The sequence below is a fragment of the Barbus barbus genome (assembly GCF_936440315.1).
Source record: "Barbus barbus genome assembly, chromosome: 42".
Classification (NCBI taxonomy): domain Eukaryota; kingdom Metazoa; phylum Chordata; class Actinopteri; order Cypriniformes; family Cyprinidae; genus Barbus; species Barbus barbus.
Genome location: NC_136720.1, coordinates 18,493,362 through 18,781,719, shown reverse-complemented (window position 1 = coordinate 18,781,719; position 288,358 = coordinate 18,493,362). Strand labels below are relative to the sequence as shown.

Sequence of the window (288,358 nt, the reverse complement as noted above, 5' to 3'; positions counted from 1 at the left end):
AAAACAAAAGATAAGATTCTCGAAACAATTATACTTCTTTAGTCATTTGAAATAAAACATTTAATTCCCTCTTCACACAGAAAACCAGACAAATACAAAGCATCCAACCAGACAAACACCTCTGGTTGTTCAGTAATGATGAAGACCGTGCAGCCAAACCTTGTAGATACATTAGTTTGTCCAATTACCCAACAATTTCAGTGTGCCCACAAAAAAGCCCATAAATGTAAAGACACATCCTGTACGTACCACACACCAAGCCTGGTGTAGCTCTGTCTCCCGTGACACTGCATCATGGTCTGCAGAACCGATACAGAGAAAGCGTCACTTAGCCCCGATCTCTCTAACTCACACCAAGACACTCAGTTTCTGCCGTCTTTCAGCCACGTGCCCTTTCCTTCAGTCTCGATCCATCATGTCCTCTTTTACTCACAAATGCGTTGCCCCTCATTGTTGGCTAGGCCCTTATTTGGGGACTGGTGACAACTGTCTCAACGAGGTCATGTTTGCAAAGATACCCAGGGTTCCTTTTTAAGAAGAGCCGCTTCTTTTTTCAGCCACGGTTATGGGACGGCCTGCCAAAACTTTTATACAAAGCCTTCAAAAACATTCTCACATTTATTATCAGCTAATCTACAGAACTATGATTGAATCATCATTAATTGAGTTATGTGGTATTGCCAAAAGGGTGGTGAAAAATATTTTCAACAATATATTGCATTACCATATGGCTACTTGCTAATTAATTATACACTACAGATCAAAAGATTTTGTTTTTAATAAGTAACGTAAGCTCACCAAGTCTTCATTGACTTGATAAGAAACACAGTAAAAACTGTTTTAATATTTCAATGTTATTTTTTTTCTGTGATGTAAAGCTGAATTTTCAACATCATTATTCCAGTCTTCAGCGTCACACGAAGCTTCAGAAATCATTCTAATATGATAATTTGAACATTTCTTATTATTATCAATGAGAAAATTTGTGCTGCCTAATATAATATAATAAGTATTTACTGTCACTACTGATCAATTTAAAATAAAGTGTGATCAAAAAAAATATATACATTTATAACAAAAATAGCAAATTGATCAAATGGAGTTATAACGCGACACCATAATTTCCATGTTTTCGTAATCATTAGATGCCAAATTCGCAATTGCAAATGCATTTAATAATAAACTTTGTAAACTATCTTGCACTTTTTATTCTATGGATAAAAGGGGAAAAAAACTAATCACAAAGCTTCTTGTAAAGAGGTGTTATTACATTTAAGTGATGACTTTTGACTTTTCAGACAATAAAGAAGGTGAAACAAATTCCATAAACTTACATTAGAGTAACTGCATTACATCACTAACCACTATTTTCTCAACTCTCTATAAACCGTTCCATTGAGATATCCAATTCAATGTAACTCTTTGTTTTTGAACGCTTCCTTGTGAACATTCCATAAGATTCTACTTTTTCTATTTACAGGGTGACATTATTATCACGCTGGTATAATATCTAGGAAAGGGCTCTTTTGACATCGGCCACCAAACACATGCCTCGTGACACCCAAATAACCACCTGGCAACTGCATACCAACACACTAAAAACATTTAGAATATCATAGTGTCCACATAGCAATGACTTCGCATCATAGTGGCATGTAGCTCTCAAATTTTCCAAAAAATGTAAAAATAGTTTTCATGCCATTTTTGATTGTATAAGAGGCAAATGGGGTCACATTTCCTGGTGTTCCAATCAGGCAGAAGGCTTGGCATGAGAGAAAGAAAACCAGACCCTCTGCCAAAATAAACTGTTGTTATTTCAGCCTGTGATAAAAGCATATTTGATGCTCTCTGGCTTCTTTCTCAGGGTTTATGTGAGAGATCTTGTGTATATTTGGCACGGCCTATTTATATGTGGTACCTTGGACACATTATCAGATGTTGTCTTTGTTTAATATTGGTAACATGGCTATACGCCAAGATCTGACAGATGTCTTTTAATCAAAAATATGAAACGATTTGAAGATCAAAATCAATGCTTTTGCATACAAATAAAGATGCTTGCAGTATGTTTTTGTTATATTGTCAAATTATTATAACTCAGTTTAGTTTGGTTTTTATTAAAACTACTTTGATGTATATACATAGTAAACATCTTTAGCTCTAAAATGTGAATGTTGTTATTGTTAGTAAGTCAGTCAATTGCATTACACAGCTGATTAAGTGATAATGCCATGTTTTTGTGTAAAACAGGTGTTTTTTAATGTTGTGGCTTGACCGCTGCTGTTATTTTTATGAGGCATTAGCGCCATCGTGTGGTTGGATTAAACATTACAGTAATACAAAAGCGCTCGTGCTGTCATGCTTGGTTTTCATAAATCGTCATTTGAAAACACATAACCTATACTCACCCATTTAGTGACATGCTAGAGAATAACTCATTAGATATGGTTTATAATATATAGATAAAACAGTTTAAACGCAATCAACTAATACTTTTTATTAACGTTACCAGATCAAAATGCAGTTCGCACAACTGCAAAGAATGGCATATTTGGCAAAGGGGTACGCAGACTACAATAGTGCGAGCATTGAATTAATAATGAAGAAGAATAACAACAACAAAGTGTGAGATATGATCTTCCTGACCGTTTGAAACTGCGCTCCGGGGACTCGTCCATATCCACCGACGACTTTCTCTTGTTCCTCCGCGGCCTTTCGTTCATCGGCGCTGGAGATCCGTCAGTTTCCTCCATTTGAAAATGTGGACCTGTAACGCGCTACTGTAAACTGTATATCCTAAACGTAGTACAATTTAAATGAGTTATTTTGGGGGGTGAATTGAAAGAGGTAAATTCGCGATATTCAACGGATGGGACGGGTTTTGAATATGGCGGAAATCTAAAATCGTAGCCAATCAGAAGCGAGCACGGTCATGGCGACTAATGACGTACAACTTCCGCGCCTGCGCTGTCTCGTACGGTGTAGTGTTTAGATGTAAAATAACAGAAAAGCATTGTTATTTTATTCTTTTATTTCTATAGTTCCATACACAAATGTATTTACCAGTAAGAAACCTTACGTTCTGGCATTTTATGAAACTAAGCAGTAAGTTAGGTCAGACGATCTCTACCTGCAGAAGAAAAAAAAAACTAATGTAAAAAGCTAAAAACTAATTCTAAGTATATTTTAAATGTATATATTTTTTCAACGCTTTGTTAAGCCCATTGGCTGTACTTTTAGATATTATCGGCTGTTACTGCAGCCTAATATCTGCTCTATATTTCTAATGTTTTTTTTTTCATTTATATGTTTACTATTGAAATGTTGTTGTATGCATTTGTCAATTTTATTTAATTTCTGTATTTTCTTAAATGTGTGTGTATAGAGTATTTACAGAGCGTTGAATTTTAGTTTTTCTTATTTGTAAGTCGCTTTGGATAAAAGCGTCTGCTAAATGACTAAAAGTAAAAGTAATAAAGATTTAAAAATATGGTAAACACTGCTGCTCATACTTAAGTCTCAACACAGCTGATTTTTAGGGGCTTTCATTTCTAAAATATTTTAATAACACTAAATATAGTAGTAAGGTTGATGTGTAGACTTTTGTAGTGCCATTTATACAAAACTGATGAAATAAGCTGGCCTAATTGAGTTTGTGGAGATAGGACAAGTAAAGGATGATTTGCTGTAGTTTGTGTAAGGTCAGATAAAATGAGCAGTTGGTTTTGAACTTTGAGTTTGAAGGCAAATTTGTCTCGCACAATAGTACACCTCATTAGAGCTGGAATCGTTTAGCTTGTTTACTGCAAATGATGCCAATTCTGTATGGTTACTCATTAGAAAGGCAGTTCAAGCATTGTAAATACACAAAGAAAAGCTTTGGGACAGTTCCCAAAGAATACACGTTTAAAGTCAGTAACCCCCCTGTTGTAGTTACATTTTTATTATTAATTATACACCACATGACAATGATAATAATAATATATAATTCAAAATATACAACACCAACACATTACATAACCACAATGTCCATTAATAAATATAAACTGAACAAAATACTATGCACATATCCACAAGATATCAGGAAGGATACTTCATATTGTGGTTAATAATTCCCACACTTTTGAACTATTAACTATAATTATCACTGATAAATGTGACTAAAGGCATGAAGAAATTATAAACATTTAACAAAATGATTTTCTGTAAAACAATGCATATTGTGAAAACTGCTGCAACCTAAAATGACGAGAACTATTTATATCACCATTTTTTCTGCATGCATTCCGAATTTTTAGCTTGTGTCTCCTTCCAACCAACAGAGGGCAGAATTGATCTGCAGATGAAGTCAGTTTGGGAGCAGGTTTCTCTGAGGAGTGTTAATTACAGCATTTTCATTTATTTGGTTGTGAATACATAGTTAGGGTGACTCAAAATAGCAACCAAGCTTATTAAAATTTCACTCATATTCAGCAGAAAAGAAAACATTTCTATTTTTCCAGTGTATTTTTGCAATAACCTCTTCAAAGGACATGAAGTACGCAGGAAAAGGGCACTGATGGCTTTTTGAGCGCAATGGGAAGCCGAAGAATTGATCCCCAATCATTATAACCGATTTCAAATGGTGCTAGATGACAGAAGGGACTCTAAGCACCAGAGGAAATCAGTCATCCTTTGGTGGGGAGAGATGGGGGCAGGAACAGCCAGAGAGGGAGAAAGAGCTTCAGAGAACACAGTCTTTCTTTACCAGCCCTCTCAGGCATAGTTAACCGCTCAAATGAGGGAACGAGAAAAACAAATGCACACCACAGTTCCTATAGAGAAAGAGAAGTAGGTAAATTCAAACACAAACTCTTTCGCGATGGATTCATACAATAAATAACCTATGATCTCTGTAAGCAATGTAGTTATTAAATCAGTCCTATATAAACCTGTTTAATGCTAAATGATTCCTGCTTGTTTCTCCCACAAGGAAACACTGAGCTATCTACATTTATCCATGCACAATAAAAGCCCTGGTTATCCTTGAACCTCATTTTGAAGAATTCGATTAACATCGCATTTTTTCTAAAGTTTGTCGAGATATTTGGTTGTATTTTAAATTAGAAATTACAACTGAATTAAAGTTAGTTTAAGGTTCTGTGGCATTTCATCAAGCCAGTGTTATTGTGAACTAAAACGAAAGCTTATAAAATAAAATATAAATATTAAATGAAACTTTAATTAGAACAAATGTAAATAAATAAATTCAGGCGAATTACTAAAACTGAAAAAAGGTAAACAGAAATATGAAAAAACTAATAAAACAAACTAAAAGAACTAGAAAATCTCATTCAAAATATTAATAAATACTACAATTGTACATAATTACTAAAATTGTTCATTGCTGTCACACATTTATAAATTCATACACTTTTGTAATGCAAGATATTGCATTGTGTTCCTTTTGTTCCCACTTCTTGTTCTGCATCATTCACAGACATTACATCATGTAAACGTATGAGATCATCTGAAGCTAATCAAACCTTACAGAAACATCCAAAACAACATTTAACACTGTTTTAGTGGATAAATACAACATGTGCATAAAATGTTCACCTACTTCAACTTAGGCTCAGTTTAAGTATGACGCATTACAACTCATTTTTGTTTTATTAAATGAACTTGAAGTTAAGTTAGCTTGAGGTTATATAAAAATAACGAAGTTACATGAAGTTAAAAAATTGGTTAAATTATTTACATCAATCAAAGTAGTAGAAAAACATATGTTGCCATCACTTAATTTAACCAATTTTAACTTCATTTAAAAGTTGAAATAACTTGTACGGCCAATTTAAATATACATAAAAATTGAAGGCAACTGAACGGAAGTTTTTAAGTTTTAGTTTTTTACAGTAAACAGCAGTATTTTCCTTGTGGGACTGGGCTGGCGTGTTCACACCGCATTCATTTGACTTCCAGTACATCTGAGTGAGTTCATCAAGCGCTTGAGGCAAACCATGAGCGCTGCCAGGTTCTCCTGTGATGCACTTCCCTCACTTCTCTTGAAAACCCACTAAAGATTCCTTGTCCTTTCTTTTGGGATCATCCATGGCTGCGAAACGTGATCCAGTGGTAATTCCCTCCCCAAGAACACTGATTTCAAATGGTGCTAGACACTGGTAGAACACATCTAAACCACCATGTGAAACCAGCATCCGGAAGAAGTGTCAAGGATTGCAAACGATCCCATCAGAAGTCCATGGGTCACTGGCTGAGCTGATGATTAACATTAACAGAAAAGGCAAAAGGTTGAAACAGCAGTGGGCATGCTTTAACAGGAAGTGACTGTCAAAACAAATGTCACAGTCATGGTCACCATGGCGTTGAGGTTTTGAATAGTGACGTCCACTTTTCCCTATCGATAACAAGCTCTAGTTGTTGATCAGTTGGACAAGATTGTGACCGCATCTTATTGCATAACACACAATTCGGTTTGATGTATGGTGTGTTTGTGTATAAATAGACCCTTGATTGCCCAGACAGAATCCATGCATCAGTTTTGTCCGTGGGAGGATGACGTCAACCCTTTTTCAAAGGAGAACTGCTGGGAGATGGAAATTATGAGTCACTGGTAGATCTCTAAACAATGTCATCATTCAAAGTAGCCATCAAACACGAACAGGATTGGTCACTCACCTGCGGCCAGGCCAATGAAGGTCCTTGAAGTTAACTCGCGCACTTACCACCAACACAGCACTCGCTGCTCCTCTTTATATACCTCTCAGCCTATGGCGGATTGCGGTGATGTCATTGCTAGTCACCCTACCATTAAATCATTGTCTCCATCTGTATGAGGAAGTGTTATTATTTATATAATATGATAGTATTACAATTTTGAAGTAGTTTTTTTTTTAAGTTTAAAATAGTCAGTAATTTTATGTGCTTTTGTCATTTATTGTGTGTTTTATATTTCTATACAGCTTTCTTTTTGCAGTTTTAGTGATTTTTATTATTTCAGCTTAAACATTTTACAGTTGGTTTTTAAGATATTTATATTATTATTTCAGATTCATTTCAATTACCAAAAATTGAATTAAATTTGGAATAGTTTTAGTTAGTTTAGTAAAGTTTAGTATATATTATAGTTATTTATTAATATCTTGAGTATTTAGCTTTTATTTTTATATTTTCAGTTTTTACTTTATTTTTTCATTTTGGTAAGTTTATGTTGTTTTTGTCATTTTGTTTATAAGCTATCTGCTTTATTTAACTTAATTTATTACAGTTTTAGTAAATTTAGTACTTCAAGGCCTGGTTTCACAGACAGGGCTTAGACTAAATCAGGATTAGGCCATAGTTCAATTAGGACATTTAAGTCATTTTTATATATGTGCCTTAGAAAAAAACATTACTGGTGTGCATCTTGAGACAAAACAAATGCACTGATATATTTTAAGATCAGTCAGTGGAAGTTTCTTTCAGTTGAAACAGCTTAGATTTACATTTTAGTCTGGGACTAGACTTAAACCTAGTTTATTCCAGTTCTTTATTCTAATTTGTTTTACGTTCATGTTTTTCATGAAATATTATATATGTATATAAATCTATTTTAATTCAGCTTTTTTTGAAGTAACAAAAGTAGTTTAACTAAAACCATAGATGCAGTGCTGATAAATGTTAAAGGTGACGTATGTAGCTGTGTCAACACTAGCTGACATTATTACATACTGCACCTTTAAAACTGATCAGTCATACTAACACTGTAACTGGCAGCATATTTGAGTCAATCAAGAGGAACCTGATGAGATACTTGGAGACAGTTAACCTAAAATTGAAATGACTCACAATTATGTCGCTCCAAACCTGCATGCCTTCTGGAACACAAAATACATTTCTGTGTTTTTCTTTTCAAAATATCATCTTTCTGTTCCACAGAAGAAAGAAAATTATAAGTTTGGAGAACATGAGGATGAGAAAATTATGACAGATTATTCATTCTAGGTGTCATTTTAAAACCTTAGGGTTAACAGCTATATTTAGGCTAAGAAATATGTTGACTGTTTGTGCTGGAGGCATGTCTGTTATTTCCTTCTATTTCTCACCAGAAATAATCAAGATGGCCTGTACCATGCTGTACACTACTGTCATTCTTACTTTCTTTTTCCAGCCTGCATAAGGTCTCCTCTGAATGCTAAGAAGCCCACACATATTTGGCTTACCATGTATTATTACACACCTTATTATCGGTTTCTCGCACCCTGGAAACCACAGGAGGTGCCTGATTTAATGGCCTAAGTCACCCACAGATTTTTTTTTCTACAGCTAGATATTACTGAAATGGCTGTCCTGAGAAGATCATAACTTATAGGCTTAGCCAATAACTCATCATATATATATGAATTATATATATATATATATATATATATATATATATATATATATATATATATATATATATATATATATATATATATATATATATATATATATATATATATATATATATATATATATATATATAAAAAATTGTTATAATATACAGCGCTTTTCACTCTATTTCTTGGTCAAATATTTTATTAAAATAAAATTTATACTATTACTGTTTTAGTACATTTTTGTAATTTATTATATAAAACATTAATATGAAGGTATTTTGATGACTTCAAACTTCAAAATATAGCATCACTTTTTCTATCACATAGTACAAAATAGTCTTTGTATAAACCTTTCAAAAAATATATGCATCATATTTGGGGGTTAAAATGTTTGAATACTTCTGGTCTAAATAACAGACGTCACAATTCTATGGAAATGACATTCTGTGGGCAGAGACTTCATGTGAACCTGGTCATAAACCCATCCCTAAAACACTGGTCTTATCAGTTATGTCGATTTGTAATCACTGGAGGGCAACTTACCAGATCCAATTAGAAACCCAGGTGTTGGATATTTCTCTGCAGTTCTGAAAGCAAACAGAAGAGTGTTTCAGTACATCTCATCTAGACACAAACACCCAGCAAAAACAGGGCAGAGCTGAAGGGACTCCTGACAATTTAGTGAATACACAAACACACATGTGAGTCCTGCTCTCTGGTGTGTGTGTGTGAAAAGCCCACCATGGAGGCGTTGTTCTTTGCACCCTGTCATGCCACTTCCTTCTCTATTCAATCCCAGGAAGTGGCACGCAGAAGACAGAAACTCACTCTAGCGCACACACATACACAGAAACCCACAAAAATGAATGGACTGCATGATTGCCCATCGCTACCAGTGATGACATCACCCCCTCCCGTCCTGTTGCCTCCTCGGCCTGATTTTAAAAAGAGAATGACAATGGCTCCTATTTATGTAACAACCTGCTTTGAGCACGCGCTCAGTTCTCGGTTACTTGCTCAACATGTTTCTCTGTTATTGATTTATTTTTTACTAGCCGAGCACTGCCGCCAAAAAGGACAGCTAAATGTTTTCGTCTCTGAATGTGGGTGGGCGAACAGAAACACCTATCCTCTTTGGTGTCTTGGCTGGAGTGAGCTCTGTAATGACGTGGCCCAGAAGCGATTAGTCTGTACAGCCACGTGAGTGTTTCTCACTGCTGGATCTGTTAGAGAGGCAGTGTGATGCTTCTTTATAGTGATTAGTCTGCGAGAAGTGAAAATGACAGTTTAAGGAGATATTTTAACCTGATATGACCTTTAAACACAGATGAACGTCTTCTCATTTTTTTTTTTAAATGGAACAGTTTTCTAATCTTTACCTTGACAAAAAAGAAAAATACATACATATACACACATACACATAATGGTTAAAACAAACATTATTAATACACATTCCTTATCTTATTCTTCCTGGTCTTAATCAAGTTTATCACTGCATATTATTTTAAATAATCTTTTTAAGATCTTTAATCAAAATAACTTTCAGAGCACGTCACCAATCTCTCTTATTTTTTAACCACAAGCTCCATTCTTATATCTAACATCCTCTTTTCCCAGTCTAATCAATTACTGATGGATAAAATCAAGTGCAGCCCAATATTTTTTCCTCATTTCACTGACAGATAATGAGTTGTTTGTTTTAAAAATTAATTTTGTTGCTTTAAATTATTACATGATGACATTAATAAAACTAGTTGATGAACATTTTTTAGGTCATCTGACATATCTAACCGTATATTATCCATAAAACAGACTGCGGTTTGAGAACTACAGGCTAATGTGGAAAAAAAACATTCAGAAACAGCAAGCACTACAGAATGTGCGTCAAAGCAGGTCGTAGAGCATCATGAGAATCTGCCCACTGCTGTAGAAAGCCCATTTCTCATTTATAAATGTATACTGCATACGCACACACATACTTGGGCGGTTTAGTTATTTCTCCATCAAATGTTTTAAACCCAACAGTGCGCTCTGCCCTACGGGATAGTGACTCATCACATTTACACCTCGATTAGTCCCACACACACTCTTTCCCAGCATAAATAAGTGCTTCAGCAAACACTCTGCGGCTGCGACACCATTCAATACTCATATAATCCGTCCTCATTATCACAAACTCTTCCCAGTCCACTCTTTCACGGGGCAAGTAATTTGGCCTGTTTAAAATGAGTCTGTGCTGGTCATGATGTGGGGTTATGAGAGACAGAGTGGGAAAGATGATGGAGGGATGTATGGATGTTTTACCTGATGAGTCAGAAGTGAATCATAGGAGGCAGGTGTGTTTTATTTTAATCCTGTCAACTATGACACATGTAAAAGAACGGCATGAGACGGTGCTGTGAGGATAGATGATTTTAACACTGCTGTGTGTTTAAGTGCGAGAAGTTAATGCAGATCAGTCACTAGAGTTCAGCGTGATGTTAATATGGCTTAGCATGCTCTCCTGAGTTCATGCATGGGGCACGGAGAGTGATGGCTATAATGGCAGCAGGTCACACACTCATTCTCTCTCTCTCTTCCTTTCTTTAATGAGAAGGTGTTCTGAAGGAGACTGCTACCTATTAATAAATCAAGGCTGAAAAGTGGTGCTACCATGTGAGTTTTATTAAAACCACACGATGCAACAATGCTGCACCACACAGCAAATAAGAAAAATAATTTAAAAATATATACAATTGGGTCATACTGTCTAGGGAAAATTTCTATTTTGCATTTTTATGCAATAGATTTATTTCGAAATATATTAGTCACTAAACAAAAATATAAGTGACAGTTTATAATTACTATTTCTTATTAATTTTTACACCATTTTTTAATATAAAAATATTTCAAAGTCATAAAACTATTTTTTTCCTGTTTAAATTTGGCTTTAAATCACAGATGCTCTCAGAGTTTTGGACTCACCATATACATATTTTGTAGAAGCAGCATTTGTGCGTAAACACATAAGCAAGTACGCGCCAACACACAGCTATACATAACGCAACATCTTGCTTTCATAATAACCAAAATATGCTTTTCCCTCTTAGTCTCCTGGCATTATCATCAGCCGTTTTGGCAGTGCATCAGCCCAAAGCACGCTCTTGGTACGCGAGTTCTCCGGAATTCTTGGACATTTCGCTGGGAATTTCAGACATCTGGCTGTTCCTTTTGATCTATTTACAGGAAGAGGCTGAACTTTGTAGCTTTCCTGTAGCTTTCCTGTAGCTCAAATAGTAGAGCATGGCGCTAGCAACGCTAAGGTCATGGGTTCGATTCCCAGGGAAAGCAAGAGCTGATAAAAAAAAAAGTAAAAACTGTAACTTGAATGCAATGTAAAGTCGCTTAAAGCGTCTGCTAAATGCATAAATGTAAATGTAAACTTTGGCCCACTTGTACACGCGCAGTGTGACATAGCCACAGGAGAATGTTCCTTTCTGGGCAAAACCAGATAAACAACCTTATCAGAAGAGTGGGCCAAATTTAGAGCCTGAGTAAATAGCCTAGGAAAACAGAGCGGAAAGACAGAAAAATAAGACAGGGAGAATGAGGATAAGCGAGAGTTTCCAGGAACCATATTTGAAAGGACAAGTAGGTATATCCGCTCATACCGTCTCTGTTCCTTTTTGGCATTAACAAACAAACACGTAGTCGGGATCTGAAGGCTTTAGCAATTTGTGGTATGATGTGAGAGGAAGTGACGTTAAACTGAGTCACACTAAACACAAGGAGCTTTTTATTATAGTTCGCAATACTGTGCTTGTTTATTTTTGGTATACCACTTCAGTTGAACCTATGTATAGCAACACCTGACAAATAAGTGATTCTAGCAAGTGGATTTTGACGAAGGAGGAAGAAAATTAAAGTGACCTGCGAATACAAATTCCCAGGACTTCCTGAACTAAATGAGCTGTTCTGAGAAGCGCTCCTGGGAAACTCGGCCTGCGCTCATCTGGAATGGCCTTGCCAACAGAAACACCACTGCGCAAATCAGTAATTTTACATTTCCTCACCGCAGTGTGTGGCTTATTACGCATGTCCGCTCTCTGATAACCTCTAAACCAGCATTGCGTGCTCTCGCACACAGCACACTCACTCTGATGCAGCGCTTACCGGACAGTTTTATTCGCAATGATTTCTCTGTGAAGAAACCTGGGATTAAAAGACTAGTTAACCCAAAAATGAAAACCTGTCATTTACTCACCTCATGTTGTTTCAAACCTGTATGGCTTGCTTACTTCAACACAAAAGGAGATGCTAAGAACAATGTTCACACTGCTTCCTTTTGTACTGTGAAAACAAGTGGGTATATTTGTATTTGTGTATATTTTAGAGCTGTGAATCATGATTATTTTGGTGATTAATCAGAACTAATAATTTTACATGCGATGAATCATGATTAATCTCATAATACTTGTTCTGCACATCAGTGTGCGAATAGAACCCTACTCACAAAAAATGGGAAGAAACGTTAGCATAGCCTAAGGGGGTGGTGATGGCGCAGTGGATAAGACATGCCTTTGGTGTGAGAGACCCGGGTTCGAATCCACTGTGAGACACCAATGTGTCCCTGAGCAAGACACTTAACCCCCTAGTTGCTCCAGAGGCGTGCGACCTCTGACATATATAGCAATTGTAAGTCGCTTTGGATAAAAGCGTCAGCTAAATGAATAAAAATAGCCTCTGGAAGAGAAAAGGGTGCTGTATTAGGGCTTTAAACAGTTCACATTAATCACAGAAATTCCGAAGTCCTTTTAAATATGACGTTTATAATCAATGGCATGCTGTACTGGCGGTTTTTAAAAGTATGAATCGGGGACGTATCCTCCGAGGAGGCAAGGGAGGCAGTGCCTCCTCAAAAAAATTGGATGAGAAAAAAAAATTAATGATACAAAAATAAAACAATGCAAATATGACAAAATATTACCTAAAGCATATAAATCACTAATTTTTCTAAAGTAAAACTGTCCAACAGCGACACTAGCAGGAGTCCAAGTCTCTCTTACCACCCCTGAGCCCATTGAGTTTTAACAGACCCCCTAAAGCTTGCGATGACTTTAGGGGGGGGCCATGCATATATCTCTGTCTATCCATTTAGCTACAGTATCTATCTATCTATCTATCTATCTATCTATCTATCTATCTATCTATCTATCTATCTATCTATCTATCTATCTATCTATCTATCCATCCGTCTATCATCCATCTATCTATCATCCATTCATTCATTCACCTGTCTATCCATCATCTATATATCCATCTAACTATATCCATCCATCCATATATAAATCTATCCAGCCATAAATCCATCCATATATCTACATATTCATCCATTCAACCATTCACCTGTCTATCCCTCCTCTATGTATCATCCAACCAACCATATATTTGTCCATCCATATATCAATCCATCACTTGCATATCCATCAATCATCCCATCCATCCTCCAACTTAAAGTTTTTTTTTTAAATGTATTAAAAAACTATCAAACAAGGCTTCCTCAAGCCATCGTAAGTTTGTCTTGTAAACTATATCTTTGTAGTTAAAATTAGCTAAAATTTTCAATTGCATTTAAATTGCAATTCTGCATCCTATTTGTTTCCTCCATCCATCTACAGTATCCATGTATCCACCTTTCCATCCATATCTGCCATATATTTGTTTCCTTAATTGAAATCAGAAATAAAATTGACTATAATAAGATCTGACCCCGCTTTAAATGCCAAGGAAATTTTGAATGCAAAGAAAACTTGATTCTTCACTCAGTTCACTTTTGGTCCACTGGGGTTCAGAGTTTTTCATTTAAAGTGGACTCAAGTGTGAAAACTTGTATTATTAGCTGTTACATATATAAGCAGACATTGATTTGTTTGGGTTTTTTACCCACACACAATGCAACTCCCAGTAGAGCGTTTCTGTTGTGTGCGCTGAACTGTAACCTCACCGGGGCCCCACACTAGGTTTCTGGGAACAAGAGTCACGTTTACTGTAATATGTTTTTTTTTTTTCTCCAGCACTTCAGTTTTGGGAAGCAGCCTTGGCCCTGAGCCCTCTGTTAAGAGATCTCTACTTTATGACTCACCCCTGTGGTTTGCTGGAAGGCTGACAAGCCATCAAAGCAAAGAATGTGTGAACAACATGCAGGCAACTGCGGCAGAGTTATTTTTTTCCTTTGCTGTTAATTGCCGCTGAGATGGACCCTCTGACAGATGATCTGATTTAAGGCTTGTTTGCGGCGTGAGTCAGAGGAAGTACGCTTCAGCGCAAGTGCAGTGAAATGAAGAACAAATGTCCACTGTAAAATCCGAGGGAGGGGGGTAATAGAGATCCCTAAGGATTGCGGGGGGAGCGCTGAGTTACGTGAGCCGTAGCCGACGACTAGACGTGAGTCAGTTAAGACTCATGGTACTTATTCAATTATGTATGCAGTACAGTAATATAAAGGCCTATGAGACTTCCAAGAAGCTATTCCCTCACAGACAGGAATGTGTCATTTCTCGGAAAACTGTGTTGGTTTAAATATAAACGTGATGATCTTTATACACTGTGTTGAGTTTGTGGTTATTCGCAGCCCCTCAACCTCAACCCTCTTCCTAGGGTTAAAACTTAGGACTGGTAATCGGAAGGTTGCTGTTTCAATCCCACAAAGTGTCAGACATCACCGCTATGCCCCTTAGCAAGGTATGTAGAGTGTTAATTTACCTGATCTGAAAAATGATCCGATCCGTGACTCAAAATCCGTATATGATCCGAACCATGAGGTTTGTGATCCGTTGCACCACTATGCATGAAATATAGATACTACAGAGAGATGGATGGATGGATAGATACATAGATGTAGACGGATGGATGGATAGATACATAGATGTAGACGGATGTATAGATAGATGGACAAACAGATTGATTACATTCCAACTATAGAAACTTGTATTTAATTTGATATTTTCCTTCATATTTAAAAAATTAACTTAACCAAAGTAGAGAGACATGTAATTCTGCTGAATGTATTACTTTTTAAAATTGCAATTCAGTAAATTCAAGCTCCAAATGAACTTCCTCTGGGGTGTGTCTAATTAATACTGAAAACTGAATCCCCATAATGCACCTCATTAGTTGTAAACTCTCATTGCTGAGTGCTTGAAACCTTAAAATGGCTCTGACATGATTATGGTATTTTTGTGAATTAGGTTACCACCTACCCTCATGTTTCATTACGGCCGCCTGATAACATCCCATGCAAGGATGAAACTAAATCTGCCAATGATACACACTATCAGAGACATGCAATATAAAACAGAATGACTGCCTACACTGTTATTTCTTTCTGAATAATTGTAACCTGTATTTTAACCATTAGACTGATGACTCCTCTGTGTTTTCAAATGGTCCTCAACCTCATTCTCCTCTCTCTGAGTGATTTCTTTCAGCGCCAATCCCACAATGACGTCTTGCTTCACTGACTTCACAGACCTGGCATCAATCAATAACACCACAAAACAGTTTTTCAATCTCTCCAAGCGATAAATGAATAATAACAGGTTGTTTAATGATTGTGAATGGTGTGTGTTTGAATGCAGGATATTGATGGGTTGTGCTCTAGATAAAAGAGGAAAAAACATTTAATTCATTCAATACAATCCTGACAGTCTGAGGCTAGAGAGAGAGTATGTGTATGTCAAGGCGGAAACATTAATCTAGCTTTCAAGAGAAAGCCCGGGCATCACGCCAGCCACGGACTGCAGTTTACTTCATTGTCCGCTGGCACGTAATGCGCATGCTAAATTAACGCTTCCTTAATGTTATGTTTTGAGAGGGCAAAGCCCTTTATTGTGGACCTTATCCAATGAGACATAAAATATGAGTAAGCTCATAAGAAACACTGGCAAAATTTGGTATTATTTTTTAAAAAGATTGAATTGTGATTGTAGTTCTTGCTCTGAAAGAGCCTAAGATGATGTCATGGTTTTATAGGGCCATTACAAACCCAGCCCATTTTTGACCCAGCTACCTACTGACCTCCACAGAACAATGTACGTAACCCTTGTGCTGATAATCCTTTACCTAATTTGGTGTTCCCAGTCTAAAATGAGCAGCATTTTTTTTTTTTTTTTTTTAAAAGCTTGCAAGTCTCTCATTTTGTGACATTTTCAACAAACTTGTTTTTTTTCAATTAGCACAGGTTTTGTATTTCTTTTTGGAGCTGCACCTCAGTTTTTGAGTGAAAAAAGCATTATTTGTAGATAATCTTGACAATGTTCATTATAAAACAGAAGTAGCATAAACTCAGATCAATCAATTAATTCCAAATCAATTGATCAATCGGTTCCAAAAAGAAATACAAACCCGGAAATTTTATAAGCAATTTTATGTATTTTTGTTTTTTTTGACCCGAGAACACCACAAGTATAACAAGGTGGAATATGGATAAAAAATACATACATACATAGATACATACATACATACATGCATACATACAAAAAGCTTTTTTTGAAATTCTCTCCAGGTCAAAATTTTGTTTCGTGGTTTTGTGCTGAATAGCCCCGCCCACACTAAAATCCAAAATCTTTCTCCATACAACAGTGTGTTATATATTTTCTCATTGTTTTATATAAATATTTTCATTGGCTATAAAAGTGTCACATTGCAAAATATTTTCACTTCAGTTGTGGACAAATTACTGGTGTGCCTTGTCTAAACAAAACACAAAATGCATAAAACAAAAAAAATACAACCTATAAAAATTAATAATAGAAACAAAACATACAAATAAAACAAACCAAATGTAAATTAAAACAAACATAAATATTTAGAACAATTAAAATAAAAAACAAATAAATAAAACAAAACATAAAAATATAGAACAATTCAAATAAACAAACAAAAAACATAAGATAAAAATAAATAAAATGCAACAAGAAAAAAATTAATTGTTCCACAAAAATCATGCACATTTTCTCATACATACATACATACAAACAATAGGAAAGTTCAGATGTATCATTCCTTTATATGCACTGTAATCCAGCTTTTTCAGGAGGATTACCTGACATACAAAGCCAAAGCCCGGAGGCATACCATACCAGAAATGCATAAAAACCACATGCACACTCTCATGTGTTTGCTCTGCCTCACCATTGGCCACTAAAGCAGTGATGTAATCATATCTTGTATTTTCTCACAGCTCAAATAGGAAAAGCCAATTACTGCAAGTTCCTCCAAAGTTACTCAACTCCACATCGCAAAACATGTTTTCTCCAATCTTCCCAGGGGCATGATTTGTCTGCATAGCGAAGCGCACACACATTCACCGTTGTTTGCCCAGGAGCACATGGGAGAGGAGGCGTGACACATTGGCACGTATGTCAGATTTACAGTTTGATCTTGCATTGACATTTTATTTTCTCTCTCTATTTTACAGCTTTATTCACCTTCATGTTAGGCCTGGCTCGCTGTTAAACTTCCACTGTTTCCGCCGTCACACACAAAAGCATACAGCCGGAGCAGGTATTCTCTCTACGTCAATGCACTGAGACGTGGCACTGCAGCGGAATGGCTAACAGCTGCCCAGATTAAGTTACCTTCCTTTTGACGTACTTTCAGTTCTCAGTTTCTGTCTGTCTCTCTCGCTTTCTTACCCACACATGTCCATACACACAATTTGTGCCTTATCTGTCCAACACACAATATTTCCAGAACCTACTGAGCAGCCTAGCAAAACAGGGCAAATCATAGTCATGGTCACAACTTGAGAGATTTTGCCAAAAATCGAAGACAGCGTCGCAAGAAGAATAACACAATCCCAGTTTTGACAAGCTCATTCCAACCAAAACAAAAATCCAAGATGGTGGGATGAGTAAAACACACTACATTCAATACTGAAAAGAATCAAAATCGAAGTTAAAATTGATTGTTTGCCTGTATTTTTATATACCGTTGGCTTAGCAACATGCTAACATCAAACTCTTGGAATTTCACCTTTCATGCTTCGCATTTAGTGCTATTTTGAGTAGCAAGTTGAGTTGATGCTCATGTAAATCATTCAAATGATTTCAATTAGGGTGCTACCTTTTGAAAATCGTTTGCGTATGTAGCTCACCAGGTTTTGGGACAGAGCTAATCTCTGACATATTTCTCCCACACTCGCACAATCATTGGTACATCCATAAACACACGTCGCAGTTTCCAACAGCAATACCTGTCATTTTAGGATTACATCTTACCTTAACTTGGATAACGCACCCTAGGCAGCGCTCATTCTCCCCGACAGCCTCTTTGGTCTTACTGCATTTAAAGACATACTGGCATCCCTCAAAAGCTCCAACTGCCCCGTGACCCAGTAAGCACCTGCCCCGGGACCACCAATACAGTCGCACTGAAAAAGAGGGAAAGACAAATCACATAAAGATTATGTATAACAGAGGGTGTGTCCCTCTAAGCCCTCCCAATCAAACACAGACGCACACACAAATCCATTAAAAAAATTAAAAAGGAAGCACACACCCTTGAGAAAGAAAATCAGAAACCTGGCACTCCTATAAAGGGAGAGAAACTCTAGCTCTCGTCCTCTCGCTGGCACTGGTGCCGGTTTCTTCAAAACACAAGCCCCCGTAAGTGCACACAACTGTGTAAAATCCAAGAGTTCACAGTGTCAAAATTACTATGAGACTTGTAGCCAAGATTCAGGCTGGCGTTTGGGTGGTGATGGTGAGATTTGGGCTCTACGGGTGGGCAAGTGCAGCTCACACTTCTCACAATGGTCCCATTAGCTATGACAAGACCTATATTTTAGGTCAGAGGCCAATACAAAGATAAAGCTTGTAACTCAATTGTGTCTCATAGATGGCACTGAGATTGTAAATGGAGACTTACTGGCTAAAAATGAAAATAGTCATTTACCTCACATTGTTACAAACATATAGGACTGTCTGTCTGTCTTCTGTGAAACACAAAAATATTCTGAAAGTTAAAAGGGTCTAAAACGGCACTGGACCTTACTGACTTTCACTGACAAAAAGCCCTAAAACATTTATCTTATTTTTGAGTGAACTATCTCTTGAAATCAGATTTGTCACCTGTTAACCTCATATTTTTCTTGCTATCTCTCACTAATGTCTCAAATGATAATATCTCTGCACTCAAGTCTGTAATCATGTTTTTCATCAAATGCATTTTTTTAAGTCTAAATTATCATTATCATATACTTGTTCAAAAGTTTGGGATCAGTAAGAGTTTTAATGTTTTTTTTAGTGGAGTCTCTTATGCTCATCAGTCCTGTATTTATTTGATCAAAAATAAAGAAAAAATTTAATATTGTGAAATATTATTGCAATTTCTAATATTGGGTTCCTATTTTAAAACACTTGAAAATATAATTTATTTCTGTGACGCAGCGCTGAATTTTCATCAGCCATTACTCCAGTCTTCAGTGCCACATGATCCTTCAGATTTATTATCAGTGTTGAAACTGTTGTGCTGCTTAATGCTTTTTGGAACCTGTGATACTTTTTTTTTCTTTGATTCTTTGATAAATAAAAAGATAAAAATAACAGCAAAACTTTTGTATAGTAGTGTATATTGTAACAACATTTTTTTTTTTAATAAACACTGTTATTTTTAACTTTTTATTTATCAAATAATCCTGAAAAACCACAGGTCCCAAAAATATTAAGCAGCACAACTGTTTCCAACATTGATTACAAATCAGCATATTAGAATGATTTCTGAAAGATCATGTGACACTGAGTAATGATGCTGAAAATTCAGCTTTGCTTCACAGGAATAAATTATATTTTAAAGTATATTAAAATAGAAAACTGTCATTTTAAATTGCAATAATATTTCACAAAATTATTATTTTTTTCTGTATTTTTGATCAAATAAATGCAGCCTTGATGATCAAAAGAAACTTCTTTAAAAAAAACATTAAAAATGTTACTGATCCCAAACATTTGAACGGCACTATGCATTCATTTTTTAGCATTTTAATCATAACATATCACAACAATTTATTAATTTGAGTCTTTTTATGTCTCCTAAGTCATTTAAAAGTAGGAAACTGACTTAACAAAACAGACTTGAAGTCTTCAGCTATAAAAGAGCAATAACATCCCTCAGTCTCCTGGATTCCCCTAATACACACACACACACACACACACATTCACAGATATTCCTCACCCGCCTCTTTACTCATTCTCATTCAGCTTTGAATGCTAAGAAACATGGCAGCGTTTAAATGTCGGCCCGGTCACACACTCCACTCACACTCAAGCACTGAGTAACTGTAATAGTGGCACCCAAGCCTGTTACCGTGGAGACCGGGGAGGAGAGGGAGTCTGCTTCACTCCTGAATCCTTTGCAGCCCTCTTTTTTCCAACTGTGCATGACACATTCGTCTCCTTCAAACTCATTTTAAACACTCGTACATATCGTAGAATGGAAAAACCACTGACCCGCAGCCTTTTTCGCCCTGATCTTACAACATTAAAACTATCATTGATTAAACTCGGGCCTGACCTAGAATATTTCAGCGGCAGTGACATCGCCTGTCGACGTCAGCACGAGTCTCATTAGAGCCTGTGGTGATTAAGGCGCCTTGTAGTACTGAAATATGAGTTAACGTAGCGCTAATGAGCGTGAACTTTTCAAACACTCCTATCATGAATCAGCACAGCAGACAGAATAAGGCCTTCAAGAATGCAAACACACACAAAGTTGCTGTATGCAAATATGCGCTCTTTCAACAGTACACTGTCATATGTACACAGCACTGTACTTCTGGTGACGCATTATGGAGTAACCATAAAATATGGTACCAGTCAAAACTTTGAACACACCTGACTGAATTTGCTTCTCTCCTTCTTAAAGGGACAGTTCATCCAAAAAATGAAAATTGTGTCCTTATGTTCATACAAAGTCAACGAGGTCCAAACCTACATTGTTTTGGAACCCATAGAGTTCTACTTTATTTCAAAATATCATCTTTTGTGTCTCACAGAAAAACGGACATCATACAGGTTTGGAAATTACAGAATGCTTCATAGTTTTGATGACTTCAATTTTAAATGGTAGAAATCTGTAATACATAAGAATAAGCAGGTGTGTCAAACTATTGACTGGTAGTTTGTACGTGGGTGGTGATGGTAATAAAGCTGATAAAGGTTTACAGGTGGGCAGTAATGGGTCAAGGTGCGTGCAGGCCACACCTACAGCTGTATTCAGCAACAGTTGTTCTATGAGCCAAAGCGTGGGCAGATGCCACAAGACAAACCAACACAATGATTAAAATGCAACTTATGTGCAACAAAACAAAAACAACAAAAACCTGATAGTCATCATCTCAAGCAGGAAACTGTATTTAAATACTTTACATTGTTGTACAGTAGGAATGTTAAAATTAGAAAAATGCTGAAGAACATCATCGTAACATTCTTGTTTCAGTTTCTATTCCTGCAGCTTGACTGATGCAAACAACGTTTAGATCATAAATTGGATTCTCTGGGAAGACTCGTACTGAAAAGATAAACCTGTGAGTCACTTTGTATATTAGTATCTGCTAAAAGAATCTGGTTAGAAATGTGCTGTTTATCTAGTTAAACACCAACAAGCTACTTACCCGGATGCCAGTACACCTGTACGCTGAAGCCCAAGAAACACACTGCGCTGACACCAGACACAAGCACACTCACCGTATCTCAGTAAAAGCTTCAAAATCACGATTAATGATTTACAGATTTTAAAAGTAGCACTCACTGTCACGCAGACATCTCCTGACTTCGTTCAGCATCCAACAGCAACTGAGAGAATCCAATAAGTTCCTGCGAAGGAACCTTGCTGCTCTACTTTCCACAACAGAGTGATCCCAAGCAGCCTCTCCTGTTACTTTTACTCACTGCATCTGTGTGTGTGCCTGCGTGTTTTGCACAGTCATATACGACACATCCAGTCAAGCGATTCCTGCCAAGTGAGTCCGCAGGCAATCCAATCTCACTTTCTCTCTCTTCCTCCTCCCTCGCCTCTTCTCTCTCAGCCTCTCTTTCAGTAAATGCTTCATGTGTCATCCATCAGGCACTAATTCATTTGTAGCCACAGTACTAATGCGGCCACTGGGGTGTGCTGTTTCGCAAGGTTCCTTCGAAAACAAGCAGTTGGTTACGCAGGAACGTTGTTTTGAGGTTGAGGACATGTCGCTGTGAGGTTTCTAAGAGGAAAAGGGAGGGCCAATGGAAATGGATGAGCTCAATCAAAAACAACTTGTCACCGCAACAGATGTTTTGAAGAAAAATGTGTTTTTTTCACCACACTCGCAGCTTGTAATCATCAGGAAAGCTTGAGGGAATTTTTTGCCCAAACTAGTTGTAGAATAAACACCGCTGCTTCAGTAAAAACTAATGAGCTGTAGTTCAGAATCAGATCTGGTGCCTTTGCGAAATGTAGTTTGCGGAGAATTCATTATGGTAGTACAGGAAAGCTCATAACCTGAACTACACGTCAAGCGCAATGCTCATTAACACGCAACCTAACCTAGATAAGTAATTTATCCACACTGAAACTTATGATCGCAGCCAATCAGAACTATTTCAGATACACTTATGTGGAGCAGAATTTTTAACCAATGACGTTTATAGTGGGCGGGGCTACATAACTAGAACCCAATTGATCGACAGAACATCCTGTTGCTCAGGACTACTTGCGCTTGCGGCTAGCTTTATGTAACGCTTGACTTGGAAACAGCATAACATTTATTCAGACCACAAGTATGCAGCGAAACTGCAAATGCTAAATAAAACATGCTTAAGTTAACTAAAAATTAAAGGCACATGATTGAGCGCAAATGTCCCAGCAGAGCTAATTCTGAGACTGAAAATGAAAGTTTAATAACTGTAAAGGACAGACAGTCCATCTCTCTCGGTTTCTTTCTGACTCTTTTGTTACTCAAGGGGAATTCCACAAGTGCACATGCTCATCGCCGCCACAGAATGGATCCAGTAACAGGAAAGTGGTCACTGTTGCAGGTGCCGCTTCCACTCACAGCATAGGAATCCGGTGGCAGACCTTACACAAGGGCAGACGGAGTCAACAGTGGTGCCGCACTGCGACGAGATCACAGACTTGGAGGCTCGGCTCATACTACGGTCATTTCCCTCAACTCTCAGGAATGTGAGGGTAAGAGTGTGTGCGTGAGTGATGTACACTCCTCTACTCTTGCTCCGCTGACCCTTCACCCAGTCCTGCATCCCATCCTCCGTCACGAGTGACTGAGTCACTTGATCCTTCACTTTCACTCACCCTAATTTGTCAATCACTACCCACAACCCTCTAGCAACTCTCTTTGTAGGAATCTGCCAAAATGGGCTACTTCCTCCTTGTCCTCCTGCTGCTTAACCAACCTTCATCCTTTGACAAGCTCCAACAACACAAGAAGACCTCCCACAGGAATCCACCATCAGTTTTACTGTAATTATCACTCCTCCCTGGACATAAAAGGACATTTCCTCCTTATGCCCCATGTAGAGTGAAAATAGCTATTGAAGATATGATTACAATGTTTTTGGTTATTCTATGTCTATATCTATATATCCTTTACAGATATATGCTGCTGTGTTTTAGGTTAAAAACGCATAAATAGTACGTATCAAACGATCTGTAATAACAGAAAGCAATAGTGATCAAGTAATGAAAGCAGTTACTCACGCTTTTGTATGGTGAGACATCAGATCCAATATAGTCGGCACAGCATTGTCTTTTAGTATGAAAACTTTCTGCAAATCCTGCATCGAATTGTGCCTTGTTTGTAAACGAATCGGTGGAAAACTTAAGTGAACAAAGGACAAAGTTCTTACTGATGTGGTCTGGCACTTCATTAAAAATAATTTATCAAATAAAGTTTGGTTTCTGCATAGACCTGCGTTTGCCGCTCTTGTCATTTACCTAATAAGTGCATGAATTGTTGGGCAGGGCTAAACAGGCAGCGATGTAGAATTGGTGGGTGGGGCTAAACATAACATTTCTATATATTTATACATTTTTGCTTAATGTACTGCTACTCACAAAGTTTGAAATCAGCAGATCTTGTTGAAAATAAATAATTTTGGGCGTCTTTGCTGTGGCAGAGAGTTATCAGTGTGAACGCCCCATCAGCGTGCCGTTCCCCTGTAATCAATTCTGATTGGTTGAGAGGGTAACATGTTATAGTTTGTGAAGGGCTTATCTTGGCATCAGCAACCACAAACACATCAGAAGTCTGTTTTGAGATCCGTCCGGCTCTCTTTTTTCCACACTTTGCTCTTCTCACCAAAAACTATCAACGGTGAAACTTTTCTATCACCACTCAGCCATCAACTGCTGCTCATCAGAAGTAAAGGTGTGGTAAGGGACAATGCCAGAATGCCATTATGACCAGATTTCACAACGTGTACCATCATGCAAATGCTTGCCCACACATCCGCAAACACACACAAACACACACACATTCCTGACGTTCCCCACACCAGGTAAACAATCGAGCCATTGCACACACGGGGCATTTATCATTCCTGTTGACAGAGGAACTTTTTGGATCACCTGTGCAGACTACATAGTGACCCCTGAAAACATAGCAATGACACATCGTTCACATAAGTGCGTTTGCCAAGACTAGTATCAGTACACTGCATAATAGTGTCCTGGTAACTGCCCAAACACGCTCTTCTTATCCAACTAACCTTGATTAGACACAGCATAACTTTGATACACACATGCGAATCTCAACAACCTTCTTCACAGCGCAAAAACTCTCATCTGAAAGTCAATATTTATATATTTTACAAACACCTATTTCAGGGTTACAAGAAAGACAAGACAGTCACACCTTTGTCCAAGGTGTGTAATTTTAACAGTCCACTGACGTTTATAAGCATCCATGCTGTATAATCAGAGAACATTAGAATGTCAGTCATACTTTAACATGCAACAGCACACCTTACAGGTCCTCTAGCATTAACGTGTGAAATTAAAAATAACACACACACACACACACATACCTTGCAGAGACATATTCATGCACTTGACATAATCTGAAGTGCTCTCCTCCTATGAGGTCAAGTCTTTCCATATAGCGCTCTGACTCCCATAAAACTGATGAGTCAGGCTCTCATCACCACAGTGATCTGTCACCATTTAGGGGCGTTAACATAATGGTCATCCCACCGCGCATTGTCATCTTTCAGTATGGCTTGCTCGGAAGTCAAGACATTACTTTCTGAGGACGCCAAGTCAATACTAGACTGGAGGATATGACTAAATATGGATTGAATGAATAGAACAGAATTCATCACTGTAAATGTGATACTCCATGAGACTCATAATAATGTCACAATACTAATGAGTTAAATCCATTAGGTGAGATTTATAAAGAGGAATGTAGATTTATTATAAATGAGCAGACTTGCATGTCCACAGAAACCTTTTTCCATCTTGCCTATTTGGAGGAAATGGGAAACGATCCAAGTCGGATTTGATATTTAATATTAGGTGAAAAGGTGCAATGAGTCTATGTGGGCTTATGTTATTTTTAATATACTTTAATACTTTTATATCCCTATTTTAATACTTAAAGGGATAGTTCACCCAAAAATAACAATTCTGTCATTAATTACTCACCTTCATGTTGTTCCAAACCTGTAAGACCTTCGTTCATCTTCGGAACACAAATTAAGATATTTTTGATGAATTCCAAGAGCTCTCTGACCTTCCCATAGACAGCAAGGATCCTAATACAATCAAAGCTCAGAAACATAGTAAGGACATCGTAACAATAATCCATGTGACATCAGTGGTTCAATCATAATTTTATGAAGCTATGAAAATACTTCTTGTGTGCAAAGAAAACAAAAATAACTTTATTCAACAATTCAACTCCTCCATGTCACCCTGTATTGCCATTTTGGAGAGTATCACATATGTAAACAACATATGCACGCGGATACATTGTTTACGTTCAGATCAAAGCGTAAACAGCGTATCTGCGTATGGTGCTGCTGACACAGAACGGCATACATTGTTTACGTATGTGATACTCGCGCAGGAGACAAATTGTTGAATAAAGTCATTATTTTTGTTTTCTTTGCACACAAAGTTTTGTAAAGCTTCGTAAAATTACGGTTGAAGCACTGATGACACATGGATTATTTTAACGATCTCCTTGCTATGTTTCTGGGCTTTGATCATATAAGGATCCTTGCTGTCTATGGGAGGGTCAGAGAGCTCTCGGAATTAATCAAAAATATCTTAATTTGTGTTCTGAAGATGAATGAAGGTCTTACAGGTTTGGAACAACATGAGGGTGAGTAATTAATGACAGAATTTTCATTTTTGGGTGAACTATCCCTTTAAGCATACTTTCATATGCTGATTTGGTGCTTAATCATTTCTCATCAATGTTGTAAACAGTTGTGCTCCTTAATATTTTTACAAAAACAGTGATACATTTTTCAGGATTCTTTGATGAATAGACAGTAGAAAGTTCAAACTAAAAGCCTTCATTTGAATTAGAATCTTTTCAGGATTGAAGCTTAGCATAGATCCAACACTTTACATGAATTCGCACTGGTTTGAAAGCTGTATTAACACAGTTGAAGCCTGTGTCCCTACATGCCACTGTAGGCGGTAGATGACGTTCACGGAATGATTGGTTTCTTGAAAGGAACGGTACAGTACAAACCTCTATTCAGTAAGCTGAACACAGGACTTTCGCTTGATGTGTGGTAGCTCTGAAAGCTCAGAGAAATTAAAGAGAAAAACCATGCAACATCAATGGTGCAGAACTTATATTCCTGACAAGCCAATAAAACCCAGCAAGGCCAAACTCACATTAAGCGAATACAGATATGCACCGTGACGGCCAACCCACACGAGTGGTTAAAGGGATAGTTCACCCAAAAATGAAAATTCTGTCATTAATTACTCACCCTCATGTTGTTCCAAATCCGTAAGGCCTTCGTTCATCTTCGGAACACAAATTAAAATATTTTTGATTAATTCTGAGTGCTCTCTGACTCTCCCATAGACAGCAAGGATCCTAACACGATCAAAGCTCAGAAACATAGCAAGGAGATCGTTAAAATAATCCATGTGACATCAGTGTTTCAACCGTAAGTTCAGGAACCTACAGTTTTGTTACAGTTTTGCACTGATGTTACATGGATTATTTTAACAATCTCCTTGCTACGTTTCTGAGCCTTGATCATATAAGGATCCTTGCTGTCTATGGGAGAGTCAGAGAGCACTCGGAATGCATCAAAAATATCTTAATTTGTGTTCCAAAGATGAACGAACGTCTTACAGGTTTGGAACGACATGAGGGTGAGTAATTAATGACAGATTTGAATTTTTGGGAGAACTATCCCTTTAACTGAATAGTCCATCCTGAGCCTGATGGTTATAAAAAAAATTTGGCGTACCGAGTAATTACCACACCAGCCACTGGAGAACGCCCATCCTGTGTGTGTACATATGCCGACGAGATGCCAGTTAGCACCAAACCAACCCATCCTTGCCATCCCAGCGTGTCTGTCAAAAGTAGCCTCTCCCCAGGGTGTGCTACGTCCACTGTGCCACTAATGACGCCTGGTATTAGCCTGGTCTTTGCCGTACTCTTAATAGGCTCATTAAAAGGCCTGTCACTGCTGAGTGGTCCCCAAGCTCTGGGTAATGACACTGCGGCAGTGGATCACACATACACACCGCCATGTTTTCATCATAACAGAGTGCTTTCTCATTCTCACTGGCATTTAAGCTCAGAAAGTGTCTGAAGTTGGAGTCTGGAGATCGCAAACAGTAACAGGATTAAATCAGTGATTGTGGATCGGGACTCGTCAGAATTTGTTCAGAGAGCATATCTGCAGAGCATTAAAGGGATAGTTCATCTAAAAATGAAAAGATGATTCCATACCTTACTTTCTTCTGTGGAACATAATATTTTGAGAAGATACTTTGGACACCAAAAGTCAATGGTCACAAACATTCATGAGAATAACTTCCTTTTTGTAGAGTAAATGATGACAGGATTGGGTGAGCTATCTCTTTAAGTGACATTTTTTGGAAATAAGGTTGACTGAGTGTTGACACCACCATCTTGTGGTCAGTAAAAAAACTACATGACAGACCAAGACACATCAAAACTAGGTGTTTAAAGGGATAGTCCACCCAAAAATGACAATTCTGTCATTAATTACTCACCCTTGTGTCGTTCCAAACACGTAAGACCTTTGTTCATCTTCGGAACACAAATTAAGATATTTTTTATGAAATTTGAGAGCTCTCTGACCCTCCATAGACCACAAGGATATTACCACGATCAAGGCACAGAAACGTAGCAAGGACATCGGTAAAGTAGTCCATGTGGCATTTTAGTAATTTTACAAAGCAGCAATAATACTTTGTGCCCAAAGAAAACAATAATAACATAATTTATTCAACAATTCTTCTCCCCGAGTTACCGTCTTCCACCATTTTGGAGAGTACCCCAGAACGTAATCAATGTATTCAGCGTTGTTTCCGTTCAGCATGCACACGCTTTCTACTGAACGTAAACAATGCTGATTACATTCTGGGATACTCTCTAAAATGGCGGAAGACGTTACCTCGGGGAGAAGAATTGATGAATAAATTATTATTTTCTTTGTGCACAAAAAGTATTCTTGCTGCTTTGTAAACTATTTTACTGATGTCCTTGCTATGTTTCTGTGCCTTGATCGAGGTAGTGCTGTCCATGGAGGGTCAGAGAGCTCTCAGATTTCATCAAAAATATCTTAATTTGTGTTCCGATGATGAACGAAGGTCTTACAGGTTTGGAACGATATGAGGATGAGTAATTAATGACAGAATTTTTGGGTGAACTAACACTTTAAAGAAAATATGACAGGTGCTTCGCTGTGAAAACTCGCCAATCAACGATACTCTAGTTCCTAAAGCTGGTATTCCCCAGGTTCTTATGGGAATTTTCTGAATTTTTTCTCATTCGAAAGACCAAAAAAAAAAAAAAAACCTCACATAATCAATTATAAATGTAATAGCACAACTCTCATATGACTTGCTTTGAATTACTATTCAACCGGTAAAAAAAAAAAAAAAAAAAAATTTGCATGAGTCACGCACTCATAATGCTCCGGATTAGGTGTTTTTGTTGAAATCACTAACCCTGAGTAATAATACTATTATGTCTGACTACACTAGGTTCAAACTGTCTGTTTGCATCTGCCAATGATGATTGATTTGACGCTCTAGCTCAGGGAAAATCATGCTGGTCAGCCTATACAACAGGAAGGGCTTATCTTGCATGTCAGTCCACGGCCTGGTAATTGCTGTCATAAAGTGAAAACAGAATGAATAAGTCACAGAATAATAGAGTGAAACAGCAAACTGATTTAGGTTTTGTATAAACGGAGAAATAGTTTTGTTAACTTTTTTCGGGGGATCTTTGTGACATTTTCTGGACACATATGATTCTTGTTTATCATTGCAGTGCCTCTTGGCAAACACAAAGCTGAACATTGTGTTCTTGAGTGTCCTTTTACAACAACCATCGGCCGGCCAAAGAATGTTCTTTTTTGGCGTCACCTTTGCCCCTGCCTCAAAAGGACTCCAGGTTTCTCTGCTTCTCTTAACTTTATTGTCTCTTCTCTCTTATTCTCAATTTCTTTCCCATATATACATGTTCTTAAAGTGACAGTTCACCCAAAAATGAAGCTTCTGTGGCCATCTCATTTGAAAAGTAACAGCACTTTACTGTATGATTTATGATATCACTTTTGTCTGTAGCACAACTTATGTGTCATCTCAATCTTTGTATCTATATTCAAAATCCATATTCCCTCTCCACAATTTGTCTTAACTTTTCATCTACATATTTCTGAATCATCTCCCCACGTATCTTCTTTGTTACTGCTTTGGTGTTTCCATTTAGCTTTGAAAACCTCCCGTCAAGTGATAAAAACAACACTCTCAGACTTCACATGTTGATCTGGCTTTGAATACGGGACTCTTTCATACGTGTCGTAAGCGCAGCGAGCTAGAGATTCAAAGTGTTTCATTTCGCACAACTACAGCGAGGCCTCAGTCCCCCGGAAACCCCAGAGAGCACATTACTTTCCTAAGAAAGCGGTAAAATCCCCGCAGGAGGTTTGGCATTCGGCCAGGGACGTGCCATCCAACCACAATCAAAATATGTTTGAGGGACCTATCATTCAGCCAATCACAGCGCTCGGTCATCCTGGAGCCGACCTATTGTGACAGATTAATTTCAGTAGTACTTGTCACAGCCCTTCCTCTGCCTTTCTGACTGTGTGTGATATCCTAACCACACGCAAACAGAGAGTGGTGAACTTATTGACTCCACTACAATATTTTGTAGTGCTCTTTCATAGTTTGGGAGACTTTGAATATCAACTTAGATGTTTCTTCTAATACAAAAATAGAGTTAAAAACAAATGAGGCATTCGTTGACATATTGCAAGAGCATTGTGGCATAAAATGAAAGGGAAAAGCAGCTTAAATAAGGAAGAAATGTTTAAGTTCATATTGAATTTTCTGACTTTGAAGACTTACAAATCCTATCAGTTTGAGACTGTTTAGATCTTTGAAAAGGGTGTGAGATTTCTCTTAAAAAAATAAATGTCAATTTAATTGCTGTGTAGGAGAAACAACTGAGATAAAGACATAAAATATTTATATTACATCCAAGTTGTAGGAATCATGTTGTACAGTTGTTTTCAGCTGCTGGTTAATGTGTGAACATGACATAACTTGACAAATGACATAACTGAGAATACAATGAGCATGCTGTCTTTCCCGAACTGAGTAATTTTGTCCGCGTTTTAATCCCATTTTACGTAATTTGAAAATATTACCAAAGCTAAACATCTGTCATATGCCTCAAAGAGGGTTTTCGCCAAAATCACTTCAGCAGTTTGCATATGGAAATGTGTTTAAGTTCAACACCGGAACTTAAGGTTCCCTTAAGTGAAGGAAGTCAGGAGCGTCAGCCCATGTGAGTGTGAATGTCCCAGACATATAAACACTCCAGCGCAGGCCAATAGTGGGGATAAAAACACACAGGACAGATCAAAACAATGTGTGCGGACGATGTGTACTCACCTCCGGCTCTCTCTCCCCTCTCTTTCTCTCTCTCTCTCTCTCTCGCTCAATCCATTCAGCCACGTTGACAATCAGGTGCTAGAAAGAGAGAAAAGAGAGCAGACAAGTGTTCATTGCTGTTTCCCCCCTTCAAATGAGCGATCACATCACTCTCTCACTCTCTTGTCTTCTCATCTCGGTTTCAATGCACTGCATCTATTTCTCCCAGTAATGAAACTGTTGACACACACACGAACATTTCCGCAGGTACAGCTGTACAAAGTTTCCTGCAAAGTTCTCTCAAGTCCAGTGTCTTGTGTGGTACTCCTTTTGAATAACTATTCTTATGGCCTGTTGCCCAATGATTCATGCTGGTTGCACAACCAGGCAAAGTGCACAGCAGCACACATCTGGATATATACACACATTCACACAAACACACACAACGGTGAGTGTGACAATGGGTCAGCAAACTCCCACACAGAGATGGAGCAGGTAGAACCCAGCTCAGGCTGAAGTTTATCTGGCCGATTTAGGGCAGGAGCGATCTACTCTATCTAGTCTGTATGTTGAGACTTGTACGTGTGCATGCCGTGAAAGAATCAGGTGTGATGGCATGAGAGTTTAGGGAGTAATTTGATTCTCATTCATATTGGCCAATTTGAGTTTGGCTGATGCAATTCAGTGTTATGTTTAAACACAACAACAACAAGAGCCACAATAGAGAAAACAAGTTTCTAGAAGGGGAAGACGTTGAATTGTGTTCCAAGAAAAGTTCTAGGATGTTTTGATGTCCAGATTCTGCTGTAGCCAATTATCTTGAGAATGGAAGTAACTGCTTCACGGTTAAAATAGCAATTGGCTTTGCTCCAAAGTGTTAAGGGAATGAACTGGGTTCAATACATGTTAAACTCTATTGATAGCATCAAACAAAAAATTGACAACTGCATCATTTCTCAATTTGTAAAACGAGCAAAAAACGTGTTTACTGTAATGCCCTTACAGTGGAAGTCAATAGTGCAAGGCATTGCTAAGGGTAAATGTTAGTGTTTTGAAAATTTAGCCATTGACTTCAACTGTATACATGTTAACATGAGACTAGGGTGACAAAATAGTTTACTAACCAATTTTCTTGTCACAACCAGTGTTGGGCAGCAACTAGTTAGTTACTAGAAACTAGTTACAGTAATATTACTTTTTGCAGTAACTAGTAGTGTAACTAATTACTTCTAAAATATCAGTAATAATAATACAGTCACCATCCATTAAACAGCTTGTTACTTAGTTACATGAGACTAGGTTAACAAAATCGTTTTTTTTGTGACACAACCATTGTTGGGCAGTAACTAATTAGTTACTAGTAACTAGTTACAGTAATATTAATTTTTGTAGTAACTAGTAGTGTAACTAATTACTTCTAAAATATCAGTAATAATAATACAGTCACCATCCATTAAACAGCTTGTTACTTAGTTACATGAGACTAGGTTAACAAAATCGTTTTTTTTGTGACACAACCATTGTTGGGCAGTAACTAATTAGTTACTAGTAACTAGTTACAGTAATATTAATTTTTGCAGTAACTAGTAGTGTAACTAATTACTTCTAAAATATCAGTAATAATAATACAGTCACCATCCATTAAACAGCTTGTTACTTAGTTACATGAGACTAGGTTAACAAAATCGTTTTTTTTGTGACACAACCATTGTTGGGCAGTAACTAATTAGTTACTAGTAACTAGTTACAGTAATATTAATTTTTGTAGTAACTAGTAGTGTAACTAATTACTAATAACATTGCAGTAATATTACAATTACCACCCATAAAACAGCTTGTTACTTAGTTACAGTACATGGTGACAAATTTTTTACTAACCAATTTTCTTGTCACAGCCTCTGTTGGGCAGTAACTAGTTACAGTATTTACTAGAAACTAGCTATAGTAATAATATTACTTTTTGCAGTAACTAGTAGTGTAACTAATTACTAATAAGATTTCAGTAATAATATTACAGGCGCCATCCAAAAAACAGCTTGTTACTTAGTTACATGAGACTAGGGTGAGAGAACTTTTTACTAACCAATTTTCTTGTCACAACCAGTGTTGGGCAGTAACTAGTTAGTTACTAGTAACCGGTGTTAGGGAGTAACTAGTTACATGTAATGAAATTACGTAATTTAATTACAAAATAAATGCAATTGTAATTAGTTGCAGTTACTGAGATGTGTAATTAAATTAATCACTTTTGAAAATGTTAATGATTACAAAGGGGGTTACATCTGAATTTTTTCACACACATACACCTACATAATGATTTAATTGACTTCTTTCATAAAGTGCATTGACTGCTCTAAAATGAGACACCAGTGTTTCAGGATTTTAGGACACAGAATAGGACACATGCTTATTCGATAACTGTTTTATTTCTTATTTGGGTTTATGCATATGCTTTATTTTTTAAGATTAATTGTTTTGTTTTTTTCAAGGCATTGTTAGATGCCAGTGTTTACTGTCATAACTATGCAAACATTTGATTTCAAAAGCAGCATTATAGCTTTTAAATGATTTCTTATTATGATTTTAAATCAGTATTTAACCACAGCATGATCTCAAAGTAAATAAGAGGTGTTAAGTCTGATTTTGTGGTGGCTGTGCTTTAAATTAAATTATTACATGGCTCTGTGGAATGCTTGATTCTGATTGGTCAGGCGTGACATTCCAAGGTATGTTATTCTTCGATAACAGCTGGTAAAACCTAATAACACAGACTCATCCAGGTCGGTGCTATACGCTTGCTAGGAACAGTTCTTCTTGGTGGAAGCTAATGGAAGCTTGGTTAGCTAATTAAATATTAAAACTCAATTCAATACTGTGTATACAATTTCTTAATTCTGTCAACCTGGTATCGTGAACTCGCTCTCTCATTTCATACAAACGCAGCTGCTGCCATTTTTTGTACACAGTAATGAATTATTAGATAACTAACAAACTAGTACTGTAAGTACTAGTCCTTGATTTATTTGTGGTGAAATGTTGTATAATAAAATGGTATGACTGCACCATATCCTTAAATGTCCGTCTAGTTTGAACTTGCAGCTTACTAGCAACTGCTTTCTTCATGGAAGCATTGTATTTAAATATTTCAACTCAGATCAGTGTTTCATGTCTAATTATTTACTTTTGTGGCAAGCAGCAGTGTAATAAGCAGGATAATGTACATTCAGCCAGTTGTTATCGCAATAAAGATGTACATTATCCCTTACTTATTATAATTTGAATTCAAGTGATGAAGGATTTTTGAAAGTCTGATACATTAATCAGTTTTGAGTTCTACTGTAAGGTTAACCCTGCCTGGTTTAAATGTTTCAAAATGATTAACAGATGAAAATATTAGAAATTTAGAAAAGTAATCAAAAAGCAATCAAATGTAATCAGTTACATTATTTTAATAAAGTAATTGAAAAGTTACACTACTTATTACATTTTAAATAGGGTAACTTGTAATCTGTAACCTATTACATTTCCAAAGTAACCTTCCCAACACTGAGCACCACTGACAAGCATCTGATCTTGTAAAATGTGTGGTAAGTACTGCCGCTCCATTGTATAAACAGAGTAGCGGCTCCCTGATACCCGCATTTTATTTACAGTATAATTATCCAAACGATATAATTGCGCAAGAAAGTATTGAAATATATATTTTCCCTGTATATATTACAATAGAAATAGAATAGTTTCTATTGTAATATATTTTAAAATGTAATTTATTCTTGTCAAAGCTGAATTTTCAACAGCATTACTCCAGTCTTCAGTGTCACATGATCCTTCAGAAATCATTCTAATATGTTGATTTACTGCTCAAGAAACATGATTATTATCAATGTTGATTATTAACAATTTTGCTGCTTCATATTTTTGTGAAAAATAGTGTGGGATATTTTTTTTCAAGATTCTTTGATATATGAAATATAATTTCTTTACATTTTATCACCTGTGTTTCCTTCCTGTGAGCTACTGAAATGAGCCGTACTGTGAAACAGCCAATCAGAGCAGAGCTCAACATTATTATTCATGACCCTTCCAAATAAGGTAATAACAGACCATTTCATTCTAGGGAGAAATCCTAGGCTTGTAAATGGACATGTAAAACCGTTTCTTGAGAATTTTTACCCTTGCCTAAGCCACATACCTTCTATGTAGATATCAGAGAACAATTTAAAATATTGTATCAATGCATTCTATGGCACCTTTAAAACTACAAAAGCAGTTCAAGCAAGAGCAGCGAGTGATTTATTGTTTGATTAACATTGAGACAGGCAGTTTATATATTACGACCTAATGCTAATTTAATGTTACACATTAGATGTTTTTCCCCAACAGTTACACAAATGTTAATTTAAGACATAACAGATTATGTTTAGGTGAATACTCACCACGACAGATATTTTGAAATACATACTGTAATCTAGTATAGTATCTAATATCGGGATCACACGCTGTCTGAGAGATGCGCCTTTATGCGTATGCTTCAGATGGGTCAGTCAAGACAAAAAAAAAGTAGACCTCTCAGAAAACATACAAATAAAGATCATTTTAGATGTTTAATTACTATTTGGAGCATTGGGATTGCTAGACGAGAACTTAATGAACTAATTTTTGTGAAAACCTCGAATTCAGCCTAAATTTACATTTTTTTGCCTGTACCCTGTGTGCATTCGGACTCATTTAGCCAGCACCGGTCACAAATAGTCTTTACATTTAGAATTTTTTACTCAAGTTGTCAGTGGATTACTTTAAACCCATTTTTGTCTCTACTAACTGAGCAATGAGTGAAAATTATTTTATGTAGCAATTGACAGCATGACACAAATACTGCTGACAGAGAGATGAATTTATACTGAAACTGTAAGATTCCTTTAAGAAATAGGATGATTCAGATTTGCTTTTGGGTAGCAGGGTACTTTCAAATGTGGAAAAAAACAAAACAAATCCTAATACTTGTATAATGTATAAATCAATAATACAAAATATTGTTCAAAAGTTTGGGGTCAGTCTGATTTTTTTTTCTTATGCTCACCATGGCTGCCAATGTTGGATTAAACATACATCAAAAACAGTAATATCGAGGAAAAAATATTACAATTTAAATAGGTTTTCAATTTGAATATGTTTCTAAATGTAATTTATTAGTGTGATGGCGAAACTTAATTTTCAGCATCATTACTCCAATCTTCAGATTGATCCTTCAGAAATCATGCTGATTTGCTGCTCAAGAAAGATTTCTTATTATCAGTTTTGAAAGCAGTTGTGCTGCTCAACATTTTTGTGGAAGCCGTGACACTTTTTTTTCAGGATTCTTTGACAAACAAAGAACAAAACGAAAAACATGTTTGTTTGTTTTTTCAAATAGAAATCTTTTGTACCATAAAAGTTGTTCTAATGTCACTTTTGAACATTTTAGTGCATCCTTGCTGAATCAAAAAACTTTTTTTAAACTTATTGACTCCAAAATCTATTACCTTTACTCATCTTCATCTCTAGTTATCTCTCTCCCACTGTCTCTCTCTCTCTTCATACTACTCTGAGCCAGGTCTAATGTTCAAATAAATGCAGATTTTGTACATCCCCTGAGCATAACTTTATCAGCTACACACTTCTTAACATGAGCGACCACTTTTCACATTTACACTTAAGATATGACTGACTTTGTAGAAACCCTAAACATTTCATTCTCACAGCCCACAAACTTCACACACATTAATCAACACTAAACCGGCTAAACTGGGTTCTAGATATGAATGGGTGACATTTCTATTCACAGGCACACTCTGCTAGGTCAATCAAGATATGATTGTGTCTATGTGCATATATATTCCTTTGTACATGAACTTTCCCTTCTTTCACAATCAAAACTACATTTTCTGCCGAATATGTGAACTACTACAATGGGTGGTTGGTTACCAGAGTGTTGCTATGTGGTTCCTAAAGTTTTTGAGGCAGTTTTTGTGGTGTTGCTTTTCGGTTCCTGAGTTGCTAGGACATTGCAAGGTGGTTTCTGTAGGGTGGTTTCTTGTGGTTCAAAGATTATATGATATATCATGATTTCTAGTCATTACTTGTCTCCTTTAAAGGAAATCTGAGGGAGTTTTTCATTAGTTTCTTTCTTTCGCCAGGAAATATAAATACATTTATTCACATAGAAATTGCTAAAACACGTTTCCTCAACAAACCACATGGTTTCAGGTTTGTACCATAAGGTTTTGTCTAAATCCAGAAAAATAAAATTGATGTAGAAGCAATTTATTCACAAATAATTACAAATAATGGCGAGTAACATTGAATTAATTGTGAAAATTAAATACTACTTTCTTGTAGATTTACTCCAATAATCTTATTTACAAAAAATTTGGTCCCACTTTATATTAAGTGGCCTTAGCTATGTATTTACATCATAAAATAAGTACAATGTACTTATTGTGGTCATATTGTATTGCAAAACACTTTTGCTGCTATTGATGTGGGATACGGGTAAGGTTAGAGACAGGTTTGGTGGTATGGGTAGGTTTAAGGGTGGGTTAAGGTGTAAGGGATGGGTCAACAGTACCAAATGATTAATTTAAATATAAGTACATAGTAGTTAAGGCCACTTAATATAAAGTGGGACCAAATTATTTTACAGTGTAGTAATCAGTCTTAGTTAACTCTTTCAGTTGAACTCTTTCAGCAGTTTGCCGATAGAATTTTTTTTTTTTTATGTAACCATAAAATTGGCACAAAGCCACACTGATGTGACAGTTGATGTCGTGGTTTAAATCTGACGACTGGACTAGTTTCTGATTGAGTTAAACTATCTAAAACGTTTGGCAGTTAACGGCAGGTTGTTTATTTGATACTGTCAGCTTGCTTGAAATGAGAGGAGTGTTTGTCTCTAAAATTACCTTTTATGGTGCATTATATCTGACACACACATATACACACACACCAATCCCGATCAATGGCCCCTGATTAATGAATTATACAGACAAATCTTTACTCATTCACTTCATCTCTATGACTATCCAGTCATTTATCAGAGACATCTGATGGAGGAAAAACAGTAAAACAGAGGAAGAACCTATTTAGATCATGCAAACAAGAGCACAGACCTCCTCTATCAAACACCGGAAACAAGTACGACTTTTAAAATAGAAATGGCCACCAAACAGCAGCGCGCTCCATAAGTGTGTACTTTCTGACATATTATCTATGACACATAATTAATGAGCTCTGCTGTACAGTGTTTAGAGGCCAAGTTAATCATTTGTAATCAAATCTAGCTGTAGGAAATCCCCCAGTCAGTTAATTAAACCATCTAGCCATTTGTATTCCAGCAAAGACTGTGACTCATTGTTCAACGGAATAATGTAAAGAGATGGAGAGAATGAAAAAAGTAGCAGATGGATAACTGCCAAAAGGGTGTTTGCCACTGGAAAAAGGGTGTTGACCGGCTGTGAGTCACATGACACGGTCACTTCCCTCCACTGTCACGACTCATAGTCATACGCAGCTAATGTACAGAATCCTCTGGAGGTTTCTAGAGAATGAGAGACTCATCGCTGCATTTTCAGAGGCTGGAGGGCATTGTGATGGAAAAACAGCTGAGCAAATTATGTATCCATTGCGAAACCAGCTAACAGATGTGTCATTGCTAATATTTGCGAATTGTACACGAAACGAGACGCATTCAGATCTCTGTGGGAAAGTCAAACATGCTCATCTGTGGTCTAGCGTAGCATTACTAAAAGCAGGCATGAACGTTTTTCAGTAACATGAAGCTCAGCTGTTTTCAATATTGTGCAGCTTTTCCAGAAACAAGCTAACAAGTTTGTATATCACAATGTATTCTACACTTTCAGTCTTGTTCATTTATGTTTTCTCTGGATTTGCTTTCCTGCCAAAGCTCAAGAATTTAAAATGACTTCTAAATGTACACGAGCTAAATGCATGGTCATGCATACAGTTTTTACTTTTCGAGCAGTTCTTGTCCTCCTCTTTCTTCCACGTTCTTTCTTTCATTCCCCTCATTACTAACCATATTTGCAAAGATTTTATAGAAATGTTCATAAAAAAACATTTTGTTTTTAAATGACTCATGCATGCCTTCGCAGACACTGACCTCCATGGGGTTGCTATGGAGATGCTACACTATGGAGATGGCCTCGTTCACACAAACTCAAATGACCCCCAGCGCTCCCAATCAGCCAATCAGAGGTGACTTGCTACATCACTCAGTTTCAGCCAATCACATAGAACTCCGGTTCTTGAGGAAAAGCCAGCATCCACTGATTCAACTGATTGCAGCCACACAAATACTATCCTTTAAGCAAATCAAGTCAAAGTGACATCAATTTTGGCAAATCACACAACGGCATTCAAATTCTAGTTAAAGCTTGCCTGAGGATATGCTCTGTCAGTCTGATGAAATATAGAACAGGGCCGAGTAACTTGTAATAGTCTCTTTTTTTTTTTTTTTTTTGAGGAAGTAGGAAATGTAAGCATTTCTGACAGGAACGGTATCGGAATGATAATCAGAACTGTGTATGTGGGTAAGCATTTTATTGGCAGAGAATCCAAGTGAGTCATTGTGATAAGGAAAGAAGTGTATAAACCAGAATGGTGCCAGGGCAGAGAGGTTCAGAATGAATATTGCAAACACATGAAACGATATTTAGTTTCCTACGCACCCACATATTTGTCTATTGATAATGAAGATAATCAAATATTCTTTCTTGGATGAAAATCTTTCGGATAAAAACAAAATGGGAGAAAACTTATGCTTGTTGATTGCTGATGACTAACAAACTTCACCAGTTTGATTTCCAGAGAAAATACATGGCAATATAATATTGCTGAAACTCTTTCAAGTAAAATCAGTTTGAGCAAAGGTCATCCATTTAATCCATTAATTTAACATTAATTATTAATTATTCAAATAAGTTTATGAAATGCTCATGTCAAATTAAATGCACATTATTTCATATAATTTATTTACAACATATATAATAGGGCTGTCAATCGATTTTTTTTTTTTTTTTTCGATTAATCACATGATTTCATGAGTTAACTCGTGATTAATCGCCACTTATTTGCACATTTTTATTTGTTCTAAATGTACCTTAAATTAAGACTTTTCAAGTTTTTAATACTCTAATCAACATGGGAATGGACAAATATGGATACTTTATGCAAATGTATGTTTATTATTATTGAAACCATTGTCAACATAGAGCATGAAGAGTAGACATGTTTCATAGGTCATAGATGTTTTTCAAAGAACATGTTCATGTCTATTAGACACATGAAAAAAGAAATACCGGGTTCCCATTACTTCTCTTTCTTTGAACTGAGCAATTTACTTACACAAACCTGTCTACATTTTTGCTTCTTCTGAACATGCAAAATGTACATTTATTATTTATTATTAGATTTGTTTTCATTGATATATTTTACTGTTTCTGTTGTCAGACAACGGAATGAATATGAAATAGTGACTGAAACGTGACGCATTAAGACTAGGCTACATAATCAGCTCTCCTTTCCAAGATGTTAATCTGCACAAAAATCCTGATAATCGAGCCGTCGTCTGATAAAATCAAATACACATAAGATAATGACAATAGCTGTGCTGTGATTTCGGCTATACTTGCATGGAAAATTAGAGAAGCAACATAATATCAGTGTTTAACTGAAAGCGCTGCACCTATCTGCCGCTCATTGAACATAGCAGACGCACAGAGAGAGAGAGAAAGAGGTATGTGCGCACACTGGGACAGCAAGACCTCACGCTCGCGTGGCAGTACCAGCGAGTCTCGGAAACTAAGTTTAAATAAGGTTTGGGCAAAGTAAAGATTTGTCGCTAGGCCCTTTTTTGTGGGAGTACACTGTACATCTCCATTTCTCCAACTACGGGCTAGGCCACAGGTCAAACAGAAAATGCACGCTATGTTAGTCACGCGTTAATAAAATTAGTGTCGTTAAAATCAATTTGTGTTAACGCGTTATTAACCCATTAACGCATTATTAACATGTTAACTTTGACAGCACTAATATATATATATATATATATATATATATATATATATATATATATATATATATATATATATATATATAAATAACCCTTCACCAGTGTTGGGTGTAACACGTTACTAAGTAACTGTACTGTAATTAAATTACTTATTCAATGAAAAAGTAAGGGATTACTGTTCATTTTTAGGTAATTTAATTACAGTTACTTATAAAGTACTTGCGTTACATACAGTAAATAATTTCAAAAGTTGTAAAATCAATATTGAATTTGAAATCTAAATTTACCGTCTAAATATAAAATTGAATGCAGCGGCTTTAACCCTCCGCGCGCCGGCGCACTCACTTTCAGATTTTCCTGATTCACAGAGAAACCTTAAATACTCAGATACATATAAGACTAAAATCAATAGAATCTAAACAGCTTGAAGTGTCTACTTTTAAATGAACGAATTCAAATCGAAAACGAATATTCCTGATTATGTAATCTGTATGAAAGTGAGGTACAGTCTTTCCCGTATCTGAAAGCTTGAAGTGTCTACTTTTAAATGAACGAATTCAAATCGAAAACGAATATTATCTGATTATGTAATCTGTATGAAAGAGAGGTACAGTCTTTCCCGTATCTGAAAGCTTGAAGTTCTACTTTTAAATGAACGAATTCAAATCGAAAAATGAATATTCCTGATTATGTAATCCGTATGAAACTAAAGTGACAGTCTTGTATCTGAAAGCCTGAAGTGTCTACTTACTTACAGGCTGGGTCTACTTACACACCCACTCCCGCCCACTCCAGCTGACATTTTTTCCTATCCCGTCCCAATCACGTGATTCGTAGCGGGACCCGCAGGATTCCTAAAAAAATGTCAGCCTCTAATATGTGTGTGTGTGTGTATGTATGTGTGTGTGTGTATATATATATATATATATATATATATATATATATATATATATATATATATATATATATATATATATATATATATATATATATATATATATATATATATAATATAATTAATAGGGCAAATTGCACATTAATTTAAATGGTTTTATTTTCATTATCTTTTAAGAAAGTGTAAATATAATTAAAATGTTATTAATAAGCAATTTTCACATTCTCTTTATTTTAAGGGTCAATTAATAAACCATTAACTACTACTTTTGCCTCAAACTACTAATTTGCTGCTTATTAGTGGTTAGTTGTTAAGTTTGGGTATTGGCTAATAAGCAACTAGTTAATAGTGAGAATTGGTACACACACACACACACACACACACACACTTATCTGTAATTATGTGTGTAAGTGCAAGTGGGCTTCCCTTACTGCAATATTCACAATGCAGATGGAAGCTAGACGTCCTTTCTGAAAGACCCTGACCCGTTTGAGACATTGATAGAGCACACTTACTCTCGATCGAAGAGAGCATATACGGTCTTCCACGCGTTTGGGAGGGTGTGAGGTGGGACTACATGCGATGAAAATGACTAATAGGCCATTCAGTGTGAGGTTGTCAACGGTCATTGGAGCGGGGGCCTGGGAAAGCAGAGCATGAATTCATGTGTTGTGTTGTATACCGTGTGCCAGATTAATGTGCTGTGTGTCCGTGTACTTGCGAGCGTGACAGCTTTGTATATTACAGTGTCTGGACACATTGTCATCTTTTCAGCGGGCGAGCGAATGATTGTGAGCGTTTATCACGAGTGTTGTGTTGGTGCGTGTAAATCTATGAATATACCCATAACACCACAATAAAGGCTGAGGGTTTGGCTAAAATGTTTCTCAAAACAGTGATCGTATCTTAAAGATGGCTTGTTTGTGTTCGTGTTAGTAAGTACATGCGGTTTGTAAGTGTTTGTGCTAATTTTAGTAAATTATATAATGAATGGATATAATGGAAACGCTTGTTTTGTTTACTGTGTGGAGAAATGCTGATATTGCGTTTGGTCTCGTTCTGTATCGTGTATCTTGTCAGTGTCTGCGCTTGCTTGGCCATTTGTTGTGGAAAAATAAGGAAAGTGTGTCCAGCTAAATTCAATTAGTATTTTGTTAGATGGGTATAAAAAAAGCTTAGTTTACCGCAGCAGCTGTCGTGTGAAGACCGAAGAGTGTAAACACCATCGACTCTACCGTGCGACTCCACCGGGCTGGGACACCGGCAAATGATATAAATATCACTTTTTATTTCTCCTCTTTTCTACAACTTGTTTCACTTCTGTTTCAGTTTTTATAACCATTTCTTACTATGTGTAAGTTGTTGTTATTATATCTGCATAGGTCTTTTATTAAGTTTTATTTTTATTGAATTTTAGTTATTTTAATACTTCAACAAACTAAATGGAAATTATATATATATATATATATATATATATATATATATATATATATATATATATATATATATATATATATATATATATATATATATATATAATTTATAAATGTGTATGTATGTATATTTATGTATGCATGCATGTGTGTGTGGTTGTACATATACATACATATATATATATATATATATATATATATATATATATATATATATATATATATATATATATATATATATATATATATATATATATATATATATATATAGTGTTGTTTTTTTGGTGTTTGGCTTAGTGTTATGTTAGAATCATTATACTCTTATACCTTTTGTTCTTTAAAGGGGTACTATTATGCTCTTTTACAAAGTCTTGATATTGTTTTAGGGGTGTACTAGAGCATGCTCTCATGCTTGGTGGTTCGAAAATCGCATTATTTTTCACATAATTTACATTATTACAATACCTTTTTCCCCAGCCTGGCCCAAACAACTCGATTAGTTCCGGGTTTGATGAAGGCCCGCCTTCCGATTAACGAAATGTGTTGTGATTGGTTAGCTGTCCCAGTGCTTTGTGATTGGCAAACAGCTTAGACGGTGTTTCAGTATTGCCCCGCCCCTTCCAGGACAGCATGTTTGTCAATATTGCCATATTAGTTCAGACCCCGAGAATATTGAACAAGAGGATTGCGCAGAACCTTTGCATGCACGGATATTGCAAGACATATTAAAATGGTAATGTTATTGTTGTTGGGGTTTTTTTTTGTTTGGCTAAATCACGTTTTAGATGGGATGTCAACAACATCTTAAAATAACTGCATTGACTGTACAGGTAAGTGCAACGGTAATATGTATTATGTTTATTGTTCTTTAATTCTAACATTATAACATGAATTGCACTGAAACTGTTATACAGTCCCACAGACTAACACGCATATAGATGCAAATGAATTCTCTGCCAGCGGGAGGCGCTGTTGGAGAGAGCGAGGTTTCTCCGTAACGCTGTACACAAAACAGAGCTCTGCAATATCTCCCCTTGGAGTGGACTTTGAGATTTGTAAGTTTGTAGATCGTTTTATGCCCAAACATACACACTACACACTGACTAAAATTCAAAAGTGAAAAAGCATAATAGGAACCCTTTGATATTTTGAATTGTTTTTAGCTTTATTTTATTTATTTTGTTCATTTAAATGTTAAGTTTTGAAATTTTATTGTATTAATTTGTCATTTTTATTTAATTTCTTTATTTTTATAATGTGTATAGGTAGCATTTATAAAGTTTTAGCTTTTAGTTTTGGATCTGTTTTTAGTTGTTTTAATACTACAATTGATTGCTTCTGTTGTCTTTGGACTTTGGATAAAAGCGTCTGCTAAATGACTGAATAATAATAATAAATAATATAACAATTTCAGGTCACATGGTCAGACCACAATCCCAGCAGCCAATAAACAGCTGACACAGATAAACAACATTCTACACATTTTCTAGCGACTGTGACTCTCACACACACACACACCTACCTCCCCTCTGACAGCCATTGCTGTATCAAGCATCAATGCACTACGGCCCTCTAGTGGAAGCAAAGTACACTACATAGTAAAAACCATATGCTGAGGCATCATTATGTACATATTTCAGGATCTGATTTACATTTTAGCTTTGAATAAACTAAAACTAAACTGAACTTTAACTGGAGAGATCTGAGTCTCTGAACAGCACTGCCTTCGGAAAAACAACCTCCATAGTGTGTGATGCTAAAGCTATGAGACAGATGGTTACGTAACGCACATGTACACCCATATGTCCAGCCGAACAGAGAGAGAGAGAAGCCTATAGGCTGAGACGTTTGCTCATCACTGACATTTCATCAGCTGGAGACTGTCACATGCCCTCTCTACTAATTAATCTGTCATTATTGTCAGACCTTAAAGGGTTAGTTCACCCAAAAAATCTCATCCTAATATTGTTCCAAACCTGCAAGACCTCTGTTTATCTACACAAATTAAGATATTTTTGATGAAATCTGAGAGCTTTCTGACCCTGCAAAGACAGCAACGCAACTACCACGTTCAAGGCCCAGAAAGTTAGTAAGGACATTGTTAAAATAGTCCATGTGGTATCAGTGGTTAAACTGTAATGTTATGAAGCTGAACCATGCATCGTGGGACTCATGAATGGTGGCAGAGACTGAACTGGAAGAGAAGAAATGGTAGTAAGAAAGGTAATAAGGACATCATTAAAATAGTCCATGTGACATCAGTGGTTCAACCCTAATTTTATGAAGCTACATTACAGTTGAACCACTGATGTCACATGGACTATTTTAATGATGTCCTTACTAACTTTCTGGGCCTTGAATGTAGTAGTTTCGTTGCTGTTTATGAAGCTCTTGGATTTCATCAAAAATATCTTAATTTGTGTTCCAAAGATGAACAAAAGTCTTAGGTGGATCTTCCGCTACACAAATATCTAGTCAAACATGTTCTGATTGGTTGTTAGCTATGTTGTTGCTAACGTATTGTAGGCTGTGTTTCCCAAAAGCATAGTTATCGTAGTAGATCGTAACGACAAGTGATGCCAGTGGTTTCTACGATCTAGACTTATGATGATTTTCGGAAATACACCACTGACCGGTTGTTAACAAGTAGCTATGTCGTTGGTAGGGACCTTATGGCTCGTTTCCACTAAGCGGTACGGTTCGGTACAGTACGGTATGGTACGCAATTTAGGGATGGATCGATCCGATACTCCGTATCGGTATCGGCTCCGATACGGTCATTTTCTGCCGGATCGGGTATCGGGTATTCTGTGTTATTGTTGAGCCTATATTTCAAGTGTTCTGAAGCTGTTCCATAGTTCAATGTGAGGTACAGATGAATATTTAAGTCGTTAAACTCAAGTTCACATAAACTCTTCTTTCCGCTGCGGCTGTCTGTCATGCTCCATTCAGCATTCAAACTGCGTGTTGCGTTCGGTTACTACAGTCAAAACGATGAAACTCTCTTCAAGAGCGCACAGTAACTAAGGTTTAAAACGGTTAAAAGAAAAGGCTCAATAAACTAATGCACAGATATAATACACTTCGCATCAATATCTCTTCCCTTTGTACTTTGAACTTTTCTGTGCGGACTCAGAGGGCTGCACAGCCTGCGCGCTGTGACTCCATGTTGTTTACTTTTCTGCACAATGAAAGATTATTTATTGTCTTTCTTGTTCTGTCCTATCTGTCATATGTTGCTGTCTTCATTACTGTGCTATACATTTAAAAGAAATGTCATTTAATTTTATAGTATATATTTATATATAAATGTATTTGCTTGGTTTTTTTCATGAATGTATTTTACAAAAATACAAAGAGCAATGTGTAACATTTTACCAGATTTAGTCCTACGCTTATTCACTTTTATTTGTAAATAAAAATGTTTCACTAGATTGTATAAAATTGTGCACCCATGATTTTTCTAGAGTATCTTTTGCTGTTGAATTATCCACTAAGCTAGTTTATAATAGTATTTTTTGTCATAGATTATGATTATATATTTTTTCATTTGTTATTTTTCAGTAAAATGAAGTTGTCTATATGTAGTAGATTGTGTTTAACACACAAAAGAGTGACGATAAGGCCAACACAGAGAAGTAAAGAAATTCTACATAGATTGTTTTTTTAAAAACTGCGCTGGTAACGAATTGGATCGGTATCGGCAGATACTCAGAATGTTTGGTATCAGATCGGCTCTGAAAAAATGGTATCGTTGCATCCCTAATGCAATTATGTCTGTTTCTATTGTCAGAAGTTGTGAATGGTAAAATAGTGAACCGTACCGTACCACTTTTTTGGTACCCTTCCGTTGGGGTACCTAGCACAGTAAAGGGTACCAAAAGGGTGAAGCTAAACTCACTGCAGAATGTTGATTGGTTGACTAGAATCATCACTTTTGCGTGATACAAGGGTAAAGCTTTTCCTTCACTCGTTCCGCTCTGCTGTGTTCGGCTTATATCAGAGTGCACAAACACAAAAAAATATAACAGTGTATTTTATAATTTTATATTTTCACACAGAAAGTAGCCGTTTCTCAATATGCGTTCTTGTGGACTTGTGAAACGTCATTGCCCAAAAACTTGCATAATTTTCAAAATATTACATTATGTTATTGTGTCATGGAATGTAGTTTTAAGAGTTTTTCAGGCGAGAATGTAGTTGTTTAAAACTCAAATCTGCGGTTTATTTATAAAGATATATATATATATATATATATATATATATATATATATATATATATATATATATATATATATATATATATATATATATATATATATATATATATATATATATAAAGCCTATTTGAAAATTTGCTATGCCGATTTCAGAGCTCCATGCGATCACCAGCCGCTCAGTGCTCATGTATCCGCCAAGAGCAGCCTTACGCTCGGCTAGTCCTTCCGACATTTGCCACTGGCTCTGATGTCTCTGAAGTGATTAAACATGAGATACAATTCGTTTTGTGTATATTTAATTCGTGGTCTCATTCGTGGTTCTCATTTTGAACTTCACCGTAGTATAGCGCTGACTTTGTAACATACGTTTCACTGAATTGTTTGCTTTTGTCTTTATTCCCTCTTATATAAGCCTCTTATACTTTGTACTTATACTTTTATAATGGCTATTATTGTTCAGAGGCAGAGTTGTGCTTATTGTCGCACTTTATTTTTGATAGCTACTTTCCGGCATACACCACGCCTATCAAGTAAGGGTACTGTTGGCAGTGGTAACGCAAACTGGATCAGAGTGTTTGGTCCGATACCGTACTGTACTGTACTGACCCGTACCGCTCGGTGGAAAAGAGCCATTAGATATTAGCCGAATGTAATTTTCACCCATTTAACATTTGATACAAAAAAATAATTAGTCTGACTACTTTGCAAGAAGAAAGAACGAAAGAAAGAAAGAAAAAAGAAGTCCACATCACAGTTGTTATTGAAACTGAGGAATGATATTGTTGGAATCACTTTCAGAAAATTTTTTTTTCCAACTGATGAATGATAAAAGCATTAACAGCCAATAAAAATCCACTAGAGCTAGAGCATTTAAAGCAGCAGACAACACTGCTTATAATAAATCCATTAGTGTGGATGATAATATAGTTAACATTATAGTTACATAACATAACTGAATAGAAGCAATGGTAACAGTGATGTTTGCCTTAACACCACTGATGATTAACTAGAATATACAGACATGAAAGAGAAACAGGAAAGAGTTATCAGGAAAAGTTAGAGCACAGAATAGTGGCTTCTCTGTGTAGCCATATTTGTGAGCGTCTGCGTGTAGGCGTTTGTCCTCTTTTGCTTGGTCTGCGCGTGGGCGCTTGTGTTTATGCTCTCACTGTTTGTGGAGGGAAATGTTTGCATTTGTTATGTGTTAGCGTGGGAGTATATTTGACACACTGTTGCATGTATGTATTTGCATATGTATGTACATGTGTAGTGACGTGGCACTGGCATAGTGAGCACTTCCTGGCGTGTGTGCCAAGCATCTGCCTACGTGTCTGGTGAAGTGTCAAAGGCCTTCTGCCCACGCTAAAGAAAGATCTGGAAGCCTAGTAGCTTGACGGGAGGGCATGGCCTCTTCGTTGGCACTAATTCAGCTTCCTTCATGCTGATGAGAACTGATCCTAGAACAGAATTATTTTTGCTTATGCATACCAGAGCATGAAACGCCTGATCTAGGGTCAGCAGTCAAAAATTATGTGTTTTACAAAGCAGCCACTAGGTGGAGGCAGCTGTAATGGAGCAAAAGAGCCAGTGCGGATACTGCTTAGTCATCTTGAACTAATCTTTGGCCGATGATACCCTCAGATTTCTTTCTTTTAGCTGATGTTACAGCACCATATGGGTGGATACCACATGATCTTGACTGTGGTTTACAATTTCAGGCTGACGGTGGTAAAAAAACTAACTCTAGTACAGCTGATAACAATCAGAGATGCAGCATCAGTTTTGGTTGGCAAAATGCAATGCTAATTGAATAGAGGAAATTTGCATTGTAAAAACAAATTGGCAAATTAGCGATAACATCTCTTTAAGAGCAGAGTGTGTCACTTTACTGACCTTACAATATTACAAGCTGTTATTTTCCAGTAAGATTAGCTCTGACTATCTGTACATTTTCTGGCTATTAGTACAAGAGTTGCATTTAGCTGACCTCAGTTCTCTTTTCTGTTTTTCTACAGCAATTCATGAGGGGAAATCAGTGATCTGGTTAAATATGGCAGCTATGCTAAGTCCATTTTTATCGCATATAGGCCATTTCAAGCACACAGGAGAAGAGAGAGGAACAGAATCGAATGCTAGGACCCAGAGGTCAGAATTTAGATGGAATGGATGATTGCTATATACAAATGCAAAAGTAACGCAGATACACAGGAATTTCAGAACAAAATATTAATCATTCTAAAAAAAATTTATGTAAAATATCATTTAGCATTTGCTTTTGAGATGTGACCTGAAACATTCACTCACAAAAACTTTTTAGCACTCTACTTCTTCCTTTCAACCACTCCTTAAAAAACAAGCCCTAAACAGAACTGCCTTTAGGGAAATAATTCCATCATCTTTGTGTGTAATATTTAATTACGCAAGCACTTAACACATCATAAAAAAATTCACACTTAACCAATTGTTGCATAAGCATTCACCAACAGATGTACTGACAAAGCTGAATTGTCATTTGTTTTTGTTTTTTACTTATGTAGATTTGGAATTAAAAACACATATCCTATACAAATAATATATTGTGATAAATGCACCAAAATTAAATCTGTATTATGAAACTGCCAGCCCTGTATATAGAAACCACAGATTGTATTATAGGCCTATTCTAATGCAGAAATGATGTGACTTCATCCAGTCATATCTATTATCTCAATATAAACTCAGAAAGCCACAAAATAAATTGCCTTAAAAAAAAACTAGCTGAGCTGCTCATTAGTACCTTTCCTTTCATAACAGGCTCAAGCAGCGTTCAGCAAACATGCTCAGTAATGCAACCGCCTGCATCTTCTGTTGTTAGCTTGTGGCATGAGTCAGCAGTTTATGCTATTTAGCCTGACTGAAAGCATTTTTACTGGTTACAGAAAGTCATCTGAATGATATGGTTAGAAATGCAAGAGCTAGAGGTAATGAGAAGGAAATACTCTAACTTTTTTAAAATGAGGCTTGCTACAGGGGAAAAAGCATTTTGAAGAACTGGCCATGGACAATAAACTTAATTGATTTGTTTGTATGGTTTCACTCCTTTTGGCTTGTTTACTTTGCATCAGGGGCATGCAAATGACAAAGAGAGGAAGGAGAAAGAGATAGGGGATGGTTTTAAATATGGGATGAGGGTAGCTTTCCTCTGGCTGAAATGACTGGAGTGGAGTGGAATTGACCTGATTTTCACTCGCCCAAAATCCTTTGGATTCCAACTAGACAAACACCCTGCCTGCGTCCTTTCATTAGTTGGAAAACAAGTCGATACTGTACCACCAAGGAAGTTTCTACAACAATAATCTCCACTCACTACCAAAACAAAACAAAAAAAGTCTGTAAAGGGACTGTCTGTAGCAGAACAACTATTTTCAGAATTTACCGGAATCATTTCAGTTCTGTCCAAAAGAAAGAGTCCAGCAAAAAAGACTCCTTGTTATGCATTACAAGTCTCAATAAAAATGTTGGCTAAATGGTTCAAGAAAGTAATTTGACTTGAAATTTCTTGCTCACATTGTTTCTTTCATTGACAAAATGGCTAAGATGAAAAAAGCTGTGCTGGGTAAACTGTCGTGGATTTTTAAAACACCATTAATATGGAAGTTTGGTCTTCATGCCTGTAGCGTTTTACATTTCCTGTGAAAGTTTACTGCATTATACTGACCGAACCGCTTCCTCTGAGTAAGGAACGCGTTGTGATCTCCAGCACGGCGGAATCAAAGTGTTTTCACCGACTGCTGCCAAGTCGAGCTTGTGTCATTACTCTGTGAAAATGTATCCTCTTTAAGCTGGTCACTTTGAAAGCCAAGCCACCATAGCACTCCAACTCTCTCACACACAAACACACTCAGACCTCACTCTTGATAGATGAGGTTTTGAGTAGGGCGGAACACAGTACCCGTGGAGAGTTGCTCTTTGTCAATGGCATCCCGAGTGAGATATGAGTTCACATTATGCAGCGGAGGTCTCGGGTAGGGGCCTTGCCAGCTTTGCTTGCCCTGGCGCATTCCTCTCCCATTCAGCACTTTGGGAACCGGGAACTCGGGACACAAATATCGGCCATCGCCGCGCACTCCCTGCCAACCTGAGAAGCCCTGGGAAGAGAGGAAGGATCTCTCACAAAGCAAAGGTTTGAATAAAGGCTTTTAAACCATAAGTACCAGAGTTTTTCTTGAACACAAAGGGGTATTTATTGCTTTGAATATCATAAATGGCTGTGGGTTACAAGGAAGGCTTAGCATGTTTGAAGCCAGAGAGGAAAGATGAAAGAGAATGATTTGTTGGCTACTGGGTGATCAAGTTTGAGAGCTAGGGATGAACTTCAAAGTCAACATGAAACGGCATTCAAAACACGTTTTATTTTCACAGTGTAATGTATTTCCAAGTAAAACAAGTTATTCAGCGAGGAATTTTTTTTTTTGTTATTTATTGGAAATTGACTGGATTGTGAAAAGTGGACCACTTTCAAAGAGGATGAAGATCAAGTTCTCAATGTATCCTAATGTCCAGTCCTGCTTCGGTGAGCTCCAATCCCAATTAAGCAAACCTAAACAAGCTAATCAAGAGATGTTTGATTCAAACAAAAGTGCCTTGCAAACCAGACTTCACAGGGTATTCCCGCCATCTTAATTAAGATTTCAGTCTGAAGAGAGTAAACATGTTCAGTTTGAAGGCCACTGTAAACAGCATAGGAAATAGGTACAACTATACATCACAGCAAGTGGAGGGGAAAATTTTCTCGCCTGTCTTTGCTCATCACCACACTACTTTAAGAAGTTTGACTAAAATGAGTAGCAAGGTGTTCTGAATGAACGCATTTTGTCAGGTGACGCGAACTTCAACAGGTATCCTGTGCTCAGAGGGTAGGGAACAGTTTACACTGCATAGCAATTTCTGCTAAGGTCTTGAAGATTGCTAGAAACTTCCAAGCAAGTGTGTCAGAGCAGTTTGGAGGTAAGCTCTGCAGGACAATGGACTTCCAGTAGCAGGATTGGACTCTCCTGCAGGTTTATTTTGAAATCTAGTGTCTATATAATTCAACTACTGTATCAATTTAGATTTCATGTAGATTTTAAATAGTTCCAAGTTAATCCGCACTGCAATATCTCGTAGCCTGTGCTTTACCTCTCCCTCTGTTTTTTACAATGCCCTATATTTTTCACATCTCATGCTCCCTCTACTGCCATATATCTTCTCTGAAGTCTTGTTAGTCTCTTTTTATTCACTAATTCTGTCCTTTTTCCTGCTCAGGGTAATGGCGGCAGCCTCTGCTTCTGTACTGCTGCTTCTGCGTCATCGCTCACTTCCCCTCCCGTCCACCATCGGATGTAAACACACGCAGTCACATGGGAGCTGTACATCATGACCACACACACACCCCCTACAGCCGGAAATGCAGGTTTCACAGCTGAGCGTGAATCACACACACTCATTTGCACCAAACAAACTCCTAATCATGCACACACGCACCTTTGAACATCATCAAGACTTGCTAATTCAAACCTTAACAACCTGACGCACACAGACGCCCCAAATGAAATGCACGTTAGTGAGCATGCATGTAAATAGTGCTATTTTCATCAGGAAATGAAACACACATGCTGTTGTTTTTGAGCTGTTCTCTAGAAACTTGCATTTAATCTTGGGTTTCCAGTCAAATGTTTGCATTAGCTGGCATGCCACAGTTGACTGATCAAAAGAAGCTGTTAAACGTCAGGTCGCCAGGGCTTTAAATGAGTTGAAACTGCATGATGTTGTTGACTGGAGGTTCCCCAACACAGATTGTTGATGAGGGATGTACGGTGATGGATCAAATTAGACCACACTTATCTTCCAGAGAAAGTTCAGAATTTCTTGTTTCATTTCTGGAGCTCTTGTGGCCTGTATTTCTATCAGTAAGCCTTGTACATTGTGGTTGATGACGCACTTCATGATGTGTGTTTGTTTTTGGCGAGCGGGAACACACATTAACGTGCACACACAAACATCCACAGCAGGCCTCTCCCATGCGTCAGCAGCTCCTGGTTCATTTTAAATGTAATGTTAATCTTATTGTTTTCCTCCATGCAGTGGTGAGTAAATGTGCCTGGTTAATTCACCCCAGAGTGGAAATAACTCCTTACACCACACTGATCCACTTAACACTCCTCACAACAACATGACCTCGAGTCGGTTTTTCCCATTCACAAATGCAAGCCTGTCTCATAAATACCATCCTTTTCGGGGAATGTTTACAAGGTATGGAACAGTCAGGAAAGCCCTAAAAATTCTGTCACTTATAGCTCAAGTGACTTACAATTCAAAGGACATCAAGTCAAGTGACTTGACACACAGCCAAAAGGTTTCCAAGCCAACATAAGTTGGAACGGAAGCCGGCATTTGGCTTACTCTGTTATTTAAGGGACACGCAAGGCACAGATGGAGTTTTGGTAGTTATGATCTTTTTTATGAGTACATTGTGAACTTATCCCCTTGTCTTTACAACATTAACAACCATTTTTGTTGTTTGAGATCACTTAAATCTAGGGTGACCAGACAATAAACTGGTGTAAAAAGAAAAAAGGTAAACATGTTCCTGTTTTAGCAGTTCTGCTCACTGGCTTAAGGATGCAGAAAAAAAGCTGTTTCATTGCCATTGCAAGATGATTTTCCAATGCTTTAATGCAAGAACCTCCTTCAGTGAATCAGCTTGCAATGTATGGTTGCCATAACAATAACTCTTCACACCTGCTGCTGCTCACTGCCATCCTCTCTGTAAAAGCACTTTCTCAAGATAGAAAATGGCAAAAAATATGCATTTCCAAAAACTAGCTGCAAAGAGCCTATACAGATTGGTTCACATTGGTTTTGCCATCACTATATTTGTTCATTTTAAGCTGAGGTAAATCTAATATTGCAGATCATATTGTTCATTGTGTACATGGTTCTAACACTTACTATATAACATTTGATGCTTTTGGGTTCCAATTTTTATGATTGTTGTATTTTTTTTTAATAATTATTAATATTATTACAAAATTATCAAATGTACATAATTTGTTATTAAAATCACAAAAATATATTGAAACAATACAATTTATTTTGGTAACAATTTTTATTAGCTTGCATATTGCTAGCATATTGGCTGTTTAATAATATTACTCATGAAGCACATTTTAATGCCTTCTGCATGACCATATTTTAGATCACTTAATCCTACTCCATACCAACACTTAACAACTATCTTACTATTTACAAGCAGCAAATTAGGAGTTTATTAAGGGAAAACGCTTAATTAATAGTGAATATTTTTCTGTTCTAAAGTTTTATTTATTTTTATAATATTATTTGCAATTCAATTCATTCTGTTCCTACTTTGGGGAAACTAAACATCCACTGACATTAATTAAAAAATGTATAGTTTTTTCATTACATCATATTTCCAGAGTCATTAGTCACATGGCATTTACAGCTCATGTGATTGGCTCAAAACAACCTGGCAGCCTCCATAACCAAAGATGGCAGATTTCAAATTGCATACTGCGCCAGCTGAGCAAGTGCCACTGAGATGAACGGGAATGCTAATGGATACCGCTCTCCAGTTATTAAATTAACCTCTTTGGTTCACACACACACACACACACTAGCCTTAACCTAAAAACATATGAGATGTGTCAACGTGTCCTGATTAGTGGCTTTATAAAATCTAGCCATCCTTTCCAAAATCTCCAAAGTTACTAAATTGATAAGACTTATAATCCAGGCATGCCCCCAAAATATTTTTAAAGTTGCCCATTATTTACAGTAGCCTACATCACCACTTTCTGAGTTAGAAGTTGACTGATCATCATTGGCGGAACGTTCAATGTCAACGTCAATCCTCTTAAATACGCTCTTTACCTGCGCGGTTGCTTAGCAACCTACTTTATGACAACCTGTTTACGTCACTAACAGTAAATCAAAACCATATTTCTGTCTGCTTCCTCCGGTTTGCTGCGCTTCTCTGTCCGTCTCAACGCCACAGGCTCAACCTACATGTTGCGCGTGTTATCGTCTTGGCAGCGCGCACGCTCAGGTTGTTGTCAGGTGCTCAAGTTGTTTTTCGTTCCTCCACGACAACAAGGTAGTGGCGTCGCACGTTATTGCGGAAAAAATTGCTTAACACCCCCGACGGACAGGAGTCTAATTCTAATTCTTTAAAATATGGATCCACACAGCTGTCGCCTGTTTATACCCAAGAATGTTTGCTCGGAAATCGCTCTACGAATCTAGAAAATAAGACTCGCGCGCTCACGGAACGCTCTGAAATAGATTCTAGCACGTATAACTTAGTTATTTAAACACACACTAAACTAATTTAACACTCGTTTAAACGCTATATGCGCGAAGTACAACACAAATGCATGATTTTATATTCCTTTACATAGGCTACAATGACGCGGCAAATCCATGTCAACAAAATATTAACGGTAAATTCCTATAGGCTTATATAACATGCCTACGTAAACATATTAAATTACATTAAAGTGAATTAAAAATCTCAACAGTCTTACTTGTTTATGAGAGGCATCGAGCCGGCTCCTCATCTCTGCGAAGTTTTGCTTCATATCACAGAGGAGCCTTTTCCGCTTTATCTTGTGTAATGATGACGATGGTACTGAAATAACAGCGCAACTTCTAAAAGTGCGCGAGGCTTTACTGTTTTAGATCTCAAGTGATCCATCTCTCTGATCGTCGATATTAATTGCTGAGGTCGGTTGTATGTACGCAGACATAGGCTATAGCCTATTCGGTTGCTGTGACATCCTTCGGCAACTGCGCACTTACAGGGGGCGTGATGTTGTTCTTTAACAGAAGTGCTCAGCTTAGAGGTTTTAAATAAGACATCATCCACGCGCACCAGTAAACGCAGGGCTAAAAATGTATATTTTCCCACGATCACCCTTAATTTTGGATTTTAATCTGCGCAACAGAGCCCGGAATGCGGACGTTGGCAAGGCTTGGTAGAGTGAAAAAATATTGCATGTGGCACATCATCAAAATATCTCCTCTTAGCATCTCTAATAACTCCTCCTCTAATATAACACTTACTTTGTTGCTCATAACAATCCATACATTTCTCAGTTGTCACATGCGCGCGAGGAGTTTGCGGTAACTGTCATTCATCATATGAAGGAGCCGCAGATAACTTCATGCGTCCTCTTGCATTTCTGTCAAGTGCGTAGGCTATTATGCGTGGCAGCAGGTGCAGCCCGGTCCGCGCTACGAAACCATAACTGGGTGATGTTGGGAACACTGCAGCTTCAGTAGCTCCGACTCTGAAAATGGGGCGTGTACTGGCCGACTGCGTTGCTTTACAGTCTTATTTTGTAGTCATGGACACACACACTTAGATTTTCTGTTCGCTGTTTCATTATATCATGTCCATCATGTGACATAGTGCGGCCTCCCTCAATGGAAACTTAAAGGGACCTCCCACCGAACTGCTGCTGAATCTCATTCGCAACCCGTCCCGAATGGGACACTCTTAAACTCAAGCCAAGCTGTTTGCTTAAACGTGCGCTATGCGATAAAGTAGCAGCAATAAACCCTATAAATTATTTAAAACATGTATCAAATAGTTAATTTAACATCATCTATCAAAATTTTTAATAACAGTTCTACTTTTAATCTATCTTTTATTATTTATAAATATAATAAAATCATGAATCCTATATATTTTTATTTTATTTGGAATAAAATACATTAAATAATTGATCATGTATTTCTGTGCCGGAGTCACCCACAAGTTATTTTATGATTAAGGTTTAATTCCACAGTCTTTTTCATTATTATTTTACTCTGTAATGATTTTACTCAAGGCATAGAGTTTTGTTGTCCATGTGACAGAAATTAGAAAAAATATTAATAACGTGAAAAGCTAAAAATGTTTTCTGGGACTGAATGGTGCTGCTTTAAGTTAGGCTATCCACACCTGCATGCTTGCAAAAATGGTAGGGGTGCAACAGCTTGCCACTGGGGACAACTTTGTATTTACCCCCTAAAATGTTTGTACATTAAGGTTGTATATGCGCCTTTAAAAAGGTACATAATGTACAAAGTTTTTTTAGACTTCTAAAGGTAAAATGTTTGCCATTTTTTTTTAACAGTAGAAAAAATATTTCACATAGTTACGCACAGGTTTAAAAAATTGCGACACACAAATGGTCCCCATCCATTTGCGGTAAATTAAAAGAGCTCTTGCCAAGATCTGGCCGTGCACTTAGCTGAAATGACATTATGTCTCATTCCTTACATCAGCTTGTTTCCGGTAAAAGACAGCATCACCGTGCTGTGATCAACTAAATACATTTATCTGGAAGGTCATTGTGTTCTTCAGCAGTCTCCAATATTTAGCCTCACTGATAAGGCATTTTGACAGGCACATTCACAGTGATACAATCATATTTGTTACCTTTTAAAGAAATAGTTAAACCAAACATGTATATTTGATGAATATCACCCTCTGGTCATCCAAGATGTAAATAAATTTGTTTCTTCACTGAAACAGATTTGGAAAAAATTACCATTACACTATTTACTCACCAGTAGATCCTCTTGGGTGCCGTCAGAATGAGAGTTCAAACAGTTGATAAAAACATCACAATTATCCACAAATAATCCACACAACTCCAGTCCATCAATTAATGTATTATGAAGTGAAAAGCTGCATGTGTAATAAATGCATCTTTAAGACATTTCTAACTTCAAACCACTGTTTCTGGCTAAAATGTGAGTCCATATGATATGAGTCTATTCAGAATATTGCTAACATTCTGATGGCACCCATTCACATCTTGGATTTCCTAAGGAAGAGTAAAATTTCAGCAAATTTTCATTTTTAGATCTATCTATCTATCTATCTATCTATCTATCTATCTATCTATCTATCTATCTATCTATCCAACTTCTTCAAAGATGACTTCTCTTCATTGCATTTTCTTGTCATATCAAAGAGCCTGTGAGATCATGTGAAAACTGAAGCCCACTGCTAATCGGCAGATAAAAGACCCTCGATTGCATGGATTTAGAGAGGATTACAGTTCACTCAAACAATACAGTACCTCCGCCCCCTCATCCCTCACTTGGCTCCTTGGGTATGAGGATGGGATCGCCCCTTGGGCGGGTAGCTTCTTGGAGTATAGCCACTGGTTCATTTGCTTGTGTCAAGAATATCCTACTTTCAGGCTTAGCAGCAGTAAATTTACCCTGAGCCTCATTGTAATGATTAATAATAGTTCAGCCATTGCTGCACTGTAAAAAATTTCCTGTAAAATTTACAGTAACTTACTGGCAATTTTGGTTGCCAGTAAGACTGTAAATTTACAAGACTACTGTAAATCAATAATTACATTTGTACTGTAAAAATTACAGCACACGGCTGTATATATGCTGTAAAATTATGGTGCTTTTTTTTACAGCTATCCCTGTAAAATTACAGTAGCAACGGTTACGAATGTGACTGAAATTATAAAAGCAACTGTGAACTTGCACTGCACATACATTTTACAGTAAATTAGTGCATTTGTTGTGAAATTCAGTTCACTAAAGTAATAGCTGAGATTTAGCACTGCTGTGAGGGTGTGTAAACCTACTTTTCCCTCAAATTTTCAGTATTCTTTGTCAATTTATTGTGTAATGTGAAGAATAAACCTTTCAAAATAACAGGTTTTCATAAATGTAACAATTTATTGTACAATAGATGTTCATTTAACATATGCACCATTTTCCAAAACATATTTGAAACAAAATATAAGAAACAAAAATGGAGATTGCACATTAAACCAAAGGCTTTATCCTGGGGGGGGGGGGGGGGGACACTTTCCCTCCAGTGTGACTGAACTTCATTCAGAAACTCAAAGTTTAAATAAACACAAAAGAAAGGGTCTGAACTGTGCCTACCTTTAAACGGCCAAATCCATGAAGGGGCAAGACATTGCATGTACATTAATTTGAACATCAATCATGCACTTGACAATCAGTTCAGAGTCTCTCACTTCAATTTCATTGGAACACTTTTTTTTTTTTAAATGGTAAGCCATTCAAAGTCCATTAGCTTCCGTAGCAGTGTGCATACATGTGGGTTCATTCCTTTCATTTTCTTGTCTCTCTTTCCAGCAACTTTTGATCCAGTTTCCGGGTTAATGCCCACAATTCCTCTATGAAAAAAACACACACAGCAATTGTTTTTTAAAAAACAGCATATAAATCAATGAATAAAATAAATTTAAGTGTCATTTTAAAATATAATTTTCCTTAACATTTCATTTATTGAAGAGCTTGGGCCAAAGAAAATATTTCAATAGTTTTACTAAGTTAATTGTATTTTTTTTATTTATATATAAGGTGCTGGTCATATAATTAGAATATCATCAAAAAGTTGATTTATTTCACCAATTCCATTCAAAAAGTGAAACTTGTATAATATTATACATTCATTCCACACAGACTGATATATTTCAAGTGTATTTCTTTTAATTTTGATGATTGTAACTGACAACTAATGAAAAGTTATCTTATTATTATACATTACTGACACTCTATCCTCCAATTTGATATTGTTAAGTGCTTTGACACAATCTGTATTGTTAAAAGCGCTTTATAAATAAAGGTGACTTAATATTCTAATTTTCTGAGATACTGAATTTGGGGTTTTCATTAGTTGTCAGTTATAATTATCAAAATTAAAAGAAATAAACACTTGAAATATCAGTCTGTGTGGAATGAATGTATACATTATACAAGTTTCACTTTTTGAATGGAAATAGTTAAATAAATCAACTTTTTGATGATATTCTAATTATATGACCAGCACCTGTATATCTATCTATCTATCTATCTATCTATCTATCTATCTATCTATCTATATGGTTTGCATCAGGCACGTGATCAGCTAGAGACAAATAAAGTAAAAACAAAAAAACAGCAATATTGTGAAACATTATTACAAATAATAATAATAAAAAAAAAAACTTAAGGTATTCAGGTAACGAAATTTGTTACCTGAAGTTTTATGGTGTAAAAAAAAAAAGTTTTCAATTTAAATATTACAAAATGTAAAGTTATTCTTGTTATGCAAAGCAGAATTTAGAAATCATTACAATTTATTGGACTCAAGAAACATTTCTGATTGTTATTAAATGTAGAAAATTTAGCTGCTTCATATTGTGTGTGGAAATGGTGATACATTATATTTTTTTCAGGATTTTTTGATAAATGTAAAGTTTAATTAACAACATTTATCTGCCTTTATCAAAAATATTAATAAATGCATTAACAAACTTAATGAAATAAAAATAATTTTAGATGTCTTCATTCACTTTTTATCACTTCCATGCATGATGAATAAAATTATTAATTTCTCTCCCTTTTAAATCTTATACAAATGTTTGAGTGGTATCGTTTCCACAAAAATATTAAGCAGCAAACTATTTTTACCATTGATAATAATAAGAAATGTTTCTTGAGCAGCAAATCAGCATATTACAATGATTTCTGAAGGATCATGTGACACTGAAACTTCTCTTAGTAAACAACAACAGATTTATAAGCGTTTCTAATGACAAATGTTGTGTTCCCAAATGCAATTTAAATTGGCTCGAACCAAGCGCGGCTAGGAGTGAATTCAGTTCATGTTTTAGAAAACAATCTTTAGCAGTTTATTTAGGTAATAGCTTAAGGCCATTTGCATGATTTCAACACCCCCACCCCATCAAAAAAAAAAAAAACTCAGATCTACGCGAATCGCATGGGTCATCCCTCAGAGGTCGGAAAATATGGACATCCATATCCCTGATGCATATTTTGTAATAGATTTTTTTGATAAACTATTTTTGCTGGACTTTGGCTGCATGTACTAAATTCAGTGTTCAGTTTTTTGCTGTTTGACAACTTTTCCAAAATAAATAAAAAATAATTCCAAACTTGTAAACCTAAAAAAGTAAAGAAAATTTGAATGTCTACAATAAATTTTTTGTTGGGAGTTTATGCTCTGACATACCTCTGAATAAATTTGAGGGTGCATGCAGCTTCATCCGCATAAGCAAGGTTTAAGTTGTAATAGGTCGCAAACAATGCTGCCAGGCCCTCAACAAATGCCTCTGAACATGGGCCAAGGACAACTTCCCTTTCGACTGACAACATCCACTTGCTTGGGGTCATGGATTCACCTGTAAAAGAAATACAGAAGGACATAGCTTAATAAGTGTTGTAAAAGCATGGTTTATGGGTAGTTCATGTTAACTAATAAAGACACTGATACTATAATACTATAAACTAAAAGATAATAAAGACTATGGTTACCAATAAGGAGAGAGAGAGGGAGAGGTTCAGAGACAATAACAAATGGAAGGAATATAGAATAGAACTGTGAAATGGAATACAGGAACAGAGGTGGCAAAAATAGAAGTTTCAGATAGAAAAGGGTTAAATTTCTTAGAAAAAGAGATTCATCCACAACTTCAGGAAAATTGTGCTCTACAACGTCTGATCTCTCACTCTCAGACACAACATCAGAAACTGGAGTTTCCGTGGCCATAGCAGGCTCTATCAATTGGTTTACAGAGCACATTTTATGAGTCCGTGATACATATGATGCAAATGTAGATCTCACCTTAAATGTCCTGTTGCAACCAAATGGGCACCGGATCTCCAGACCTGACTGAATGTGGCTCTTCAAAAGAGACAAAAACTGTGTTAGGGTCCCACATTGAACTTCACAAAAGTCTACATGGCATTTAAATGTTTTATCACACATCTGTGCCTGAATCTCTTTAGCAGACGCGTGATGTTCTTTGTGATGTCTGTATATGTGGGACTTCAATGAAGAAAACGTGGGCAATCAGGCACACCACATCTAAATTGTGAATTAGGCACATTTCTATGCAATTTCACATGCTGCACAAAATGTAGGATTGTGCAGCTCTCATTATTACAGAATTCACAGATAAACATCAACTGCAATAAAAAAAAAAGTGCTAATAAAGTTACATACACAGCAGTAAAGCATGTGCACAGTAATTTCCAATGTACTTTGTAATGAACAACTAAAGTACTAATTTGACTACATACACCCTTATAAGTGATATTAACAAAACTAAAACTTAAAAAAAAAACAGCATCTTCATCGAAACAAACACATACTAATTAGTTAATAGCTTGACAGTCCAGTGAAACACTAATGTTGCCGAGTTGCATAAAACCTACATAACTTAATTCTATTAATGTAATTGCAATGTTTTAAAGTTTACGTGACTACTAACAACAATCCACACTAATTTTATACCGAACAGCTATCGAAAATGTTATAGTAATATGGCAGATAGATCACGCTTTCAAGATGAAAAAAAGTTAGTTAACGTTACCCAGCTAATGTTAATCCTAACATTGCACTAAAAAAGCAAATAGCATACAATTGAACAGCTATTTATCCCTTTTGAAACGTCACAAAATAAAAAAAAATATCTTAATGACTGGTAAAACAATAACTGGATGTATCAGGATTTCACGTTTTAACTGAAGCATGAATTAGTTGTTACACTCACCTCCCTCACTCACTCACTCTCACTCTTTTGAGGTCCTCTTCTCTGGTAATCGCAGTGTTGCCAACTTCTTTATCGTAGCGTGCAGGAGTTGAGCGCGAAATAGGAAAAAAGAGCGCCAGAAGTCGTGACTCGTGAGAAGTCCCAAGATGTCCGCTGCTGATGACGAAATGACATCACATGCACTGCGCTCCGCCGAGTTGTCTAATCATGTGTTTTTTTTTAAAGCAAACAGTTTTAAACTAATAGATGTGTACATTATATAATCATATGTCAGAGTCAACATGGTGTAAATATTTTGTTAAAAAGGCTGTATTTATTACAGTTGACTGAGTTCCAAAACTGGATTTCAACACTAAAAAAAAAAAAAAGAATATGTATGATATCCTGTAGCATCACTGTATAATCATGTTCCCAGAATACATTCTTGCTTAAATAACATGCACACTATATTATGGTAGATACTACTGTAATTTTACAGCAATTATTTAGCATGTTCCCTGTAATGCTGTAAATTTCAAAATACAGTAGTCTATTGTAAATATTTACTGTAAAAATTACAGCAATTTTTTACAGTGTGGATGATTAATTTAAAGTATTAGTATAATCTAGGTCCTATGAAAATATTAGGTGATAAAGAAGAGGGAAAAGTTTTCCTAGTTTACAACAGTCTAATGAGTGTAATGTTTTTAAGCCCTTTAGAATTGATTCAAAGTAGCCTATACTAAAAACACTATGTTATCAGAATGAATAAATTCCTTTATTATGTGTTCTATGAGAATTTTTTTATTTTATTTTATTAATAGTATTTTTCCCAAGGACAACATAATGTTGTAGTCCTGTTCCATTTTAAGATTGCGTGCCTGCTCTCTCTCTCTCTCTGTATGTGTGTGTGAGTGTGAGTAGGCTATGTACAGGTACATCTCAAAAAAATTGAATATCGTGAAAAAGTAATTTTTTTCTTGTAACATTTCAAAAAGTGAAACTTTCATATATTTTAGATTCATTAAGTGTAAAGTAAAACATTTCAAAAGTTTTTTTGTTTTAATTTTGATGATTAGAGCTTACAGCTCATGAAAGTAAAAAATCAGTATCTCAAAATATTAGAATATTTATATTTGAGTTTCAATTAATGACCATCCATACAGTATAAATTCCGGGTATCTCTTGTTCTTTGAAACCACAATAATGGGGAAGACTGCTGACTTGGAAATGATCCCGAAGACGAACATTGACACCCTCCACAAAGAGGGTAAGTCACATAGGGTCATTACTGAAAGGTGTGGCTGTTTACAGAGTGCTGTATCAAAGCATATTAAATGCAAAGTTGACTGGAATGAAGAATTTGGGTAGGAAAAGGTGCACAAGCAACAGGGATGACCGCAAGCTTGAGAATACTGTCAAGCAAAGCTGATTCAAACACTTGGGAGAGCTTCACAAAGAGTGGACTGAAGCTGGAGTCAGTACATCAAGAGTCTCCACGCTCAGACGTCTTCAGGAAAAGGGCTACCAAGCCACTTCTGAACCAGAGACAACATCAGAAGCGCCTATGGGCTGTGGAGAAAAAGAACTGGACTGTTGCTCAGTGGTCCAAAGTCCTCTTTTCAGATGAAAGTAAATTTTGCATTTAATTTGGAAATCAAGGTCCCAGAGTCTGGAGGAAGAGTGGAGGCACATAATCCATGTTGCTTGAAGTCCAGTGTGAAGTTTCCACAGTCAGTGATGATTTGGGCTGCCGTGTCATCTGCTGGTGTTGGTCCACTGTGTTTTCTGAAGTCCACAGTCAACGCAGCCATCTACCAGGAAATTTTAGAGCACTTCATGCTTCCTTCTGCTGACAAGCTTTATGGAGATGCTGATTTCATTTTCCAGCAGGACTTGGCACCTGCCCAAAAGCTGGGTCAATGACCATGGTGTTACTGTGCTTGATTGGCCAGCAAACTCGCCTGACCTAAACCTCATAGAGAATCTATGGGGTATTGTCAAGAGGAAGATGAGAGACACCAGACCCAACAAGGCAGATGACCTGAAGGCCGCTATCAAAGCAATCTGGGCTTCCATTACACCTGAGCAGTGCACCAGGCTGATTGCCTCCATGCCACGCTGCATTAATGCAGTAATTAATGCAAAAGGAGGCCCAACCAAGTATTGAGTGCATAGAAATGAACATACTTTTCAGAAGCCTGACATTTCTGTTTAAAATATCCTTATTTTATTGATCTTATGTAATATTCAAATTTTCTGAGACACTGAATTTTGGGTTTTCATTATCTGTAAGCCATAATTTCAAGAAATAAAGGCTTGAAATATTTCACTCTATGTGTAATGAATCTGTATAATATATGGGTTTCACTTTCTGAAATGAGGGACAAAAAATATTGACCTTTTTCATGATATTCTAATTTTTTGAGATGTACATGTATGTGTGTGTAAGTGTTTCGTTCGTGCATCAAGATGGCGGTGGCTCCTGACAGCAGAGTGCTCTCCTACAGTGTTTATAAATGGAGCTCGTACTCCTCTACATATTTACCCGAGTGAGTAACGCACATTAAACACTCACGTTAAGACTCTATATCTGCTCTTAAATATACATACACAGTTTATAACTCTGTAATATTAATCAAATCCATGGCTTTATCTAACCAACGGGCCGGGCTACAGCAGACGGGTACATAAAGCAGCCGCAAATATATAAACTGCAAGCAACAAAGCAAACGAATATCAAATTTTACATATCAATGTGCATTTAGATGTGCAAAAGTCTGGAAACGGCTATACATGTATGGAAATGTGAAGATGTGACAGACATGTTAGCATGCTAGGTTAGGCTAGTAGGAAGCAGCCCATGTGAGTTTTAAACAAATAACACGCCTGAAGTACACCTAGTGTTTATTATTTTTCATATCATTATATAGATCATGATGCTCTTTTAAGAACCTGTCAGGTGTCTTACTGCACTGTGTTTATTTATACTTAAAATGTAAATCCGAACTGCAGTATGTAGCCGGTTAGCTATATGGCTAACGTTAGATAACTACTGAATTGTAGATGTAAACAAAGCGCAAATCGGTGAATGCTATTTAAATCGGTGTTTTCGTCTTTATTTAAAATATCTGTTCAAAATACAGCATAATTAGACTACCAGTACTGTTTAAAAATACATAAGTTACATAAAGATGCTATGTTGATTAACGTTAATGTTAAACTGTTGGAATATGACACTGTGAGAGTCGCATGCTATTTTTATCCCCTCTTTTAACCATCTTCTGTTTTTGTTAATCTACAATATTATGTAACAATACTTCCATGGTAAAATGTATTTAACAGGGGCATTTGTACGAAATATGCTGTTATTTCTAGCTATTTAGCAAGGCATGAAGTAGCAGAGTTTTGAAACAAGTGAGCTGCCTATCTAGACAGCCTATGAAACGTGGTCTCTCACTTAGTTTTGAAACACAGCCAATGAACAGATTGGTTATTACCCATAATATCCATGCAATTTGTGTCATGTAAAATGGATCATGCATTAATAATTTGCATACCTTCTTTGTAATGCTTGTGTTAGATATGACAGCTAGAGGAAAATGTGCTGTAGTAGACTGACATAAACAGTGCACGCATCCATGCATTAGTCAGTGGTGAAGCATATATTGTTGTGACACCTGTGTACTCTTGCCAGTTTTGTTTTTGCCCATAACCTCAAGCTTACATGCTTTATGAACTTTATCTAGCAAGCAGAACTGTGTTGGACTTGGCATAACCAGCATAATCCAGTTGCAAGCATAATTGTATAAACAAGGCACATTTATGCATGTATTAATCTGTGAGTATGCATCACAATTAGAAAGTTGTTAGCACTGAATGCTTGTGCATTCATGGTGACAGCATAATTCTATGGAAGATCTGCACAACTTGTCCATTATGCATGCAAGAGAGCCTTACGCTTTTCTTTAACTCTTTCATATTTTATTTGTTTGCAGGAATATTTTAGTGGACAAACCTAACGACCAGTCTTCCAGGTGGTCATCTGAGAGCAACTACCCTCCACAGGTAAATTCTGCTTACGCCTTTCAGTGTTGAGCTGAGCTGGATAATAGTTCCTGTATCAGGGTTATTATTGTTAACAAAAAAACTAAAACCAAAAAAAAAAAAAAAAAATCTTACTTGGGAAAAACAAAGAAACTTTTTTTTTTTTTACTGAATTAAAAAAGTAAACTTACTGTATTTTAGCTAGTTGCGAGGGCGTAATTTTTTGTTTTTGTTTTTTTAGTACAAGTACTAAAATAACTAAAACTGCAGTACATTTACATTTATGCATTTAGCAGACGCTTTTATCCAAAGCGACTTACATTGCATTCAAGTTACAGTTTTTACATTTTATCAGCTCTTGCTCTCCCTGGGAATCAAACCCATGACCTTGGCGTTGCTAGCGCCATGCTCTACTATTTGAGCTACAGGAAAACAAATGTATAAGAACTCTAGAAACATAAAAATTACAAAAACACACAGCAAAATTATAAAAACATTAACTAAAATTAACATGAAAACACAAGACATAAAAAAATGAATTCAAAACATTTAATAAAACCATAATAGTATATCAATGATAATAAAATAAGTCTTTTATTCAGATTTTCAGATTATTTGTTCTGCAAGTGCTTTGCAGACAGATTCATTGCTCACTAATTATGTGATAAGTTTTAATAATAAAAACACATTCCATTATGGGGCTGTGCGTTATGACGATATATATATCGGATGGACGAAATAAAGTCTATCGTTTCATATTATGTTCTATTGTTTATTTCGTGGTGTCGCAAAATACATTGTTTATGGTAATACTTTTTCATCATTTGGATGACTGCGATCTTTACACGCCACCACGTGAAGGGGAGACAAAACCAGGTGGAGAACGACCAGAACAAAACGAAGAGCTTGTTCCTAAACGAGGGACTACATCTGTAGCATGGGCACGCGTTTTTAAGCACTGCAGTTTTAAAACAACCAATTTTAAGCTGTTGAAACACAAACAACAGAGCTATATGTGTGCGCCATCTCTGTTTCTGTGTGAAAGGACCGTGTTTTTTTGCCAATTTATTGGCTTTGAACGATTACATAAACAAACTTATATGCATCAGAATCCCCGTCTTTGCAAGTATCCTCATAAACACAGCGATTTAGGTCTTAAGAGAGAGTAAACAGCTGAAAGAGAAAACGCATCTGGACTACAGTCTTAAAGGGATCCCTGGGTATTACGACTTGTATGGCTTAATATAAGCTTAATATAAGACAAGCCTAAACAAACTATCAACAATGGCGGACGTTGCGTTGCTATTGATGTTCATGGCTTTGCGAACCTACATCGGCATCCAAACATGGCGAATCAAACGTGTTAGCGTTTAGCTGCTATTTCAAATATGGCGGTCCAAGTTTCTGTTCGTCTTGTTGGTCACGGTAACCCGGCCCCCAGCTCCTGACGCAAGCGCTTCTTTCTTCTAGCCCAGCAATGCTTTGGTGCTACTTACGAACCGCTTTTACTGGTTCGGAGCTGGTGCTTTGGGTGTCGAAAAACAAAGAACCGGTTTGAAACTAGGCTCTGGCTCTGAACCAGCACTGGAACTGCCTTGGTGGAAAAGGGGTATAGGTGAGCTACTAGCGCTACCTGTTGCTATTTTTACCACAACACAACTCGGAATAGACAACTCGGAAAATAAAATACTGATATGATGACCACAGCTACTGAAAGAGCTTACAGATGGCGATGGATATAAGTATAGGTTTAAACCAAATGCTGTACCATGGATTTTTCCTCACAAGGAGTCTAAAAGCATCTGGATCTCGAGGGAAATCTGCGCTGAGAAACTCCTCTAGCGGCCGCGAGTCATGATTAGCAAATAATAGAATAAATTTAACCATATAAAACTAAAAGTGAAATTATTATTATTAATATTATCAGGCAACCTGAACCTGTTTCTTGATTTGAAACAATATCACTCATTAGAACATGCAGCAACTAAGAAATAATTTTTTCTAGTTAGATATTTATTTTGTTAAGGAAAATTAATGGTCTGATTTCTAAAACTTTCACTTTGGAGCAAAAATCTGGCTTTAAACTTGAAAGAAATAAAGGTTTCACAATTATCAATATCGACTGATATGAAGAAAAATGATCGTGATCATTTTTTTGGTCATATCGCCCAGCCCTAGTTTCAATGTTGACAGTTGTTGATATTAGCATGCCTGGTTATGTTGAAATTTTCATTCATTGACACTGACTGTGCCTTGCTTTCATCTTCTTTTGGAAAGAGGAAGCCTCTTTTCTTTGCCGGCCTTGTGGCACAGACCATTGCAGCGCAGACAGACTTGTGGTTAGGCAATAAGGAAATCGAAAGTGCGTGTTGGCGGTACAGAAACACGCGCCCTCAACTTTTAACCTCCAGCCCGAACTCAAACCCTTGTGTTTTCTCACTCGTGTCCTTCCACTCTCATCCTTTTACTTAAAAAAGCACAGTTACCCTCTGCAGAGATCAGAGTTTTACGAAATCATAGTTCCTGTCATTATCCGTTTTTTTTTATTCCAGAAATGACCTCTCTACATGTTGTAGCTGATTATAGAAAGTTCAATCAATATTTCATCTGTGGGTTAAATGCTGAATGGTGGAAAACCTTTTTTATTTTATTTTTTTACCAAGCTCTTGGTGCAGGCGGCCATCAGTACTGGTGGATGGAATATCGCAGTCAGTCTGTGTGAAATATTTTCCTCACCCTTCCCGTCTTCAATGAAAGTAGCCCATTCATTTTTAGGGTCTCTACGCAAGCTGCGTTTGTTCCGAGCAATAACTTACAAGCTGTGATTACGGGCTGTTCTGTAATAGATGTCTACGGATGATTGAATTGTTTTCACGAGGACAGCATGAGTAATATAAACCCCTCCTGTCCACCTGCACCTGGAGAGGGTGTTGTCACTTGCAGTCTCCTGCCTTTGTGATCTTGTGTCTCTTTATATGCACCAGAAACACAAGAACATATCTTCCTTGTGTTTTGTAATGTTCACAGAGGAACGTAAGATCCCTTAATATATTAAAAAGAAAATTAGGAATTTTACATCCAAAATGGATAGTGATAGATACTGTCAAGGAGGAAAAAATACCAGAAAAGAAGCCCGTACAACTTGTTGCCCTGTTTTCCAAGTTTTGTGAGGACATGCACTACTGTTCAGCTGTTTGGGGTTGGTAAGATTGTTTTGGAAGGAGTCTCTTATGCTTATAAAGGCTACATTTATTAGATCAAAAATACAGTAAAAACAGTAAATGTAAAAATATTATTGCAATTTAAATAACCGTTTTCTATTTTTTTTTTATATGATTTATTCCTGTGATGCAAAGCTGAATTTTCAGCACTCAATGCTCCAGTCTTCAGTGTCACATGATACTTCAGGAATCATTCTAAATATGCTGATTTTTATTTAGAATAGAAAGTTAAAAAGAACACAATTTTTCTGAAATCAAAATATTATACACATTATAAATGTCTATACTGTCACTCTAAGTCAATTTAATACATCCTTTATGAATAAAAATACTTATTTTATTTATTATTATTATTGTTTAAAATTTTACCAAGCCCATAATTTTGAACTGTAGTGTATGCTAGTTTTGAGGGGGAACTTTTATTTCCCGTTTTGCTTTTATAACAAAACATACTTGATGTGTTACTTTAAACATGCATAATGATAAATGATATTAGATATAGGTCTAGATTGACTGATGTGGTAAAGGTAAAGTTTTTAAATTAATTGAAAAGTTATTAATATGTTATGGATGGATCTTAATAGTTTTTGATTAAATTGATAGTCGTGGCTAGAATATTTCAGATTCGAATTGCTTTGGTGTAACAATTTTTATTTCTTTTCTGCTGCTCAGTACTTGATCTTAAAACTGGAGAGACCAGCTATCGTTCTGAGCATCACTTATGGCAAATATGAGAAAACCCACGTGTGCAACCTGAAGAAGTTCAAAGTGTTCGGAGGCATGAGTGAAGAAAACATGACGGAGCTCTTGTCTAGGTGAGACTGGTGTGAGAATGTTAGTTTGTGATTACAATCTACTTGCAGGCTAATCTTCGTCAGCTAAACTTTACGGACTCGTAGCTTTTATATCATTTTGAGAGCAGGTGACCAGATATACTTAACTTTGTAATAGAGCACCAGAACACAAACATTTTATAAAATGGCTTATTGTGTTTCTTGCGATGTGAGTAATGTTTATGGAAATGGCTGCTTCTTCTTCATCTAATCTTAGTGGCCTTAAGAATGACTTCAACAAGGAGACATTCACGCTAAAGCACAAGATCGATGAGCAGATGTTTCCCTGCAGGTTCATTAAAATAGGTGAGTGTTTACAGAAAGAGTGATCAAAAGACCTGGTGAACTCATGTCATGACACATTTAGGTGAAAGATCAGTCATCACATGATTTCAGAGGAAGACAATGAGTTGAGTGAGTGATTGAATGACTCTGCAAGTCTTTGATGGAACAAACAAGTGCTTGTGTGAACGCTGAACTCATTTGACAAGACATTCTTCTCTTGCGATATTGCAAGCTGTGTGCTTTAGACATTGAAATCTGATATTCTTTTGAGAATACAAAATTTGACATCTAATTTTTTATAAAATTTTGTTTTTTTTAAAGCAAAGTGTTAATGTCCTCTCTTGATGCTGTCTGTGTGTGCTTGGTTGGTTATATACAGTGCCTCTGATGTCATGGGGGCCCAGCTTTAACTTCAGCATCTGGTATATTGAGTTACACGGCATAGAAGATCCAGACGTTGTCCAGCCCTGCCTTAACTGGTACAGTAAGGTGAGTTGTGTCCGAACATCCACAGCCATTGAGGATGAATGTCACATAGAAATGTTACATTTATAATTCATCCCAAAATCAAAAAAAGCATTCTAAGACTGTTAAAATGGTTCTTATTTTTAAAATTATCCCGCCTGTATGCAATGATACAGAATGAGATGAAATTCTGGATCTTAAAATGGGTGGCAAACGCACACACACACGTCTATCTTAAAAGAATGTAAAAATGAACATGCTGCGTAATAGAAATGACTTATTTCAGATTATGCCATTATTAACCACCCACTGCTTAAAGATAATATAGCTAAAGTGCTTTTTTTTTTTCCCGACAGTACCGTGAACAGGAGGCCATCCGTCTGTGCCTGAAACACTTCCGGCAGCACAACTACACAGAAGCCTTCGAGTCCCTGCAGAAGAAAACACGGATCGCTCTGGAGCATCCCATGCTCACACACCTCCATGAGCGGCTGGTCCTCAGAGGAGACTTTGACGCCTGCGAGGAGCTTATAGACAAAGCCGTGAGAGGTACCTCACCCTGTGTTTCATCATATGGATCTGTGCCACATTCATTAAGTAGGGAATGTGGGCATGTTGTTTCACTGTAACCAACAGAATGGTTCTGGATTATAATCGTGTTACGTTGCGAGCCAGGACATCCTTGTTGACATTTTATGTCAAATAAAGATGATCTCCTCTCGAACGGTCTGTTTCACTTGAAGCAGACTAAACATGATTTTAGTGTGTTATATTTTTTAAAATGCATTGCTCTCACTGTTAGAGAGATTTTGATGAACTTGCAGCATTATGCCACAATTGCAGTGTTATACAGCAGAATGTACTTCAAAAAGACTCGACGCTTTAGTTTCTCATATTCTTTGAATAGTGATTATTTACTGCTTTGCAAAACTTGTTTTTCAAATACTCCCACTTGAACTAATGTTTGCCTGTTGACTGGAGGGTGCAGGTTAAAAAATAAGGAACTATGGATTTTATATATTTCAACATTCCCAGACATTTTAAATAACACAATGAGTCATAATGATAGAAAAAACACCAACATGCTGCTTTTTGACTCAAACCTGTGGGTGGTTTCACAGTAGAGAGCTATACTGCCCTACAAAGGCAAAAGACCTTAACTTGCTATAATGTGAAACTGAGAAAAATGACTAAAGTTTTTTACTTGTCCAGCCAAATTAATTATAGGTAGGACACTGGACATTTGGCAATTAGATGTTTTAGTAATGAAAATTACGGTATCTACATTAAAAAATTGTGAGCTCAAACTAGCTTTTTACCCCTATTTTAAAGTTAATGTACTCTGCCTTTGCATTATCTGCAAAAAGTGAGAAGTCACACCAAGGCAAAAGGCAGTAACTTCCACATTATCAATATTTGATTGCTGATCACCATTTACAAAATCGTTATAGTAACACCTGTATAAAATCTACTGATCATGGGCTATCTCAAATTGGCTATTGCATATAGTAATGTGACTGTATTAATTATAATTTTTTTTACCGTAACAAGCAGACTAAAAGTTGTGTGTGGATACCATTTTGCAATCAATTTATTTGCTATGCTCAGTAACATACAATAATTCTAGATATAGCATAATTGCTTATATTGACTTGAATTAAATAGCCTAACCTAAAAGAACGACTTGTGGATTTATGTGAATGCCAGCAAGCAGGCATGCTCAGAAATGCGTGTGGATTAAACATCTCCGACGACGTTCAGCGTCATGGATTGATTTTATCGGGTTACAAGAAAAGGTAGGATATGGATTTAATTGCGAACTGTTAGGCTACTGATTTTATGACTGATCATGCTACATGCTACGGCATTCAAGTACACACGCATCCAACTAGACGTGACAGCCAGGTGAATAATCTGCATTACAAAAAGGAAAAAAAAAAAAAAAAAACTTTAAAGGTTATTCACAATTATGTAGTGCTGCCAAGGTGTCTGGTCTTTACAGTGCTTTGTTATATGGAGCTGTTTGGTAGATCGCGATCTAATTCGTTTGTCTACACAGTAATTAAAATGCAGCAGACTTTAATGGACAGTAAAAAAAAGGCAGAACACTGAATAACTCCAAGCCGGCACCATAACTTCATTTTGAAGCGCGGCTAAACAAAACATTTTGAGCATTCCATGCAAAGCAAAAGAGCCATTACTGGTGTTATATGGTGTTCTGCCTTGGTGTCTCCAGGGCTTTTTGAAGTTACGTTTGAGACGACCCATTATTTTCTCGGAAAAACAACTAAATTGACTCAAGATACTTGATAAAGGATGTCTTGAATGTCCCAAAAATATCAATAACTCATTTTCAACAAAAATCTAAGTTACGGTCTTTTGCCTTTGCACGGCAGTATAGTTTCCATTACAATTTTGGTCGTATGTCAGTAATGTGTAACTTTATAAGTTCACCTGGTTATGATTCAACCTGCGGAATGTGTGTCCGCAAAACACTTTTCATGCAAGCTATTAGCAAGACATTTGCATAAATGTTTTTTTTTAATTTAAAGTAAACCTTGGAATATTTTGATTGATTTGAAAGTGGTGTGGTACTCAGTAGGTACATTTACATGGAGCATTGTATTCCAATTACAATCTGTTTAAAAGTCCAATCTGAATGAAAATGCTCCATGTAAACACCTCAATTGGAATAAAAATGGCCAAACAGATTAAAATTTCAATTTCAATTTTTCAATTTTGGGAGGGGTGGGATAAACCTTTTCTAATCCATTCGAAATGACATGTAAACACTTGATCGGACTGAAAACAGAAACTGGAAAGTTTTGCTCGTATGCAATGACGTATAAATGGTGTGATGCATGACACATGGAACAAGCCGTTGTTGTTATTGAATATAATAAATGACTGTTGTGCCTCTTTATTTAGCATTTATGTAGCATTGAGGCAAAGACGATATTACACAGAAACAGTCCATGAGTATTACAATGAATGGGAGGAAGTGCAACACTCAATAAGGTTTCTCTTGTGAAGGAAGTCCCGCCTTCCAGTAAAAAGAGTCAATCATTAATCCTTATAAGTGGTTTTTTTGTTTCAACATCTTTTGCCATCCTTTGCACAGCAACCGGGAAAATATATTTTTTTTGTGCAATTTTAGCTCAAGAAATTTTATGAAACATCTGATGTCAGGTTTAATTGGTATAAAATACATAATTTTATTGTGACCTTGGTTAGTGATATTAGAGACTTGTTAACTGACTTTTCTTCAGACAAAACAAATAGTCCACCTTCAGGCTTGAGCCATTGGTTGATCCACTGTCAGGCTAGTCAAGAACTAACACTGTGTTTAAAGATTTTTAAAAGGAATCACCTTCTACATACAGGATTAGAATGGGATAGGAGAGAATTTTACGTCACGTTCGCAGTTGTGTTTCATGTTCTTACATGTTCTCTTTTGTGGTCACAGTGTAAATTTACGGTAATTAGAACCTAATGTACACTTGGATTGTTTCCTGCTCAGGGAGTATGCATTAGCAAATGAAAGTGCACACTTGACTCTTTATCTGTTCTCTTCCAGATGGTTTGTTTAATCAGTACATTAGCCAGCAGGATTATAAACCGCGCTGGAGTCAGATCATCCCCAAATGTAACAAAGGTACGACAGAACACACAAGTGGTGGCCTCTTGCTCTGAATCTGCATGCTGGACTCCAGGGAATCCTCGTCTGCTGTATTAAATGACTTAAGGGCTGTATTGATATTCAGTGTGTGTCTAGTTCCTGACACGCACCACTTTCAATTCACTTCTGTTCTTCTCCATTTTTCTGATTAGGTGATGGTGATGATAACAGACCGGGCATGAGAGGAGGTCATCAGATGGTCATTGATGTTCAGACAGGTACGTTTTGCGTCAGAAGGCTGATTTGCAAAGTTTCTAATTGGGCGGTTATCGCAGCACTATTTAGCTTGTCCTGTCTTGCTTGTAGTGGAATGCAAGCTAAGACTGCATTTAGCCCCGCTGTTGTGAGTTAAGGGCTGTTTTAAATGTGCGTGTGAATCTGTGAGCTGCTTGTTAGAGGAACAATCAATCCCCGCAGCCCTGTGCATTGAAACTGACCTCAAGTAACCCGCTGTACAGCTCAGCTGACGCTCAATAGCTCAAACAACTGTCTCTGCTTATCACCATGGCAACATCAGCCTTCCAACCTCAGCACACCGCTGCCTTTCAAGAATATGATGATTTATAACAGCTTTTAAAATTCCATAATAGTTTTTATCCTTCGATTTCATATTGAATTTTTTACAAAGGTGTAAAACGCCTCACCCACTCACCGCTGCTTTCTGTTTCTATGTTTTTGTATTCGCCTCTTTATTCGGCAGAAACCGTGTATCTGTTTGGTGGCTGGGATGGAACGCAGGACTTGGCAGATTTCTGGGCGTACAGTGTGAAGGAGAACCAATGGGCCTGTATCTCCAGGGACACAGAGAAAGAGGTGAGAGAGAAAGTAAAAGAGGAATTTCTTTCGATTGAGACTCAGCTGATTGGCACAGAAATTCCCTAGATGTTTCCATCATGTCATTGAGTTTTGCATACTTCGCTGCGCTTTCTGTGCAAAGTTCACTGAGTTATGTATACTCCATCTGTAGGTTATTTAAATGGGGATTTTTGACTAAATAGGTTTTGTAGTTTGTGAATGAGGAAGAGAATGAAGTGATTGTAATGGAAAATATGTAGAGAGACACCACAGTGCTGATGGAAATTATAATGGAGATCTCTTTGGCTGCTTAAATCTGCATAAAGTCTGGTACACTCTCCAGCATAGACTAAGAGCTGCCCATTAATGCAGGAAGGGCCTGCCTGACTGATATGTGATCTGGCCAACCGCAGTTGTTTTTCTTACGGGATGTTTCAGGGGTGGGTACATCTGAATTAATGATCTCACAAAAGTAGACCAGCACTCATAAATGGCTATGCAGACTACAAAGAATTTATGTCCATCGGGAAAAAAAATTCAGTATTTTATTTTTCACAAGTGTTGCTGAAAACATTGTGAAATTTACTTATCTAGGTTACGTGCCCATAGATTTGATAACTTTAATCTTCCAAATTTTGGATATTCTTCCATTTTTCCATATTCCAGTGAATGTAAAAAAACATTATTCTCAGAGAGACTAATTAAATGAATAGTACACCCAAAAATGAAAATTCTGTCATTAATTACTCACCCTCATGTCATTCCAAACCCGTAGGTCCTCCGTTCATCTTCAGAACACCAATTAAGATATTTTTGATGAAATCCGAGAGCTTTCTGACCCTCCATAGACAGCAACACAGCTGACACGTTCCAGGTCCCAGAAAGGTAGTAAAGACATTGTTAAAATCAGTGGATCAACCTTAATTATATGAAGCTTTGAGAATACTTTTTGTACCCCCCCCCCAAAAAACAAAAATGACTTTTTTTCAACAATTTCTTGTCTTCAGTGTCATTCTTCGACACATTCACGACTGTACCACGATGCATGCAAAATTGTTGAATGAAGTCTTTATTTTTGTTTACTTTGTGCACAAAAAGTATTCTTCTAGCTTCATAACATTATGGTTGAACCACTGATGTCACATGGACTATTTTTTAATGATGTCTTCCTTTACTAGCTTTCTGGGCTTGAACGTGGTAGTTGCATTGCTGTCTATGAAGAGTCAGAAAGCTTTCGTATTTCATCAAAAATATCTTAATTTCTGTTCCGAAGATGAACAAAGGTCTTATGGGTTTGGAACTACATGAAGGTGAGTAATTAATGACAGAATTTAAATTTTCCATTGAACTATCCCTTTAAAAGCTAAAAAAGGTTTGTATAACTTGAGGAAAAATGCAATTTAAAAAAATAAATAAAATACAATTTTGTGTGCTATATGTATCAGTTGATCTATAGGTGATCTGACTAAGAGGCAAAAACTATAAAGGCTGTGATATATTTCTTTTAGAACGGTCCCAGTGCTCGGTCGTGTCACAAAATGTGCATCGACTCTCAGCGGAGGCAAATCTACACGCTGGGCCGTTATCTGGACTCCTCTGTCAGAAACAGCAAGTCACTGAAGAGTGACTTCTACTGCTATGACATTGACGCCAACACGTGGACTCTCCTAAGTGAAGACACGTCTGCTGATGGAGGACCCAAACTCGTGTTCGACCACCAGGTACGCATTTTATATGGATATATGCCCACATACCACCAGGAGTCTCCCTTGTACAGGTTTATGATGAACAGTTCAGTATTTCTCAGGTATTTGGACAAACCGTCTGTCTTTCTCTCTCTCAGATGTGCATGGACTCTGAGAAACACATGATTTACACTTTTGGTGGTCGGATTCTGACATGTAACGGCAGCGTGGATGACAGCCGGACGTCAGAACCTCAGTTCAGCGGGCTTTACGCATATCACTGTCAAGCTGGCAGCTGGAGTCTGCTCAGAGAAGACTCGTGTAATGCTGGGCCGGAGGACATCCAGTCCCGCATCGGACACTGCATGCTCTTCCACACGGTCCGTCTCCTTAGTAATGACCCATAAAGCGCTCTGAGCTGCAACTCAGGATATGTTGCACGCTGACCTCATATTTTTGATGCATTTGTGGATTTTCTGGTATGAATTAGGACTTGTATATACCTGACCGACATTTTCCAATAATAAAAAAAAAAAAAAAAAAAAAAAAAAAAAAATATATATATATATATATATATATATATATATATATATATATATATATATATATATATACACACACACCTGAACAACATTTTCCAATAAGAAAGTTGATTACAAAAATAGTTTTAAGACAGATGATTGGTTTGTTTATTGGGATAAATGTATTGGTGTTAAGTGGAATTTATGGGTGGTTTTGACAAGTTTGATTTGACAATTTTTCTCTTCTCTCCCACAGAGAAATCGCTGCCTGTACGTTTTTGGAGGTCAGAGGTCCAAAACGTACTTGAATGATTTCTTCAGTTACGACGTTGATGGTGACCACGTGGAGATCATCTCAGATGGCACCAAGAAGGACTCGGGCATGGGTATGATGTCATTAGCCACATGATTGTTTTTTTTCATACTGTAGCAATAGCTATGTTTCCATCACACATTTTGAAGTATCGTATCTGAAACGTGTGATGGAAATGCCATATTTCGAAGAAAAATCCATTGAGGTGGTTTTGTGCGTAAAAGGGTTAATGCGGATAATGGGAGATTGAAACGCATTTTGCGAATAAATTCCTCCATGTGCATCAAAAAAAGTCTGTGACTTTGTGCTATGGGATGGCAAAACCTGACTAACCAGCAAACCAATCTCCTTGCGCAGCATCTGAAATGTAATGGTCATTCTTAAATGCCCGAGAAATGTCTGTCATCAATGTATTTCTGTATAACAGCATCTGAACTGTCTTACACGACTGCATACGTAAAGAGCAGCCATCCGCCTCCGAAAGCAATGACCGCATTTATTGTTTTGTCTGCTCACTCTAAGGCACAAGCAATTTATTATATATGAAAATAATTATATTTAGTGGCTTCTTCTACTTTTCTTAGTGATATTTAGTTCCAGGTTATCAGGAAGTGATGATTTGATTCTCTTTGGCTCGTTGGATGGATACGGTGCTTATTCGCAATTTTTTTTTTTTATGCGATATTCCAAATTTGCGCTTAAATTAAATTCGCAACTTTAGATGGAAACCCAGCTAATGGCTCTTACAAAGCCGTGCCCTGAGAAAATACTCCTTAAAAGGAGAGCAGAGGAATCTTAAGCATGAAAGTGACATCATGTTCAGAAATAGAGTTGAATCAGGTGATGATTATGTCACTGCTGCAGCCAGTTACGTGCAGCTGAGGCGAACATATGATCTGTTGAAGTCTTACTGTTCAACAGCTAAATCAACTTGACATCATCTGTCTCCGTGATACTGATATACACAAATCTGCTGGTCTGGATGATAGTGATGAACGTTTCTTGTGAGAATAGTCCTGATGAGGGGTAAATATTACAGCACTTTCCTGAGCAGGGAGACAAGGTTTTTGAGGTTACAACATGCTGCTGTACAAAGAACATGGATTCTGACTCTCATCAAGATATTCTCCTCTGAAGACTCGGCCTGAAATATACATTTTGATATTTAAAGTCTTCTCTGTTGCAGCCTTAGATGACTCTGGTTATGCAAAACTATAATTTGTTTTTCTTGAGAAAATGCTAGTCTAACAGGCACTATGTTAAGGGTCTTTCAAGGGTATTGCTAGGTGGTTACTTACTAACCCAAGTCTCAGCGATATTCTGGTCTCACAGATTCCTCCCTTCTTGAGTATTAGGGCTTTTTCTTTTTACCTGTGATTTATTAAACTAACAGCACACATTTTCATCAAGGTGAAGTAGCACAATTTGAGGTATTTTATGGCCGTTTTTTTTTTTTTTGTAGAAACACAGCAGTGTTGTTGTTATTTATGGAAACTAAAACTATTAAAAATCCTTTTCGGAGTCAAGATGAAATAAAATATAAATGTTAGATTAAAAACCTAAATTAAGATTAAGAAATGTTGACAGCTAACTAAAGTTATATTGGAGGTATTACAATTTTAATAAAAGTTAGTGCTGTCAAACGATTAATCACATCCAAAATAAAAGTTTTTGTTTACATAATGTGTGTGTACTGTATATTTATTATGTATGTATTAAATACACACACATACAGTACATCTTTGGAAAATATTTACATGTGTATATTTATATTAATTTAATTTATATTATATAGAGATATATTTAATACATAAACAACATTTTCCTTAAATATATGCTTGCATGCATGTGTATTTATACATGCATAATAAATATACACAGTACATATGTATATTATCTAAACAAAAAAAACTTTAATTTTGGATGCGATTAATCGCGATTAATCATTTGACAGCACTAATAAATGTATTAAAAATAAATATATATACAGTGTCCTCCAAAAGTATTGGAACAGTAAGGCCAATTCCTTTATTTTTGCTGTAGACTGAAAACATTTGGGTTTGACATCAAAAGATGAAAATGAGAATATGAGATGAGAGATTAACATTTCAGCTTTTATTTGCAGGTATTTTCATCTGGATCTGATACACAACTTAGAAGATAGCACCTTTTGTTTGAACCCACCCATTTTTCATGTTACCAAAAGTATTGGAACATGTGACTGACAGGTGTGTTCTGTTGCCCTGGTGTGTCCTATTAATTGATTATTCAAACAATAAATAGCACTGAATGTCTGCGCTCAGTTTAAGATCCGTGCAGACTGCATTTATAGTGGAACCAACATGAAAACCAGAGAAACGAGCAATTGTGAAGCTGAGAGAAGATAAAAAATCAATCAAACCATTGCACAAACACTGGCAATAGCAAGTACAACCATTTGGAATCTCTTGAGGAAGAAAGAAACCACTGGTGTACTAAGTAACACACCTCAAACGGGTAGATCAAGGAAAACATCTGCAGTGGATTACAGAAACATTGTGACCGCTGTAAAGAAAGACCCTAAAACAACTGTTAGTGACATCAGCAACAACCTCCAGGAGGGCAGGAGTGAAGGTATCACAATCTACTGTTTGTAGAAGACTTCATGAACAAAAGTACAGAGGCTACACCAGAAGATGCAAACCACTCATTAGCAAGAAGCATAGGAGACGAGCCTCAAAAATTCTGGGACAAGGTTTTATGGACTGATTTTATGGACCATAGTGATGGAAAGGCTAAAGTTTGGAGAAAGAAAGGATCTGCTCATGATCCCAAACATACAAGCTCATCTGAAACACAGTGTACACAGGTGTACATTATAGTACACATTACACAAGTAATGTAATGGCTTGGGCTTTCATCGCTTCTTCTGGGACAGGCTCATTAATCTTCATTAATGATGTAACACATGATGGCAGCAGCAAAATTAACTCCAAAGTCTACATTTGTCTGACAATTTACAGAAAGATGCAACCAAACTGATTGGGAGATCCTTCATCATGCAGCAAGATAATGACCCAAAGCATAGTGCCAAAACAACAAAGGCATTCATCAGGGGCAAGAAGTGGAAGGTTTTAGACTGGCCAAGTCAATCTCCACACTTAAACCCTGTAGAGTATGCATTTTACCTGCTAAAGAAGAGACTGAAGGGAGTAACCCCCCAAAACTGAAAGAGGCTGCGGTGAAAGCCTGGGAAAGCATCACAAAAGAAGAATGCAAAAGTTTGGTGATGTCAATGGGTCACAGGCTTGATGCAGTTATTGAAAGCAAAGGATTTGCAACTAAATATTAAGTATTTTTCACTTTAATCTATGTTAATTCTATCTGTTCCAATACTTTTGGTAACATGTAAAATGGGTGGGTCTACAGCAAAAATAAAGGAATTGGCCTTACTGTTCCAATACTTTTGGAGGGCACTGTATACATATATATATATATATATATATATATATATATATATATATATATATATATATATATATATATATATATATATTAAAAAAAAAGGACAAGAAAATGACAAAAGCAAAAATGACTGAAACAATGTAAAAAGATCACTATCAAAAGTATAAAAATAAGAGCTCATTCAAAATACTATTAAATGCTACAATAGTATATAAATAATACTAAAATAACCCTGAAACACCTGCGTCTTTGCAGCGTCTGCCCTCTCTCGGCACAAATCAGCATTAAACGCTATCAATTTGAAGTTCTCAGAACTTCGATTGGCTTCTGAAGAACTGAGCGAGTTCTGAGAAAATACATGCCCACGCACTTGTGGTGATTTGCTCACCTAACACACGCTTGTTTGATTACTCACGTTAGCCACACATGCATACAAATGAAACTCGCTCGCATAATCACAACTTATAACAAAGCATACTTTGTAAAACGTCTGTGATCAGCATGGAGAAGAATTTGGTGAGCAGACAGGGCATAATGTCTGCACACCCACATAATGTCCCCCAATTTTTTCTTTGTTTTCTCTATAATCAGTAGCGATAGCATGATGTGGTGTCAAGCTTGAAGGAACGTACCAAATCGAACAGCCAGTTCACAGAGAGGAGAGGCACAGAAGGTGAACGAGTGTGAGAGCTCTGTGAAGCCTGAGAGAGACTGTGCAGACACAGGCCTGTGACACACTTCCTGTTCCCATAAACAGATTGTGTAAAATCTCAATGGGCGACTTGACGCAATGAGAGAGTATAAAAAGACCTCTGTGTTCTCTCTGTTATCGTGTTAGAGAGAGATGTGTGTGCGACGAGGACGGGGTGACAGAAAGAGAACAAGAGCTAGAAGGCAGCAGAGAGAGACAAAAATAAGACTGAACAAAACACAATTTACCAGGAAGGAAACGTGAGCCCAAACAGTATGTTCACAACCAGGCCTTAAAGGAATAGTTTACCACCAAAAAATCATTTATCATGTAGTTCCAAACCAGGGTGACGTTTTTTGAGCATAAAAACAATACAAAATGTGTGTAAATAAAATTAAATTACAGGCCATTCAAATGACCTAAAGCTGTCCTGGGACTTTATCCTGTTTATTTCACAACTACTGTGCATTTCAGTGCATAAATACACAAATTCTAAATAAATAAATGAGTGACATTTATTTGGGTCAAAACTTTAGGAGAATTGAAGAGAATAGATACCATGGAGTGATACAAGAGAAATTAACTAATTGAAAATAACTTGATTGAAAATCAGTTACCTGGGTCACCTGTGAATTATGCAGTTATTTTATTATATAAAGTTATTTCTCATATATATATATATATATATATATATATATGTATGTATGTATATGTGCATGCGTGTGTTTTTGCGACAAATGAGGACATTTTTTTTATGACATGGGTATTACAAGGTGACTTATGAGGACATTACCACATGTGATTACACACAATACACGGAGCTTTTCCCTCACCATTGTAACGCGCTGCTTTTGCAAGGAATCATGAAAACGTTTCCGCTTTTATTTTCCTTTTTCACCCTGAAGATATCACAGGTTCATCAATTGTCGAAATTATCCATCCTCAATCACTTTTAGTCTGCTTTGATGAAACTCCTCTCAGCTAGCATGTCTTTTCAAAGTGAAAGTAGCCTTGTCACCTGACCTGAATACAGCGTGCTGATTCGCTAAAATGGACTTATCGGCCTCTGTTCAAAAACAACAAGGGTGCTTGTCTGCTTCTGCAGTAAAACGTGAACTTGCGATGCCTTGAAAGTGGACAATACTGGCTTTTTTGACAAAACGTGTTTAGGGTTCAGATCGCGCTGTGTGTGGAGAATAATGTACGACACTACACTACACTAATGTAATGGCGTTTATCGTTTTGTTTTGCAAATCAACTCTTCATATATTTGTGTGTGTGGGTGTGTATATATGTGTATATATGTATGTGTGTATATATATGTATGTGTGTATATATATGTATGTGTGTATATATATATGTATATGTGTGTATATATGTATGTGTGTATATATATATGTATGTGTGTATATATATATGTATATGTGTGTGTATATATATATATATGTGTGTATATATGTATGTATGTGTGTGTGTGTGTGTATATGTATAATAATTATTTCCTTAGTTTTGTATTAATATAATATTAAATATTGTAAACATTAATGTACAGCAGTGCTTAAATAATTTTAAATATAAATATTTATAAATGTATATAAAAAAAATATTACACATTTTTATTTAATTGCAATTCAGTTACACGAAGGTAATAAAAGAATGTGAATATCAGTAATAAATACAAAATTAATAAAATTAAATAAATTCTGTACATTCAGTTGCTAATTCTATATTTATATCAATATAAAATGTTTTAAATATTTTGTTATTATTAATATAGTATTAATCAAATATTGTAGAACGTTGTTAAAAATTAATGCTTAAAAATATGTAATATTATATCTGTGGTTATATTAATGTACTAAAGAAATAATGCTAAACTTCATGGCCGATTTAAAATAAATGCATACATTTTGGTAATTCACTCACCATTCCCGGGTGGGGCAAAACAAACAAATTTTTTTTTTTTACCTTTGGTATTGCTGCTGTATTTGTCGAGTCTGTCTGAAACCATAGAAAAAATAGAGGTGATTTGCATGTTGTGTCCAATGATTTCACCAAGCTGCTACATCATAATGCTTTAAACAGTTTATGCATTCTCTTAATGATCTAAGCTTAAGTCTGTGTTTGTGTTGCAGTACCAATGACAGGATTCACTCAGCGTGCCACCATCGACCCAGAGCTCAATGAGATCCACGTTCTATCAGGACTCAGCAAAGACAAAGACAAACGCGAGGAGAATGTACGCAACTCCTTCTGGATCTACGACATTGCACGCAACAACTGGTGCGTGAGTTCTTGGACATGCTGTTCCTCTGTACAGCACTGCACATTGAATGCTAATGAGTACACTAGACCTGTGTTTATATGCTGTGGCCCAGAGGACTGCCTACATTGGTAATCCACAGAGCGCCATCAGGCGCTTCATTCCTGAGGTTTTAGATTGCCATACACTACTGGAAAAGAAGGAAATCTTCAGTTATGATGAAAAAACATGCTCTTTCCTTCCTGGACTGTATGTTCTCTTTTCAGTGAATTGAACATACATTGCAGAGCCAATGATGAGCGTAAATGCATCATACAAAACCCCCTTATATATAAATTATTCTCAGCTCTCACACGCATTCACATATATTGAATAAAGCCAGAGAGAAAGTTGTATTTCAAAGGCCTGTCTGACCTTCAGAAAGGGAGTTGGTGACCATCAAACAGGAACAGAATGTTCTCTGCTTTCGTGTGGGTCTGGCTGCTCGTGTATGTGTGTGTGTGTGCGTTAAATGTGCTTTGCACTTAAACTGTGGGAGAAAACCCCTTTGTTCTGTACGCTAATTGAAGCAGTTGGCTTGTGGCTTCTGAAAAATCAGTCAGTCAGTGTTTCCTTTGGATCTGGTGTACTGGTTTCTATCATTTTGTTTATTTGACTTGATTTGGGTGGGTGCGTGTGTGTACACTTTTCTAGGACAGTACGAAAGTCTAAGTCTGTGTATTTGTGTGCAGGTCATGTGTTTATAAGAATGACCAGGCGGTGAAAGAAAACCCCACTAAGGCCCTACAGGAAGAGGAACCTTGTCCTCGTTTTGCTCATCAGCTAGTCTATGATGAGTTGCACAAGGTAATGTAGATCATTTCACTTCCACACCCATTGTAAACAGTGTTCGAACTATACCGTGGACTTTGTGGGAGCCCACCTTTTGTTTTTTGTTGTTGTTGCCGGGGGGGTTTTGGGGGGTTTTGGGGGGGGGTGTTGTCACGATGCTAACTGCAGAATGGATTTCAAGGACTGCGCGCACAGATCTACTGCCATGTTGAATCCAACGTTTATATTTTTTCTACGAATTTTTGAGTTAACGTACTAAACATGAGTGGAATGAATTTGCACCGCAGCGCCCCCACACCTTGATGCTCATGACAAGAATAGCATGTATAGTTATCTTTATTGAAGTGAATTGGGTTTAAATCGCCCTCATGCATGAATGAATGATATTTTTGCAATTTTACATATACTAATCCACAATGATCACATTACACAAGAGTGAAATTGCATGTCAAAATAACACATTGTCAATATATTTTGAGACCCCCCCCCAGAATTTCTTAAATCACGTTATCAGGGGAGCCCATGTTTTATTAAGGGGAGCCGAGCTCCCCCTAGCTCCCCCGTAGTTCGCACCCTGATTGTAAATATGAATTGAATGTTTATGAACAGTGTAGTTTAGGATTGGCTGATTAGCAATCTGACCTGATAACCCAAAGCTTGTAGGTGTCAGCCCACTCTTACCTCAAGGAAGTCAACATGGAATTATAATTGGACCCTATTTATTTCTTAATACTTGTACTTAATCTTTTTGTTTTGTTTTGTTAAATGTCCTTTAACTTTTATATATAATTTTTATTATATTATTATATTATTCATTTTAACTTCAGGTTTCTACAATAAAATGTTTATACTTTTTAAAATATAATGTAAAAATGTAATATTTAATAATAAAATGTACAATGTTTATACTTTTATATTATACTTTTACTATTATATTATATTATACTTAAGTATTAATATATAGTATTACTACTATTAAAAATATTGTTCATATAAAATTAGGCAATTGAAGTCTAACTAATATTAACTAGCTATTTAATCGTTTATTTTGTGAAATTTAACAAAATATTTGGCATCTGGTCTGTTGTGTATCTTTTTTTTTTTTTTTTTAAAGACTGATTATGATTCCAAAATGATTGCAAATTACCAGATGCAACAGCTTCTAAATTATAAGGTTGTAACCTTTGAACATTCGTAGAGACATCTAAATATAAATTATATTTACCTCAGGCACTTTGACAGCTTGAGCTGATAAAACACTCATTTCCTTAATTGCTGTTCTGATTAATCAAAGCAATTAGCAGGGGATTGACACGATGATATGGTACACAGGTGCATTACCTTTTCGGTGGAAACCCAGGGAAGTCCAGCTCACCCAAAATGAGATTGGACGATTTCTGGTCCCTAAAGCTGTGCCGGCCTTCCAAAGAATATCTGCTTCGACACTGCAAATACCTCATTCGCAAATACAGGTACAAAAGTGCTTCACCTGTTACAATCTGCTGCTCAGTGACTCATTATTCTGATCTCACAGTTCTTGATTAGAAAATTGTGCTCAAGAATAATATTTACTGAATTAGGACGTCTGGTCTCTCTCCGTTTGAAGCCAAAGAAAACTGTCAGCTGCTCTTAGTTTCCAAACATCGCTAGAAAAGAATAAATACATTGTGTCAAATGTTAATATGAAGAACACGATCTTGCTCTGATCTGAATGTAAACCATTAGGACCCAGCTGTATTATGTAATTGCAGTGTCATGTAGCACTGCAGTTAGTGATTAAATTACAGTAGTAGTTTTCCATTGGTGCATTCAATTTCTGCACTTTTAGTGCCATCTGGTGGCCATATTTGGTTACTCAATGAAATAGTAGTGTACCTAGAAAAAAAAAAAAAAAAAAACTCATTTTTTACATTGAAGGTTGCAGAATTTTCAAGTCACATGTTCACCTTCTGCTTGCTGCCTTGTGTGTTTTTGCAGGTTTGAGGAGAAGGCTCAGACCGAGCCCTTGAATGCACTTAAATATCTACAGAATGATCTGTCTCTTACTGTGGACCACTCTGACCCCGATGAGACAAAAGAGGTCAGGACCCACCGAAAAGAAACTTACATTTAATGATTAAGCTTGTAATTAACCAACCTTTAAACGTTTGCTGTTGATTGAGTCAGTTTGTGTATTTACATGTATTTCAATACTTTGATTTTATTTGGACTAAAGCAAATATCTTGTCAGATACTGACAATGTATTAGGTCCAATACATAATTAAAAGTGCCTTTTGTGTGTTTGTTTCCTGCAGTTCCAGCTCTTACCCTCTGCTCTGTTCAAATCCAGCTCAGACTTCATTCCTCTAGGTGAGAGCACTGTTTGATGAGCACGATCGTCCTTTAATCACATTTTTCTACAATTGTGGAAATCAGTGCAGAAGCTTCACAGATGTGCTTTGATACTTAATGATATTTTTCTTCTCTTTGTCACAGGCTTTTCAGATGTGGATCAGACGTATGCCCAGCGCACACAGCTGTTCGACACACTTGTCAATTTCTTCCCTGACAATATGACCCCGCCCAAGGGTAACCTTGTCGACCTCATTACCCTGTAGCCACACCCCACATAGTAGACCACACCCTCTATAAACCTCTCAGACTCCTCCCATCCAAAATAGAAGTTATTTTTCTACATTTTCCACCCGAGGTGCGCCGTGCCCACCTACTGTGTTTCCTCCTACAGAAGTAATGCCACTTAAACGTCACTGAGACTTACTTAAAATGCAGAAATATAATTTTCTACTCTGAAGTGCCAGGGTTGTGCTTTTTTTTTTTTTTAAAGGTGTCAGAATTAGGTTCAAATTTGCATATCTGCCAAATTGCGCACTGACTTGATTTTTCTGACTTGATTTTTCTTAATTTCGAGTCTGAGTTTATCAGTCAAATTTTCTTTCATACAGGTTGAAATGTAGGTGAGTTATAAATCTGATCAATTTACATCATAAAGGGGTGGAATTGATTTATGAACTGTGTGATCATCATGGGTTCCTTATTGCCTTGCTATTTTAAATCACATTTTTATGGACAAACACATGCGCTGAGCCAGTGGAGGCCGAAGGCAAAGATCAGAGCGCCCTCTAGAGTCAATTCTCTCACTCTAGTAGATCAATTCTGTTCACTCTCAACACTGGATTTGAATACTGGCTTCCATCTAAACCTGCTTCTGCTGCTGCTATTGGATGCTGTCATGACATTAGTGCTTTCTTTGACTCTTTAATAGTAATGAAACACCCGATTCCATAACTAAGTTCTCAGTTCTCATCCATATATATTAAAAGGAATATAGTGACATGTTTGAGGTGTAATGCACACATTTAGGTACACAAGAACTGTTTTCCACTTTCTGTGTAGGAACGCAAATATTATGATCCTTCATGGCAACACTTTGTACTTTATAACAGGTAATTACACTTGTATCCATTAGTGAATGGATTAGTGAACACTTTGCTGCAATTAGACAAACCGAAGACGTGGATGATTAGATTTTTTTTGAAGTGTAGATTGCCGTTTACTTCAGGTTGTGGCTGCTTTTGAACTCAATATAGTCCTGTGCATAGACTGTTCAGCTTACTGGTACCAACTCAAAGGAGCCTTATTGGGACCACCGAAGACAGAAGAGATCCCTCACTATTTATTATAAATATTATAATTATTATTTCTTGCTGAACTTGAGCCCTGAATGTCATGTCTTATGTTCTGTCTCTCTATGATGTCATAGAGACGTCTATATATGTGCCCTTCATTCCTTTGAGCTTCCAGATTGTTTGCAATTCTGGACAGATGAAAGTGTGTTGGATGAGTCTTCCATAAAGTCCATCTGGATTACTTGGTCTCCATTTTTGCAGTGTTAGTTTAACAGCAGTTATTTTTGTTATTTATCTCCCTGTGCACGAGTAGGAAGTGTTTGCCCTGCAAAAAAAATGTTCCGGTAATTGGATCGCTTTTAAATTTGCTGTAGTTTTGGCTTCACCCACGCAGAAACTAAAGGCGAGCTCAAAGAACCATGGGACAGTACATTATGCTTCACCCTGCTGATTGTGTCCTCCCAAATGTCATATCTCAATTACCTGAACTCAGTATTAGCTGTAATTTGGCTCTGTGGAGATACACTTACGGTGCACTGGAGTGTGGAAGTTTGTGATTGGCCCATTTGTAATTTCTAAGATTCAGTGCTCTTTATTTCTTTCCTGGCGTGGAAGCAATTTGGGTGTATACGATTTGGAAACCAGGGCTTACTTTTGCCTTTCGTAGATTTAGCATTGTCTTTGTGCCAGGAAGAAAGTTCCTGGGGGAAAAAAAGAGATATGAAAACAATGAAATCGAATATACATGAGAGGATCGACACTTACAAACTGAGACTTTTTGTCGCACTTAATGCCAAATACGTTTTCTTGTTTTCGGTGTACATTTCTGCAGTGTCAGAGATTAAATGACTTTTTCTTTTCCTCTCTCCTGGAAATCCTCATCTCGTCGAGCCCCCCTCTGCTCTTGAGCAAGGGTACGTTGAGATGTCAGCACTACACTGTGGCTCTCATGAATGTGTAGAACCTATTAAAGAACTGCATTGTATGTAATGTACATAAAGAATAAAGATTGTATTTTGTTCAAATTTTCTTAAATATTGTTTTGGTCTTCCTTTAATGTAGACCTAAAAAAGAAACAAAGTTATATTCACCTAAGAATCCTGAAAAAAGTGTCATGGTTTCCACAGAACAATTAAGCAGCACAACCATTTTCAATATTGATAAGAAATATTACTTCTTTCTGAAGGATCATATGAGACTGAAGACGAGTAATCGCTGCTGAAAACTGTTTTGTGTAACAAGAATAAATTCAATTTAAAAATATAGCTGCAAGCAGCAATGACGGGGCCAAGCCCATCAGCGGCAAAATTAGGAGCTAAGCATAGTACGGAGCATCAGAACAACTGCAGAAATGAGTAATTGAAGCCATTTTAAGATTATTGCAGTCCAAATGAGTGAAAAATCATTTAAAACTAGCAGTAATAGGATTGAATGACTTTTAACTTTTGACCAACAGGTGGCACCGTTATCAAATCGATGTGTGTTCTGTGTGAGGTGACAATGGCGCACACACAGTTTGGTGTCAATATGCCAAAGCATTGCAGAGATACGGCCTCAAGTGTCATTTTGGCATCATGCCTCAAATTTGTTGTTGTGGTATGTGAAAACAGTTTTGTCTATCAACATGAAATCCATAACTTTTTGTCAGCATGGTCTGAAGATGATATGATTCGATTTGTGAAAGAGGAGTTCGAAAAAGTAGGTTTTTAAAGAAAATTAAAAGAGCAGAGAGGAAGTTTGGCCGACTATGGAAACAGTGGTATCACTGTTCTCAGCATGACCCAAGGAATCTATTAATACCAGTCTCATTACAATAGGCAAAATTCACAAAGATATAAGCATTTATTTGAAATTTCATTATGACTTTTGACCAAAAGGTGGCACTGTTTCAAAACTTTGAGTACTTTCAGGCCATAGTCTCCATGGCACATTCAATGTTTCATAATCGTACACCAATGCATTCTTAAAATATAGCATTTTTAATCCTAATAGCTTATTATAGTCGATGGCAATTTCATTGTTTTGTTCAATTATAGCGCCAGCAAGAGGCACAATTCCACCAAATTGTTTATGTGTCCTTAGAGTGTGCCCATACATATGTGTGTCAAATTTGGTGAAAATCTCTTTTTTTTTTTTTTTTTTGGAGTTATAGACATATTTGTAGGTAGATGAAAAATGACTGACTGTTGACTTTGTTTGCATTTTTGTGCCACTTACTATCAAAATTTTGGCTATTGGCGTTTTGCCGGGACGCTATGTTTCCGAACTTCTTTCAGTGGTTTCGTGTCGATCAGAGTAACGGTTTCTAAGATATTGGCAAATGTTTTTTAAGTGCTAAAATGCAACTTAGCACAAACAATAAGGCAAAATCGGGCAAGTTTGGTATCCCTGGACTCGGCAAGGATTCAGGAGTCTAAAAAGGTCACTCTTGTGAAAATGTCAACCCCACCCAAAGTTATAAGCATTTGAATATTTGATTTTACCACTAAGTGGCGCTGTTTCGACTTCTCAGGCTCCTTCAGGGCATCGTGCTGATGACCCATACCAAGGTTCGTAACGATACGTTAATGCGTTCATAAAATATAGCATTTCACTACAAAATTCAACATGGCCGACGCCCAAAATGGCTGACATGGGAAAATTGGTCTCAATCTGTCAAACCCTTGCGGAGATATAAGCTCATTCATTTTTGCGTGCATTTTGGCGAATTCGTTAGTGTGGTATTCAAGAACGCTTGGACGAATCGACTTGAATTCCATAACTTTTTGCCAGCATGGTCTGTAGATCTGAGCCAATTTTGGTGAGAATCGGCCAAATCGTCTAGGACGAGTTCTACAAAGTAGGTTTTACGAACAATTGAAGATAGCGAAAAAAAGTAAACCTTGTGATTTTTGAATTTTGGACTTGATTCGACTCGGCTTGAGCTAAGGATTTTCATTTTGTGGCTTACGGTTCAAAAGTTAGCATTTCAAAATTGAATATTTGGACAAGTGGTGGCGCTAGAGAGTTTGAGTTAGAGACTCCAAACTTGGTGTGGTTACTATTGACAGTATCATCTATCAGTGTGCCAAATTTTACAACTTTCCCGCAATCGGTTCTATGGGCTGCCATTCATTTTCGGCGTAAGTAGAAGAAGAAAAAGAATAACGCCAACGGTTTCAATAGGTGCCTACGCACCTTTCGGTGCTTGGCCCCTAAATATAATCTCTTATTTTAAATTGTAATTATTTCACTGTAATTATTGTAAATATTTGTAGTTATTTTTGTTGTATTTGTATAATAAATGAACTTTTGTGAACAGAAGAAACTTTTTCAAAACCATTTAAAATTCTTACAGAACCCAAACCTCGACATGTCAGCTACCTAAGACAACACACTTTAAAAACAACTTTTTTTTATTTATATTAGAAATCATGGCCATCCCCATCCAATCTGACAGAGATGAAGCTTCCAGTGTATCAGACCCCTGTCGTTTGCACACAGCAAACTGACTTCAAATACAGAATACAACTATAAATTCAACCTTAATACTTTGGTGGAAGTACAATAGCTAAAGTGAAACAGCAGTGAATCCCTTATATTGAAAATTTGTGTAGTGCATGCAAATATAATACAAAAAAAAAAAACATGTTTTGGTTAAATCAACATTAAAACAATTAAATAAAACATCCCCAAAGAAAAAGGTGATCTTTCTGATTAAAGTCAATGACACATGATTTTAGACCGGCAAGTAAACTTAAAGAATGTGAGTTGTGTTGGATTTAGTGTCAAATGTTTCAGGTTGACAAGACCGAAAACCTTCATACTGGCATGATTACCAACACAGAGACATGAGTGGAGCAGATGGAACAACTTATCTGCCAATCATGGGGTCACATACTTTTGACCCATATTCTAATTTACCAGGATGAATTATCCATTGGTCCAAATGTAATTTTGTGCCTATGAGTGTTAATCTTTTCTAAACAGAAAACAAACAAATTATGGAAGAAGCATAAAAATAAGCATTATATACAAGCACAACAATTACATTCTGCTCAAGAAATAATACAAAGTTTCCACTGGATAAATGGGATTTCTGGGTCTCAAAAAGTGATGGAAATTTCTATTGTAGTAATACAATTTATGCTCAGTTTTATCAGGTAGATTCTCCCCATAACATCATTTTTTTCAAAATCAAATAAATGTAAATATCACAAAAATCCACTGGTGAGAATCTGTGAACCTTGAATCCTTCAGTAATTAGCATGTGAAACTTAAACTTGACATTGCTTGACAGCATCTTAAGGCATCGCACACTCCTAATGCAAAGGCAGTGAAATCGATGCCTTATTTTGGCCAGCTTCACATTTAGAGAATGCAGTCCCAAGATACATTGCAGTGGGAAAAATGCTCCAAGATGGCGAGTAAAATCTAAATTCTTTTTTCATTCAATACTGAAAATTATTGTACCAAATATAAATCATAAATGGGCTATTTTACCTCATGTTTGTTATATTTTATGTTCATCAAATTGTTTATTAGAAAACTATTGGTGTGCTGAAGAAAAGTTAAGGCACAAAGAAAGGCCACAGATTGTACATTGACATTCCATTTACAGATTTTCCCTTCCCTTACACAGCGACACATAAAACGTAAAAACTGTTTCGCTATCTCTAGCACATACTTGGCATTCAACTACTTAATTACAGCATATACAGCCAGGCACCAAATGAAACCATTGTCGTTTGATAGTCTTTTGTTAATCTCTGCTTTCTCTACATTCGTGATCAAATAAATGCATAACAATTTACCGTTATGAGAGCAGCAGGTTTCCTTCTCCAGACAGTTCATCCGATGCTATTACAAGTGTGTGTCTTCTTCATCAATTATGTCCTCTTTCAGCAGGTTGTCTATGGGGACGATCCAGCTGTCGTTGAACTCCCTGTTCATTGTCAGTTTTTTCTCTTGCATCTCCGGCTGTACCTCCATCACCTCCAGTGTGGGATTGTCATGATAACCGTTCTCCACTGTCTGGAGCTCTTCTGTCAGGTGTTGCTGCTGAGGGAAAGTACATATTGGGATGTTAAACCGGGTAACGCTTTGGAATTCAGAACATAACTTTGAACTTTGAATTGAATTATTCAGAACATTCATAATTTTTAGATAAATGTATTGAAAGTTGGACCCAAATCAAGCAATGTGAGTCTGATTCACCTTTGTGTTTGGAATTGAGCATTACCTGGTTCTTCCTGTACGATCTGCGATGATAAGTGCAGTAAGCTGCAAAGCAGCACAGAATGAGCACCAAAGCGCCACAGGAAGCCAAGATGGCGATCAGCGTGTCTGGTATCATGTCCTTGTTGACATCATCTTTCAGCAAAGTAGTATTGTCTGTAACTCCACTGACAGTTGCTAGAGGTTTGTAGTTTTCTGGCAGTATATTTTGGTCAGCTGTAAATAGAGAAGGAAGTGCATTACTATACATTTTCTGAACTTATATGTTATTAAAGATAACTGAACATAATATGGCAAGCATTGAATCCAGTGGTTCCTCCATATGAGGCTTTAATGTGTTTGGAATCCATAACATTTCCCTCACCATTTATTATTACTGTTGCAATTAATTGTTTGTCATAAATTTTCACAGTCACCGAGCAATTTCCTTTCATCTTCTGACCCAGCGTCTTACAGGCTTGACGCACGATGTTCTCCTGTGTGAACAAAATAAATATAAAAATGGTAGCACTTCTTGTTTTACTGCATGTTTTGATCATTTTTATGGAGAATCAGGATAGATTTTGTGAGGTCATTCACTTTTTGTACTGTTGTTCATCAAGAAATGTTTTTTGGTTCCATTTAATAGATTGTTCGGTATGGAAGCCTGTTTCTGCCACGGAATAAAAATAAAAAGGTAACTACAAGTCCGAATTGTGAGAAAAAAAAAAAGTATACAATGAGATTTTGGACTTTTTCTCAGAATTCTAAGTTTTGAATGCGCTTGCAGTTCTGAATTCACTCACTTTTTCTTTTTTTTCTTTTTTTTTGGAAAACTGCAAGATATAAACTTGCAAGAAAATAAGTCTGAATTATGAGGTAAGTCACAATTACCATTTTATATTTGTTATTGTGTGGCGGAAACAGGCTTCCTTAGTTTTGTGATTGATTTTACTATTATTTAACGATGTATTTAAATTTTCAGAGATTATAGAGATATTGACTTGAATTTTAGAATGTAAATGAGCTCTCTGTGACCAGGACTGGAGTTATTGTCAATGTTATAGTCATTTATGTGCTCACCTCAGTGTTGCTACTTAGATCAAAGGAATGCTGCAGAAGAGATAATCAACAGGATCATTTACAGTATCAGGATCAAGAAATATAACAGTATAAAAGGAAAAAACATGAATGTTATTATTTTACATTAAAGGATTTTCGGGGAGTGGAGGTGCTAGTTGTAATATATTCTTCACTTCGCTGGCCTGGCACGATCGAGGCAGTAGTTGTTTGTCCTTTTGTGGTCCCAAGACTTTGAGAAGCAGTAGATTTAGAGTCTGATGCTGCTGTACTTGGTAATGTAGCTGAAAAGTAACATGAAAAGGAGACACTTTTTAATAGTTCACACTAAATTTACACTCTGTCATCCTTTGCTCGCCCTTTTGTCATTCTGAACTTATTTGTGCTTCTGTGGAACACAGCAGAATATACTTTGAGAACTCAATGCTCTTTCCCATACAAGCAGCATGTAGTGAGTTGTCAAGTAAAAAAAATAACACAGAAATCACATGCGTACCCTATTTGTGTGAAATTAAATTGTTACTAACTGAAAGTACCCTTTCTCCACTGTAGCACTCAAATCTCAGTTGCATACAGTGTGTACACATTCATGTTGGATATCTGTCAGTGATGCCAAACTGCATTGGTTCTTTGTTTTGTATTGTGTTGTCACACTGAATATAAAAGTACAGCGTGAACATTCTTCAAAAGTGCTGCTTTTGTGTCCAGTGGAAGAAAGTAAGTCATATGAGTTTGGATTGGCATGAAGGTGAGTAAATAACTACAGAATTTTCTAATATTTCCATTAATAAATATTCAAGCATTGGTGTGTTGTGTTGTGCAGTCATAAAGATTGTACTAAAGTGATTCCTGCAACTTACGATTTTTGGTAACATCAGATGGGTTTGTCTGTGTAGACAAGAGTTGGATGGTGCCATCTGTAGAATTAGTGGCTGCAGATTTATTTAAGATAGTGGTAACTTGGTTGGGATTGGTTGGGATGACAGTTGCAGGTAAATTTTGAGGACTGTTGTAGGCTGTAGTGCCTGCGTTTGGTGTCTTGGGTTGAACTGTTGTGGTTTGGGTTGTGACAAGAACATTTTGTGAGGGATTGGCTGTGTTTTGCTTAGCCACTGTTGGAGATGGCCGAGTCGGTTCTGGTGAAGTGGCTTTAGTGGTCGTTGGAGCAGCTTGTGTAGTGGAATTTGGTGAGGAGGATATAGTGGCAGGTTTAGTGGGCTCCGATGAGGCGAGAGTAGTGGCGAGTTTAGTGGGCTCCGATGAGGCGAGTGTAGTGGCGAGTTTAGTGGGCTCCGATGAGGCGAGTGTAGTGGTGAGTTTAGTGGACTCCAATGATGCGAGTGTAGTGGCGAGTTTAGTGGACTCCGATGAGGCGAGTGTAGTGGTGAGTTTAGTGGACTCCAATGAGGCGAGTGTAGTGGCGAGTTTAGTGGACTCCAATGAGGCAGAAGAAGTGGTGGGTTTAGTGGAATCTGCTGTAGTGGACGTGGGTACAGTGGTTCCCTTTGAGGCTGTAGTTGAATCATCATTAGCATTGCACTGCATGCCTTGCAGGAGGGTGCCTAAGACAAACAAGCAAAACAGACAGTTAAGAAATAGTGTAAGAATATACTGTTTTTCAGACTCAAAATTTCAAAAAAAAAATGTATTGGCATTGATTTAATGGTAAGCCTGGGGTACAAGTAATTCAAACATATCTTGTATTTACTTTAATTGCATATATGGGAGCAGTTTTCTTTCTTCTCGAGGTATGTTGAATTTTGTCAAGCTGTGATTTGATCATTTTTGTCCTTATTTATGCACCTCATATTGCTATTATAATGTCTTGATGTCACATCATAGTGGGAGTTTATCTCTGTTTTTAGTGAGCTGGACAGGACACTCCATACAATAACTTAGGAAGTAACACACCTACTCTTATGGGCGGAACCACAGATGCCAAAACAATGGTGTCCAAATCTGCTTCATAGTCTCTTGAGGCTTAAAACAATAGCCTTTCCTTAATTTGAGGCTCTCAAGTTCATAATTATATATTTGGTAATCAACAGATTTCTAGCTACTGACCCAGTATTTATCAGAGTTACATATGCTTTAATATTATTTTACAAATTATATCCTGTGCAGAAAAAGAAAGACAAACCAAATGTAAGCTGATATTCCTTTTAAAACATCATCGGCTCGTTCTAGACACCATGGCGACTGTTTATATCAATCAGTCCAAGACTTTATGTAATAAGTGACTTAAACTCCTACATCTACACAATTAATTTCCACTGTTGGTGCTTTTTACCAAAACTGGCCACCCAGAATGAAGATCTTGTAAATCTTATCTCACTGGGATGTCAGAACAATCAGTAGTGGTTGTTGTAGAAGCAGGGTATTGTTGTTATCGGGATGGGGGGGGGGGAGGGTGGGGGTCTGTTTATCTTGGTTGGTGAGCCAATGTTGTCTTTCATTTAGCCCTCTGTCTAATCTTATCACAGCCTTGCGTTTCCAAAAATATGGCTGTTGCTAATCACTGCTCCAGACCTAAACTAAGGCTTTTCGCTATTGGACCTTGTTTCTAAGAAGCCAATTAAATAACATTAAACTGCACATTTATTTGAGTAAAGGAAAGTGTAAGATTGGTGTTTTGACTCTTATCGTCCTTCATCATCACCCTGTGGTTTCCATTAGTTCCATCGTTAGGACTGACCCTCGTTGACCCTGCTGTCAGTTGCGGTCTGTTTACTACCCACTGACAGGGCTGCTGGTCGTAACACTATCAATGTAGAGACTGTGTGGAGAAAACCCAGACATTTCACCTGCGTAGATACATCGTACTCATGGGTAACCCCTCACAGAGGCATATGATACGCTCTTATATCTGTCCTACACACTCCCACACTCTCACTTAGATTCTGGAGGTACTGTTTCAGTAATAATCATCTTAAAGACTGGTATCAGATCAAATGATCAATAGGTGATCCTGTATCCTGAAATTTATTTGTTTTTTTCATGAATTGTGTGAATTGTTGCCAGAACGTTGGTTGGAAGTCTTGTTTGTAATAATTAAGATTTTTAAATGTGTTAAAAGAAATCTGTAACGCTCACCAAGGCTGACAACTGTAATATTGTGAAAGATTATTACAGTTTAAAATACAGTTTTCTATTTTAATATATTTTGGAAAGCTGAATTTTCAGCACGTCACATGATCCTTCAGAAATCATTGTAAAATGCTGATTTGGTGCTCTGTTATTAATAATAGTTCTTACTATTATCGATGATTACGTTTTTGTTGCTTAATATTTTTGTGGAAACCGTGAGACATTTTTTGGCTGCTGAAACTGAAATTTTGATGAAATTAAAATTTTAAATTATATTTTGAAATAAATTAAATATTATTACAATGTAACAATTTGTTACAATTTTAATAAATAGAAAACTGTTATTTTGTAAACTGTAATAATATTTCACAATAATGCTCCTTTTGCTGTACTTTTTGAGCAAATAAATGCAGCCTTGGTGAAAATAAGAGACTTCTTTCAAATACATAATTATTCCATACTTTTGACTGGTAGTGAAAATGCCGATGTTAACTCCAACAAGTTTGTATTGACTCAGTTTATCTAGCGTTGTCTAAAAGTAAAAATCTTTCATTTAAAGGGGCAGTTTTGTTGCCAGGAGTGTTATGCTTTAAGGGCATTAATAAAGATGTAAATTGTTCCTTAATTGCAGTTTGGGGATTAATAAAGTTGTATTACATTGTATGGTACTAATTTCTTTGAATAGGACGTGCACACCCTCCCCAGCTGTGTGCGGGACCTCTTTGGGCCCCTAGCTTGTCCCCTCTCACCATGATAGTGTCCTATTCAGGGGTAACTCGGCCCAACGGGAGGGGGGCAGGGAAGATGGGATTGGGGGCTCCTTTATGGAGCTGAGTCACAACTAACCCCCTCTATTGAGGTGAGGAGAGAGACTGTGAATATAAAAATGTGCACAATGAATGGAAGACGGACAGAAGAAAGGAAGGAGGAGTCTGAGAGGGCTAGACAGAGGTCGAACAAGGTCAGCGGGCATATGTGCCTGACTCGAACGCATTCCTCATGACACACATTATCAGATGCCATTGTGGCGTACCAATAGAACTGTATCAAGTTTTTTGAGGACTAAATACTCAGAGTGTGAAGTATCGAAGCTGAAGTGCTACATTTTTTTCATTTAAGGATAAAGAGTTTTTGAATTATTGCAAGCACTCTGTATTTATGAGCTGCATTTGAGCTCATCTACTGGAGAATGTTTTTTGTTTTTTTTTGGCTAAGAAAGACTAGCTGCTAATGGTGCAAAGTATCCGTACAAAAGTGAAGGATTCATGGATAGTGAGGGGAGGCCGGGTTAGAGGTTGGATTAGAGAAGGGAGTTGAAGATCGTGGCAGTGCCAGTTGCAGACGTTATACATAATAAGCAGATCAGAAAAGGAGGGGAGAATGACGGAGGGGCCATCTTTGCAATCTCAAGATACGGAGGCCAGTCTCTCCCGCTTGTTCCCTTACACATGCTCTCACGTTAAGCAGGGAAGTACATTGCTTCGAGGTGCCACATGAAGACTAAAAGAAATCAGAATTGGAGTTTTGTGGCTTTTAGTCCACGAATAGTTCCTAATGGTTTGAGGCCATGATGCTAGTTGGGTAAAATATACTCAAATAAATTCTGTTCTTTCGAGTTTTCTATTCATCAAAGTATGCTGAAAAAAGAACAGAAATTCTAAGTATGCTGGAAAAAAAGGTTGATTTCCACAAAACATATTAAGTGGCAAAACCTGTTTTCAACACTGATAATGTTTAAGAACCATTATTAATAATTGAGCACCAAATCAGCATATTAGAATGATTTATGTAGAATCATGTGACACTGAAGACTGGAATAATGAAGCTGAAAACTCAGCTTTGTTATCACAGGTATAAATGTAATTGCAAAATACATTAAAATAAAAATCAGTTGTTTTAAATTGTAATAATATTTGACAATATTATTCCTTTTTTCAGTATTGTTGATCAAATAAATGCAGCCTTAGTGAGCATGAGAGAAAAATATAACTGATCCCAAACTTTTGAGCTTGAGGTTTGTGAGGTTTGTTTCCAGATTAAACAAAAATACCTTTTGATTTTTTTAAATGTCACCATCTATTAAAATATTTAAAAGTATGTATGTCACAATACACCATCTATTTAAATTTTATTCAACTATTTATTTTTTATTAATATTATTGTGGCATAAAATTACTCATACAGTGATTTAGGAATTTTTGGATCACCAACTTCTAGTTCATAGCTGTAATGCAAACTAAACTGGCTATATGAAATGAGACAAGCCCTTTGCTATACCCCACCCAAACCTCCTGTGCAAAAAGGAAACTCCTCACCAAAGGAGATAAAACCATGCATATCAAGACTTTTCTTGGGGTCTTTAAAACACTACGCCCCCTCGGGTTTCTCATCTACTCTTGCGTCATATAAATCAGTGTTTCATTCCTTGAATATTCTCTTTTATCAGGAAAAATGTCATTATTTGGCTGAGAGATGTAGTAAGACAGAGAGAGCAAGAGGAATGAAGCAGAGGAGAGAGGAAATAAGTGCCACACCTTCCCTGGGAACAGGGATGTTGACAGAATACTTTCCTATCCATTGTTCTGCACTTTCCCAAGCCTTGTGTAAGATAGCTCTGTCAGGCCGCATCCAAACCAGAGTATTGCCAAAGGATTAATTTATTTTGTCTGATTTAAATGTTGAGGCTTTTTTGACAGTAGAGGATGGAGGAAACAACACAAGGAAGCCCTCAAAACTCAGGTTTATCAGCGCAGGGAGTCTTTAGAAATACTCTGACGTAAACAACATGGCCTAAATTTGATCAGTGCTTTAGTTCAGAAAAGCTGAGATAACAACATCCTATTTTTTTGCACTACAAGAAAGCAATTTCAAACAATTAATCAGACCTTTTAGAAAAGGCTGACTGAGACAGAGTAGAGTCAAAAGTGCTTATGGTGCTTTTCACAAGGTTGGCTAAACAAAACATGAGCGCTTTTCTAATGACTGTCAGGCTGATGTCTGGACAGGCAGGTGCACCGAACTGATAATTAAAGAATAACAGTCCTCCCTCACATCCCTTTTGAGTCTGAGACGCACTTCTTCTGTAATTGTGTCACTGTGTGTAATTTCAGCAAAGCAGCTCACAGAAATGTTGAGCGGCACAGATGCTGCACTTCCCAGAGCTCTTTGCAGGAGTTTCTACACGTACACATGCGGTCAGGTGCTTTTACATTAATAGCCATCATTGTCAGCAAAATGGGAGTCGTTTTATGATAGCCATCTTTTAGCTAGAAACATAATGCTGAACAGATTAGTAGCTGGTGTGAATTCAAATATGAATTTATATGAGAATGTAATTCAAAATTTTAAACAGATTATGGGAATGTTACTTTTGAATGTTCCCAAACAAGTAACATTTAAAATAATAATAATAATAGATGTCGAACTAAAACTTTTCTGAAATAAAACGTTCCATGAACAATAACACACGTAATATATTAACATTACTGGAAGATTGTTTGTCCCCAAAGTTCTGAAAAGGGTTCTTGTTATCTGGGAAGTGTTTGACATTTGATGTTGTTTGAAAAACACTAAGCCTTTATAAACATTAAACAGATGTTTTCCCGAACACAACTCAATTTCTGATACAATTTTATGCATTTTTATTGACCATTAATAAATGTACTAAACAACCGCCGCTTGAATTAAATGTTAAAGTAGGACCTAGGCTATTCCTGCTAGAGAAACTAGTTACACCTAAGAGTTTCAATCATTATTGTCGGGAATTATGTGAGAACGCTGAAAGAATTTAAATATTTAAACAAGTTCTGAAATCACAAACATTTTATATTCAAAGGAGGTGTTTGAATTATTAACCTGAGCAAAGTTATATATCGCGTTAGATTGACGCCACTAATTATTAATTATGAGAAATGTTGACGTTTAATAAACATCTAAGCAGCATGCTAACGCATATAACGGTAAACTCACCTAATACAATGAGTGTCCACGAGATTCCCATTTTCAGTCCTTCAGTTTGATGCTCGCTGCTCGATCAGTGACTTCAGGAAAAGTTTTGCATGAAAATGTGGAGACGCCGATCGGTTCCGCTTATCGTCTTGAGTTTGTATCTGAACTTTTGTTTTTTTGCAGCTGGGATTGTTTTAATCTTAAAGCCAAGAGGAGTGCTTTTGTTTGAGCTGTTGCTTCTCTGAGCCTCTACCCCACCCTGAGGGTTCCGGGGATTTGGGGGGCAAAGTTTTGCTGGGTTTCCTTGGCTGCGCGGATTGTGATTGTATTGAATGCGCGGAGTCGTCTGGAGTGACGTGCTGTGCGCGGATCTCAGGGCAGGTCTGATGCAGCAGCTCACGCAGGGGGGACTCAATAGAGAGGGGTGGCCAGACATCCATTAATGCTATTGTCTATGTCTAACATCATGCCTGTCACTGTATTAATTCTTAAAATCAACATCCTGAGCTTTCCTGTGTTTCTTAATATTTAATGGTGTGCCCAATATATATTATTAGTATTATTATTAATAACAATAACAATGTTTATAGTATAATTATGTTCATAATACTTATTATTACAAAATAAATAATACCATTATTATTATTATTATAGTAAAATAATAATATAACACATTGTATAAATTGTATATTTTATTAATAACATAATTGTATTAATTATTAATTTTATTAATAATAATTATATAATAATTGTATGAATGTAATATAATAATATAAGAGTTAATAATATAATAAAATATTTTTGTTCATGGGCTAGATCCATGAAGACCCATGAATAATATTGTCTACTTTAGTTATGTCTGAATGATACATGTCACTGTTTTAAGTCCTGATGTATTATTAAATCAACATCCTGTTTCATTAAATCAATATTTCTGTATTTCTAAATATTTAATGGTCTTACTAACATATAATAATAATAATAATAATAATAATAATTATTATTATTATATAACTAAATAAAATGATCAACAATTGTTTTAATTAAAATGAGTAAAAATTGAAAATCTAAATTGTATATTGCATATTACGTATATATCTCTATTATAATATTACTAATAATATATATATAAAATAATAAAAAAATGCATATTTTTATTTTATAATGAATTTAATAAGAATAAGAATATATTATCATTATTATTATTACATTTAATATACCTTTTTATAATTATATTATGATAAATATGATATATGATATAATATGAATATATGATATAATTTCTACCAGTTGTATATTGCATATAATATAATATTACTAATAATATATAATATTACTATTAATTAGATCATTTAATCAAATATGTTTGTTGTTTAAAATGCTAGTTTAATGTCATTTTATGAAGTAATTACATTGCTGAGAAAATAAAGTAATTACAATATACATAGTTTTACTGTATAGTCTTGCACTTACAGACTTTTATTTTATTTTATATAATTAATAACTATATTAGTGTCCCTGGATGCCCATATTTAGTCAGAAAACGAATGGGTTAATTAGTCTGAGAAAGCTATGTGTAAGTGCAGCTGGCGTGGATTGTGAAGGCCAGATCTGACAGTGCCAGCACAACAGCAGAGTCACCAAGCCAATAACCATGACAACCTGACTTCAAAAGCTCCTGTTTTAGTCCGGGAAATTCATGTTTACTTTTAAGTGCCATAAAAGACAATACCTCCATTCAGTTTTGGTTTCATGAACTGTGACCTTTTGTGACCTCCACTCATGGGCATACTTATGCTCCATTAATTATAGCATTCGCTCAGTGGGGGCTCAGAGAAGACCCTCTGTTGTCACCAGTCAATAGGAAACGTTAGATCAGAGCAGTGACAAAACTCCTGTCATGTCATTTGTGATTGTTATGAATGGTAGAGGGGAAATGTTTTGGGTGCTGGACAAAGGGAGATAAACACATGGGTGTTGGTCGTATTTCCTGGGCGTCTCTCTCAGTTCTGAAATAGTTGCAATGACAGCCTATTTGCCCTCTTAACGCTCTAAACACAAAATGTTTGGAGACCGAATCTATTGTTATGTGGAGAAGCAAATTTGTTTAAATTGTCTTTCAAGTGCTTCTGTTCTTTATCTTACGCTGTAGTCGAGTCGAGCCGTGTGTGTTGTCAAGTGTAAATGCTCCATGATTCTCACAATTGTGTCGTAATGCCAGCAGCTGGGCAAAGGAATGTAGTTTATATCGGTATTGGACTTGAAGTCCACGTTTTTTTTCTGAGCTTACCTTAGTAGCCTTATGACTCTGGCAAAAACCTGTATGTGTGAAGTTTTGTATACATGAATTCCAGAAATAAATTTAGTGTGCCTATTTTATTTTATTTTTATTTATTTATTTATTCAGCCGCTGCAGTTTGTACAGCCCATTTTTGCATTTTATTATATTAATTTTTTATTTTATTTATTTTGACTTGCCTGTTTGAACAGCCCATTTTTGCATTTTATTATGTTATATTTAATTTACATTTTTTATTTTATTTAATTATTTATTTTGACTTGCCAGTTTCTACAGATCATTTCGACCCTACCCTTTTTTTCGTATACGATTCTGCCTACATTTTTTATTTATTTATTGACTTGGCATTTTCTACAGGCCATTTTTCAGTTTTATTTTCCATTATTTTGTTGCATTTTGTGTTTAATTTGATTGATTTTTTTGTTTAATATTACTTATTTATTCTTTCTTTCTCTTTTTATTTTTGACTAGGCAGTTTCTAAAGGAATTGTGGCACACTGTTTTCACCATTCTGCATACATGAACTCCTAAAATAAATTTAGTGTCTATTTTATTTTATGCATATACATTTTTTATTAAATTATATGCATACAAAATGTATTTTGTGCACATAAAAGTTATAAAATATATTGATTTGACTTAATAGTGTCTACAGGCCTAGGCCATTGGGGCCCTACACTCAATTGGAAAAAATTACATTTAAAAAAATGCATTTTTATCTAGTTTATGACCGTTTTACAGTGATTTTACTATTCAGCATTTATGGTTCAGTTAAATTTCAGGTCGTTTGGGCTGGAAAATGTGACTTCACAGAATAAAATAGTTTTGAAACTCCTCTCACACACACATCCAGCTCTATCTTGTAGCGTAAAGCATTTGTATAACTAGAGAAATATGCTGGGCCAGATTTTCAAGGGTGCCCTTCTGACACTCTTCGCAGCGCGGCGAGTGACGGATCGCATGTTAAACAGCTCGGGGGGGCCGGTGCTCTCACGTCTGGCTTCACGCCTCCCATCTATCGTTAGCTTAGTGGTGCGAGGGTTTGTCACAGGGAGAGCGCGCGCTCACCCTGCCTCATTAAAGAGCCACAATGGTAAGAGCATTCCAAGAATGTGGGCGCTCATTCACTCTCGCTCTTTAGATGCGCTGAGACGCCGTGCCAAGCACTGACAGGGCAGGGCCAAGCCTCCCCCATGATGAATGCCATTTCTAAAGCTTCTTTATTGAATTCATCTTGAGATTTATGGCACGTGTTCTTCAGATATGTGGAAAGTGTGTGGTGTGTACTGTAGATCTCCAGCCCTCACATTCCATGTTCCAGTTATCTGAGATTGTTTTGTGACTCAAAATACAAGCAGCTTCAAATGTTTGAACATTGCTAAGTGATTTTAAATTACTTTATTAATTCACATAGAGGGCAGTTTGTTGGTGGCTTTTTTTTTTGTCTTTTAAAGGAACAGTTCAATTAGAATGACTATTTTTTTAAGCTGAACAAAACAGAAAATATGACAAGATGACCAAATGATGAAACTTCTAAAAGGAAAGAGCCAAAAGCACATAAAAACATAAAAATAATAAAAAAAAGAAAAATAATAATAACAAACAAACATAAATCACATTAAAAACATGAATTAATGAGCATATAAACAAACTATATGAATAGTACATAGATATATAGATACAATAATGTGTATAGGTAAAATAATGTAGGTAATAATTTATTGCAATATATTATTATTTATATTTGTGATTCAAGCACACAAAAAAATCTAGGGATTTTAATCTAGGTAATTTCCTCATTTAATGTACTGTTTTAATTTAATAATTAACATTTTATTTATTTATTTTTGCTTTTATTTATTTATTATTATTTTATTTCTTCAGAAAATCACAAATTGTTCCTTACTTCACAAAATGAACCTACCAGAAATGATTTACATGTTCTGCTCTTCAAGACTTCATCATAGCATGTCATACTCCCCCGTGGGAAATTCTTTAGCAGTTTTCCTGGAGGGATAATACCTGGTCTGTCAGTGAGTATAGATAGTTATGGTGTAATGATAAATGGAAAGACTGAGCAATGCTCTCAGAGACACAGGTGGTCAGTTTGTGTGTGTGTGTGTGTGTGTGCATTAAAACTCAAAGCTTAAAATGGCAGAACAGGCAACATGACACACAAGAATGCAGCAGATTCCAAACAGGGTTGACATGTCAGACATTCTGCATGCTGTCTCTTTAATGATCAAAATAACATTTGCATAATCTTGCCTGTGTTGTTTGAACTCTCCCTTTTACTGTGAGATAAATGTATGCATGTGTGTGTGTGTGTGTGTGTGTGTGAGTATCCTTGAAAGTGTGTGATTTAGGAGTTGACAGGACACAGAACACTCTGCACCTCCTTATCAGCAGCTTGGTACCAACTGGAGTCAATCCCCGAGAGGAAAAACAGCACCTCGTGTGTGTGAAAATGCGTTTGAACGGGTAACTCCTCCATATGATCTAGTTTATTTTTCTCATCTGTTGCTGACAGTACCACTCTCCACAAATCCTTAGTTTATGTCTACCTCTTTTTCAGTCCAAAGCACTCATTCATGTTCGAAGTGTTTAAAACTTCTTCATTTCAAACAGACAGGCTGTTATAGTACTATAATGTGTAAAGAAATGTCTTTCAGATCCTCTGTGTCTACTGTTGGAAAAGCAGCCATTCAACATGTAAGATATTGGTTATTGTGGAATCTATCTATGTGTGTGCGTGAGTGTGTGTGTGTGTATATAAAATACCTGATTTAGTACTTTAATACTTGATTTAATTGATTTGTAATTTCATTTTTTAAATGGTATTCCAATTCCTCCAAACAAAGGCACTAATATGGGCACCCTTGGTAAATATGAGCAAAGATGGCTGTAAAAATAAGTCTGCATAAATCTCTGTTTATCTTTTTTATCTTTCATTCCAAAAATTCACAAAATTCAAATTTTCCATTGAACTGAAACAATGGAAAGTGGGGGGGGGAAATCTCATTATGAAATAAATGTTTATCTCTAGTTGACATTTGCCACAATTATTGGCACCCAATTATCACAACATCCTTTTGCCAAAATAACAGCTTTCTCCTGTAATACCTGACGAATTTGTTGAACACCTGATAAGAGATCAGAGACCATTCCTTCATACAGAATCTCTCCAGACCCTTCAGAATACCAGCTCCATGTTGGTGCTTCTTCTCTTCCTTTCACCTCACTCATTTTCTAGAGGATTCAGGTCAGAGGACTGGGACAGCCATGGCAGAAGCTTGGTTTTGTGCTAAGTGACACATTTTTGTGTTGATATTGATGTTTGTTTTGGATCATTGTCCTGATGGAAGATCCAAACACAGCCCATTATAGAATTTCTAACAGAGGCAGTCAGGTTTTGATTTTTCATCTGTTGGTATTTGATAGAATCCATGATGCCATCCACTGATGAGTTACCAGTGTAAACCTACATTTAATTTGAGTCATTTTAACTTAGGGCTGTCAATCAATTAAAATATTTAATCACGATTAATTGCATGATTGTCATGAGTTAACTTGCGAATAATCACAATTTAATCACACATTTTTATCTGTTCTAAATTAACTTTAAATTCAAAATCAAGTTCTAAATGAACTTTAAAATCAAGTTTTTAATACTCTAATCAGCATGTGCATGGACAAATATGGATGCTTTATGCAATTTATGTTTTTTATTATTAGTGAAACCATAGTAAACCTAGAGCATGAAGGCTAGACAAAAGGTCAGATGTTTTTCAAAGAACTTGTTCATGTCTATTGACACATGAAAAAAAAGAACATAGAAATACCAGGTTCCTATTACTTATCTTTCTTTGCACTGAGCAATTTACTGGCACAAACCTGTTTACATTTTTGCACACAGGGCAGCTCACTTCTGAACATGCAAAATGTTCATTTATTATTTATTATTAGATTTGTTTGCCTCTCTCTCTCTGTGCCCACACTGTATTTTGATGAAGCTAAATTCTCAATAAAACTGTTTTCATTGGTATATTTTACCTTTTCTGTTGTCAGACAACGAAATTAATATGAAATAGTGACTGAAACACGACACATTAAGACTACATAACCAGCTCTCCCTTCCAAGATGTTAATCTGCACAAAAATCCTGATTTATAATCATGCTGTCGTCTGATCAAATCAAATAGGCTACACATAAGATAAAGACTATAGCTGAAAGCGCAGCTCCTTTCAGCTGCTCGCTGAACAGAGCAGACGCAGAGAGAGAGTGTGCGCGCTGGGAAAGAGACCTCGCGCTCGTGCGGCAGTCAGCTTCAGATGCATAATATTTTAATTTGCTACACGCAGGATACACAAGAAGCACGTTCAATTCAGAACTGAATTTGCTGGAGTTTGTTTTTGGATGAGTAAGGAGAATTTTTCTTGAAACCCTCCCGAACAACATGTGGTGGGGGCTGTTTGATATTTCTTTAGGCTTTCTGACCCCAAGAATCAACTAATCTCTGCAATTCTCCTGCTGTGAGAGTCTTTGGCCACTCAAACTCTCCTCCTCACCTTGTATTAGGACGATACATGTCATCTTCCAGACAGATTTGTATCATCTTTAGTTGATTGGAACCTCTTAATTATTGCCCTGATGGTGGAAATGGGGATTTTCAAGAGCTTTATCTCTTTTCTTACTATTTTGTGAAGTTCAACAGCCTTGTTCTGCACATCAGAACTATATTCTTTGGTTTCACTCCTTGTAAAATCAAAGGAAAAAGGGAATTTGGCCTTTGTGTTCCTGAATCCTCATATTTACAATCCTGTGGAACAGGAAGTCATGGCTGGACAATTTCATGCCTGGTGACCCTGGTGTTCTAAAAACAATTAAATATGAGTGGGAATATACTTCATAGATATTTTACTCATAAGAATTTGTAGAGTGACAATCATTGTTTTCTTACATTTATATTTTCAACATTAATTAAATAAGCAGTTTTAAATATCTATTATAGTTTCAACAGGTGATTTTTGTCATTATTTATATATATTAGTGCTGTCAAAATTAGCGCGTTAACGCTGGTGATTAATTTTTTCAGTTTAACGCGTTAAAAATATTTAACGGCGTTAACACAGGGGCGGGGCTAGTGTTGGCCACCCCACTCACAACTGCTGCCTCTCTCTTTTTTCTTGCTAATTTAGTCACAGAACGTCTTTACGAGCATTTCAAATAGGAGATGTTTCAGACGCGTGCTTCAACTTCACTTCAGCGTCAGGAGTGAGTCAAAGGAGCGCGGAAACTGTACTGTACTGAACAAAGGCGCTGCCGCACGCTGTAGCCTTTATCATTTCATATCAAAGCGCGAAAGAAACGATGTGCATGCAATGTCGTGGTCAGTTAAGTCATGAAGGTGATTAAAACTGCCTTAAAACTGTGCTTGCGTGAAATATATGAGTCACATTTAAGAACATGTCTCTGAAATGGTTTTCAAAACTGTCCTGCACTTTCTCACTCATCTAACACACTCGTCAGATCATTAATAGAGACTTTAAGACCTGAAGTGGGTCAGAAAATGTAAAGTGAGTTGAGATAAAACACGATGCGTGTCAGATCCGCCTCGGCAGCTCTTAAAGAAAAAGCAGCCAAAATAACCTATTAACCCAGCTGCTGTGATGTCTGTTCATCAAAGAACAAAAAAAAAAAAAAAAAAAGGAAATCAATAACTTTATAGCTTTAAGGACTCATCTGTATTTAATTTAGAATTTAGTGTTTGATAACTTTATTCAATTTCTGTATATTTCCTACTTGCTGAAGGGGATAGGTAGCTAAATATGACATTGGTTATACTGTGTTTATGAGAAAATTGTTTAAAGTTCACTTAAATTAGAAGTTATTTTTATTAAAGTCTAATAAATATTAAAATTGATGGCTTTCAATTATACTGTAATGTTGAATGGCAATAGTCAATGGTTAAATATTAGGGAAAAAAAATATTATTTTATAGAGACATCAATATTGGTGTCAGTGATACTGGCCTTCATTCATTAAAAAGATGCCATTAATCAAATATTAAAAATATACCGTCTTTATGTTGTTTCTACATTAATTTGAAGATTAAATGTGAAATTATTGCAATATAAAAGTAGATTTAAAAAGTTTCATGTTAGGTGGGATTAATCGCGATTAATTTCAGGAAAAAATTGTGATTAATTAGTTAATTTTTTTAATCGATTGACAGCACTTATATATATATATATATATATATATATATATATATATATATATATATATATTCATTATTTATATATATATATATATATATATATATATATATATATATATATATAGTCACACTCCAATTTTTCCATAGCTTTGAGTATAGACAAAAAAACCCCCAATTTAACATCTATGTCTTTGAGAACAAGCATCTAAGTGGCATTGTGTGACAAACAAAAGATTATTGATGGGATTTGCAAAATGATGGTGTTTGCAAAAAGTGTCATTTAAATTGTGATGCATCTTCAGATGAGTGACCAGACCAAGATCTAGGCTGGGAGCATTTACCATGAACAGTGGAACAAGCTCTTAACCTCTACAAGGAAACAATCAGTGTGTAGGTGTTTAGATATGACCTTTGACCTGTAGAAGGATCATCTATCTTCTTCTGGTCTGATAGCCAGGAGCCTGTAGATTATCTCAGAATGCTACTGTAGAGCTGATGGAGCCAGGACAGGAGATCCACACCAGCTGCCTTCATGACAATGTGGCTCTGTCGTTGGGTCGGGTCGCCTTTGATGGGCCTCCATCCTGGGGATGTCTGAAAAGGAGGATGCAGTTGGTCTGTGTTATTATTAGCTGGCCCCTGACTTTAAGGGATCAATGTGACCTGACAGGAGTGATTCGCATACATGCAAGATGATGCGGAAATGATTTTTTTGTAGTGGGGGGGGGGGGGGGGGGGTCTTCAGACTTCCATTTGTCAGATCCAGAAGCGTTGTGTTTATTCACAGAGTGGGAGTGGCACAGGAAGCTGCCAACGGGAGCTTCCCCAGAAACAGTTGCTGCGCGATCCCTGCGTTTCTATAGGAGGAAATGGGGAGTGTGGGCATGGGCCTTCCAGAGGGTCTTCCCGTCTGGTGCTTTGAGGTAATGCACATAGTTAAAGATAAACTCACATAATCCATCCATCAGAAGAATAGCTAGTCCACACTGCTCAGAGAAATGATCTGTCAGTTACAGAATGTTTCTGCTATGATGAATTTGAACTCAGTCGACATCTTTTCAATGACATCACTGAAAATTAGTTTGATTCTTTCCATAGATTTGATTTAATCAATGCAAATCACACAATGGCAGTAAGACTGTTAAAGCATTTACTTTAATTACGTATGAAAAAAAACCTATTTTGAGCTGTCAAGTTGTCTAAATTGTCATTTCTGAAGTGGGAATATTTTTCTTTCAACTATAGAAATATATACACTACCATTCATAAGTTTGGGGTCATTATGATTTTTAATAAATGTATACTTTTATTCAGATGCATTAAATTAATTAAAAGTGACAGTAAAGACATTTATAATGTTACAAAAAAAATAAATTTCACATAAATGATGCTCTTTTGAACATCAGAGAATATTAAAAAAAGTTCCACGCTTACGCTGCTCAGGTGTATTCAAAAAACAATAATACAGTAATAAATTATGTGATAAAATAATAAAAACAGAATATAATATATGTTGTATTGAGCACCAAATCAGCTTATTAGAATGATTTCTAAAGGATCCTGTGACACTGAAAACTGGAGTAACGACTGCTGATAATTCAGCTTTGCCATCACAGGAATAAGCTGCATTTTAAAATATATATGCATTTTATTATATGTAAAATTATTTGCTATTTTGAGATAAAAATATTACTGTTTTTACTGTATGTTTGATCAAATAAATGCAGCCTTAGTGAATTGGACATTTTTAGTGAGATGCATCCATATGACAATTAACGATTATGAATTTTTTTTTTATGATATAATGGTTTATTAATGATTATTTTAATTATTTTAGGATTAATGTATTTTAGAAATATGGAAAAGGTAGACAGGTGTGGCTTCCTAGTTCCCCTTGGGATGACATTATAGAGTGGAAGGGAGGGTGATGGAGGGATGCCAGAGGAATTGTCGGAATGATTGGGTAAGCAACTATTTATACAGTACTACCATTAGCTTTTCCATTGCCATTTTAATTTATGGACAAGCGCCTCCTGAACTATTGTTAGGAAGTTCACTCTAAAGCACTGCTGGTAGTTATAAAAGGGTCTTCAAATCACACACACATTTGGATTTAAACCACATAGACCCTGGCATGGAAATATTTTCCTGTCCTCTCCCTTCATCTCACGGGATGCATGTTTTACACATTCCACCTCTGGGAAATCTCTTTCTGTCCCCCAGTAAGTCTCTCTCTCAGAATAGCAGGATGCTCTGATTAGTTATCCCTATAATCTGTATAGAATGCCAGTATCTAGTGATACCTTGTTGTTTTTTCATCTAGGGGACCCTTTGACTCTTTCTATCTTCATTTGAAGCCCGCACATCCCCCACAGACGTCTCTCTCCTACTATATGCCCTGACTCTGGATCTGTGTGGAATTCTCTCTTCATTTATCTGTGCGGGCCTTGTCCTCTCCCATATCCTTTTATTTTTTCACATTCCTGAACCTGGTACTGTTGCTTCCTAAATTACGTCTGTATAACCCTCAACTGGCACACAATTGAGCAGATCTCTTTAAGGAATAGCTCACCCAAAAATGAAAATTCATCACGTCATTCCAAACTTGTATGTTTTTTTTCTCCCATGAATCACAACAGGAGATGTAAATAAAAGGGACTGAATGGATGGATGAATTCCTGATTTGGAAGTGAAAGTGGACCAGCAGATCATACTTGGCAATAAGCTTTAAATCGGTCTCCACGTGTTGAACAAGCGTCAAGCTGTCAAACTGACAGTAAAGCTGCTTACGCCAAATGGAACATTGGACACCAGTTTCTAGCTCTAAGGTTTAAACTTAATATATTTTACAATAAATATGATTTTGTCAAGGTCTCTACCAGTTTAGATAAATGAACCGGATCAGCTCTCAACTGATGGGGTAAGACAGATGAAGTGTTGTACTGAACTCTACTTTATACAACAAAACGTTGAGAATCTCCTACAAAAATAAGTTGAGAGAACTCAAAAATCTGCTGAAGCTGGTTGCCTTAAAATTTTAAGTTGGCTCAACTATTTTTTTTTTTTTTTACAGTGTAAAAACTGTAAAAAACCAAAGGCCAAGAAGTTGAGGGCAATGACACAGTTCAAAGACTTGAAGAATCCCAGACCTACAAAACAACAGAACAAGATTAAATAACACATAATGAGAAAATGCTACACAATGAAAACCTAAATGGTCCAAATTAGTGTCAAGTAGGTGGTGTGGATTTATTTATTCAACATTTCTCAGAAAATCAGTGTGAGAAACTGCTGTAGGAACAGCTGATTAGATGTGTTCAGTCCAAAATGATTTGCATGTAGTTCACATGCAGACATAATGCTTATTTTGTCTGTAAATAGAAAGTTACTCATAACGGACAATAACTACATTGAATACACTTCTTTATACTAAAAGTATTTTTTTCTGTAGTGCTTAAAGTAAAAAAAAGAAGGTGTTTAGGTGGTGTTACTGAGTGGTCTTATTTGTTTTTGTTTTTTTTAAAGGAGTTGTAATTTGGCATAATATTTCACATTTTTTATAAGTAGCAGTGAAGCAATTTGTTTTACATTTTTATTAATATTAAAAAACTTTTCAAGTTTATTTGTATAGCGCTTTTTACGTTACAAATCGTTGCAAAGCAGCTCTACAGGAAATTAAGTTTCCACAATATATTTATATATTGCAGAACCTTAATATATTTAATTTATGGAAAAATTTGGTAATTCTGTATGTTGTCTGAGCGTTGGCATCTCTCTGAGGTCCTCTGAGGGGTTGGCATTATCTTTTCTCAGGTGTTCGGTCATCTCAGATCATTTAAGGGCTGGATCCAGACTGAAGCTTCTGTAATTCTTAGTTACCACGGGATGTTAATCTCGTGACAGAAACAGAGAAACAAATAGAGACATAATTAGCGTAGCTGCTGTTCCATCTAAGCAAAAATTATTTGTTCAACCCAAGCTAAAGAATAATAATAATGTACATTTGATCAGATATAACTGCATTACAAGATTATAAGATGCATTATGTGAATGCTTGGCTAAAGAGATGTGTCTTTAATCTAGATTTAAACAGAGAGAGTGTGTCTGAACCCCAAACGTTATCAGGAAGGCTATTCCAGAGTTTTGGAGCCAAATGTGAAAAAGCTGTACCTCCTTTAGTGGACTTTGCTATCCTATTTATCACCAAAAGTCCAGAGTTTTGCGACCTTAGGGAGCGTGGTAGAAGACAAGGTAGGTACGCAGGAGCTAAACCATTTAGGGCCTTATAGGCAAGTAATAATATTTTGTAAATGATACGGAACTGAATAGGTAGCCAGTGCAGAGACTGTAAAATTGGGGTAATATAATCATATTTTCTTGACCTGGTAAGAACTCTAGCCGCTGCATTTTGGACTATCTGTAGCTTGTTTATTGAAGATGCAGGACAACCAGCTAGCAGTGCATTACAATAGTCCAGTCTAGAGGTCATGAATGCATGAACTAGCTTTTCTGCATCAGAAACAGGTAGCATGTTTCGAAGCTTGGCAATGTTTCAAAGATGGAAGAATGCTGTTTTTGTAACATGGGAAATATGATTTTCAAAGGACACGTTTCTGTCTAATATAACACTCAGATTTTTTACTTTAGAGGACGTGACAGTGCATCCGTCTAGTTGCAAATTGTAATCCAAGAGATTTTGTGTACTGTTTTTTGGTCCAATAAGTAATATCTCTGTCTTATCTGAATTTAATAGGAGGAAATTATTGGTCATCCAATCTTTTACATTTTTTACACAATCTATTAGCTTAGATAGTTTAGAAGTTTCATCTGGTCTTGTTGAGATATATAGTTGAGTAAAATACGGGATTAGTTTTCATTGTTATGCTGATGATATACTCATTGAGTATATCATCAGCATAACAATGAAAACTAATCCCGTATTTTATAATAATATTACCAAGGGGCAACATGTCTATTGAAAATAGCGGAGGACCTAGGACAGATCCTTGTGGTACTCCATATTTTACTGGTGATGATTGAGATGACTCCCCATTTAAATGAACAAAGTGGTAGCGATCGGAAAGGTAGGATCTAAACCATCTTAAAGCCTGCCCTTGAATACCAGTATAGTTTTGTAGTCGATCTATGAGTATATCATGGCCTATAGTGTCGAACGCAGCACTAAGATCAAGTAATACTAGCAATGAGATGCAGCCTTGGTCTGAAGCAAGAAGCAAGTAATTTGTAATTTTAACAAATGCAGTTTCAGTACTATGGTGAGGCCTGAAACCTGACTGAAATTCTTCATAGAGATAATTTATTTGCAAGAAGGAGCACAATTGAGCAGACACAACTTTTTCTAAAATTTTAGACATAAACGGAAGATTTGAAATGGGTCTGTAATTTGCCAGTTTATTAGAATCTAGTTGTGGTTTCTTAATAAAAGGCTTAATAACCGCCCGCTTGAATGGTTTTGGGACGTGACCTAAAGATAACGATGAGTTAATAATATTGAGAAGCGGTTCTTCTGCTACAGGTAACAACTCTTTCAGTAGTTTAGTGGGTATAGGATCTAATAAACATGTTGTTGGTTTAGATGCACTGATAAGTTTATTTAGCTCTTCCTGTCCTATAGTTGTAAAGCACTGCAGTTTTTCTTTGTGTGCGATGAATGAAGCTGAAATACTAGACGCAGTAGAATATACATTTATTACTACCATGCAAGAAATCATTTTGCTGTTAAAACAAATGAAACAGAAATATCTATAATTATTTCTGTTTTAAGTAGATGTTTATTTGTCCTTGGTTATTTAAAATGTGTGTCGTGTTTGTTCACAGTTAATGATTTAATTATGTTTGCAGATTCAATCAGCGTTTGAAGCTTGAACGATTTGTTTTAATGGTCAAAGTGTCCAAATGCACGTTGACATCTCGAATCTAATGACTGAAATACCGACTATTATAAATTGTCTAATATTGTCTTTTTTTCTTATTAATATAAAAGGCACATGCATGAGATCAGACCAGTTTATCAGCTCCCTCTCGTGGACAGTAAGTGTATATCTGCATTAGAAGCTCTATGCCACTTACCTGTCGTGGTAAGTCATTTCATGGTGAATGTACGGTACTTTAACTCTCTAAAGTGGCACCATAATATTGGGAATGCACTGAAACATATTTACTATTTCCATAAAAGCACTTATACTATATGTACTATACAGTATGTATGCATGTATGTAAAATATTCTATATACTATAACAGCTGAGTTACCGAGACACTTTTTGTTTGCGTGTTATCATTCTGCGCGTTACATTGTTACGCCACCAGGTGGCGACAATCGACTGTCCTTATGAACGAGTCTTTTGAGTCGATTCGTTCGAAACACGGGTTCATTCAGTAACGAAACCAGTGAGACATTCAGATCGGCCAACGCAAACATTAACAGAACTGTATCATACATTTGTTGAAAGATTGGGAAATTTGAAATAAACACTTTGTTGGAGGCTCATCTTTAGGCATTTTGTAGAAATAAAATAATTTTAGAAAGCATTTTTACATGAAACACTTCTTCACTACTACAAAATCAATACAGAATATACCTTTATTGGTAAATGCTAAATTATTGCAGAAATGCTTTTTTGGCCATGTAGACAAGTTACATGAGCTGCAAACAGGTCATAAATCATTTGTTTTTACTCTTTTAAATACATTTACTGTATGGAATCATGCACTTAGAACTGAATCAAAACAACAATGCAACATAAGGTTTACAGAAAGGCACTTAACAATGGACAGGTTGAACATTGTTTGATAACCTCTTGATTTGTTGGATTTTTTATTTTTTTTGCCTTGACTACTTAAAACAGTGGCTCTTCTTAATCCTGGTCCTGCACTTTCGTTTTCCTCTCTAACCAGACTCACTCAGCTGAGTTCATGCAGCTTATACGGAGTTGAATCAGGTGAGAGAGACAAACTAATATGCAGCGCTGGACCAGAATCAAAAGATGCAGACCTTGCCAAATGAACTGTGTACACTGAGCAACACCATGTCCCATTTCAGCATCCATGTTACAGAAGGTTTACATTAATATGAATAACGTAAAACTAATGTACAACATGAACCTTGTACTTACTTTGATGAACAGCTTGTTTCTGCAAATGTAAAAATGATGTGTAACATGGACATGGATTGTGAATTATTATCCATCACCAATATCTGATGAGGCTTATAAGATGCATAAATTAAGCAAATGAAAAATTGACACATTAAATGACTTCAATCCAATATATGCTGCAATTCAGCATCTGCTAAAATAAAAACAACACTTGTTTGCATTTAAGGCAAAGCGCAAAACATTAACACAAAACATATATATTAAAAAAAACAACAACATCAAATGACTTGATTGGCAGGTACATCTTGCATGCAGAGGTTTCTCAGGAACACAGCTGGTACATTTGGAGATAAAGTGAACGATAAAGGCATTTTTTTTGCTATATTATAGATCCTTTTCAGTTAGTGTGCATGTGGAATATATAAGAGCATCAGGTAGCATGGCTATAATTTTGACATTTTAACTGTTTGGTTTCAGGTGACATCCTTCTAGAAGGTGAAGCGCCTGTCATTGGAATGGCCCACCTTGTCCAGGCTGGGGTTGCAGGCGAACTGAATCATGGGAGGAGGTCCGCACATGAGGATGAGTGTGTCATCTGCGGGTGGAGGAAGGTAGTTCCTCACCATGTCCTCATTGATGAAGCCTTGGCTGTACTCCCAACCTAACACATGAAGTTGATTATTTCAGCTTGTCACCTTCTGCTTGATTTTTAATGTCTGGTTGAAATTAAGTTACTTAAACTGAGGTTTTTCATTTTGCTAAACAGCATCTACAAAAGCAAGAGGTTCTTACCATCTGGAGCCCTGTCAACAGTGTACCACAGCTTAAGACGTGTTGGGTGATTGGCCATGACCTCTTCTAACTCAGAACGTAGGAGAATGTCTTTTTCTGTCTGTTGGAGAAGACAAAAAATAGTGAGTGGGAATAACAACAAACACACTGAACCAAAGAGATGTAATTGCACTTTTAGCATAAAATATATTTTTGTGCATAATGAGTACATATGCATGTGCATAAAAATAGAAAGTCCTTGGCTCACCTGGTTTGCGAAAAGTAAATAACACACGGTCTCATCCTTTGGATCTTTCAAGATTTCTTGGATTATCTGAAGCATAGGTGTAATGCCTAAAAAAAATAAAGATGAACTCACAAGAAAATCCTTACATTTGTTCTCAAAAGAAAGAAAAGAAAAGAGACTTACCTGTTCCCCCAGCAATCATGCCAACATGTTTTGCAGTTTTAATCACAGGGTCTGATTTCTTATCAGGCTTGATTGCAAATGATCCTGCAGAAAAGTTGATACAGTAAGTCCAAGTGTGCCTATTGTTTTGAAATGAATGTTATAATGTGTTTGACAGTCAAATATTTTTATGCTTCCACAATGTTCATGTGCAATTAATTTATTTTCCTTGCAACAGTAGATGTTTTCATAGCATTGTCCTGACTCACAGTGGATTTCAAAACTACAAACCTCTGCCTTTGTAAACCAGCAGTCCACTTGGTCCTCTGAAATCAATTGTGTCACCAATACGAAGGCTTTCCAAGTATTGAGACATCTTCCCACCCTCGGGAAACTTTGGATGGACATTTTTGTAGTATATCTGAAATGAGAGGCAACAAAATGTTTAAACTTGAAAGAACTTCAAAGACATTTTCAAACATGAAGATGTTTGTTTTACGGTTATATTTATGTATGGTATACCTTCACAACCAGGTCAACAAAGCCTTCGTCATCATCACTAGACACAGGGGTGTAAGGCCTCACCACAAGGTTGCCATCAATCTTGGCAGACAGGTAGATGTGTTGTCCTATATATGCAATTCATAAACGTTAAAGGTAGCACAAAAAAAACTGTTTAACATGCTTTAAAGACATTGCCTTATATTTGCCTTGTTTATTTTACCTTGTACTTACAGAAAACAACAGACTTGATACTGCACTCACCGATAGGAAGTCCAAGAACATGTTCAGGTGATTTTAAACCAAAACGAAATCTTCTTGTATCATGACTGATAATCTTAAAAGAGAGACATTATAATTAAATTAGCTACTAATAAAACCTATTTATATACAAGTTAAACCACTACATTTTAAAATATCCACACCTCTTTGTCCACAAGACGCAATGCATACTTCGCATTAGGGTCTTCAAGAGTAATGGCAGGTCTTCTTTTTATGCCAAAGAGCCTCCGGATCAAATCAAACACCAGCTGAAAGCTGCCAGAGATGAGCTATGGACAGGGAAATTAAAGGGCATTTTCTAATTGTGCAGTAATGTACCAAACAGTCAAAAACTGTCAAAATATAGTTGCATGCTACAAAAACGACGTTCTGCAAGTATTTATTTAATATGAATATACTCACGTTTAAGATGAAGGACATTTTCTCCTGCGGTGTTTTCTGAGACTCTATCAAGCAACGAAGACGGATAACAACACTACGGACTAAGAATAACTTTACTAGAAAGTAAGCTGCGTCTGTCAAAACGACAATAGCTTCCTGGAGAAGGAGGGGCTAAGTGCTGGTGACGTCGTTACGTAAAGATTCCAAACCTTTGCGAATCGTTTGTTAGGAATCATCAGTAAACGAATCGTTTGTTAGGAATCATCAGTAAACGAATCGTTTGTTATGAATCATCAGTAAACGAATCGTTTGTTATGAATCACCAGTAAACGAATCGTTTGTTATGAATCACCAGTAAACGAATCGTTTGTTATGAATCACCAGTAAACGAATAGTTTGTTATGAATCACCAGTAAACGAATCGTTTGTTATGAATCACCAGTAAACGAATAGTTTGTTATGAATCACCAGTAAACGAATCGTTTGTTATGAATCACCAGTAAACGAATCGTTTGTTATGAATCACCAGTAAACGAATCGTTTGTTATGAATCATCAGTAAACGAATAGTTTGTTATGAATCACCAGTAAACGAATAGTTTGTTATGAATCACCAGTAAACGAATCGTTTGTTATGAATCATCAGTAAACGAGGCTCCTTGGGTGTGCTTCTTGGGGTCCAGGACCAGTTAAATACACAGTGGGCAATCAATCAAAACAAATAGGTGTACTGATTAACAAGTTTAATCTCATTTTTAAAACTACTCAGATCAAAATAAAACGTAATGCTTGATTGAACTCGCCGAATTCAATTATTATTGCTACCTTCCAATAAAATTAAGGATTTGATTAGTTTAAATCCAAATGGTTCTGATTCCAGCAAATTCATGCTAATATTATAATTCGACTTTTCTGTGTGAATAACCATTTTATTGCATAGGCCTAGAATTAATTTAAAATGTAACAGAAGTAGATTTAGAATACAGAAACTCATTTGTGTAATAAAATGACTTGAATTAGCATAATTATCCAGTAGGTGGTGCTATTTAGCAAGTTTAATTATTTATTTTCTTCTGATTCCATTTAATTCAAATCTGGAAACTCTTTAAATAACATGACCATTTTCTGACACAATTCCATTTTTATGTATTTAACCTGTAAACTCAAGAATAACCTATTTTTATCCTTTCAAAACGGCTTACCTATCTAACCAAGCAACCGTCTTTACATGTTGAGGAAACCACAAGCTCTGAACACACTCAGGGTAATAATCAATCAAGACTCGACGGTTTATCACAGAAATTTAATGACGACCCAACACAGTGGTCAATCGTGGATATTTCTATTGACTGTACACAAATGCATGTCAGTGAACAACTGTACTGTTGCACAAGTGTAACATCCTTGTTTCTTCGATTGTTAAACTCAACCACATCCCTTATATTTACACCATGTTCTATAGATATTTCTCTATATATTTTTTGTACAATGTACAATGTTTAAATCAGGTGAAATAATAATAGCAAACAAATTCCGTTAGACTCTGATCCAGCCAAAGCATGCAGGTTTTTGTCGAATAAACATGTCAAAAGGTGTGCATTAGTGGAACGTTAAAGCCTGTTGAACAGCCTTGAAGCAGAAAAAGCTGAAGCCAAGAAACACAGAGCAAGTCTTTTTTTTTTTTTTTTTGAGGTGTACAGCTTTTACAAACACTTCATGACATTGCTTTACATTTGGCTACATGGAGAAGCATCCATGCTAAGCACAAGTAACAGGTCAGACGAGAAATCTAACCTTGCATGGACATATTTGTGCCAAGTATTGCTTTTACAAATCCAGTTTTGCGAACACAAATGGTGGGGTTTACTAAAGACATGGCAAATAAGCAGCTCCGATCTTTTAAAATTACATGGATGATTTATCCTTGTCAGTTTTTGTGTTAGCTTATCAAAGCAATGGCATTTTGCAAATGCAAGGACATAGATACAGTTACATAATGACTTATCTCTGTTACACAAAATAGCAGACAGGGATTTCACAATAAATGTACTTTGTAAGAAAATAAAGTAACTATGCTAAGTTTCTTTAAAATAAATGTATCTTCACAGTTTTAAATTATTTGCATCATGATATTGTTATTCCATGGTCAGCTACATATCAATAAACTATGTATTTCAATGGGTAAATTTAGCAATAATCCAACCTTTCATGTTACATGAGGATGTTCATAACCAAATTAATCCATTGCCGTACATGAAATAGAAATCCTACAACACAACTCTAATCAAAATAGGACTCTTGGACAGCACTACCAGTACGTGCAAGATGCGTACCAATCTTATCCAATATTCATATCTCATGTGTGCCAATAAATGGAGTATTTGGTTGAAATTCTAATGTCATAATCTTTGGATGAAATGCCTTATATACTTCAAAATCTGTTACTTTGGGTTCAGCCTGGCCAACAAAATCTTCTGCTGGTAACACCATACGTCCAAGTACAGTTTCGAACTTACCAACATCCTGAAGGGTTACAGACAAACACAGGAAAATCCGGAACATGCACACTTAAAACAGCTTGTTTTGAGCTGGCTTCACATTTTTCACATTGAACAAAAGCAGTGCAGCAGGTGAAGACTGGGAATATGTACATCGGGTCACGGAGGTGGCGACCAGTGCAATGGCATCTCTCATAATGCACGATTTTGACAGACTCGCAAGCAACGAAGACCTCAAAGGACAATAGAGTCCTGCACAACGGGCGTAAATCTGCATCCACAAAAAGGAAAATGAGCTTGTTTGTATTTTACAGAAGTTCCAGACAGGATCCATGCAGATTATTTGACACAGATCGTTGGTTACGCGACTTCAAGGCAAGGATGAACTGCTCAGTTTGAAGTGTACTAAGCACAGTGGTAGATTAGAGGGTTTTTAAAACAAATAGCTCAGAACTAATGCACTAGTGGACACAATGAACTTTCGGTGAGACGTACAAACTAAAAGCAACATGTTTAGTCTACCATTGGTTGGATAATTTGTGTTGGATCAGTCTACAAATGACTGAAGGTAGCAAATCTCTATTCCTTAAAACCGCAAAGCGTTAAACACAAGTGCTAGGATTTCAACAGCTGGCATATTATTGTTCAGTGACACAAATACCAAAACTTGTAGTTTGATGTGAGTATTAAGTATACAAAACACCTCCTTTGTAAAACTCTACACCTAGTGGATGTTATTGTCCAACTCAAACACAAATGGCTGGGGAAACTTGATGGCAGCATCGCCTAACTTAACATGCATCGCTTGCTTAGCGTTAAGTGTCACTTGGAGGGAATGTTACACAAATTTAAGGTTCAGAAGGCAGGCTAACAATATTACATCAATTGGAGCGTTATATATACTTGTGTGTGTTACTAAAACTGTCCTCAGCAGGTAGCATGACAATCGTTCCCAAAGACAGGCCCTCCTAAAAATGAACCCGATCCATCTGCATGCTTTGCCGAGGCAGTAATGACATCAGGAGCCATGGTTTCCCTGGGCACTAACATTGGTTGGGCGTCATAATGTTGTCAAAACAATATTTCCACAATGTAAACGTAGCCCTTGGAATGGTATGAGTTCAGCAGGCTGACGTTTCTGCAACGCTGTGGAGATGTTAGCCTGTGGAGTGAAATGCAATCTACAGTACATCCCATCGGAGAGGTGCTGGTCATGACTGCGATGATGTTTGAAATGTCTCCAACCGGTTGGCACACAATAATGGAGCTCTCGATGAAAGCCAGCATGGAGCAGTTGGTGTGAGTTTGGTGAAAGCGTCAGACGATGGAGCCCTTGGAAGTGGAGAGATGAATGGAGCGGATCCGCAGGGCCAGGGTTCTCTCGAGGTCGTGGAGGACGTCGTAGGACGGGCCTGGACCGGGGCTCTCTGCAGGAACCTCATACAGTAGCTGTTTAAAGTTCTCCAGCTCGATCAGGAGCACCATGTTCTTCAGGAAGTAGCCCTCGATGAAGGCTGCCAACTCCAGAGCCCCCAGGAACTGAGGACGTGTGAAACATAATGTGAGACTTAGTATTCCTAACAGAGACTTCAGTACTATTCTTGTATAGTATAATTGTTAATGGTTTGAATTTTTTTTCTTGATTAAATTGTATTTAATCTTGAATTATGAAGCTCTGCAAAGGTAGCCTATACAGTATCCAGAGGTACACAATAAAAACAACAACATGCAGTACTATAATGTAATGTATCTCATACAGAAACGTTCATGCTTAGTTTGCGTTTGAGGGAAATGGTTAAAAATATTGGCAAACACACTTATGCATTTTCCTTTTTGTCTTAATTTTTTGTAGTATATTTCTAAAGACTAAAGACAAGCAGAGCAAATTAAGATGGTGACATTTGCACAGATTGTCAAGTAATTAATAAATCAGGTTGCATTCTCATTGGTGTGCTATATTAGACTAATTAATGTTATTAACCTCATGAATATGCAAATACGAATTTTAATCCAGGGTTTTACAAATATACAGTCTGCAGTGTCCAAACCTGACTACACAGATAAAATGACTAATCCAGGGAAATGTATAAACAAGACAAAACATGGACCAAGATAACCAAGGATTATGTTTGGCAATTGGCTAAACTGCAAAAATAATAAATGAATGAATAAATATACAATTTACATAAGTCATTTTCACAATTCAGTCTGTGCTAATTTTTTGCATATTGTAATAATAATTATACGTATAAATGTATGTATAATATATATATATATATATATATATTTAAATACAATTCAAATTACATAATTTAATATATTACTATTATTATATTAATTATTAGTAGTAATAAAAAGAATAAATAAATGTATACTGCACAAAATAATAATAATGGATTAAATACAAGATTTCATTGCTTTATTAAAAACAACAAAATAGATATTTTTATATTATTAATATAATTCAAATTATATAAGATTATTCATAAAAAGTGAGAGTTTATAGAGAGTGTATAGTGCACAAAATAAATAACTATTAATATTATTTTATCATTATTGTAAATTATTAAATACAAGGTTTTATAGCTTTTATTAAACAGAATAAGCTAATAGATACATATAGATATAAATAATCAAACGTATTATTTATTTGTATATTATTATATTATACAAATTATTATATAATAATAATAATAATATTATATTATTTGTATATTATTATTATACAAATAATAATAATATTTTTTTAATAAAAGAAAGAGAGAAAAGAAAGAAAGTATACTGCACAAAATAAATAAATAAATGATTGAATGGGGAAATTTGTAAGTGTGAAAATTCTAATAGATAATGTTTAGAGTACCTTGGCATGTTTGTAAATGTCCACACAGGTGTCAGTTGTGATGTTCTTGGAGCAGATGATTTCACAGTGTCTTTGGAGAGCTTCAAGTTGGAAGAACTTGGCTGCAGACAGGAGCTTTGAAGCAGAGGGACCGACAATGAGCCAAACGCATCAAGCTTTCAGGTTTATCACAAGCAAAAGCAATCACTTAATTAAATTTAAAATACATAAGCATTTATCACAATTTCTGCTGCAGTTCTGCATGCTAGAGAGCCTCCATCTGGTAAAGATGGAGACATATGAGCGATGATATATTCGTATATTTTTCTAAAGTGTTTTCCATGAGAAATCTTCCCCATGTTATCAGACCGTAACTCATTCATTCATCACATTCAACATCCTCTCAAGTCATCAGTCATTAAGTCATCATTAGTGGGTCGGTGGGTGGGAGAAATGGTTTAGGGTAGGAGGAATTATGATCATAAAGGAGGAAAGAGAAGGGAATATTTAATACCTCCATCACTTCAGTGTTCCTGATGTGCACTGACTCAGTGCCGCCATAGTAGAGGTACTGCATTACCAGCTGAAACACAACAAAACCTTCTCAAACTTCTGAGACACATTTTAAGGCAGACAAGCTAAGCACTAGTCACAAATGCACAGGCACATTTTGTCATTAAGCTGAATTGTGCTGACAGAGGTAGGAATTAAGATGGCGTAGTTTGACTGTAATACCGACACAAGTTTGAGTGGGATTAATGAGCCTGTAGATTCAAACCTGAAAAATGTTGTACTTGATATGACTGATCTCGATGCACGTGTTCTCAGCCGCTGGTCTGTTAGAGAGCAGAGACTTAAACCTGGAGGTCAGAAAGACGTAAAGACAAACATGAACGTCCTTTAAAAGCTGTATTATTACTAAATCAATTATTCATAGAGCTCAGTAAAGATATAATATGTAGTTATTCTGAAAATCATGCAGTGGTGCAGGAATGAGTTCTAGAGCGGCTCATTCTGACATTACCCTCCTGGACCATCCAGTAACTTTGCATTAATTCATATTCTTGTAGATCTTGCAGATTTGAAAAGGTCTTATGTCTGCTCAGATATTTGTATATATATTGAGATAGAGAGATAGAATTTAATATATATTTATATATATATATATATTTTTTTTTTCCCTCTATATATAATTTAAATATTAACTGAAATTATTTTGAGATGGCAATTTTACATCTAGATAGACAGATAGACATGCATTGATTTGAATGAAATTTCTAATTTCTAATAATAATCTTGAGATGGCAAAATTGAAATATCAGATATCATAACAGATAAATAATGTAAATAATAAATAAATGTAAATTTAATCTAGCTATACACACACACACATACGTCACATACACATAATGTACATATAAAACCGATTTTTAGATCTGTCATACATATCATTTTTTATATAATCTGTCAATTTTTTATTTAAATTGCCCATTACTTTACATTATAATAAAGTTCACTCTTCTAAATTCCTTGTGATTTGTGAGAATTTTGTTCCATTCAGTTCATGAGCACAACTGCTGCTGTTTGAAATAATACCAGGAGCTAAAACTACTGTTAACTATAGTTTCAAATAAAAAAGTGCCTCTAATGTGGGACAACTCATTTGAAATCTGTGCTAAACGTGACTCCCATGTTCTGGCGCCCCTGCTGTGTAATAAACTCCACAATATGAAGACATACCTCGGTGAGGCAGTGAAGAGCAGCACTTTATGGGCATAAAAGGGCTTTCCGTCTACCAGAAACGTCACGTCAGACATCTCTTTATTATTGAGAAAGTGTGGATCTGTGGGAAGCAACAAATCAAATGATGAAGTCCCCATGTCGGAGATGCAATATTACACAACAATGATTACACAAGCTTCTTCATTATTCAGTAACACCATGTCTTGCGTTTGAGAGGCTGTAACAAGAAAGAGCATGACATTAGTCTGTTTTATAATTGCAATAGCTTAACTAACATATAGATGGCACTAGTGTTCCTCCAAAACTTATATTTGAACAAAATTAAATATTCTATAATTGTATTTTCATGTCTCCTGAAAGAAAAAGTGTCCTTGTTAAATCCATTCAAACTACAGTTTTAGAGCACACAAGTGCACTTCACCAGTTTTTTTGCTGATGTACTCTTGCTTGTTTGATATTATTCAATTATTGATATTGTATGTAGAGGCAGGGCAGATCTGGAGCCGCTTTTGAAGATGAACTTAACAAGGGGCTGCAACTGACATACTCACCCAAACGAGACGTTTGCTTCTTTTTGATCTCGGTGAGTTTGGGGATTGGAAAAGGCCCGTAGCATTGGGTAAAGATGACTGACAGCTGCTGGCTGATCACTTCGTTCTGTGTAGAGCACACAAACACACACGCTGTAGTTAGACCTTGAATTCTGTTTTCTAAAAGTAAAACGCATCCAGGCCTACGGTAATACTAACACCGCACTTATGATGAGCTCTGTAATTTGAGGATTTATCATGTTAATTACTGAGAAAGCTGGAACTGGTGTGGCTGACGTTGATTGCCTGTTCGCTCAGAGTCAGGGACTGACACGCAGTGATAACAATAACGCAGAGACTTACGAGGGACATTAAATTCTGAAGTGCCGCGATATAATTTAAATGGTAATATGACAATGAAACTATGCTGTAATATCAGACAGACTAAAACACACACTGCTAAGCCAAAAGCCTCAATCAGTAAATAAGATACAAATGTAATGTTTTAAATTACATTTGCATACAATTTACATTAAAAAATAACTTAAAATAGTTATTTTAACTTAAAATATTTTAAAACATTTGCTGGGGTAGAAGAAAGTATTAAAACATATTTCTTTAATGTAAATTATGAAACAATGTAATGCAATTTAATACATAGATTTTGCCTAGTGTGTAATTCTGTGGCACTATGAAACATGTTTGAGTGGGACTATCTGTTTTATAAAATAAAATAATATTATATTATGTTGAAAAACAAACTACAATTAGAAAAGTTGCATTTGCTACATTAAATTAAGTACCAAAATTACTAAAACTAAAATAAAATAAAGCTTAATAGAAACATGTTTGGGTGAGACTGTTTTTTTTAATAAAATAAAATATTAGTTGGAAAAACTTAAACTACAATTAGAAGAGTTGTCTTCGCTACATGAAATTAAGTACCAAAATTACTAAAACTAGATCTGAAATAAAATAAACTAAACAGAAATATTTAAAAGATAATAAAACATTACACAAGAACATAACTAAAATGAAAACTGAAAATATAAAAATAAAAGCTAATTCTAAACATTATTAAATACTATAATAGTATATAAATAATACTCAAATAAAACTAATGTCAGAAACGGGGGGTTGCAGAAGATGACTAAAACTCTATAAATGTCTCCTGAATGATCAGGAAGTAAAATAAAAGACTGAAACTGGCTCTGTAATAAAGCCCAGAGAATGGACCTTGCTGGCTCGAAGGATCTGAAACATGAGTGGCAGTCCGTGCGTGATGAGTTCCTCCGTGTACTCGTCTTCTTTAATGCAGCTGAAGTCCTTCAGCAGGCCCTGGATCAGCGGCCGCCGCTGCTGCACAAAGCATGTTCGCAGCGACTCCAGCCACGTGTGCAGGGTCCAGGGCACACCTGTATATGGAATTAATGAATCAGTTAATGTATGTGACACCGTAGAATCCATCTGTCCATCATCCTGCACAAAATATAGAGCCTGTCCCATCCATCAATCTGTCAACATCAATCTAAGAACATGTGTTGCATATTGCAACTACATTAAAAGTCTAGGGTCGGTATGATTTTTTTTCATGTTTTTGAAAGAACACAGTATAAAAAAATTCAGTAACAGTAATATTGTGGAAAAACAACTGCAATTTAAAACAACTGTTTTCTATTTTAAAATGTCATTTATTCCTGTGATGACAAAAATGAATTTTCAGAAGCCATTACTCCAGTCTCCAGTGTCACATGATGCTTCAGAAATCATTCTAATATGCTGATTTATTTCTTATTGATATCAATCTTGAAAGCAGTTATGCTGCTTAATATTTTCGTGAAAATGCAAATATATATAAAAAATGTATTTAAATTTTATTTTTTTTCCCCACGATTCTTTGATAAATAAAAATGTCAAAAATCAGCATTTATTTGAAATAGAAACTTTTGTAATGTTATAAATGCCTTTACTGTCACTTTTAACTAATTTAATGCATCTTTGCAGAATAAAAGTATTAATTTCTTTCAGAAGAAAAAAATCTTACTAACCCCAAACTTTTGAATGGTAGTGTAAATCATGTTAGTAGATAAAGATGGTGCATAGTGATACTGGTGCATAGTGATTTCTTAACAGAAAACAAAGCAAAATAAACGATAGATACTCATGTCTTGCTAGACACCAAGGGCCTCAAACATCTTTCAAAGAGTGTCTTTCAAAGATTCGATGCCACTAACCTGGTAAACTTTGGCAAGTGATTAGTTCAGCCTCAAAAATGTGTCATCATGGATATTAATCACAATGGACTGATAAAGGAATGTGCTTTGTGCACTTATGCAGGAAGTTGCATAAGCCCGTAATATGGGAAATTTCAACTAGTGCTTCTCATTTGTATGTGCAATATGCATCAGATGGCGTCTGAGGCTGAGACTAATCGCTGCATGACAGAAGTGAGCCAGGCGGTTGATGTCTGTGGTAATCGTGCAGTGTTTTTACTAACCCAGGCTGCGGATGTCTATGGTAATGTCCACATGGCCGTGCTCGGCACTGTGGTACATGGCCTCGCGGAGGGCCCTTAGTTTGGCCTTGCCTGTCCGGAGGGTGCCTTCGTTCTGTGGCGCTCTCCTCTCTACGGTCTCGGAGCCCTCAGCTAGGATCTCTTCCAGAGACAGCACGTCCCCCTTGTCTTTTTCCACCTGGGACAGAAGCTTCCGGAATACGTTCCTGCAGGAGCAAGTGCATGTAACAAACTCACTCAGGTATTCCTACTCATTAAAAGAATAGTTCACTCACAAATTATATAATGTTTTTCCCAAACCTGCTGTTACTTTTACCACGGTTACATTTTTTTTTTTTTTAAGCACTACTGGACAACTTTTAATATACGTTTTACTGTGTTTTGTTGTTGTTGTTGTTTGTTGAAACTTATACTATAAAATAATATAATATTATACTATAAAATAATATTAAAAAGAGCTGCATGAAGAACCTTTAAAATTTTATAAAATGCATAAAACTTTTTTTTTTTTTTAAGATTAGAAATTTGTATTTTTATTATTTTTTCCCAAATAATACTTTTATTCAGCAAGGATGCATTAAATGACATAAGTGACAACCACTTAAAATTTTACAAAAGATTTACATTTCAAATTAATGTTGTTCTTTTGAACTTTCTATTCTATTCTATTCATGAAAAGGTTTACGTTAGTATTACGTTTTTGACAAAACATTTAAGCATATTAATATTTGTAATTAAAATGTTTCAACATAATAATAAATGTTTAGCATATTAATATGATTTCTGAAGGATTGTGCCAATAATATTTAATGACTAAAAATTCAGTTTCAGAATAAATTACAACACACAAATAAAACACATTTTAAAATATATTAAAATAGAAAATAGTTACTTTAAATTGCAATAATAATTCACAATATTATTATTATTATTATTACTGTATTTTTGATCAAGTAAATGCAGCCTCAGTGAGCATAAGAGACTTAGAAAAAAATATTTTCCCAAACTTTTGAATGGTAGTGTAAGTTCAGAATGACAGTGAGTACATTTATGTGTGAATTAAGACTTCTCTTTAAGAAGAGTTTGACTCTTGTTTTTAAAAAGCAAAAACAGTCATAATCTGACTGTTTGAGACAAAGCCAATAGCCATGAGGATTACTTGCTTGCATCATTTTTATAATCAGCGGATTGATGAGAACAAAGGGTTCTATGAAACATCTATGAAATACCTTGAGCGCTTCTTTGTTTATGACTTCCATTTATCAATGCATTCCAACCTGTTTTTCTCCTCTTTGCCGCATTTGCTCAGGATTGTATGTCTTTGTAAACTCATATACCTTCATAAAAGTAGCAGCGCTCTGCAACTGATCTAATATGCATAAACAACCAATCACTGCGGCATGCACCACTGCAAACATCTCTAGGACTTGAAAGCCAAAGACATCCAGTTCTGGCTCAGATCTCGCTACGCGTCCCATTCTGACGCCCTTTATAACGGATTGCCTTAATTCCACAGAGGTGGGAACACGCTGGATTCTCATTCAGACGTATGCAGTGTGAATTTCAATGAGCTTCCATTATGCAGCTCTGGCCATAGGTGAGAGTGAATGAATGAGCACCTAGTCATCCATAAGTCCACCAGCAATGGAGTTATGGTAGTAAATTACACATGATTTTGCGGCCAAATACACCAGCTCAGCTTTTATAAGTGCCAAAAATAACACATCAGGGGTTCAAATTTGATAGATTAAGTTTCCGCAGTCAAAATGATGCATAAGGACATGGAAATAATAATATGTGGTGACAAATGTGTCAATGAGCTAATGAAAGCTCGGTTCCCTGTTGTGCTGGTGGTGAATGTGCTGTCAGTTTATACACTGCATATGCTGTGGAGTCATTGGGTGTGCTTTACCTGTGTCCATGTGATGCTGCCAGGCTGTACGAGTTCATTTCACCCAGCGGGCCAGAGGTAATGCCGTTACGGTAGGTGGTGCCAATCAAAGGGTCTGCTCCTCTTTCCAAAAGCAGACTGACCAGCTCAAAGTTGCCTGTTAAAATGCAAGACAATATATATTGAGTTGGTTTTAAGATAGTTTTATTCAAAGCAATTTAGTTAGACACTTACTGTGCTATTAATAGATCAGCAGAGACACACTGCTGTTTACACCTAGTGGCATATGTAAGTAAATAAAAAAAAAAGAAAAGAAAAGAAAACGTAAAAGCAATGTAACAAAAACAGGTGTGAAAAAATGTGTTAGTCATGTAATCATTAATAAATAAATAAAGTGGGAAAGAATGATCATTTATATAGTCAATTACATTTTGATAGTGTAAAAATGTTAAATAAATAAATAAAACTGTGGAAAAAAAGTGTTATTTTAGGAAATTATGTCAATAAATAAAAAAATAAAGTGTTATATGTCAATCCCGTATTTATAGTAAAAATGTAAAGTGTCTTTTCGAAAATCTCAGCAAATCAGAGTCCTGTCAATAAATCAAAAATAAACAAAATAAAATAAAGAAAGAAAGTGAGAAAAATTCTGTTATTATAGTCAAACCATAGTCACATCAATAAATCAAAAATGAATAAAACTAAATTAAGAAAACTAATAACTATATAAATTAGGTGTGAAAAAATCATTTTAGTCAATCATAATCATGCCAAGAAATTAATAAAAATCAAAGTAATTAAAAAATGAATGAATGAAGTGTGAAAAATTCTGTTATAGTCAATCATGTGATCATAGTGTAAAAAAATAAATAAAGTGTTGTGATAAAATTATTCAATCATAACCATGTCATTCAACTAATAAAAATTAAATCAATTGTGAAAGTGTGAAAAATTCTGTTACTGTATTTTAGTCAGTCATGTAACCCTTCGTTTTGCCAGTTTTCAACACATTAGGTTAGAAAAGATTTGTATAATTTATTTATTTTCTTTTGTTTAGTGTAATAAGGGAATGGATAATGTAGATTTTGTTTGTTATTTTGGCTCGATTGGCTCCTTAAGCTACAATTCAAATCAGATACAGCATAAATTGAAAAGAAGAATTCTTTCATCAATTTTCTGTCATGGTTTGACCCGCCATAAAAATGAATGTACATATTTTACTAGCAAATGAATCCAGAGAATCAAACCCACGATGTTGATGTTGCGAGTGTTTGTTTTTCCAGTTAAGCCACAGGAAAAAGTATTTATCAGTCAGACCGTCTAGCAACCCGTCCCCAGACTGATATGCTATTGTAAATTGGCAGGCTGTCCTGTGCACATCAACATCGAGTAATGAGGGGAAAGTGTTTCTACATTAGAAGGAAAACCTGAATGCTAACAGTGGGGGTAACTGACCCAGCATACAGCCAATGGGGCGTAATCAATGAGGCCTGATGAGTTTTGGATCCGATGAGGCTCAAACAATCCCATCCGAAGCCATTTCTGTTGGGTCACGGGGAACACAGGCATACGGTTAAACCTGTTTCTAGACATTTCGGCTCAATCCGTTTGGCTTGTGCTCCTTCATTCTCCTCCTCTGCAGGAGATGATACAATTTTTGTGTACCCCATCCGTTTTTATCACCAAGTAGGTGTCCATTAAAATCTGACTGAAACCCGAATTACCCAAGTCTTCAAGAGTTTGTTCGCTAAGTGGGTCAGACAGGTAATTTTTGGCATTATGCTGGAATAAACTTGGCAAATGTAAATGAATATCACTCAGGTCAATTCATATTCATAGGACTGCCAGAGCTGGGATTATGAAATCTCATTTGGCACTGGTTTCCATACATCATTCCACCATGTGGACTTGTCACATTCACACTGTGAAAAAAAAAAAAAAAAAGCTGCTGTAGCTAAGGCTCATTAGCAAATTTGCAATGGGCTCTTGAGAGCGATGCAGCCCCATCAGTCTCTGAATAATACTATTACGGTTCTGGAACCAACTCTGGAGCACAAAAGTATAATGTCTACAGTTTGTCAGCTCACAGTCTACAAGGACCATTTTACCGAAATTAGAGGCACAAAAGGAACAGAATGTAACCATTTAAAAACTGGTAGTATCATACGAAATCATCTAAAGCAAGTTCATCTAATGCACAAAAAAACGTATTCACTGATTATGTCGTCAAAGATTTCACTCACATGGAGTCTCCATAATGGAAATGTCACTCGGGCTGTACTCTCAAAAGTGCCTTATCTACCCCCTAAATAGTGTACATTTTGACCTTAAAGTACTTAGAAAATGTTTTGGACTGCATTGACTTTCTTTGTAAAACAGTTGTATTTACTATTTAAGGTACTCATATGCATAAGGTACAGATAAGGTACAGAGATGTACCTGAGAGGGTACTGCACCAGGTGAAGGTACAGTTTTTGCATTGTTTTTTACACTGAAAATCATAAAGATAATTTACAGTGACTCTATAAAGGGTTTGTACACTTAGGCCATAGCTTGATGTCACTGCATTAGATATAAAACCATAAATATCAAACCAAGTGACATTTATTTTGAAGCTAGCAAACTAGCAAACAAAGTAAAAGTCAAAAAAAAAAAAAAAAACATGTAATGGAAAGAAAATGCTGTCAAAGTTATGTCCATAAATCAATAAAAATAAATAAATAAAATAGAACTAAATCAATAAATAAAGTTTGAACTTTTTGTTTAGGTAAAATATCTTTACACTGTGTAAAACTGTAAAAAACGTTGTTTTGATAAAAAAAAAAAAAAATTAAATGTGAAAAATTTAAGTCGACCATAATCACTTCAATAAAAAAATTAATTAAAAACATGAGTGAAATGTCAAAAATTCAGTTACAGTCAATCATGTGTTAGTGTAAAAATTAAGATAAGGAATTTAGGCTGTGTGAACTGAAAGGGTTACTCCACCCCAAAAATATTTTTTTTTGTCATTAACCCCCATGTCGTTCCAAACCTGTAAAAGCTTTGTTTGTCTTCGGAACACAATTTAAGATATTTTGGATGAAAACCGGGAGGTTTGTGACTGTCCCATTGACTGCCAAGTAAATAATACTGTCAAGGCCCAGAAAAGTATGAAAAACAGAAGAGCGTACGCTCTTTTTTTCTTTGTTTGGAACGACATGGGGATAAGTGATTAATGACAAAATTTTCATTTTGGGTGGAGTAACCCTTTAATGGGAACTGACTTTAAACAGTACATCCAATAAAATAACTTAGAGCTAAATAATAAGTCAGTTGTTAAGTCAATGTTTACAGATTTTACATTTTGCTATATAATCAATTAAATGCACACATTTTCTGTGTGGTTTCAGTGTCCGAACACATTTTGGGGTCACTGTGCGGTGTCAATGAGATTTTGTGGTACCTGCCGCAGATGCCAACTGTAGAGGCGTCTCTGTGTAGTTCTCTGTGCCATCTTGAATCGCTCCCTCCACATTTGCTCGGGCATCCAGCAGAAGCTGCTCAATAATGTGAAAAGCACAATCATTTCAGAGGATTTAACTTTTATATCACCAAGATATCGGTAAATATAAATGCTGTAATTGCATAGCCTGCTCTTTTCATCACTTAGGCCACCTCCAACTAGCAAACATTTTTATGGTAATCTGGTTATAATTTCTTTCACTCTTGATGCTTTAGGTGCACGGTTTTGGTCTGTTTGTCTGGTTCAAAAAACAAAATGGGAAAATTATGTGGTGGATGTGTGCTTCTGGGAAATTAAGCATCCCAAGAAATATCACCTTGCCTTTCCATTTTCTTGGAGAAGCTAAATAAGTGGGCCTTAGTAGGTCATCGGATTCAACACTTGTAGTATTTACAGTCAAAGTAAGACTTTATTCCACTTTTGGGGTAAGAATAGAGTGCACAGTCAATAAACTGGCCTCATTCTTCCTATTCCTGATACCAATCTATGCCCATCCAAGTTCATCTGAACCAGGGCAGCACCATCCAGCCCAAAACTAACATCAAACTGTTTCTTTGTGCCATTATTATTATGACGGTGGCATCATAATAATAAATGAGGAAAGTGCAAAGGTGGAAGGCATCAAATCATTGACAGCGCCACTACCTGCACGACAGGGACGTGTCCGTGTAACACGGCGAATGTGAGTGGAGTCCCCTGCCTGGTGTCAGGATAAACTGAGGGGTGCTTGTGTAGTGAGCTGGGCACCTGGGAATCATATAGGTGAAGTTCAGGGAGAGAAAAATTCAGCCATCATATACCAGCACACTGAGCTCCAATTGTGGAATTGCAGGAGTACGAGCAAGAAAAAAAGGGGAAGGAATGAGTGAGCGGAAAGTTGGAAAGTTCTTCCACCGTCTGGCTGTTTTGTTAATTCAAGCGAAGAGAAGAAGAAAGAGCCAGTGCTTGTTTTGTTAATCCATGTTAATCTAGAGTTTACTGGCGTTCGCTCTCCTTTGGACAACTCCTACACGTCCTCCTCACTTTACTCAAAATCCTGACCACTTTAGGATCTAGTTCACGGTTTTCATAGCGATAACGCGAAGACTGTAGGAAGAATAATTGGCAGCGAGTTCAAACGCTAGAGGTTTAAGTGAGAAGTGACTCATGTACAAAACACCAAAAAAGAAGGCTTGTCAAGCTTTAACGCTTACAGCTGTACTGCATGCAAAACTCAGCTCTCCTGTAATCAGTGGTAAATTATGGAGACATCTGTTCATGTCTAGGCAAACATGACCTTTTGGAACCCATTGATTCAGGTTAAACAATTGTTTGCACAAGAAAACATTAGGCAAATTACTGCACATCTGCCCACTTGCTAATATTCTTCTTGAGCTTAGAACAATTTGTAAAACAAGGTAATATCACTGCATAAGCATTTGGTGCTTTGCCCAAGTCAACGACTCCATATAAAAATGTCCGCTAAAGGGGCAAACAAGAAAGACGACAAAAGGTAAAAGAGCACAAGATCACATCAAGACATATACAGGAGTGAATTTCACACAAAAAAGCGTTCAAGAACATAAGGTTACACACATTTTTATATACATTTTCTAAACAATATACTGTATCAACTACTTTTTTATAAAATTTTGCATGAGTAGATATGACTACTTTAAAATGGTCATTAGTGTAATGTGAAATATTAATACGTAATAATGAACCCTATTAAAAATATATATATATTTAAAATACATTTATTTCAAACTAAGTATAGTATCACTTGAGACTTGCTTATATAAAAATTGTAATTCAACTTTATTTGGTGGAGTACTTGTGCACAATGCACATTTCTTAATAATAAGCCTAAAATGTGTTTTCATATCACTATTGATGAGGATTGTATGATCTTTGAATAATATTGATCTTTAAATGCAAGACATTTAAAGTGTACCTAAGTTTACTTTCAATAGTTCCTTTAGCACAATCAAATATACTTCAGTATATCTTTAGTTGGACTTCAGCATTACTTCTACACAAAGTGCATTAAGTACACTTTAAGTATACCAGTTTAGTATACTAAAAATACAATTGCAGGGAATTTTTATTAAGTACATAAATATGTAAATGTATTTGTAGTATACTTAGCACAAAATAAATTCAAATACATTTTAGTATTTTTATTTTTCACTAGGGAAAGTACACAGTATTTATTAATTGTGGTGGTATTTTTTATGCTGCCTTTAATATATGCTGATTTTAATCATTTTCTTAATTACCGTAATAGAGTTCCAAATAAACTAAATTATAATAATTTAGAATCATCATTAAGAATATTGAGAATTCTCATCCAGGCATGTTATAGTAATCAGAAAACATCCTTAATTGTAATGAAAATAATGTTACAATGCAAAAAAATGTAATGAGATAAAATAGGCTTCATTATCTTTACGCGATATATAATTTTGTATGGTAAAATGAGACTTGGACACATTCTTGATCGGTTTTGGGAGATTCACCCCTGAGGCAAATACATGAAACATGTTACTTTAAAAATAAATGAATGATTTTCACACTAGCATGACTGAGTAAATGTTGTTTAAGCCAGATGAATAAGTTTTAATCCACTTTTATTATCATGTTTCATGTTTTCAACCACAGTGCTTCACAATCAGTGTATCTACTTTAGGTAATCATTGCATTTTCCCACATTTCATATAAATAGTATTTAAAATATGGCAGTTGTACAAATAAATTAATTGTATTGGAAATCAATAGCATAACTCATTTGCTTGTAATTTTAATAAATATTCATGAGATCCATGAGAACCTAAGTAGACACACCTGCATACACACGATACGACCACTATTTAATTCTACACAAGCTCATGCAAACAGCATCGGGAAGATGACAGAGAGATTAGTTATTGTTATAGAGACAGGTTAGTTAGATTCAAAGAGACAGAGCAACAACACGCTACAAGGCAAAAATGTCCACCGATAAATACTGACCTCACTGTTGATATCTGCTCCAGCGTCCAGTAGCATTTGCACCATGGCCTCGTCCCCACGGACGCACGCATACATGAGAGGGGTCATGCCCTAAAAAGCAACCAAAAACACTTTTCACCTACAGTACATATGCCATAGTATGAGCCCTGTTACTGCAGCACTAGTTACGGGCTATTGAGCAAAAAGTCTGAAAATAACAGTTTCTTAAAACCCTAAAGTGTCTATTTAAATGAACTGAGTGGAACACTAATCTTTATGGATGATGCTCAATTAATGCACTCTAAACAGAAAACAATTCATTCTCTAGGCCATCAAATCTACAGCTGCTTTAGTGAAACGCAAACATAAGCATCAGTGCATGAAAGTACAAAGTCAGCTATTAGCTTAGAGCGTTTAACATCTTTGGACAACATGAACCATTAATACCTTTTCAGGGTTATGTTTGATAATACATTATATTTATATACTGTTGAAAAAAGTAATAAGGCTTGTGATCCTCTACGTTATGGTGATTTTACCACAGTTTCACAGCCTGCATCATGTTGTGCCTAAAAACTCACTATAAACACTTTATTCTATGACTAACTCAAGAGCGTACAGCTCTGCAAACAGATTTCGCCATGAAGAAGGATATTCATTTGTCAGTCGTTTGTCGTATTTTCCCTCAAGGCTCTTTTTGAAATAACGAGTACCATATTTGCCAGCGTGATTTCGGAGCAACTCTTCCAGAGTAAGATAGAGTTACTCTCAATGATTCCCAGCTGGACTCAAACAATGGTCTTTGTCATCACATTCCTGTCTGGTTTTGCCTGTGTGTCGCTTCAATTTTACATATTAGTTTAATCCACTTTGTCAGCGTCGACATGTCGCCGTCATTCTTTGTATAAACTGGCTGCTGTATTCAAGACAGACTGTGACAGTATCACGAAACCAGTGCCGGATACGGATGACACTATTTGATTCATAATACCGAGTGTTACGACTGCTGTCACGTTAGATGCTTCCTACACAGATCGGCTCAGATTTGAAGCATTTTTCCTTATTTAAAGGTCATGCAACTCTTTATTTATTTTCTTAGCCTCTAAATGTCTATGTGGGTCATCTTTCATCACACAGATAATATTATAAGACACCCACTAGGGCATTTTTCTTCTTCAAATGACATGCTGCAGAAATGTCATTGATGCTCAAGTATTTAATGGTTTGAGGCAGATACCATACAGACGAAGGAGCAAACAATGGAAGGCAGATGTGAGAAAAGTCACAGTTTACATTGGCATTTACATCAGGGAGTAATTACAGTGCAAGTGCTGACTAATACAAATGGATGTGTTATTATTTCATGACAATTATTTTGTGGACCTGTTCATAATTACACTGTTATTACGTTGTTGATGTTGTAATTAATTCTATTCAATTTACAATGACTAACATGGCTACCATATCATAAAGTGTTAGTGTCTGAATAAAAGGTGTTGTACAAACAGAACTGAAAAGAAACTGTAGGATCTTTCGTCAAAATGGCAGCTTGAAGGACAACAATTTTTATAGATGTAGTATTCTTAATCTTATAAAAAATACATCGCCTCAGTAGATAGAAAATCTAGTAAAGTCAGGCCTGAATGTCACACAAATGTGGGATTATATGTGTGCGTGAATATATCAGTGCCCACCTGTTCACTCATACTGTTAATGCCATCTGGCCCGAGCAGGTTGACTGCTTGCTTGACCAGGTCAGTTCGTCCGCAGTTGAGCATCCGGAACCCCAGGTCCTGCAGGAATTTCGCTTCTGTGGATGCAGCATCCAGTTTCCGTGTGGCACAGAAGCAGTCGTCTGCTCTGTTGAATAAAAGGACAGTCCAGACCCCAGTTACACATCTCCAAACAAGATATACTACTTTTTATTTGTTTTTCATTTAGTTAGTAATTTCATTTTTTATTTTTTTTTTATTTTATTTTATAACATTTACAACAGATATGTCATATTCTGCCACACTAATTAGATCCAGCGTAGTGCTGGTAATTAGGTATGTTTTTATAGAGTACAGATGCAAAAGCCTCTAAGTACCATCTCAAATTTTCTTCTAAAATGAGCATTTTTATCAGGCTCCCAAATTTATGTTCAGTTATTTCACTATAATTGCAAAGAAAAAGGACCTACACATTGCCATTAGAGTAAAATTACTGAACCTAAACATAGGAGCCTGATAAAAATGCTCATTTTAGAAGAAAATTTAAGACGGCACTTAGAGGCTTTTGCACATATATGTGTGTGTGTGTGTGTATGTACACCTACATATAATTTATAATGTCATTTATTTAATTGTAATTTGTAATTGACAGTACATTACATCATATACATACAGTAGTACTTGTAATATTTTTTATATATAAATATAAAAATTATTTATATTATTGGTAACATATGAATTATATACATTAAAATATTACTTGAAATCTTTGTTATATATTTATATATAATATTGTATATAATATATTACATATATCATACATTTGTTTAAATACAATATATATTATTTATATTACACACATTTGTATATATGTATAAACCAAATGTATAAAAATATTATAAATAAACATTACAAAATAATTTATTTATTATAAGGTGTCATAATACAGAGTAATTACTAATTAAGTACTTAGTAGTAGCCGTTTTACTTGCATGAAACAAAATGTACTTACCATGTAACTACGTTATGGAACATGAAATTATGTAGATGTAATAGGCAGCTACTGTTACACATATGTAACACACTGAGTCTGTTACACAGCTACATGGTGAGTACATTTTGTTTCATGCAAGTAAAACGGCTACAACTAAGTACTAAACTAGGTAATTACTCTGTATTATGACACCTTAAAATAAAGTGTTACCCAATAAGGTATTAATTTTGCTCTTTAACTTTTTTAAAATATAATATTATTTCCTTAAAAACTATTATCAGGCTCAAAAAAAAAAAAAATAATAATAATAATAATAATAATTAGTATAGCCAGCTTTCACTTCGAAATATTGTTGCCATAGAAATAGAAACCCTGACATGAAATGTTGTTTGTTTGCCAAGACATCCTGCATCTGCGAAGGTAACAGCATGCTCCAGAAAATAACTATGACCATGTAAAAAGCCATTTACATAGCACTTCAGAGCCTGTCACTAGGAAACGAATACCACACAGGAAGTTAAAGACACTTAATTCATAAGGGATGCAGTATGAGTACATGTTTTGTGTGTGCACTGTCCTTCAGCGAATGACTAACTGTTAATTAAGGCATTCTACGAGCATAGTGTGCATGCCGCCTGTGTGTTTGTGCATATATGGAAGTGATATTGCATCCCAAGCATACTTCAGCTGCCGCGGCTCACAGTCCACCCCAGGTAACAGCAGTCGGGCTGCCTGTCGTACATCATCGCTGTCCACAGAGAAGCTTCGGCGGTGCTCTGTGTGCGCCACGGCCACCCGGATCCACTCCATCAGCGGAGGCAACACCAGAAATGGCCTGCAGAGACAGGAGAGAGAAACATTTACCCAAAAATGTACATCAAGTTATTGTTTTCATAATTTATTTTTGCCCACAAACTTCAATTCTAGCATTTAAGCACTAAGCCTTCAAATCAAAGCTTTTTAAGATCATTAGAAACAAATTCAGTCCAATATATTTAAACCTTTGTCTGTTAGCATGTCTGTTTCTTCTAATCACCTTTGCGATTTCCAATTTGAATGGACACATCTGTTTGCGTGCAGCTTTAGGATACTTTAGAGAAGTATTCATAAGCTCTCTGGTGGGATTACAGTTGCTACTAATTACCAACGCTAAGATGCATCTAATTAGAGCGGCGGAATATAAAAGACCTGTTGCCATCCTGACAAGTTTTCAGTCAAAAAAGAAAGTTGGAGATTCAAGCTGGCCATTAACAAGAAAACGCTCTCATTACAGATAAACAGATTAATCTGAATGCAAAATATCATTAAACAGCTGCAAAAGTGCTACACTTTTTCAATGCGCCAACCACCAGATTTACATAAGTTTCAAAACTATTCTTTAGAGGGCAAAGGTCAAGGAATATGAGGAAGTTGACTCAACTGCAGTGAGTCACGATGAATATGACCATGAAAGTCTTTGTATGTTGAATATTTAGCTTCAAGCATTTCCGATCAGCATATCCATCATTATTGCACTGCAGTTTAACCGAGTTTAGAGTCTTGCAGGGTTGTTGTAGATCAACATGCTAATAATGCCAACAGCTAAATAATATGACAATATGAGAAGCATACACATTTGTGTGAAATGGGCTCGGTTTATGGCTTTCATGTTTGAAAAAAAACAACAAATGACTTCACAGCTTTTGTCCGCCTACACTTGTTTTTGTGTCAAACTTGTTGCACACACCCCTCTGTGTGAAAAGGCATGCAGTGTGTGGGACAAAGCATGTAATTGTAATTTCCAAATTAGAGAAAAAACATTTTAGAGTGCACACACTTGGACGAACTGTAAAAGGAGAAGGCTTTTGACCCTAGAAATATGTCTTTCCAAAGCCTGTTCAAGGGAATAAAGCTGTCAAGCTTCATCTCGAGTCCTCTATCTTCATCTAATTGTGCTTCCTGTGACCTGCGTCTAACAGCTAGCTTTGCACAATCCACACTCTTCCTCCCCGGACACCTACCCACCGCAAAAAAGCCTGCCAGGAATCCTAACTCCGCCAAAACAAACCGCAAACCCTTCTCTGTTTCTCTTCTGCCGGAATAATGTGGTTCTCAGCTCCCCTCCCTTCGAATAAATGTTTGGAGGAAAAGGACATGGTTCTCATTCCTGTCTGGAGTTTGAAAGTGAAGCTACATCTGGCTGGAGAATGGAGACGTTTTTTGTTCCACTGTAGATTTCGACAACTTTGTATTGACCAGAGGAAGGGAGTTGCCCTATCAAGGGTCTCCTGAAAAATGTTAAAGTCTCCATAAACATTTTGCTAAGATAAATTCCACTGATTTATGGAAATAATTTGCCTGTCTTGGTACTCTGAACTAAGGAGAAATACAATAAAAAGATCACGTCAAACATCTCAGCAGACATCCCACATCACAAGAACAAACCAGACCAGAAAGAAAACCCCATGAATGAACATATATGTGCATATACCCTTATAGTTATTATATTGTACAATCACAATATTTATAGTAGTTTTTTACGATATAATATTTATTATATCTAATATATTTTATTAAATATTATAAAAATTTATTAGAATATTAACATTTTATATGTATAAAATTTAACATATATTAAGATATTATTTGTCAAGAAGTTATTTTAAAAGACCATACATACATACATACACCAAAATCATAATATTCATAATAGTTATATATTATTATATTACATTTATTAAAACTCATATAAATTTTACATATTATTATAACTAATTCTAATTATTACTTACATTTAAAATGTATTAGTTTCAAACATTTTTTATTAGCTTATTGTTTTTTTATTAGTTTATTCAAATTTATGCATTAGTTTTTAATAAGACAGTTTTGTAAAAAAAGCTATTTACATTTATTAAATATTATTATTTAAATACTAAATAAAGTTATTCAGTTATTCATCAATATTTAGTTATTTAGTATATATATATATATATATATATATATATATATATATATATATAAAATATATATATAAAACTGATCATAAATTATTAAAATAATAAACAAAAAAAATATATTTAAAAAGTTAAAAGGTAGATATCGATAATCTCAAAATAATTAAATATTACTACCACACATAAACTATGAGTTTGAGAATGATTCCTTGCTTTAAAAAACAAAACCAAAAAAACTGTCTTTAAGATAGGTAAATTGTTTCTAGGAAATAAGTTTCCTAGAACTTTCAGTGAATTTCATGTTGGAAACTATAAAAACTGGTGAGTTTTCCTTCTACAGCAGGAAAGTTAAAAGGTTGATGAAATGTCACTGAGCACATCAACAAAAGTCGACTGAAGTCTGAAATCTAAAGCCACAACCCTGAACCTCTCCAGACGCTCCATCACTCTGATCTCTTGTTTTCATTCTACATCTCTATTCATAACCCTCCACTCATTTTTATTCCTATCCTCACCTACCATGTATTTGATTTTTTTCTGTAATTCTCTCATCTTTCACTCTCTTGGTCTATTCTTGCATTCTACTGTGAGAGGTCAAGAAAGAAATGAATAAAATGGAACAGACTGTCTGTCCCTGGGGAAGAAGGCAGCCTGCTCATGCACCTATTCTGTCGAGCATTGCATGGGCGTCCCACAGGGTCCTTGGATGGGGCCTTTTTATCACACCTGAGTGATGTGGGACAGTCTGGAACGAGTTGTCCTGGTGGATATATCAATGTGGAGCGAATGCTAAACATAACTCTATAGCAATCCATTAATGCTCTCTTCCAACAGGAGTCAAGAGTTCTACTGTATCTTCTACTGTGCTGTGACACTGCGCCAGGGAATTCAAGATTATGTCTAAATCACGTTCTCCTTGGCATCCCTGTGCCCTTATAGTGTGAATGTAGCCTGAAGTAACCCCCACAGTGATTGAAAAACTCTTGGGCATAAATTGGCATACAGAACAAGGATGCACTGCACAAAGCAACAGTGCACTAGATGTCATCTGAAGAAAATGTCGCCACCATCATGTATCGGGTCATTGGATGCTGTATAATACTGCCAAGTTGTTTTATGTGGTTGTTTCTTGTTGCTATGCGGTTTTTGAGTGGCTGCAAAAGCCTCTATGATATTCTGGTCGACAGACAGGGGATGGGTCCCTACTTGAGGAAATACCATGGGATTTTTTCGCTGTTTTATTATCTGCCAGGTGAAAAGACATTATTTTTTCCCCCTTGCACTGTATAGTTCAGGACTTAAGGCCATTGCACACTGATTCCGAATTTTTCGTCCGAAATTTTCGCACGTTGAAAAATAAATACGACCTCACGTTTTGTCAATCACGTTTGCACACTGCCTCCGAAATTTTCGTCCGTCAAACAAAAATTCGTATCGGGTTCGATTTTTTGCGTTTTTCGCATCCGTATAAAGCATTTTGAGATGCTTTGAGAAGGTGTTTTGACAATTCAGAGCCACCGTACAAGCGAAAACCAAAATCCAAAATAGTGTCAGACAAATTAATACACTTCGTCTTGCAGCACAGCGCACTTTATGACAAACAAATTGCGGAATACAGAATATAAAGAACTGCTGTAGCCTATTTTTTATGCCTGGCGCGCACCTTTCCGATGCCGCAGTTCGGTGTGTGTGTCTGTGTGTGTGTGTCCATACCTCAGACAGTCTCTGTTCAGGATAAATTGGTTCACTGAAATTGATGGTCTTCTTTTTATTATGTGGATTCAGTATCGCTAGCAAAGTATCAAACTGAGGCACTGACATCCTGAAATAAACTTTGAATCACTCGGGATAATCCCGCTGCTCTTTGATAAGGAGGTGGAACTCTCCTTCCTCTCTGCGCAATCTAAGGATTGGATGGACCCAATATTTCCTTTTTCTTTTTCTTTTTTTTAAAAGAGAGAGGACAACAAAATCATCCTCACTACTTAAAGACATTTTGTATAGTTTTGCGAATTTTTTCGCAACGGATTAATTAAAACGCATCGGACTCAGTGTGCAAGGTCTCTGTGCGTGACGAATTAAGATTGCGAATGCGAAAAAACGCATGCGAAAATTTCTGAAAAATATACTGTTTTCACTGGTCAATACTTATAACTAGAGAAGAGGGTGTCTAATTGCTGAAGTAATACAAAAATAAAAATATATAAATATAGTTAAAAAATATATATACAAATTGTATTTTGTCTGTGTATATATATATATATATAATATTATATTTATTTTATATATAATTATTTGTATCAAATAATACAATAAAATGCACATATATCTTCATGTAAAATGAAATGCAAATTAAATTTATATATAAAATTTGTTTTGGTGAATTTTGAGTAAATATTATGTAAAATAAAATAATATACAAATACAAATAATACATAAAAAGTTAAATAAGATAAATTTTAATGTATTCAGGTATTTTAAATAATAAATAATTTATTCATGTTTACATTTTATAGAGAGAAGAGGGGTGTCTAATTGCTGAAGTAATACAAACATAAAAATATAAAAAAAATTATTTTGTGTGTGTGTGTGTCCCACCAAGGATTTCCAAATGATTTTCCTGTTTTTAACTCTCGGTGTCACTCTCATTAACATTGAAAAATAAACATTAAAAACCTTAAAAAAAGTGCCTAATATGTGGCCTATAAACAATTGCAGGAACGTGCAAACTTTGCACAAGGCGATGAACGTCAATTCATAGACAAAGTGAAAGTAAACAAAACTGACTGCTAACGCTGCATTAACGGTGCATATTCTCTCTGAGACAACGGCAGACGAATCTACTCTAAAATATGCTAATAATGGTATATAACTGTCTTAAATTATTCCCTTAATATTATATATATCATATGGAAAATATGCATTTCCAGTTTACAAAGCTGTAACCTGAATGGTCAAGCAGGGCATGGTTATGATCAAAATAACAGCCAATTAACCAGCTTGGATATTGCTAGTAATAATACTAGTGATGATTGCATTAGCAAACACCGCAAATTAAATATTAGATTTATGTATCTACATAAACCCTATATGACTTCCTGTGCTGCCTTAATTAACTTCATTACCGTAGTAGCAACTTTCAAGCTTCTAATACACAGCACGCTCTTACCTCTCAGTGTGCAGGGTGATCTTGGAGGGTTCAACATTAGGGTTTTCCCACTCCATCTGAGGACAGTGCATGAAGTAGCAGAGCGTGTAGAGGGCCTCTGGTTCCCAGTGCACAGTGCCGGTGCGGTTCTGGTGTACAGGCGTTCCATTGCTGGGGTTCTTGATGTGCAGAGGCTGAAGGTGATGCATGGCACGGGACACCAAGTCACCTACAGGGGGCAGTAAAGACATCCAGTTGAATGTATGAGAATGCACTTTCACAAAGACCCCCCTCAAGACTGTGGCTTTGCATCAAATAAAGTTTTTAGACAGTCTTTGACATAAAACTAGACACAGACAGTGGCACTTTTGACAGGGAGACATTCATTACAGCAGGAAATGACAGCTACAGGATAACAACCTTGTCCCTTTCTCACCCGAAATCTGGTTCAGGGGATACAGAAGATATCGCTCATCTTACGGAAAGGAAACTTGTCAAAATTTCACAATATTTCTATTAAACCTTAAATTGACAAAAGCTAAAATTTCAACAAGAACAGAAGAACCTGAAAATATGCAGCTCTTCTCTGAATTCGGCACATCGAAACTCTGCAACAGACACTCGTGAAGTTTAAAGTGACTAAAAGTGCTTGAAAAGGCACTTAGGCCGTGTTCACACTTGGCGTCTTTTTTGACTAGAAAAAGTTGACAAGAGCGTTTTTTTAATGAAAAACAAAGCTGGCAGCGTCTGTTACAAATAGCAGCTGAGAGCGTCTTTTGTTGTCATAGCAACAGCTGCAACAGTAGCCTAGCGCTGTGTACTGCCGAAATGTCAAGAAAGAGTAAAAAGTTGGCTCTTGCGTTGGCTTTTGAAGTTAACGGGAAAGAAAATGTCGATTCACAACGACGTTTGTGGGTGCACAACATTATACGGGGAAGGAACCAATATTATGATAGAGTTTTGTGCTCATATCATACAGCTCCTTGTGCTCCGAAACTAGTACGAGCAGTCTATCTACCGGCAGCTTCTCCATTTTTCTTCTTGTTGTTATGGAAACGACAGATCTCGCTACTCGCTTGTCATTGGTCAGCTGTCAAAAAGGCGCTTGACGTAGGGCGTTTTTTTCAGAAAAGTTGAAATTTTTTCAACTCGAAAAAACGCTCTGAGCTGCAGAAAAAGACGCCGGCGGTGGCGTTTTAAAAAGCGCTCAGGACTTTTTTGAAAACACGGTTTACTCCATAGGATTATAATGTAAAACAGACGCCGGCAGCTTCGAAAAAGACGCCAAGTGTGAACACGGCCTAATTCAGTCTCACATAAGTTTTCCAAAAAAATCACTATTCATCTAATTTTTCTCATACATTTTGGCCAAAAATAAATAATAAATAATAAAAAATAAATAAATAATAATAATACACCTGGTAGACAGAAACATGGAACGTGTTAAGATTTATATATATACATATATATATATATATATATATATATATATATATATACACATATTTATTAAAAACATTTATACACACACAGAATATTAGAAACAAATATAACTAATATATTTAACTAAAATAAGCATGATTAAAAATATATATATATAAATAAGACAAGTAACAAAGGTTATAACAAAATTATGCACCTATTGTGCATATGGCAGAAGCCTGTGTTCCTACATACGAATACTTGTACAAAATTATTCGTCGGTGAGACCTATTATATATTCACACACATAAACAAACTATTAACTTTACTGATAAGGATTTATTTTTATTTTTTTCGGAAATCTCAGCAGTTAGAAACAGAACAACATCACACACACACACACAGACACACTGCAATTACAGAGAATGTGCGCAGAAGGAAGTCTCTACACTCTGTTTTAAACCTTAACTTGTTAAGTTGTGTCTGTGTGTTTTGCTGCTTTCTTAATTTTATTGGATGAAGCACTAAGGCAGCAGCTGGTGGATATTACTCGCCTTCAGACAAACACAAATATTCCATTTCGCCCCTCTCTTAAGCGCGCGCACACACACACCCCCCTACTTACACACTGCTCATGAACAGAAGCACACATTTCTTCACCTGTCCAGATGGTCTGAAACATGTCTTTCAAGCTCTGCCAAGCACCATTCATCTGAAGCTAGCCTTCGCTTGATTGTACCGGTGTGTGTGTGTGTGAGTGTGTGTGTGTGTTAAGCGGGAGAGAAGTGGCAGCGACTATGCAGCTGAGCTGCTGTTGTTATTCAGCACCGATCCGTGCAAAAAGTTACCAACTCTCTCAGCAAGAATGCAAAAGGATTTGATTCCAGTGTGACCACTGTCCACCCTGGGAGTTACTGTTAACATTGTACATTTTGCCTGAACCAGTTTCTATTTCGGCTTTTGCTGCTTTTAGGATGTCACTGACTTGGCGCTGCAGAAGGAAGACAAGAAGCTGAAATAAGAGACAAAAACAGCCAGGACAGAATTCAAATCTTAAAAATACTACATCATTGTGTTGACCTAATACAAAGTAACTAATTATGTTACATCAACACGTTTTATGACGAATAACATGTTAGATGTTCAACAGGGGGTCTGCTGTTTGAAAACAAATAAACCTTTGTTAAAAAATTAGATAATAAAAATGATTGGACCCCATCGGCCCTTGCTCCTCATATACCGATGGTTTGGCTCAGCTGAAATGTGACCTGTGAATCACCTATGTAGCTCACGGGTGTGTGAGGAGCACAGCTGCAGGCCAGAGGAGTGGAAAGACCTCTGCATAGCACTCATACTCACCACTGCTGAGCTTTACAGCCGCTGACCTTTCTGAAGCACACAACATACGGCATCAGCAGAAAATACGACTGCTCTGTCAAAATATTAAGATTCAGTTGACCAGTGGCTCTGGAACTGGTGTCACGTCCATCACAATTAAATCTAATCATCAGAGCTGCACTGACCAACATAATAGAGAGGAAAATTATAAAGACATCACTCGGATTCAGTTCTTCTCTCTTGCATACCATCTATATATGTTAGAATTAGTGTAATTATGGTTAGCAAATACTAAAATGAAAACTAAATTTTTTGTTATCTGAAATAAAAAATAAAAACCCATTTAATTGGAAAAATTGAGAATTAAACTAAAACAAATTTTAATAACTCCAAAATGAAATGAAATCAAACTGGCCACAAATTCCCTTTAGGAAGCTAAAGGGTCCGTGTACTTTTGCGTCCATTCATTTTTCGTTTTTTAACCCAGAAATGAAATATGGAAAATGTGGTTTCTTCTTTAATGGTTCAAACACTGATGAATAGAATAAGCAGGCACAAACAGATTTTCATTCTTCAAAATTACGATTTCATTAAAAATCATAAAAATTATATGAAGTTTGTTTGTGCCAGGATTATTTCAGTTAGTCTGACTTATTGTCAGCTGATTTGGTTCAAAATAACTAACTGAAAATAGCCTGGTTTATTTGATAAACTTGTTTTATGAAACAGGCCCCAGGAGTCTCTCATTATAACAAACAAAGTGTAACATGATGTAAATAAGAGATGCATTGTGCAGTGTAGATCACTGATTATAACGGATTTTTGTGAGATCTCGATAAACTGAAATGAATGACAGTTTTATAATTATTATAGGGAGCGCAGGGCGCTTTGAGCACTTTCTAGGCTAATCCATTCAGAATTTGGATAAGTTTTGTTTTTCATGATGCTGTTGGACCAGTGACAGCTGCACGCGGCAATGTTTCGGGAGTGACATCTGCATATAAATGCGGCATTAATTAACAGGGCAAAAATATGTCAACATGTATATTAAGGCTAGATTTCAGAAGCACCCTCAGTGATTCAGGAACCGGCCTGTCTGTATCAGATTACAACTTTATATATTTCTATTTTAACCCCATATATTAAACCGTGTGTAGTGCTGTAACACGATGTAAGGTACATGCCATGCATGGTCCTCTCCGATACTGTGACCCAGATTGCACACAAAATTATATCCCAGTATATAATTTCATGATGATAAAGTTCCCAGGATTCTGCCTATGTCTATTTTAAAGTCTCTGCATTGTTCCAAAGACTCTAGTTCTCAACTGAACATGCAGGAGAAGCATTACTACATTTGGCCAAAGAAAACCTGTTAAAAATCGACATTTTTCTATATTCATTTGTGCATTTTTCAAATGTTTATTAAAAGTACAATAATTCATAAACAAAAATCTGAAAAGAAGTCAATATTTTACCTTTTCGTGAAGAATTTTGTGTGTAAGAGTTTTTCCGCATAGCAGTTAAAAATACTATAACCATTCTTTTTTCATGTTTTTCGTCTGGGTTAAAAAACGAAAAATGAATGGACGCAAAAGTGCACGGACCCTAAAGGGAAACCACTTTTGTTATTTGAAATAAAAATAAACAATAAATTTTTTTTTTAATTAAACTAAAACATATTTGAGTTAAAAATAAATAAATAAATAAATAAAATAAAGATGGCCACAAATAATTTTTTGTTTGTTTATTTAAAGATTTATTTATGTATTTACTTTTTATTTTATAATCTGCCTCCATTAAACATACAAATGCACCAAATCTGCTCTCTCATATACGGTCTATATACGTGAGAGTATGAGTGTAATTAACTAAAATAGATTTGAGTCCAAAACATATTACAATTAAATTAAGATAGACAAACCAATTTCAGTAAAAAAAAAAAAAAGTTTTTTATTTTATTTTATAATTTGCCTCCATTAAGCATACAAATGTTACAAATCTTCTCTTTGATATATGGTCTCTATACACTTATAGAATTAGTGTAATAGTGTAAAACCTTTACATTTATTAAGTAATACATTTTTAATTACATTAAAAACATATTTTTCAATACAATATCATTGAACACTATATTGGCAGCAAAAGAATAAACTAAGATAAAAAACAAAAACACTAAAAAAACTACAATTAACAACCATAGAGTGAAAAATAAAACTAAATGAAAAAGACAAACTGAAAAGAAAAAAGAAAAACTTTGGCAAACTAGCAATGCCTTGGCAACAGCCCACAACACTGTAGTTTTGCACAGGCAAGTACCACTCAAAATGTCTTTATAAAACCTAAAAATCTAGTTGACACTATTATAATCGACAAACAACATGCTCCAAAATACCTGCTGATAAATGGCAAAGATGGCCCGCATATCCAGGTTAGTTAGACACCTCCTCCTCCTGGAAGGTACATTCTCTTTACCACAATACAACAGAGGCTCCTGTTTTTTCAAACCAAGCCTTTCGGGTGCAATTCAGCTTTGAAATTGCTCCAATTATAGATCCACAAATTCCCCTTTACTCCCATCTTTGCTTGCTACAGAGAAACAGGCAGCCTAAATGATAGATCCTCTACATGGCCTTCTCTAGTTTAATTTGCTCTTTGGCGGCTGGTGTAGTTTGGAGGGTGTCAGAAGAGGGGAGAGAGCGGAGGCTCTCTCACATCTTTATACTTTGCGGTAATTATTCTCCGGTCGTTCCCAAAAGGCCTCTCAGGCACACCTGCATTAATCATGAAGAATGACTCGGAGGAACTCCCTCGCTCTCCTCCCTTCAGCAGATGTTGGAGTAGGAGGTGTAATTATGAGGAACGGATCACGCCCCCGTCGAATATGATGCTGCAGAGATGCCCCGCGAGCCCATCCACTCTGCCAAGTGCGATATTGAGGCGTAATACTCAACTTTTTTATTTCTTGCTGTAAGGTTTTGCATAATATTGAAAGAGGGAATCTTTGAAGGTAAGCGAAGATGGTCTACTACCTCTTCTCTAATGCAAGTTTCTTGGAAGAGAAGAAAATGAAGAATTATCTTTACTAATTCATACGGAATCAAAATTAAACGCATTTATAGTGAAATACATGCAACTTTCAGTTTTTGGCTGAAGTCACCAGCCAATTGCGAATGTCATTTCATGTTAACTGAAACACATGGACAAGAAACCATCAGTGAAAGTGACCTTCAATTATTTGAATCTTAAGTAGGACACAATCTAATAATGATGAACCACAACCTGAAGCTTCAAAGAGACGCCAAAGGACAAAGTCAAAGCTGAAAGACTGAATGGGTCCCCTTCTTTTCTTTCCTGCCCTTTCAGTGTCAAAGAAGCACGGCCCCTTTGAAGTTTATTTCAGAAGTGTGCACTGATGGCATTTACAGAGCCAGGCAATCTCCTCAACCTCACTCAGACACTTTACAGACAACTCACCAAGGCCTTATGGACAAATACATACAGAAGTGAATATTTTTTAGCATTTAAATAATTAAAAGTAGTATGTTTTTATTGATTTTTCTTGTCCTACACACAAATTATTCACTGAAAATTGAGAAAGCTAATTTAAAATATTATTAAATATTATAAAGTATCATTGCACGATTGAAGAGTATAATAAATAATACTAAAAATAAGTAATCCTAAAATAGTACTGTGCTGTATGGAGAGTGATTTCTCTCTCTCTCTCGCAGAATAAAGAAAAAAAAGTCATACAGATTTGAAATGACATAAGGGTAAGGAAATAAAGACAGAATTTATATTTTGGTTGAACTATAAGCAGAGAAATTACACAGGGAGCAAAAGCAATAAATGTTGCTGATTTTAATCTAATAAATGTTGCTGATTTTAATTTTAGTCTAATTTGTTTTTGTTTATCGGTAAAAATGCTGTCTCTCACCATCAGCGATTCTGATTTTGACTCAAGGTCAAAGCCAACATGGTCTACTCATCAGCGAGGCAATCTGTAAGAGATCAAGGCTGGTGAATCACTGGTTATGCCTGACTAGTCAGCAAATGTGTCATTGAAATAGGTGCCTTCATTTAAAAGTCACACACATACACAAACAAAATTATGCAGTGTGTTTGCGTATACATATGCTCTCTGGAGGCTGTCATACTGAATCCTCCAGAGAATGATGATTGCCTCATCCACCTTATGCGGCTGTGTGGACCGGAATTATAAAGGCAAACTATCACTGCGGGCCATGATTAATCTAGCTGAGGACTTGACGCCATTAACAATGGAAACTCACAATATCCATCACCCAGAGGCCAGAAGCACAGAGTGTCTTATCTATGGGTACATTTACAACATGGCATCCATTACAAATAACCACCTCTGGGAAGCCATAACTACACCCTCTTAGTGCAGTTACTATATACTAATGACACTCATAAAACAGCTCTAGTCTTGTAATTTAATTTGACAAACTGTTTGTGTCATTCTTCTTGAATGTGCACAGGGACAATGTAACTGTGAGTGCAATATTGCTTTTGTACAACAATTCAATAAACAAAAGTTAATATTAAGTAAACGATAGTTTAAACACAATATCGGCAGTTACTTTGTGCAGTTTTGGTCCACCAACAGAAATATTTCAGAACAAAGTTAGAGGCCTATTGTGTATTGTTAAAGAATTGTTTTGTGTCTGAATAAAACTGCGCTTTTGACTGAATTAAGTAAATGGTTCAATTACTAATTTATAAAGATGGTCATTTGTTTCCATTCCTGAATTAATCAGCACTCTTGAACGAATCAGTTGAGTGAATAAATCACTGACTCACTAATAAATCCAGTCACCACCTGTCGCCACCTACTGGCAAATCAATGTAACTTGCAGAAAGAGTCACTAAAAAAATCCCCACCACTAATACACAGACTGATAGACTGTCTGGAAGGCACAAACACAGACAAACGGAGTGATACAAACAGTACAAAATCCCAGTTGCACTGTATATTAAATTTGAGGACCGAAATGAACTGTTGTATAATCCTTAATTAATCACATATATTACCATAGGCATGCAAAACACAGCAACTACAGAGTATAACACTGAACTTGGGATTTAAGTCAATTTATTTATCCTGAAGCAACCCTAAACCCTGATTCCAGCTGCCAGGGGTGTTGCTTTCTAAGCTTTTCTCATGTTTTATGCATATATGATGGTACCTCTCCTACAGGGAAACCTTTGCAGTGTAGAGAGTAGGATTAGTGAGTGGCAGGCTGGCTGCCCCCAAATCTTATTTTATGATGAAATATGTTGAGATGTCGGATATAAGACAACTCATCTCATAAAACTGATCTCTGGGGGTGACATGGGGAAGATCATGCAAGACATGTGCATTCAGCAGCGCTCTTGAGTGCTGGGAAATGAGACTGAAGAAGTAAGATGACCTGGGTCTGAGAATGCTTATTAGCTAAATTTATACAATAAACCTCCGAGGTGCTCAGGAGAGTGCTTCATACACTGTTCTTAGATGCTAAAATGATGTGATAGCTCTTTTACATAATGGTGGTGGAAGTGTGCAAAATTCATTAGGATTTGTTTAAACATAAAAAAACACAAAATATCTTCTTTTGTGTTTCACAGAAGAAATAAAGTCATATGGATTTGGAAAAGGAGTCAATAATTTTTTGGGTGAACTATGCCTTTAAAATAACAGTTAACAAAACATGAAAATTTGCTGGAAATGTACTCTCCAGTGAATGGGTGCCATCAGAATGAGAGTCCAAACAGCTGATAAAAACAACACAGTAATCCATAAGTAATCCAGACAACCATCAGTTAATGCCTTGTGAAGTGAAAAACTGTGCTTGTGAGAAACAAATCCATCATTAAAGCGTTTTTAAATTACAGTAAAAACGTAGTTTCTGGCCAAAGTATGAGTTTATAATCCATAAAAATGCAATAAAAAAGTTTATCCCCTCATATGTGTTTAGAATAGACTGTTTTCACTTGTAAACATTGCTTAATCTGTGAATATTTCTCTCCTGATTCAGAAAATACAACTTTTTAACATTTGTAATAGAGGACTCTTTTTTTGCCAGTTAAAATGTCTTGATATATTTATTACAAACATAGATTTTCGCTTCACAAAATGTTAACTGATGAACTGAAGTCATCTCAATTACTTGTGGTGATTATTGTGGTGTTTTTATCAGTTGTTTGGACTCTGACGGCACCCATTCACTGCAGAGGATCCACTGGTGAGCAAGTGACAATGCTAAATTTCTCTAAATCTGTTCCGATAAAGAAACAAACCCATCTATATCTCGGATGGTCTGAAGGTGAGTGCATTTTCACTTTTGGATGAGCTATTCTTTTAAGCCTAATATGTAAATGTCGAACCACATACACTGCAATTGCTTTCCTGAAAAGTATTGCTACCGTGTTCACAAAAATGTCCGCTTAGATTTTAGGCAAGTCCTAGCTGGATGCCGAAGGAAATTTCTGCATAAGAGATTGTCTCCACAAACGTGACAAATGGAGGTGTCTCAGTATTAACTACCAACGAGAAAGCAGCAGGAAATAGTGCCGGAGCCTTTATAATTACTCCCTCTCAGTATAATTACCGGGTTTTCCTTTGACCATGAAATAAAGGCACCTTGCAATGCAATCTGCTGCACAGCTCGTGGGATATTTTTCCATTGAGGCAGCATTAGACTTTTGCCTCCATTAAATTTTGAAGGCTCTCACCTCATTTTCTGGAATGGAGCACAGCTCAAGTGCACATTTATATTATCAATATTCAAACAAATAGTAAATGCATATTTCATACTGTACTGTACTGTACGTTCATGCATAAAACTCAAGCATGTGATTTCCCTGCTGACACATGCCTTGCCTGTCCAAGCTGCTGTGACTTAACTGTTCAAATATAATCTTGTGACTGCATAATAGACACTTTTGGACCAGTGTAAAAAAAATGATTAACACAATGTCTTGGCTGATTAGGATAAAAACAAGGAAAATTGAGTCAAAGCTGATTTGGACATGTTTTAGCACTAGAATTTTAAATTATGTGTGTATTTCAAAAGTGTTAAGCAACCCAAAATATTCATTTCACTATTACAAGCAATTACACTAAATTAGCTGCTGTTCTATGCGCTAATGCTAATGTATGCTATGTTAATTATGCTACAATCAAACACAATTATGTGCCATATTGGTGGAGTTTGCAGTTATCTTGTGCAACATGAGCGTTGTCAAACTTTAACTGTCAGGAGGCTTACAATAAACCTGACAGCAATCGTCTGCATGTCACATACAATGCTCTGTATAAGGTGCAGGCTATAATAAGGTGAACAAATTAGAATCAATTATTCCAGATATTGTTCAATTACAATGCGATTATTTAAAGGTGACTGCTGCACATTGGTTTTTTCACAGTTTGCTCTTTGGTGTTTAGGGCTGAATACTTCAGCTTGGAAAAATTATGAGACATATTTATTTCTGTCTTACAATCTGTTTTCTACACCAAACATCAAGTAGGCATCTTCTCTTTTTGCTGTTTGTTCATTTAGATTACAAACACAAATGCTTGAACAAGGATTAAGTAAAGTTCAAAGCATGTACCCTTTAGACAGAAAGCTTTCAGACAGATGATCAACTTGGCAAGAGCTGTGTACGTCTAAATGTACATGTAAGTTTGTGTATGTGAGTGTGTGTTTAGCAAATAGCCGTGTTTTTGGACCACAGTCTGCTGTCAAGGAGTCAGAGGGGAAATTGTGTATCTCAGCAGGTAGAAATAAGTGGTGAAGAAATGATGGACATGCCAGGTTAAAAGGACATGGTGCCCTAAAAAACAGAGAGAAAGTAATTGAGAAAAATGTCTGAGCATCCACATTTGCAAATTTCCACATTGATTTTTTCTAAACTTTGCTTAACTACAGTTATTAAGCAGTCCAAAGAGCAAGTGGTGTGTCTTTTGTAAAAACTGGAGCTGTAAATTTTTTCCCTTCATTTCTCACAAACGAGGTGAAGAGCATAAATCACATTGACATTAAGGAGAGCTATTTAAAAAATGACTTTGAACTTTCCACAATAAGTTGACAATAAGAACTTTAAGGGAAAGTATGACTTAAGAAACAAAAAAAATCAAAAGTGACAGTAAAGACATGTTACAAAGTAATACTTTCTATTCACAATCTTGAAGAAAATGTATCACGGATTCCACTAAAATATTAAGCAGCACAACCGTTTTAAAAATGTTTCTTGAGTATCAAATCAGCACATTAGATTTTTTTTTTTTATTTGATTCCATGTCCCTAATTGAATAATCACCCCCTCTTTTTACTTCAAATTTTCTCTGTTCTTCAATTTTTCACTTATAAATGACTTATAATTACTCTAAAGTTCAATTTACACCACACTGGCAGATGCCAAACAACGCTGAAAATCACCAGTTTACAGTACGTCACATCTTAGACATTCTATGACCGTAAAAACAAGAGAAACAGATGCTGTCTGTTGGTGCAGTGTGAATTGGCCTTAGCTCTCTAAGCATTTAACAGCTGCTCTTACACTGAAGTGGCACTTGGTGTGGTTCCGGGTGGCTCAGGCCCATCAGGAAACATCACAGAGGATGGGGAAAAGGGGCTTGATTGGACCATCTTCATTTACAGGCAAAATGAAGATGATTTCACTTCTCTCACACACTGGACATCCTTATCGTCAATACTGCTGGTGACATTTAAGTGTTAGCTAGAAAAAATCTTCAGCTATATATAATAGCTATAATTTAGAAACTTATAACTAGAAGAAGAAAAACCGTTAGCTTATAAACTTGACATACAATGTCATTACCATGATGACAAGCCAGTCACAACCAACTTTAAATTGGTGCATTTTAAGATCACATCTTAAACCAGTGGAATCTTTGTTTTAATTACACAGAATGAAAAATATTAAATGTCCCTAGTCTACTGATTTATGTGCAGGTCTATAATTAAAATTATAGCCATCCAGTTCTTTGTTTTAGAACTTTGTGTTAATATTGGATTTAGACTTAAAGCTACTTCAGTTATCCCACCATGAGCAGTGCCTTGACAAGATTGTGGTTTGATTAATATCTCTTAATTGCTAATTTCCTATGCATAATCTAAAGGCCTTTGCTAAATGAAACTAATAAATTTTGCATGCTTCATATTGTTTCAGCCCAAATATTGAAAGCAAAAGTTTATTCTGGACTTTTTAAGCTCCAGAAAAACATGTATTGGACATTTTTCAAAGATACCTCAAGGTTCGAATAAATAAATATATAAAATAAATAAAGCTGGGAATTATTTAGTAAACCAATGAGAAAGCTCAGTGCAGGCCAAACTCTTCAGGGGATTCTTGGAGTGAGTGGAGAGACAGATGTCTGAATTACCGCCATATTGTAAATGGAGCTTCTTCTCACAGTTTTCATGCACTAGAATATAAACAGAAAATAATTCTGAGTATTTTTGAGAGAAATAAATAGGGTAAAGTACGACGGATGATTTTTGCCAGGGGGCTTGATGGCGAAGGTGAACTCCAGAGACATTTACAATAAAAAGTATGTGCTTATTTACTTAGATTGTCACTGGTACACTAGTGATCACTGTGACAACAGCATTTCTTTCTCTATATATATATATATATATATATATATACTGTATCATAGTATATAGTAGCCTTCAGCACACTGGAGTTTGTAATGGGTGGGCCTCATTGTTAATTGCCCACAGTGTATCATGTTTCCTAGTTAATTTGCCTAACGGATGCTTTAAACATCAGTGGTGTATGTGGTTTCACACTGAGAGACGCTGGGATGCTCATAAAAAATGCTGGTCACTCACTAACAAGTACTGTTTTGCTTTACACCCCACTGACAGTTATAGCTCTGTGATAAGGACACAGTGAGATAATTAGACTAGACAGAAACGATATTTCACATAGCCAAAACTGAGATGATTCAACAGGAAAATGAATATGCATGGGAACTTTTCAGCAACCAAAAAAGCTATTGCATAATCCAAGCTTTTATATTTCGTTACACAGTGTGAAAATGAGCCATAATTAGTTATCGGTCAATTAGGTGTCTTTTGAAGGGTTTGCAATCAATATATAAATGCTTATTGAGCATTGTGTACACAAGGCTGGAAATGAGGAAAAAGAAAATTACATCTGATTATTATGCCTCATCTCTTGGCACAACAGCTAATATTCTGCATGGTTACATCACCAGTGCTGCATTATGACAGCAACCTTGCATCTGTGCTAATACTTCATACATGCAATAACACAAATACCCTGCAGCTTTCTAAATAATCCACCTAATATGCTGTGCCTGTCTAGGTCGATTTAGCATTCAATATAAATGAGTATTGAACACTATTAAAAAAAAGAGACTGTGTACAAAAAATACTGTAATATAATGCTTTTGAGTTCTAATCTGCATGAAGACATGAATGATGAATTTATTCATTTATTTTAAATATGACCCAAAATTGTTCTTGACAGAGTTTTTGAGCCTCACCCAATCAATACGAATAAAATATATAAAATATTATTTATATTTAAATATACAGTTTATACAAACAAATGTTGTTACATTTATTTACTGGAGTTATTACAACTATGCTTAATTCTGTTTAATTAAGTGTTTAGCTTGAAGATATATATATATTAATTTTAATTATGACCCAGAAATGTTTTATGGGTCGCTTATGGTTTGTGTTTTACCCAATCAAAATTAAATTAATAAACAAAGCAAGCAATAGCCTGGTTGCAGCGCTTGCTCTTTTGTTTCACATTGCTTAAGTCTGTTTCCCAGCAGAATGCAATGTTGATTAGAGTGACAGAAGGGTCACTGGCTCTCTATAATTTACTCAAGTCCCTCTGCACACATCAAATTTCCCCTCCTCAGTGGGGTCACATGTATTCATTTGGCAGGCACACTCTCTTTTGCATCTTGACTTATTGGGTGTTGTTTGTGTTTGCTATGATTAGGAAATAACCGTGGCTGCAGTCATGCAGTACGGACAGGCTCTGAAACTCACTGACACACAGTTTAACCACCATCACCAAGACAAATACACAAAGAGCTGTTATTCAGGCTGACAACCGTCCAGTGGACACTACAGGGAGACACACCCCGCTCAGTTAGGGTAGGGCCTTCTAGCTGCTGACCGCTGGCTTCATACACCCACACAAGAGGCTAAAAACAGCTAATTCAGTAGATCATCCAGATGTTAAATAGCTCAGGGACCTGACAAAGAATGGACCCCAAACCAGGGTCATTTCTAAATTTCACAGGGCTCAGGAGAAATATTTTGACTAAATTTAAACATTGACTCAACGTTCACTTTTAGCAGATAAAATGTATTAAAAATGTACACTCTTTCTCTTCTCAGAAAAACAGACCAAAAACACTGATGACTCATCCTGCACTACACAGATTTTCGTCCAATCAAATACTCTCTAGAATGAGAATGTCCCTCCCCCTAATACAACCTGCTCATTTTGAGTAGCCAATATGTAGAAATAGTTGCTAATAAACCTTTGTATAAAGTACAATTTTTTTTTTCATTTATAGTACCCTTTAAAGGTTTGGGGTCAGTGTGTGTTTTTTTTATTTTTTTATTAATAATTAGTTCAAAAGTGAAAAAGACATGTCCTATTTCAAATGAATGCAGTATTTTAATTCACTATAGAATCACAGGGTAATCACAGTATCACAGTTTCTACAAAAAATATTACCAGTAGAACAACTCTTTTAATAATAAGAACCATTATTAATAATTGAGCACCAAATCAGCATATTATAATGATTTCTGAAGGATTATGTGACACTGAAAACTGGAGTAAAGGCTGCTGAAAATGTAGCTTTGCCATCATCACAGGAACAAATTACATTTTAAAATATGTTAAAATAGAAAATAGTTATTTTAAATTGTAATAATATTTCACAATATTCCTGTTTTCACTGCATTTTTGATAAAATAAATGCAGCCTTGTGAGTATAAAAGGTTTATTTTAAAAAACATTTAAAATCTTTTGAATGGTAGTGTATAAAAACATGAAATTTCGCAATTAAACGAATAAAATCAAATACTGTATGTCCACCTACAACCAACTAGCAAGTAGCAAATCATGGCTAAAACATAACTAAAACTTCCTCGTCCCAAACTTCCTGTTTCAATAAAAACCACACCAACACACATTTCTTGGCATGAGAACTTACTGAGCTCTGCGATGCTCCCCACGCGGGTCGCCAGGAGAGACTGTTCAATGGTGCGGAGTTCCGCTTGGCTATAGGCATGGCCCTCTCCAGTTTTCCCTGCTCGCTGCTGGTCACGGTGCAGGTTCAGACTGTCCGGCAGGCTCAATACACCTGTGGGCCAAAGATTAGACAATCAAATATAAATAAACACGTGAATGAGCCAAAACCAGACAAAAAAACATCTGCAATGGGACCAAAAGACTTTGAGAGCTAAGTGTTATGACATTATCATTGTTTGAGAGGCAAATCATTGCTTGAGAGGCAAATCAAACAACCCCCGAAGCAATTAAAACCGCTGTTTTTGTGTTGGTCCTTTTTCAAATTGCAACAAGCCACGCGCCCACAGGTGAGTTCAGCAGCATGTATTGGCTAGAGCCCTGGTCGTCTAATGTTCATTCAATAACCCTAATCAAATTACTTCACAGTGCTGCAGCCAATGCTTTTGTTTGAACGGGAGAATAGGCAACGACAGATGGGATATTGAGCTCAGCCACAGGTGAATAAAGACAGACAAGCAGCTATCTGTCTGAGCTAAAGGTTTCACACGTTGGGACTATATACTGGCTCTGAACTGGTATTAATTAACGGGTGATATCTGTAACTATTTGTCATTCAGACATCCCTAGCCATTTGCTTTGCAGCGTGTCAGTCTACAGTACATTTGAGCAATATTATTTTGGTGATATTGTTTTTATACAACAGATCAATAAATTAGTTAATATTGAGTAACTTATATTTCAGACACAGTATTGTAAGTTATGGCGTCTATATTTGCTCTGCCACAGCAGAACCGCCTAAATACACAAAGTAGTGGTGTTCTTGAATGAATATTTGAACAATTCACTCATAAGAAAGAAATGTTTCATTTCTGAATGTATCAGTGTTTATGAATTAATTAGTTGATTCAATTATTCACTCATAACGGTAGTAATCTAATTAGTTCCTGGATGAATAAGTGTATTTAATGAACTGGTTGAGAAAACTCATAAAAGCAGCTCTATGATTTAATCCTGAATGCATCAGTGCTTCTGAATGAATCACTCAGTCCCAGTCCCATAAATGGTTTCTGAATGAATCTGTTTGAGTGAATCAGCTGAGTAAATGATTCCGATGACTTGTTCATAAAGACAGACAATTGTCGCCACCTACTGATGCAAAAAGTGAACATTCTTAATACTGTTATTCTGTACTGTATCTCACTGCTCTTGGAACGTCAGTCAGCCAATCAAATTTGAGGACTAACTAATGTATAAAAATAGATACACAAAAACAGTGTTAGAACTAACTAATCTGATTTCAAAAGAGTTGGCTTCTTTTACTGAAACACACAAAGTAACCTAATGCACATGTATTACTTTGACTAAGCCTTAATGATATTTATATCAAGAAGAATATTTAAACAAGATGCTTTTAACAGTAACATTCTCCAACACTGCACACAAACACACATCAGGAAGCTATTTTAAGCAGGCTATACTCTTGAATTTCATCTAAGGGGATTTGTGTTGTTAGTTTCCCAGAGGTGGGTAAATATCCTGTATCCTGTTGTATATCGAATGACGCCGTTAGCGCAAGACAACACAGGGAAAGAAACACAGAAACTCATGAAGTTTTCATAACACCATGATTAAAATGACCTGGCACGGCGAGTTCTGGCCGCTGCAAATCTCTTTGTGGTTAGTGAGTTAATGCATAATGGAGGATGTGCAATATTCGCCAGATGGGAGACAAGCTGAATGCTTTGTCAAGAGGCACAATGTTGTTCATGGGTGACATGATGCTTTTAAGGAATTTTGAAGAGAGTTCAAGCGAGGGAATGCTTTGTTTTGGGTGATTGTCTGGTCTGATGAAGTTTTAACACGAGTGCCGCAACACAGAGTGAGGGGCAAATGTTTGCATGTGTGCGGCCACTAATGAAACTTCGGGGCATTGTACAAGCCAGCACAGTTACAAAAGTTGCAGTATTTTGCTGAAGGTTTTAGTACAGTTGAGTGAGAGGTGAGAGAAAATGATGTAGTCCAAAAACAGGATCCGCAGGAAGTTACAAGAGATTGCTTGACCTGTTTTTAACTAACAAAAACCTGACAGGCATAACTTTCCTATTAAAATATGGTAACAATATTACATGCATTATGGTACTTATGTATACTATAAAACTTACTTTTACTTACTTTACTTGTAGTCATTTAGCAGACGCTTTTATCCAAAGCGACTTACAAATAAGAAAAAGTAACTAAAACTAAAAGTTAACACTCTGTAAATACTCTATACACACCCATTTAAGAAAATACAGAAATTAAATAAAATTGACAAATGCATACAACAACATTTCAATAGTAAACATAAAAAGGGAAAAAATAAATAAATAAAATAAAAATAAAAAGCTGAATAATAAAACTGAATGACAGGAGCACTAAAATATAATATACCAACCTAACTGAGCTTTTAAAATAGTTTTTACTGTAAAATGTTCTGATAATAAACAAATTAAAATGGCAAAATAAAACAACATGTATTTTAAAATATAATCTAAACAATTTTGATTTTATTTTACTTATTTATTTATTAAAAAAAACAACAACAACAACATTTAACTATATTTTTTAACATACACTTTATATAAATAACATAAAATACAGTATAAAAAAAGATATATTTTTATGTAAAAATGTATAATATAAAATATAATATAAATTAATATTATTTAATTTTTTATTTATATGGTAAGGTGAATTAGAGTTGTCAGATATTAACTGTAAAAACATAATAAACATTCCAATCAAAGGGGTGGGAATAAAGGAGTTTTTAGGGGAGAATTTATTTTCTCTGGATATTTTCATGTTATCTTCTATGTCTTTTTGTGTCTGAGTGTTCAAATCAGAGCATGTCCAACAATCTGTTTTTCTCAGACACAAACACAAAGAAACACACCCAGTTGGAAAAACATGCAGTGCATGCGAGCTGTCATCACCCTGGGATAAATCCCAGAATGCCACAGGAAGAGAAATGGCCAGTTTTTGATTTCTAGAAATCTTCTCATGACTCTTTCACTTGGGCCAAAAATATGCACTCCAGTGGGAAAGAAAAAAAAAACTGGCCTCAATATTTTATGACCCCTCCGCCCAATCAACATTCTCTGCTCTTGAAACTCTTCACTCTCTCTTGCTCTATACTCTCAGCACATCAACTTTTTAATGTCATTACAGATGCTAAAAGATTCCCCTGCATGTTCGTGTAATCAGATCAAATCACGAAATGTGAGGTGGAACATTCTCGTCCCAAATTTGCAGCCCCACCGTATCAACCATGTTATCTCTCTCCAGCACTTGTATTCCCTACTGAGAGGGACGTAACGGTTATTTCTATTTGCAGCAATGTGTTTTTCTTTGCTTGATATGGGGTTAGCTTAAAAGGTGAAGGGGGTGGGAGGAGAAAAATGAGACCACACACAGTCCCTTGAAGATGGTGACCTTGGCCAACTGGTGACAAAACACTTCCCTCAAAATGTTCTTTAGCATGATATTTTAAAAACTATGAGGTGCCACGTAGGATTTAAATCAAACTTCGCTTATCAATACTTCCATAAAACACGTGCATATACATATAGAAATTACTCTCATATACATGTATACTATTGGATGTTCAAAATATATATATGAAATACACATGCACACTAATATTAAGTCCATACCAATACATATTATGTTAGTAATGAATGCATATACACTTGTGAATAACTTGCGTATACATATAAACTTGATGCACACATACACCTATAGACACTCGCTAATACATATAAACACAATCCATGCATATGCACCCACAACAACACACTCACTGCATGCATATACACCTATAATCACTCGCACATGCATACAAAATAAAATTCACAAACATATACAATTCTGATAAGAAAGATGCATGCTTTAGTTGTGTATATATGTATATGCAAGTGATTTCATATGTGGATATGCATGAACTTTTCAGTGCAAACGGAAGGCATTTCAGTGTAAATGGAAGCAGTGGCGCTTCCGGCGGGACATTTGAAAATGCTTTACGTGACTTAATGCATTAAAACAGACAGTTTTTTAACAGACCAAACTCAATAAACACATGATTAATAAAGCATACAATGTATAGAGCTATTGTGCTTAATGGTTAAGGGACCGTCTGACAATTCCACCGACTGGGTTAAAACGTCCGGCAACAACTAGCAAACTTTCTCTTACTTGTACAGTAAAACAGGGAGAGAACACCAAGTCATAAGAATGCCATCAACTCAAGAACAGTTTGCAATAACTTAGTGTCAGTACAAACACTGCTAGACCCTTCAATCATAGCTGGGGAAGTGAAGGGAACACAGAAAGTCTTCTATCACAGGAACGGTGTGAAAACTCTCTGTACAAGATTAGAGGACACACTTGTTTTTTAAAGACCATCATGGAAATTGATACTTAAAGGACACCAGAAGAGATTGAGCTGGAAAAATATCTTCAGAATACATGCTGATGGACATTTCAATGCCATATAATTCTAAGCCTGAATCCCCACGTCCTTGTTTCAAACAACGTACCTACAGTCCTCATGTCCATACCACTTGATTAGCCAAGACAGAGCATATCCTTTTTTTGAACTTCTGGCAAAACAAACATTTGCAAAGAATATGCCTGAGCTCAAGCCAAATCTTTAGTTTTTCAAAAAACGTTCTCTGACTATAAGCTGGTCACTGACCTGAATACCACATTGCTCGTAATCCTGTGCTTCTGTAATCCAATTTATTCACAAAAATAAGACAACATCCTGTTAAAAATGGGTTAGTAAAATATTTTCCCCCTTTTTCTAATATTAAATATTTAACCATGCTAAAGTACCTGCGAAAAAGTCCACCTTACGTAATGTGGATTAATAATATAATAAAAATGTCATGAAAAAAGGACACCGGGGTAAATTGTCGCAAGTGTTCCTTTGAGACTGCATTGTTTTTCCTATGCAAGAACAGTTGAAATATTTTTAAAAATATTTTAAGGAACAAAAAGTAACAACTAGCCGTAGTAGCAGCCATTCAGACAATTAGATGACAACACGAGTCATTCATTAAAAATGCTTTGCGCAGGCACATCTGCATTTATAACAATAGCTACAACTGACTGATAAAACTACATCTTCAATCATTAAATGAGCGAATACTTTTAATGGACATTAAAATCTCATTAAAAGACTAAGACGTATGCCTTTGGGGACCAGTCATTATGTGCAATATTACTGCCATGATGATGGGCCCATAATTCTCTACTGGTTTTAGTGGCATTTAAGCGATATCCAAAAATGACTTGGACGCCTCAACATTGATCATAAACCCAGAACTTCGACAGACTATCACATCATCCCCCTCTGCCGCTACATCTGTCACTTCTTAAAGAGCCAATTTATTTCTTTATAAGGAAATAGAGAAGAACACAATGTCAGCCAACCAGATGGAAGCAAAATGAACACTATAAGTACAGGTAAATTATATTAGCTAAATGCCAAAATGGATTATTCATATGTTAATGCCGGTTTCAAGCTGCAGTACACTGAAAATAGTACAAATAAATGCATTAAGACATTAACATTAAGTCTTTGAGTGGCACCATAAACAGTGTCTGAGACCATAGTAAAAATGCTTCTATTTTGGATGTCATTTTTCTTCTCACTTGCATTACAAATTATATTATTATCCGAGTAAAAATGGCAATGAATGTCCTAGAATTTAGTGTGCCTTGGTTTTGCTTTAATAACAGCAGCACTCAAGCTGCATACACTCCACAAGTTTGTGTAAAACCAGATGATCATGTTCTCCAGCATGATTTGAGATGATCTAAAGAGCATCTTGAGGTTCAGTGGAAGATCATCTTACCATCTGTACAACAAAGTTCACACATTTGATGTGTGAAAGTTCTCTTATTTGATTAGTGACCTAGAAACAGTGCAAAATCTCTTTTTCATTTTACTTCACAATGCTTTTTTTTTGGAAATTTTTTTTTTTTTAAATTCAAATAATTTCCCAGTTTAAGATAAAATTACATTTTCAGTGCAATCTCATACCTAACAAATGGGGTGGAGGGTATACATTAGATCTGCATACGTGCACACCAGCCAATTGAGTTTTCCCACAGTTTTCGCACAACAACAGATTGTTCCATTTCTTTCTTGCCTGTAAGTGGCGGTTCTGCCAGGATGGAGAAATGTTGTATATTCTAGCTTGCCTGAAATCCCCTGTCAGCTCTGCACTGAATGATTAGATCTACAATCAATATGTCCCATTCTTTTCCGGTGACAGATACACACTTCTTCTCCCGAGTGCACACTCAGACACTTTGTTTTGATTTCCTGCAGCTGTTGAAGTGATAAGGTATTAGCGGAAAAAAAAATTGTTCACGCTTTGTTACCGGAGTCATGGAATATCAGGAATACAGATTAATTCCACGACCGACAATCAAACTTTGCAGAACATATAAAATTGAAATTTGACAGAATTGCTCTAAAATTCAAAGGGGTTCAAAGTAGCTTTGTTCCAGTAACTTAAAGTATCCTACTGAGGGAACGGTTCAATCGTGACTCAGCAAGGGAGCCCTGTCACAAAAAAGTCAACAAAACTCTTTAGCTCAATTTCTATTTTTTTTTCTCCCTTGCTGCACTGCTGTTTATTTGCTGAAGGAAAGTCCCATCGATTTCTCTACGGTGCACGGCTAGTCTCTTATCAGAGTGAGACTCGTACGGAATATTAACAGCCAAGTCTCCATAGCAACAGGGCAGAGCTGCCCAGCAGCTGCGCGATTGGCTGAAAGAGAGCATGGGTTGTGTGGGGATGTGCTGGGTTTGGAGGTGGGTGCATACAGAATGCGCAGTGTCAAAAAACTCAAAATGTTAGGTGTCCTGTGACTGTACCTCCCAAAATATTACCCGAGGGTAGTGTGTTTGCCTCCAAAATCCTACATTCAGGATAAGAAAAACACTGAAGAAATAAGATAAGTGGGTCTCGAATGCAAGAGCACTTGAGTTTATACCATCTTTAAAATATTCAGAGCATGCCTATTTATTGCCATTCAACATGACAGTTTGACATTTCCATCTGAGTCATGCATTAAAAGCATTATATGGAAAGAACATCTGAAAAGTTAGACGGAAAGTTTACTGAAAGTTCCAGAACTTTATGCAATATAAATGTGGGCATGTTTCAAGCGCATGCATGTACAATATATAGACTGTAGCATGAGTCCCAGTAAAACTTTTCGGTGCGCCTCAGTAAAAATGATAAACTCTGATGAGGGAGACCTGATGAGAAACATGCTTTCTAAATTCTCAATTGTTTGAACCATTTAAAACATGGTTAGTAAACACCAATCAAAACTGATCAATTTATGAGGGCAAATGTTGCTAAATTACTGTAAATGAATGCAGATGCAGTTCTGCTAAACTATCCATCTAGATCAAATCAACTGATAGCTCTATAATAAGGTCAAAATATGTTTAGATTACTTTATGAACTGCTAAAATCATCTGTAGTTCATTGTTAAATTAATTCTGCACAATAGTAGTCATATAAATGTAAAAATGCTTTCAAAGACAGCAGAATTAAATACTATGGTGGTGCCCCCCCCCAAAAAAAAGAAATAAGAAAAATCTTCCATTTGGTTACTGGCCACTAAACATTTCTCTGTCTCTAGTCAGTTCTTGCAAAAAGTGGGTCATGCAGTGCTGTTCTTTTCATCTCACATTAGAGGAAAACCTTCGAACCTTGCCATCATGAAATATGTTGCAAACAATATACTGCATTGATCATATAATAAAGGCAGCAGCCGCAAATCAATGCACTATCCATTGCTTAGCCATCAAAAAATAACAATATGCTGAATAAATAGCATTATAGACAATCAGAGTTCAAATGTGGAGACAGGGTTATGCCTCGAGTGCTAAATCATTAAAATACTCCTCAAGCTGTCCGAATTCTCCTTCACCATGACAACCGAAGTGAATGCCCCCTTCTTCATAACACACACTGGTTCACAGCTGCGGCGGGTACGGGCAACATTTTGCCGTTCTGACATTTTACATCAGCTTGAAGCAATATGATCAACAAGGGACACAGGGAGATTTTAATTAGTAAACTTTTTTTAAATGCAAACCTGAAAATTCACTTCTTATATCTCTGGTGCCAAAGATGTGAGGGTCAATGTATTTTGAGGTAATAAACAATCAAGGCTTAAAACATTCTTAAAGCAATAAAGATGTTAAATGTATGCAGCATGGCCTACAGTCATATATTATTTTTTCAATATGAAATATATTTAATTTAAACTTTACCTGTCAAAATATATTACAAAGTACTTCAAGGGGCAAAACGTTATTTTGCCTTGAAATTAATTTATTATATGAAATATTTAAATTGAAAAGTCTGTAAAAAAAAGAAGCAATTATACACTCTGTTATTATGAAGGAATTTTCTGTATTGTTTCTTCACAGGTGTTTTACTTGAATTCTGTATGTCTTGCCAGAAAATTAAGAGTAGCTTTTCTGTTTTTTACTTATTTAGGTAACGTTTACTTATTTAGGTAACCTTAAACTTATCAAAAATACATTTATGTAAATATATTTTAAAATACATACATATTATCAGCACCTTTTCTATATTTGTAATATACTTAGTAAAATTGGAGAAGAAATGTTCCCTTTGAGTTCCATGAGTGAGACCTCAAACACATTTTCAGAATGTTGAACAGAATATTTTTCATAATTTTTTGGCAATAAAAGAATGTGTACAAAATATAATTTGCCTTGAGACTGTGTGCAAAGCATGCTGGGATTGTCAGAGGATTGAGTGACATTGACCCGGACACAGCCTCTATGTGAATGACGATTGACAGATGAGATTACTTTTAGGAAAAGGAAACTGAATTTCCAAACCGCAGAGATTCTGGCCAAGAGTTCTATCACTGGATGACATTTCATTCTGCTGGGGAAGTGTTTCAATTCCATTTCCACATTAACCCATTAATGTCTCACTTGTTGGCATGGGTTTTGATAGGACAGAGTTAATTTCCCACAAGCAGGAATATTTACCAGGGTAAAGGGTCTTTCTAGTGCAGAAAACCCAAGCGGTTTGTGCTCAATCTCTGTCTTTGGCAATGGAAGTCACAAGGAAACGTCACTTTGCCACTGTAATAAGCATGTGTGCAGCGGTGTTGCTTAGAAACTGTAGCTTCACAAGCTACAAGCTACTATTAATGTAAAGTAGTTCTACAGTCAATCATTGGACAAAGCAGTTAGCTACACTACAATGAAGCAACTACAATGGAGCTATTTAAGGAGTAAATGACTTTTTATTACATAACTTCAAAATGATATAATTTATATATATAGTTGGAACATATAATTCACACAGAATATTAATAGCATAATCAAATTGGTGGCATGCAATATATTACTCTCTTTGGACCTCGACTTTTTAGAGGTCAACAAATCTGTAAAATCTCTTCACCTCATATTTATTCATGAAAATCTTTAAAACATGTTTTCAAATTACATATTACACTATATTACAGAAACTGAAACTGGACAAATGAAACGTATCTTTTTTTGTTTTAAATTGGTCTTTCATCAGCTTAGTTAATCAAAGCTCTTTTGATGAAACACTATTTTTCGATCAAGCATTAAGGAAAGGACAGGATTCTGCAGGGCGTCGAGATCTTACACAATACCGGTTAATTTAACTGAAACAATCGAATGAACAAATTAATCTAACTTCCCAATATGAGGGAGAGAGAAAGGACATTCTTGAAGAGTATATCTGACTGCTACTTCAGTTTGCTCGGTTGTAAATTTGACCAAAAAAAAAAGTGTCTTTGTCATGCTACACTGCAACTGAATTAAAAAAAAAGTAGCTCATTACTTTGAAAGTTACTGTTTAGAAAGGAACTACCGTCTTGCTGCTGAAAACATTAGCTGTACGGTACTAGAATCATGTTTTTAGTTATAAAAATGCACTTCACTGCACTTCAGTCCATAAAGGCTACTACACAAAACACTCATATTCACATAGGCAGCTAAAGGTCTTCAGTCAACTGCAAAGGTTATTTTAGCACACATATTACAAATAACCCCAACAGACTGGCATTCTCCAAATAATTAACACTGTTCACATCATATAATAGGATCAAATGAAACTCCCATGCTGCTTTGCAGCATGCTCCTGCTCTCCATCTGTGCTCCCTGACTCATCACGGCAGAACACACGGAGTCAAAACCAACCAATCAAAAATAAATAAATAAACAGATTAAATACTCATATCTTCAGGCCCTCCTTTTGTCCCCCTGCATGGTTCATGGTTCACATCTGATGATTTATAACATACTGCATTTGTATAACACACACCTGACTGGTCTTTAGCCTTCAGGGACTCACTACATCAAACCAGTTGCTACTGTAAAAGCAATTTTGAATTTTTTTTTATTATTATTTAAAACATTTTTTAATGCTAAATATGGGTTAAAATGTAAAAATGTAAAATGTAAAACATCGTATAGATTTTAAAATCTTGTTAATTACTTATGAAGCCCTGAATGGCTTAGCTCCTCAGTACTTGAGTGAGCTCTTAATCACATTATAGTCCTCTACGTCCGCTGCGTTCTCAAAACTCTGGCCATTTGATAATACCTAGAATATCAAAATCGACTGCTGTTTCTCAGTCCGTGTCCGGATCAGATGGTGGATCGGCGCCGGGAGATGATCTATGTGGCCCTGATCGTCGGCGGAGGCCGGACACCTGGATGAGCCCCGGGGACATATCCCCAGTGAAGACCTCAACTTAAAATACAATAAAACTTCAAATAAAACAAATAACTAAAAATATAATAAAATACCGAACTACATAATACTATTATTGTTAGAAATTGCAACAATATAAAAATAGAAATATAATACATTTACACATTTAAATTTTTAATTAAAACAATAAGTAAACAATAAATAAACAATAATATCGTGGCCAGAGGAGAACTGGCCCCCTGACTGAGCCTGGTTTCTCCCAAAGTTTTTTTTTTCTCCATTCTGTCACAGAGGGAGCTTTGGTTCCTTGCCGCTGTCGCCTCTGGCTTGCTCAGTTGGGGACACTTAATTTCTAGTGATTATCGTCAATTTGATTTCACAGATACCATTTAAACTAAACTGATCTAGACAATGACATCTCTGAATTCAATAATGAAATGCCTTTAACTGAAAATTGAGTGTTCAATCTTATTATTACACATTACTGACACTCTATCCTCCAATTTGATACTGTTAAGTGCTTTGACACAATCTGTATTGGTAAAAGCGCTAAATAAATAAAGGTGACTTGACTTGACTATTTCTATTAGAAGTAAAATGATGTGGCAAATATATAGTCAAGGTGGCTTGTATACACAGATGTTTTATGCAGACGTAAGATAACACTGTGTGAGCAACAAGCTCCAAATTGCATGTAAAATGTGGTCTGGATGGGGTCATGACAAACATTTTTTGGCCCGCAAGCCTTGGTGTCAGTCAGACACTGTTGGGAGCAAGCAAAAATTTCAGAGCCACTGGCGAAGCCAGACTCAGTGACCTATTCACAACTCGCTTTACATGCTTCTTCTCTGCTTTACAGGGACAGAAGGGAAGGACGGAGATGATGGGGAGAATTGTACAGAGGCAGACGGTGACAGAGAGTTGCGTGAGACCAAAAATACATGGGAGGAATATGATAAAACAATGGCTTTTATGTATTTCACAAAAGCTAGTCTGCTTTCTCCTGGCCTTTTGATTTTATTCTGAATATTTCTCAAACCTGACCAGGCCAAATCAAACTTCAAAGAAAACTAGAACAAGGACTATCAAAAGGCTATATTATACTCAAAGCAGCTGAGGTGTATTACTAAACATGACTTTATTCTGTGTTCAAATTGATATTCTGTTCATCCTGCTGGTGAGATTGTCCGTCTTACGGGTTAACATGACCCAGAGGCCCCTGCTTGGGGCCCAGCATGTGTACCTTGATGCGGCCAGGCCCAAGCAGATGGTGGCCATATGTCCGCAGAACATGGAAGAAGAGCCACAAACACGAGGCCAGAAAACTGAGCTATATTCACATTTGTGAGAAGACTTAGAGTCCACTCTTCTTCAAATATCCGCTGTGAGCATAAAGCTCACACAGACAGACACACGCACGCATATTAGGGATGGGAAGATTCCCCGATTCGCTCGGTGCATTGGCAAAAAAAGTTAACGATGCGATGCATCAGTTTAAAAAGTGTGCATCGGATACAAGTTGGCATTTGTATCGCAATGCATCATTTCTAACATATTTGCATCGGTAAAAAACTATTTATTTATATATAATTACTAGTGGATGCGTTACACTTTTGTTTAGAAAGTGACCAATAATCTATGACCAATATTTTATATGTAGATTGATTTCTCCTCTCAAAACTGTTTTTCAAGCGCATTCTCTCATCACCGCTGCGCGTGAATATGACGAATCACAACATTATGGAGACCTGAGGAAAAGCGGGGATTAAAGTCAAAAACCTGACTTGAAATAACCTAACAAATCAATCGGGGCTAAAGCGGTTATAAACGATATAAATTGAATTCACACAATCTCACTAATTTGTGCACGCTTTTTCTTAAGCAGCCCTTAATGTCGATCACGGATCAAATCGATCCACCATGGCAAACAGCGAATATATTTGTGCTGTTTAATGCCTTTGAGACGTTTTGTTTTCCTCAGTGCATAACTGACATGTCACAAGTATACTTTTCATCTGTAAATGTTAGAAAATCCTGCAAAATATATATCCATTTTGCTGTCGGGATTGGTCTTACGCGAGTGGACGAGTGCTGCTGTGCGCATGCGCGCTAAAATAGGAGCGCAATCATTCTGAGTCAAATATGCATTTTATGATAGCTGTAAAGAAACTAATGTAATGGGTAAATAAAATGTAAGCTAATAGAGTCCTAATTACTAAGCTCAGATGAGTTAATGTGTGTTTCTTATAGCAGTAAAATGTAGTGATTTTAACTTTTAGATTAGTGATTGTTAATGCTTTAAAGAGCAATGTTAGATTGTAATGTTCTAATGCCATCTGTTCTAACTATATAAGGTACAGCTGTTATAAAATGTGGGAGAGTCAGTGGTGATATCATTGCATTCCTATTGGTCAGTGAGCTCAGGTTAGCCTGACAGTTAGCCTGTCCTGAACCAGGTTAGCTTTCCAGCATAAGTAGCCACAGTGACTCAGGTTGATCTTTGTTAAATTTGCTTTATGGAACCAAAATCATTTGACAGTGAGTCAAGACTAACTGAAATAAGCCTGGCCTATTTGGTAAACTTGTTTTATGAAATAGGCGTTAGAAGTCAGAAGACACAAGTTAATTTATGATTTGCTGTCTGTCTGAACCAAAGAAATAAATGCGATCATATTTTTTTCCATTGCATCGTATTGCATCGAATCACATTGTGTTGAATCGAATCGAAATCGGATCGCACTGCATCATAATAGGGGTGAATCGTAACGCATCGCAAGCTGCATCATGTGTATCTTCAATGTATCGTAACATTGGTGTAGGATATCAGAGACCGAATCAGACAAATTTAAGATTCGATCAGAACATCGAAACAGGCCCCAAGGCAACAGGATGTCATAAATCACATCCCTAGCTCCCACTAGTCTGAAGCAAGCAAGTCCAACTAGCAGCTTTGAGCAGCTCACAGCATTAAGACAAACAACAGGGGGGTTGTGAGTTTAATGAAAAGCTGACAATTAATTCAATCATAAAAAATGTAAATGAAAATAAATCATTTTAAAACAAATTCCCTTTCGAGAAAAGTCTCTTCACTCGGCGGCCATATTTTCGCTTTGCTGTTTCTCCCATTCATAAATATAGGAGTGAACTGTCTTTGTATTTCTATAGTCTTTGTTTTAAATAAAACAATTATTGTAAAAAAGATTAAATATTTTTATTTACCTGCATGCCATGTGATCATTAATCAACATCAAAGAAACCGTGAACATGCAAATGTGATACTTAATTATTGAAATATTTATTTTAAAATCTCAGGGGTACTTAAAGCAAATATATTTGGTGAATAAGGTTTAGATTACAAAAAGTTTTGGAATGCTTGCATTACATGTAACTAAGAAATAACGTGAATATGTGCATTTTAATTAGTTATAATTAATAATTCATGGTTAAAAACCCTACAGAGTAATAATTCAAATAAAAATGAATGTGTTCATCAGAAGCTGATGCAATGTTGAAACCCTTCTTAAACCTGAAATGATTTTTGTAAATCCAGTGGCCAAATGCTGTCGCCACCTGAATAATGACTGATCGTTGTGTGAATGTCCACAAAACTGGACTATATATACATATATAATATGTTTGTAATCGGTAGGCTATTTTAGAAAGGGAAATTTAAAAGATGAAAAATAGAAATTAGGGAGAATCAATGAATTATGAATAATTTATTGCTATTGTGTGAATAATATGTAATCATGTAATCAATAAAAAAGTAACTGTAGTCTGATTACGAGTATTTTAAAATGTAACTTACTCTAATTACAAGTACTTAATTTTTGGAATCTGATTACGTAATCCAGATTAGATGTAATCTGTTACTACCCAGCTCTGTTTATAAATCCAACTCAGGAAGGAGATCGTCAAATTTGGGGGCACGAGCTACAGACTTTCTTGGATTGGTTTCAACCAACCACAAGACAAAGACTGAGACTGAAATTCCTTAGAAGACCTTTTAACCTCTCTGGTCTTCGCAGAACATGTCTTTTTGTTCTACACAGAACTACACAGAGAGACTGTCTTTTCCATATGCACCTAAAATCAGCCTAAAAGGACTTATGAGCAACTAAAACATTTCTATGCATAACTCCATATCATGTATGTAACCCACACAATTGACGATCATGTTTTAATCACATATTGTGTGTGTTTTTAATAATTACTGAATAGCTTAAAGGTTCATATTCATGTTTGGTATGTATGAGTTTGGAAATTCATGCTTTAAATGTTTCTTCCAATCAATTCTTTGTCAAATGTGTCATAGTCTTGTTATAGAAATCATGTCCAAAATTATATTTTACAAGAGCGGGAAAATTCGGACCATGTGACTGATACAGGATTTATAATGGGGAAGAAACAGAGCAACACCCCTAGCTAAGATAATTTATAATTGGTCAAGACATCCATTGGGACGGGTCCGAAAGCAGAGTTTAAAAACTCAACACACCATGAAATCTCTCTCTCTTCTCTGGTTGCTTCAACTTTTGCCATCGCGTTTTGACGCTGCTTTTAGCGCTTCCAGATTTTTACTGAGCTGGTGCATTTAATCTAAATTTTAGCCTCATTGAGAAACTCAATGCGAGGGTTAATTAAGTGGTTGATGGTTGTTCAGGTCTATGCAATAGCACATATTGCTGTAAACTTGGGATATCACATTTTCATTCTCTTAAACTCATTCTTCCCTCACTTTCTCTTTTTCTGCAACATGTGAATGTGTTAGATTAGTTTACATGTCTTAGATTTATCAAATAAAGCCTTATTTATATTGAAAAGATAATTATCTTGTGTTTTGTGCTTACAAGTTAATGTCTTAAACTGACGATCTTTGTTACTGTGCTATTAAATAGTGTTTTCACTATATTTTGGATTTACGGCTCGTTCAGTGAATTGCTGCCGTGAGTCTGTTCAAATTCCCTATAAAATCAAAAATTATTCCCTTTGAGCTAAATTGACCTGTTTCCCTTAAATTACATATTACCTTTACATTGGCTATGCATCGAGATGCGTATCGCATCGGCCTCAGTTATGGAGATGCACATGCCTAACGCATATATATATCATCATCTAATCATACCAAGGGTTAATGCATGCAGTCAATAAGAAAACATACATTCCACCTACAGACTTAAAATAGAAACACACAGACAGATATTCAGTTTTGCCTTTGGCAAGGAGGAAAGGTTGTCAAGTGTCTAAGAAACAGTTAGCACTGGTAAGTAGCCTATAAAACAACATCCCCCGCATCTGAATATGCCTACCTTCCTACTGTACAGCAGGTGAAAAACTGAATTCATACACATAGCATACATAAAACAGTAGGCAAAAAGTACCTAGATGACCTATTATTTCCGCAAAGATTCCAATCTAATGTGCATCTGAAAGTCACAGGAGAGGAGCTGAATGAAGGGCAGTGAAGCACTGCAAATGAAGTCACATGACAATTTCATTCATGCTACACACATTCATACTATATAAAACATACTTTTTTTAAGGGTTGTGAAGTTTGTTCTTTCGCAAATAGTAAAAATAGTACGTAGTCAGACATTTGAAATTTTAAGGCAGACTTAGTAATTTTGCAGTTTATTGCACTGGTTGCTACAACAGTCGCCTTGGACTAATACTGACAGCTAGTGGTGTGGATGTCATGCAAACACAACATTCAGTTACTTTTAGCGCTGTATCAACACACTATTCAGTGTAAGAATACACTATTTTGCAAGTGTTCGACAATAAGTGGATTACAAGATCATTTGATCTCACAATGAGACCCTACTCCAAGTAAAATAAAATAGGTTTTATTAGGCTACTGACATTAGTCTTGATTTTGAGTGTATTTATTTCAACAGTACTATTAATTCCTTTCTATTAAAAAAGAAAGAAAGAAAGAAAAAGTATGAAATAAGAAAACAGAATATTTTCTTTTGAAATTACAACTGGGTATAATATCAGTCCCAAGGTGCGAAGTTAGAAGGTTGCACCAATAGTGAAGTAAACAACTGTCTACCGGTACACTTAATTTTTTTTTACTATTTTAACTGTGTGAAAATAGTAAATATTTTTAATAAAGAAAAAATAAAAGGAATTAAACTGCACTCAACCTATAACAAAACCTTAAATTTCAATTCTGGTATGAAACCTAAATTAGTGGTTCCCACCCATAGTGAAGTAAACAACTGTCTAAAATTGTTTAGAACCACTTATCTTAAAAAAAAAATTTACTATCATTTTTTTTCAGTGTAGGTGTACAGGACTAGAATGCTGCTTTGTTGATTTTCCCACGGTCTTGGTGTTCTATAATAAGGAAATGAACCATAACATTACTTAACGCACCTTTATGACACAACACAGCTTTGGCCTAAATCCCAGACATATTACACAGAATAAATGCATAGGTGTGGTCCAAAATCCTCTGAAAATACCATAAAACATGCCCGAACAGGTGGAAATTAGCCTAACTTTTAGGCAGCAATTACTGTTTCTCCGCTAACATTTACTCCAATTTGTCTGGCAGTAAAAATGTCCTTGAAGTCACGGCTCCTGGATAGGGTGTCACAGTCACAGGTTTCATCATGCCCTGGTCAACAGCTTAGAGAAAGGCAAACCGAAACACACCACTGGGGTGAAACGTTTCTAAAGACTAATTCTGATGAACTCGAAAAAAAAAAAAAAGTACAGAATTCATCTAGTAGAAAAGGCGGGTTAAGAGTCAAAGTCTTCACTAGAAAATTGCATTTTCTTCCCTTGTTTGGTTTGTTCCCTGCTGCGTATGAGATGAAAGCGGCGCTAAATTAAGATTCACATATGAAAAGGCACGATTTGAGAGTTAAACACCTTCATTATAATCCGAAATTAGACTCTAACCCAGACCTTAGCATGAATTATTTTCTTTCTTTCTTACTTTCTTTGGAAAGCGCTGATGCAAACAGAGAATACAGAACATTCAGGCAATTCTAACAGCAGAGGAACATTCAGAGTTGAACAGAGGTGAATGTACAGTTCAACCGAGCCGAGTGCGTTTCCCTATCTGAAACGCTCCTTCATCCGGTCTATTTCCTCTGTGCCACTGCACATTCATTTCCCTCTCGGTTTTCCACCATCCAAGCAGGTTCAGGCAAGTTCTGCCACGGGCAAGCAACATCTCGGTTTAATTATTGCAGGGGGTTGAGCTCGTTTGAAAGGTCGACCTACTCCACTCCATTTGATATGCATTAGAGAGTGTGATGAGAGAAAAAAAGACTAAATAAAATACAGAAAAGGAGAGAAAAAGAGGAAACAACTTTTCATAGTCATCAATAGGAGACTACAGACAGCCAGACTATGGAATTTTCCTATATTCTAACATTTAAATATTGCATAACATATAAAAATCTGATAAAATGCTAAAACTTTGGATGCCAGAAATTATAGAGTGATTCCATTAAATTGATCAAAAATGACAAAAGCTTCTACATTGTTACATGCTGTTCTTTTGAACTTTTTACGTATATAAAAGAACCCTGAAAAAATGTATCAAATATACAAAAATATTAAACAGCACAACTACTTTAACACTGATAATAAAAAGACATATTTCTTAAGCATCGAATCAGCATATTGTCAGCACAGAAATAAGTTACATTACAACAGAAAACAGTTATTTAAATAATACAATTGTTAATATAATAATTAACTAATTATTATTAATATTAAATCATTAAAATAATGATTATATTGTAATAATATTTCACAATATTTCATTATTTGTTTTGTTTTAATCAAATAAAATCAGCCTTGGTGAAAAAAAAAACAAAAAAAAAACAATCCTACAGAAGCAAACATTTGAATGGTAGAGTATATATAGAATATTATTTAAATTATATTATATACATAATACAATGCAGTACAGTATGTACAGTATATCAGTTGTACGGTACAATTAATTTACAACACTAATTAGTTTAAAAATATATTCTCAAATTCATGGCTAATTCACATGCAGCTGTTGAATTTCTTTGAAAATAAATTCACCATCCGCCAATGGAAGTCTATAAATTCACATTTGACATAATTAATTGAAAGGAAAAATATAGCCTACATTCTAAATTTTACCCAAATCTGCTGACCATCAACAAATTAAAAACCATGTTTGTGGTATAATTATGTTGAATAAAATCAAATCTGTAATTTTTTTTGCAACTGGTTGTCATAAACGGAAAGTGTGCAAATCAAACAACCATGAGAGTAGAACATTAAGACATCACCTATCATCTGAATGTCCATAAATGTCACTCTCCAACTTTGGAGGGCATTCCAGCCCCTCACTGCGCTTTGATAGTTTGATGGTCACCAGCATAGAGGTGACAGCTCCAGCAGAGGCTGTGGGAGCCGGTGGCCCACTTTCTCCAGGACTGACAAATCAGAGACACCAGGCAGAGTTTTAAAACTGATTACAAAACAAAGCCGGCAGACCACACTGGAGAGACACAGACGCTCCTCTGCTGTTAGCCTCCGGTTCTGTCTGGCACTTAAGGGGCGATCTTCATCAATTCTTAACCTTACCGATCAGAATCTGGCCGTGACCCAGCGCCTCTGGGCTCGGACCCCTGCATCCTGCGTTCTCCTGAGTGATGTAAACAGCCTGGTGCATATGTGCTCTCATTTTGTGGTGATAGTAATTATGTCGGTGAGTAAACAAGCTGCAGTTTTCCTGCTCTAAGCCCGCAGATACAACCCAGGGAGCCAGGAAAGCACTGACGGGAATGTTTACCATGCAATATGACTGATTTGGGTCAAGAACATGAGAAGAACTAGGAAAACGCCAAGCCAGAGAGGAAAAGACAGTACTATGCTGCTAAGTGACCCTCATCTTGGTTTTAAAAATGAGACTGCGTTTAAAAGTGGCTACATTCACACAGCAACAGTATACATTTATCAGTCCTGTTTTACAGTGCAAAGCACATAGTATCGGTACCAATATTAGAGTTTTTGTTTATTAAATAAAAAAAAAAAAATTATATTTAATTGTGCATTCATACATAATCTTTGTCAAAATTTGTATCTATTTTTCATACGGTATATACAATGTTGAGATACTTCAAGGCATTTGTAGAACTTAGTGTTTTATTTAAAATTTATTTAGACAAAGTAGTATATTTATAGACCCAAATTTATTTATAGAATAGCTATTTATCGTTTATAAACCATAACATGAAAATACCACAATTATCAGATTATCGGTATCAGACACAATTGCAATATATATTAGTTTACTAATTTATATCTATTTAGATTTTTTGGACAAAATAGTATATACAACAGCTATTTATCGGTTATAAGTCATAATGTGAAAATACTGTAATTATTATATTATCAATATCAACCAGAACTGTAATATCTTTTTTTTTATTAATTTATATGTATTTTTAATTTATTTAGACAAAATGGAACAGAATTTTAATATTGTCCATTTATTGGTTCACTCATAACATGAAAATAATTTACGCATTATCGGTATCAGCCAGAATTGTAAATAAAAAATGTATTCATTTATCTCCATTTTTATTTATTTAGTCAAAACAGTATATTTATAGACTATAAACAGCTATTAATTGATTATACATTATAATAAAATACTATAATTATTGGATTATCTGTATCAGAAAGAATTATGCTTTCTATTTTTTTTTATTAATTTATATCTATATTTTATTTAGTCAAAATAGTACATGTATAGACTATAAACAGCTATTTATAAGTCATATAAGTAAATATGTAAATACTGTAATTATCAGATTATCGGTATAAATCAGAATTATACTATGTTATAAATAATTTATATCTCTTCTTAATTGATTTAGACAAATATAACTTCTTTATATAGAAAAATATAACCATTTATCGTCTATAAGTCATAATATTAAAATAATTATCATCTTATCGGCATCAGCAAGTATTTTATATCGTCAACCCCAAACATTGTGAACATACAGTGCCCTGAAAAAAAGTATTGGAACGGTAAAGACGAAATTGCTCTGTTGGCTGTGGAGTCGAGAAATTTACAAATATGATTAAAAGATGAATATGAGACAAAACATATGAGAGAATGTCACATTTTATTATTGGGTGATTCAACACATAGATGTTTTACCAGCTAAGAAGATCAGCATTTTTAGAGTTTCATCCCTCTATCTGATGTGAGCATAAGTATTGGAACAGTTGCCTCACAGGTCTTTCTAAGTGATCAGCTGTGTCCTGTTGCATTAATTCTTCAGATATTAAAAGCAGGGAATGTGTCGTATCAGTTATAGCCATTACTTCTGTGTTCTGAATCTTGCATTCGATGATGACACACACAAACCAGGATGAAGACGAGGGAGCTGACTTTGAGAGAAAAACAAGCAATTTGAATGCTAAAAGAAAAGAGGAAGTCAGTTAGAGCTCTAGCAAAAACAAAGGGCATGGAGAAATCAAGAGTTTGGAAACCACCAGCGACACCAGCAACCAACAACGACCTGATCGACTGAGAAAACAACAGTAGTTGATGACAGACAAATCAAAAACTGTGAAAATTAACCCTAAAAGACGTGTCTGTAAAATCACCAACAACTTCCAGAAAGCTGGGTGGACGCTCTGACAATCTACTGTCCTCAGGAGACTTTGACACAGAATTACAGATGCTACACAGCGAGATGCAAACCTCTGACCAGCACCAAAAATAGAAAGGCAAGATTAGAGTTAGCAAGAAAGCACAAAGGTGAGCCAGAAGAGTTTTGGAACTGTGTTTATGGACCGATGAGACAAAGATGAACCTTTATCTAAGTGATGGGAAAGCAAAAACGTGGGGAAAAAAAGGGAACTGCAATGATCCCAAGCATACAGCCTCATCTGTAAAGCATGGCGGAGGTGGTGTCATGGCATGGGCATGCATGGCAGCCTCTGGAACAGGCCCTCTCAACTTTACTGATGACTTAATGTATGATGACAGTAGCAGAATGAATTTGGAAGGGTACAAAACCATCTTGCACCAATATTCAAGAAAATTCCACCAGATTCATTGGGAAGTGCTTCATATAGCATCAGGACAATGACCCAAAACACCCTGCCAGTTCAGTCAAGGAATTTATAAGAGCAAAGAAATGGAAAGTCTTAGATTGCCCAAGTCAATCTCCAGATTTAAATCTGATTGAACATGAATTTCACCAGCTGGAGAGGAGAGTAATGGCAGAAACTCCCCAAAACAAGCAACAATTGGAATTGGCTGCATTAAAGGCTGGGAAAAGCATTTCAAAGGATGAGACCAAGAGTCTGGTGATGTCTATGGGTCACAGACTCACTGCTGTGATTGTGCGCAAGGGATCTGCAACTAAATAATAGCTTTTAATCTTTTATATCTGCCTTATGTTCAACTGTCCCAATACTTATGCTCACATCAATGAGTGGGATGAACTCTAAAAGTGCTGTTCTTTTTATTTGGTAAAACATATATGTGTTGAATCACCCAATAATAAAATGTGACATTCTGTAGTTTTGTCTCATATTCATCTTTTAATCATATTTGCATTTTAATCATATTTGCAAATGTCTTGACTCCACAGCCAACAGAGCAATTTTGTCTTTACTGTTCCAATACTTATGGAGGGCACTGTAGCTGGTGCAATTTACTCCATAACTGAAACTTTCTGGCTTTGAATTACTCCCCAAATCCTCATAGAAATGCAAATGTATCTGGCAGCATGTGCACCTTGTTTACTGCTGTGGCATAAATTAATCAAATTTTGTCTGAGTGTTTTTGTATTGCCACACTGACAAGGTAAGAACTTTGACTCAGTCAGTTCCAACAGTAAACACAATAAAACCGGTGGGTTATTAAAATTATGGATACAGTTTATGGTTGTAGTTTTCTTCACAGCTGGCATCTTTAGCTCAAGTTCGTCTTAATGTTTCCGCTCATTTTCCACTCTCGTCACCCTTCATTATAGCTAGTCTCAGAGTCCCTGCACTACCTCTATTCTCATCTATAGCTTGACAGAGCAATACAGCAAAACACAATAGCTGTCTGTCACTCACAGGCCATAGAGGGATCCTGTGGAGGCCAGAGGCACTGGAATGAGCTACGGTTGAGGCCTAGAAATATCAACACATTGCCAAAACTAATAAGGAGAATAAATGGGAGGAAATATGATCCGCTGAGACGAGCAGTTCATTATGGAAGTTAAGACAACAGCCCTATAGTTATAAGGGAAAGTATTTTTCTCATACCCAAAAGAAATGGCATTTTGGAATTTGTATTTATTAGGAAATTTTGTAGTCTTTAAGCACTTGGGTATCCATGAAAACACAAGATTAATCAGAGGAGAGAGTAAGAGTAACTGCCCAGAAATGGTTTGTTTTCTCTTCTGTTCATCGGATGTCTGGGCTGCTGCCCAATGAACTTACAATAAAAGCATTTTTTTATTGGCTATCTATCATTACATAAACAAGTTTATAAGCTCATTGCTCTATGGATGAATGATTGTGTAAAGATGTGGTTCTGAAAAATGAAAGTCAAGCTCAAAACATAGTGAGTTCTAAAAACCGGCACTCGGTGCTTCATAAAACGAATGCTAACTCTGGCATTTATGATTTATGTCTTAAAATGATCTATTAGTATATGTGTGTAGCAAAACATGCACCCTATTATGATATATAATAACAGCAATCACACCGCGCCTCTGTGAACAACAAATATACTGTCGAAACCTCTTTCTCTGAACCTTCAGATAAATAACAGGCTGAAGCTGTTGTCTCATTCTGGCATATTGATAATACTTCTATTTATTGTTATGAGAATTTATTGTTTACCAGAATAAAGGGAAAATCATTGTGCATGAATTTGTTGCTCGTGGTAACTAAGGACATTGTCTTTTTTTTTCCTTACAGTTTCAGAGAGATGCTTGACAGGAGCTAGGGAACAAGACGCCAGACGTGTTATTTTCTCAGTTTTGACAGGTAATAGAGTAAACATTGGATTGCGCCACAAAACCAAAGCCGTAAAGGGGTCATATTATGCATTATTCATTTCTTTAGCGTACACTATTTTTAAAAACCTACTTTACAATGTTTCTAAAGTATTGTGCACCAGAAACAAAATAAACTAAAAGATAAAATAAATAAAATATAATAATATTTTATGCATTCGATATGCACAGTCTTTCATATCATACATTATTAATTTATTTACCATACACTATTTTCTAAATCTACTTTACAAGGTTTCTAAAATGTTCTACACCAAAAATAAAATGATATAAAAAAGAAATAAATATTTTTATGCATTATATATACACAGGTATTCAGATTATTCATTACGCATTTATTTCTCAGATTTTGGAAAATCTACTTCATGTTGTTTCTTAAGTGTTTTGCACCAAAAATAAAATAAATATAAAAGATATAATTTTTATGCATTATATATTCATATTATGCATTATGCATTTATTTCTCAGATTTCTCTACTTTATATTATTTCTTTATATTATAAGTGTTTTGCACCAGTTATTCATATTATGCATTATTATCTGTTTATCATACATAAATTTAAAAATCTACTTTGTTTTGCATCAAAAATGCAATATAAATGAAATATAAAATAAAATTAATAAATACAACAAAATACTACTACTTCTGACCAAGTGAATTTGCGAATTTGGAATAGTATGTTTACAAATGTATTTAAAAATAACTCTTTCAAGAAGTCTTAAGAAAGAGTGGTGGTGGGTAAAAATAAAGTATTTTGATTGGCGGACTGCTGAGTGGACAGGGACTGGGCTGGCTGACTCATGAGGGGAGAGAGGACAGTTGGAGAGCGAGTTGGGTCAATGATTCAGATGGAATAAGACTGAAAGGCCAAGAGACGTGCCACTCATTGTCACTCTCAGCTGTCCCACAACCACCCTGGGTTACAGAACAGCCACTTACTGCAAAACTACACTTCACTCATGCAACTTAAAACCAAGCCTTCCCAAAGAACAATGACTATTCATGAACCTCTGATTCAGACACAATAATTAGAATATGAATAGAACATCTGGTAACAAAATAAAAGGTTACAGCCCACTCTAGAACTACAGACACGGTAATACATTTCAGCAAGGGTTTATATTTGATGTTATCACGATGACCTTAAGAGTGCTATTAAGTCCTGAATATAAAACACCTTTTGGGCTGGACATTACTAAGACTCAAGACAAGAACTGGCATCAAAAGTCTGAGAACACACTTTGATGCGTTTTCAATGGGAAGTAAATTCGATGAATGAATTCATAAATAAATGCTGGGGTGTCCGGTAGCCATGCTGCATTCATTTCTTTCCCTTCACACTGCAGAGTGTTATTTCTCATGAATTCGAAGAGCAAGGATATTCAGCGAGCATGTTAAAGGTGCTCTGTGAAGAAAACACTGCGTCAAAAGCAACAGAGTGGGATTCCATCTGAAATATGATATTATTTGAGACGAGCATCTATATGATACAAGGTGAAACAGCTACAAGGTTTTACCAGGAGGCACAAAAAAGGTCTCCCTGCACTATAAAATATCATAAGTTTACCATGTTTTTCAGACATCTTCCACTGTAATACTATGATGTTGTCTAAAGTACCATAGTATATTTCAAAAGCACCATGGTATCTCATACCATCACTGTACCATGATACCACTGTAGTCTAGTAAGAAAAAAAGTGTTTGCTGAAATAAAAATAAAATCTAATGATTTAAAAATTGAAATTAAACAATGATAAATGATAAAATGATATCATCATGATAAAATAAAATAAAAATCTAATTTTTAGTTATAGATATATGGTGTATATACACCTAGAAACCAATAATATTTGCATAACGAGTGAATCAGATTCAGAAAACACACACATGACAGGCAGACGCCCAATATATCTGGCATTAGAAGCGTAGCTTGCTGCTGAAAACTGTTCAATCTTTGTCACAAACAGCCACAAAGCCATCACAATCTCCAGGTATGCAAGAACCACTGCTTCTGATGTAGGTCACAGGCACTCAAAACACAAGGGGAAGTTACAAGCAATAACCAGGAACGACAAACACCAACCGTTTTATAATCACACTTCTAGCACTTTCCCAGCTCTGGGCTTTTCTATGCGGCTTCTGGAGGTTCTCGTTCACTCCCTTGCACTTCTGCGGCGAGCGCTGTTGCCTGGTAACCCGATTGCTGTATAAGTGCTGCAATGTGACCCGCAGAGGGTCTGACTACTGCTACCGCTTTGTTTGAGGGCGAGAATAGCGGAAGGAAATAAGGGTTTGGGTCGCTCAGGGTTTCACCCACTCATCCAGGCAGGTGGTGGAACTTCCTCTGGGCTATTTTGAGAGGAGGGGATTGTAATCTATGGCAAGCCAAGAAAAAAAAAAAAAAAAGCATTGTGCTTTAAGGACAGCTTTGTGGAGGTAAGCTCAGTTCCCCTGTGTTCCTTTAAACTTTTTTGCACCCTTTATTTATTGATTTGTTATGTGAGATGGAGGTTGAAATAACCAGATGGATTCCAACACAAAGATTTCTTAGTGCCTACACACAAATATACACTTCTAGAAATTTCAAGGATAGCAGTTAAGATGGAAAAGACAAAATGTTATATAAAGTGTGATGCAGATCAAACAAAAAAAATCCTGTTAATTTTTACAAATGAACTTTAATTTACAAAACAAACGGATAACTTTTTAAACTGGTAAATCCAACAGTTGTTTTCTGTTGAATTCAATATCAAGATCACACTGCTACAAATATCTGTTTTGTACCTTTAACGGGATAGTTCACCCAAAAATGAAAATTACCCCATGATTTACTCACCCTCAAGCCATCCTAGGTGTATATGATTTTCTTCTTTCAGACGAATGCAATCACAGTATATAAGAACCAGAAAAAAAAAAAACGTTTGTGAATTTTGTATTTTTTCATGTAATTAAATTGTTTAAAGCATAAGAAAAAAAGGAAAAGTAACTATTTTGAAAAATGATATTTTATTCACATTATGCCAAGTCATCTATAGAAAAAAAAAGTAAAATTACATGAATAGACTTGAAGAGGCAAAAACAATGTATTTTTATTTATTTATTTATTTATTATCAGGTTTCAGGATTTTTTATACCAAACTTTGTAAAAAAGATGATTCTCAACTATGAAAGATGTAACAGAATCTGATACAATTTTGTTATGCAATATGTGTGTAAAATATCCATAAATGTGTTTTCCCATTATATACAATGTATCTATATTAGATAATTACTAAATATTTCCATGTGTTACATTTGATCACTAAATTAATGTCAGCTATTTTTAGACTAAGACTAAGGAGAGGGTGTCGTCTTAGTCAAACCTCCAAACATTTGGTTTCTCTGAAAATCCCTGAATGTGCTTTTTACATGACATTCAGAGCTAAAACTGTGACATGTAAGATCTCAGATAAATTCACTAAAATATAATGTCCACTACAGGGGACAAAATTCTATTCCTGGGTCCCAAGAGAACATTTAAAAAATGCCCTGGCTCTTCCAAGCTTTATAATGACAGTGAATGGTGGTCGAGATTTCAAAGACCAAAAAAGTGCATCCATCCATCATAAGAAGTACTCCAGACGGCTCCGGGGGGTTAATATTTGTCTAAAAGAAGAATGTCAGACACACCTAGGGTGACTTAAGGGTGAGTAAATCATGGTCATTTTCATTTTTGGGTGATCTATCCCTTTAACATAAACTGAAAACCTCCATAATAATGATAAAGGGAAAGCTACAAGAATCACAGCTCATCACAAGTAGCCTTTCCCCAAACTGAAGTAAATACTAATAGGCCTATATAGAAGGCACGGTCTATAAAAGTTTTTCATGGTATAACGGAACTTACTGCTAAACATTTACAGTCTTACAGTTACAAGTGCAATATTTACTATAGTTTATGTTAAAAATCTAAATAAAGAACATTGGAGAATGAGTCTCCGGTCTTATGGACACGTGATGTGGGTAAACATCTTGAAGCATTGTTCTACCATATATAATGTACGGCTTTTAACACACTACCCAAATGAATGTATAAATGTAACGAGAGCTCTCAAAATACCCTGCTATCTTTCTGATGAGTCAGAGCTTGAAAGCAGAAGTCTCTCTTGGGAACGACACACTGGCTGCTGGAAATATCCACAAGACCCCTGACTCACATGTCTGAACAAAATAAAGCTTTTTTTTCTACCTTGATTTGCAAAACACCTTTCAGACTGCGAATTCACCGGTGGACAGACAGCTCTGCAGTCTCATGTTGTGAAAACACTTCTTTATGACTCAATGCTAAATGGCTACAGATGAAGATTACATTTAATCCAGATGATTTAGTACAAATAAAGTGCTGCACAGATAACAACATGCAAATGAACATAAACAGAGAACGACATATTCAGTCATTTTTTTATATATATAAAAGAGCAAAATAAACAAATTAGTGAATGCTATTTTTTTACAAAGGGAAAAGGCAATGCAATTAGCCAATGCTCTTCTTAAGTCACTCACAACTCATTTTACTTTTGGGATGTGATAATTCTGAGTAAAACCGGATATTTAATTGAAATATAGAAGAATGTATTTGCTAAAGAAGCTATATCTATTTAAATCACTGTTTTAAATCATTTGATTGCAGATTTGTAATGAGTTTTTCAAGCAATCATTTCAGAGGCAGAGCAAATGATCACATTTTGATAAAAGACGATTAAGGAACATGTATAAAGGAAATAAATTGGGTAAATGTTGACTGCAATTACAATTTTGACCACAATATACCTTTGAATTTCTGCTTTTGAGACACTGAATGCTATATAGAATGAACGAGATGAACTGAAGCCTTAATCAAACATTACAAAGCTCAAAAGAGATCAAACCTATCTTTCATTGACTCTGATATCCACCCCAGTGAAGAGGCACAAAAAAGGAATATTTCAGAGCTAAAACAGAAGCTTAAAGGATTGAAATATAAGCACTTACTCTGGCCAAAATCAAAACACTTAATTCACAGGTGGCTTTTTTATTACCTGTGAAACACAGTTCTGCATTTTCTGAATTGTGTCGTTCATCTCTATTTATGCGTTTTCCCTTTTTCATTGAAAAACTGGTATTTGTGGGGAATGAAACAGAGTAAAATCCACGGTTTGATATTTGGATGCCAGCATGCTCATTGTGGCTGAATGATTCATTATGTGAGGTAATGCAAGCTACACTGTAAAAAAAAAAAGAAAAAAAAAAAGGTTGAGCCAACTTAAAAATTTTAAGGCAACCAGGCAAAATCTTTTAAGGCAAAATCTCCTACAAAAATAAGTTGAGATAACTCAAAAAGCTGCAAAAAGCTGGTTGCCTTAAAATTTTAAGTTGGCTCAACTTTTCTTTTTTTTTTACAGTGTATAGAGGATTTCCCTCAATGCACAGGACTACTGCAGTGTCAGAGTGCATTCATATTCAGATTAGCTAAATGCCTAATAAAATGAATATGTACACATTGTTTTATTGAAAAAAGCCCTGACAGCTTCGTGCTGCTATAATACATGTAAATGCAATGCAGACTGATATTTTGTTTTGAATATAATGTATTTCTAAATGGACATTTTGTCCAAATAGGTTTGAAGGAATACTGTAGCTGTCAGTCCTGTCTTCCTGTGTCTCGTGTTTCCCTTCCTCTCGTGCCCATATTTGGTTTTTCCTGTCCTCATTATTAGTTTATTCGTATCCAGCTGTGTTTTTTTAATTATCTAGGTTTCCCCAGTATTTATAAGTCCTCTGCTTCTCTGGGTCTGGTCTTAATCGTCATTTGGTGTTTGTGTGATTCCTGTGCTCCATGTTTCCTGGTCTCGTCATTAAAAGTAATGTTAATTGTTCTCCTCATCTCCAGCATTCTCCTTGCTCCCAGCAACACGTGACAATAACTCACTCAAAATGACTATATGCTCTGATTTTACTCACCCTCGGGCCATCCAAAATAAGTTTGTTTCATCAAAACAGAGAAATTTAGCTTTGCATCACTTGCTCACTAATGGATCCTTTGCAGTGAATGGGTGCCGTCAGAATGAGAGTCCAAACAGATGATAAAACACAGTAATCCACACAAATTCAGTCTATCAGTTAACTTCTTGTGAAGTGAAAAGATGTGTGATTGTAAGGAACAATCCATCATTAAGGCATGTTCATTTTAAACCATCGCTTCTGGCCAAAATACAAGTCCACAATCCATAATAAGACTTCCTTCTGTAAAAAAAAAAAAAAAAAAAAAGTCCATATTTGTTAGAACCGTTTTGGACTTTTTGCTTGTAAACAGTGCTTGATCTGTATGTACGAGACAGTTTCATCACTGGAGAAAGCAATATTATGGATTTTGGACAGAAGCAATGCTTTAAAGTTAAACAAATTCATCATTAATTTTGATTTAAGTTTTTATTACAACCGTACAGCTTTAATTTCAAAAGACATTAATTCATGGAGTGGAGTGTCAATTACTTGTGGATTACTGTGATGTTTTTATCAGCTGTTTGGACTCTCATTCTGACGGCACCCATTCACTTTTCTGATGAAGGATCCAACTAATCTACATCTTGGATGGCCTGAGCAAATTTTCATTTTTGGGTAAACTATTCCTAGGTTAGTGATGATTTTTAAAAGCTTTTTTAAATGCTCAAGCAATGCATGTTGCATCACCGAAATTCTGCTCCTTTTTGCTTCACTCTATCTGTGTAAATAGCCTGAAAAACACCTAATGCAGGTCTAGTGAACCCTTATATAGTAGCCAAGTATTAAGCTATAAACCAAATAAACTGAAAGTTACTAAGTAGCAGTGATTTCTGCATTTTCTCTTGAAAAGAAATGACTAGTTCTAATGTAGCAGAACCCAATTAAAGTGGTGGCCACTGAGCCTCCAGCGCTATAGCCACAATAATGGACATGGGGAGGCTGCCAGCTTACTGTTCGCTTCAGTCATTGGCTCTGCAGGACCTACTGGGCACAGCATCACAGAACATTTCTACTTGAATTCATAAAAATGCTCGCACACAAACTCACAAAGAGACACATTCTCACACAAGCTCAGAGTCTGCAGGTTTAATGAAAGGAGAAAGCTTGAGATGGATGTAAAGAGAGAATAGATGGAAAGAGAGTGACTCTAAATCTCAGCATATCCCTTGCTTTTCAGTGAAAGGACAATTGAGAGAGTGAGGAAGTGTGGAAAAGAGATTGAAGAAAAGACTGTGTGAAAGAATGAAGGGGTGGGTGAGACGAGGACCGCAGGATATGGACCGGAGAAATTTGGTAGCCGAGTTAAGATACAGAGTGAAAGAGAAGTGAAGACATCGTTGAGATGAAATGTTCAAACTGTTGGGTTCAAATTCGTCCTTTTGAAAAACATCTGCTTTCAAAAACAGCTACATGCATTGTGTGAAAAGATAATTAACATGAGCACATAATGCTGGTTTTATAAAACACTTTTGAAGATTAATAACATTTCAGAATATTTATTAATTAGGGATTAAAATCTATCAATCACATAATTGTATAATAATTAAACTTTTTTAATTATAGTGAAGTTTCAGGTTCACCTGTGCCAGACTGAACGCATTTTGATTTGATTTGATTGTAACAGTGGTATTATAAAAGGATGAATTGAAAGATTTGAACATTTCTGAGAGGGTTTTACTGTGTAAATTTCCCAACAACTAAAGTGCAGCACAGTGTTAATCAAAGCACCACTGCTAGACATATAAACATTAAAAAAATTATAATTTATACTTTAATACCAAACTATACTAATCGACAAGTTAGTGACCCATTCCTACTATATGGCACAAAAAAATAGCTGGTGCAATTTAGCGAAAAGGCTAAAAAACTGCTACGGCAGAATCTCAAATAAAGCAAAAAATGTCTCAAAGATCACATGCATTTCTAAACAGATCCAGCAAGTTCGCCTGAGTCCACGGCCTTAAGCGCCCAGCCTACGCAGTGTAGTACAGACCCAGTGTTTTATATAACTGTCATAGGATGAGAAATATCAGAGGGACTGAAATAAACTCCCAAGCCTTAACTATAACAATAAAAAAGACAAAAACTCATCCTTATTCCTGAATTTATGCCAAATTTCATCATGATACACTCTTTGATTTTTTCACAGACAAGAATCCCTACAGAGAGTGTGACTTCACAAATGCCTATTTTTGATGATTTTTGTTGTTAAATATTACAATTACAGGCTTACGTTTAATGATATGGGCTATATATAATATACATGTATGCTCCTAAATTTGAAAAAAATCATAGTTCAAAAATAAAACAAAGCAAATATTACAAAACATTCTTCATTTTTCTGAAGAAACACTGCCCAACAGTGACACCAGCAGGTAAAGTTACAGCGGGAGTCCACGTCTCGCTCACCTCCCCTGAGTCCATTGAATTTTAACAGACCCCCTAAAGAGTGCGGTGAGTTTGGTGGGGGGTAATTGAGAACGAACAGGGAGAAGTCACATGAGAGGAGGTTATGCCTCCATCGCGATATGATTGGATATGACTAGTTATGAACGGCTGTGATTGGTTCATGCAATAAATCCCGTCTCTTGTGTTTGTGCGCATCCTGTGTTTGTGAATTAGTCTGATTAATCTAATTAAAAAAGTAAACACACTCAACCACTTTATTACGACAAAATAAGGCTTAAAAGGGCATGAAAACATTCTTTGTGGGTGAAATTCAATCTAAATCTCCGTAAGTCTGTGACCAGTATTTACCTATTTTTGTTTTGTTTTTAAATATTAAAATTAATGTTTAATGATATGGAATATCATTCAGTTCATTCATTTAACATGTTTAATCATCTGACAGGCCTTATTAAAACCTCTTACATCAGTATAGTTACAAAAAACCAAAATATTCAATATTTCAAATATTTAAATCATATTTATCTAGGCATAAAAGTCACAAAATGTTTGATGTTGGACACGACTAAGTAGTTACGCTAAGGCCCCATGGGTCCTTTGCCGGAGGGGTGACTTCCTGTTTGGGCAGACTTGCAAAACACTTGTGCTAACTGTGCTGCTTTAATACCATGACAGTGGTGTTAATCCACTTTGTCAGTGTTCTGGTCTTGTTCTCTAACCGCATCAAGCAGAGCCGACAAGCCCCTGGGGTTTTCCATTAGACCCATCAGGGCTACACCGCTTCATCACTGTGGTGATTCAAGCCTATTGACCGCAGCCATACTGTCACTCCCTGCCTATTCAGGAGCCATAGTGGATATTGCACAGATATTGCAGTAATGGGATGAATTCATTAAACAGGCAATCGCAGCAGAAGCATATCGATTGGAGAATGATCTGATTACAAGGAGTAGCTATATGATATGGATGCACACATCTATTAAATCTGTTAACGTGCATGAACTTCCCAACACCCAAAGTTCTGGGCGACGGATTCCTAATCAGGTTTGAGATTTATCTGCGTTATTAAAAGCTTTGCCTGTATTATCGAAGTGCTAATTGAATGAAGATCTGATGTAAATCTGCAACGGATCTTCCTTAAGAATGACTCACAGAAGTAAGCGATTTAGGCCAAGCGTCTGCTATGAAGTGGCTCCATTGTGTGGCTCGAAATGGAAATCCTTTGTAATGAATAGATAAGCACACATCTAGAGCAATTACTGATGGCACGGTGGTTTAGCACTGTGGCAGAATAATCAGTTAAACTATTACATTTGTAATTTCAATTGATTTCATCCTGAAATTAAGAGTTCACAGACGATATCGAACACCATTGCTGAACACACAGGGTACAGATAAATAGATGGTAGTTATTTTAGTTTATTTGCTCAAATATGAAATTTATATGACGAAATATAAAACAGAAAACAGTCATATTGTGAAATTTCATTCCAATTTAAAATGTTTGAATATATTTTAAAATTTAATTTATTCCTGTGATAGGAGAGCCGAATCTTCAGCACCCATTATTCTAGTCTTCAGTGTCATATGATCTTTCAGAATGGTGTTTGATTATTTATAAATATTATTGGGACTAAATTATTAAAGGAACACTCCATTTTTTTGGAAATAGGCTCATTTTCCAAGTACCCAAGAGTTTTCGAATCCATTCAGCCGATCTCCGGGTATGGCGGTAGCACTTTTAGCTTAGCTTAGCATAGATCATTGAATCGGATTAGACCTTTAGCATCTCGCTCAAAAATGACCAAAGAGTAATAAATCAAGGAACTTTGCTGCCGTACCATTGGATGCAGCAGGCGCAATGATATTACACAGCGCCTGAAAGTAGTCCCCAGCTAGGTAACTAGTTATGATATAGTAGTAATATCTCACAACGATATCGCAATATATATTGTAGTAATATCTCACAAAATTACAGTATTTTCGATTCAATAAATGCAGACTTGGTGAGTATAGGAAACTTTTTAAAACTTTTTTTTTTTTAAACTTCATGATTAAATGGTGTATTTAATTTTATGTCAGCAAAAAAGACAGTAGATCAGATACCAGTAGACAAAAAAAAAAACTCAAATACTTGGTAAAAGAAATGATTTAAACTATCTAAGGTTTCAGGCCCAGTAAGCCTTTGGTAAAACTTTAATGTAATGCTGCATTAAAGCCAAAGCAAAAATGACCAGCAAATGTTCGTACTTATGTGAACATCAAAGACGGTCGTTTTGCTTTGCAGCTTTCACTCTGCAGGATCAAAACCTTAGAAGTCTTTATCTGATGGGGACACTCGGCGCTGGTGGTTCTGCACTATCAGGGCATCATCTTTCTCTCCGTTCAGAGCAGAGTCAGAATAAAGCGACTCATAAGAGGAACCTACATTTTGTTAGATTAGCTCATACATCAAAAGACGCAGCGAAGGTGAATGCCTCTGTTAACTTCTGTTTATACTTGGAAGGTGGTGCAATGCATCTTGGGTACACTTACACAAACATTTTATGTTGTTTGGATCACAACATTTAGACAGCTACTGAATGCACACAAGACCAGAAACATGAGCTGATGCATTGCAACTGTTTTTGGCTGCATTTTTACTGTGGGAAAGCCAGCAGTTAATGAAGTTCATGAACATAAACATAGCATCTTTTATCAAAACCAAACATAACCACACAGGTGTTTGGCCCCGAGGGGGCCCTGACTGCTGTGAGTAATGAGAGAGTTACATAACCTGGAGTTGAGGGGTAGTCCCATTTGTGTCAGACAGATGTTTGATGTCCTTGAGCTAAAGCATGAGCAATAGACAGTCAGGGTAGATGCCAATTTGATCTTTTACTTGAATGAAAACGAGGCCATGAGGGACTGACTTACAATCTTTGCAATGGCATGAGCTGTATAAAGGTCCTAGATCACATGTCATTTTTAAAACAGTTAAAAAGTGTTTGTTAAAGTTTCTGGAAAACTGAACGGTAGGTGAAAAAAGATCAACTTATCAAACGTATTCAAAAACTGGGCCCCCTTTTTTGAAAACCACTGAACAAACTATAACTATTCTATAATATAGACTATTTTTACAGTTAAAAATCAATGGTTTAATATTTTTTAATTCTACTGTTACCAAGTGCCGAATAAAATAAATTAATAAGTAACAATAATTTATTCAGGCATTTATGAAACATGTTTTAGTGATAGCAGTATTTAAAAGCTAATTTTTTTAATCAGTCTTCAATAATTAGAACTAAAATGTGACAACGCATTAATGTAATTATTCATAATAAACAGAATTATCTTATAACAATGGTTGTACATGAGATATTTATTGGTCAATCAATGTTTCTGAGAAAAAAAAATAGATTAATGAATAAGAACAAAATGCTAAAAATGTTCATCTGCTCTTACAAAAAACATGTAGGCCTAAAAAAAAAAAAGTGTTGTAATAACACATACCACATAGCTTAACATATAACATATACTATAAATAAACAACTCAATATATATCATGCCTAATGAATGCATTATGTGATTGATTTTTGACACCACTGGACATAAACTGACCTCAACAAGCTGTCACTCAGATTAAAAGCTGATTGCTTCTGATCAAATTACATGGATATAAAAAAACATCTACAACTTTACCTTCCTTCAGTTTAAACAGTAACATGTTCAACATTAGCACTACAGTATGTCCAGTAAAAAAAAAAATCAAGTGTAAATTCAAAGTCTAATTTCATCTATTCACTGAAGAGAATGCTAGAATAACAACAATACATTAAAGAACCAATTCTTACCATTTTGTAGCCCGTTTTGTCCCAGTACTCAAGGCCAAAACTCCCTACTAGGACCTATCAAAACACACACTCGGATGGATACAAGAAATGTTTAGCCTAACATGCCGTGAATTCAAGCCAATATTTTTTAAAAGTGATCTTGGGACTGAGAAAAGATCTACTGTACTACACTGCACTAGCCAATTCAAACACTGATTTCTTTTTCAGCATAACTTTGAGGTAATATTCATTTGAGTGTGAATGCCCCAGGAGTTGATTCAGTACTAAAACAACTATGACTCTTACCACGTCATCACCTTACTCACGCTTTCCCTAAAGTGCCTTACGCAGATTTCAAGAGAAAGATTGATCCCTCAAGCCTTAACACATTGTCTTTGGCTCTTACTTCTAAAACAATGGGACGTCTTATATAATACTGAGTAAGCTGCCAGGTTAATGAAGGCCTATGCTTGATATATAGAATTAATCAAGTAAAAAACACAACCAACAGAGCATCTGTAGAGGAGCGGGACCATTCAAGACCACCTTTCTGCTTTATTCTTTAATGGCTTTCACCTCTAAAGTGCTCCTCTGCATTTTGTTCCCAGCTTAACAATGGGGAACTTACGTGCACGGATGTGGTCACAAATGTCAGAGATAAAAACACTAATTCAAATGTAACATTATAAAACTGGTTTCTGGGATAATAACCGGTCACGACATCATTAACACACAGGCTGCTGTCAGTGCTGCAACTACAATTTTATACTTGATCACAATTGAAATAAGTGCACATCTGTGCAGAAGGCGTAAACATACACACGTCTAAAACGTGGACTATTATTGTGGCCATAATTGTTTTGACATTTCCAGCGTGGCATTAAGAGTTTTGACCTTCAGTCGCTAAAAACATACCTCAAAAGCCAGATCTCACTACAATACAGCAACATGCACCTGGATGAATCATATTTTATTAAATGAATCCTGCACGGATTACTAGCATGTTAAAATCTTCATATTTTGAATGCATTCGCATCAAAAATAACGAAATAAATTAATGTGCATTTAATTCTTGGCATCAGATATTCCCGCTTTGAGACGCTAAAAGAAATTAGTCATCTGGAGAAAATAATTACACTCCTAACTAGATGATACTAAATTTACCATGCCTAATTAAACATTAAAATATCAAAATGAATTTTTTCCTGCTTGTCACAATAGAGATGATTAGCTCATCTTTTTCCATTAATACAAAATCACTTGATAAATTCGTCCGGCACATGACTGACTTCTTGACCTTAATGTGTTCCTTCAGCTTGGACACAGTTGAATAATCTGCACCTCCTTTGGTTCGAGATGCTGATTAGTGCCGCCCACCCTTGCAGGATATTGCCAGGTAGTTATTTTTCTGCATCTTGTATAATGAGCAACCCCAATATTTCCAACAAGACAGGGTCACATTGAGAGCTTATCCTCCACAAGTGTCTTTATAATTATGCAGAGCAGAATAATCCTTGAGATGTGTCAGAATATGCCAGCTACGCAAGATAAAATTGTGCTGTTTGAGTGCTTTCAGCAGCCGAGGCCTTCAATTACACCCTAGATAACATCGAAAATACAATATGCTGTAAGGCCCTTAAATACGGGGATAAAGGGGACAGAGGATCTAGTACAATTCAATTCTCCACCCAACTGTCCACCTCAGCTTTCAATAAAAGGCTGAGATTAAACCTGTGCTGTGAGTCACCGTGTCTACACCTTAGAGGACATCTCACAAGCTAAGCCGCCAGAGGCAGGACAGCTTGCCAAAGCTCTGGCCTATAACACCCTGGCTTTGATCCGTCAGATTTCAACAGACTGCTGATGAATATAACCTATCCAGACCAGCATCTGCTTCCCTTAGTTTCTAAAATGCAATACTAGTGGTAGATATACAGATATTATAGATATTGTTCACGTAAATGGACTAAAATGCAACAACTGTAAATGTGACAAGGAAAAATAAGAAACTTAAAGGATTAAATTCACTTATTTTACCCAGCTTTGTTACATTGTCAGTGGTACAAGTAAACAAACAATGTACATTATTTTTGGTGTTACTTGCCCCAAAAAAAATCATTGTAAATTTGTCGAAATGCAAACTTTTGTGAAGACTACAGATCACACTTCCAAATTTTCGTCCCCCTACTCATGGATATCAAGCCCAGAGCATTATGTGTTGACCAACACAGCCCTTTTGTCCATTTTCTCTAGTCTTGTAGCACTGATTTAAAGAGATAATTCACCCAGAAATAAAAATTCTGTCATCAATTATTCACCCTCATGTCGTTCCAAACATGTAAGACCTTCGTTCATCTTCTGAACACAAATTAAGATATTTTTTATGAAATCCGAGAGCTTTCTAACACTTCGACAAAGAGGATGACTTGCAATTTTTTGCCCATCTTATTTGAACGAGACTGACATAGAAGAGAATAAATTGTTGAATGAAGTCACTATTTTTGTTTTCTCTGCACACAAAAAGTACCTCGTAGCTTCATAAAATTAAGGTTGAACCACTGATGTCACATTGACTATTTTAACAATATCCTTACTGCCTTTCTGGGACTTGAATGTGGTAGTTGCATTGCTGTCTATGCAGGGTCAGAAAGCTCTTGGATTTCATCGAAAATATCTTGATTTGTGTTCCGAAGATGAATGAAGGTCTTATGGGTTCAAAACAACATGAGAGTAATTAAGGACAGAATTTGTATTAAAACTTTCATTAAAATCCTAACTTTCCAGCGGTGAATTACCCTTTTGTATCAGTGGCATATTGTTAAACACTACTGACTATTTTGATCTGTCCCCTCTGTAAAAGCATACAAAAATGATGTTTTAGAGCCATTAAGAGGGCTTAAATGCAGTAATTTGAAAAGGTCACTTGACTGAGAGTAAAAGAATAAGATGTGGCAATAGAGGATGATGGGAAGCTGGTGAAGAGAAAACAATTTCAAAGGAGGGCAGCATTTTAAAGCCTGATGAGGAGGCTGTCAGGCGCTGTTATAGGACCAATACGGACTTTTTTGTCCAAACAATGAATGTATCTGACAACACATATGCACGGATATTTTTTGTTGATTTCAGCTCAGCATTCAACACCGTCATTCCCTCCAAGCTGACCACTAAACTGGGAGACTTGGGTGTTAACACCTCCCTTTGCAGCTGGATTATGGACTTTCTGACCAACAGACCTCAGCATGTTAGGTCAGGCCTCACCTGCTCCACCACCATCACACTCAACACTGGCGTACCACAGGGCTGTGTGCTGAGCCCATTTCTCTACTCCCTCTACACCCATGACTGCAGGCCTGTGCATGGATCCAACTCCATCATCAAGTTTGCTGCAGGCCTGTGCATGGATCCAACTCCATCATCAAGTTTGCTGACGACACCACAGTGATTGGCCTCATCAGAGACAACGATGAGACTGCCTACAGGGAGGAGGTACAGTACCTGGCTGCATGGTGTGCTGACAATAACCTGCTCCTCAACACCAGCAAGACAAAGGAACTTATTGTGGACTTCAGGAAGAAGAAAAGTGGAACGCATGACCCCATCCACATTAACGGGATGGTTGTAGAACGTGTCTCCAGCTTCAAGTTCCTGGGAACCCACATCTCGGAGGACCTGACCTGGACCACCAACACATCCAGCCTAGTCAAGAAGGCTCACCAACGCCTCTTCTTCCTTAGGACACTGAAGAAGAACCACCTGTCTCCAATAATCCAGCGGAACTTCTACCGGTGTGCAATTGAAAGCATCCTGACCAACTGCATCACAGTCTGGTATGGGAACTGCTCAGCTGCTGACCGCAAGGCACTACAGAGGGTGGTGAAAACCGCCCAACGCATCACAGGGACACCACTCCCTGCCATTGAGGACGTCCAGAGAAAACGCTGTTTACGTCGAGCTCGCGGCATTCTTAAGGACTCCTCTCACCCTGACCATAGACTGTTTAACTTACTGCCCTCTGGGAGGCGCTTCAGGAGCCTCCGAACAAGGACAAGCAGACTCAGGAACAGCTTTTTCCCTACAGCTGTTTCCCTACTAAACTCTGCCCAATGATACCCCCCTCACACACCACTACAAACTCTTCACCCCTCCCCATCATTAAATCGATTAAAAAAACAAAACAAAAAAAAAAAACAACCAATCTACACACTGAGTACTATGTACTGTAAATTTTTATTTCTATGCACTTTCAATGTTCATTGCACTAGTGTTTATATATCTTAATTTATAGCTTATTCATATCCATTTGTAATTATGTTCATAGTTTTTGCTCATAGTGTACATTTACTGCACAATCCATCTGTATAGTATGTTCATATCACCCATCTGTATATCATACTGATAGTATTTAAAAACTTGTAAATTATGTCCATAGTACTACTGCCTTATCTGTATATTCTGTACATATGTAACATATTGTAGCCACTGTATATCCTGTACCTCTGCTTATTGCACTTCTGGTTAGATGCTAACTCCATTTCGTTGCCCTGTACCTTACATGTGCAATGACAATAAAGTTGAATCTAATCTAATCTAATCTAATCCAAAACAACACTGGACAACTGAATTTCATTGTAAACTCTAAGAAAAATCTGTAAAAATAGGGCCCCATGTACTGTGTTTTAATATTGGAATTTTCCATATTGATTTTTCACAGGTGTTTTACCCATATTTTAAATTATGCATAGCACTGTGTTGAGATTTAAGGGCAAAGTAAATGTCTGTAAAATCCATTTTTATACAGATTTTTTTCTTACAGTGCATGGGTAAAAAAATCTTCTTTGTAATTTTTATCATTTTTTATCAGGTTTTTAGTCACAAGTTTTGAAGGCTTAATGAAAGTAATCTATTACAAATGTATATCCAGTTCTAGAGGAGATTTTTTTTGGCATCTTGGATACATTTCTCACAGTAATTTTCCACCAAACTGAAAGTTGTCAAAACTGTCCGCATCAGCCTTCTACAAGCATACGAACAGAAATCATAGATCTGGAAAGATCAGAGGAGGAAACGCACAAGCACTTTAATCATGATTAGACAGTCGCTTTAGTAGAGCACTCACACATCTTTGATTTGATTCAGCCACAACACTTATGTCAGATTAAAGAACAGCAAAGGTCAGACTATTGTTTGTGAAATTTACACCCAAACAGGCAGAAACTATACACTCTTAAATATAAAGGTGCTTAAAAGGTTCTTCACAGCGATGCCATAGAAGAACTATTTTTGGTTCCACAAAGAACCACTCAGTCAAAGGTTCTTTAAAGAACCATCTCTTTCTTACCTTTTTATAATCTGAAGAACCTTCTTTAGAAACAACATTTCTTCAGATGTTAAAGGTTCTTTATGGAACCATTTAGACAAAAAGGTTCTTCTATGGCATCGTGAAGCACCTTTATTTTTAAAAGTGTAACATTGGATTTAGACATTTTATTCACTAAGCTGGCACATTTAAGTCCAGAAGTAGCATTAATGTATTTATACAAAACTATGCATCATACACTCAAAAGTTGATTTTCATGCACAGCTAACATAAAAAAAAAAAAACATGATTGTCATGACAACAGCAATATTGAAGACGTAGAGTGATACTGGGATATTAGTCATAACTACACCAGGGAAAACAACAATATTTATAAAAAGTCCAATTTTATGTTTTATTCACACATACAGACAATTATGGAACCATTTTAGCTCTTGAAGGGCATGACGCTAGCAACACCAAGATCATGTGTTGAATTCTCAGAGAATACTTGAATTGATCAAATACAGAGCTTGAATGCAATGCATGTCGCCTTTGGATAAAAGTGTCTGCCAAATGCATTCATGCAAATGTAAACCTCAGACTGATCAGGAATGAAATATATGTACATCAAGTCCCTTCGGATAAAAGCATGTGCTAGTAGTGAGACACAAGCATGAGAAAAGCAATTTTCTGTGTCCTTTTCACAAGTTCACATTTACAGATCCATAAATGTTCAATAACTGGAGGTCTCGTCCCTTTTCAAAGCATGAAATGATCACCATGTACCGGTAAACTGTGTTAACACAATCCTGTAAGTCTGTAATAGGTGTCTAACGTCTGTTACCATTGATTTGCACTACTTCAACTCGCACATCAAGTAAGTGCAATCAGGCTTAACCCACTAAATCTAATCAGAACGCTTCTGTGATTCATTCACCAGGCGTCACACCTCAATTTGTCCATTTCGTCAAAGTTGACTCAGTACTTCTTTCTCTAATGGATAACAAAATAAAGCAAAGGGCAGGCATAAATAAGGGTTCAATTAAATCCTCTGACTTCATTTTTAATATCACATGACCTGAATCTCACTCTCTACATTAACTAATTAGACACTATTATCATGCCATCAGCCTTTTTAAGAAAAGGTCTCATGTGCATGAATAATGCATTGGAAATACATTATAAAGGTGCCTTGTGAGGGGTTTTACATGGGAACATTTATATGACGTGAGCGTCTTTCCTCCTCCAGGAGAGATCATCTCAAGGCCAAGCAATCTCTGGGCCATTAAAAGACTAATTCTTTTCATAATTAATGCACTTAAATATGAGACCTCGGTGAAAGCTGAATAAATGCATGTAGAAAAGTCTCTCAAAAACACTGCTATCTTTGTGCTTCTTTTCTCCTTAGCTTAGTTAAGCACTACTGTCTAGTTAAGTAACGGCCTTACGGAGTGTCTCTTTTTCACCCTTGTCATACAGTCTGATAATAATTGTTCGAAGCTGCACTGGTGGTCTGGCCTTTATTTGAGAAGGGCACTTCTTATTCCTAACTATGCTAATTATCACCAATTATGGGATGTTTCTCCTGTTTCAACACTCTTTGGCCCTGTGCTTAACCAGTATTGACTCCACAGCTGGAGCTGGAGGTTACCTCAGTTATTGACCCAAAAGGAGGGTAAATTAAGGGGAGTTGCATCAGTGTGGCCATTGCCTGCCCATCTAGACTGTTGTATTGGACTTCAGGGTGACCAGACCAGACATTCATGTTTTAGTGCCTGTCTGGACCACAAAGTCAGTACTGTACTATAGTCTGGACATGCTTGAAATGAAATGAAATAAAATCACTTTTAATACATTGAGGCCTGTTTCATAAAACAAGTTAACCAAATAAGCCAGGCTTATTTCATTTAGTCTGACTCATTGTTAAATGATTTTGTTCCATAAAGCAATTTAACATGGGCCTTAGATTAAGCTGTGGCAACTTATGCTGGGAGACTAACCTGGTCTAAACCAGGCCAACAGTCAGGCTAAGCTGAGCTCCTCTAACACTGACCAATAGGAACACAATGATATTACCACTGTCTCACATACTATTATTAGACCTTTTTTTTTTTTTTACAGTTCCTTGCCATGCAGCCTTTCTCTCTGGTTTTATGACAGCTGTACCTCTTATAAATTGCAGAGCAGATAGCAGAACATTAGAATCTAAAATTGCTCTTTAAAGCATTAAAATAACTAAATTAAAAGTTAAAATCACTGAATTAAAAAAAGAAAAAAAAAGGAAAAGAAAATGACTATTTTAACTGCTATAAGAAACACACATTAACTCATTTGTGCTTATTAGTACTGTACTAGCTTACATTTGATTTACCTATTACAATAGTCCCTTTACAATCACTGCTATCATAAAAATACCATAATATTTATCATATAAAAATGTATATTTTACTCTGAATTATTGCGCTCCTATTCGATTGCACTCAGTCTTTATAGCGTGCATGCGCGCAGCAGCGCTCATTGCCAGCAAAATGGATATGTTTGCATTACTTTCTATCATTTACAGATGAAAAATATACCTGTGACATGTCAGTTATGCACTGAGGAAAACACAACGTCTCAAATGCATTAAACAGCACAGATATATTCGCTGTTTGCCATGGTGGATCGATCTGATCCATGATCGACATTAAGGGCTGCTTAAGAATAATTAGTGAGACACAAATTAGTGAGATTGTGTGAATTTAATTTGTCGTTTATGGAACCGCTTTAAATCTTCCCATCCCTAGTAAGTACATGTAGTTAATTAATATTACTCAGTACTTAAATGTATAATTACACTGTAACAAGGACACCTTAAAATAAAGTGTAACCAAAAAATGCAATCAAATAAAACAAAATAAAAATAAAAACAAAAAGAAAATAAATTCTCTATTATTTTATATATTATCAAAGAATTTATGTAATATCATGCATTATATCATCTTCCCTTTTTACTGAGTTAATATAAGCCTAGTTTGAGTCTTGAGGGCTGACTCAAAGGCATTCAATACACAGTGCAATTACTCTGATCTCGGTTTTACAGATCCCTGGAAATCAGTAATCACTGTACTAAAGTTAGCAAAATCATTTCAAGAACCAGGTGCCACAGGACTAATGATCTGAAACAATTACAGCTCAACCACTGAAATGCATCCTAGGCTATAGTAATCAACAACCCACATTCTGAGAGACTCTCTGTTCACAGCTCTTTCAGTTTCTTTCCTTGTGGTTCTTTTAGACTTTTTTCTGTGCAGCATCATAAAAGTATTTCCATCTCCCTGTGTTAATCTGAACCCAGAATGCTAATTTTAGTTCACGTCTTCATTTGTAGTGAAGCAAACATTATATTTATTGCTCATACTTAGGAATAGAGATTTGCACAAAACACTAACCCTTCTCAGCTTTGGTGAATTTGTGTTAGACATGAATTACAAACAAATAAATAAATTCTTGCAATGGCATAGCAGTGGTCTAAAAACCTCACAGAACACCCTTGAAAATGCATAGAAACTTATTTTAAAAACACTGAGAATACACAAGAAACAGTTTGACAATATGCTAAAAAGCATAACCACCCTGAACACTGGAGTCTGGCATTAGTAAACAGCACTTACATTCTTTCTCAAAGTAAAAATCAAGGTTGTATAAGCGGTAGCAAGAGGACAAGGATGAGGTTTGGTTGTTTAACATGAAGAATTGTTTATTTAAAAAAGTTTATTTAAAAGTGCAACTCTGTGATTGCAATCTCGTTAGGGATCCCTTAAGGTATTTCTGCATGCATCTTTTGTTTGAAAGCCAATAAGAGGTCGCTGATTCATGACAGCGAAGTTTATGTGAAGATAAATGAGCTTAATAACCACGTCCTAGCTGATACAGGCAACTCTGTACTTATTTAAAATTTTGAAGGGCAAAACGGTCCAGACTAGCATACGGCCTTGATTAAAATTATAGAGCAACCAAAACTGTTCAGAACAGATGAGATCCTTTCTCAGTAGGGCTTTTCACTGCAACTATCTTCACAACCAGACAACTGTTTGATCTAAATGACCAAATGAAACCAGGACAGAACTTAACAGACCAAAACGAACAGCTGCAAGTGTGTGTTTCTGTCCAAAAGCCATTAATCAAGACGGAGGTCTCAGGTCAGCCGTGACCTCCCCTTTCACAATTACACTTCCCTCTGAAACAAATACTACGCCATCCTACCTTGAGTGCAGTCGGGGCCAACAGACACGTTTTTCTTTGTTAAAAGTCTAATGTGCTCATCAATGTGCCATTATTTTCTCATTATTCCTATAAGCACTGAGCATCACGGTCAGGTTAAGCAACTGCAACGGTGGGAGAGAAACGCAATTGAACTTTATTGTGACAATCAAATTCTCCAAGCTTCAACGTCAAGAAGTCAGACCAAAAGGTAGAAGGATGATAGGGCTCTAACGAATGTCTCGCCATAAAACATAGTGTGGGAATATGAAGGATTTCGATATCAAAATTTAAAAGCATTTTCCCATGGAAGGGTTTTGAAGGTGCAGTGATGAATATCAGCCGAACTTATTTAATGGTGCTCATTTATTTTCATTTGCGTTAAACTGATATTGTCTGATGTGTAATGGAGTAAGATACTTGACATTTCATCATTCTGTGGTTGAAAGAAGGAGGAACTGTATGTTAATCTTACCTGTTATCACAATGTCATCAGTGGCAATATCAGCAATCATGCAAAAGAGAGAAAGGAATAAATTAGAAAAAGGTCAACCTAAATGATAACATATTATAACATAATATTATATATATATACACACACACATATACATACAGTCATGGCCAAAAATATCGGCACCCTTGCAATTCTGTCAGAAAATGCAACCCTTCTCAGAAAATTGTTGCAGTTGCAAATGTTTTGGTACTCACGTTTATTTATTTTTTTTGTTTGCATTGGAACACCACAAAAAAACAGAGAAGAAAAGTCAAATCTGATACAATTCAAGACAGAACCCAAAAAATGCACTGGACAAAATTATTGGCACCCTTATCTTAATATTTGGTAGCACCCCCTTTGGAAAAAAATAACTGAAATCAATCGCTTCCTGTAACCATGAATGAGTTTCTTGCACCTCTCTATTGGAATTTTGGACCACTCTTCTTTTGCAAACTGCTCCAGGTCATTTAGATTTGAAGGATGCCTTCTCCCAACTGCTGTATTTAGATCTCTCCACAGGTGTTCTATGGGATTCAGATCTGGACTCATTGCTGGCCATTTCTGAGCTCTCCAGCGCTTTGCTTGTAACAATTTCTGAGTGCTTTTTGAAGTGCGTTTCGAGTCATTGTACTGCTGGAAGACCCATTACCTCTGTTGGAGACGCAGCTTTCTGACACTGGCCACAACATGGATTGTCCATGTTTTTCCACAATTTTTTACACTTCTTTCTTTTCTCCATGCTTCACACACAACACAAAGGTTGAGTCAACTTTTCTCCATTTTAACTGGTTGCAAGGGTGATTACTATATTGCCCACACCTGTTACTTGCCACAGATGTGTCTAAATACAAATTACAGGAGCATCACATGCTTGAAAAGCAATTATTTCTTACAATTTTGACAAGTTGCCAATAATTTTGTCCAATCCATTTGAGTTCTATATATATATATATATATATATAGATGTGTGTGTGTGTGTCTATATTTTAAGTCAAAAGTATATATACAATTATATATCATTGTAATTTTATATATACAGGTGTATCTCAAAAAATTAGAATATCGTGAAAAAGTTCCTTTTTTCTTGTAACTTATTTCAAAAAGTGAAACTTTCATATATTCTAGATTCATTACATGTAAAGTAAAACATTTCAAAAGCTTTTTGTTTTAATTTTAATGATTAGAGCTTACTGCTCATGAAAGTCAAAAATACAGTATCTCAAAATATAAGAATATTTCCTAAGATTAATCAAAAAAAGGATTTGAAAAGCAGAAACGTTCAAGTTATGTAAAGTTATGTTTAAAAGTATGTGCATTTATGCACTCAATACTTGGCCGGGGCTCGTTTAGAACAAATTCCAGCATCAGTGAGGTGTAGCGTGGAAGCGATCATCCTGTGGCACTATTGAGTCTTCAGCTCATCTGTATTGTTGGATTGACTGTTTTTCATCTTCAGCTTGAAAATATCCCATAGATTCCATATGGGGTTCAGGTCAGGCATGTTGGCACAGTAATATCATGGTCAGCGAACCACTTGGAAGTGGTTTTGGCCCTGTGGGCAAGTGCTAAAGTTTCACTTTTTGAAATAAGTTACAAAGAAAAAATTAACTTTTTCACGATATAATTTTTTTTTTAGATGCACCTGTGTGTGTCTGTGTATATATATTAGAGGTCTGCACGGGCTTTAAACTGAAGCCCGAACCCGGCCCGTGCCCGCGATCATTTAACCCGACCCGACAAATACATTTACATGTTAAGCCCGAACCCGACCCGAACCCGAGGTTATCTAACATCTGACTAATTAAAAATTAACCTCAAAACATAACATGCTAAATGGGGGATATTTAGCATAAAAAATGTATTGTCAGAATGTCGTCTCTCAGTTGTTGAATTTCGCGCAGACGTTGCCACAGCGTAAATGTGCTCAGTCCGATCTCATGAAAGCGCGAATACCACGAATTGTATCTGTAGTGCTTATGATACGCAGTTTTCGTGTGCATATGATACGCACTTTATGGGGTGTAATAGGCACGCACTCCGCACCCCTAATCCTAACCAAGGGGTTTACAGCTACGTAGCATATGCATGCAAAAAACATTTTTGGTGTATAAATGGCACTAGAAATTAATTTGTGGTATAGATACGCACTTTCATGAGATCGTGTTTCATAATCTGCTACTGGGCCGGCCCTCTGTCAAATTTTAAAACCCAGTGCGGCCCTTGAGCCAAAAAGTTTGCCCACCCCTATATATCTATATATATAGATAGATATAATTACTGTGATATATAATTGTATATATACTTTTGACTTAAAATCAAATAGTTACTATACGATACAGACATATAGTCTTTTATAAACCATCATCTTTAATATAAATCCGTTTTCGCAGTCAACCATGTAATTGGCAAAGCTGTGAATCTTCAATCTTTAAGCGACAATTTTCAAGCGACACCTGAAAACTCATCTCTTCCGCCATTACTTGCCTTCCTCTTAAAAAAAAAACTTTCTTTTTTTGCTTTCTTTCCTTAACCTCTCCCTGTCTAGCTAACTCTGAACAATGCCTGAAACTTTGTATTGCAAGGACTTCCTGTGTCTATTTGCCTCTTTATAATGAATCGCTTATTGTATTGTAAGTCTCTTTGGATAAAAGTGTCTGCTAAATGAATAAATATAAATGTAATCTCAGCAATTAGCTTTATGCAAGAAAAAAATAATTTTCTGCACAAACACTAAATTATGGACTCAAACAGAAAAGTTTCTTAGTGGAAAGTAGGCAGTGTTTGAAGCATATAAGAAAATGTGGCAGTAAAGTGTGTAAATGTTATACTCTTGTCCATTTTGTGTTTTTTTTATAGTGATCCGAGCGCAGCATCCTAATTTCATAATGCATTGTTGTAAATTGCATCTTTTTAATCATCTGATGGTGTTATGAAAGACTTCTCATTTTCCAAGATTTTGATGAATGCGTTTAATTGTAACATCCTGTTTTTCCTGTTTTCAAGTTGCAATGTCATATTCTGACTTGTCGATTTATGCCTAGATGACATATAGTGTGTTATGTAACACACAAGTCTCTATAGTATCTGGTGGACACTTTCTCGTGGTTATGACTGCAGGTGACAGTTGCTGTCAAAAAGAAGGTCTCGTCCCTTGAGCCGCAGACTGTGATGACCTTGAGAATCAAAAACTGGCTTGCAAAAAATATATCAAGTTTTTAAGAAAACACTGACTGAAAGATATCACCTTTGAGAACACACACACAAAGAAAAAACAGACAGGTGGGAGAGAATGGGAAGCAGAATCCAATCACTTCTGACTTGGTCTATTACTTCCACCGTCTGAGGAACCGGAAAAAAATAAAGATTCATCACACGCTTGGGTGGGGGGTCAGACTTACGCAACAGTATTAAAAAGGCCTCAGCAGCTCTGACTGGATGACATCCATGACTAAAACCTTGTAAGGTGATATGGAGAGCTGTGCATGTCATCTGAATATATGAAACTTTTTAAACATTGTTTGGATTTCCTATAACAGTAAAATTTACGCTGACAAGTCGGTGGCTAACTAAGCTCATAAAGGCTGTTATGACCTTGGCAAGCAACGTGATGTGAGACGTGATGTGAATACCGAGAAATATTGTCCTATTGCTCAATAAGATGTCTTTAAGACTGTTCACAAAGAAAGGACGCAAGAAATAAAACTGCCCTTGGCTTGAGTTAGTTGTGTGCTGTTAATGTATGCCTTTATGAATAGAAAGGGTATTATAGGTTCATATATCCAGATTTGAAATGTTGAGATGTAGAAATTAATTTAATCATAGAAAGATCAAATAAAATTAGCAGAATGAAACTATAATAGTTTTTGGTTTCTGGCTTTTTCAGCAGGGAAATAATAAAAATAAAATTAAAATTAAAATTAAATAAAATAAAAACAGAAATTTAAAAAAGCTTGCAAAATTAAAACTAAATTAGAATGAGAAATTGAAAATAACAAAAACTACAATTATTCTGCTCTGCTATTCACAAGCTTGAGCTTACACACACACACACACACACACACACACAAAACATGACTGCTTGTCTGTCTGCTTCCATTTTTCAAATTTCCCAAGGATGAGTGTTTTTAAAGTTCAAATCCTCTTCATCTAATCCCCAAGGATGATCAGTGGTATAACAACACCACATACTAAATCTAAGCACAGATAGAGCCAAAAGCATGTTCAACCACAGAAAGAGCATTAGTGCATTACATCAACATCTGATGTATGAGAGATTCAATATGACTTGGAAAATGAACTTAAATGGCCTTAAAGTTTCTCCCTCACGGACCAACTTCATAGCTGCGGAAATCAAAAGACATTTCTCAATCTTGAAGGAAGTATTTCACACAGAGTTAACTCATAAAGCTGCACTGAAGAATTACAAAGAGACTGTTTTAAAAAGAAACCAAATCAAGTGGGGTTCAAAAGTCTGAAAATAAGGATTTAAATTTGGAAATAAACATAAATTTGGAAATTAACAATTTTAGATCTTTTAAAATGTTGGATTTTTTAATTTTTTGTTTCAAAAAATGTATACACATTTTTTTTTTTTTAAGTTTTTAAAATGTTTTGAAAAAAAATGAAGAGATACCTAAGATTCTGCACTATTTAAGATATTTATACAAACAATTATTATATTTAAATAATATAATTTATTTAAAATGTCTATATAAATTATATACAAATTATTATGAAAATATTATTTGTAATTAAAAGAAAAAGTACATAAAAGTGCAAAATAATTTTAACTAATGGTCTCAGACTTTTGGATATCCCCATATAACTTCAAGATGAAACACTTCCTCTTCTTCAACAGATATCTCATGCACACACTTTGTGTTGCAGCCAAAAGGAAAAAAAAATCAATGATTCTGCTAATTGTCTATTGATTACCTTCTCTAATGAAATAAATAAACTGCCAATGCCTCTCATTTGAGCGATTGGCCAAAGCAACGGTTTTCCTAGTGTTGCGTAAGTGAAGCATCGATTGATCACTGACCTGAAATCAGATCGCCTGCGGTAAATATGGCAGCGGGCCAGGCTCTGTTTATCTAGTGTGCGCATGAAAACATTGGGTTTGTGAGGGGTAATCCCTAATACTATTGACATGTGCCATTCTGACTGCTCTTCCTGAGGGAACATGACACATGATCAAGCACATGTGACATGGATGATGGACAGACAAGCGGTCAGCTCATGGGAATGAAAATAAACAAGAGGAACATTAACTGATCTGGTCTCAGCCGGAGATAAATTTGGACTCTCATTCTGACGGCAACCATTCACTGCAGAGGATCCACTGGTGAGCAAGAGATGCAATGCTAAATTTCTCCAAACTGTTACAAAAACTTTTTCCAGGTCCTTTGCTGGCCTGAAGGGGAGTAAATGTTTTTTTTTTTAGCAAATTTTCAAGATAGAAAAGCTGGTACCTTAAATACCACAAATATGTACCATTTAGGTAGTAATATGTTTAGTTTAGGTACTAATATGCACCTTTACGGTACTTGTATGCACCCCTTAGGGGTAAATAAGATACAAATATGTACTTTTTTTTTTTTTTTTTTTTGAGAGTGTAGGTATAAAGAATAAAATAAATACTTGGGCTGTTTTGACTTAAGTGGATGAGTAAGTAGCCACCTGCCTGTAGAAACCACATAGAAACATGCTAAAAACATTTAAAACATCTTAGCATATTGAAATGCACTGGTACACAATACTAACATCATGATGACAATTTTAAATGGAGCCAAATACTCACTTTATCTTCAGGTAATGTTAAAAAACCTACTGTTTAATATGTTAGTTAACTAATAAAAAGGTTTTAAGTTAATCAGTACAATAATATTCTATACCCAACGGCATTCCCCACATCAATCAATCACTTATTCATTAACCTTACAAATTACAAATGCAGATTTTAAAATGTAGCCCTCCAGGTAATTTGTAATGGTTCATTTTTTTGCTCATTGCTTAATAAATGAATTGCCTGAATGAATAGCTTTTTACATCTGAGCAACAGTTTTCAAGGCAGCTCATTTCCAGCCAGACCACATGACACAGCGGTTCTTTTTGTTGTTGTTGTTAACAACTGTTTATTGAACTTCACTCTGTGGAGCAGCAGTACAAAACCAAAAAGCAGCCGTACAAATCCAGAACCCATCCCAACCCATCCCACCCCCCCGGTAGACCCCCTCCCCCCAAAAAAAATTACAAAAATAATAAAATAATAATAATAAAATGCCATGCTGAATGCTGAATGCCATGAATTAACAGTTTTCACGTTAGATCCATGTATACGAGAAGTGGAGAGTTCCATCGAGATAATATCCAACAAATACACAGTCCAGGTTCGTCTGTCCATTGTGTGAGGAGGATTCCAACGGTTGACCAGCAATTTTTTTTTGCTGCTGTGAAAGCAGCTAACAGTAAAGATCTTTGTTGGATAAACAAGGTGAAGTCCCAAAAGTCATTCATGAAAAAATGGCGCGGAGTCTCATATCTCAGTACCCAACAAATATGATAGGTCCAGTGAGAGCTGAGTCCAAAAAGGTGAGAGAAAGGGGCACTCTCAAAAAAATGCAAAAACGTGCCTAAAACTCCTTGGGAACAGGATTACACTTAGGAGAAGATGACAGATTCATATAAAAACGTTTCATTGGAGTCAAGTAAACCCTATGCAGTAATTTCCAATTAATCATTTGGTGATTAGGGTTTTTAGAAGACAATTTAAACACCCCATACCTGATCGGAAAATAAAACATGCACATCCTCATTAAGATCCTTAGCCCAAACAGTTGTAATAGATAAAGGTTTGCATGAATGCTCAAGAAGAAAGAGATAGATGACTGAAGCAGAGGAGGGAGATTCCTCAGAAGGAAGGATTAGTTTGCACAAACGGTGAACAGGCAGTTGGGAGTTCCAAGGCACCCCATATGCCCGTAGGGTCAATCTAATACGCAAATACATAAAAAAGGAGGTGCCTGGCTCATTATATTGAGTTTTAAGATTCTGGAGGGATTTTAAACCACTATCATCATAGATATCTCCCAGAGTGTTTACTTTACTATGAGTCCATTGCGGACAATGAAATGGAGTACTGCCTGACAAAAGGTTATTATTGTGGAAAATAGGCGAATGCCTATGCCATTTTGTAGTTAGTTGTGAATGTCTTTCAACATCCCTCCATGTGGAGAGGAGGTGGGTTACAATGGGACCAAACCGAGATTTACACTGCCTAAGCGGAACTCCCCCCAAAAAAAAGATGCATCAATTTATACAGATAAACAATAGATTCCTCAATTGCTCTCCAAGACACAGAAGCGTAAGGATCAAACCAAACTGCTAAAGGGCGGAGGGAAAGGGCTTGAGCATACAGTCTAAAATTGGGGAAAGAAATACCTCCATGTAATCTACATCGTTGTAAGGTAGTCAGTTTAATACGAGGACGTTTCCCATCCCATATATACCATGAAACACATGCATCTAGTTTGTTCCAGTAGCCAAACGGTGGAGCTAGAGGAATCATGGAAGAAAATAAATTGATACGTGGGAGAACATTCATTTTAATCACCGATATACGGGCCTGAAAAGAAGTAGGAAGACGAGACCAATTTTCCAAATCTGAGGATACTTTGGCTAGAATACCATTATAGTTTTTTGAGACGATTTCCTGCAGGGAAGGAGAAACATCTATCCCCATGTACTTAAAGTTTTGAACCAATGGAATAGATATAGAAAGGGACATGGAATCAATTTTAGAATTGAGGGGAAGTAAACATGACTTCAATTCATTTTAAACCCCGAGAGAGATCCAAAATGGTCAAATAAATTCAGCACATGAGGAATAGAATGTGATGGCTTCTCCAAAAAAACAATAAGATATCATCAGCAAACAAAGAAATATGATGATGAGTATTCCGTATATTTATGGGAGAAATAGTTTCAGATTGTCGGACCGCTTAGAGTAAAAAGAGTGAAAGGCAATATTAATGTCTTTTGGGTCTGTCATAATGAGCCCAGATTGGGAATTTACAGCAGAAATATTAGCAAACTTTTCACTGTTGTGTAATCTTAGGGCTAAAAGGTGGCTTGGTCTACTCCCTTGAAAATAATAATTCTGCCTGGATCTTTGAATCAGGAATTCTGCCCTGGATCTCAGTAATGAATTGATTTCGTACCTAACTGCCCTGGTTCACAACCTTTCTCTAAAATCGAAATATTTAAAGTCCTCCGCACCAATATTAGGACACCCTTGGTTTTAGTATCTGAAGATGAGTGAGATACCACTTCATAAAACTTATTATTACACCTGCGTATATCCTCCTCTTTCAAATGGGATTCTTGAACTAACACTATATCAATCTTTCTTCTTCGCAAAAAATCCAGAAAACCTGCACGTTTGTGAGGGCCATTTAGCCCAATAATATTACAACTCAGAATATTAAGGTCAGTCATAGGTATCAAACAGCATTACTGCATAATAAGACAAAATACAAGTTTGAGAATAAAACCAGTTGAGTCTACCATTAAACCACCCTCCCCGTTACCATTCAAAAAAACATAAACACATTCCCATGAACTATGGCAGATCAAATCAAGAACAAACCTTGATCTGCCAGCACCCCTTAATATGATCAAAATGGCATCAACAAAAACCTGCACATTACTGTAGCACCAACATTTGGCCCCATAGTCACATATTGACTAGGTAGTATTTCTATTTAACAATTAAAACAAATAAAATATCATAATCAGTAAGTGATACTGTATGCACAAGGAACTATGAATTAAGAAGTGAACATTAAAGTGAACAGTGAAAGATACAGTCACCCAACCATTTAGAGCATCTCCGATTAGACAGCAAATGTCCAGCTGAAGCTCACTGAGAGTTGGTGGATGAATGGGATCTGAGAAAATCTCTTGCTTCTTCTGGGGAATATAGCATTTTAGGTTCTCCTTGATTGAGAATAACCTTCAGCGTTGCAGGATAAAGGAGAAAATTCTGGATGCCAGCGTCTCTCATTTCTTTCCTAATGGCGCAAATGCACTTCTTATTTTTGCGGTAACCGGAGAAAAATCTGGAAAGAAAGACAGCGTTGCTCCGTCGGAAGTTTTCACCGGGGCATGAAGTCTGGCGGCCCGCAGAATGAGCTCCCTGTCCATGTACTGCGCAGTTTAAAGATGAAAACCCGTGGTTTAGCGCGATCTGAGGAGAGCCTTGTGTACACGCGATGCGCTCGCTCCACTTCAATCTCTTTGACCGCAAGAGATGGGAGCCACGTCGGTAGCGATCTTTTCAAAAAGCCCATAGGGTCGTCCTTTTCGGAACCTTAAGGCAATCCAACCAGACGCAGATTGCTGCGCCTATTGCGATCCTGTAAGTCCACAACCTGTTGCTCGAGCGCGGCTACTCGCCTATCGTGATCTGACATAGCGACTGAACAACTGACATGTGAGAAGCGAACTCGTTCCGCATCACCATCAACTCGTTTCTTAGAATGTCCTCAAAGTGTGTAACAGTGTTCGCCATCTTGTCCACGATATCGCTCGCGGTCAGTGGCTTGGATTTCTTCTTAATCGGAGAAGCCGATGGAGACAACTGCTGCTGTTTACGACTGCATGCCATCAGGTAAAGCACCACCAATGAATAAAACTTAAAACAAAATGAAAAAAATCAGCAAAAAGAGGCCAAACGTACAGAGCTCTACTCGAGTGCGACTAGGTTCATGAGCACGTCACGTGACTCCCACAGCGGTTCACCAAGAACATCCAGCAAACTGTGTTTGTGCAGTTATGTAAATCATAAGCAGTCAATCAATGCCATCTGCATCTTAGTTGCAAACAGACATTTATCATCCCATCTGTATTCATTGGATTGCATATCTGTTATGTAATGCAGAGACCATAAATTCCTTGTTTTCTAGTTTGATCACTGTGGGACCGGTCCGAGGAGGAATTCTGGGAACACGCTGAGACAAGAACACAACTTCATTACTAAATTCAAGTGTATTTGTGTGATGCAATGGCTGGAAAAGAAAAACATGGTGGATTATATAAACGCCAAAATCAACAGGGAAATAAGCAAGCCATTTCTACAGTACATCTTGAAACTCTGACAAAATTTTGGGACTACAAAAGTCTCCAATTCTGTCTTATTACAGCACCTGATTCTGAAATAAATCTGTACACAGAAGTGTGGACATTTTCCATAGGTGCCATGAAATGTCGTAGTTGCTTATTGCTGTGCATGAACTTATCATAATTAATATCATTCCCATGGCAACCAAGCTGTGACCCATTACTTTCACACACACACACACACACACACACACACACACACAGAGCAAAGCAATTAGCACAAAAAGCACAGAGCAATATTATGAATAGAATATTTTAGCAAAATACAAGTTTGGAAGCAACGATTTGAAGTTATAAATGCCTTGATGGATTTGTTTCCAACAAGCTTTTCGATGCTGTTAACTGATGGACTGGAGTCATGTAGATGTCTTGTAGATTATTGTGATGTGTTTATCAGCTGTTTAGACTCTCATTCTGACACCCATTCTGGCACCCATTCATTGCAAAGGATCCAGTGGTGAGCAAGTGATTTAATGCTAAATTCTCCTAATTTGTTTTGATGCAGAAACAAACATTTACATTTTTAATAGCCTGAGGGTGAGTACATTTTCATCAAATTTTCATTTTCGAGTGACCTATTCCTCTAACTATAAAATCAGGAGTATATAGCTTCTAGCTTGACGAGCTGCTATGGTCAAATTGACCTACACATTAGTTTCTGTTTCAGAGCAGTTCTTGTTTCTGTCTAGCAGAGGAGAAAATTAGACAGCTCAAAAAGAGGTTTTCCCGCAGACAGGACATTGGGTGATGGGTGTTTGTGGTGGCACTGACCCTTTGCTCGGCCATCTGAGCCCAGAGACCTCTTGTCATTTAGATCCCCGGCCTCCTCACAAACACCAGACTGCAGTCCTTTACTCTGGCACAGCTACATAACCATTGCAACTGGCCAACATTATAATTAGAATGCGATGAAGGGCCATAAATTGGAGTCGTTTTGAGCTGAAACAGGAAGAGATGGAGCTGAATTTGTACAGAAAACATATGCTGTGAGTTCACGTCGCCAAACCAAAAACATCTGCTGCAAACTTTACAATAAGGTTCACTTCCTTAACTGTCACTGAATCATTACAGCATTTATTACAGTGTGTTAATTGTATTCATTTATTGACTATGGTTTATTGTTTATTCACAACAGCTACTTCATGAACCTTTATGTAAAATGTCACCAATTTCTTTTCTGTCATAATGAATCACAGAGCAAATGTCATGTAAAAGTCATAATAATACTAATACTACAACTAGTACCACTAATAATAATGAATAGAATTATACATTTTACTTGTATTGTATTTTTGCATTTTGAATATAATATTTATTATATTATCAATAATACATGAAAGAAAAAAGCATATGATGCTACTACTACTACTACTACTTTAATTATTACATACATTTTATTTATTTTATTGTAACATTTATTATTATTATTATTATTATTATTAAATCCATAGCAATAGATACAACTAAATATATGTACTACTACTGCTAATAATAATAATGTGTATTATATAAATAATTAATCAAATAAAAATACATTTTTAAATAATATTTTATAAGAATAATAAGCACACACTGAACCAATAATATGACTATCCTGTAAGACTCACCATTTATATTCATAGCGCCCTGTGCTAAACCAATCCAAACCTTGACTCCATTATTATGAGTGGAGAGACAAGCACTTCATTCACTTAAATTAACTTGAAACGGGTGTCAGTAAGTGGATCACTGGCACTGAATAAAAGTGAACAATACTGTCACCGATACGATGAAACATGATGTTTCATAACGTTTGTACAAGATTTAATTCAAAGCTAAATTGATGTTTGCAGTGGCACTGCATCTAATGACCTACCAGTTGCACCTGGCAGAAGAGAATCATCTAAGTGATTTTCAAGAAAAAAGCAAGATACATAAGAGCAGCTTTTCTCTGGAGAAATAAGAGAAAATCACAATAAATGATGAAACCTATTTCAAGAAAGCAAACCAAAGTTTTCAGTCTCTTCGGGATTCAGATACTAAAGTAGCAGAAAGCATCGAGGTTAGCCTCTGAAAAAAAGGTTACTCTTACCCAATACAACCTTTTCCATCAAAGGAGGCAGTAAATGCACATTCACGGGAATTTAATGCACTTTCCCTTCAAAGGATTCATGGATTTGGCAGATAAACGCATTAGTTAATTAGCAACCCGTTAATGCACTAGAAGGGTGTGTTGTTTTCTGACCCAGCTGCCATTGATTCCTCACCCTGTGTAGACGACTATAGAAGTGAACCTGTTTAAAGCATGTGCGCAACGAGTCAATAAGCCCCTGTCAATCACAATGTCATTTCAGTCAATCGATTCACTATGATTCCCAACAAAAACAAAACAGACAACGCTGAGTGTGGTATCGACCACATATGATCCTGAAAACATAACAAAACTGTGTCTATTCAGACTGTGGTTCAAACTAGTCCAAACCGCACCGGAGGGCAAAACAGCTGTGGAGTGCTGTATTTAGGATAACGGCTCTAATTCCAGGGGTTTATTGATTGCTTTAAAAACACCACAATTAAGGTTAGGACATAATGAAGTGCAAAATAACAGCCTGTACTGTGATACAAAGGGTGAACATCCCTAAATAGCACTGTGAATCACTGGAGGCTAGTAAAAATAGAAAATATTACTAGCAACCACTCGTAGGTTTTACTCAAGGTTCAGTGTGAGGCACATGTGATAAGAGATATTAAAAAAAGGACTATGCGTTCCACCGGAAAACATCTAGTTGAAGTGGAAATAATTCATTTTTGTTTTCTTCAGTTTTCTGTGGGCAGATGATGACGAGATTGTAATTTCAAATGACAAATTCAAGGCCTTAAATTACAGGAAAATCGTTATTTGCTTTATAGTAAGTCTGAGTGGGGTAAGCTCAATTTTGACTTAAATTGCTGCACAGAGAAATTAAATCTAAATCCTAAATATTTTTCAGGACATCTGCTATCTTCTGAAATTTGTAGAAAACAAATTTCTACAAAAAACAAAAAACATATGACTGCATATTTCCATAAAACAGAGAAGAAAAGGTTTAATATTAAGTGTAGCAGCATTATTTTAGCATCACTGAGATCCTGTTACAGTTTTTATTAACATATAATATGAATTTTAATTTATTGATATTTTATTAATATTTTACATTTTAAATTTATGTGTTCATTTTAACTTTAGTTAATGTTTTAGTCGTGTGTTTTTGTTATTTTTATTCATTGTTTAAATATATCTATATTTAATACATTGTATACATTTTTATACTTTATAAATTCTTCAGATATTATTTTATTTCAGTAAAGGTTTATTTTAATAAAAATATTTTTTAAATTATGTTAAGTTTTTATTTGCAATATTTTAATAATAATAATAATTTGAAATTATAAAATGTACTTTGACATGCAAAAAAAATGCAATGCAATGCAATAAAAATACTGTATGATGGCCCTTTTTTAATGTGTAGTGACATGACACAAAAAATACAGTTATCTTACCCCACGCTCAACTACACTTTAGTAGCCAATTAAAGCAAAGCTGATAATTGCAAACGGTGCATCTCTGGCTAAGTGTCCGGTATGACAAACACACACTATTTTATCAAGTATCATTACATGCTTCACTGGCCTTAAAACAACCAAAACAAGCTCAGAATCGAATTAACAATCTAATTTAATGGCATGTCTGACGACAACCCTTTGATCGACAACAAGTGAGGACAGATAATTGAGCATCATTCACACATAAACCCCTGAAACATACTGCGTCGGATAAACCCTGCCGTCTGACCACAACAGCACAAGAACAAGGGCTTTACCAATAAAATATAAAGAGAGCAATCAAAACCACAATAATAATTAATAGGCGCAATTACAAAACACAACACCAGCCAATGGCAGGGGGTATCCTCAAAGGGCCGTGTCCCAAAGCTGTCGTCGACATCCCACCTCCCAGTCCATCTCCGTTCTCCTCCATTAGACCCCAGACAGGCTGAGAAACGAGGGATCGTTACAGGAGATAAAATTTGCCGTGATGGATGGAGTCACTCACAGAGCCAGGATAAAAGTCATCAGACCTCGGCGACAAAATGGAGCCAGGTGTCTGCGCGCCCTACTGCTCAGCAGAGACTTTTCTGAAGGACTGGACATTTGTAACCCTTTACAAAGTGAGGTACTTTCTCAAGGGAATGGACTTCACTTTCTGTGTTCATAAGAAGCACTATGACTTCTGTACATTTACTCTAGAGATTGGTAAGGATGACACTAAAGCAACATTTCAGCCAGGGTTCTCCGCTGTACATGTTATTTTGAAATACCTGTTTACAACTGGCAAAACAAAACAATGCAAAGCAAAGCAAAAAACAAAACAAGACAAACAAAAAATAAATAAAACAAAACAGAAAAGATTTAAACCCCCTGTGACGGACTGGCCATCCAGGAATTTTCTGGGTGATAATAATAATAATAATAATAATAATAATAATAGCTATTATTATTAGCAATACACCACTCCTGCTTAATATACGTACATTCTGGGTTGCTGAAGATGAAGCAGCAGAAAAAGAAATGCTTAATTAATATGAATAATATTAACTCAGAATATTCCTTTACATTGAAAAAATGTTGTTTTAAGCATGCTAGCTATATTAATAATATTAATATTTACATGGCAGTCACATCTACAACAAAAGATTTCAAACTTAACAGAATATTGTGGGTTGAATAAGAAGAAGAAAATAATGCATAATTAATAGTATATTAATAATAATATTAACTCAGAATACTCCTTTAAGTTTGTGAGCCATATTTATAATAATAACATTAATATTTACATGCCAGTCACATCTCAAACTAAAGGTTTAAAACTTAAAATATTTTTGGTTAATAATAATAATAATAATTATTATTATTATTGAAATCCCATTTTTGTAAGCTTTCACACACACACACAAAAAAACAAACTTTAAAATTATTTTCAGAAGCTTTGGATAGCATTTAATATATTTACACCAGAATGTTCTTTCAAAGTGGTTTTGAAGTACAAAAACAAACAGTGTGTCCTTAAAATATAAACACAATAAAAGACTCTGTAGCAGTAATATGTTGTCCAATTCTGCTCGGTCAAATAAAAGCAAAAAAATAAAACACTATTATCCACTTCTCTCTGGTTCCAATATATTTTATGATGTGGTCTCTGTCAAACAGGATAAGTAACAAACACATAAAAATTCAATTAATAAAGGACTCAGGCAGATAAATCTATATTTATGTCCGTCATTATGACATTAAGAAGATAAATGGTTTGGCTATGACACAACCGCTTAGGAGGAACGTGGGAGAGCTCCAGTGGGAGCCTTACCCTCTCAGCGTCTGTCTGTCTCTCTCCTTTGCTGGGCATATAATGATGAATGAATATCAATGAAATACACACAGATGCTGCGGCGCCACAGAATTAAACCCAAAATTGCCAGCAATGCAACATTTGGTCCTTTTTTTTATTCTACTGGTCTTCTCTAAAAGCATAATCTTTTCTGTCTGAAAATGTTTTATAAACTAAACTATCTCTCGCTTTTGTCATGTAGACAAGCATAATGTGTTTTTCTATTCCAATACTCAGTGTAAATCTATCATGTCAGTCCCGTTTGAGGTGGGTGGCACTGTAATATCTGCAGACAGCTCTTTTCCTACGGAATGTGATAATGATGACAGACATGTAATAGAATAGACATGATGGGACAGCAGCTGCTAATATACAATGAAATGTCATTCTTTGTCTGCTTTTGAGGGCATGAGACTCATTCCCATTAACTTAAACGTCTGCCCAGCTCCTTGAAGACTTAATAAAGCCAATGGCTTTTCTATTGCTACTTACCCCTTCATCTCAGCATTTTATTTCTGCTCTTAAAGGAAAAGTTCACCCAAGAATGAACATTTTGTTATCATTTACTCACACTATGTCCTTTCAAACCCATACAATTTTCTTACTCGGAATTTGAATGATATATATATATATAAATTCAAGTGAATGATGGCTAGAGCATACAAGCTCTAAAACAAGTATCATAAAAGTTGTCCATAAGACTCAAATACTATATTTCAAATTTTCCGAAGACACGACAGCTTTGTGTGAGGAATAGACTGAAATGAAGCTGTGTTCCCTGATGACCTTGACTCGTCTGAATATTTTGTTCATGAATCAATCAGACTGAACTGATTCAGTTCAACTCACCGTTCCCATTGACTTCTCTTTTATTACCTTACAATTAAGAACAAAACTACGATAAACGGGAACATCATCTTGGCACAAAATGGTTGCGAGTGAGTAACACTCCAATGTAATTGTCCTCTGTGTTTTTAAAAGTTTGGCCACCAGCCTAACAAGATAAGAGACAATTATCTCTCGCTTCCCAAAGTAAAGCCAAGACAATCCTGTAGTGAGAGGGAAATTGTGAGGAAGTGAGATTTTCTATCTAGTGACCTGTGGTTGGTCCTGACTTTCTTTTGGGCTTCTTGAATGGTCTTATCAGTCCAGATGGCTACAACTGCATTGGGTCTTCAGTGTAGAGTTTCTAATAGCAGAAGTCAGTCAGCTTCAGAGCCGAATATATGGATGACTGCCTTATCTGCAGCTAAGGGAAATGGAGAGGGCTTCTGTGAAAGGTAGCTTTTGTGTTGGATCTGACTAGGGAGGAATTTGTAACATGCGATCCATGATCTCGTCTTATCAGACAAAGGCCGCCTGAATGCAGAAATAAATGCAGTATCGAACATGAAGCAAAGGGCAAGGTGACAAACCATCTATTCTTAAAGAAGTGACAAGATGAGATGACTTGGGGTATCACGAAAGGCAGCAGGAAAACCTTCAAAAATACAATCCCACCAGAACAAGCTGTAAAATCCAATTTCATCGACATTACAGACACTAAAGGGACTTTTATGTCTGCAAAAAAAATGTGTGCGTAGGTCACTTCATTAGTTTAAGTGGTGTCATTAATCTCTACAGTATAAGTTTCAAAACATATTACATTGTTCATGATTTGATCCCTTTAAAATATAATCTAAAATGCCCCAAAATATAAAAAGTAAAAACAGTATATAAAAACAGTAACAAAAATATTACTACATTTTAAATAAAACAAAAAATGTTTAAATAAAAGAAACTGTTTAAATAATTGTCTAAATAAATTAATAAATAATAAACTGACAATTAATTAAATAAACAATATTTAATTAAACCGTTTAAATGCTAAATAAATAGCAAGAAAACAAATAAGTAAATAATAAAATAAAACCAATCAAAATTTAAATGAAATAATAATTTTTAATAATTGTTTAAACTAGTGCTGTCAAATGATTAATCGCCATTAATCACATCCAAAATAAACGTTTTTGTTTACGTAATATATGAGTGTGTACTGTGTATATTTGTTATGTATATGTAAATACACACACATGCATATATGTATTTAAGAAAAATATGCTGTTTATATATCAAATATATTTATATATAATTTATATGAATATAAGTGTATACATGTAAATACATGTAATATTTTCTAAATATATACCATATGTGGGTGTATTTAAATATACATAATAAATATACACAGCACACACACACACATATTATGTAAACAAAAACGTTTATTTTGGATGAGATTAATTGCATTTAATCTTTTGACAGCACTAGTTTAAAAAAATAAATAAAGATTATAATTTAAATAAATTTGTTAAAAATGTAAACAAATATAGAACAATAAAACAGTAAAAAACACAAATAAATAGATAATGATTTAAATTAAACAAATAAACATTTAAATAAAACAAATAAAAATGTTATTGAAATAAACAAATACATAAATAATACATATAAACACTCAAAAAAATAAATAAATACGAACACGCACACGCAGGCACACGCACGCACACACACACACACACACACACACACACTGAAATGTGCGAAAAAAGTCTGCAGTGTACTATCCTTTAAGAGCACCTGCGGAACTTGTTAAATAAACTCCCTGAGGACACAAGTCAAAATGAGACAAAACTCAACTGGTAGAGCTGTGCAATGCATTCCCTGTGGATCATTTGAGATTGGGTTTTTGTCTTTCATGTGGGTGAGCCCGTATTCAACACGGCACGATGTAAAATGAAACTGAGATGCCCCAGATGACCTCTCACAGTCTGATCGATTCATTCATTGTGGCCAGGCCATCGGCTTGCCCGCCTTTTGCTCGGGAAAGAGTAATGAGGTATGAATGGGACCGAACGCAATAGATGGGTTATATGCAAATCTGTGCCTTCCAGCTAAATTTGACACCAATTACAGAAGTCAAAAATAGTTTGCACGTACAACCAACATCTTGTCAATTTCTTTCTCGCTTCATCTAAAAAGTCCTCCCAGTGATAGCTGATAGTCTGTTTAATTCCATCCATGCAGCAAAACCGTCAATTTAAGACAGTCAGTGTATAGCCAGTGGCATCGATTGGACAATTACACAACAGACCATGATCCTTTCTGAAATTTACATCACTCTGGTGTTATTATTACAAATCTCTGCTTTTAACCTTTAGCTTCCATGGTTTGAAACCTTATCCTAGAAACGGTGATGTGAAATAGCAACAGTATAATAATAAAATCTAATAAAATTGACCTCACCGAGGTGTTCTAAAAACACACCGCAATAAGGTACAAAAGGTTATAGGTTAAAATCAACCAGTTTTAATGAGAATATTCTGTGCACTCTTGGATTATATCAGTCCAGCAGAAGATGTTTTCACGAAAAACTGTTCATTTATTTATTTTTTGTTTTTTTTCCCAAAATCGGCCTTTGCACTCAAGTGGGTCTTTTATATAAATCTTTTAATCTTACAAAAATCTGACATACCTGTTGAGCCGACATCAAATCTAAATGTAAATTGAAAAAAATAAATAATTATGCCACACAAACGATAACATCTTCACAGAATTCACACGGCATGTCAAAGAACCCATTTACCTTGGACCCTTTTATTCTGCCTATTATGGGAACCTGCCACCGGTTCAGTGTACTGTCATTAAACATAGACGCCCTTGGGCGAGATTCTAATCAAGTATGAAAGAAACAGTTAAGTGTGTGCGAAACACACATTTTTTATTTTCCATGTCCATGACCAAAGGCTGGACCATCATAGCTCATTCTCTCTAAGATCTTCCACATGCCCTTGGGGATTGTTTTCTGACCCAATTATCTGAAATAACACATAATTGTGTATACGCTTCTCTAACACACATGCTGTATACTAATACAGAGCTCACTGAACATAACGTGTCTTGTATATAGAAAATCTTCATTGAATAAATAAATATATTTATGTCAATAACGAGATGTCTGCATCAAATTAAATTTATAAAAGTGATTTTATATACATTGAAATCATATTAAATGTAAGTATAGTGTCTACTTTAATGTTTCAAATACATTTGTGAAAATAAAATGTCAAAATGTGACATATTATTCTTACCTGCACTTATTAAAATATAAAAAAGGAAAAGTGTTCGTGCTAAATTTTATTATATTTCAAATGATTAAAAACTTGCTTACAAATGGGTAAATCCTAGTGGTTTGAAGAATACATTTACATGTATTCATTTAGCTGACGCTTTTATCCAAAGCGACTTACAATTGCTATATATGTCAGAGGTCGCACGCCTCTGGAGCAACTAGGGGTTAAGTGTCTTGCTCAGGGACACATTGGTGTCTCACAGTGGATTCGAACCCGGGACTCTCACACCAAAGGCATGTGTATTATCCACTGCGCCATCACCACCCCTTGAATAGCGGTAAAGATGTAATTTTTGGATTAATTAATCTAACAACTCTAATTAATTTGAGTCTTTTAATGTCATCTAATGAGTCTTGTTCCAAATATATCTGACAAGATATTTTTGGTATATGTTACACTGAATGACGTTTTAGTGGGTGTTTTCTGTAATGCCACTTTGTTGTTGTTGTTGTTAAAAAAGCTGTATTAATATTTAGTTTTAACTGTTTTCATGCTTGAAAACTCCTTTTAGTCTTTGACCAATATAGGCTAAATTAAAATTAAACGTAGACCTCTAGCTCAAAAACAATGAACAAGCACCAAAGAAAAAAACTAAAAATAATTAACAATTAATAAATCATAGTAATAATATGATCATTATTATTATTTCTAAAATGCAGTAGCATTTACACAGCATTTACACAGCCATCGCAACAACTGATTTTTTATTGCTGCATGTTACTTCACCAATTGCACATTGCATGAAAGAAGTCAGACTGGACTTTGATACCAGTCTAAGTCTATTCCCAAGTCTCTCACAAACTGATTGATCTCCATTGCTTCAAACCAGGTTTGCTCTGTTATAACAAGCTCCTCAGCCACACAAATAATGCTTAAACACAACGGCCTACTGTGTGACTGACAACCTGCGACATACCAATAGCAGTTGGCCTAGTGCGAGTGAGTTGTGACTTGGTGGTGGAGAAACCCTGATGAGAGTTAACTAAATATTTTCATTCCACATCTCCCCCCAGTCACGCTGTTAGCGATAAATTGGCACTGTTGGAGCTCATGTTGGTTTCTATAAAAATCATTCAAAATCTACCTCATTCTGTGTGCTGCATCTATAGATACTGTATGAGAAGATAAAGCATGTAATTAGCTCTGTCTGGACTGCTACAATACCCACAGAGCTTATAGCAGTGTCACTTGTGGTGAGACATGTACTTCAGGCCTATTTCAGACACCACGGGCAAACCGCTGCCCAAGTCTCTGGCCTTACTTTGCCCTGGTCTTCAAATACACTGGTATTAATAGAAAAATGGAAAAACAAATGGAAACCAGAAATTACCTATATTCAATATTTAAAGGTTATATTTAACATTTAAAAGCCATTTATTTTTAGATTTGTAAAAACCAATGCTCTAATTAGCATGCTGTCAATGTGCTGTGCTTAAGAGATTGATGGTAAACGGGATGGTAAAACTCTCTCAGAAAAGCATCAAATTCATAAAGATGGCAAAACATTATTTGAATACTTTTTTGTACAGAGAACATGTATAATTATTATTATACTATTTAATATAGGGTTTTTGCAGACCTTTTAAGACCTTAACTTTTACTGATCACTTAGCAAAAAAGTGATGTTCTCTGTCTATACTGTTGTCTTGTTTTCCAGTGCAAATGTTGAAAGATTTTACTTGAGCAAAAAGTCTTGTTTTCTGTGAAATTTATCAAAATTAAGTAAGTTTGATTAAAAAAGAACAGATATCTGCCAATGGGCTTAGCAAATCAACTTAATTTTAAAAAAAAAGAAGAAAACTTCATATACTTCAAATCTTCTTTTTACATCAAGTAAATGTATCCTGATTTAAGATATTTGTATTGGACAAAACAAGAAAAAATGCTGAGGAATATATTTTTAGCCATGTGTGCAACATTAAATGCCTTGGTTTGATCATTTTAAGACTTTCTGCTCTGATTTAATTCCTTAATTTGAGGAAGGTGAATCAAAACTTTTCTTTTATTAAATAGCATTTACTTATATTTTAAAACAGCACAACAATACGAAGAAAATAAATAGACAAGGCATCTTTCTTGAATGTAGACAACAGCAGTCTGATTCATAAAACAATGACTCTTATGAACTGATTCTTCAATGAACCAATCAAAAGGAATCAGTAGTCACAATATGTAGTTAAATATACATATACACAATGTTCAATATTTTAAAAATGTTACCAAAACTGAATGGAATGGTTATAAAAAAGAAAATCCGGATAGTTACATTTTTCCCATCCCTAACGTACAAAACTGAGACGTGAAAAAAAAAATGATGTACCATACAAAACATTGAATCTCTTAAACATATTTAAAAGATTCGGTGCAATGCATCATGCAGATTTGCTAAATGTATTGACTAGTTCTTGCTCAAAAGAGTTTATAATACCATCCTAGTGCCTTGCATCCCATCATATTCATAAAATCCTGTGCACCATGACTACCGGATATTACGCAATAGCCATCCAATTAGATTTGAACTGATGATTTCAGCCAGCTCTTGCCATTATTGTACAATATGCGTTCCACGTTGTGTAGGTGTGCCGTCTGACGCGGAGACTCATTATGCCTTCGCTCCTTTCCCTAAAGCTCTCTCAATCTAGTCCTCCATCTTTCTTTGTTAAGTACCCTAAATCAGGCAGGCTAGGAACCCAGCAGCGACATACCTGCAGTGCACTTCCTCAACTTCCTCCCAATATCTTTCTCTTTCTCAGATGAGAAGATACTTCCATCCATCAGAGCTGTCAAGCGAGTGGGCCTCTAGGCGCGGGAGCCTTGTGTGGGACTCGCCTCATTTCCCTGCTCTGATTAGCCTGGTTCGGCACTAACACTCCCCGCCTCCCCGGCTTCCTTCTCTCGAGGTGTGTGCGTCTGTGTGCTTTGTACCGCAATAAAGAGCCATGGGACTTTAGAAACAGTATGAGATTCTCGTTTTTGCATGGTCTATAAACTACAGGGGCCCTATCCAAAGCAAAATGTGACACTTATTGTGACACTGCTTATTTGTAGATGTGTGACTGTACTGCAGTCAATCTCATTCTATTCTTCATTTTTAACTGTTTACATCTGGCATTAACATCCATGTCAGACGACTGGATGTTAAATAGCTTTTTCATATTCTCGAATGTCAAAGATGCACCATAAGGTGACATAATTTTGCTCCTGAATATACAAACATCTGCATTGCATGTTTGTTTTTCCTTTAAAGCTATTAAAGCTAAAAAAAATCTCTATTTAGAGCGATATTTGCGCTATGACTTCGACTTATCACTTTCCACCGAATGTGGTTTAACTGACTAGATCACAAAACCCAGTTTAAACCTGTATTTAATGCTCTAAATGGGATTTTAAAGGGACAGTTTGCCCAAAAAGGAATATTCTGTCATCATTTACTCACCCTCAAGTTGTGTATGAGTGTCTTTCTTCTGATGAACAACCTTAAAAATATTTTCAGTTTTGGGTGAACTATTCCTTAATAATACCGGATATGCATGGTATGCCATTCATAAATAAATATTATAAGTAATATATTAGAAAATAAAGAATTATAAAAAAAATAGTAATATGTAAACAAAAAAATAAATAAATTGTGATTTTTTATTAATTATAATTTAGATTTTAGTTTGTTAATAATATTATTAATTTATTTATAATTTTATAATATGATAAATATAATATTTATAAATAATTCTGACATGTATACATTAACAATAACACAAGTAAGCACTTTAAAATAAGGTTCAGTGCTTTAACATTAATGCATTAGATTGGTATCATGACGAAATGTAAAATACTCTTGCAGCATTTGTTAACCTAGGTTAAATGTTAATTTCTATAAAAACAAGTACATTTTTAACTATTCAAATGTATTATGAACAAACATGAATTAACAATAGACAATGGTATATTTAAAAATGAACAATAACCTAGATTAAAGGAATAGTTCACCCAAAAATTTAAATTGTGTCATCATTACTCATCCTCATGTCGTTCCAAACGTGTATGAGTTTCTTTCTTATGTTAAACACAAAAGAGGATATTTTGAAGAATTTTGAAGAACCAAACAGCTGTTGGTCCCCACTGACTGAGAAATGCAATGGAAGTCAATGGGGACCATCAACTTTTTAATTGCCAGCATTCTTTGAAATATCATCTATTACATTCAACATAAGAAAGAAACTCATACAGGTTTGGAATGGCATAACGGTAAATGATGACAAAATTAAATTTTTTGCGTGAACTATCCCTTTAATAAATGCTATAAAAAAGTTAATGACACCTTCTACAAAATGTTACCACCAAAAATTATAAAAACATGAAAACTACAAAAGTGTATTACTGTGCCTGTTGTGCTCGAGGACACTTGAGTCCCAGGGGACCCTGTGAGCCTCTGCTTGCTGAATCATTTGGCGCGTCTGCTCTCAGGAACAGCCTGGCCTAGTTGCATCTGTACGCTAAGTAGGCTACACAGCCCAGCCTGGCACCCCAATAACCTACAACTCCTTCTGAGCATCCCCCACAGTCCTTCTTGTTTTCCTTTTATCACCGCAACTAAAAAAGCCCTGGTAAGATGTGTAGCTGTGTATGTACAGCATGTGCTGTGTGTACATAATCAGCAGTGGGAGAGCCCACTGTGTGGATAGTGGGAGATCCTGTTTCAGTATCAACAAACTCTGGCCACCTCAGGGGCCTTTGCCATGTGTGCTTACAACAGAAAGGAAAAACTCACAACACTATCCATCATACGGACAGGTACATCATTTACAATACATTTATTTAAACTAAGGTCAGCTGCTGGTTGTCACTGCAGTCTAGTTTGATAGCATAATGTTAAGCAAACAGCTATAAGGAAAATCAAAGCAATGTGGCACTTTTAACACTTTGATGCATGGAATCAATTAAGTCAATCTTTATTATGATATATTTTAAGAAAGATACACATATGTCCACTGCAATAAAAGGAAATTATTATTATTTTTTGTATTATTAAAAAATATATTGATATAAAAGTAAATATTCCAGAGGTATGTGGTGTATCGGCAAAGATCGATGCAACAGCATGATTAATTCTCAGTGACAAAAAGCTGATTTCATCCCTATAAATAGTTCATATTATACATACTATCAATATGGTTCTTATGATGCACAACTATGACATTTTAACAATTGTCATAATTGTGATCTGCAGATGGTGTTGTATTCGACATTCGAGCACGCAGGCTCCATATGGCACAACAAACTGACAAATGTATGGGGTTTTCCATGCAAGAAGCCATGCATTATTATTTTTATTAGTCTTGTTTTGTCATGATCACAACTTTTCAAATCACTTAGCATAACAAAAGTTGTTTTCTTGAGATCTTATCCAGAGTAAACTTATTAGATTTTTTATAGAATATGTATAACATAATTTATTCATTTATTTGAAAAGGTTAAATATTAATTCAAATAAGACATGCAAATTCATTTGAAATTTATTTAAATTCCATTCAAAATTTAGTTAAGATAAAACAAATAACAAAAACAGTCAAGTAGATGCGTATAATTATATAAGTGATATACAGATCTACACTTTTTATTTATAATATTTAGATATTTAAATGTAATATTTGAATTTTAAATATTTAGGAGGGATAACATAATAGCAATAAACTATGAATTCATATTGATTGATTCCACTAAATTGGCCACAATTAGGATGAATAATGAAAATGTACATTAATGTATGAAAATATTAAATAACTTCATTAAAGGCGACCTATTATGCTCCTTTTTACAAGATGTAAAATAAGTCTCTGATATCTCTGATAGTGTGTATGTGAAGTTTTAGCTCAAAATACCCCACAGATAATGTTTTATAGCTTGTTAAAATTGCCAGTTTTAGGGTATGAGCCAAAACGCTCTGTATTTGAGTATGTTGCTTTAATGCAAATGAGCTGGTGCTCCCGGAGAAGAGGGCGGAGCTTCAAGAGCTCAAGCTCCGGCAATAGCAGTGCTAGCCTTTACAAATAAACATTCCACGATTAGTACAAGCCTGTTATTTTTACAGAAAACATACTCTGTTTCAAAGTCAGTCATCTGATTATACTGTGCATAATAAATTCGCGTTTATGAATTACACATATGGGAGCACGGCGCGAAAAAACAAACAAACAACATAGCTGGTCTCATGGTGCATGGCATGCTATCACAAACTTTATAAGACCCACTCGTGATTATGAGTTCAACAAACTCAAGCGATCGACTCGCATTGCTTTCATATGCAACTTTTAACTACCACATTCCTATTCACGATCATTCATGACGACAGCAGCAGTGAAAACAGACAGAGACAATGGTAGCTTTAGCATCATTAGCCTTACAGAGTGCCAAGAAGCTCTTTCAGAAGGACAATTTGGAAAACAAACGCGTGATACTTACTTTGTCTGGAGCAGACGTTCGTGCACAAAGCATTGGTATTGATGCCTACACGTATTGGGGACCGATTTTTTCCGGGACATTTCCTTAGACTATAGGCGTTTCTCAATGTCAAGGAAGGATACTCGGAAGCCAGAATTTCGAGGATGCTACGTCATCGACATCCGTCGAAGGACTGTTCCAATGTCGAGGATCCTCGGAATTTCAACCAAGGACTGAGTCCTTCGTTCGAAAAATATCCCATACACAGGAAAGGATGCATAAGTGTAGCCTTCGCGCTCTTCGCGCGCTAAAATCACCCACAATCCTATGCGCGCAGCTTTGCTATCTTGCTCAAAAATTAAAAATGTTGGACGTTAGCGGAGTCGGAGCGCCAACGGGGCAATATGCGTTCAAATGTAACTTAAGTATATTTACAAATTACTTAAAAAACATTTTTGTATTAAAAAGTATTACTACCGTATTGATATTATAAATTCTAGAAATTACGTTATTGATAGCTAACTGAACCGGACTAACTTAGTTAAGTTGTCCAGAGTAAAAGCGGACCGTTTCACTGACGTAATGACGCAATAACGTGCACTTGCTAGCCTGTTCCATTTACGTGTTCTCCGAATGCTTAAGAGGAGCCTCGCCTAGCCTCTGAAGGAAGTGACTTGGAAGGACCAGTCCTGCCAAGGACGTATCCTTGACATTGAGAAACACCTAATGTAACTTAACCACAGTGTCCTCGGCAGCTCAGATGGAGGGAGTCTATGGAGACTCCTATGTATGTTAGTGCATCCCAAAACACAACACTTGAAATGCCTCTTTGGCGCTGACATTGTATATCTCCAGCAGCTACAGCAAGTAATCAGTAATGGCGGAGGCGGACCACAGCTTCTCACTCAGGGCTGTGTCTATAGGGCAGCGTCACAAATGGGCGGGACTTTTTCCCCTCGGTGACGTGAACAGAGGGAGAATCTGAAACAGCTCTTTTGGTTTGATTTTTTTAGATTATAAAAAAAATGAGTGGGCGTATTTTTACCATTATAGGCTGGATGTTTTCACACACTGCGGCCACACAACTGTGTTCAAACACCATATAAAAGTGATTTTTGCATAATAGGTCCCCTTTAATACTTAAATAATCTTACTCAAGAGGTCCCAGTTTTTAATTTTTCATATCATAAATTACTGTCCACAAAGCCCTCATTTATGAATGCACATCAGTTGATAAATCAATGGTCACAATTTAAAAAAAAATTTTGGACAATAAATATTTTTAATCTCAAAACTATTTAGACAGAATAAACATCAGATATGTCAACATCAAAAAAAAAAAAAAAAAAATCAGAACTATTAAAAAGTCATGAGTAAACATCTTTTGTTATGCTGAGATCAAGTTATCTTGATTGAGAGAAATCAAGATAATCACAATGCATAGCTTATTAGGGGGCTATAATAACTTTTACTTTTCTATGTAATGACACTACAAAGTCAGATGCACTACAACACCAAACTAATGTGTTTTTCCTGTAATTGATGTTGAGATAAAATGCTTTCATACAATTTGCAGAGAAAGCTGAAAAACACATTAACCAACTGTTGTCTCGCTTATACAGTTATAATGCTATATTTCTTCTGTGTTTATCAGACTTCTGACAAGGCAAAATGCGACCGCTTTCTCAAGTGCTAACGTTCCAAATCGATAAACGACACTGGTGTGTTATCATTCCTGAAATATTTCCACCACTTTCTAGGTCTACATATGCCGCGCTCTCCAATCACTGTGGGCATTGCAACCCAGATACATTTGCTACTTTAAACAAGTGTTGCAGGGGGACTGTACACCCCATCAAATGTGAAAATGAGGAGTTAAACTTCGGCTACACCTAGACTTGAAATTTCACAGTTATGAGGAGTGGGGAAAGGAGGAGGAGGACGGCAACACAGTTATGAAATGCCAAAAATGCAAGCATAATACAATTTCAAATGCCAACATGAAAGCTGGTTTAGGGATCTGCAAAACGACCCCGGAGTGTGCGCCATATTTCTGAGCTGACACATAAAGACGGCCCACAGAGCAACACCTGCTGCTGCCAACTGGGCAAGAGCTGTCAAATGAGGAATATTTCCCACCACGTACACACTACATTAGCAGGACCACGAAAAGTTAATACAGGCGAGAAACAGAGGCCACGTCTTAGACTGGTTAATTTTAAATATGTGCTAAACACTGCTGTTAACATATTCAGCAACACCACTTTAAATAGAGAAGGGAAACTGAGATACAATGTTATATGTGTGTATGTAAACTGCAGCAATTTTAACAGCAAACTAGCATATAAATGGCCTCAAAGCTAACATTTGTGACTAAAGGCCATAAAACTAATTTTGATTTGTGCTTGAAAAAGTGAAAAATTAGACTATTTTGCACAACTAGTGACACCAAATTATTGCATAAACTACATTTTTAAAAAGTGCAATTGATGTAGGGTTTTGATTGGTTGTTAGTTGCTAAGGGGTTCTGAGTGGCTATTTTACTGTGTGGCTGCTAAGGTGTTCTAGGTGGTTGCCAGGGGGGTTCCTATGCAGTTGAAAATTGATCTGTGTAGTTCTTATGTTACTGTGTGGCTGCAAAGGTGTTCTGGGTGGTTGCCAGGGTGTTGCTATGCAATTAATAAAGGGTTCTGCATAGTGCTTATGTTGCTGTGTGGCTTCTCAAGATTTCAGCCATTGTACTTGGCTCTCCAGTTGAATTAGTGTTTTTGTTAGTTTTTCCTGTTTTTTGTTTGTCCAACACGATCAGTTTCACCAGGGAAGAACTGCTGAACATTCGGCAGAACACACCACAAAATCTCCAACCGGTTTTTGATTATTCGGATGTTTTGCTGAACATAGTAGTCGGCGGAGCTGCAGCGCTGTTAAGACGCTTTACGATGCGCAGACGGGGGAAGTGAGCCGCATAAAGGCACTGTTTTATTCATCTTATTCCGACCTACAGGCAGAAACTGAAGTCAGCTAAACCTGTATTAAGGACTGTAAAGAGATGGACTAATGAGACAGAGTGGGTTCTGGGTGGTTGCCAGGGTGTTGCTTTGCAGCTGAAAATGGTTCTATGTAGTTCTTATGTTGCTGTGTGACTTCTAAGGTGTTGTATGTGGTTGCCATGGTGTTGCTGTGCAGTTTAAAATGGTTCTGTGTTGTTCTTATGTTGCTGTGTGGCTGCTAAGGTGTTCTGAGTGGTTGCCAGGGTGTTGCTATGCAGTTGAAAATGATTCTGTGTAATTCCTAAATTGCTGTGTGGCTGCTAAGGTGTTCTAGCTGGTTGCTAGGGTGTGGTATGCAACTCTAAAGGGTTCTGTGTAGTTTTTATGTTGCTGTGTGGTTTTTAAGGTATTCTAGGGGGTTGCCAGGATGTTGTTATGCAGATGAAAAGGGCTCTGTGCAGTTCTTATGTTGATGTGTGACTTCTAAGGTGTTGTAGGTGGTTGCCATGGTGTTGCTGTGCAGTTTAAAATGGTTCTGTGTTGTTCTTATGTTGCTGTGTGGCTGCTAAGGTGTTCTGAGTGGTTGCCAGGGTGTTGCTATGCAGGTGAAAATGATTCTGTGTAATTCCTAAATTGCTGTGTGGCTGCTAAGGTGTTCTGGCTGGTTGCTAGGGTGTGGTATGCAACTCTAAAGGGTTCTGTGTAGTTCTTATGTTGCTGTGTGGCTTCTAAGGTGTTCTAGGTGGTTGTTAGGGTGTTGCTATGCAGCTAAAAGGGTTCTGTGTAGTTCTTATGTTGCTATATGGCTGCTAGATTGTTCCGGGTAATTGCTAGGGTGTTGCTAGGAGGTCAAAGTCAAAAGACACAATCTCTATTATGCCATCCTATGAATGATTTAGTTGTATCTGCACATTAATCTAGTGTTCTAACATTGAACAAAGTCTCTCACTTCGCCTTTATGCTGTGAAAGAGAAAATCAGCCACCATTGTAAAGAAGCATCCTTGCAGAAGAGCTCCTGACCTCATAAATTACAGCACTAGATATTACGAAGAAAGTAAGAAAGGTCACATATAGTTCAGACTCAGAGACTGGAAGAACAAGGGAAATATAAAACTCAACCATGTAAATACAAGTTCATAATGTCATTCTAACATATCTTAAATCACATTTAAAGCTTAAACTCAATCCGGGCACATTATTACTACGTTTTGCTAGTGATATATTATGAATTGTAAATTTTTTCAGCTGTTCTTTCTCACTGCATGGGGGCCTTCCTTTGAAGATAACAGCAATGAAAACATGTCTGAAATATAGCATCAATCAGCTTGGCAAGTGTTAAGTATTTTCCTGTAATTGAGCATACGGATGCAACTGACTCATACGCAGTTATGAGTGACATAAAGCTGACTTTTCTTTGTTCACAGTCCATCAGTGAATCACTTAATATGCATGCTCACACATTTACAAACAAACCCACTGCTGGAATACACAAATCCAGTCAGAAAGAGCTTACGTGATACTGTTGACTCAGTGAAATATCCGGGAGTCCTACACATTTGGCAGGAGGGCAAACAATGCATTGCTACACACAGACGCAAGCTTATTTAAACGCCTCTCATGCACACTCAATTGTTTTCAACATAAGAGATGCACTTCCACAAGTTTCTTGACAAAGTCTTTTAAAAGGTTACACATCTTTACATCTACAAATTGAATTTAGACTTTTATTATCATAGTTATAGCTTCAATGGGTGCCAAGCAACCATGGCCAAGTAGACAAAGCTTATTTTGAAGTCATCTTATTACATTTGCACTTTGAAGATTTTTCACCAATTTCATTTTTGAAGCTGTTTGATAAAGGTTTTATCTCATGTCTGAACCTTGCACCCTTATGTCAAAAAGGCAAGCCCTGCATCTGTATCAAATCCAATTTTACATCCAAGCCGCATACATACGCAGTTGCTCATTTCAGAGATGAGCAAAAATTTAGAACAGACTCAAAAATATGTGGAGAAAAAAGAGAGAGATTTCTTGAGTTCATCCAAATGTCATAAATCTATTATATAAGGCTTTTTATTTTACTTTAATATTTACTGTTTTCATATGATTATACTACATATACAATTGTTATTTTTTTTTTAAAAGTCTCTTATGCTCATCAAGGCTGTATTTATTTGACCAAATATACAGAAAAACAGGAATATTGTGAAATATTATTACAACTTAAATAATGATTTTCTATTAATATAGTTTAAAACATAATTTTTTTCTGTGATGCAAAGCTAAATTTTCATCAGCCATTACTCCAGTCTTCAGTGTCACATGATCTTTCAGAAATAATTGTAATATGCTGATTTATTATCAATGTTGGAAACAGTAGTATATCCATTTCTGTGACACTTTTTTTCAGGTTTCTTAATGAATAAAAAGATTAAAATAACAAGATTTTTTCAAGAGAAATCTCTTCTAACATTATAAGTCTTTACTATTTATTTTTATCAATTTAACACATCTTTGCTAAATAATACTTTTAAAGTTTTTTTTAAATAAAAAGAAATGAAAAAATATATATATTTCAAATAAATGCTGTTTAAAATATAAATTACATTTTAAAATATATCAAAATATAAAAGTGTTATTTTAAATTGCAATAATATTTCACAATATTAGTGTTTTTTTTGATCAAATAAATGCAACCTTGATGAGCATAAGTAACTTCATTAAAAACATTTAATCTTACTGATCCCAAACTTTTGAACGGCAGTGTATATAATTATTTATTTATTTTTTACATTAATATGATCATAATACATTAAATATATTTATATAAATTAATTATATCAATATAATTTAAGTAGTTTATATATTACAATTATATACAAACTTCATCTATACATTATACATAAATAAAATTATATTTTCTCAAAAAATTTAGGGAACACTGGAATTTTGGCAACTTGTACAATAACTCTTCCAAAAGTGTACAAGAAAGTACTCCACAGTCCCTAAAGAAACACCATTAGCTTGCAGGTTCCTCTCCAGTCAGGCAGTGGTAATCGAGTTGGACGTCTGACTAAACGAGAGGAAACAGTGGAAGGTGTCAGAACAGCTGGACTGTGATTCCCACAGCAATGGAGGGAGTGGAACTGAAAGTCCTAATGATAACATTTTGTGCAATGCTGCAATCATATAATGAGCTTTTTTTCCTCATCTGCACCCACACCACTCCGTTTCTCGTAATACTCAGCTGTGAATTTTTACTGCAGTGGCATATGCAGGGACAAAGAATCATTGATAAATGGACAGTGAATGCTGGAACGTTTGATATGTTGATATATTTGTGAATTATGGCTTTTATGAACATAAAGCCGATGCTGGAGATAGAATGATGGGTTGGTTAATGATTTCCAGAGTGGATAATGCAAGGTGAAGATCCCTTAGCAACAGAGAGAGTGGGTGTATGAAAAAGAGAGTGGAAAAGGACCAGGGAGGCAGGAAAATGGATATAAAGCGAGCGAGAAAACAAATACTGTGTGTGAAAGAGAGAATGCCGAGCTGCTCAGACTTCACACAATACTTTTGTGCTGCTTTTGATGGAGCTCAGCTTTGCTGATTCACATTTTTTTCACACCTCGCATTGTTTAACTGATCATCAGGAATCTTTCAAAAGTAGAAAACTGGGTGTTTGAGGAGCTATATTATGCAGCTTTAAGAAATATCAGTTTGAGGCTGAGCTATTGGGCCTATATCTCAGTAACTATAAGGTTTTGAGTGAAAAGTCCAATTCAGTGTTACTTTAGAAACAGTCCAAAAATGTACTTTTTATTAAAATCACTGGACTATTGAAAGCTTAAGACGATGTTTCGGTATCTATCCAAACACTTTCATCAGTTGTAAAAACAGGAAGTAACTCTGGCAAATATATCCACGAAAGTCACATGATCAACAGACCTACAGAGGTCATATGACTACTAGATTAAAGTCTGTGTCCTAGATTAAATATGACCTCTATAGGTCTGCAGATCATGTGACTAATGAGTATGCGATAACTGAGTTGACTGGTATGCTGGGGGTGTTAGTACAAGGCAATTTCTTAAGATATGTCATAATTTATAAAGGTTAATTTTTTGCATTAGAAGCACACAATAATTGTGCCATTAGCACATTTCAAGTTTATTTGGAATGCCATTGCAATGCATTTAAAAGTCACTAAAATAAGGGCTAGTATGACCTCAGTTTGTTATTAGTGTAATATTAAAGTATGTTCAACACGCTTACAGTGTAACTTAATTGCAATTGTAATGTCACCAAAATACATTTGAAATTTATGCTGAATGAATTCCGCATTTAATAAATTAAATAAAAGAGTACTTAAAGTGTACTTAGTATCTAAGTATACTTGGAATAATTCCACTTTAGCACAAACAAGTATATTTATTACAACTTTAGTACTGCTTTTGCACAACTAAAATACATTGAGTACAAAATTAGTTGTTCCAATTTAGCAGTTTCAGTCCTGGTTCCCCATGTCTTGTGTTTCCCTCCCTCTTGTGCCCTTATTTGGTGTTTCTTGCTCCTGTCTCCTTTCAGTTCTGTTAGTCCAAGCTGTGTTTGATTAGTTTTTTATTAGTTTCCAGGTGTGTCTCCTTAGGTCCCTCGTTATCCTGTGTTTATTAGCCCAGTGTTTCCAGTGTCCTGTGTTCGGTGTTAAATGTCATCCCAGAGTTTCTGTGTGTTTGTACCCTCGTTTGTCTTGATTAAAACCTTCACAGAAGTTTACGCCTCGTCTCCCCGCTCCTTCATTCCCTTGCTCCCAGAGGAGTGTGACAAATAGACTTTAAGTATACCAATTTATAGTGTGCCACAAATATATTTAGTTATACTAAAGTACATATGAATAAATTGTACTTAAGTATACTATTTTTCACTAGGGTATATATGCACACACAGCTTGTAACACTCCAAAGACAAAGGAAAACATGAAATTGCATAACCTCTTTAAATATACTTATAGATCATTTATATAAATACATTTAAATACATATAAATATTTTCAATATATATACTGTATGAGTGTGTATTTATATATACACAGTACACAAATATATATTATGTAAACAAAACTTTTATTTTAGATGCGATTAATCGAGATTAATTGTTTGACAGCACTACTTTAAATGTCTAAAGGGTTCATTTATTTTAAATTATAATTAGAAATATAATTAAATTTAAATTTTTCATGGTTGTAGTTTTATTGAACTATAATAGTAACATTAATAACAGTTTTCGGGAATATTTTGAATTGGACTAATTATATATTTTCTGTCTTCACTTTAATTGTAGTTTTAGTAATTTTGCTAGTGTTTTTGTCATTTTTATTAGCTTTTGTGTTCTTTATGTCAAAAGCGTCTTATTTCTTTTACATTTTAATTTTTAGTTTATTCAGCTTTAGTTATTGTAGTTAAACTTAACAAAAATGAGCTTAAATAAAATAAGTTTTGGCTGTTTTATATTTTATTTTAATTTTTTCAGTTAATATTTGTTTTATTTCAAGTAACAAAGTAATGTTTTTCATGGTTGTAGATTTATTTAACAACAACCCTGGCCCAATTACACATGTATTTTCTATAGTAATTTCTTCATATATCTTTTAAACAATATCAAAAATCCTCTGAAATTAGAATACTGAATGAATTAAATAGCAAAAAAAAAATAAAAAAAATTATAACTTTCTTACACTATGTTTTATGCCAAAACAATATTTTAAATGTTTTACATTTTGCTGAAAAACCTATCATTGCAGCCATTTAAACGTTATGACAAATTACATTAACTTTTTTGTGACCACATGCCCAAAAACCAACTGGAAAAGTTTTCCTGTTTAACAAATAAAGATGTTCAAAAGATTTTTTATATTCTTTTTTTAAGGTCTGTATACTTGGCCTAAGAAATATTTACTGGACTATAAATTGTGACAACAAGCCCCAGTCTTCCTGATATCTTGGCTTTTGGGTAGAATAAAGTAATAACACAGTGTGCACAAGATGAGCTGTTAAAGCATCTTGAAAGTGAAATGAAAGACTCACAAAATATGAATCTCTCTTCCAAGTGGTCTCAGGGCAATTCTCACAAGAGCCTCTCACTCTGAGGCGGGCGGCGGGATGGTAAATTGCATTGTGGGAGTTGGTATTAGGTGATGACACCAGAGGATAAGACTCTCAAATCCCCGGCCCATCAATGCCAGGCTGTGAAAGGTCACAGACTACAAGCCCCTGCTGATCTTGCATTTATGTTTCTGTGGCAGAAGGAAAGAAATGAACTGTCTATGGGCCGTCGTATCACGTAGCCCGAGGGGAAACCAAGATAGATGGATGGTAAACATGGGGAGTTTCTGCTGTGGATGAGGAGGAAAAAACAGATAAAGAAAGATGTTTTTCCATGGAGAGTTAAAGTGAGGATGTATTTGTAGGAAGAGCAAAGCCATAAGACTGGTTTCTGTTGCTATGGCAGGCACAGGGTGTGGTGAGCAGCAGTAACTGTGCAAGCAGCCTGCGTGTGAGTGTGTGAGCATTACCGATAAGCGTGTGTGAGTGTGCAGTGTGTGTATACGTCTGCATGTGATGGTGAGAGTGGGCAGCACGCTGATAGCATATGCATGAGTGTGCCAGTTGATTACTGGATGTGATGAGACGAGAGACGAGAAAACTAGAGATGACCTGCAGTGGTTTATTCCGGTTCCCATTCCCACCACACCACATCAGTTACCCACAAGTCCAGACCTGTCAACCCTCAAGGCATAAGGGTGTTGGCTCCCTAAAGCCTGAGCGGGAACAACCAGATAAATGCACAAAAGCAGAAACAAATAAATACAATAAATAAATATATATTTATTTATTTTAAGTACTTTGGTGCTTTCATATATTACAGTATATAATAAAATTTCCAATGTGTTATGTATTACCAATTTTGTGTAAACATGGTTTACTTATTTACTATAAAAACAAACTGTGCAAATAAAATGCAAACATATTATTTGAATAAATAAACAAAACATTTAAAATAAACTAAAATGGTAAACTAAAATTTTTCATAATTTTTTAACTACGTTTGTACATTTATTATATAATATGTACGACTGAATTCCAGTTGTTATTTTACTATAAAAAAATGTGCAATTAAAAATAAAATATTACATTATATAGTAAACATATATAAAGCTAAATAAATAAATAATCAGAAAACCATATATGTGTGTGTGTGTGTGTGTGTGTGTATTACATACTTATATATATTTACATATTACTTTATTTATTTTTAACTAATTTTGTGCATTCATTACATAATCTAAAGTGAAAATGAATAAAATATGCATATAATGTATATTACTGAATTTGTGTATATTCTATTTATTTACAATAAAAACAAAATGTTAAATTAAAAAAGCGAATATTGCAATTTAAATACATATATAAAAAATACACAAAAAACAACAGTATATTTAATTACTTTTTTTACTTGTGTGTTCATCATACAATATATATTGAAATGAAATCTCCACTATATATGTATTACTATTTTTTTTTTGCATATTCTATTTACTTACTATAAAAATGGCTATAATTAAGATAAATACATAAAACTATATAAATAATCAAATAACTAAAAACAAAAAGTATATTTAATCATTTTAGTTCATTATTAATTTGTTACTACATTTGTGCATTCGTTATATAATATGTACAGAAAGCACAGTTATTTCCAATCTATCATGTATTGCTGAATGTACGCATTCTGTATATTCAGTTAATTCACTATAAGAACAAAATAATTGCAATTAAAATTAAAATGCATGTCCATACATACACTGGTAACACATTAAGTATAATGACATAACCACATCAGTCAGTACAGGCGTAAATCTCTTGTCGTGGCTTCATGGATGGTGTACCTGCTCTGACATGTAGTGGTTTTACAACACAAATTTGAGTCCAACTCAGGTCATTTCCCAAACACAACCGCAAAACCCTTTCTCCCCATCATTTCGTCTCAAGCATGTGATCCTTCATCCATAAAGGAGATGAACATGCAGTTGTTCTGCTGTCAGTGCACCCACAAACCCCTCTGCCACCCACCTTCATAAGTCAGCCTAATTGTTTGTTTCCTTCTGGCTTCTGTCGAATGAAAGACGCTAAATTATTTTGCCAGTTTCTGTGGACTCTCCCCTTCTCTCCAGGGACTGCCAGCAAAACAGTAATTAGTAGGACTCTGAGAAAAAGAACGGGAGGCCTTTTGAAAACTGTTAATTACAACTTTGTGAGGATGACAAAAGGGCAGACACAGTATACAACACAGACACTGATGCCACCAGAGCAAGAGACACTTGAATCACAATATCTACCATCACACATGCATTCTCAATAGAGACTACAAAGGATTTCCGGATGTGAATATGCACAGATTGAATTCAGCTAAATGAGGACTGTAGGCAGAAATAAAATGACAAACTGTAATTTAATTTTTTGTATTACTATTATTAAATGTTTTAATCTGCCACAATGACATATTGTCTTTGAATAATCTCATCTAGGCACTTCAACACAAACTGATATGTGATTAAGTATTAATTAATCACAATATCATGCAATTCAATTTCATTTTAAACGACAGACAGGCCTAACTCAAATATTTCAATACGCTGCTCCTGAAAGCATTTCAGTGCAATGCAACGAACACAACTGAGCAATCCAGTGCACTTTTGATACCATTTTTCCTTGTCATTCCAGATGGTCATCATGTCAAACAGCTCCAGGCTGTAACGCTGTGATTCACAATCACCGTCAGAGGAAATTACGGGAATGATTCATCAGCTATTTTACAGGATATTCTGAATATTCTGAAAGCAATTATTATACAACCTTGTACTTCAAATACAACTGAATATTTAAATTTACTTGAGATTTCTGTTTTTGAAATGCTAAAACAAAACAGTAGCTCAAGAACAATTTGTTTTTGTAGTAAAAATACCACCTGTTTCCTGTCTTTCCACCAAAAAAATCAGTGGTGGAGAAGCTCTCCACTAATCAATAGCATCCTGCTTTCAAACCCTGTTCAAAAGGAAAAAATCACTGCTCTTCCGAACACAACCCAGAATTCATTATGGTGACCTGAATGCCTTAATCCAAGCCATCTGAACACAAGCATCAAGCCAAACAAATAAAAAAAACTTGTGTATTACTAGAGCATTACACAATTCTATATTTTGGTTTGCCTGGCTCATCTCACATTGAGTAAAACGTGACTTTACTAACACATTCACAAAGAATATGCACAGTTAACAGCAACAAATTACACCTTGTAGTACACATAGACTGCCTTAAAGGGATAGTTCACCAAAAACGACAAATTACTCAACCTCATGTCTTTTCAAACCTATATGACTTCCTTTCTTCTGTGTAACACAAAAGAAGAATTTTGGTCCATACACTGGAAGTCAATGAAAGCCACACAGTTTTGGAATGACGTGAAGGTGTGTAAATGATGACATTATTTTCATTTTTGGGTGAACTATTCCTTTAAGGACGCAGAACATGCCTGTGCATTGCATTATAAGTGAAGTAGGGACATGTTTACTGAATTCCAATAGCATTTGTGACACAAAATACGCATGGGAAGATTCCTGAGAGGAATGCGGGAAACACCCAATACCACACATGGATGAGATGGAATCATTTCGATCATTAATAATCAAAAACTATAGCCATATATCCAAGTTTAAAAGAAAAACTGCAAAACAAATCTCCTAGTTCTACACTAGTTGCTTTCCAATTTTAAGATTTCTATTTTAGGTGGATGTGAAACCCAAGAAACAAAATAATCAAAAATGTTTCACCATGAGCCTATGTACACTCACACACAGCCTTTGGGGTTCATCCGGTGCAGAGCCTGAAACAGCCTGGAAAGACGAGGCCATAGAGATGCCCGATGCTTTAATATGCAGCTTATGACAACAAAGTCATTCATTTACTTCCCACAGAGCGACGTCTTACTAATGGCACCTCTGTCAAAATCTGTTTTAATGGAATTCACTTCGCCGAATCAGAGACTGAAAATGAAGGCAAAACTGTAACAGTCATCTGAATAATGCAAAGCTTGAAGGAATGTAAAATAAATGACGCATGGGACTTGCAGAACTTCTGGGCATGTTTTAAAGATTATACGAAACATTAAACCACGGTTTCAATGGAAATAAGCTATTTTGTAAATGGCAAATGCAACAACTGCGTCTCGTTTCTACTATGTCACATAATATCTTATTCCATCTGAAATTCCTGACCATTCTTGACTGCTGACATTAAAGACTCAATGAAATCAAAAATAAGAGTTGTGTGCTATAAACCCAATGTCTATTAGCTTTGAGGAAAAACACACTTATTTAAGCTACATATGTACATATAAACTGGACCTTCTAATTATTAATATCCCCTTGTGAGGGACCCCGCTCCTCAAAAAATAAATATAAATGTTTTTTAAATATGTTTTAACATGCTTTAAATATAATGTTATTTACTAAATTAAACAACTGGCTTTATATTGTTACAATACTAAACCCGATGCGTCAGGAACATTTTTACATTGTATCTTTTTCAACCAATACTTATATCCATAAAAATCTATGCCAATGCATACCAATACATGATTCAACAGGAAATGCATCCACATCAGAAAGTAAATTCAATTCAGCGGGTCTTTAAACAAAACTGAGCAGAATTGAACAATATAAACACATTTGACTTTGTTGTCCACATTACAAACACTCCTCATATCTATAGAAAGAAAAGAAAAGAAATAAACAAACACTGTGACAGCTCAAGGCTTTTGTTGCTCATGGAAAGAACACATGCGACTTCTGAACAGCCTTGTAATTATGCAATTATGATGTAGACTGCATCAACACATCTGAAAGGATTATGCGACTTTAATGTCAAAAGGCAGTCAAGGACGCAAGAACTCAGTCTACCATGCGTACTTTTGAAATCAGTGTTCCTGCAGTGGCAGACTGCAAATAGATTGGATTTAGCAAAATAATCTTACATGTCAATATGGAGAATCTAAAACCAGCTACATGCTTCACTTGCGTTTAGAGACTGAAACGTGACTGCAGAAAACAAGAACTGTAGCATGCAAACGTGATCTGCAGTGCCTTTGGGAGAATCCAAAGATCTCCATTAAAGATGGCGCTCATCTATTATGAACCATCTATTATATAACATATTGGTTATGAGCCAACACAATGTATATATATAAAAAATATATATATGTGACCCTGAACCACAAAACCAGTCATAAGGATCAAATTTTATTTTTGGTTTATCAATTTTTTTGGTTTGTTAGGATAGGACAACATTTGGCTGAGATACAAATATTTGAAAATCTAGAATCTGAGGGTGCAAAAAAATCTAAATATTGAGAAAATCGCCTTAAGTTCTTAGCAATGCATAGTACATATCAAAAATTAGGTTTAGATATATTTACAGTAGGAAATTTGCAAAATATCTTTCATGGAACATGATCTTAATTTAATATCCTAATGATTTTTGGCAAAATAGAAACATTTATAATTTTGACCCATACAATGTATTTTTGGCTATTGTTACAAATATACCCCAGCGATTTAAGATTTAAGACAAGGTTTTGTGGTCCAGGGTCACATATTATTATTTTTACTATTGGTCGATACTGGACAGTGTGCACACTTATTTTCCTTATTTTTACATTGAGATTATCTTTGTTGTCATCTAACGCTCACTTAAAGTTAGTCTTCAAAAACAGTACAAATTTATCAGCAATCTTCAACAAATCTAAATTCTGTATTTTATAATACTCTGATTTTTAGAGTATTTAAAACAATTGATTTTAATTTTATATGTTTTTATATGACCGATGTTATCGGTCACATATTGGCTACCAAGACATAACATGAAAACAATTATCAGTTTTTCGACCAGAAACGGTGCATCATAAATCAATATTAATGATTTATGAGTTAAATGCTCCCCACAGGTTGGTGTGGAGTGGGAGAAATCTGGCTGCGAGCTGTCCGTGCTGCAGCCAGCCCTCATGAAGAGGAGTGTTGTAGAGAATCACGGCTGACAGTGTGTTTCACCATTGGCCTGAGCTCAGCGTGGGCTCAGAATATACTCATCAGCCACCTGCTGGAGCAGCATTCCTACATGGAGCTGGAGCAGTCTAATCCTTCAGAGAGGTCAGGGGGCAGTACACCATACACAATGACTAAGCAGAACCCATCAATACATCATGTAGCGGACGCCAGCATTTATTAACTGAAATCTTACAAAACCGATTAAAACTCAAAACCAATATGTAACTAACAGAGCTACATGGCAGGGCCTGATATCTGCAAATAAGGGACTGTCAGAATTGGAGATACAAGCATATTTTTACATTAAGGCAAGGTCAAGCTCAATCAGAAGAGTGTGGGAGGAATGATGTGAGATATAGACTACAGGACGAATCGTGACTAACACAAGCTTTGGCGTTTTTTGATATGATGACTTCAAGATTCTGCTCTCATTTGACTATTAATTTACTGAGCCTCATGTTGTTTAAAACCCATGTGACTTTCTTGTAGGATTAGACATGTTTTAAAACAGAAGGAAAACAATGAATTTGGGAAAGAATAAATGTAATCAATTGTTAATTTGGTATTTTAAAATTCAGGAATGGATTTCATAGGGTGCTACAAAAGCACTATAAAAATATCTTGTGCACTTTATTTCAAAGTAAGACTTCTGAATCGTTCTATTCAGTCTTTTCAATCAGTCAGTTGTTCTGCTTCACAAAACCGGTCTGAATAATTTGTTTATGACTTAGACTGATCTGGTTCTAAAGCATCAATTTACAATCCAATCAAACAGGATATTATCATTCAATTCAGTGAATCCAGAAAAGCAAAAGTATCAGTTTCCAACAAAAAATATTAACCAGTAGAACTGTTTGCATCATGATGATAAGATATTTTTCTTGAGCACCAAAGGATCGTGTGACACTGAAGACTGGAGTCGTGGTTGCTGAAAATTCAGCTTTGATATCACAGGAATAAATAACATTTTAAAACAAATCGAAATAGAAAATGTTTATTTTAAATTGCAATACTATTTCACAATATAACTACATTTAATGTATTTCTGATCACATAAATGCAGCCTCAGTGAGCATAAGGCACTTCTTTCTAAAATCTTACTGATACTGCTAGTAAGTTGGGCCTCTGTCTGTTCTTAACTGCATTTTAAATAATCATAGTTGACTATTATTGTATTGCTGTCCTAAATCTGCCATACATGCAACATGATACATCAAAGACTTCACAATCTTCACTGAAGCCAGCTGACCGTCTGTTGCATTGGTATCGAGTTCAAAACACCCCGAAGCAACATTGCACAAGCACATTTAGGCAGTGAAACTACCTCTCACTTTTCAGCCGTCTTAGGGGACACATTTCCTGACTGACGTGTAGCCTATATGTGCTTGACAAGTAACAAGTGAAACGACTGATGTCAGCAACTCATAAAAAACTAATTACACCAAAATCGAGGAGCGACATTAGCTATACATCAATAATAGATGTGGAGGGACAGCTTGTGCACCGAACTAAATTTAAGAGATGCAATATTTTGCGGGAGGCAACAAAACCCCTTCATATCAAGAACTAAAATTATATTTTCTTGGCTTATCTGGGACTCACAGTCTGCTCTTTTCGCAGCCCTTTCGGATTTCCACCTCCTACATAAGACACAAACCCCTATCAACAGTCCTTCTTGCTCTTTTATCCTAATATTGGTGTCTTCATGCAAATTTTCTTCCAACTTTCTCATTTCACCGTCTCATCTCAAGTCATTGCTCTTTCAGTATCATTTTATTCACCTTTATCACCTCTCTCCACCCAATTACGACATGGTCCTCTTTTCAATTTGTCCCTCCACATCTTTCGCTTTAACTTTGTCTCTTTGTTCTCCTTCTTTCCAGGGGCAGTCATGGCCTAATGGATAGAGAGTTGGACTTGTAACCCGAAGGTTGTCGATTCGAGTCTCAGGTCCGGCAGGGATTGTAGGTGGGGGTAGTGAATAACCAAAACTCTCTCCACCCTCAATAGAGTTCATTTAATAGAATGCAAGTTCCACATTTGAGACCCTTGAGCAAGGCACCAAAATCCCAACTGCTCCCCGGGTGCCGCAGCATTGGCTGCCCACTGCTCCGGGTGTATGTTCACAACTGTGTGTACACTTGGATGGAGAGCACAAATTCTAAGTATAGGTCACCATACTTGGCCACATACCACTTCCCTTTCTTGAGAGAGCGCATTATTCCTGTAAACGGTCTATCATTTGTGTGTCGATAATCAACCCTGCTGGGTGGGCCACCGAAAATGGACTCTAACCACTATTCAAGCAACTATACACTGTTGGACAGCCATTCTTATATTCGAGAAGAGTAGGGAGCCAGGCTTGAAAAGAACAAGTGTAAAGGGAGAAAATTAGATAATCAGGAGAAACCTACATATATCAATCAATCAACAAATCAGCAATGCATAACAAGCTTGGACGTGCTCATATAAAAAAGGGGGGCTGTCTTACTGCTTCTAGTCTAGTATAAGGTTGAGATATAGGAGCTCATCACCAACCAGTGCTGCAATTACTGCTGTATTCTGAAAGCTGCAAAGAGCAACACCAATTTACTCCAAAATTGAACCTTCTAAGGCCATTGTGACATTACAAAAAAGACAAGAGGCTTTGCAGAAAGTGCCAAAATCTCAGCATTGGAAAGGTGGCAGACACAAAAAAGAAAAGAAACGAGACATGGAACAAAGCACTTTTTGGATCACTTAATTTTTCATTACAATTTCTGCAATATAATAGTGGCCTTCCATCAAGGACAAATCCAAATTCTATTAAATGAACAAATTACTCAAAAAAAGATTAAATTTGTATGGAAAAGAGCATCCAGTACATTCTTCAATTACAATAAATGGAAACTGGAGCTTTAATGCATCTTTGTAAATGTAAAAGCACCATAAAAATATATGTGACCCTAATTTTTTAGGAAAACTAAAAAATTCAAATTAAATTAATTTGTAATAAAATAAATTAAAATGCACTTCAGATAAAAGGTTTGGGTTTGGTAAGATTTTTTAAAAATGTTTTTAAAATAATATTTTATACTCACCAAGGGTGCATTTATTTGATCAAAAAAGCTGTAAAATGCTAATATTGTGAAATATTATAACTGCTTTCCATTTTAAAGGTGCCATAGAATGGAAAACTATATTTACCTTGGCATAGTTGAATAATAACAGTTCTGTACATGGAAATGACATACTGTGAAGCTTAAACACCATTATTTCCTCCTTCTTATGTAAATCTCGTGAATGCAAAAGACCACTGAAAATAGGCGAATCAGAACATAACACCGACTGTGACGTTACATTCGGGATCACTAATATGTACGCTCCCCAATATTTGCATATACCCGCCCATATTCTAGGCCAGCCTCCAGCCGAACCATCAGAAGTTCTGCAGGTATTGTGAAGAAACAAGCGAGGTCAACAGCAAAAATGGCAGATCATGGAAATAAATGGTATGTACCAGGCTGTGCAGGGGATGTGATGTGCAGGGATGGGTTGGCGTCTGTATTCAGAAAGGCACGGAAAGCAAATAACACGTTCTAATAAAATAACGTGAGCCACTAAAGGGATATGGTTAGCTTCTTGCTAGCAGTAGCCTGTTACATTACAGTACATAAGATTTCACTTACCACATAAACAGAGTAAGGAGAGATGACTGAGGATGATGGCGAATGATTTACAGATCCTGAGCACCGCTGACAAGCATCTGATCTTGTAAAATGTGTGTTAAGTACTGCCGCTCCATAGTATAAACAAAGTACGTGCGATCGCGAATCTCGAAAGTGAAACTAAAAAGCGATCGTGCATTTGAAAGCAGTTTCAATGCCCCACATATTAATAGCAGCTCCCTGATGCCCACATTTTATTTACAGTATAATTACCCAACAATATAACTGCGCGAGAAAGTATTAAAATATATATTTTCCCTGTGTTTCCTTCCTGTGAGCTACTGAAATGAGCCTCACTGTGAAACAGCCAATCAGAGCAGAGCTCAACATTATTATTCATGACCCTTCCCAATAAGGTAATAACAGACCGTTTCATTCTAGGGAGAAATCCAAGGCTTGTAAATGGACACGTAACACCGTTTCTGGAGAATTTTTACCCTTGCCTAAGCCACATACCTTCTATGTAGATATCAGAGAACAATTTAAAATATTGTATCAATGCATTCTATGGCACCTTTAATATAATTTAAAAAGTAATTTATCACTGTGACAGCAAAGCTTAAATTCAGGCATCATTACTTCAGTTTTCAGTGTCACATGATCAGTCTAATATGCTGATTTAGAGCTCATGTTTTCTTATTAACATCAATGTTGACAGTTGAGCTAAATATATTTTAGAACACAGGATACATTTTTAAGATTATTTGATGAATATATAAAGCTAAAAAGCAAAGAAAATCCTGCCCTAATGGGCATAACGATTATGTTACCTGCTCTACAGAGTATAAAAGTTATGTTTATAGGGTGGCCAGAGCAGATTACTGCTACAAACAGTGTTAATGTGAAGACAGATATGCAGCCCTGTTCTGTAGATCTTTTGGTATATTCTCCAACTGTCCATCACATCAGATTTCCAGAGAAAGCACAGGCATGCCTGTGATAATGCAAAATGTGTCAACTCCTAGAGCTGCGTCATGAAGAGCAAAGAGTGGAATTTTATTGTAGGAATCTTTATGGCTTGCTGGAATCTGACTCAACCCTAAAAAAGACCTAGCCCAAACTGATCGCTCAATGTGTGGTTGCTAATCACATTCAGAAATGGATAGCAGCCTTAAATGTTACTAATAAGGCTCCTTGATTATGTCATCAACATAACCCCCTCATGGCAGAAACCAAAATCGAGTTTCAACAGGTGGAGGGAAAAGGTATTGCGGCACACAGTGTGACGCCCTTCCCGTAGTGTTTGCACCTGTTACAGTGTCTAAATGAATAAGAAGTCTGAAAACAAACATCCTGCTGGGACTCACTCATGCCCTCCCACAGAAGTTATTTATCTCCCAGAGAAATAAATAAGTCAACAGTGCTGCAGAGAAGCAGACATCATTTATGAAGCTGGGATCATACACAATGTTACCAACTGAGGAGGTGCAGGGATCTGATTAAATAAAGATTACAAAAGGGGGTTTTCGCAGTGATGCCATAGAAAACAGTTCTGGGTTGCACAAAGAACCGTTTGCCAAACAGTTCTTAAGAACCATTGTTTCTTAGTAAATAACTTAAAGAACCTTTTGTGCAATAGAAATGTTCCTGCATGTTGGCAGCTATTATGAAACACACTTTCAATTGTTATCAAAAAAAGAAGGTAAGTAGGAGGTAAGTAGGTAGATGGTAGAACAACTGCTGACTGACCTCAAAATAGGAGTTCAGGTCAGGTGCATTTCAACGTAATTGCATCATTAAACAAGCAGGAATCAATGACAACAACTGCATGATTTGGTTAAATAAATAAAAAGAACATTCTAAATATTCAGTTTGAATAATTATTGAGACTAAAATAGGTCAAACTTAATTTTAAGGTTAAACAGTTACATGTACTTACAAGTAAATAATGTATAATTACAAGCAACTAACCATAACCCTACAGTGAGTTTGTAGATAATATTACGCAGTACTTATTTATGTAATTACACTATAACAAGGCCACCTTACAAAAAAGTGTAACCATAAAAAAAGTGTAAACATTTACCGCTTGCGTTCTTGCCACAAATGAGGTGCTGATATGGCTGCAAAAGACCCCACAGCTCCGAATCGTTATTCATGGCCTGTTCCAGGGACTCCACGGAAAACTTTGGCTCTCCGTTCTCCTTCTCCACCAGCGCGCTCCTCTGCACCCGGCTAAACATCTCTCGGAACAGGCTCTCCATACAGGCGCTCAGGTAGATCGCCGCGTGCTCGTGGATGCGCAGGGCCACCCGGCTATCCACCATCCACCTGAAGAACTTCCCTACGGAGAAGACGAGTCCGCATCGGGCAGACTTTCCCCGGCTGAACTTATCGCCCGTGTTCATGTTGTACAGCGACAGCGCGCTGAGCGCCGCAGTGATGCAGTTCACGGAGATAGTCCACGAGAGGACCATCTTGATGGCACTCTGGATCTCGTGCTTGGTGCATCTGGCGTAACGCAGACTCAGACGCTGTGCCTCCCGGGCGATCCTCACCAGCGCGCGGCTGACCAGCGCGGAGAGCTTGGCCAGGATCTCCGGCGACGCGTTTCCCACGCACAGCTCCTCGTCTTTGAGCAGCGCGCCTTCCACCTCTCCAAGACTCCACGGCACGTCCTCCTCCAGCTCGGGCAGTTTGGCGCACTGGCCCGAGCACTCCAGGATCTCCGTGTCTTCCGCCAGGACTGTGTTGACCGTGTCCAAACTGTTCTGTCTGCTGTGCATGGATTCAGTCAGATGCCAGCAGTTGCCCCCATGCGCATACGACGGATGCGTGTCCGAGCAACAGAGCGACACGCTGGACGACCTGAAGGAATCCGCCGCTCCACCATAACCGGAATCGAGCGTTAAATCCTCCAGCGTCCTCGCCGCTGTCTTACCCTTGCCTGCCATGGCTGCACCTCATAATGTTAGGCTTATACCTGATATTTTAAAGAAAACCCAAAGCGCGTTCCTGTGGCCAATAAATTTCACGCGCAAACACAATCTACAAGCGCGCGCAGTGACAATTCGTTTAGTGTTTTGGTAAGTCACCAGAATAAAAAAATATATATCCAACGCGCGCCTCTGCTCCCAACTTTGGCTGCGTAATTCGAGAGCTCAGAACGCCTTCACCAACTACTGCATCATTCACTGCAAAACCACTCATCTGGGGAGGAGCTATGCAAATATAGCACTCATAGGAGGAGGGGCTATGTATATAAATCACTCTCAAGGAGGGCGGGACTATGCAAATTGCAATAACATATGATCAAATCAACAGGCTCCAAAAGTACATGGGTGCCTTTTTTCACTTTCAAAACGTAAAATCAATCAGAAAAATAGACTCATGCTAGTAGTGCCTTTCAAATATTAAAACTGTTATTCTTAAAAATCACATATATGAGCAAAATGCAGATTTTGATCGACAAATATTTATCAGTATCTGCATATTGTAAAAACGAATAATTACATAGGCGACATGAATACAAATGAATATTTATTAATTATATTATTATTATTTATATTGCTATAATATTATCAAATTATTAATAATTATTCTATATGTGATATATAATTGCACACGGAACAAGATTATAACCTCATAATCTCTTCTAAACACTCTTCTCTCTAACCAACTCGACATGCTTCTCTTTAGCCGGAGGATGTTTACGCGATGATTCTGAAATTTGTAGATCAAAGCAATCGCTTGCACCGTTTCTGCACCTTTCATCTGTCTCTATCAATCTAAAATTGAACTCAGGCAATTACTTCATAATTGTCAAAAAAATTCTGGAATGAAACAAGCACACTGTACAAGAATAGATTTAAAAACGTCTAAAGACTTTGTGTGTTTAATTATGCAAGTGTTCTAGCGTGAAAAGAAACTAATTGTTTTGACGTGAGAAGTCTTGCAGCCTGTCTCCTTATCAAGCTCATTATTAATACGCATAGAAGGCGACATTTGGCGCATTGATGGAGAATTGTTGCGTATCTGGTGCCCTCTCTAGGAGATACTGAGTAGCCTTTATTCTGTACTTGACTGGTTACCCTTCTCTGCATTTCAACAGCGCACTTGTCCTAATATCACACTATTCCTCTATTCTCACACGGCTAAAAACACAAGATTTGTGACAGGACAGAAACAGAAAATAATACCAAAAGTCATAGGGAAAATTACTAAATCGCTAAATATTATACAAAACACTATATGTACATTACAATACTCTAAAGAGATGAGCCACATTTAGCAGGGCTTGTGAATATGGGGGCAAATTAATTTAGCAAGAAGATTGTATAACTGAACCTGTGATTTCCACTTGACTGTACAGCAGAAAAACATGCTGTTTATAACCATCATTCCTTTTTATGAATAAAGATAGCTTATTACAAAAAACTTACACAAAAATTACTATTAAAAAAAATAGCGCTTTGTCTAACAAAAATCTACATTGCTCCTCTGTTGCATTTAATGTAACACTGTCTAATATTCTTATTAAAACCACTCTGATCCTTATCTAATTTCCTGTTCATTAAATCAGTAATGGACAATATTTTTTCAACAGAAATAAACTAATTCTATTAGTAGTGTTTTAAGCTATTAAAGGCACTGATTCAACTGGCATTCAATATTTGCTATAATAAGCACAATTATGCTTTTATTCAAATTTCATCTATTCTACATATTTTATTAATTACCTTAGATATGCAGTGCCTGTGAATAAATCAGTCCGCAGCGGCGGCAGACTGGGATACAGAGGTTGTTCTTCTTAATTGAGATTTCTCCTTCACATGCTATTCCATGATTGCTTGTTGCCTGGAAACACAAAGGCGACCATGTATTTGGTGCTTATGTATAACTCACATAAAAAATCCATCTTATCGAAACACACAGACCATTACGGTTATATTAGGACAAAAAGAACAAGTATGAATAAGAAATGTGTTATTAAGTCTAGATCTCCAGATTCATTCCTCATCTGGAAGGTTTAATTTGGTTATACAAATACTATGGTTCATGTTTTATGGTTAGCAATGAATTGCATATGTAACTTCACACATTTTTCATGCTACTATTTGGCTGAAACAACAACATGTATAAATAAATGATGTTGCATAGAAAGAAAAATGATGGTGAGATATAAATATTCTTATTAACAAAAATGGTAGCAATATGTTATTGCAGTATTTTAAATAGATTAAACATGCATACTTGACATCTAGGGATGAGGATCTACTAACTCATTCTTGGTGAGGCAATATCTAAATGATTTCAAATTATTTGCTTACTTCATTTCCTTTTCAGCATAGTTGACTATATTATATGACCAGCGCTTATTCTAAATCAGATCAGTTCAAAATGAGTTTCTTTTATAATAGCATAACATATATTTCATAACAAGAGGTAGTGTGAATGCAGACAAGTTCAAATGGTGAAAATGTACTCACCCTCAAGTCATCTGAGATATAAATGAGTGTTTTTCTTCAGTTTAAGAGAAATTTAGCACTACATCACTTGCCCAACAATGGATCCTCTGCAGTGAATGGGTGCCATCAGAATGAGAGTCCAAACAGCTGATAAAAACATCACAGTAATCCACTAGTAATTCACAGGACTCCAGTCCATCAATTATCATCTTGTGAAGTGAAAAGTTGCATGTTTGTAAGAAACATTTGTTAGAAACATTAAGGCATTTTTAACTTCAAACCATTGCTTCCAGTTAAAATACAATTACTCTCCATCATTGCTTTATCCAGTGTAAAGTTTGTCTATTCTGAATCAGGGGAGAAATATGCACAGATCAAGCAATTTTACAATTAAAAACAGTCCAAACAAATGTAAGAGGACTTTTTCAGTGATGGTTTAAAGTTAAAATACCCTATGGGTTGTTTTCTTACAAACATGCAGATTTTCACTTCAGGAGACATTACTTGATGGACTGGAATCATGTTGTGGATTATTGTGATGTTTTTGTCGGCCGTTTGAACTGTCATTCTGATGGCACCCATTCTCTACAGAGGACCCATTGGTGAGCATGTGATGTAATATGATAAATTTCTCTAAATCTAAATGTCACTTACATCTAGGATGACCTGATAGAAAGTAAATTCTCAGAAAATGTAGATTTTTAGGTGAACTATTAATAACAGATGCTCTTCTGATTTTTATGCTTCTCTGACCTATGCTCTTCTATCAAAGGACATCAAAGCTTATCCATTGATGTCGGCCTGAATTTAAAGAGGGGTTGGAAAAAACAGTTGTGCTTAAACAGTCCTGGCAAAAAAAAAGAAGAAAAAAAAGTGGCATATCATACTGTAAAAAAAAAACACAAAATAACTGAAATTATACAAATGATCTTGTTCAAAAGTACACATATACTTGGCTAAAAATATAATCCAGCAACAGCTGCTTTTGATAGTTATGCATGTGTCCATAAATTCATTGGTTCTCAACTCCTGGGGACCCACTGTTCTTCACATTTTGTATGTCTCTCTCTTATCTTACACACTCGGTTCAGTTCATAGAGCTCCTTTCTAACGAGTTGATATATGAATCAGGTGCGTTAAATAAGAAAGACATACAAAATGTGCAGAACAGTGGGAGTTGAGAACCTTAATTGTCCTCAGTGACAAAGCTGGAGCATTAAAACTTAAATGTGCAGAGGATGCTGGGAAAGCAAAGACCTTACAGTACCTGGAGGCTTTTTGTCCATGAAAAGTGGGCTGTAAACAAACCAGGGACAAAGAGCCACTGATGCTTGATAAGGCAACACATACGTAAACATATTTACAGGATCATTATTATTTTGTCTTTTGCAGTGTAAGTACATATCTATTATGTAGCATAATCAACTAAATGGTAAACAAAATGAAATTTCGCAAAAAATTATAAGAGATTTAAGGAATATGAGCAGAATTGTTTTCATGCAGATGATTGTGTAAAGAACGCCAAAATAAATCCAGAAAAAAAATATATGCCAAATTTTTTTGTGATTTTAACAGCACGTCTCAACAGTGCCATCTTGCTTCGGGAAAACACAGCGCACTGACACGAGTTTGCTCATGTCGCTTCTAACGTGCCCATCCGGGTACTGCAGCTCCAGCCAATCAGCTTCGAGAACTGAACACTAAAGTCCTTGATCGTCTTTATGCGATGGCAATGTATAAATCAAGCCTTGCAATGTTTATATATACAGTTTGCACGTACATCAATTTTTAATAATATTTACATTTTTTTATAAACAATAACATTGTAATTACATGCATATGTAATTGCATATTAACATAAACCATATCAAGACGTAATGTTCATTCACAATATGTAATGAACAACATTTTATAAAGTATAACTGGTTAGTGTGTTCGTTAATCACACCAAAGGAACGTGACTGAGGATCAAGTGCGTCACACTACGGCTTGACCAATCAGAACATGGTATTTGATGTGCGCAATCAACTAGGTGGAGTTTAGTCGAGCGACTGAAATGCATGACTGAAAGTCTATGGAACATTCTCCGTGGGGAAATATTTACAAGTGGACGCAACGTTGAAGGAAACAACCAAGACACGTTGAATACTTAATATGAGATCTCACTTCATGCGGGATATTGCTTTATTTTGCGACAGCTGCCTGTAACGCGGTCACAAAGGGCTCGGGCCAATATTAATATTTACATAATCGGCCTGATTTAGGGCTGGCACGTCTCCGAATTGACTTCATCTGGAAGACTGCGCGCATTGGCATTTGAGTCAACTCACAGCTTCACAGGCGAGATATAAAAGATGTACAGTATTGTTGATTATTTGGGGTAATTCAGAAAAACAAGTTATACAACAGGGGAAGTGTACTTTGCGTTGCGTCCTGGTCCTAAAGCCGGTCGTGTATTCGGCTGTTGCGCGGGTAACTTAACCAGCGTGCGCCCCAATGCTTCAACTGTGGTCGCGTTTCAAATCATTATACATGAAGATGGAAAGTGTTTTGTTAGAGCAAGGCTAATTATTTGAACATTTGAACCCGCATATATAGTGACTTGTCGTTTTTGAGCGCAGTTTTTTTATTTGGAGTGTGTGGTAGAGCAACGCGAAGGTGGTCTAAAGCACCCCTGCATACTACAAACGGTTGAAGGGACTTGAAGTGGAGTAATGGTGGTAAATACGGTCCACTGGTTCAGGAAGGGCTTGCGGCTCCACGACAATCCTTCACTCAGAGACTCTATCCTGGGAGCGCACACTGTCCGCTGTGTGTACATCCTCGACCCCTGGTTCGCCGGATCCTCCAACGTCGGGATCAGCAGGTGGAGGTAATGGATCGGACGCCAAATAGCTATTAGCCTATAATATCTGTGCTTGTAATGCATTGCAAAATCTTATTTGGAGTAGTCTACTAATAATCATCTGTTCCTAACTGCTAACACTTTACATTAAGGTCCCACTGGTTAACGTAATGCATTAACTAACATTAACAAAGCAAACAGTAATAAATGTATTGTTCATTATTCATGTTATTTAGTAAAAATATAACTGTTCATTGTCAGATAGGTATTATTAAGTTTTTATTGTAACAATATATTGGTAAATGTTAAAATTAACATGAACTAAAATTTATAAATGCCTTATATTTTTATTGTTAGTTCATGTTACTTATTTTAAAACTTATTTTAAAGTGTTATCATTCTATTCTACTGTGATCTATCCATTCTATTATTCCACGTCTGTTCTACTCTATTCTATATCGAATCTATCATAATAGATTATATCCAGTTTTAATCTATTGTATGCTATTCTATTTTGTTTCATTCAGCATTTTCTAATATGTTCTATTAATCTAGGCTATTTAATCTGCAACTATTCTACTTCTCTATTCTGTTACAATGAGATCACTGCAAGGATGCAACTAGATCAAACTGCTTCATCAAAATACTTTTGCATGATATAGGAGAACCTCTATTAGTTTACAAATGCATTTCAAATAATACAACTCTTAAGGTAAACTGCTACCTGTATAGTAATAACAAAACATATTGGTCGTATAGACTTTCTTTTAGTGATGCTTAGTGTTGGCAATTTATCAGTGGTTATTTAGTGGATTTATAGACTGGTTATAGATAAAACGAATGACTGATTGCAGCAGTGCATCTTTTTACCATAATGTATTATTATCTTATTGTAGCTGAATTACTAAAGAGAAACTATGTTTTGTATTCTAGTTGAGTCTACTGACTGGTTGAGCAAGGCCTATTGACAGATTGCAGCTTGTCCATCAGTGGGAGGGTGCTTCTGAATAGGTTCTGAATGATATTTTTATAATAAATAATAATAATAATAATAAATTTAATTTGTATAGCACCTTTCCCAAGCTCAAGGACACTTCACTGTGACAAAAACAATATAAGCAATCATACATAGATGGACAGTAGACATTTGCCACGTCCAGAACATGCGATTGCAGTTGCAAACCATAGTAATAGAAGAGACAGATAATGACCGATAATATTGGTTGAACACAGAGGTGGAAAGAGTACGAAAATATTCTACTCAAGTAAAAGTGCCATTACATTAAATACATTTTACTTAAGTACAAGCAAAAAAAGTACCAGTCTAAAAATCTACTCAAGTAAAAGTAAAAAGTAGCTTAAAATTTGCACAGTTTAGATATAACCCTAATTAAACACATCTGATCCAGCTAATCTAATCATTTAGGATTATTTGAAAACTACATGGTATGTGTGTTGGAGCAGGGTTTGAACTAAACTCTCAGAGTTTGACACCCCCCTGGGATAGGCCTATAAATCTCAAACTAGTTGTTTTTAGTGAAAGTAATCATTTATTTAGAATAATAAGACATTTGGGCTGTTACCAGACAAATTAAATCAGTATCAACAAAATTCATCTTTGCAATGCAGAGGAAACACAGAAACTTAATCTGAAGTGGCATTTAGATGTATTTACACTCTGTTTAATGCAGGACATGAATGCCTTTAACCTGCAGTTACAAATGCAGAAATAATGTTTTGATATTTAAGACATAAAATATTGAATACTCATTTGAAATTATATATTAAAAAAAAGATACTTTAAATGTGAAATTAAAACCGTCAGCAAGTGTCAGCAAGTCACTGTTAATAAGTGAATCATTACGATTGAACCAAATCATTTAAACGGTTGATTCATTCAGGAAAAAAACACCGTCATGTTGCTCAGAGATGCAAAACTGTGCTTGGAAAGATTTTTGTTGTCGAAATAGAGCAAAAACAGGCAATATTGTGTCAAAAATGCAAATCTCTTTTCTTGTTTATTTGTTGTAAAAATAAATCTATATGTAATCATGCTGATTTTTGGCACTCTTTGGTAAAAACGACACTCTTCGTGTGTTATTGATTTACTATATGAAATTATATAAATATATACATTTTCTGCCGCCCCTATATCTTCAATTTTTTCAAATTTTTCAACATTGTTAAAACAATAATAACGATATTATCGTAGACGATATATATCGCACACCCTGCACCACTGTCTTTTTGTCTAATTTGTGCAAATCCTTTTGCTAAACTGTTTCATTTTAACCACCGATGTATTTACCTTACCTTTACATGTTTGCGAAGGTTTGATGTCGAGATTTTATAAGCTGCTAGTTTGGTCTCCCTAGGCAAACAGCTTACACTGTATAATAGAGTTTATAATTGTAATAATTGTCCTCATTTGTAAGTAGCATTGGATAAAAGCGTCTGCTAAATGACTAAATGTACAGTAAATGTAAATGTAGAGCATAAATATGGCCAGGGGTTCACTTTATTTCATTCGAGTTCAACTTCAGCAGAATACGACGGGGTTTCGTTTTCAGCGTTTTCTGCACCATAACGCCTGTCTTGTCCGTCTGCATCTTTCTTGTGGTTTTAGCGCCAGTTTGTTCTCCTGCCCATTATTTACTGCAGTAGTTTCGAGGGAACGATTTTTTTTTTTTACTCCGTAATTAATGTCTTTTAAAATGTAGCGAAGTACAATACTTCAAACAAAATATACTTAAGTAAAAGTACTGATTTAAAAAATTACTTTAAAAACTAGATGTACACAAAAAGGTTACTCAATTACAGTAACGCGAGTAAATGTAATTTGTTACTTTTGAGTTTGCACTTAAATTCGTGCAGTTTTTTATTACAGTTGGGGGACCGACAAGTAAAACTTCTGTTTTTGTCAAGTTCAAACTGAGAGAGTTGGAGTTAAGGGAGGTTTTTAACTCGTTGACACACGTCAATAGAGTAGCAGTCTGGTGAACAGAGTCAGGTCGGCAAGAAGTATATTTTGGCCATGGACAGACTATTGAAGTTGTGTAATTGTGTAATATAATTTTTTTTTTTTTTTAAAGATTATATATATTTTTTTTAAAGAAGAGATTTTCACTTTATATGCATAGAATTTGCATATACAAAAAGCTAGACAAATGCTTTAGTTACAGAGTCTCTGTTTTGTGTTCTTAACTACAAGCAGTATTACATAACACAGACCCTTGCATCAGTCTTCCACACCCATGCTTGCTTGCTATAAATCTCTTAAACTTAAAACAGGGAGAGTTTATTCATACACAAATATGTGTCTTATTTACTCACCCTCGTTCCAAACATTTTGACTTTCCAACACAGAGCACGAGGAGTTCTGAAAAAATGCGCTCTTCCATGAAATAAAAGAAGATGGGAACTTGAGCCTGCAAGCTGCAAAAAGAACAAAAAAAGTATCACTATATTTAAGTCTTATTTATAATAGATTTGAGTGATGAACAGACTGAAATATAATATTCACTCAAAATTTTGCTTGATTGTATGGAACAGACCAGCTTGGGCATTATAAATATCTCCTTTTGTGATTCACGCTAAAAAAGTACGTCATATGGGTGTGGAACAACTGGGGATGAGTAAAGGATAAACATCTGTGCTTACGTATTAAAAAAGTATTTTACACCCTGTGCGATATATCCAATTACTATAGCATGTGGTATGTGATTCTATAAATGTGTGTTGGCACACACTCGAGTTGAGGTCTACTGCTGGACGACACAGTTGATCTGATTGATTGCTGTGTGATGATGTAACCTGCCTTCATCTGCCCTCTTGTGTCTCCATTGTGTTAGGAAAAGGGGTCAGTGTGTTATAGAGGGTGATCATATTGACTACTACAAAATGCTTAGTAACGTGCTGAGCTGTGGTGACCCACTTTAATCACCATGGAATCAGAACAGGCTCTGTAGGACCCACCTAGTTTACATAAACTGGGAAAGATGGATGGTAAAATTTACAAGATGTATTTTTTTTATGGTTGTTGGTTCCTGAAGGTGTATTTATCTCTTACTGACTCTGTAAAATCAGTCTAATTAGGGACAAGTGAATGATATCAGAATAATTATGCTTTGGTAAACTGACTAGTAGATTTTGGAAAAAATAAAACTTGTAGAGCACGACTATAAAACTGACTGCTAACATACACCACAAACTTGATACATTTGAATTTCACATTTGAACTTGATGTTATCTCTGCAATCATTACAACAACAAAGCAGCTTGTCGTATAATATGATACTGTGGTGTTCTGTCTGACCCGGGTTCTGTTTGTGTGTCACTGGGTCAAACGACTGGGAGACAACTGTCTTTGATTCCGATCATATGGCTGTGAGTCAATGACAAAGAGAGGGAGGCTATGGCTTAGACAGGGATTTACACATTGTCGCTGACTGCCGTGTAGAGGACAATGTTTCCTGTGAGCAGATGCAGAGCAGGCAGGATCGTACAACAGTACGGAAATAAAAGGACAGCTGTTTTGCTGCAGCATGAATCATCTGTAAACATGCATATACAGTGAGATCCTAAATTGAGAGCATGTTGAAAATGTGGGATTTTTTCCATGTCTTTCAGATTTGGAAAACTTCAAAAATGTTAAATGACAAAAGAAGAAACAGATTCAGAACTATTTCTAGACTTCTGGTCCCGACTGTATTAGTTGAGCTGGTCACAGGTTTTTTGTCAGCCATCTAAACACAGCTGTTTTTAATCTGATGTATTACCGTTTGTATTGTGTGCTGCATCCTGCTACATGTGGACTGCATGGTTTTTCTCCACTGATGTCAAATTAATGCTGTTATTTTGAACTATTTATTGTATTTATCAAAGAATCCTGAAAAAAAGTGTCTTGATTTTCACAAACAAATTAATCAGCTATTTTTAACATTGATAATACTAAGAAATGTTTCTTGAGCAGCAAATAGCGATTTATTTGTAGTATAATGTGACACTAAACAGGAGTAATGGCTGCTGAAAATTCAGCTTTGGCATTACAAGAATAATGACACATTTTAAAATGTAGTGAAATAGAAACAGTTCTTTGAAATTGTAATAATATTTAACAATACTACTGTTTCAACTGTATTTTTAATCAAATACATGATGTTTCCTCCACAAAGAGATGAAACCTGTGCACATTATACTGCATTACATGTATTACAGGCAGTATCAATATTGGTCTCAACCAACAAGAGCTGTCGTTTCTCTTGCTGACTAATAAGTCTGTTTGATTTTGTTGTGTAACTTCAGAATACTAATGAATATCTCAGTGAGATCTCATTGACAAAATACAGGAATATTATCTAGTCTTCTCCCAGAATTTGCCACTCATATTGAAAAAATAACGAAAAATTCCATTAATGTGAATGGTGCTTACCCATGTAAACCTGCCATGATATTAAGGGGTCACCAGAACGTGTTTCCTAGATTTATCCCAAGTCAAAAAACATCCCATGCCAGTCTTTGATATTTAGATCCCTCTTACTCAGTTCATTCATCTTGCTTTTGTTTTGTTCATTTTATCAGAGAACCATGATGGATTCTTGACCGTAATAAATGTGACACTAAATAAATATTTGACTGGTCACTCTGTAGAGCATCAGGCCACTTTCTTTAGCATCTTATGGTTATTTTACAGTCCAGAGAGAAACATGACTATCATATATCAAATGGATTATGGATTTTATACTAAAGATTATGCAAAACTCTCATGCCAAGACACATTAAGCTAATGTCTGAACTAAGACCCAGACAGGAATCCTCGAAATACATATTACATAACATTCATAATGTGAGATCCTGCAGACAACTGGAACTGGGTTTCTGGGTCAGTAACATACTGCATCATGGCCAAGTGCTCTTCATTTCGTTGTTGCTAGCTATTTTAAAAGATCCATTGGGTTTCCTGCACCACTTTTTAACAGCACTACACCAGAAATAAAATGTTCTGTCCATTATGTGAACAAATTGCTCACATGACGTGGTTCTTTTTAATAACCCAATTTACCAATGGGAGAATAAGACTGAAATACTTAAGTCTTCATCTGAACATAGACTGAATTGTTTAGACAACTCACTACTTCACTGAATCAACATAAAATACAATTATTCAGTGTATCACAATTGTCATCGTTAAATTCCCATCCAGTGCTTAAAAAATTAATTAATCAATCAATCAGTTAGTCAATATTAATGCTTGCAATTGCAATATAAAAACTTTGGCAGATAACTCCACACTAATAATAGGACATGAAAGATACCTCAAACAGTGCAACACTGTAGTCTTACACTAAAGGAGGGAGCAAAGTCATATCTGAGAGAGACTCGGCTGGCCTCTTTTGATTTGGACCAGTAAGCAACCACCCAAAACATTCTATTAACCACATATTAACACATTAAAAAGCCCTCACAACACATTAGTTGTAACCTTAGTAGTATTAGTATTAGAAGTATCTTGGCCCCACGACCACCCCCAGCATTCTGGTTGTGAATTTTATACAGGAATGCACCATTCATAGTTTATTCAATAAATGTTCCTGTAGCTCAACTGGTAAAACATGGTGCTAGTAATGCCAAGGATAAATAATTGCAAATGCAATGTCTTGTTTACAAGATACAGGGTTGAGGATGATATAATCATTGGATTTGTCCAAGGTTCAAAACTTCAAAAGGTATTCAGTTTTGTGTACAGCAGAACAGTGAATTCAGGGTTATTGGAGTGCAGCTCTTGAATGATGAAATGAGTGTCTGTACACATAATGACAGCTATATAAGGGCGGCATCCTGTTTTAATGGCAGCTCTGTTCTTAATAATCATCAATGTTCAGTTAGCAGTTTCTTTCACTGTAAGCATGGCTGTGTCATGGATGTCATAATCATGGTAATAGTGCCAAACTGAGTTCAGTATTTCCTATGTTTTGCCCCTATTTTGCATATAATTTATATGTCTATTTATAAGTAGCATGGGTATATTTGTATCAGTAGCCAACAATACACTGTATGGGTCAAAATTATCGATTTTTCGTTTATGCCAAAAATCATTAGGATATTAAGTACAAATCATGTTCCATGAAGATATTTGGTAAATTTCCTACTGTAAATATATCAAAACTTAATTTGATTAGCAATATGCATTACTAAGCATTTCATTTGGACAACTTTAAAGGCGATTTTCAAAATCAATATTTTGATTTATAAATGTTTTTGCACCCTCAGATTCCAGATAGTCTAACAAATCATACATCAATGGAAAGCTTATATATTCATCTTTCAGATTGTGTATAAATTGACCCTTATGACTGGTTTTGTGGTCCAGGGTCTTACACACACACACACATATTAATAAAATAAAATAGTTTTTCAATAAAAGCAACATTAAAATGTTTAATTCTGAGTTGAGTGTTTATTAAAAAAAATAAAAATATCACAGAAAATTAGATTTCGTCAAAAAAAATGGATAAAAAAATGGGGAAAATGGGTGAGGTTGAAACCTTTTTGCAATACGTTGTAGCTTCAGCAAGTAATAATCTATAATTACAGCAGTTCTGTCAGCAGACAGTTTCTATTTTTACCCTCTACCTGTTTGATGCCTTGCCCTCTTTGAAATGTTTTACAGTTCAATATATTCTGTTGCACAGTGCAATAGCATTGCAATAGCTATTGTGAATATAACTGCCTTATTATTAGACTTGTATTATCTGCATGATATTATTTGTCAGTATGTGGCTATAAATACATTTAATGTCTCTTGTTGCTCAGGTTTTTACTGCAGTGTTTGGAAGACTTGGACGCCAGCCTCCGCAAACTCAACTCACGACTCTTCGTTATCCGTGGCCAACCCACTGATGTCTTCCCCAGGCTCTTTAAGGTTTCAGTTGACTGAATTGTTACATTTCAGTACAGTAATAATCTTGCGCCAGGATAACATTTCTGATTTATGAAATATGCTGGATTAGAAATAACCAAAAAAATGTGACGTTTTCATCAATCTCTGCGTTCTCTTTCACTGTTGTGTGTCTGTGGGTGAATATTTTACGTCCCCTAATGTTATGATTTTGTAATCATCCAGGAGTGGAACATTACTCGTCTGTCCTACGAGTACGACTCTGAGCCATTTGGAAAGGAGCGTGATGCAGCCATCAAGAAGCTGGCCAATGAGGCAGGCGTGGAGGTGATAGTTCGCATCTCTCACACGCTCTACGATTTGGACAAGTGAGTAATTCTAAATCCATTCAATTGTGTTGTAACTTTTGGTCTATAATTAATTTGATGTAACTGACCTTTTGCTAAGCTCTGCCCCCTTGAATACCACTGCTCGCTTTACAGCACTTTCATAAATCATTATAAAAACAGGATAAAAACTTTGTGTATGTATGTACTGTGTATGTATAAGTCCCTCTGCAGTAACGTTTTATCATATTTTCATACTCAAATCCTGTTCAAACACACAGGACTACCAGAGACTGACATGAGAAAGTTTAGAAAAGCTTGTCTGATATGGCAGATGGCAACATTTGGCCAGTAACATTTTAACTGTCAACTGTAATTGAGATTCTTTTTCTTACTCACTGGTGGATTGTCGTCTCTCAGGATCATCGAGCTGAATGGAGGCCAGTGTCCGCTCACGTACAAGCGCTTCCAGACCCTCATCAGCAAGATGGAGGCAGTGGAGACCCCGACAGAGACCATCACAGCAGAAGTCATGGGGCCGTGCACCACACCGGTCTCTGAAGACCATGATGAGAAGTTCGGGGTTCCTTCTTTGGAAGAGCTTGGTCAGTCTTCTAACTTTTAAAATAATAGCTTCAAGCTAATGTGTAGAGTAAAAATGTGAAGAATAATTAACTACACACCTATATGAAGTATATAATCCATCCTTAAACATCATGGGAATCGGTCTTTATGTTTAAGTTTTGATGCTTTTCCTGGAACAGGCTTTGACACAGAAGGTCTGTCCACAGCTGTGTGGCCTGGAGGAGAAACAAAGGCCCTCACTCGTCTGGAGAGGCATCTGGAGAGGAAGGTTGGAGACACTCCATAAATGTATAGCTGTAGGATTGAAATGTTATAAATATAACTAAACAAACTATATAAATTCAGAAATCCAATTTTTCTTGAAAACAATTATATTTAGTTAGTCGTTAATAACCTGACCCATTTTAACGGATGCTTTCGAGATTACCATATAAAATCCTCACCATCATTTTCATCATTGTCATTTTTTTATTTTATTAATTTTTTAAAATAAATTATTTAGTGCTGTCAAACGATGCATTGCGATTAATCGCATCCAAAATAAAAGTTCTTATGTTAAAATGTTTATATATTAAATATATTTATATATATATATAATATAAATATAAGAATATAAATGTATATACATGTAAATATTTTCAAAATATATACTGTATGTGTGTGTATTTGTATATACATAATAAATATACACTGTACAGATGCATATATTATGTAAACAAAAACTTTTATTTTGGATGCGATTACTCGCATTTAATCATTTGACAGCACTAAAATTAATACTTTTATTCAGCAAGGATGCATTAAATTGATCAAAAGCGACAGTAAATACAACAATAGTACTGATTTTAATGTATTTTTACTACATTTTCAACAAGTCACAGAAAATTAAATCTAATGTTTGTAAGACAAACTGGCCACTGGCCACCCTTATTGATGAGCGCAGTAAATTAATGATTCTTTCAAAACAAACTTTTTTGTTCTAGGCTTGGGTGGCCAACTTTGAGCGTCCAAGAATGAATGCCAATTCGCTGTTGGCCAGTCCCACTGGCCTCAGTCCATATTTAAGATTCGGCTGCCTCTCCTGTCGACTCTTCTACTTCAAACTCACAGACCTCTACAGAAAGGTCAGCATGTTATCATATCTGTATGTCACTGTACTTCAAATGATGTTGCTAATGTTAAACGGACTCAGGGAACACGTAGAGAGTTAGCTGAATGATAACTTTTTCCCCACAGGTCAAAAAGAACAGCTCACCTCCTCTGTCTCTCTATGGCCAATTACTGTGGCGTGAATTCTTTTACACGGCTGCCACCAACAACCCTCGCTTTGACAAGATGGAAAGCAATCCTATTTGCGTGCAGATCCCGTGGGACAAAAACCCAGAGGCTTTGGCCAAGTGGGCTGAGGGCAGGACGGGTTTCCCCTGGATAGATGCCATCATGACCCAACTGAGACAAGAGGGCTGGATCCACCATCTGGCCCGACACGGAGTAGCTTGTTTCCTCACCCGCGGAGACCTGTGGATCAGCTGGGAGGAGGGCATGAAAGTATGAGGAGCTCATGATTGTGATTTTACTAATATGACAGACCTTCAATGGCAGCACTCACATGCATGTGTCTTCACAGGTTTTCGAGGAGCTGTTGCTGGATGCAGACTGGAGCGTGAATGCAGGAAGCTGGATGTGGCTGTCCTGTAGCTCCTTCTTCCAGCAGTTTTTCCACTGCTACTGTCCCGTGGGCTTCGGCCGCCGCACCGACCCCAATGGAGACTACATACGGTGAGTTAGAAAATGTACAGTGAAAACAAGAACAATTAAATAGTGATTAAAAAATATCAAAAATGTAATCTTTTTTTCCATGCATTAGAATATGTCCTGTTAAATTTAATTTTTTCTGAGGAAAAAATTATCATTATCATACATTTCTACCACGATTTACAGAAGACACCCATAATGTCACTCAGTCTAACAATACACCAAATACCAAAAAATCTTATTAGGCATATTTAGAACAAGAATCATTCGATGACATTAAAATAAGAATCACAGTGCAGCCCCCCAAAAACAAATTAATTGTAATTTTAAATCGTTACCACTATCCTTCAAACCACTAGGTTTTGCCAATTTGTCAGCAAGTAAGTCAAAAATCTAGTATGCTCACTTCTCCTTTATATATTTTAAGAAGTACAGATTAGAATAATTGTTGTTTCATTTCACACAAATAAATCTGATATGCTGAATGAAGATGGAACATTACACCCATATTTTACCAAAAGTTAATTGAGACATTAAAGTAGGCATTTTCTATATACTGTATCTAATCACTTTTGTAAATGTAATTTCATGTGGACACCAAAATGGGACATCTCGACTTTGACCGATATATATATAAAATCTACTCTCTTTTATTTCTTGAAGGCGATATTTGCCAGTGTTAAGGGGTTTCCCAGCCAAGTATATCTACGACCCCTGGAATGCTCCTGAAAGCGTCCAGAAAGCAGCCAAATGTATAATTGGTGTACACTACCCCAAACCCATGGTGCATCACGCTGAGGCAAGCCGCCTCAACATAGAGCGTATGAAACAGATCTACCAGCAACTGTCCTGCTACCGTGGCCTGGGTAAGATAAAAACTAAGGGAAAAGAAAATGCCACACTAACCCATACATCACTCTCTGAATATGTTGCCTGCAACATTTCTTGACAGCTAGACTTATACCTACAAAACATACTGATGTAAATCTTATTAATCCGTATAAACTTGTAGGCTTCTGGATATTGAGGGCTGATTTTTGAAAGGAGTTTTGTAAATTGTGTATGATTGGATGCCTGGATTAGCAGAAAAATAGCAGAGAATCTGAATGGAACAAGTTTGTGTTCTTCTCTGACTGATGCCTCTCTCCCTACAGGACTGCTGGCAATGGTGCCATCCAACCCTAATGGCAATAGTGAGAATACCACAACCATAAAGGGATTCCAAACAGGAGATTGGGCCAAGGAAGTCAATGCACCTTCAGGTTTGGACACTCCTAACTTCCCTACATGTTATACATGCTACTCTGTATTGGGCATGTCTGTTTGTTTATTAAACTGTGAATTAACTAATTATAACATACACACTACTATATCTGATAGATTTTCTTTAATTCATCTCAGGCTATTCTCAAGGTGAATGGCATGGCAGAACGATGGTTTACTCACAAGGAGAGCACCAAACAAGCAGCAGTATGCCACCTCAAGGTATAAATGCTATGCCAATGACACATCAATACCTATATCTGCAATTATCAACAATCTATCATTAAATTTCAGCAGTATTGTTATTTTTCTATATGCAAAACATGACATGATTGTTTATCTCGCAGGTTTTGCAGGCAACACTAGTAGCATAATGTGCTACAGGCAAGAATCACAGCAGATATCTGGTCCTGCTGTACAGCCAGGTAATGACCTCCACATTTAACCAGAGGGCAGTCTAATGTCATACAGATTTTACAATCAGTGTTATTATTCTTAAATGTCATTGTCAGGACGAGGGCTATATAGCAGCACCTTCCAGACATCCGGAAAACGACACAGCGAGGAGTCTGGTCCTGCCACAGGCTCAAAACTCCAGAGGCAGAGCAGCTCTTAAACATCAGGTCTGTCACTAGTTGAATGTGTGTGTATATAAATAAATGTATATATACTGTATATGTTGAAACAGTAACAATATTATTACAATATTTGTAACAATATACACTACTGTTCAAAGGTTTGGGGTCAGTTACATTTTTTACTTTAATACTTTAATTCAGCAAGGGTATGTTAAAGTGATAGTAAAGACATTTGTGACCCTGAACCACAAAACCAGTCATAAGGGTCAATTTTGTGAAATTGAGATTTTTACATCATCTGAAAGCTGAATAAATAAGCTTTCTATTGATGAGGGGTTTGTTAGGACAACATTTGGCTGAGATACAACTATTTGAAAATCTGGAATCTGAGGGTGCAAAAAAATCTAAATATTGAGAAAATCTCCTTTAAAGTTGTCCAAATGAAGTTCTTAGCCATGCATATTACTAATCAAAAATTAAGTTTTGATATATTTATGAAAGGAAATGTACAAAATATTTTCATGGAACATGATCTTTACTTAATATCCTAATGATTTTTGGCAGAAAAGAAAAATAGATAATTTTGACCCATACAATATATTTTTGGCTATTGCTACAAATATACCCGAGCGACTTAAGACTGCTTTTGTGGTCTAGGGACACAATATTGTTTCTATTTTGAATAAATGCTATATGACGGAGAAAATAAATGTTTAACTTTTTGTTCATCAAAAATCCTGAAAAAGTAACACAGGTTCCAAAAAAATATTAAGCTGCACAACTGTTTCCAAAATTGATAATAAATCTTAGAATATTAGGATAATTTCTGAAGGATGATGTGATACTGAAGACTGGCGTAATGGTGGATGAAAATTCAGCTTTGCATCACAGAAATAAAATATTTTAAAGTATATTAAAGTAGAAAGTGAATATTTTAAATTGAAATAATAATATATCTTACTGATCCCAAACTTTTTATATGCGTTTTATATTTTCATTGAATTTATAGATAATTAATTATGCCATATCAAATTTATATTGAGAAAAAAATTAATGAATGTACTAAAATTGTTAAAATAACCTTTTTTTCAAGTGTTTCTGCTTTTCTTTCTGTCACATGCTTATACTTTGTGAAGCATCATTTGCATTTTCTTGTGTTTTTCAGAAATGGTCGATGCAAAGCGATCAGCACGACTTCGCAGAGGCCTGATATTTTTTTGTTCGCACCTTTTTCGAGTTGTTACATTTTGCATTTTTACAGAGGAAACCAAAATCCAACTGATGGGAGCGACTGAAGGGAGTGCATGATTCTCTCTATAAGCACATCAACACATAGCACTTCGAAACAATCAGACTGTACATTATCACAGGGACTTCACCCAAGCGGTCACCGACATCCTGACAACATTGGAATTACGTTGCAGCTCTGTGATCTGCACAGCTGCAATGTTCTGTCAACGTTGCGTTCATGTTGTACTGTTTGGGACTAAATTTTGTGTATATAAGGATTTGACTCCTACTCACATACAAAATGTAAATATTTAATATTGTATGTGTTTTCTCTATTTCATGTAGACCCATTGATATATTTTTGATATAAAGAATTATTGTGGATCAATTTTACTATCTTCTTTATGAAAACATTTGAATGCATTTGTAGACTGTCCATGCAGTATCCTCGGGCTGCTTGCTTGCACTATGTTTTTCTTGATTTCTCCTTTGCTTGCTCTTTCTCTAACCTGTCTCTACCACAAATGTTTGTGATCTCTCACTTTTCAGACTGACATCGGTCTTGTACACCTTCTCAGTCCCTGTTTACTCCTCCTCTGTATCTGGGTGTCTCTCCATTGCTGTAAACTGTGTGAAACTATAATTCACCATCATGTTTCTCATCATCTCACATTGTGCTTGTTTAATAAAGTGTAAATGTAAATGTTGTCTCGCTCATTTACTTACAGGATGCTGTTCTGTCACGCAGTCTGCTGACATTTTTTCGGTGACTAATGCCGATTCCACTAAACAGCATAGCTGATGACCTGTACATAAACAAATAAATATATAAATAAATTATATATATTTTTACTTATAGAAATATAAAAATAAATACATAGATGATTTTTACATAATTTATAATATATGTAATTTTTTTTTATTTAACCAAGCAGAATCTACAAGCAGATAGTGCTAAACATTTTCTGAAAACTAACCCTCCTTAACGTTTTTGCACATATCTGTAACCATTCGGTGATAAGGTTATTTTAAGTGGATTTTTAGACAGTTTTACTCAAGTTCAAGCAAATGTCTAATAACAGTTCACCACATTAAGTATAACGTCTGACAATCACAAAGTGTCCAAAACACCGATTTAAACTTAATGTTAAGCAATAAATGCATTGATTTACAACTTAAAATCTAACACACTTGTTTGTTTTTGCTCTTTTTTTCCAACAAATGCTCCTTGGTTTTGTTATGTAATGCGAAGACACTGGTACTATTTTTAGGGTGAATTAAGTAATTTTGTCAATATAATTTTGAGGGCTGTATTTAAGCAATGGGACACTGCATCCCATAATATGCTAACTTACTTAAAAACATAAAGAAGAATCATCTGAACGTGTCAGCTAAATTACGCTCCGTCGTGAAATGAAAAAGAGGTAAAACACATGTGGGAACGTATTGTAAAATACAATTCTGTTAATTCATTTTTTCATGATTAGGTCTTGGTTAACCTTATTATTTCAGGATTAGAATACCTCAAAGACACTTGCTATTTTGATGTAGGCCGGTAAACTCACATCATGGTAGGCTATCTGAGGAAAAATCTTTTTAGTTATCTTTGTATAATCATTTGAAGCTTTATATACATCTATATGCTTTCTTAGTAAATCATAACTCATTGCATGTAAGACTGCAAACTACTAACAGCTTATAATGTATTTCCAGATTTAACAGTTGTAAAAGTGCCTCCTTCGAGCCGGATTCGAACCAGCGACCTAAGGATTCCAGTGAAGTTCCGCTACAGTCCTCCGCTCTACCAACTGAGCTATCGAAGGGATGCATCGCCTTGCAGTGTTAGAGGTATTACGTAATTCGTAAATATTCGTAAATAATTCGTTTATTTAGACCATAGACTGTAAAAAAATATAGACGTAGTGTCCGTGACGTCACCCGTACAGTTCTGAAGACCGTTTTTGAAGCCTAAAGTGGGCGTAGCCGACCGTCGCCATCTTGGCAGCGCGTCACTCCCGGATAAACGAAAATGGGCAAAGAAGCGGTACCTGGTGTTGAAACCGCGCCCACCTACCTCGACGCGAATCACGTTGTCTCTTGGATACTACAAGATATTGGCGCCGGCGGTTGATTTTGAATTGAACAGCAAGTCATTATGACAGGAAATAATCCCAACACGGCAGAAATGCTAAAATTAGTGGCTGGAATTTATTTATTTTTACGATAAATTAGCTGAGGTAACGTGACGGCTAACAGACAGCAGACACACGGCTAATGACCACAGCAGCGGGAATCCACCTGTCACTCAAACGTGGACACACCCTTAATTATGCAGAACTTTAAGGATTAATCAACTAAACGGATGAGTTATAAAAAAATTCACCCCCCCTCACAGTTGTCATGAAGGGCAAAATTAGCTGTATAGACCAAAACACATTCAGACACCAGGCTGTAAACACGTTTTTTTCTGCTGTAAAAGTTGGCATTTTAACATGGAGGAGATACAGATTTGACTCACTTCTGGCACCAGCCTCAAGCGGCCAGTCAACGAATTGCAGTTTAACTCACTTCCGTGTTGGTTTCAAGAGAGAGACAGGGAGGTTGCCGCTTGATTTAGACTACTAGAGCATATGATGTAATAGATAGTCTTAAAAAGATCATATAATAAAAAATTAAACAAAAAACAGCAGTTCTCGTAGCAGGTTTGATGACGTCTATACTACAGAGGAAAAATTGCTACCGAAACTGTTGATTGGTTATTTAGGGATGCTGTCAATCGTTACAAACACTGGCCCCCTATTGTTAGATGCAGCTGTCCCTTGCTTCGTCTATCCAATCAGGAATCTGGTTTAAATAAGACCTCCACCTGTCACTCACAAATAACATGCTTGCACCCCTCAGTACAAGGGTACAGTGAGACTATAAAGACTATTTATAATCAAACAAGGGAGGAAGATGGGCATAATTATCCTTCATTCTTGAGGTATTACTCATCCTGACTATTATTAAGGATTACTAAAGGACATAAGAGCAAGTCACATTGATTATGTGTAAAACAGACAAAGCTACATTTTATGAGTTCACAATAATATAACACTAAAACCAGCATTAATAAGGTGACATACTGATGCCGCAGTGTTATCTGGTTGTCTTGGAAGAATTAGACCTGTGGAGAAACTTAAATTCCTTCACAATCCTAAAATACATGTACACACACACTTTATTTTAAAGGCTTTTCACCCACATCCCACATTACATATCAAATAGAAAATTGGCGTGACTCAGTGTTTTTTTTTTAACCAAATTAATGGTGGTTGTTCCAATGGTAGAGTCAGCCAGCTGAAATGTTAATATAAATAGTTGTATTGATGCCACTAAACACTTGTCTGGCTTTGTCTGTTATCTCTGTCTTCCATCATCGGGTACCATTCATTGTCTCAGGGGTAGGCTACAAAATTCTCTGCATCATTTTGGAATGCTGAAATAGAAATGGAATTAATGAGAGTTCTGTGAACCCAAAAATGACACAAAGACATTGTTTATACTCAAAGAATGAAACTATTGATGCTAGCCAATTAAACCAATGCCTAAATATTAGTGGCTAGTTAACCTAATCAAAGATGGTGTGAAAGAGGATCCCTACCAATGCACAAATGTGCGGGTGCATCTGTTTTGAGTCCGAAATAGGCTCCTCACACCACAAAGGTTTTAGGGTGGCAGAATCAGAGGTTAGAGGTCAGGGTCTGTGTATAGGACAAGACAAGGCCCTGCATGGTAGAAAATAGATCCTAGGTGCATCTGTTCAAAAAGCTTACCCAATAGCCATTTAGTAAATGTCACATGGGGATGGAGGCCCCTATAAAATCGCCAGGCTTCCATGGAGAACATCTCTGTCCATTCAGGATCTTTACCACTAGCTGTACAGTCATACCTCAGTGATCCTCTCTTTGCAAAACACTCAGAAACAGCACCATGTGTGACACAGAGGAGTTTGTGGAGGAGTTTGAGGAAGAACAGGAGGAGGTGACCGAAGAGGAAGAGGAGGAGGCTGAAGAGGAGGTTGAAGAAGAGGCTGAGGAAGAAGAAGAGGCTGAAGAAGAAAAAACTGATGAGAAAGAGGAAGAGGAGGATACCAAACCAAAGCCCAAGATGTTCGTGCCCAACATTATGGCACCAAAGCTGCCTGAAGGAGAGAAGGTGGACTTTGATGACATCCATCGGAAGCGTGCAGAGAAGGACTTCAATGAATTGCAGAGTCTCATTCAGCTGCACTTCTCCACCAGGCAGAAGGAGGAGGATGAGCTCATGGCTTTGAAGAACCGTATTGAGCGGCGTCGAGCTGATCGTGCTGAGCAGCTGCGCGTCAGAGCAGAGCGTGATCGTGAGAGGCAGTCGCGACTTGCCGAGGAAAGAGCACGGCGTGAAGAAGAGGCTGCCAAACTGCGAGCGGAGGAGGATGCCAGGAAAAAGAAGATCCTTTCCAACAAGGGCTATGGTGGCTTCCTGCAGAAGGTGGATCAGAAGAAGGGCAAGAGGTTGACAGAGCGCGAGAAGAAGACCAAATGTCTTATTGAGCGTCGCAAACCCCTCAACATCGATCATCTCAACCAGGAGAAGCTGGGAGAGAAAGCCCTTGACCTTTGGAAGTGGCTCACTCAACTCCACGCTGAGAAGTTTGAGCTGGCAGAAAATTTAAAGAGGCAGAAGTATGACATCAACGTTTTGCGGAACCGCGTTATTGACCATCAAAGAGGAGCTAAGACAACCAAGACCACCAGGAAGTCCTGGAAATAAATTAATCAGATTGACACATTGCAATGACACACAAAAGAGAGCCAAAAAGGTTTGCTGGAATCACAGTTTCAAGTCTCGCATTGAACCTATAGGACATCATTTCTATTTTTATTTCTTTTGATTAATAATTGCTCCTAATGTCACGCTTTATTCAATTAGCATTGTATCATACATGTAAGGGGTTTATAGTGCTATTTTTGTTTCGTGTGATCTAAAGTCTTGATCTCATGCTGTAAACCTTTTAATAGTTTATTTTTTCCTCTGTGCACAAGATTTTACAATATGCAGTAGAAATGAAAATCAAAATGTTTTGCTCATATTTGAATGTATGTTTTGTTTTGTTTTTTGCTCATCAACTCCAGAGTTATCAAATATATAATTAAACCAGTAATATAATTTTGGAAAAGATGCACATGCATCTTAACTTGAAAGTCTCAATGAACGCTTAATTACAATTACTAATTAACAATCTAAAAAAGCTCTTGCAGAAATAACAAATAGGAAATAATTTTAAATGTGGAATTAAGCACTGGAATAAACAATAAATAAAGCTATTAATAAACAAATACATCACGATGTTATATGAACAGAAAAGGTCTTTATTGTAACAAACATAAGGCACATACTGTAACAGCAGTGTTTTAGCTCATACATTACAGTATCCAAAGTATCGCTTACATACAGATAGATATATATATATATATATATATATATATATATATATATATAAGCTAAATTATTTATGTGCGTATTAATTTTTGTGCAATAGAGTTTCCAGGATGTGATATTCTTCATCTATGAAGTCCCATTTTCCACATTCCACTCCATCTAGTGCAGTTTGAGCGCCCAAGTCATTCAAAAAGTACACTCCATTGACAGTGAGTGTGGATGGCTTATGTCTCATAAAATAAAATATACACAAGTGTTTCATTTCTGATTTGAACTTGCTCGATTAACAAAAAAGAACATGATTTCTAAAAGTTTGCAGCAGATGGATTGGGTCTATACAAAACTTGGATTATCAAGCCCACTTTTTCCAAGTTAGCCTCTTTTTTTCCAAATAGTACAAGGTATGACCTTGCAGTAAGATCTAGAAATTCTTGTTATTGCTGCTGATCATTTTGGGATACGAAGTCCCAATGGAGTGCCCAAATTTGTGCACCACAATCTCAAGGAGGTACTCATCCACCTTCACTGTAACATTGGTCACAGACAGAAAGAAGACAATAGTAAAGAGAGCCACCTCGAACTCTGGGCTAACGCCAATGAAACAACTGCCCAGTGGCTTCACCAGGCCATTCCAGCTGAACTGCAGGTTCAAGACGTAATCGTCCTCGTCCGGCTGTGAAATTGAACCAAATGTAAACATTGGAAGTAATGCACACAAAGCTGTATTAGTTTGTTTATATAATATTTCCCTTATCAAATGAATTTAAAATGATGAAATACCGTGTCCTTGTTATTTCTGGCATTGTATCCTTTGTAGTCCACATGACGGTGTTTCTCCTGGTGGTAAAACCGGACCCAGTTGTGGAGGCCCATGATCACTTTATCATGTTTGGTTTCACCAACAAACACATGCTCAAATCCACAGGAATCTTCACTGCCTCAGAGACAAGTGGAAGATGGCCGATCAATAAAAACTTCTTAATGTATAAATGCTAAGCATGTATATCAGCACATAGGTTTGAAGCAATATGATGGCAAAGGATTTTAACAACTTGTCTGTCAGTTACTCATATAACAAACCCAGTTCAGGTTATGTGATGTTCAAAGGTGGATTATAACTCACCCTCCCTTTTTGTTTCTGTGATAGAGCTTAAACCAGATGTCATAGAGCTGGCTCTTAAACTGAGCCGGATCCGACTGGGCTAGACCTTTGCGCACTAAATACCTGTGGGCACGCTGCAAAGACAAAACCTGTCAGAACAGGACTGAAAGAATATAATATTTCTCTTCACTTGTCCAGTTTTTGCATATATTTGCAGAATGTCGTATTATTATAATAGTCTCCTCCTTGAACCAACATCCCTGTACTACAAAGCTCATTTGCACATTTGTCTCACATGCCCATATTCCCCATCCACTTCCCATCCATTCCCATTAAACCACATTTTGGAAGTTAATAAATAAATGTCACATTTAATAAATAAATATTAAAAATGTGCTTTAATAAGTGTTTACTTTACTACGAATATTCATACAATATTAAATATGAATTAAAACAGCTAAATGTTTTTGTAGTTTTAGCATTAGTTACTTTCCAACTCTGGTCAGGAACCTTTATCAATCACACGGTCAATAGCAGACATACTTCAAATTCTTTAAGTTGGTAAATTTCTACATGTGCAAACATGACATTACTAAATAGCAAGGCAAAAACAGTGATCAGTGAGCGATAAGATACCTTCATGACCTCTGTCTTGAGAACAGCATCCAGGAAAAGATGATTTTCCTGAAGCTCCTGTTTCGTCACATGCTCAGTCACTCCTGTAGACATCTCATAATTGTCCAGCAGATTTATGAAGTCTGAGAAGAGACAAAGTAAATAAAACAGCTGTCTAAACACTCTTGCCATACATTGCATCACATCAGTAATTAATGAAAACTAAAAAACAAATATATATTTTTAGTACATTAAAGTATAAGGATGCAATTAAAAAAAAACATGATATTAAACATGCTATGCCATTACATGTTAGTATAGAAATGGTCTATAGCTACTTACGGGCGTAAGTATCAATGCTTTTGAGCTTGTCTTCATTGACATAGGAGAAGAGAGGAGTTCTAGCGCAGTCCCTGGCATTATTACTGCTTTTAGCTACAAGGCCAGCCTTCTCCTGTGAGAAAACAAATTAACTATAAATGACTGATTGATAAAGTCACCTGCAATCACGTATGTGGAATATATTACAATGCATTTACTTATTCATATATGTATTCTTCATAAACATGCCTCCTCTTCCAACCACCTACCTGTAGGTTGATTTTATAGTCTTTTCCAGGTTTCATGCGGTTCACATCCAGCTTCCACAGTTCATTCAGCACTTCTGAGAGCTCCTGATTGATGCTTTGACTGCAGTAGAGAAAGCATGGCTTTAAACGTCTAAAATCAGTCAAGTCTGGCTGTATTGCCTAGTAATAACAACAATAACTGCATAATTGCAATTGTTATTAATGCTACCATGGATATTTTTAAGTGTTATTTTAGTTCATCTCTACCTAGTCAATTACAAAAGTCCAAAGGTTATGCAAGATGATAAAAAAAGGGGGGTCTGGTTAGGGGACCCCCCAAGAGCTTTGACACAATTCGAACCCTGTCTGTATGAACTGTACGTATTAAAATGACTTCATTAGGGAGTTTTCAACTGTGTTTAATAACAGGTGTGACCACTAATCTCTATTATAGATGAGATTCAGTGGGTGCGACTCAAAATGCAGTGTAATAAACACCTGCTCGAGCCACTGTATATAAAAAATACCCGACGTCAAGCCCGGTTTCTATTCTCTCGAAACTGGAAATTAATTTGACACTTGATACAGGTTCACCTGTGCTTTTTATTCACAACTAGAGTTCAGCATTTTGGTTGAGCACGACGGATGCTCAGAAGATTAACGTTAGATGTAAAACCTGACACAAAGCTCATGCCCATGTGAGTCACCCTAACATGACAACACAACACAACAACTGGTTACCAAGTTTAGTTCCGTTCACAAAACAGGTTTACGGTAAAGTCATTAGGGAGTTTAAATTTAGTACGACAATAGTGGCGAAAAAGTATGAATGTAAATATATACACGATGCTTCGTAAAGAATATCATTGTGCACATCCATTTATTATCCTTCTGCTGGAAGTTTATCGGATGTTATACCCATTTGCGCGTGAAAACTAACGTCATTGCATCTTGATTCGATCACATTTACAGTAACGTTATAGTTTGGCAAACGCATAGTCTTTATGATTTTAAAACCACAATAGATGCACCTAAGTAATACCGTCAACGCTACTTTTCGAGGCGGCTGATCTAAAGCACAAAACGGAAAGAACATTAAACATCTGTTGCCACTAATTTTCTCACCCTCTTGCCATATTCGCAGGTTGATCCAATTTGTGGTAGAAAAGAAACAAGTTTGATCACTCATGCGATGATAAACTGGGTTTTGATGGGTGTGTTTAGAAACATTTTGATCGATTGGTCCTGGAGCCAGAGGGCGGGGCATGAGATCCAGGAACTAGGGAGTGTCTGTTGTTCAACAGGTTAACAGTAAACACGTGATACAAATCTCAGCCAGAAATGGTCAATTTTGTAATATTTACAAAAATTGGTTAGTGTTAACACTTTTTTTTTATCAATTGATGACGTAAGTATGATCAGATTACAATTACATGTGTATGAATGGTTATGATAACTTCTTTAAAGAAAATCATTATGTGGTCTACAGAGACTGGAATAATTTGGGTAAGCCATTTTTTAAGGGGTAGGCTCGTTCACTAAAAAAACTGAACATTCTGTCATTTACACAAACTTATGTTGTTCCAATCCCATAGGTTTTCTGTTTATCTTCAGAACACAAAATTAAGATTTACCATGTTTACCATATCAGATGTGCATTATTCAATATTTATGTGAATATAAGCCTAAATAAATCTGTTAATCATTTGTGTCTCCATTTACTTTTTTAAAAAGTTTGGTTTAGTGAATGAACAAAACTGATGTGAGACTATTAAAAATATTTTATATCTTAATATCACCATTTGTGCTTGGAGTTTTCATACCATGAACAGAAGTTTTATGAGTTTGGAACAACATGTGAATGAATAAATGATGACAGAATTTTTGGGTGAACTGTCTCCAAGGGTAACAGAAACCAGACATATTTGTTCTGTTGTAATTCATGACTGTTTACTTGTCTTTAGTAAGCTTGTTTTTACTTAGGCTAGTATTTGTGTGTGAGTGTGTGTGTGTGATATTGAAATTTGTAACAAGAATTCTCAATAGAATTCTGAAATTTCAGTGCATCAAAATATTTGATAGGATAAAAGTCCTATTTAAAGTTATAAAAGGCTATTTAAAGGGACCCTGTAATAACTCATAGCCCCGGGGCCCAGTGAGGTCTTAATGCGCCCCTGCGTGGATGACCAGCATTTTTGAGGGACTTGAATGAACAGTGTCATTTTAAAGCTGTAATATTCTAGAAATCATAGATTTGGAAGGACCAATTTTTTATTATTATTGTTATTATTATTATTAGCAGGATAAGCTATCTGTTGCCATGGTTACTTCTCATTCTCTATATGGAAACCTGCTTATATTTTGCTTTATTTTGGCCTTTAAGTTAAACATTCATTCATTCTTCATTGTATCGTTTGCAGGGAAGAGAAGCTATTTTATCGCATCACATGATAATTCGATTTTTTTCCTCTTAAGTTTTGTAGAATTTTGTTTACTATGTTGATCTGATTTGAGTGAAACCAGTGTCACTTTGTCCTTCATCTGGACAACCTGCTGTCGGAGGGTTTCAGTGGCTCGCCATTTTCCAATCTCAGTGAAAATTAGAGGAATGATGCCAGTTAAATAGGGTTTGTCATATGATTAAGCAAATTGGCACCAGGTACCACCAATAACGTTTATTCTTTTTTTTTTTCCAAATATCTCAAGTTTTTTCTCCTGTTAGGGTAAGTTAAAATAGAACTAAGCAGTGACCTTGGATTTTTGGAAATTATTAAAATTATTAAAAAATTCTCTAATTTTGATCTCCACTGTATTTATAAATTTTTTTGCAATTAGTTGAACAACATATTCAAAAAGAGAATGTGAGATAAAGAACAAACAACTGCAATAATAATAGAAAATTAACACTCACTAGATAGACGATTTACAAAATGTTTGTAAGTTTGTATTATTAATATTTACATCTCACTATTTGCTCAGCGGCGCCAGTAGTCTTCGACCGGAAGTTAGGGCGGAGCTTGTAGCAGGGAGCAGCTGACAGCACATGGTAAATTGTTATTACAAATGTCAACATTGATTTGTAAAACAGTTTATTTACTGATTTGAATAAATTTTAGCTGGTACCTAGTTAAATTTACATCATTTGGATTGGCGTGCTTAAAATGTTGCAATGTAAAAGTTGCTTCTGTTGATTTTATTGATAAATAAGACTTTTATCGCTGCATGCGCTTGAGGGGGCGTTTCTAGTGCTGTCTCTCAAATGTTATTGGTAGATTCCTTGTCAGGATATATATTTAGAAAATGCGATTACAAATTGTATATTTTGCCGGAAAAACTACTATAAAATTTTAATTCGATTATTTATTCTAATTATTTAAATTACGCATGCATGTAATTTGTTATGCTAACAACTTTGTTTTTGTTTTTTACAGCAAAATGCTACCACTACTTATTGTACCAGTCAAACGTTTAGAATAATTAAGATAATTTATTTGATCAAAAATACAGTAAAATAGTAATAGAGAAATTATATT

General features: G+C 36.0%; 8 protein-coding genes and 2 long non-coding RNA genes across 15 annotated transcripts in view; 4 read left to right on the top strand and 6 right to left on the bottom strand.

The window, feature by feature from the left end:
• Window positions 1-2,889, bottom strand: part of LOC306861562 (neuroepithelial cell-transforming gene 1 protein-like) — a 22,140-nt gene extending 19,251 nt beyond the window's left edge. Inside the window, exon 1 of the mRNA XM_079403911.1 lies at window positions 2,647-2,889. Coding sequence (XP_079260037.1) covers window positions 2,647-2,753 — 107 coding nt within the window. The 5' untranslated portion in view covers window positions 2,754-2,889. The remainder of the gene's footprint in view (window positions 1-2,646) is intronic.
• Window positions 2,890-59,836: 56,947 nt separating this feature from the next.
• Window positions 59,837-64,069, bottom strand: LOC306861134. Of its 2 annotated transcripts, none has more exons than XR_013783450.1 (4): window positions 63,716-63,873; window positions 62,785-62,844; window positions 62,173-62,341; window positions 59,837-60,331 (listed from the first exon to the last, which is right to left on the bottom strand). It is a non-coding gene; the product is annotated as an uncharacterized lncRNA (long non-coding RNA). The 2 variants fall into 2 exon arrangements; XR_013783449.1 differs by having other exon boundaries at window positions 59,846-60,331; window positions 62,785-63,051; window positions 63,564-64,069.
• A 2,076-nt stretch (window positions 64,070-66,145) lies between these two features.
• LOC306861534 (muskelin) lies at window positions 66,146-96,120 on the top strand. 2 transcript variants are annotated; one of them, XM_079403849.1, is made up of 19 exons: window positions 66,146-66,246; window positions 67,693-67,762; window positions 71,635-71,777; window positions 72,013-72,101; window positions 72,460-72,569; window positions 72,902-73,094; window positions 76,123-76,200; window positions 76,377-76,442; window positions 76,925-77,037; window positions 78,528-78,740; window positions 78,863-79,084; window positions 79,482-79,611; window positions 85,809-85,956; window positions 86,668-86,782; window positions 88,100-88,239; window positions 88,745-88,847; window positions 89,063-89,117; window positions 89,244-89,336; window positions 95,279-96,120. In XM_079403849.1, exons 1-19 carry the CDS (start codon window positions 66,167-66,169, stop codon window positions 95,311-95,313), a joined length of 2,196 nt encoding a protein of 731 aa, XP_079259975.1. In that variant the 5' UTR covers window positions 66,146-66,166; the 3' UTR covers window positions 95,314-96,120. The 2 variants fall into 2 exon arrangements, with proteins under 2 accessions (XP_079259975.1, XP_079259976.1); XM_079403850.1 differs by lacking the exon at window positions 95,279-96,120 and having other exon boundaries at window positions 89,244-91,427.
• Window positions 93,772-104,090, bottom strand: LOC306861535 (uncharacterized protein). Of its 2 annotated transcripts, none has more exons than XM_079403851.1 (7): window positions 103,727-104,090; window positions 97,531-98,232; window positions 96,797-96,954; window positions 96,674-96,703; window positions 95,976-96,087; window positions 95,616-95,827; window positions 93,772-95,434 (listed from the first exon to the last, which is right to left on the bottom strand). In XM_079403851.1, the coding sequence occupies exons 1-7, from the start codon at window positions 103,755-103,757 to the stop codon at window positions 95,237-95,239; spliced, it is 1,443 nt and encodes a 480-aa protein (XP_079259977.1). In that variant the 5' UTR covers window positions 103,758-104,090; the 3' UTR covers window positions 93,772-95,236. The 2 variants fall into 2 exon arrangements, with proteins under 2 accessions (XP_079259977.1, XP_079259978.1); XM_079403852.1 differs by having other exon boundaries at window positions 93,772-95,431; window positions 103,727-104,054.
• A 14,720-nt stretch (window positions 104,091-118,810) lies between these two features.
• Window positions 118,811-121,845, bottom strand: LOC306861543 (NADH-cytochrome b5 reductase 3-like). Of its 2 annotated transcripts, XM_079403868.1 has the most exons (10): window positions 121,707-121,845; window positions 121,448-121,573; window positions 121,287-121,359; window positions 121,044-121,150; window positions 120,813-120,942; window positions 120,543-120,626; window positions 120,381-120,466; window positions 120,134-120,233; window positions 119,866-120,002; window positions 118,811-119,675 (listed from the first exon to the last, which is right to left on the bottom strand). In XM_079403868.1, the coding sequence occupies exons 1-10, from the start codon at window positions 121,722-121,724 to the stop codon at window positions 119,664-119,666; spliced, it is 873 nt and encodes a 290-aa protein (XP_079259994.1). In that variant the 5' UTR covers window positions 121,725-121,845; the 3' UTR covers window positions 118,811-119,663. The 2 variants fall into 2 exon arrangements, with proteins under 2 accessions (XP_079259994.1, XP_079259993.1); XM_079403867.1 differs by lacking the exon at window positions 118,811-119,675 and having other exon boundaries at window positions 119,698-120,002; window positions 121,707-121,844.
• On the top strand, window positions 121,002-125,219 carry LOC306861544. Its single transcript, XR_013783476.1, has 3 exons — window positions 121,002-121,136; window positions 121,259-121,313; window positions 125,117-125,219. It is a non-coding gene; the product is annotated as an uncharacterized lncRNA (long non-coding RNA).
• On the bottom strand, window positions 122,977-258,333 carry LOC306861542 (ankyrin repeat and BTB/POZ domain-containing protein 3-A-like). 2 transcript variants are annotated; one of them, XM_079403865.1, is made up of 17 exons: window positions 257,216-258,333; window positions 163,976-164,125; window positions 148,984-149,191; window positions 143,564-143,716; window positions 141,870-142,035; window positions 140,197-140,286; window positions 137,851-137,952; window positions 137,146-137,239; window positions 133,722-133,857; window positions 131,792-132,015; window positions 130,531-130,709; window positions 129,316-129,421; window positions 128,762-128,864; window positions 127,800-127,881; window positions 127,536-127,604; window positions 127,043-127,156; window positions 122,977-125,721 (listed from the first exon to the last, which is right to left on the bottom strand). In XM_079403865.1, exons 1-17 carry the CDS (start codon window positions 258,081-258,083, stop codon window positions 125,500-125,502), a joined length of 3,066 nt encoding a protein of 1,021 aa, XP_079259991.1. In that variant the 5' UTR covers window positions 258,084-258,333; the 3' UTR covers window positions 122,977-125,499. The 2 variants fall into 2 exon arrangements, with proteins under 2 accessions (XP_079259991.1, XP_079259992.1); XM_079403866.1 differs by having other exon boundaries at window positions 163,972-164,125; window positions 257,216-258,327.
• A 4,286-nt stretch (window positions 258,334-262,619) lies between these two features.
• Window positions 262,620-277,784, top strand: LOC306861328 (cryptochrome-1-like). The gene is made up of 14 exons (XM_079403535.1): window positions 262,620-263,469; window positions 271,255-271,363; window positions 271,565-271,707; window positions 272,086-272,270; window positions 272,430-272,518; window positions 273,234-273,374; window positions 273,487-273,798; window positions 273,878-274,029; window positions 274,669-274,871; window positions 275,160-275,267; window positions 275,407-275,490; window positions 275,616-275,693; window positions 275,781-275,891; window positions 277,012-277,784. Exons 1-13 carry the CDS (start codon window positions 263,312-263,314, stop codon window positions 275,882-275,884), a joined length of 1,866 nt encoding a protein of 621 aa, XP_079259661.1. The 5' UTR covers window positions 262,620-263,311; the 3' UTR covers window positions 275,885-275,891; window positions 277,012-277,784.
• A 3,264-nt stretch (window positions 277,785-281,048) lies between these two features.
• On the top strand, window positions 281,049-281,870 carry LOC306861276 (troponin T, cardiac muscle-like; the record flags this gene model as incomplete). The annotated part of the gene is made up of 1 exon (XM_079403460.1): window positions 281,049-281,870. One exon carries the CDS (start codon window positions 281,049-281,051, stop codon window positions 281,868-281,870), a length of 822 nt encoding a protein of 273 aa, XP_079259586.1.
• Window positions 281,871-282,457: 587 nt separating this feature from the next.
• LOC306861213 (uridylate-specific endoribonuclease C-like) lies at window positions 282,458-286,070 on the bottom strand. The gene is made up of 7 exons (XM_079403360.1): window positions 285,951-286,070; window positions 284,847-284,946; window positions 284,599-284,710; window positions 284,278-284,399; window positions 283,663-283,775; window positions 283,320-283,473; window positions 282,458-283,212 (listed from the first exon to the last, which is right to left on the bottom strand). The coding sequence occupies exons 1-7, from the start codon at window positions 285,959-285,961 to the stop codon at window positions 282,961-282,963; spliced, it is 864 nt and encodes a 287-aa protein (XP_079259486.1). The 5' UTR covers window positions 285,962-286,070; the 3' UTR covers window positions 282,458-282,960.
• Between the last annotated feature and the right edge of the window lie 2,288 nt (window positions 286,071-288,358).

Bases quoted from the DNA above. Each gene is read 5' to 3' on its own strand.
- LOC306861535 (XM_079403851.1), bottom strand. From the start codon at position 103,757: ATGGGAATCTCGTGGACACTCATTGTATTAG. The intron at 95,828-95,975 runs GTGAGGGAAATG...CTCTATTTACAG, and splicing joins TGCAACAGTAATAATAAATG to CTGACCAAAATATACTGCCA. The intron at 95,435-95,615 runs GTAATGCTCAAT...ACTTTCCCTCAG, and splicing joins GATCGTACAGGAAGAACCAG to CAGCAACACCTGACAGAAGA.
- LOC306861534 (XM_079403849.1), top strand. From the start codon at position 66,167: ATGGCGGTGGCTCCTGACAGCAGAGTGCTCTCCTACAGTGTTTATAAA. The intron at 66,247-67,692 runs GTGAGTAACGCA...ATTTGTTTGCAG, and splicing joins TCCTCTACATATTTACCCGA to GAATATTTTAGTGGACAAAC. The intron at 85,957-86,667 runs GTGCGTGAGTTC...ATTTGTGTGCAG, and splicing joins GACATTGCACGCAACAACTG to GTCATGTGTTTATAAGAATG.
- LOC306861543 (XM_079403867.1), bottom strand. The intron at 120,627-120,812 runs GTTTGTAGTTTT...ACTTTTCTGCAG, and splicing joins GCTGGTTTACAAAGGCAGAG to GATCATTTGCAATCAAGCCT. The intron at 120,003-120,133 runs GTAAGAACCTCT...TTCATGTGTTAG, and splicing joins TGTTGACAGGGCTCCAGATG to GTTGGGAGTACAGCCAAGGC.
- LOC306861213 (XM_079403360.1), bottom strand. The intron at 284,400-284,598 runs GTAAGTAGCTAT...GTCTCTTCTCAG, and splicing joins AAGCATTGATACTTACGCCC to ACTTCATAAATCTGCTGGAC. The intron at 283,213-283,319 runs GTATTTCATCAT...TCAATTTCACAG, and splicing joins CCAGAAATAACAAGGACACG to CCGGACGAGGACGATTACGT.
- LOC306861542 (XM_079403865.1), bottom strand. From the start codon at position 258,083: ATGGCAGGCAAGGGTAAGACAGCGGCGAGGACGCTGGAGGATTTAACG. The intron at 143,717-148,983 runs GTAAGAGCGTGC...CTGTCTCTGCAG, and splicing joins ATCACCCTGCACACTGAGAG to GCCATTTCTGGTGTTGCCTC. The intron at 130,710-131,791 runs GTTAGTAAAAAC...TTCCATATACAG, and splicing joins CATAGACATCCGCAGCCTGG to GTGTGCCCTGGACCCTGCAC.
- LOC306861328 (XM_079403535.1), top strand. From the start codon at position 263,312: ATGGTGGTAAATACGGTCCACTGGTTCAGGAAGGGCTTGCGGCTCCAC. The intron at 274,030-274,668 runs GTGAGTTAGAAA...TATTTCTTGAAG, and splicing joins CCCAATGGAGACTACATACG to GCGATATTTGCCAGTGTTAA. The intron at 275,694-275,780 runs GTAATGACCTCC...TGTCATTGTCAG, and splicing joins TGGTCCTGCTGTACAGCCAG to GACGAGGGCTATATAGCAGC.